The sequence below is a fragment of the Diachasma alloeum genome, unplaced genomic scaffold (assembly GCF_001412515.2).
Source record: "Diachasma alloeum isolate Michigan unplaced genomic scaffold, Dall2.0 Dall_scaffold_00288, whole genome shotgun sequence".
NCBI classification, from domain to species: Eukaryota; Metazoa; Arthropoda; class Insecta; order Hymenoptera; family Braconidae; genus Diachasma; species Diachasma alloeum.
Window position 1 is genome coordinate 1,173,517 of NW_021680427.1, and position 207,888 is coordinate 1,381,404.

Here is a 207,888-nt window from a genome sequence, read left to right on the forward strand (position 1 = left end):
CCGCGCGCCTATCACTATGATTGACTTTATATGATTCATCACATTATTGTAAGTTGATTTGAATCAATATGTCATTTCATCTGTACAAATTTCTATAGTATTATTAAGGAGAAATTTGTGGGAAATGATGAAAACTTCTTTTGAAATTTTGTTTTATTGAAAAGGGATGGAAATTTCCATCGAGAATCTGTCGAAGATACGTCGAAATCCATGAAAACTTCAATTGTGGATCAACACATGTTCTGTTGGAAATGATGTTGGTATCGAAGATCAGAAAATAATTCAATGTTAATTTATACAGGCGTTATCGATGGAAAACCATGAATATCTCGGATGCTCAGTACGATCAAGTCGGTTGCTTTCATACAGACAGATAAATATATATAGCATTTACTCAAAGATATAACTCTTTGTAGACATAATTTTTGATTTTTATGTTTTTTTCGTTGTTGTCTTGTGAAAACTTTCAATGGATCTCATGATCGAATTTTCGAAAAAGCTACATATAATTGTCCGTGATTGAAAACACCTCTCCGTAGATCTACATCAACATTACCAACATCATCAGTATCATCAACATCATTAACCAAATCAGTATCATCATCATCATGCATGCGATTTCGCTTTCAGAAGATTCGGAATAAAAGTGTGAGATTTCCTTTTTATATAAGAACATTGAAATAACAATTTACGCTTCTGAAAAGAACCACATTAACACTCCGTTGGTCGCGCGGCACTAGCATAAATCGACATAATGATAAATTTGAGAGATTTAGGAAAAATCTGAAAAAAATCAAGAGTGATCTAGATTGTATACTTGAAGAAGTCCCGTGAGATTTTCTATGTTCAGTGTTGCACTTAATTATATATTCAAGCTCAAAGTTGCCATGTTTTTCCGAGAATTCGTCTTATACACGGTCTACGGCCCGGAGTTTCGGAATGAAAATTTAACTGCTTCTGATATTTTTGGCGGATATTTTCATTGATATGGCTTCTAAACACTTCAAAATACGATGTCAAATTTTTTCAAATTTTTTTGAGGCTTTACTGCAGTGTCATTTAAAAAATCGAAAAAAGTACGACACGGCGCTCTTAGCGCGATCAACGGAGTGTTAACCCTAGTTTGGTCATCAAACGCACCCGACGACCCGGCGACACTGGTCACCTCCGCGGGGATTCCCCGCTGTGTATTTAGGCTCTGGCGTTGCTAAATTCACTCTACACTGCCCGGGCGTTTAGTGAGTTTCCGGCAACGTCGCGTGATGAGCAATTTCATTTACCATGGAAAAAAATAATTTATCTGTTCGAAATAATTTGTTTTCTTTGGGAATTTCCGGAAAAATGTTATTCTAAACATTACTATAATTTTTTAGATCCTTCAATTGACAAAGTCAATTTTTTTTTACTTTTTCCGGTTATCCAGTCAATTGTAATTCCCAATGAATATTAGCGAATTATAGCGCGACCAACGAAGTGTTAACTCTAGTCTGGTCATCAAACGCGACCCGGCGACACTGATCCCCTTCGCGGGGATTCCCCGCCGTTTATTTAGGCTCTAGCGTTGCTAAATTCACTCTATTCTTACCGGGGCGTTTAGTGAGTTTCCGGCAACGTCGCGTGATGAGCAATTTCATTTACCATGGGAAAAAATAATTTATCTGTTCGAAATAATTTGTTTTCTTGGAGAATTTCCGGAAATATGTTGTTCTAAAAACTACTATAATCCTGTAGACACTTCAATTCACAAAGTCAAATTTTTTTTACTTTTTCCGGTTATCCAGTCAATTGTAATTAAGGAAAAACGACGCGCGGTGGGGTTTCCCAATGGATATTATGAACCATATGATTAAGGTAATGAAAAACATACCAGGTTAAAAAAAGAAGTGCGTTAAAATAATATTTTTCATGCTGATAACAGATTTTTATAACTTTCCTCTTTGTAAGTACCTTTATTGGTCATTGCAGTTAATAAACGTGCCCTGAGGAGGACCTGCATATGGGTCGAAACGTCGGCAAGTTTATTGTTCAATTTCATTGAATTTATTTATCCTGGACCGCAAGGCCGATATTATCTTAATTATCTTTTCAAAACGGTCGAATAACTATCTCTATCAATTATGAACTCGTATATTACGTTCCGAGTGTGAAAAAGAGTGTGTTGATACGAGTAGGGTAATGTTTTTAGGGACAGTCGTAGGACGCGCGCAGCCGAGCGATGCATGAGAGGAGCCAAGCAGAGGCGCCACCAGCTGAGCTGAAGGGGAAATAGATTAGAGTACAAGGACATAAATTTCATTTTCGACGAATGTGAAGTTTACAGGCCGAGTCGAAGGCGAGGTCTGTACTCACATTTCAACTCGTGTGATTGGCAGCCCTTGGCCTCGGCCCTTTGCCTTGAGCCGTCAACTTAACATTCCAGCAAATTCCGTCTCACTCGTATCGAAATATACTATTTCGACATTGTGACGAAAACAGCTATTTTTTCTCGGTACTCGTTAATTACGGATATGTAAACGTAAAATACGGAAAAAATCATCGTAATTTACGAATATCAAATCGTATATCACGGTAATATAATCGTAATTTACGCCAATGTAATTGCGCAATTTACAAACACGAAAGCATAAATATTTTGAGCGTAATTTACACTCTAACTTCAAGCGTAAAATATCTCTTCTGACACGTAATTTACGTTTAGGTTTTTCTGTATGTAAGATGACTAATTTCTACTTAATTTATCGTTTCACTTTGCTATTGATATTAATGATTCGGGAAACTTCAACAAGTTGGGCCAAATGATGATTGTGGGATGGAGCTGATTAAATCCATGAATCAATAAAACAAAAATTTAGAGTCGCATAAAAATTTCCATGTTTTTTGTTATAAAATTCCTCATACAAGTTTCCAACTATAGAAATATTCAACGGATTCTTCCCTTCATATCTTCACGCATGTCACGCAAATAGTACGTACGAGAATATGACGAAAAATGATTGCATCAAATGGAATTCAAGATAGCTACTCTCATTGCAATTACAAATCGTAAATGATTTACGATACCATCATGACTGTGCCTATCGAGGCACCTCTCCAAGTTATCTATTGCTGTAAGTTGGTAATGTAAATAGTAAAACCCATGTAAACTGTCAACATTATTTACCATTAATTCGCATTTTTATGGTTTCCACCATTTTTTCTCAACAAGTTGTGGTGTCGGAAAAATAACAAAATGTGATATTGGATCGTCGACTTTGATATCAAATTCGCAGATCGATATCAACAGTTTCGGTCGAAATGATTGGACAAATATCATATGAGATTTCAAATTAATCGAGAAATAATTGAATTAAGATCATTGACAATTTTGGAAAAATTAACGCATGATGATTGTTATTCTCATTATTATTATTATTTTTGTTATTATTATATAATTGATCAAATCAAAAAATTATCGATGAATTAACTAATTATTTTTATTGTCATGTTTCCTATCTTCGAGGAATGGACAATCACATGAAGGCCATGATTATATGCAAGTTTGGTAAAAATTTTGAGAATCACGAATACTGTTCTCCCATCTGGGATTTAATTCCCCTACACGGAGAGAAATATTCAGTAAAAATTACGGAAACATTCACGTAATCCGCAATGGGGAATTGTTTTCCGGCAGTTTTTTTAGGAATGGAAGAGAAGAAATCTGAAACGTTCAGTGAATTCTCAGGTTCATCACCGAACAAAGTACGAAATTGTCACTTAATTTTTCCCGAAGAAGTAAAATCTTACAGAAACTTCCCGACTTATTACGCCTCCAAAATAAAAAATTCTTGAACGTTCAACAGTTTTTATGAAGCTGGTGAGTTATTTCTACGTTCCGTTCCGTAAAATTTCTCAATCGCTGGGGAAAAATTACGGAAAATCACAGCGGTGAGGATAACAAGACACGGGTGATTAATTTTTACGGAACAAATTGTAGAATTTACGTGGCGATTCGTACAATTTCAGTTCCGACTCACACTTTTTATTGAATTTTACTTCGCTCGCGGATTACGTTTCGAAACGTAATTTTTACGTTTTTTTTCTGGTCATTTTTATTGAATTTTTCTCTCCGTGTATAAAAATCAAAATTATCAATGAATATATGAGAAACTGCGATCAGAGGTACACACATTCAACATAAATTACATTAAATCGCATTTTTATGGTTTTTAGGATTTTTACTCCACAGGTTGTGAATATCGTAAAAATGCTAAAATGTTGATATTGGATCGTTGACTATCAATATCAAAAATTTCTGTCGAAACGTTTGGACAAATATCACATATTAATAATATTTCCAATTAATCTGGAATTAATTAAATTCTGATAATTGAAATTTTTTGAAAAATTACCGCATGCTGATTGCTATTTTCATGATAATTATTATTTTTGTTATCATTATATAATTGATCAACTTAACACATTATCGATAAATTAATTAATTACTTATCTTTCCATATTTCCTATTTCCAAGGACTCAACAATCAAAGTAAAATAATTATATGAAAATTCAATAGACACTCTAGGAATTACAAGTAATGTTTCTCCATCAGGGGTTTGATTCCCCCATAAAAATCAAAATTATCAACGAATATGAGAAACTGCTATCATAAGTACACACACCTAACATAAATTGAATTAAACCTAATGGATTAATTGATATTGACATTTGGCTCTGATAAATTGATTATAAATATGGATTTTGATGATAATCGAATCATGTTACAGATACGAGTCAATCATACGTTTGTAGATATTTTACGGATCATAATAATACGTTACACATGTGCATGGCTCACGACTAATGGGCCGTGTCAGGTGATGTGAAATTTCACAGAAGACCGATGCAGAGTAACCGTAGGAAGAAAAAGGGGGTTGAAGCCTTATTATCGGCTGCTCAACCAACCATGATACGTTACATTCGCAAATAAAGTTTTATGTGTTTCAGGAAATTCTGAATGTTGAGAAACTGCATAGTAATGACCCTTGCATTCGAAAACAAATATAATAAAACTCAACGCATTAACATCGATTTTTTATGCAATGATAAATGCGAAGTTGATGGATAAAAATGCAACGTTAATCCAAGTAGACTCGATTCGAATATCGAGACTCGAATCGAGCGATCAATCACACCTGTGACATGAGGGAAAAAAAATGATGATGATTAAGGTGGAATTTGTGGATTGAGGATAATTGCCGAGCTGAAGACGTTCACGTCGCCGGTGGTAACGCGACGGTGATAACGAGAGAGCGGCCTTCACCTTTTGTACAAGTAGAGTAAATAAAAAATTGTTGCACCCTGTAAACCCATGGGTGCATAAAAAGTATCACCGGTTTTAATTACAGGGTTTTTTTTGTTGTTGATTTCATCAATATTCATGTCGTTAGGATATGCGTAAAATGTTTATGTGCATTTTGTGACCATGTTGGACGCCACGGCGAATGAACAAATTTTTTAGGTTCTTCGTGCGTCGATTCTGCGGGAGAGGAATCAATTTATGAAATTTATTTATAACAAAGATGAAGGAGAATTTATTGCACTGGGCGGGATCTTGTCATTTTTTAAATTCTAATTCCCCTGATTTTTACAGTTTATGATAAGAAATACCCGTTGAAGTGATACACTGAGGGAAAAAACTACTTTTGATAAAGAAGGTTGACTTGATACAAGAAAATATTCTCTTGTCAATTATCAGAATCGTGAAATCTCCTGATGAATAATTTCGTTCTCAGACTGAGAGAAGAGAGTTTTCCAACAAGATGAGATTCTCTTGTTCTGAGAGAATTTTTAAACATTCTGAATTTTAAACATTCTCATTTTGTGACCAGTTGGATGCCACGGCGAATGAACAATTTTTTTAGGTTCTTCGTGCGTCGATTCTGCGGGAGAGGAATCAATTTATGAAATTTATTTATAACAAAGATGAAGGAGAATTTATTGCACTAGGCGGGATCTTGTCATTTTTTAAATTCTAATTCCCTTGATTTTTACGGTTTATGGTAACAAATACCCGTTGAGGTGGTACACTGAGGGAAGAAACTACTTTTGATAAAGAAGGTTGACTTGATACAAGAAAATATTCTCTTGTCAATTTTCAGAATCGTGAAATCTCCTGATGAATAATTTCGTTCTCAGACTGGGAGAAGAAAGTTTTCCAACAAGATGAGATTCTCTTATTCCGAGAAAATTTTTAAACATTCTGAATTTTAAACATTTCCATTTTGTGACCAGTTGGACGCCACGGCGAATGAACAATTTTTTTAGGTTCTTCGTGCGTCGATTCTGCGGGAGAGGAATCAATTTATGAAATTTATTTATAACAAAGATGAAGGAGAATTTATTGCACTAGGCGGGACGCGCGCTTGCCGGGTTGTATGGGGTCGATAGATCTTGTAATTTTTTTAATTCTAATTCCCCTGATTTTTACGGTTTATGGTAACAAATACCCGTTGAGGTGGTACACTGAGGGAAGAAACTACTTTTGATAAAGAAGGTTGACTTGATACAAGAAAATATTCTCTTGTCAATTTTCAGAATCGTGAAATCTCCTGATGAATGATTTCGTTCTCAGACTGCGAGAAGAGAGTTTTCCAACAAGATGAGATTCTCTTGTTCTGAGAGAATTTTTAAACATTCTGAATTTTAAACATTCTCATTTTGTGACCAGTTGGATGCCACGGCGAATGAACAATTTTTTTAGGTTCTTCGTGCGTCGATTCTGCGGGAGAGGAATCAATTTATGAAATTTATTTATAACAAAGATGAAGGAGAATTTATTGCACTAGGCGGGACGCGCGCTTGCCGGGTTGTATGGGGTCGATAGATCTTGTAATTTTTTAAATTCTAATTCCCCTGATTTTTACGGTTTATGGTAACAAATACCCGTTGAGGTGGTACACTGAGGGAAGAAACTACTTTTGATAAAGAAGGTTGACTTGATACAAGAAAATATTCTCTTGTCAATTTTCAGAATCGTGAAATCTCCTGATGAATAATTTCGTTCTCAGACTGGGAGAAGAAAGTTTTCCAACAAGATGAGATTCTCTTATTCCGAGAAAATTTTTAAACATTCTGAATTTTAAACATTCTCATTTTGTGACCAGTTGGACGCCACGGCGAATGAACAATTTTTTTAGGTTCTTCGTGCGTCGATTCTGCGGGAGAGGAATCAATTTATGAAATTTATTTATAACAAAGATGAAGGAGAATTTATTGCACTAGGCGGAATCTTGTAATTTTTTAAATTCTAATTCCCTTGATTTTTACGGTTTATGGTAACAAATACCCGTTGAGGTGGTACACTGAGGGAAGAAACTACTTTTGATAAAGAAGGTTGACTTGATACAAGAAAATATTCTCTTGTCAATTTTCAGAATCGTGAAATCTCCTGATGAATAATTTCGTTCTCAGACTGAGAGAAGAAAGTTTTCCAACAAGATGAGATTCTCCTCTCCCGAGAGAATTTTTAAGCGTTCTCAAGACTAGAAATGATGTCCTTCCCATACATTCAGGTACTTTGCGTTGTATCTAGAATTTTTTTTTCATCAGTAATTTGAATACATAAAATCTTGCACAAAGAGCAAAACATTTGAGATCCATTACAGTTTTCATAATTTTATCGACCGTGATATATATATTTGATGAATTTATTTGGTCTTGCGGTCATTCGTGATTCCTCGGAATTTTTATAGGATTTCCGTATACGATATTCGGATATTTCTATACGGATATTTTTCATACAAATTATTTCTATAGGTTTGATCCTATACGACCCACTGCCACGTGTATAGAAATATTGAGTATGGAGTTGCGCCATTTTTCTACGTTTTTCTCTGAAATGTTTAAACATCTTTCGTATGAATACAAAAATTGATGTATAGAAATAATTTTATAGTATAATAATAATTCGTATAGAAATTTTTTCATTCGGACGAATGACCGCAAAGCCGAATAAATTCATCAAATAAATATTTGAGATCAATTTTCTGAACACTTGAATTGATAATGAAAGTATTCATCGTGCAATCGAAACAAGAATTCTTCAGGTAGAGATGCATTGTTAGAAATTTTCTGAAATTTCATGGAAAATATAATCGTAATGCTCATGAGAGGGCCATTGCATCAGATTTAGAGGAAAAATGATTATGAAATTTCAAGTTTTAGGTAGGATTCAAAGAAATTTATGAGTTTTCAGTGGGAGTGGCGTGGAAATTTGACAACTACATTGAATTTTCAATGAAACATGAATATTCAGAAGCAAAATGACAGGAATTTTCGATTTCTCCCTCAATTGTAGTGATTTTTCTGAATTTTTATGGAATAATTTGACTGAAAAATCAAGTATTTTATTGATTTTCAGATCATTTGAACCAAAAATTAATGGAATATCTGATTTTTCAATGACAATATTTCCTGAAATTTCAGTGGAAATTAAACAAGATAAAAATGCCTAGGATTTGGCCCGGAAAATTCAGACGAAAATTTTCAATAGCGCGATGAGTAATCAGATCGGAGAAGTGTGAATTCTCACAATTCATTAAATTCTAGATATAACGCAAACTATATGAATTTATGGGAAGACATGCCAATATTTGAAAATTTTCTTGGGACACGAGAATCTCATCCTGTTGAAAGACTTTTTTCTCTCAGTGTGAGCACAAAATTATTAATCAGGAGATTTCACAATGCTAGAAATTGACAAGCGAATATTTTTTGTTTCCAAATGGAAGCATTGTAATCTTTCAAATTCAAGTTTTGGATTTTTTATGTTATATCGACCCATTATGATCCAAAAATGTATATGTATGTACACGGAGAAAATTTTTTTAGAAAAATTTTAGTGCTAGCACCGGAAAAGAGACGCAAAGTGACGGCCAGGAAAAAATTCCAGTGCCGGCACTAGAAATTTTATTGGGGAAGACGTGAATTTTTCCCGATATTTCTGTGAAAATTTCACAGAAATCTCCAGAAATTTTACCAGAAATACCAAGAAATTTTACCTTAACAGCACTAGGATTTTTCACCGCCGGTAGATTGTGATTTTTTCCAGTACTCATACTACAATTTTTCTATAAAAGTTCTCTCCGTGTATGTATGTGCCAAACTTTTTCGTCAATTTCTCGCTAATGACTCGATGGAGTTGAATCAATTTTTTCTCAAATGAAGGTATTGATAAGCCCTATCCATCGCCATTAATTAAAATTTAATTCATTGATTCACTTTTTTTATTTTCGAATTTTTTCAAAATTCAGTTGTAACACGATAACTAAAAACAAAATATTCTAAATTCATTGAATGACGGCTTAAAAAATTCGTTGGGATGTCCTTTTGACCGAATTCGAGGATGAAAGCGATAGCAATAATCGTTATTTTGATTTCTGTGAAATTTTTCCAAAATGTATTTTTCGAAAATTAGAATTCCACAGATATCTCTGGATATTGCGCTTCAAATCAGTGGCGAAGTGGTAAACCGGTCTAAGTCGACTTATCTCCCAATTGAGTTTTCGAGGAATATTTCCGAATCTAACGGAGATAGCGAAATTTTTGTAGTTACATTTATTGTAGCTCTCAATCGGCTCTACAAAGAAGGTCATAATAAAAATTGTGCTATCTCCCTTAGATTCCGAGATATTCATTGAAAACCGGTCAATATTCAAAATTGACTTATACCGTTTTACCACTTCGCTACTGAAATGAATTGAATCATAGCTTAATAGGTTTGTTTCAATGCAGCTGTAACGAATAACTGTCTCGGTTAATTTGATTTTTAAGATAATTTTTGGAAATTTCGAATTTTTCATGCATTCCCTTGAAAGTTAGCTTTCTGATAGTTCCTTTGATTGTGATGTTTCGAATGCATTCAATTATGTATAAATGAAATATTCCTAATGGTATTCCATCGAAATTTTCAGAAAATTTTAGACTCATCAAGTGGAAAATTTAAAACAATTAGTTGGAAAGAAATTAATGCAATTCAAGAAAATAAAATAGGTTATGAATAATATACAATGGAAAAAAATTATCAAAATGACCGTTCGGAAGCATATTGCTAATTTATTAGCAACAATAACTGTACTGGACGCAACACAGGAGTAATTTCCCACTTGTTTATCTCAAGGAAATCATCTTCGTAAAAAGTATTTTTTTCTCTCAGCGTAATTGATCACCAATTCGTAACAATATGAATGTATTCATGAAAAGTTTTGAGTTTTCATTTGCGATTAGTGATAGATGACAATATAAAACGCCCTCATCAATATAAAATTCTAATATTAATGATGTGGAAATTTCGAATTTTTCATGAATTCCCTTGAAAGTTAGCTTTCTGATAGTTTCTTTGATTGTGATGTTTCGAATGCATTCAATTATGTATAAATGAAATATTCCTAATGGTATTCCATCAAAATTTCCAGAAATTTTTAGACTCATCAAGTGGAAAATTTAAAACAATTAGTTGGAAAGAAATTAATGCAATTCAAGAAAATAAAATAGGCTATGAATAATATATAATGGAAAAAAATTATCAAAATGACCATTCGGAAGCATATTGCTAATTTATTAGCAACAATAACTGTACTAGACGCAACACAGGAGTAATTTCCCACTTGTTTATCTCAAGGAAATCATCTTCGTAAAAAGTATTTTTTTTTCTCAGCGTAATTGATCACCAATTCGTAACAATATGAATGTATTCATGAAAAGTTTTGAGTTTTCATTTGCGATTAGTGATAGATGACAATACAAAACGCCCTCACCAATATAAAATTCTAATATTAATGGTGTGGAAATGAGAAGTCGGTACCTAATAAGTCTCTGCAAGGAGAGTGGATTTCTCCTTTGAAAAACATAACGTCGGCCCTTGAGCATCCTCGACTTTCGCATATATACGCGCCTACGCTGAAACTTGTCTCAAAGAGCGAACCGCCCGGTAATATATTTCCAATGCCATTGCATACACCCGTATGCCTTGCATATCGAGCAAAATTCAACGAGAGCTACTCAGTCTGCTATTAAAATGCACTTTAAGTCCCGTTCATAACAGGTTCATATTATAAACTATATTTTTTCCCTAATTTTCAATCACAAGTTATCTCTCAATATGGCAATTAATGAAAAAAAAAATCCCTTAATCATTCTAATTTTTTGAATCACGCATTAAAAGGGATTGCGTAATAAATTAATGAGACAGATCATTCGGATTACAAATGCTTGTGGATATCATATGTGAATGGGTATGGGAGGCCTGATTGTGAGAGCGGGGTGGGGCCAATAAATATCAGTCATGTTAATGGCTTGGCAATTACATGAGGTCCAGTTAATTGTTTGATTTATCTGGGCAATCGTACACCACCACCATTCGATAACTTACACGCTTTTTGTCATTAATTTCGTTCATTTAACATTGTTGGATGGGCCTCGTGATGATTGACTTCATGTATTCTTTGATTTAAATTTTTGCATCGGTTTCAATCTATGCTATTTCAAATTTCAAATTTCACCGGTTTTTCGTTGCAAGGGTTAACTTGCCAATGCGGCCATCGCCCGAGGGCCTTCAGCCAGGGAATGTTGAATGTGGAGTGGATTTTTCAGTTGAAAATTCCGTGGAATATTCGATTTGAAAATTGTGTTAAATTTTCAGTTGAATATTATGTGGAAAATTGTGATGAAAAATTGGTGTGGAATTTTGGCCCAGCCGGGGCTCGAACCTGGGAGCTTGAGGTTGTGAATCTCATGCTGCTACCAAGTGCGCCACACAGCCGGGTTCAATCTATTCTACTTAGGGTTTCATTCACGTAATTGAATCTGCTCATACGTTGTTAGAAAACTGACTACAATTTCTGCTAAAAAAAATTGGAGGCGGCTGTATCTTCGATACAGCTGTAATTGTACGTGCATACGTCCATGGTCTTTCCTTCTTTCTCGAATTTCCTAGAAACTCCTTGTATTCCCTTGAATTTTCTGGAAACTCCTTGAATTCTCTCGAATTTTTCAGAAACTCCCCGAATTTCCTCGAAATTTTCAGAAACTGCTTGATTTTTTTCGAAATTTCAAGAAACTTCTCGAATTACCTCGAAATATCTAGAATTTTCTAGAATTCCGATAGATGGCGCTGCACATAGGGAGCATTGACCGAAATTACTCCCAAATGGAAACCATAGACGTATCCACATAAAAAATTAGAAGTGACTGCATCTTTCATACAACCGCCATTGTACCTGGAGTTTAGGGAAGTTTCTCCGATGACAAGATTCTCCGGCTGCAAAAATCCCCGAAATTTGCTATAGTTTGGTATAGTGGATGAATAGTTTTTCATATTTTTTTTATTACCAATGACACGAGCGTACTGGCTCAAAAATTCTCGACTTTAGTGAGTTTTCCCCTCGGTATATGCCAAATCAAGTCCAAATCCTAGTAAACAAGTAGAATATTTTTCCTCTTTCAACACGGAGAGAAATGTTCAGTAAAAATTGCGGAAATCACAGTTCGCTTCACCGATTACGGAATCGACTCAGAAAATTTAAGTGACGGTATCGTAATTTTTTACAGGAGATTCAGTTCAAAATTACGGAACGCTCTGGAAAAATTCCTTGATTTTAGGTAAAAATTCCGTGACAGTTCCGTAAAATTTCATACGATCACATTGCGCTCCGGAATTACGGAAAAGATAGGGAGCAGAGTTGAACGTGCAAGGACTTCCTAAGTTTGGTGAATAAATTCACCGACCCAAGGATAGCCTCTCCGTGGAGGCATTTAATCATAGTATTGAGGCTTTCGCGACCATGATTGACATCTTTGGCTTCCGGATGGATGCCGAAAACCCACTAAATTCCTACAATTTTTCAGAAGGTTCCAGAATTTTCCAGGAAGTTCTACAATTTTCCGGAAGTTTCTACGCTGATTGCTGCAGTACGCAAGACCCTCGTCTTTATTTGAATTCTCGAGAGGATTCGCACTCACTTTGGAAAAACCCAGAGAATTTTCTTGAATTTTCTAGAATAACCAGGGGATTTTTTCAAACTTTTGGAAAACCGGAGAATTTCCTCTGATTTTTTTTAATCCGGAGAGTTTTCTCGAATTTTCTATACAAAATCGAAGAATTTTCTTGAAGTTCTATAAACTAACGATTATTTTTGAATTTTCTCTAATTTTTTAGAAAACCGGAGAGTTTTCTTCAATTTTGCTATAAAACTGAAGAATTTTCTTGATTTTTGTTAAAAAAACCGGAATTTGCCCGAATTTTCTATAAAATTCTAGAATTCCGATGAACGGCGCTGCGGCATAATGACTTTTTCCCAAAATGGAACCACAGACGTATCCCCGTCAAAAATTGAAGCTTTCAAAATAGTTGAGGCATTTTGGTGAACGATATGATTTTTTTTGTATGCGGCACATAACATTATAATAACTTCACAAGCATAATTTTTGCAAATCAAAATGCAGTTAAACTAACCAAAGTTCAAAAGTAACCACGACGAATCTATCGTGAGGAGAACTATAAAATAGTTGCAATGACTACATTCCATTGTAGTAATTACTTCTCCGGTCAGAGTTACCGTAACCCATGAAAAATTGTTGAGGACTTTTTGACTATAATTCGACGGTGATGGAATATAGTCAGAAGAATTATATTTTTCACTCAGTGTACAAGTAGGATCACTCGTAATTCAGGAGAATTGATTTTTGTTTACCGTATTACCTCGCGGATTTCCGCGCGCAAAATAATTTCGACTAAATAACAAAGGAAATAATGAACTTTGAAAATGATTTCCAAAAATTAAAAAGCCCTCACTTTATTCCTAAACTTGGCTTCAGACCCTCTCCGAGTCAAATACCTCCTTAATCCACGAGATGATGATCCACGTGGTTATGACCACATTATCTTTATGACCTCAAACAGAAGAAAAAAAATGCAGACACCGGTGTGGGCTCCTCGGATGAAGATCAACCTGCGCCTGCGTTATAAAGTTGTAATGAAACAGACTGCGTGGAGGAAACCTGTTATCAGCAGCGCTAGTTTTCGTTGGCGAGGTGAATCTGGTACAGAATATTTATTGCATATACTTGAATCAAAATTTCTCATTAAATTGTTAAATGTATTGGAGAAAGTGAAATTCTGTGCTAAAGAGACATGGGGAAAAGGCAGAATATGAGTCAAGAGGAATGGCCAGACTTGGATTGGTGCATCTGTAAGTAAAATAGTCATTTTGAGCAAATTTTTCGAAAAATTTGGGCAAAGTTCTGTGAATACCCCATGTATTCCATGCCAACTCGACCAGCCCGTAACCTCGATCCCGCAGATTTTGATCACAATTTTTTATGAGGTTTATCTAACTAACAAAAGCATTCATAATTTTTTTTTTACTTTTTCCATGATGAGTTATTTTTTTGTTCATCCTGAAAGCTATAAAAAAACGCCACGTTCTAAAAATCTGAAAAAATTTACAAAATTGTGAAAAAATATGATCATTTTTCCAGTTCATTGCAACATTGAGAACTTGATGAGTAGCCCATTCGCTTCTGAAACTGCAATAGTTTTGATGGAATTAAATTTTTAAAAAATTTGGATTATACACTTTCAGAGTCGCTTCATTCAAATCCAATGATAATCTTGGTCTAGAATTCAGGATGAACAAAAATATAACTAATCATAGAAAAAATCCTGAAAAATTTAAGAGTGCTTTTTTTTAGGTAGATAAACCTTATAAAAAATCGTGATTAAAATCTCAGGGGTCGAGGTCACGAGCTGGCCGAGTTGGTATGGAATGCCCCAAATGTTGAATTCGGTTATTGGCTTCGGCTATAGGATTCGCATTCAATAAATAAATACAGAAATAAAATGTTCTATTGGAATTTAAAAAAAAATCGATTTGTGTCTGCTATGCGAGTGTCATTTCTATTGACAATAATGCACCTTCACCCTACGTTTTTCAATAAAAAATAAAAATATATTAACTTTTTTCCATCAACTATCGACCAGAAAAACAAAAATAGTTTTTTAATTGAGTTTTAATAAAATTCCAATGCAATTTTCTATCGAACGTATGAGATTTTGTTTTTAAAATTCTTTCAAACATTCTGTCAATCATGTCTATGCCTCTGCGGTATTTCTGTGATTCCCTACAATCTCAAAATATTTATAAAGAAACTTTTTACTTGAACAATGAAGAAAAAAATAACTAATCATAGAAAAAATCCTTAAAAATTTAAGAGTGCTTTTTTTAAGGTAGATAAACCTTATAAAAAATCGTGATCAAAATCTCAGGGGTCGAGGTCATGAGCTGGCCGAGTTGGCATGGAATGCCCCACATATTGAATTCGGTTATTGCCTTCGGCTACAGGATTCGTATTCAATAAATAAATAAATACATAAATAAAATGTTCTATTGGAATTCTCTAAAAAATCGATTTGTGTCTTCTATGCGAGTCTCATTTCTATGGACAATAATGCACTTTCACCCTACGTTTTTCAATAAAAAATAAAAATATATTAACTTTTTTCCATCAACTATCGACCAGAAAAACAAAAATAATTTTTTAATTGAGTTTTAATAAAATTCCAATGCAGTTTTCTATCGAACGTATGACATTTTGTTTTCAAAATTCTTTCAAACGTTCTGTCAATCATGCCTCTACGGTATTTCGGTGATTCCCTAGAATTTCAAATTATTTATAAAGAAACTTTTTACCTTATACTGCAATTATTGAAGTTGAGAAACCTTCCCGCATTATCCACTGTGTTTTCTCTCCCCCCAGAAACAATTTCTTAATGTAGCATCTTTTTCTCCAAGTGTGATAAAGTGTATATGGTGGGCATGGGCTCTCTTCGCAACGGTGAAACACAATGACCGCCCTCTAATTATTGAAATACCGCGGCACTTTGAGAGTTCCCTCAAGTTCATCTTAGTGGGGCTCACTCAGTTTCGTTTGCTTCTCTTGGCTTCTTTTAAAATTGTTTCGCCTTTTGCTAACCGTTCATATACTCTGGTATTTCAACCCTTCTTTTTAGCACCCGCCGAGGCTACGTAATTTGAAATAAGAAATTGAGAACGGAGTAAGAATTTTGATTGACTAATAAAACAAATTCTGCAGTGAACGTAAAAAAATAACGAAAATTAATGTTCAAAAAATTGAGATAACAGAGGTTAAATTAATTACATTTCTATGCAATCTTTTCTATTCAGACATTTTCTATAGTAATTCCTCGACGCGAATTTTGCAAGTTTTTTCTTTTTTTTTCTTTTTTTGCTCATTAAGAATCATAAAAAAAACTTCTAAATTTTGAGCGGAGGCATGTCGAGTCGACTTTTTTGCCCTTACTCTGAACTTATAGTGAGTTTTAAAGTAGCTTTACCCTTCGCCCGGGCTACGCTGTACTTTTGAATATTTTCAGTTTTTAAATTTTTCAACTAAATTGCATGGAAAAAATTTGAAAAAATTCATACCCAGTCAGCATTAGGGGACGGTGGGGCAAAATGAAACACGGGGCAAAATGAAACAGCAAGAAAATCTTGTGATCTAAGGGAGATAGGACGATTTTCATGAAAACCTTTTTTGTAGAGAATTTTACAAGCTACAAAAAAGGTCCCCTTCAAAAATGTCCTATCTCCTTTAGATGACGAGATTTTCCCACTGTTTCATTTTGCTCCGTGTTTCATTTTGCCCCATGCTCCCCTATCTAAATTAAATTTCGTAAAATATTGATGTTTTCAAACATTTCCCTCTTATAAATAAATAATAAACCTTGTTTGCAAAACGGTGGATTATTTTTTATGTCTAATGATGTCTAATGAAAAAAAAATTCAGATTTTAATCTTTGATTACAATGGAAATGTTGATTTTCACATAAGACACTGGGTTAAAAACGCGCAGATAAACTTTGGAATTTTTCAATACAGTAGAGGCGAGGTATCTTATTGGAAACCCGCTGGATCACTATTTTTCTCCTCTCTATAGACGCGCGTAGTGGAGGCATAGTGGTTCCCGGAATTCCACTCTCCTGCTGTTCCTAAGGTATCTTATACGAAGCCTCTACTGTACAATCGGCAAAAAACTAATATAAAGTTCAATAGAAATTCAATAGAATTTTCCAGCCAATTCGCTCGGTTTTCCTATGAATTTTTTTTCACGCATATATCCATGCTTGGTATCATAAATTCACTGTTGACACTTCACCACTCACTCTGTATAATCCGCTCATGAGGTAAGTGCCACCATTGGTGTTCAATACATCTTCATATCACGGTAGACCACGATTGACCCAATTCAGGGTACACGACACTGAGAGAAAAACGACAAAGTTCTCAAACAAGTCTTACTTATGCCAAGAAAATAGTTTTTTGAAAATTATCGCACTCTCTGCCAAACATGCAGAGAGTGCACCGGAATGAAAAATTTTTGCCGCAAAAATTGATTTAGTAGTTCAAAAAAATTGCATTCTCTGTACACGCAAGAAATGTCATTTTCCCATAAGTATTTTGCTCCCGAAAAATCTTTGTTTTATGCGAAACAAGGGATAGTACTTTTTCGTTTCGGCTGTCTAATAATCACAGATAAGAAATGAACTCTTGAATGAAACAATAATAATGATATTATAGCCATCTTGTAACTTAGGGATAAACTATTTGTTGATAAATTTTCCTCTATGTGAGATATTTTCATCCTGCATTGAGAGAAAAATATAATTCTTCTGACTATATTCCATCACCATCGAATTATAGTCAAAAAGTCATTAACAATTTTTCATGGGTTACGGTAACTATCGCCGGAGAAGTAATTACTACTATGGAATGTAGTCATTGCAACTATTTTATAGTTCTCCTCACGATAGATTTGTCGTGGTTACTTTTGAACTTTGGTTAGTTTAACTGCATTTTGATTTGCAAAAATTACGCTTGTGAAGTTACTACAATGTTATGTGCCGCATACAAAAAAAAATCGTACCGTTCAAAAAAATGCCTCAACTATTTTCTTATTGTAAATCAAACTTCAGATTTTTCTCTCAGTGTGAAAAGGCACCGTCTGGTGTGAATTATCCGCCTCTTGAGCCAAATATTTCGTTGCTGTCGAAACCAGAACAATTGTTCATGTTTGAGACTTTCAAATTCGAACCAAATTTTTTTTTGGCAATTTTCAACTAGCGATTTTGTTGTCCCAAAGAGTTGTTTCACAACGTGTTTGTTTTTCTCTCAGTGCACTCTCGTTCTATTTTCCATCACAAACTGACATCCTGTTTGTTGAATTTCATTACCGTTCTATGATCATCTACAATAGCACTCTCATAAAATAGATATTTTTTTCACTTGGACGTTTTTATTAGCAGTTTATATTACACAGGCAGATGTTTGCCACAATACAATAGTCTTTCTTTTTCGAGTGAGCCCTAGAAATAGTCCTGTTACAGGCTAATACCACATTGTTGTCGACACGGCAAAGCACAAAAGAGTTTTCTCAGGGCTAGAGTTATTTCTCTCTCTACCTTATCCACACCTGACCTTCCCTCTCTCTTATTATGTTTTTCTTACGAGGGCCCCTCTCGACTGCGCTCGCGCGACCGAGAATCTTCATGAGGATCGAGTTTCTTAACTAAGCCACCCTCGATGAAAAAAAGTAACAAAAATTGGATCAAGGTTGAAATTCATGATGGGTAATCTGAGATGAACTTTCTTCTCATCTGCAGCTTCTAAAAAAATCGGGCTACTATATGAGGTATGAAGAAATTGAGTGTAAAAACTGGCGCATTAGATAGAAAATTCTATTGGGATTTTAGCAGAAATTTATTGGAAACTGGACAATCTTTGTGGACACCTTTTCAATAGATATTTGTTAATAAAGTTTCATTGTTTATATAAATTATTCTCTGGAAATTTTTTGTGAAGAATTTCCAAGGACCTATCTCTAATTTTTAGGAAGCTATCAACAGATTTCATTCATGGAGAGAAAACTTTGAATGAAAGTCTAGAAAATCGTGGAAAATTTTACTATACGCAAGATAAAAATTACTGTTTTCTGTACAGTAAAATTTTCCGCCCGGTAAGGTAAATGACCCTACACTCGTCTAGCTAAGGTGAACATATCATTAGTCCAATATTTCTATCGAAATGAGCGTGAAGTTGCGATGATTTAAATTACATATCGGAGGGTTATACCTTCAGAATTGGAATTTATTTATATTAATTATGATAATTACTATTTTTTAATAACTAATCGTCCATGAATGTGAAAAGTCCCATATCCCTACGCTAGTTCATTTGTCCCCCTGCTCGTTTGACACATGTCCCTATCCTCGTCTCGTGGTTTGAGTGATATGGAAAGGTTATATTCGAACTAATTACATCGTGAGTATCCTGTTTTGTGATAAAACAACATTAAAAAATATCTCGTTGCACAAAATTATATCTCCATTGGACAGTCCAATCTTTTAAATGATTTTTTTCATCCGTTTAGTCCGTTACCAGTTGACAGTTGGGTGCAAAACGAGCGTAGGATCAATGCCATTTTCATTGTACCTATTCTTTTAATTGGCAATATTTCAGTGGAATATCCGGATATTACTATAATTTATGCATTTTTATTAAATTTTTAACTATTCGAAACCTTAGCCAAGGGATTTTTAATTCCATTTTACTGTTGTAACGGAGATATCAACTTTTTAAAATTGTGAGTTTCTTAACTTGTGGCTTAAGAATTAACTCTGTCGTAGCACGAATTGATGTGAATGTGATTTTTGTCTCTTATTATTCAATAAATCACTCTGCATTAGTGTCTATAACTTTTCTTATTGAGTAAAATAATAACTCGAATCGTACTTCACTCTTAGTAGACTCTTGGGAGTATCAAAATGATTGAAATGTCATAGCTGGCAGGATCTGAACGAGCATAGGGACAAAGACGGGCATAGGTACATTTATCTTAGGGTATTTCTTTTCTGGCTTCCATGTGAAAGATATCAGGATGCACGACAATGAAATTTTATTCCGTCACAGAAAAATTCGGCTAGATATGTGAATGATTACGCAAATATTGAGCAATAATTAATATTCATTGGATAAATTTGATAGCATGAATGGTAAATTTTCCCGAGTCAGGGGAGAAAAAATCACTCGCATTTTTTGTCCCGATATCAGCTGAAAAAGACCTAAAAATGGATTTTACTCGATTGCTTGACTGGTTTGGTAATTTTTCTCCATTTTTCTTCTTCGTGTTGATAAAAATCACCCGAAAATCGGGGACAAGTTTCTGAAAATTTATGACATGGCCCTGAAAATCGAAACTTCTTTTTCTCTGTAACATTTCTGGTCTGGTCACCGTATGCGACCCAGCGATTTCAGTTCCGTCCGCGGATATGTGCCACCACGTTATTCAGGCTTTAGCATTGCCGAATTTACTCTACACTGCCCGGGCGCGTTTAGCGAGTTTCCGGCAACGTTGCGTGACGGGCCATTTCATTTAAGGCCCATACTCTAAAAAAAGATGACTTCTGATAAGTAGGAAAACTACTTGTATTCAGTACCGAGGCGTTTCTGGAGAAAAGCTAATTTTTTTACTTGGTCCAAGTCGAAAATCGACTGAATACAAGTTTTATGCTCCAAATACAATTAGCACTGGTGACAAGTACCAACTGTACTCATCATCAGTACTGAAAGTACTTGTACTGAGTACCGAGCTGTACTTCTCAAAAGTAGAAAAAATACTTGAGACAAGTAGTAATAGTACTCAAATCCAGTACCAATGGATTTTCGCGGAATATTACAGTAAGATTCATCATACAATGGAGATCGTTGAAAAACGAAGAATTAATGCAAATAAAATTATTGTTTATTGTTCGTTTGCCCCTCAAATGCTTGAAAATTGAAATGTACTGGACTACAGTCCAGTGTAATAAATTCTCGAGCTACAGAGATTTTTTTTTCAAAATTTTTCAAAAGATGTGTAGAATAACAATTACCAATTAAGTTTTCCAAATTTAATTTCCAAATAGTCCTTTTTTTTAATAACAAAAAAGGTAATATTCATGCGAAATAGCCAGCAAAATGATTCTCAAAATAATTGTTATATTTTATATTGAACAAAAAAATTGAAGTATTAATCTTTTGAGCTATCTTGTGTGAAAATTGCAATTTCATTATGCGACAAAGAATGAAATTGCCTATTTAGAAGTCGAATTTTGAAAAAAAGTAGCTCGTAACCGTTATTCTAGACATCTTTTGAAAAATTTACAAAAGGAAACCCCTGTAGCTCAAAAATTGAGTACACTGTGCTATTTTTCTTCATTTTCAAGGTCTTGGGGGCAAATAAACAATAAATAATCGTTTTTTTTCCCACTTATTCTTCGTCTTTCAACATATATAAATAATCAATCATCAATGTGTGATAAATCTTACTGCAATATCTCGCGATTTTTAAACTCATCGTAACCTCCCCTCGATGAAATTTGGTCATTGTCATCTGAGAATGATAATGATAATGATAATGAGAACGATAATGAGAATGATAATTAATGATATGAAATTCCCCAACAAAATAACCAACCAAAAGTACTGGAATCAAGTCATAAAAGTACTCGCAAGAAGTAGAAAAATTACTTGCTCCAAGCATTAAAAGTACTTGTGAGAAGTAAGAAAAATGCTGACAGGAAGTAATAAAAGTACTTCCTCCTAGTACTTTTCCTACTTGCTTAGCAAATATTGTACTTCACCCAAGGACATGAAAAGTACTTGGGACAAGTAGTTTCCCAACTTTTTACAAGAAAACTTCTCCCAAGTAGAATTCAGTACTGGTGAGTAGTAACTTTTTTTTAGAGTGTATACGTATGCGGACGGGGTCCATATACGTATATGGGCCCAACTAAAAACGCATGATTCTGTTCAAAACTGGATAATTCCAAAACTGTGACAGATAATCCAATTCCGCCAACGCCATTCCAAAGCTGGATAGTGTAGCTTGAATTTCTAATACGTTTTATAATTTTTCATGCATCATAATTTATCGAATCTCAGTGATATTAAGCGCACGTCAGGCGTCGTAACAGAAAGGCCCCGTACGCGAGGGGTTAAAGTAGAAGGTAAGTGCCGAATCAAAATCTAAAGTTAGGCCCTATGGATTTCCGAAAAAAATTCTAAATATCTCAATTTATTGCATTCTCATAAGTTATTGAGTTTTTCTATTTTAATGCGTTGTTGCTGCCGACGATAGCAACTATTTGCGTAAAACAAGAAATTATTTGTTGAGCAATTTTCTTAGTTAAATAACGAATTCCATAAAATTTCCATTTTTTGGAGTTGAATATCGCGGAAACTATGTAATACAAAATTTTACAAGAAATTCACCGTATTCTGAATTTACAGATCTATCACGAATTAGTTTTTTAAAAAGATCGTAAGAACCGTTTTCTCATAACATGGAAAAATCGAGTTCGAGGGGACCCATAACCCCTCGCCTAAACTATGTAGTTCAGCTACTTAGCCTTTTTTTAATAGCTGAGGACTATTATAAACATTATCTATGAAAGACATGGGGACAATCTTAAGAAAAACGTGTTTTCTATGGATATCCCTTGAATATCCGTCAAAAAATCGGAAGGTAAAAAGCGAATCGAATGTCCAATACCATTTCAGTAAAATTCGCAAAGAAACTCAACAAGATTTCGCCACAAAAGCGCTATTGTTTTTCTATTGAATTTTTTCATACCTGAACAGAGCAAAAAAGCAGACAAAGAAAAATCAACTCAATTTTTTTTTCTACTCCTCTGATTCTCGATTCACTCTCGACATTATCATTACGCCGTGGGGTTAGTGAAGCTCGTTAATTGGCGGCGTATAAATAACGCAATCATAAAGCTAATAACGTCCCATTAAAGCATACTCACGGTTTGGTGCGTCGGTGATGACGGCATCGAAACACCGGGGAAATCGTAACCTCGGAATTCACGGCTATGTGTATACCCCCTCGAATGGTTTGTAAACATCGGTTCTCAGTCTCCTCTATTCTTCACTATCATAAAGGAGGATATTTCGACTGTATAAATTTCTACGGAGTTAATTAGGGTGTTTAGGAGAATGGACAGGGACGAGGGGGGAACGAGTTTTGAGGATGGCCTCTCTAAATGGATTTTTAAAACGTTCGACGGAAAGTTTCGGTTCTTCATGCATCCGATCAACCAGGGAAATTTGTCGGTTTTCAGTGGTTTTATTTTTTTATGAGTTCGAATGAATAACTCACACCTTAGAGCTTCGGAAAGATTGAGAAATAAGGGCGCGATGTAAATATGTGTGAAGTCATTTGAGAGACAAGCCTACCGGTTTCTCTAAAAGTTTCAATTGAATTCATATTGGAATTTTAATTAATTCTATTACAGTTAGGTTAGAATTCTGTTTATTTTTCTCTTCTATTTTTGTTGAAATTTTGTTTACAATTTCTTTTTACACTTTTGAAAATTTTCGGCTGGATTTTCGGTGGCAGTTGTGATTAAGTGACTGTTCTACTCAAGTTTCAAAAATTTCATAAATAAAAATTCACAAGTTGATGCAAAAATCAATGGAAACTGGCAAATTTAGTTTAATTATTTCATGAAATTTCATGAGAATCACGAAAAATCATGTATGAATACATTATTGAATGTCCATTCATGATAAATTGTACACAAGAGTCAAAAAAATTAATATTTTTCCAAAAATCGATTTTTCAATGATCCACTTTAAAAAAATTCAGTGTAACGATTTTTGAAGCCTCTATTCCGCTTATCAAGTAATGTAATATGATGTCTATGTATATTTTTTTATGTACTCTTTTGTTTACAGTAATTGTAAAAAAGGAGAAATCTATTTCTTACTGTAATAAAAAAAATACATATGTGGGCAGTGATAGCCAATAATATTAGATTTTGGCAATATTAAAAAGGATTATCTCCTTATATTGTTCAAAGTTTAACTATATTTAACAAATTTAAAATATAAAATTTAATAACTAAATATTTCCGATTGGTGGTGAATAAAATATTTGATAATATTAAAATGTAATTATTAGTTAACAAGCTAATTCGAAAATTGGGGTGCTTGATTTTCGATTATCCAAATAATCGTCAATCTTCCTACCTAAATTCTTGGTTAATAGAATATTTCGAAATTTAAATGTACAGATTGGTAGTTAATTTAAAATTTAAAATTTTTTAAAATTTATTTTAAAAATTGACAATTTCACAATTTAACTGCAATTATGATCTATGAATATGACTATCACTGTATATAAAATAGTATACATGTATTGTATATGTTATACAATATATAGCATATATAGTATATCAAATACTCTATACACATAAACATATCATATTATATCTAAAACATATGTACACTATACATATCGTCGCTCTAAAAGTAAAGGGGCGTAAGCGCCATTATTTTTAGATTTTTTTTTTCGATACCAAAGGGGCGTATGTTTTTTTTTCTTCGGAAATGGAGTTTTCTGTCTATATCTTAGGTTTTTCGTCAATTTTTTTTACGCCAAGTGGACGTAAGTCCAATCAGTAAACACTAAGAAGGCGTATGTCCGGTACTTACGCCACTTTACTGTTATCCTTACTGATAATATTCTAATTTACGTGAAGGAAAATTAATAATAAAGGGGCGTAAGTCGAGCACTTACGCCCCTTTGTTTTTAGTCATTCATCCAATTTTTTATCCATCCTAAAAAATCATAATCACAAAGAGGCGTAACTCCCGTACATAGCAGAAATTCAAATGATACTGAGAAAAATAAGTATTTTTCCCTTTCATTGGAAAGTCTCGAAATGTATTATGATTACTCCATTGTCCACTGGATTCCCGTCTTCTCGTGAATGTACACATCATAGAAATCAAATTTTACCCGTTTCAACCCTTTGTTCATTTAAAAAAAGAATCTCGAACAACATCGAAAATTAGATGTTTCAACCCGAAACCTTTTCTGGGCACGCTCCGAAGGAGTAGAGAAAAAGAATAGATTCAAGGTAGAATTGACTACTATTTTGTGAATATCTTCCAGGATGAAGAGCCCGGAGTAATTTATGAAGAGAATTGCTTTTATAATAGGAGAGAGGCGTAAGGGGGACATACGCCCCTCATTTTAACTCAAAAATAAATACGTCATGGAAAGTGCCTCATACATAACACTAAAGGGGCGTAAGTGTGATTTATTGATTAAAATGAAAGAGGCGTAAGTGTGGAGATACGCTCCTGTCCCATTAAAATCTGGTCATTACGCCTGTTTATTAGAGATATTTTCGTTGATAGGTTTTTGTTCAGAAATTGTATGAAAAGCATAAAAACCATCAATTTGGGACATACGCCTCTTTCACTTTGGAAACACTGTTTCCTGGCACTTACGCCCCTTTACCTTTAGAGCGACGATATGTTTTATACTGTAATTTTTGTTAACTGTAAAAAAAATTAACATAGTTCTGTAAAAAATATATACGAATACATAGGATAGTATATATGTATGTAGTACATAATACATACCTAAAAATAAAAGAACGCGAAAAGCAATAGAGAAACGAAGAAGAAGATGAACAGAATTATCGCGATTCCAAATGAATGATTCAACAATTGAATTCTCATTGTAAAAATCTTTGTTGAAACCAATCATTTTTCTTGCATTATTATTGAGGTAAAAATTAGTGGAAGTGAGAAATGGTAAGATTTTACTATTCTGGCACCTATGGAAAACAGTGCGCGCGAGGCGCGCGCCTTATTCTATGCACTCAAAAAATTCTTATCAAGATGGAATTCTTTTATTTATTGATTGATTTTGGAATTAATCATGGCTCAAACTAGGGATAGGCAATAATATTAGATTCTTACAATATTAAAAAGCGATTATCTCCTTATACTGTTCAAAGTTTAACTATATTTAACAAATTTCAAATATTATTGAATTTATTAGCTAAATTTTCCGATTGATGGTAAATAAAATGTTTGGTAATACTGAAATGTAATTTTTTAGTTAACAAGCTAATTCTAAATTTAGGTACTTGATTTTCGATTATCCGAATAATCGTCAATCTCCCTACCTAAATTATTGGTTGATAGAATATGGTTAATCTAATATTTAAAATTTCAAGATTTATATTAAAAATTGACAACTTCACAATTTAACGGTAATTATGACTGATTGACATACCTATCACTGGTACAAACAATTAATATCAAATACCCTCTTGATTCTATCAGACTATGATGAGGGTCGCACCGTTTGTGGTTGAAGTATAGCATATTGTTTATGCGATTTGAACGAGAAAATAGTTTTTTTCATGATAACTGAAAAAATCGTGATTAATATCAATCAAATCAGGGCTTGGAATATTTATTTCAATGTCTTCTTAATTAAGTTGAAAAATGGTTAGAACAGCATCATTCCTTATCAAGGTATACGATAGCGTCATGTGCGGTTTATATGAGAATCTTCATCTCTATAAAACTCAGGTATCTGCCTATTAAGTTGGATACTTATTCATATTGAATCATGGTCCCGACTAACTCCTGATTGAATCTTGATTGAACCTTAATTAAACCTTGACTGAATTTGAATCTTGAGAAGGTTCAAATGTAGACTAATTGACAGAGCCAAATAATATGCAAAAATTTTCATGACATTTCAATTGATGATAGTACTATGACACGAAAAAATGGAAATAAAGAATAGTGAAATAAGAATTTTAAAAAAGCAGAATGAATTCGGAAGCAATTTGCTAATTTATTAGCAACAATAACTGCACTCATTAATAAAAATGTACTTATCCACTTGTTTCATAGGTGAATTGGAAAAGAGAAATTATCGTGAATAATTTATAGAATTTTCAGAAAAAATATGATTCAATTAGAAAAAGTTGAGTTTGTAAATACAGAGTCATTAACAGCGAAATAATATGCAACAATTTTGATGACATTTCAATTGATGATAGTACTATGACACGAAAAAATGGAAGTAGAGAACAGTGAAATAAGAATTTTAAAGAAGCAGAATGAATTCGGAAGCAATTTGTTAATTTATTAGCAACAGTAACTGCACTCATTAATAGAAATGTACTTATCCACTTGTTTCAGAGGTGATTTGGGAAAAAGAAATTATCGTGACTAATTTATAGAATTTTCAGAAAAAATATGACTCAATTAGAAAAAGTTGAGTTTGTAAATATAGAGTCATTGACAGCGAAATAATATGCAAAAATTTTGATAAAATTTCAATTGATGATAGTACTATGACACGAAAAAATAGAAGTAGAGAACAGTGAAATAAGAATTTTAAAAAAGCAGAATGAATTCGGAAGCAATTTGTTAATTTATTAGCAACAGTAACTGCACTCATTAATAGAAATGTACTTATCCACTTGTTTCAGAGGTGATTTGGGAAAAAGAAATTATCGTGAATAATTTATAGAATTTTCAGAAAAAATATGATTCAATTAGAAAAAGTTGAGTTTGTAAATATAGTCATTGACAGCGAAATAATATGCAAAAATTTTGATAAAATTTCAATTGATGATAGTACTATGACACGAAAAAATAGAAGTAGAGAACAGTGAAATAAGAATTTTAAAAAAGCAGAATAAATTCGGAAGCAATTTGTTAATTTATTAGCAACAATAACTGCATTCATTAATAAAAATGTACTTATCCACGTGTTTCATAGGTGATTTGGGAAAAAGAAATTATCGTGAATAATTTATAGAATTTTCAGAAAAAATATGCTTCAATTAGAAAAAGTTGGGTTTGTAAATACAGAGTCATTGACAGCGAAATAATATGCAACAAATTTGATGACATTTTAATTGATGACAACTATGACACGAAAAAATAGAAGTAGAGAACAGTGAAATAAGAATTTTAAAAAAGCAGAATGAACTCGGAAGCAATTTGTTAATTTATTAGCAACAGTAACTGCACTCATCAATAAAAATGTACTTATCCACGTGTTTCATAGGTGAATTGGGAAAAAAAAAATTATCGTGAATAATTTATATAAAGTAGAGTTTTTCAATAGAATTCCCTCTCACTTTTTTCACTCTCACATCAACCATTCATTCATACAGGAAAAAAAAACTATTGAATGAGATGGAAAAAAAATGAACCGTTCGCCAATGTGCATTTAACGGAAGGTTTTTCTCATAAAACGTATGGTTGCGCAACTGCCCATCCGGCGATACCTCCCACCGACAACACGACTTAAAATATAGTTTTGATCGAGGAACACATAACGTACTCGAATGTTAAAATCAACTTCAATGTTTTACATTGCATTGTGTACACAATAAGAGCATCATTAAACACGTTTCCTCTAACTCTATACTTGTCCACTCTTTTTCCTCGTTTTTTATCTCTCATTTTCGTGTATGTATATGTATACCTGTACGAAGATAGCAGCTGGCATGCTGCGCAACGAGACACAAATCCTGTTATTTGTTCCCACAAGTGGAATTTACAAAAAAAACATAAACAATACGAGGAAAAATGGGGAATGGCTGTAATAAAAAAAATGCGGACATGAACCAGACGGGGTTTTCATGATTCGGGAGAGTCGGTAGAAATTTGCTGCCGATCGTTTATTTGTGGGGAAACCATTTATACCGGAAGTACGTTGATCGAGGAACCTATGGGTTGAACCATCTTGAGAAGATGCACATACTTGGGCCATTTTTTTTCTGGAAGATTCAAGTACAGTAGACTCTCGTTATAGTCGCATTTCCCCTCATATCGATTTTTTCGAACTCGAGCACTTCCCCCACTCCGTACCACCTCCGAGGTGTGGATTTAAATGCTCCTGTGTTTTCTCGGAATGGGCTTTGTTTTGCATTTCTAAGAAATTCNGAGAACAGTGAAATAAGAATTTTAAAAAAGCAGAATGAATTCGGAAGCAATTTGTTAATTTATTAGCAACAGTAACTGCACTCATTAATAGAAATGTNAAAGTGTTTAATGAAAATAATTTTTATATTTAATAAAAATGTTCAATGCAAATTGAAGAGAAAAATAATTGGAGTAAAATTTATTTTCTTATCGCTCCCGATTCCCGGAATTTAGGCTTACCGTGAGCGCCTGGTGGGGGAAGAGAAATACAGTCCCATTCTCAGAATCGGCTGCCCCTACAGCCCCGTGAGTGCGACTATAACGAGAGTCTACTGTATACGGAGAATAAAATTTGAGAGAACATTTCTGACAAAGTCAAGGAATCGTGGAGCGGGATTCCGTTTTAGGTCTATCGAGAGAAACCAGTGGATAATTGCATTTTTTAAAATAAATTCGTATAGCTTTGTTGCTAATAAATTCGCAATTTACTTGCGAATGCATTCTTTTTTTTAAATTCTGATTTCACTATTCTCATCTTCCATGTTTTCATGTCATAGTACTGTCATCAATTGTACATGGAGAGAAATATTCAATGAAAATTACGTATCTTTTCCGTAATTCTGGAGCGAAATGTGGTGGTAGGAAATTTTACGGAACTGTCCCTGAATTTTTCCGGAGCGTTCCGTAATGTTTAACTGAATCTCCTGTGAAAAAATACGATACCGTCACTTAAATTTCCTGAGTCGATTCCGTAATCGGTGAGTGAATTGTGAGTTCCGTAATTTTTACTGAATATTTCTCTCCGTGTAATGTCATCAAAATTGTGCGTATTATTTCCTTCTATCAAATGGTTCTACATTCAAACTCTCTCAAGACTCGAATACGTTTCAAGTCCGGATTTAATCAGTGTTTATTCAGGATTTAACCAGAGTTTAACCCAAATTCTGTCAGGAGTTAGTTGGGACCACGACTCAATATGAATAAGTAGCATAACAGACTGGAACCTAAGTTCAAAAGAGATAGAGATTTAAAGTGATATAAAAAGCTCATGACGGTATTGAGTAAATTGATAAGCGATGATGCTGTTCTCACCATTTTTCAAATTCGTTAAGATGGCATTGAAATATATTTTTTAAGCCCTAATTTAATTGATTACGGATGATTCTTCCAGGAAGTATGAAAAGAAACGATTTTCTCTTTCAAATTGCACAACCCATGTGCTATAACTTAACAACGAATTGTGCGACCACCATTATATTCTGATAGAATCAAGAGAGTATTGTTATTAATTTTTTGAGCTATGAATAATTCTATTTTCATGCCATTTTTTTGAGTGATCGTTCAAAAATCGATTTTTGAAAAAATATCAATTTTTTCGAATTTGTATAAAAAATTGAACTTATATTGGTGTCAATCAATATAGCTTACTAAAGTCTATATCCACGAAAAAAATAATGAATTCCAAACCCGGTTGTGTGGCGCCCTTGGTAGCAGCATGAGATTCACAACTTCAAACACCCAGGTTCAAGCCCCAGCCGGGCCAAAATTCCACACCAATTTTTCATCACAAATTTCCACATAATATTCATCTGAAAATTTAACACAATTTTCAAACCGAATATTCCACAGATTTTCCAAGTGAAAAAACCTACTCCACATTCAACATTCCCTAGCTGAGAGCCCTCGGGCGATGGCCGCGTTAGCAAGTTAACCTTTGCAACGAAAAACGGGTGCAATTTGAAAATTTAATGAATTCCAATTGATTTCTTATATTAAAAATTTTAAAAAAAAAGCAAGAAGAAAGACCACATTCAAATAGACACCATTGAACAATCTCAAATTAGGACTTCTTCGATCATATTTACTTATCCTAACATAAAAAATTGGAAAAATAAATTTGTGCGATTACAAATAAGCTTCCATTCGAAAGCAATCGAATTTTGTTGTGAGAATTTTGTTGAATTGCTACGAAGAATTTTATGAAGCGGTAAAACTCAATACTGCCTATACAATTTTTCCACATCATTAACCCTTCAGAATTCGCGCTATAAGCGCCGCGCCGCCTTTTTCAAATTTTCGCTTGCCTCTTGCAAAATTGAGCTTTCAAAAAATTGAAAAAATTAGAATGCCTAGCTTGAATCATTTAGAATGGATTAGCAAGGTTCTTATCCGCTGAAAATCCATCAAGGCTACGAAAAATAATAAATTGTTGAGGCTCATACGCAAAAGCGGCGCCTTGCCGCCCAGCGCGAGTAACGAAGGATGTAAAATTTTCAATTCCGCTGTTGCTGTTTCCCGCTCGCCGCACGCTCGGCGCGTACCTATGAACGTGACAACGCTGCGTTACTGAAAACACGGGCGGCGGAGCGCTCACCACGCGAGTAACGAAGGTCGGTGACTGAGCGCGAGTTCTGAAGGGTTAAGTATTTCCATTGGAGGCTCAATAGTCCTCGCTAATTGAGATCTTCCAGATCCACCAGAAATGTCATCCATCTGTTCACGTTCGAAATTCAAATTTGACTCAGTTGTAACCACTCTGACACACAATCTCGAAATCGTAAATAGAAACGAACACAATCCTTCGTCCGCTATTTGTTTTTTAGGGGAGGAAAAGTTGAGCCATGTGGCATTGAAAACCGGAAGAAAAATTGGAGCATATGGCTTCTACTTTCCGTACTATATAATTATTTCTATAATTGATCCCGCGAAACGCCCTTAGTTCACCTCCATAGCAATTCCTAGGAATTATCTCATGCAATTAACCCTCAAAACTTTAATAGGCGAAAGAACCAGCAGACCGTATTTGCCACTGTTGTTACTACTGTTAGAAATTGCCACTGCTGTTAGAAGTATCATTACCTGTATGCTTTCCTTCTTCTATTGGTTTCATTCACGCTATGCTTCCGAACGCTCTCATTTTATGGCGTTTTTGTTTTCTTTCATTCTTTCTGTACTGTTGAATGTACGATTTTGTCTCCCCTTGAAAGAAACCCAATATACTTTCTAGGAAGAAGACGATTATCTAATTCCATCACCAACTTTTCGAACTATTTACTATTGATAATTTGAAAAGAACACGAAAGATACTGTTTTAAGTCATTGTTATCGATACTTTCTATTTCATTATGTTTCTGTAACTATAGAAATTAAATTTGCTGCCTTGAACATTTTTTACACTGCTAACTAATTAGTGCTCAGATTTCATTTCTATGTTTTTGCTTCCGAATGAAAGCTTAGTAATCACTCAAATTTAATTTTCCGATTTTTTGTGTTACGGTACGCTGTTAATAAATTTCGGCTGAATTTTTCGTGAGAAATCCTGGAAATTTTTATCATGTTTAATTTTCATTGAAATTTCAGGGAATATTGTCATTGAAAAATCAAATATTCCATTAATTTTTGGTTCCAACGATCTGAAACTCGATAAAATACTTGATTTTTCAGTAGTAATACCCCAAGAGCTTCACAATTATCGGGTATTTCCCGATAGCTTCGTTGCAAACAAATGAGGGTGTCAAGTTTTGCAAGTTAAAAAATTCCGAGCGCGTCCGCGAGGGATTTTACTGCAAAACTTGGCACGATGGTTTGTTTGCCGGGGAGCTTGAGGGAAATACCCGATTAATTGTGAATCTCGAGGGGTATTTGTCGGATTATTTTTCCCAATCGGATTTTGGTCAAAAAGAGTGCAGTGGACAACGTCAGAAGGTTAATGGGGGAAGATTTGAACAAATTATGTTAATAGAATAACCCGATTTGAATAGATTGTCAAATATAAAATTCTATCTGAAATGAGCCGAAAAAATGAAGAGCTACTGCGAAATATTCAGGTAAAAAAAAGGAAAAACTACTGCGAAATATTCAAAAGCTAGGAGGAAATATATCCGAAATAAGACTGTCGGGTAGCCTCAAATACTGAGCTCTGATTGGTCGAAATCCGATTGAGAAAAGTAATCACGGAAATTTCAGGAAATTGTCATTGAAAAATCAAATATTCCATTAATTTTTGGTTCCAACGATCTGAAACTCGATAAAATACTTGATTTTTCAGTAGTAATACCCCAAGAGCTTCACAATTATCGGGTATTTCCCGATAGCTTCGTTGCAAACAAATGAGGTTGTCAAGTTTTGCAAGTTAAAAAATTCCGAGCGCGTCTGCGAGGGATTTTACTGCAAAACTTGGCACGATGATTTGTTTGCCGGGGAGCTTGAGGGAAATACCCGATTAATTGTGAATCTCGAGGGGTATTTGTCGGATTATTTTTCCCAATCGGATTTTGGTCAAAAAGAGTGCAGTGGACAACATCAAAAGTTGAATTGGGGAAGATTTGAACAAATTATGTTGATAGAATAACCCGATTTGAATAGACTGTCAAATATAAAATTCTATCTGAAATGAGCCGAAAAAATGAAAAGCTACTGCGAAATATTCAGGTAAAAAAAATGAAAAACTACTGCGGCATATTCAAAAGCTAGGAGGAAATATATCCGAAATAAGACTGTCAGGTAGCCTCAAATACTGAGCTCTGATTGGTCGAAATCCGATTGAGAAAAGTAATCACTGAAATTTCAGGAAATATTGTCATTGAAAAATCAAATATTCCATTACTTTTCGGTTCCAATGATCTGAAAATCGATAAAATACTTGAATTTTCAGTTACATTATACCGTGAACATAAAAAAAATCAGGAAAATTCAGGGAAAAATTGAAAATTCATGTCATGTTGTTTCTGAATATTCATGTTTCATTGAAAATTCAGTCAAGTTGTAAAATTTTCATCTCACTCCCTCTGAAAGCTCATAAATTTCCTTGAATGCTATCTAAAACGTAAAATTTAGTAACAATTGTTCCCCTAAATCCGCTTCAATCTCACTCTCATGAGAATTACCATCATATTTTCCATGAAATTTCAAAAAATTTCTAACATAATTACTTTATAAAGCAGTTACCAACGAGAGAATTCCCGTAGAAACCCCTCTGAGGATTCCCATTGGATGATCTCATGGAAATATTCCACACACGTGTCACATTCAAATTTATATTGCTCATAAGCAAACTAGAAATCGTTTGCCGGACACTTTTCACCTCGAAAATGTAAAACAGACAGATTGACCAAAATTGCCTGAATAAATCCCTCAAGAATATTTTAACACGCACGATCAAGGAAATTCAAATTTTCTGCGAATTACATTAGGAGAAGTCCGCCATTAGTCAGCGGTACATCATGATGAATCCATTATTTTAACGGAAATGAATAATTCCGGTTTTCACAAGTTGTCACTGGGTCATCGCACTTTTTATCTTTACGTTCCCACAAAAACTAGTCTTTCCTCAAAAAGTAATTTCGTCCCACTGTCCATACATTGACTCTCGCCAGCAAATTAATCTCACCCAACAAAGAAGACAGATAGTATCATGTAATTCGACCAATCCTCTGAGCTTACTCAGCTATAAATTCGTTCCATTAATCGGAAAATGCAAATAAAACCAAGATATTGAGAGGAATCGATGTAATTTATACAGCAGAGTATCACACAGGGTATTTCTCCCCGTCCGTAACACACACCCACAGAGCATAGTTACATCGATAATCATATCGATGTAGACCGCCGTTGTTTCCTCTCATAAAAATCTTCCGCAGGAATGAATCATGTAAAACGATAGCAATCGAGTTTGCCTGCGTGTATCCGTCATCATGAGGCGCACTCACTCTTCATCTATACTCCAAACAGTCCGGAGAAAAATTCTCTGTAAAAAAATTGGCGGAAAGTTTTCTGTCATCGATCTATTTCGTCAAGTTCTATCATGTTTACCCCCAGAGAAAAACCTCCGTCGGTCGGTTCTTGGAAGAAATTCACTTGTGAAAAGTTCGAAAAATTCTTGTCTCAAGTACTTTTTGTATGATGAACATTGTCTCGAAACATATCAGTAAAATTTCCTGAATAAAATATACCCATGCAGCAGAATGGAAATGTGATTAATATTGCTGTTTGCTGACACGAATTTTGAAGAACATGAGGTTCAATTACACCTCCTCACACAGAGAAAAGAACTTGAGCTAAATTATGTGACAAAACGTACTTTACAGTGATGCAAAATGCTCTTCCGGGAATTGTTACGTAAAAACTCAGAAAAAATCTGAAGTGAAATACAGTAGACTCTCGTTACAGTCGCGTTTCCCCTTGATCGCTTTTCCGTCGCCGTGAAGACTGCCCCACTCCCTATCACTCTCGTCTCCCGAATGTAAACACTAGGGAAACATCTATTTCTTAGATGCGCTATTGTTTCGCCTTTTCAGAAGATCGTAAATGTAAGAATGCCTGACAGTGAATTTTCGAACAACAGGGCGCATGGTGGGGGTATGGAAATATAGACGCATTCGCCGAATCGGCTTCCCCTTCAGCCCTAGGCGTGCGACTATAACGGTAGTCTACTGTAGTAAATTTGCGGGCTGTTGTGATGGGGTTTTCCACTTGTGTAGAGGCTAGCCACACGGTTAAAAAAAAATCCATCCCAATATATATTGGATAATATTTTTCCCTGGCGATTTTTAAGTTTTCAAGTGGGGGAAGTATTGGAACACCAATTCCCAGACGACAAATCGCGGGAAGCAATACGGAAAAGTAAATTTTCCTTCTTGATTGCTGGAAGTTTTCTGGATCGAAACGTACACTGAGAACAAAATATAATTCTGCCAATCAAATTTGTTTCCGGAAAACAAATGCCCGAACTTTCCATACAAAATTTCCCTTTGAATTCTTGTCTGAAAAATATTTGATTGGCAGAATTATATTTTTTTCTCAGTGTAATTTTCATGTGGATTCGAGTGAATAAAGTGTTCGAGTCTGAAAATCAAAACTAAATGGAAAGGTGAGAGGAAGAGCCGTAATCACACATAAACAACTTTACCCCACTTCATAAATCCAAAGGATGCGTAAAGAATTCCCGCAACCGCTCTAAATAGTTTAAATCATTTACTCTTTATCTATCCGCTAAACCGCAGGACCCAAGTGAGTATTTTCAACGACGAACGAAGATCACCAAGAGCCTTCTGTTATCGCCCCCCCCCCTTCCCCCAAAAAATTTGATGAACCAGTGAATAAAGTGGTCGAGCCTGGAAAATTAAAACCAACTAAATCTGTGAAAAGGTACGAATTGAAGACAGATTTTCTTAAAAAAATCTATAAAGTTTCACTTACATTCAAAAAACCATTCCATTTTTTCAATAATTCAAGCCATTTACTCTTCAGTCATGTACACAAAACAGATGAAGGCAAAAGATAACTTCCATTGATGAAAATTAGTAAAAACTAAATGAAAAGGTGAGAGGAAGGGACGCAAACGCACGTAAACAACTTCACCCCACTTCATAAATCCAAAGAATGCGTATCAAACAATACCGTATTCTCAATAGAGCTTCACGTAAAATCTAAAAATTCCCCCACAGCTCCAAATACTTTAAATAATTTACTCTTCATCTATCCGTCGATCTCAGCCCCCAAATGAGGAATTTCAACGACGAACGGAGCATGCCCCCCTGCCTCAAAAAATGAGATGAACCAGTGAATAAAGTGGTTTAGCCTGGAAAATTAAAACCAACTAAATCTGTGAAAAGGTACGAATTGAAAAAATCATTCCATTTTTTTAATAATTCAACCCATTTACTCTTCAGTCATGTACACAAAACAGATGAATGCAAAAGAAAACTTCCATTGAAGAGACGCAAAAGCACGTAAACACTTTCACCCCACTTCATAAATCCAAAGAATGCGTATAAAAGAATATCACATTCTCAATAGGTTCACGTAAAACCTAAAAATTCCCCCACATTGACTCGCCATTTACTCTTCGTCTATCCGCCAAACCTCAGCACCCAAATGAGAAATTTCAACGACGAACGGAGATCACCAAAACCATCTGTTATCGCCTCTCCCCTCCCCCCCTCCCCCCAAAAATGAGATGAACCAGTGAATAAAGTGGTCGAGCCTGTAAAATTAAAGCATAATAAAACTAAAAAAGGAAGAAAAAAAAACCCAAAAAGAAGGAAGAAAAATACGAGTAAAAAGGAGCGAACCAAGAGCGGTGAAGAGAGGTAGAATCGTAGAGGTAAGATCGTAGAGGCTGTGGGGCCGGCGATCCCAAAGGTAGGAAGCCCCCGAGAAGCGGTCGCAGTCCATCGCGGTACCTCATCTCGTCCAAACCCAACTTTGTGCCCGAGCGGTTTTGAAATCCACCTCCTTCTACACTCATTCAAATCGCCCGTGTACGGAGCACCAGTTGACCCTCATTGAAATCACCTGTGATCTCCGAGGACTGGGCAGTGGCTGATGTGAAGACTGAGCCGAACTGCTGATTCCGTGATTTCGGGGGAAAAAATCACGAAGAATTTGAATTGAGTTGAATTGTCCATTGGGTTGTAGGTTTGGAGGTGGATTGATGTGATGGAAATTGGTGGAGTGGTGGTCGGCTGACTGGAACGTGGAGGGATACGCGAGACCTCAGGGAGCACACTACAGTCATTCAGTTCACACCCTTCAATAGGATCAAGTCTTCAGTGTTTGCCATTAAAAAAACCGACATTCACCGGAATTTTTACGATTGCACTCGTGAAAGTGACAATAGTGATTCGTGATTCGGGCGGAATAGTAATTAGTGCATTGTGTTGTTTATGCGGAGTGCAGTCTGACTGGATACGATACACGGAGACAAGTATATTGAAATTTTAATGTGTTTACGTGTGCACTAGGTCGATTATGGAGAGAGAAGAAAAAATTAGCGACTGGTATAATTTCGATAACCAGAGCACTCTCGTTATCACGTCAATTAGTAACCACTATCCTCTAATTACCCGCTCCAGATGACTCGGATCCGATCCACCGGCGGGTTTTTCAATCATTAGGATAATCGGTTTTTACCAACTTTCGACGTATCCGGCGGTTTCACTTTTCTTTCTCGATTGATTCGGGTTTTTTGTTTTTGGTGGTACATGTGCTTCAAGGATTTTCGTTGAGTTCAGTGAGAGGAGGAAGGAGGTTTAATTGTACCTGGTGAATCAGTGATTTGTGTGTGGAGTTATTCAGGAATGTTGATGAAATAGTTTGATGAAATACTTAAGGTGATTGTGATGTAAGAGATGCGTCGTGGTGATATCGCGGTGATCGCGATAGCCCTTACTATACTTGGGCTAATCCAGGGCCCGTATCAATCGAGGTAAGGAGTTTTGATGGGTTTAAGGGGGTGAAGGCTCTCTTGGTGGGAGTATTTCATTTTTAGGTGATCGGGGCAATACATAAATGTTGAAATTTCGTACGCACGAAAAAATTTGATAGAAAAGAGTTTTTTTTTTAGGGATTCTATGGATTTTATATTGGAACTCTATGAGAATTCTTGGGCATGAATTTTCTGCGCTTTTTCCCTCGGATTTTATTGCGAGAAAGCAATAAAAATGGAGCAGAAAAAATTGGAAAATTCATGCGCGAGAATGTCTGTAGAGAAAAAAAAATCAGTTGAATTTTTTCCATGTCATTGGCGCAAAAACTAGTAGAATAATTTTATAGAATTTTAATAGAACTTGAATACCACTCTTATAGAGTTAGAGTAGAACTTTCATAGAATTTCTTGGGGAGAAGTTCGGAATTTCAATTCGATTTCGCAATTACACACGTGCGAAAAAAAATTGATAGAAAAGCGTTGCGTTTTTTTAAGGGATTCTATGGATTTTATATTGGAACTCTGAGAATTCTTGGGTATGAATTTTCTGCGCTTTTTCCCTCGGATTTTATTGCGAGAAAGCAATAAAAATGGAGCAGAAAAAATTGGAAAATTCATGCGCGAGAATGTTTGAGAGAAAAAAAAATCAGTTGAATTTTTTCCATGTCATTGGCGCAAAAACTAGTAGAATAATTTTATAGAATTTTAATAGAACTTGAATACCACTCTTATAGAGTTAGAGTAGAACTTTCATAGAATTTCTTGGGGAGAAGTTCGGAATTTCAATTCGATTTCGCACTTACACACGTGCGAAAAAAATTGGATAGTTGGGATATTAGATATTGGAAACGTTGCGTTTTTTAAGGGATTCTATGGATTTTATATTGGAACTCTATGAGAATTCTTGGGCATGAATTTTCAGCGCTTTTTCCCTCTAATTTTATTGTGAGAAAGCAATGAAAATGGAGCAGGAAAAATTATAAAATTTATGCACGAGAATGTCTGTAAAGAAATCAAAACCTGTTGACTTTTAATTCTAATCCGAGAATTCTAATTTGTTGTAGAATAATTTTATAGAATTTTAACAGAGCTTGAATACCACTTGTAGAGTTAGAGTAGAAATTTCATAGAATTTTTTAGGGAGAAGTTCGGAATTTCAATTCGATTTCGCATTTACACACGTACGAAACAATTTCATAGAAAAGACTAGTGTTTTTTTTTAGGAATTCTGTTGATTTTATATGGAAACTGAGAATTCATGGGCATGAATTTTCTGCACTTGTTCCATTGGATTTTATTGCGAGAAAGCAATAAAAATGGAGCAGAAAAAATCCGAAAATTTATGCGCGAAAATGTTTGTAGAGAAATCAAAATCTGTTGACTTTTTTTTATGGAATTGGCGTAAAAAACTAATAGAATAATTCTCTAGAATGTTAACAGAACTTAAATAGAACTCTTATAAAGTTCCAGTGGAAATTCCATAGAATTTATCCATTCAATTTTACACACTTGCAAAAACTATGTCTCAAATTACTATGAAAAGCTTTTCAAAAAAATGTCTTGGACAGCACAATCTTTATTTGAGATATGGCTTTTCCCGATGTGATTGACATCTCCGGTGAACAATTTTCACATGTTTTAAAAAGTGTTGACTTTATTTATGAAGAGAGAAATTAAAACGAACCATCGAAAAAATTAAGGATGCTAAGTCCATAAATATCTAGTCATGTGTTGGATTATTCTTGTTATCTATTCAGATCTATCCTGAACGGTCTTTAGCTTCAAAGCAAGAGATCCCTTAAAGACCTTTTTTTCCTTACATTAAATGGAATTTTTTAAATGTAGAATGTAATTTCATTTGAGGAACTTTAGTATTGAATTTTTTACTGGATTTTTAGTAAAATTCCAGCAAGTCCAAAATTACACGAATGAAAAACTTGACTCCTTCGTTTGTTTGCAACGAACCTATCGGAAAATACCCGATAATTTTGAAGCCCTTGTGGTATTACAAGTGATAATTTCCCGTTGTTCGGTAATTTTCCGGTTGTCAAGCAGAATAACAATAAATTACCGATTGTACCACGATGCCACCGAATACCGCGATTATTTTATCGAAAAGGTGATGGGGAAAATAATTCGCCGAATACGCCTTGAGCTTCAAAATAAATCGGAGTATTTCCCTGAGGCTTCCCTGCAAGCGCTTGCGCGTGGGATTTTTTCTGCGAAACTTGACATATTCATTTGTTTAGAACGGAGTTATCGACCATTTTGAAGCTCTCGGGGTATTATAACGAAATTTTTTTTTCAGTATTAAGAAGGCGTCAATAATTAGACAAGTAAACAAATAAATTGCGAAATATAAAATCCATTTCTTTACATTAGATGAAAAGAATTCAATGGAAAGTTGAACAAAATGCAGATTAGATTTTGTATCACTTTATGTGAATCAAATTCACAAAAAATTACTAGAATTTTAGGGGAAATTGTGATAGAAATCTCTCTCCATGTGGAGAAAGCTTTTATAATCATATAAGTAAATAAATAAATCATGAAATTTGCTCAAAACTCTACTGATTGCGCAACATGCCAACGAATACACGGAGAGAAAAATGCATTGAAAAGTAAAACGAACCTTCACACGGAGAGAAACATTCAGTAAAAATTACGGAACTCACAACTCGCTCATCGATTACGCAATCGACTCAGAAAATTTGAGTGACGGTATCGTAATACTTCACAGGAGATCCAGATGAAAATTACGGAACGCGCAGGAAAAATTCCGTGACAGTTCCGTAAAATTTCCTACAACCATATTTCGCTCCGGAATTACGGAAAAGATACGTAATTTTTATTGAATATTTCTCTCCGTGCATTAAAAATTACTGTATTTCATCATTGAGAAAAAAGAATGCTGTTCAACCAGTTTCCCGGAAGAGTCACATGAGAAACTACGGAAAACGTATGAAAAATTAGTGCACGACTCACTCAAAATCGGGTGCCACATATGAATTTTTCCGTACGGGGTACCACATTTTCAATGTCTCCCTCTACTTTCTTGTGCCCTCTTCGGTACGTCCCATGCGTTGGTGAGAAGGTACATTAATTTTCGAGAGATTTTTCTCTCCGTGCAGAACTTTGATGATTTAATCAATTTTATTCAACTCGATTGAAAAACAAACTAGAAATTTGGAAAAAACAGAAATTGAAATCGGGCAAGAAAACATAATTTCTTCACATTCGATGCCATTTCTAGGCATTTCTACTCGAAATTAGGAAATCTGAAAAATCACGATTACAGAGCTTTTATTCGGCTGCAAAACTGACTAAAAAGTTGAATTCCAGCTCCACGGAAAAAAATGTTTAGTAAAAATTACACTGATAGAACGGATTAGTTATTGTTAACGAATGGACTTTGGTAGGGGATTAGGGTCTATTCGGTCCCACCAAATATTCATTCGTTAATGGTTAACAAATATATATTTGAGGAGCCTTGTTTGACTTGACTTTCGCCATTCAAGTGAACCATTCGTTAACTATTACCGAATATTCATTTGGTCATATTCAACTCTACCATTCGTTAATAGTTAACGAATCTCGTTTGGAATAAAAGAATCATTCTATCAGTGTACGGAACTCACAATTCACTCACCGATTCCGGAATCGACTCAGAAAATTTGAGTGACGGTATCGTAATTTTTTACAGGAGATTCAGATAAAAATTACGGAACTCTCGGGGAAAACTCCGTGACAGTTCCATAAAATTTCCTACAACCACATTTCGCTCGGAATTACGGAAAAGACACGTAATTTGTATTGAATATTTCTCTCCGTGTGAACGAAATGGAGATCATCTTACGTTTTGCATCATCAATTTATGCGAACTGAATTCACAAAAGATTGTGTACTGTAAGAACATGAACCGACGAAGAACATGGCTCACGAGTCAGCCATTGGGCCCCCAAAAAACGGGGGGGAGGGAGGAAGGGGTGACAAAGGAGTGGGGGAAATAAGGGGGGAAGGACTTTGCAATTAGGTCCATCATGGGTATAAGTTCGAGTGGTTGTAGACGTGCTGGACCACCTTGTTGTGGACACACATCCCGTTTTCGGGTCCACGAAACACACGATACGTTTCACCGCAGAAATTGGAGATCGATGGTCCGATATCGAGCCACTGTGCACGAGTATTCTGCTCATCGATGGGATAAAAAAAGGGAGGGGGGGAGAGAGTGGGTTACATTCAGGAGATTTTTTAGTTTTTTTCAAAGCGTTATTAGCGGAATCTATTGCGCAATTTTCCATATTGAAGGAGAATGGACGGCATTTATTTAGAACCGGGTTTGAAGTCTGTGGAATTGTTACGAGCTATGGAATTTCATGCTCGTTCCGTTGTGGAATTAGCATTAATTGATAACCGTGTCGCTGATTGGGGAAATTAGCATTGATCGATGAAATGATATTGGTGATTGATGGATCGTGTTTGTGGAGTCGATACTCTTGTTCAGGGGTTTGTTGGTCGTTTTCGGTTGGAATTACTCCACTGATTTGCAGTTGGAATACTGGCGATGATGAAACAGTGAATGAGATAATAAGTGTTTTTAAAATTGAGGATCCGTAATTCGTGATGCAATGCGCAATTATACTGTTAGAAATTTTTCGAAATTTCGTGGAAAATATGATAGTAATTCTCATGAGATTGACATTGAATCGGATTTAGAGGGGAAATAGTTATGAAATTTCAAGTCTCAAGGAGAATTCACGGGAATTCATGAGTTTTCAGGGGGAGTGAGATGGAAATTTCACAACTAGATTGAATTTTCAGTGGAACATGAATAGTGAGGAACAAAATGACATGGATTTTCAATTTTTCCCAGAATTTTTCTGATTTTTCGCAATTTTCATAGAATCATTGAAATAAAAAATCAAGTATTTTATTGATTTTTAGATCACTTGAACAGAATATCAATGGAATATTTGATTTTTCAATGACAAGATTTTCTGAAATTTCAGTGGCACTTGAACACGATCAAAATTTCCGGAATTTGGCGCGGAAAATTCAGACAAAAATTTTTAACAGTATATTTTCCGTTCAGCAGACACGTAACTACACTTTTTAGTGGAGAGTTTTTAAAAAAATCAGTCCTGTTCTATCTTCGACGCTACCGTATACTGAGAGAAAACCGGACAAGTTCTCAAATAAGTTTTAGTTGGGTCATCAAAATCGTTAATTGAAAATCACCAAAAAAATAATTGTTTGGTTAGAATATTTATTTCTTTTTCCCCTATATTTTCAAATATTTATTTCTGACCCTTATCTTTTCGAGATGAGACGACACGAGACGAGAGACTGCGAGAGAATCTTTCGACTCTCGACGAGACGAGAGGAGAAATATCTTCTCTCGTCTCGTTTCATCACTAATGGAAGAATTCTTTATTCAAATTTCAATAGAAATTTTCTCACATTATACTGTTAGAAAAAAAAATGAAATTTCATTGACAGTTGACCACCAATTTTCAGGAGTGACACTGAATGCGATTGAGCGGAACAAATCATGAAATTTTAGGTTTCACTAAAAATTCAGTTAATTTCCAGAATTGTAAGAGGCAGAAAGAAGAGAATTCCTTACTTTGTTTGAATTTCCAATCTAATATGAATATTCAGTGTCAAATTGCATTGAATTTTCAGCGCAATCTGAAAATTCAAGAATGTATTTACCAGAATTTTCTGGTTTTCTATTCATTTTCAGGGAAAACTGGAACGGAAATGTACAGTTCTGTTCGATTTTTCCACGAAATTCTGAATTTTTAATGACAAGATTTCCTAAAATTTCAGTGGAATTACAACACGATTAAAAGTTCCGGAATTTGGCACGGAAAATTTAGACAAAATTTTTTAACAGTGTAATTGCAACATTTAAAATCGCCAAGCGTACATTCACGAGAAAAAAATTGAAATTCATTTCTCATTTCGTTTTTCCCCGGATTGTTGACGACATGAAATTCGTTATTTCAATCGCGGTAATTTATATCTACGAGAATTGAGGATGGTCAGGCAATTTACCGCCCGCAATGACACTTCGATGTCACAAAGACTGAAATTTATGTCGCGTAGGGTGAAATATGCGCTTCGCAGAGGAGAGGTCACGTCGTGGGTAATGAAAGTTGTCACTTTTCGGGTGTTAATGATCAAAATTCCGGTATCGAAGTGGATGTCCTCCCTTTGCCCACCTGAGCGGCTATTTTTTACGAAAAAAATTCCTTCCGTGTGGTGAAAGAGTTACTGGCTATCAAGCATCGCCCGGGTCGAGTCACGCCTTTCAGGCTTTTAAACCAACAGCTAATGAGCCGCTGGATTTTTCGCAAAAATTTTCGCTTGTTCGTGATTCATCGTCAATAACTCGATATCGGTGAAGTAAAATCCACCGAATTTTGGCTGTTTTCGCGCTTCAGAATTTATTCCACTTGTACATTGTTTGCTCGAACACAGAGAGAAAAGTCCAATGCAGAATTGGGGTAAAATCTAGATAATCAGGGGCGAAAGTGTATTTCAGGAATTATTTTTCCCAATCGGACTTCGACCAATCAGAGTGCAGTATTTGAGGCAACCCGACAGTTTTATTTCGAATATTTCCTCCTAGCTTTCGAATATTTCGCAGTAGTAGCTCTTCATTTTTTCGGCTCATTTCAGATCGAATCTTGTATTTGACAGTCGATGGAAATCGGGTTATAGGGGAGGGTGTGCCTGTACCGCTCACCTAAGGGGAAATGCCAGTTTTATATTTTATACTTCAACTTGAGTATAAAAAAAGGGTTTGTGAGACTTCTTTAACTATTGAACTCATTATTCTCGAAGTGTAGACGCCTAATTCTCGTTAGAATCCACAAAATTGATTGAAAATAAAAGAGAGAGCCTATTGAGCGGTACTAACCGCTGTCGGCTAATACAGCTCGGCACGATTCCAATGCCGCTCATAGGGTTTTATGTGTATCGCTCGCGCCGCAACCTAACCTGTACTCGAGTGCTGTCGAGCAACTACGTGGCCGATTCTATGAGCGGTATTACCGGCTCCGCTCGGCGTCAACAAAATTGTTAAGAATTATTGACATGAGTGGAGTTTTGAGTTCGAATTGGTCTCAAATTATGCGTGAAAGTACCACGAATCGAATAACCACAGTTTAATATGAGAATTCAGCGTTTGAAACTATCAAAAACCTTAATTACAAGTCCATTCTATCACGCGCGAGGCATCTTATGGAGAGGTATATCTTAAACGAAGCCTCTACTGTACTTGATTCTGGTATAAAATAAAACTGAATTCATGTATATTTTTTTTCGTTATTGGTGATTCGAAGAAGGAAAGTTTTTCTTCTTTATTCACCTTTATTAAATTTCCTTTATTAAATTTCCGCGCTTTCGCGCGCGCTTATCTTTTTGTTGTGAAAATGAAGAAATCGAATTTATTAAACTTCATACACTCATAGATGTTTTATAAATATTGATAATGACTTGAAGAGAATTAAGAGAATAAAGAGTGAAGCATCAATGAATAATTTCTAATCTTCGATTAATTCTTTTTTTTTTACTTTTTAAAATAATCTGATTAAAATATGTAATTGTTGAAAAATCAGGGAAGGGTTATGAATTGATTTCCTAGAGAACTGAAAAAATTTCTTGAATTCTTCGGAAATTTCACAGTTTTCCAGATAACTGTACATCACAGATTTTTCTCGAATTATTTGGGAAACCGAAGAATTTTCGTGAATTTTGTAGAGTTTAGAATTTATGTATGAAAATCTGAAAAGCAAGGACTGATCATTTTGGCGTGTGATAAATATGGAAAAATTAAAATTTGGGAACTGAAGAATAATTTGTGAGTTGAAAAAATTTAGAAATACTCTGTTTTTTTTTTCTCATGATCAACAGTTAGGCAATTTAGATATGTTTTGATATAAAGATCAACTTCACACATGAAAAAATGAAAAATATGACGCAGAAACAATTTTTGGCATTTGGAGAATTTGAAAATAGCGGGGATTTTTTTCAGCGACTACTTCACGTGACTCATTGACCAATCAGAATTGAGGATTAGCGGTCAGGCAGTTTCGAGATATTTCGATATAAAACAACTTCACGTTTCTTTCATCTTTAGTAAAATAGGATATTGCTGATACTGACCGCATAATGGCCCAGCGGAGGAATAGATATACCAAATAGAGACTCTAAAACCTCACAAACAAAAAAAATCATCTCACTGTCCGAAGGAAATTGTGAAAGTCACTATCGTGACGTAAATTCTTCAACGCGCGGTCTATTAAGACTCCGACAAATTTGATACGCCAATCATATGTCGCTTCAATCACCCCACCTGTCATAGCCATGAAAGAGATCGTTATATCAATGTGTCAGGTAATATGTAAATAGCGTCTAACATTCGAAAATATTTAGAATGATCCTGAGGCCTTGTTTTGTTGCTCTTATCAAAGCCATGGGAGGATGTGATTGGAAAACCATCGATTGTGTCCTATGATCATCCGATGAAAGAAATATCTCAACCACTATTTAACATGCACGAACTCGTTGCGCCTCGGGGCTGCGCGTCTCCTGGAGGTACAAATTTCTTGTCATTGATTATCTCTTCATCGGAGTATTTCATTAGTTTCTTATATTTTTACATCCAATCCAGTCTTGTATAATTGCCAGAATATCATTACAAATCCAATCAAGATGAGGGAACGAATTTTCTACTTTAGAAAATCCCAGGGATCGATAGAATAAATTATCGAAATGAATCGATAAAATAAATCGTTGTCTCGGGAATGAAATTTTCAAATTTCTCAATTTCCGATGGATTTCTGTAATCTCGGGAATATTATTCACTGGAAAATCATGGGGCGAGTGTGGAAAAATATTCCATCGAAGATGAATTGCCGCATTAATTCAATATTTTAATTAATTCGTTAATTTTTTTTTTATCGATCACACACATCCACCGATACGTGTCGTAGCATGATACAACGTGCGTTGTATCTTGGGGGATACTGGATCTGATTTCACGGCCCCAGGCCAGAGCCCGATATTCCATGAGAAAAACAGACCTTCAAGAGTGTCTTGTGATCTTACTTCTTCTTGTACAGACTCTCAGCGAAATACTCTACCTGAAATATTACATGATCGGTATATCCACTTACAAATTTCTCAATCGATGCAAATTAACGATCCCAATCACGAAAATATGATGCTCGTGACAGTTTTTTTGACCGCCAATTTTTAATTTTTTTTTCAATGATTAATATATACATTATGTGGTTAACGCAAGGTGTATTAAATTAAATAGCATTCAATTGATGTCACGGAATAAATTCAATTAATTTTTGGGAATTGAATGAAAAAGTGGACGCGGACGCAGAAATTTTGTGTTGAAACTACCACAACATGCCGCATTTTTTAGAATAAAACCTTGATTGAACCTTGATTAAACCCTGACTAAAAACTAATTCGAGTCTTGAGCAGGTCTGAATATAGAATCATTTGGCAGAACGAAATAACAGCCGAAAATTTGCACCTCATCTGCTTCGATAGTATATAATTCACCATTTCATATCATTTTCTTAAATTCAATTAAATTTCTTCTTTAATCATATGAGTTATATTTTTAATTTAGTTCAATTTACTTTTGCCAATGAATCATTTTCTTGGGAGAAAAATTCATTTTTTAGGAGCGTCTTTCTCCGGGCCCGTCATCCCTAGGTGGTCCATATCCATCTCCAAATATCAAAATTATATTGAATTATGAGACGATTATTCTACATATCATTGAATAAACACGCTTAATTATTTTTCAATGTTTTCAAATTTGAAATTTTCATACTAAAAATAATTTGGAACAATTCTAAATGTTAATAATTTTCAATTCAAAACGCACTTGGACCACCTGGGAATGATTGGCCGGGAGAAATACGCTCCACAAAAAAATAAATTCTTCTCTCAAGAGAATGATTCCAAAAGCAAATTTTTTCTCACAACTAGATTTTGACGGAGAATAACATATTTCAAGCTCATCGAAATCGGCCGAGGGACACTCGGGACGGTTTCCTTGTCAATGTGATAGGTTGATATAATATAAAAAATCTAAAACTTCCCGAGTCGAATATTAGGACCTGAATTCCCCCTTGAACACCTATCATGAGTAGGAGGACCAGGATGAACGTACGGTGTATTTACATTCAGAAAGACCCCCTGGCCTGAACGTGCGAGTTATTTCCAAATTCCGAGGGTTCAGGAGGAAAACAGGAGGTGTGTTAAACCTACTTATCGCCTGCACCCCCTAAAATGTTTTCCACTCCATCCCTCCTGAAAAGAACCTACAAACCCTTTCGAGGTATTTTTTTATTATTTTTAATACGGGTGAAAATTAAGGTCATACTCAAGGGTCATATATAAGGGTCAAAAATAACGGTCAGAAACGACAGTAAAAAATAAGGATGGGAATTTCAGTAATTTTCACCGCAAACAGAAATGAACAAAATAGTGAGCTACTCAATCATCCTGGCTATCAGGGTTAATTCAGGGGACTTATGATTCCTTTTCATTCGACAGGAGGAGAAGGGGGAAAAAGTATCAGTTGAGAAGGGTTTTTACGCCTTTAGGATGAGGCAGGATCATATAAGGAGTTATTCAGGATGTATAGGATGAATAAAGGAGGAAAAAATATCTCAAGTAGGTAATAGGGGGGAATAAGGTCCAGATATTCGACTCGGGTTAAATTAGAAGGACTCCAATGCTTTCATTCGATACATCAAAAATTAAGAATGCCCTCTCTTCTGTATTTCCTCATTCCCCCAAAAATTTACAGACATAAAGTCATCGAAAAACCATAAAATCCGGTACACCATCAATCTCACAATACCTCGATGACAGCTACTACACCGGCACGCCGTAAAAGCCCCCCGAAAAAACCCAAATTCACCCGGCATTTCCTCCTCAACAATCACCACAAAGCCCAAAGAATGTATCGTTATACACGCCTTGCAATACAAACGTGACAAGCAGAGTAGAAAAAGAAAAAAAATACAGTCCATATCCTCCCACTACATTTCAAACTGTATCCAGCCATTTTTCGTTGAATAGAAGATATATCTCCTTCTCACCTCACCACAGTTTCCTTCAAAATAAGGTGGTTTGAATAATTCGTAGGCACGTCACACAACAATACACTTCAATCTGTTCCGAGTTTTCCCTATTTAGTCTCGCCCCCCCCCCTACCTGTCTACTCCAGGGATAACTCCATTACTGACTAAATTATAAAAATGCGTGACGAAAAAAAAATCTCAAGTTTATTTTTCAGTCTCAGGTGTACTCAGCATTTTTGTAAAATAAGATATTTTTTTTACTAGTATCAGGTATAGTTTAGGGAAGAGGGAGGGGGAGAACTAACCGTCACACGAATTAAGATCCCCCCTGAAGTGTATTGGAGGGCCTCCCGCGGTGCGAAGCGGATAACGGGCCCATTTGGTCTTAAGTTTGGTTCTCTTTTCGGTGTTGTCTGCCGCGTGTGTCCTCTTCGCCTCCCCCCTCCCCCCCAGGCACTGTGCAGTGTCCCTCTTTCTCCTCTTCCTGCTTTGCAACATCTTTCGGGTCTTCATCCTCACAAAGGTGGCGCGTTAGCATTTATTAGCGGCGGTTACCACACGGTGTATTAGCTTCCAACATTCGTCTAGAAGAGGTTAATTTTTTTTTCACCCTTATAAAAGTGTTTATAGGCGAGAGGATCACTTCGGGATTACTTCTGGAGGGTTTTGCTTTTTTTGTGTTCAATGGAGAGATAGAGAAACATAATACAATGGGTGAGGCGTTTGGAGGGGTTTAGCGCGGTTGATGACTTATTTCGAAGTCTTTTTAGAGAGTTTTTAGAGAGTATTATTTTTGACGATATCATGGTGCATTCCTTTGTTTGAGAATGGAGAAACCGCGTGAATAATATATGCAGTTGCAGTTGACGAAATTGTAATTGTCTTGAGGGAAAAAACAAATAGTAAAGCACAAAAAATGAGTAATGAATAATTTTTGGGGAAACTTCTTGATACAGTCAATGCGGTTATAAATTGTAAGGATACTTGAGTAAGAAACAAACTATCGAATATATATTGGTGTGCTGGCGCAATAGGTTAGGCGCTTGACTCACGACCGGAAGGTTCCGAGTTCGACTCCCAGTTGGTTACATAGTGGAGTCCGACTGTTTAATTGTAATCAGGCGTCTGAATACTTGGTCGTAGGGAATGAGAATGAAATACTTGTATTCCTGAAATGGTCTTTTTTTATTGTTCCGATTGATAGAACCAGTTTCATCTCCACAAATGATGAGACAATTCATATCGATATTTTGCATTCACTCCAAGAAAATTCCAGGAAAAATTCACGTATATAGTCGTCCTGATTCTATATACATCCTGTTGCATACTCCTTTACTACGTAAATATTCGAGTTTTTATGGACGTCGTTAACCTGCTATATTTTCGAAAGAAATTCATCAGTGCTCGAACGGAACAGCCAAAAAATTCCCCAGAGAATACATTTTTCTCATTTGGTGGTGATTGAAAAAAAAACACGGAGTATTTCCATAATGTTACTCCAAGACTTGATGAAGCAAACTATTGAATACGTACCAATACACTGGCGCATTGAGTCGGGCGCTCGACTCACAATCGAACAATTTAGAGTTCGATTCTCAGGCACTTACCATACTCATGAGAAATATCCACCGGATTCGATCGGAGTAATGTTGAAGCTCTTGTATCCATCAAATTACTTTTTTCTGCTATGCAAATGATTTTTTTTTTTCGTTCAAAAAATAGAAGCTGTCGCATTGGAATGAAAATAATAACGAAATTCATCTAGATATTCTCCATTCATTCCGAGAAAATCTCGGGAAAAATTTATGCATACAGTCCTCCTGAATCTATCGAATTATTCTAGTGAATACAAGCCCATTACGTCAATACTCAAGGTATTATGGACTTCTTTGAACTGCCGTGCATTCGGAAGAAATTAATGAGCTCCTGAAGTGGTCAGTAAAAAACTTCCTCGAAGAATACGTTTGATATTTCTCACTCAGTAGTGACTAAAAAAAATTGGGTATTTCGCCAAAGTTATTTCAGTACTTCATTAAGAAGCAAACTATCGAATACATGTCAGTATGTAAGTGTTCAAAAGATTGAGAATTTAGCGTAATTCGGCACTGAATATTCATATTCTGATTGAAAATTCAAATAAGTTGAGGAATTCTCGTCTTACTGTTGGTCAATTTTTTTGGAATTTCATTGAATTTTCCATGAATTGTGAACTTTCACTTTCACTTTTCACTATCACTCTTCTCAAAACTGCTAGTTAGTTATCCATGAAATTTCAATTTTTTTTCAATAGTGTATTTCTCCAAAAAAATTTCAATACTTGATTGAGAAACAAACTATCGAATACATGCCACTATGCTGGCGCAGTAAGATAGACGTTTGATTCACAACTGGAACGTCCCGGGTTCGATTCCCATGCAGTTACCATACTCATTATGGATCACCATTGAATTAATTCTCGCCTTGGTTGAAAGGTTATCGATGCTATCAATCAAATTATATTTTTCTGTTCTGCAAATGGTTTTCTTTTCATTATTTCAATTAAGGTACTTCATCTTCAGTATAACTTTGGGGTATATAGTGGGAGTAAACATCAAAGATGTCGACACTCCGCTGCATCGTTCGAAAAAAAAAATGAAAATTTTAAAGATTCAAGAGTGAATCGAAATTTTTCTGATCAGATTCCTTTTTATTTGTGACTCATAATTGTTCAACCGACGATTAATTTTATCCTCGAACCTTTTTTTCATGATTGTATTAATAAATTGAAACTATCGTCACAAATCAGGTAACAAGGCATTTTCGTTAGACGAAGTTGGTGTTACTGTTCTTTGATATGAAGCTATAGTACATTATAGTAGACTTGCTTCCATTTACTATACACGGAGAGAAATGTTCAGTAAAAATTACGGAACTCTCACTTCACTCACCGATTACGGAATCGACTCAGAAAATTTAAGTGACGGTATCGTAATTTTTCCCAGGAGATTCAGATAAAAATTACGGAACTCTCACTTCACTCACCGATTACGGAATCGACTCAGAAAATTTAAGTGACGGTATCGTAATTTTTCCCAGGAGATTCAGATAAAAATTACGGAACACTCCGGAAAAATTCCGTGACAGTTCCGTAAAATTTCCTACAACCACATTTCGCTCCGGAATTATGGAAAAGATACGTAATTTTTATTGAATATTTCTCTCCGTGTAGGACCTACAGTTGAGCTAGCCCTGTACATTCTAACCTTCTCTCACTGTCGTCATATTACACCGCCATTTTTCGCTAGTTCAACGAAAATTCTTGATCCTCTGATGCATTTTCAATAATTTCTCAAAATCTGTGCAGTAATAAATTATAAAATTGCAGAGATATATTCTTCGAGTGGGTTCGATGGTGTATATCGGGCATTTGCATTGCTTGTACATTGTCGATGCTCATACTGAACAGTTGGACAGTGACTCTCATAAAACGCTGTACAAATGATATTTATAATAATTTTTTTTACAAAAAACTGAGCAGTCACTTGTGTTCGGACTGCTTGCGGCATATTTCTGGCTACTTCAAGAATTTTTCCTCAAAATTTCACATTTTTTGTACATTGTTGACTGTTCCCCCATCACTGACTGAGGAAGTACCTTAATAAGTTGTTATTGATCCTTTCTATTAACTCCACGGAAATCTCAATCTCATGAATCTGTCCATATACCCTATTGAATACATCCCCAGTACCTGAATACTCAACTTTTTATGGACCTCTTTAAACTTCCGTACATTGGAAAGAAATTCATCAGTTCCCAAAGTGGTCAGCAAAAAACTTCCTCAAAGAATACGTTTTATGTTTCTCATTCGGTAGTGACTGAAAAAAACATTGGGTATTTCGCCGAAGATATCCAATTAAAATAACCAATGGTCAGTATAAGAAAGTGATCCAAAAAAAAGTATAACGAATGCTTCCTACCAGTGAGAGTTGATGCTGAAGAAAGACGAAAAGGGATTTTTTTTTTCCACCGGTTTAGAGACAAAAGGGCAGAGACGTGAAGAGAGGCATTGAACGCTACATAAAGGAATGGGTCTCTTTCGGGTGGACAAAAAAAAGACAAATCCACGGTAGGGACACAAAGCGCCATTAAAATATTTTCAAGTGCGTCCCGTCTCTCCGTCCAATTCCATTTGCCATCTCTCTCAGTTTCTATCCTCTTGTGTATGTAATCCTTAGACTGAGAAGAGGATAGAGTGCGAGTGGAAAAGAATTGTACGACAAGGATCAAATAAAAAACGTAGAAAAGACGACAAAAATGCACGGGTATTCCGCGTACTCGCACGCAAGTTTCTCGATTTAAATTGATTAAATACAAAGAGGGATGGGGTGAATGTAGTTGGAACCAGTGAGGGCATGTTTTATTTACCTTGTTTTGCATGTTTTTTTTTGTCATTCCTTTTTACCAATTCCTCGAAGCCCTGTATCCATGTCGGTACAATGATATTATAGTCTTGCTGCCCATGGGATTTAATCCAATCGACGCCGAATGCTGAGAATTCCATTCCATTATTCCAATGGTGGTGGCTTCTTGAGATAATATAATTTAAGGCTGGATAAATCGGGGGATAAATATACATTGGCGTTAAGAATCATGATTTGGTGGACGATATATTATTTTACCTTCCTCCCAGTTACCTTTTCCTACCAATAGGTCTTTGCACATTTTCTCTTATCGCTGGCTTGTGTGGTGGTGGGACACTCATAAAACTGGTTCTTGACCGATTTATTCTCATTCAAGCGAACTAGTGGAGATAAAGATACTCTGATGCGCTAGGTCGCTGATATTCGTCGGCTTGGAGATGATTTCAACTCTGAATATTTTATACTTTTCGTTCTTCATCTTGTAATTTTACCTACCTGAGATTACTTTCCTGTTTTTGTATTTAAGGATATCCAAGTATATTTTACAGCTTGGTACAGACTACACTAAAGATTAAACCATTTGTAATCATCAAATTTGTCAATTAAATTGTGTGAGAAAAATTTGAAACCAATCATGAATATTCAGCGTCATTCAAATTATATCTTGCACAGGATTATTATTTTTTAAACTTATGTTGTTTATAAGTAAATAATTGAAATTGTTTAAAGTTCCGGAAACTTTTTTTTTAGGCATGAAATTGAGTTTTGGTGAAATTCTGAATATGAATAAATTTGTTATGATTCTGAACAAATGATTTTTATAGTGAAAAATTGATTGTTTATAAATTATTTACATAAAATACTTGTAATTTTGGGTAATTGCACTTTTTAAACGGTTTCATCACTCTTTCACCAAAAGTCAACTTTCGAATTTTTTTCAGATTTTGTAAAATGATTTCTAACGGTTCAAATTGGAGATTCAAATTTAGACCTGCAAAGTTTAAATAATAAAATCATTGTAAAATGTTCGGAAACTCAGGATCAAGTGGCAAAAGGGGCTCGAATGATAGCTCTGATGTTTGACTACAAAAGTAGAAAAGGATTTCACTGGAGAAAAAATAGCCAAATTATATTCTTAAGAATATCTTTTACAGTTCGGTACAGTCACACTGAAGATTCAACCATTTTCAAACATCAAATTTGTCAATTAAATTGCGTAAGAAAAATTTGAAAAACATCATGAATATTCAGCGTCATTCAAACTACATTTTGCACAGAATCATTTTTTTTTAATATTCATTTTTTACAATGCTCGTAATTCTCAAAAATTGCAGTTTTGTAATTATTTCATCAATCTTCCTCCAAAAGGAAAAACTTTCTCATTTTTTTCCGATTTTTAAAATGTTTTCTAAGGGTTCAATCTCGAGATTCAAATTCATACCTACAAAGTTTAAATAATAAAATTATTGTAAAATGTCCGGAAACTTCAATGGATCTCAAATGAAATGGGGCTCAAATGAAAACTCTCATGTTCGACTGCAAAAATAGAAGAGTATTTCAATGGAGAAAAAATAGCAAAAGTACTTGGATATCCTCAAAGTTGGTCATACTTTTAATAGAGAAAACGAATAAAAATTATTTTTGTATTATTTTCTGGAATGATGGGGGGAGGGGGGATTATGTGCATGGAATATTCAGTCATGTTACAAGGAATTTCCAACTCCAAAAATTCAACTCCAGAAATTATTAGCACAGAAAAGTGTTTTCGTTCTTAAACAAAATAAATTTTCCTTGAATTTCGTCCTGATCGCACTTCCTCGAATCACTTACAAGAAAAAAATGAGATTGTAAAAAAATATGCAAGAAAAACGTGGCATGCGTCCCACTCGATCCATAATCATCAATTACGTACGCAGTGACAAAATATTAATATATTCACACTACCTGTACTGGGTCGTTATCACCTCTCCTCAATTACCACAATATCGGAAAAATATAACAGCCACATATCGTTAATCCCACGATAATAACAGTAATCTCTAGCTTCTATTATAATTATTATCTAATTTTGTAATGAAAATAGAGAGGAGCGCAAACGATGTTATAGGCCAGATTGTTGCATTCCCATGATCATTTTCAGGGTTGAAAATCATGGACAGTTAAGTTTAATCAATCACGATTACATTGACAGACTAGCTATTATCCTCTCGACATGAACGTTGCTGAAAGATCCTTCCCTGGATGGATATGATGACCACAATTGCAAACAATTCCACATGTTTTTTTAGAATCCATAAAAGCGTAATAACAGGTCCCTGGGGCAACTAACCCATCATCCGAAGAGTTCAAGTTATTTTTCATCTTGTCATAGTTCCAATTAAATTCAATATTAAAACTGTTCATAAACCATAACATGATTGCTATTATGGTCATATTTTTTCTCTCATTTCCAAAAATAGACATTGACATCAGACGAGCAGAAAGTTGTATCGGAGAAACATATTATTCGAAACGCGTTTTTAAATTAAGAACATGTACTTGTTTTATTTGGAAACTTAATGAGATGCAGGTTACAGTAACAGAACGGATTAGTTATTGTTAACACGCACGAAAAAATTTAATAGAAAAACCTATGGAATTCGTTATAAAATTCTATTGAATTTCTATTAAACTTTCTATTAGTTTTTGGCTAATTCGATTGACATGTTCAATAGAAAACATTCAGTAGAAAAAGTCAACAGAATTCGATTTTTCTACATAACTTATTCTTTTCATATATTTTCTATAGAATTTGCTCGACTCAAATTTTCTAAGTTTTTTCCATTCTTCTCATAAAGAAACTCAAACGAAAAAACATGGAAAATTTGAGCCGAGGAAATTCTATAGAAAATATCTCAATAGTATAAGTTATATAGAAAAATTGAATTCTATTGACTTTTTCTACTGAATATTGCTTTGCTTTTTAGAAAGTGAAATCCTAATACTTCTAATTGATTGTTTTTATTCTCTTGCTTCAGTGGCAAAGTGACGTTTATATCAGTAAACAGAGAGTATACACAGCAAGTGGGATTCCATTCTTCTCATTTTTTATTTTTTCTGTCGTTACCAACCGTCGGGGGATGGGTATAGCAAATTTATCTGACTATCTAAGTCTAGATCATTGTGAGAACTCATTTTTAATCAAAATATCCAATATGTCGGCTCATCCCGGTGTTTGAAAGAATTGCAAGAATTTCCAGAGTTCTTCTATTTTTTTTAAATTTTTCCTTAATATTAGTCGAGTTTCTGAGATTTTTTGTGGCGGTTAGGTGTATGTTGTAGAATAATAACTCGTGGTTTAGCGGAATAAACGTGTTGTATTTAGCATATTAGATGGGTTTACATCGAGTTTGAGAATCGGACTGAGTTCGACTGCTCTATTTAGTCGGAAGCGTGCGGGTTTAAATACCTTTTGTTGTGGAAGGTTCGAGAATTGTCCAGAAATTTCGTGAGGGACAAGGATAAAATGATGTTTGTCTCGAATACGACGATATAGAATATTCAAGACGCGTTATGTGAATTTCGAAATAATAATTTGTTTGTGGCTCGCGCTACACCTCGCTTTGCCCCGCTCTCCCCTATTCAACTCTACCATTCGAGATTTAACATTAAAAAACACGAAAAACTTGAAACTGAAATGAGATAAATTGACACGGAGTCATCACGAGAGGAGTCGATACTGCGTATTTCGAGACTGAGACGAGACCAAACATTTCCGTGTTCATTGAGACCGAGACCATCTGTCCAAAGGATTGTCTCGTGACGTCTCTTGCGGCATCACTAATAGATGTCGGGCAAAATACCGATGATCCCAGGTTTTTCACCATTTCACTTTTTTCCGAGCAGTCACATGTTTCCGAAAATCAAAACTTTTGTCTGTTTTCGTTGAATGATCGCGCCGTATGATACTCTCCAGGCGCCGCGTCAAATTTTTTCGCCACCTTGAAAAACTCGTGTTAGGGCAGTGCAGGATACCCTTCTAGCCATAGCTGCAGGGTTACAGGAGTGTAGATCAGATGCCCGAGATACCGGAAAAGGGGATATCTATGTGCATATATTTGACGATCCCTTCTGAGACGTCAAGCGGTGAGAAGTTTGAGAAGAACAATCGTGCTAAAAGCTTCTGCTTGTTAAGGCATCAGAGGTGAAAAATAATAATTCAGAAACCTCAACACTAGCACCTCAAATTTACGTTCTTCCTGTCTAAAAAAACCTTTTAGAGATCAACTAAACACCTCGATGTCAAAACAAAAAGATCATCTCCTTTTTTCTTTTCGGATCGGTTCGACGGCTTCGTTTGAACTTTCTGTGATGAGTTATCGAGCCGAAGGATCATGACCGAATGGTCGGATTATCGGACTAAAATATGATGCGGCTCTGCTATTTGCGGAGTCAATCTCCCAAAGTTTTTTGCTAATTATGCATTCGTTCTTTTTTGGATGTTTTCGTCTGTGTGGTGCAGCATTGCGACGAACAATGGCTAACGGTTTTTACCGATCGACATCAAAATAATGCGGAAGTATTTACGGTACTTTTTTGCGAATGGGAGTACGCGATCGCGATCATTTAACCGTAAAAGTTTTTACTGTGGAAACTGTTTTTGACACTGGTTATAGCCAATATAAGTTTGTTGGTGTATTTGACGGAGGAATGGCGATAAAAATGCTGCTGTTAGAGATTTTTTGACACTTAAGTGATAACTGTATCTGAATTTTCAATATGGGGAATTTTAATTCAATTTACGGGTAAAATATTCATGGAATTTCTCATTCATATTGAAAATTTAATGAAATTGAAATTTTTATAAAATCAATGATTGAAACTTCAATGAAGGCTGGAATTTCCAAACACGTTCCAAAAATTTAGCATTACATTCAAGTGAATTCTTAATAGATTGAGAATTTAAAGAAATGGACGCCTGAATTTTCATAATTTTTAATCATTTTTATTGTCACATGAATCTGTGAATTAGAATTTCCTGGAATATTCAAAAAAATAATAATTCTACATAAATTTCATGAGTATTTAACGTTTTAAATAATTTAAAGAAATTTCATTATTGAAAATTCACATTGTTATGAAAAAAAATCAGTTGGCACAAACAATTTTAGCGTAATTTTGATATTGAACGTTAATGTTTTGCCAAGTTGAGAAAATTTCATCTTCCAGTTGTTAAAAAATTTCGAATCCCATTAAACTTTTGTAATACCACAAGAGCTTCAAAATTATCAGGTATTTTCCGATAGGTTCGTTGCAAACAAACGAAGGAGTGAATTGAACTCAATTCATTGTTCAACTTCTTTACTTTAGTAAATAAATTATCACTTAATATATGACATTATTCTGGGGCATAACATAAATGTAAATATGACTTCTTTTCCCCTCTTCTCTCTCTCCGCATTCAATCCTTCGACTCGGTTTCTGTCATATATAATCACCTCTATATTTTTCAAGTGCTTCCATATTACATTTTCACCCCAAACTCATCAGTCAGGAGTTAACTCAGTTAAATACGAGTTGAATTTCACGCCCCCTTCTGAATTCTATCTTCCACCTGAGAATGAATTTCTTTCATGACTCGTCACAGCTCCAGACATTTATTCTTCCCTCTCGTCTCTCATTTTTTTCTCCACCATTCCTCTCCGTTTCATTTCTCATTGTGACTCTTTTATTCGCCCGAGAAGTTCACTCTGCAACATGTACACTTGAGAAATATATATCTCGAGAGCATATCACTCGCGTTACTCTCGTGGATGGTGGCCTACTAGGACCAACAAACACATTGCGAGAGTGTACCCCCGGTATCTTCCGATCACACGTCTAAGACGTCAGACTTGTGACCTCACTCACTATCTTATGCTGAACTCGTATATTTTTGCTCTCCCTCTCTCTCTTTCTCTCACTCACTCGCCCTTATTTTTTTGGCTCGTTTACCTTCCCGTTTGCTTGGCTCTAAACCACATGAGCAGACTCGAGTATACATAACATTTTGAGATCTCTAGCTTCGCAACAAGACTTTAACAAGCTGATTGCTATCGCGGAAACGAGGAGGCGCAGGGGGTGGGGGAGGGAGACTCACACGTGTTTTGTGTGAGTCATTTTTTGCTCCTGGGGAAATGTGTATTCCGCGGATGCAGGGGAGCCGGCATCTCTGGGATTGGGTGGGTGCATGGAATTTGTTTAGTGAATAAGATGATGAAATACGTAATTGGAGGGGAAATGTTGGATACACTGTTTCAAAGAAGATGAAATGTTATGGACCGCTGACTAGGAATTTTCAGGAGTGACATTGAGTGTGAGTTAGGAGAGAAATCATGACATTTCAGATTTCACTGAAAATTCAGACGAGACTGTCAGGCGAGAATTTCCAAACTTATTTGAATGGTTACTGAAAACATGAATATTCAGTCCCATTTAATTAATTACGTTACACACTGTTAAAAAAATTTAACTGTATTTTCCGGAAAACGACATTGAATTCGATTTAGCGGGATAAAGTTAATGAAATTGCAAGTTTCTCTGAAAATTCAAATCCCAATTTACTAGCGGGAGAAAGACGGACATTCCACAATTTAAATGAAATTTTTAAGTGAACAAATGAATATTCACTGCCAATTTCCCTTGAATTTTCTGGGAATTCCTGTAAAATTCTTGTCATCCCACGATTTTTTGTAGGAATTCCTTGAGAATTCAAAGAATCTGGAATTCAAGAAGAGATTTCTCAGAACTTTTCTGATTTTTTATTAATTTTCCCGGATTAATTAAAATAAAATTGATAGTTTCCACGAAACGTCCCATGAAATTATGAATTTTCAATGACAAAATTCCTAGAAATTTCGATGGCCACGTTATTTGTTAGAAATTTCCAAGACCCTTGCCGGAAATGCTAGTGGAGAAACTTAGAACAGTGTATGTTCAATTAGTCAAAAACTGAAGAGTAAATTTACCGGAATGTTATGCAAAACTTTAATTGAGAAGAATAGCTCTCTCTGTGAATCCTTTTGTGCTTCCAAATGGAAATTCGTAAAATCCGAAGATTTCATTTTTTTGTCAGGATGACTAATTTTGGCTTCAGGAGTTCAAATATGTTATTTTTCGACCATGTCCGCATGTATATCTGTGACCGATTGTCTTTCAACGATAACTGAAACACTAATAGTTTAAATGAATTCAATTATGATTTAAAATATTCTTTCGAATGTCAACTGGATCAATTTCGACCATGAAATTGATTGCATATCTGTGATGGAAAAAATTCATTGTGAAACCAATATTCTGGGAAGGGTAACAGATTTTAACGTTGGGACAATATTGAATCCAATGTAAAATCTGTCAACCCAGAAATTTCATTCAGAAGCAAATTGCTAATTTATTAGCAAAAATATATCGACCATGTTGTGACGAAAGCAATTTCCCACTTGTTCACTTACCAAAGATATTTTGTCCATTAATTCATTTTCACCGAGTTTTCACCGAATCATAGAAGGAAAAACTGAGGAGGCATTCAGTGCCCGCGTTTCCCTTACACTCAATGCCACCTGTTGCATTATCCTTAGATATATACATTGGAGTGAATATCCATTGGGAATGGATCTTCAAAGCGGGTTAGAGCCGCACTCGATTCAATTATGCAAATTTATCCGAACAGGCAGTAACACACATAAACGTATTCATGATTTCATTTATACGGCCGTTAACCGATTCCGTCGTGGACATCACAACGGTGATGTTTGAATTTTCATCGATAACAAGTTTTCGAGCGATTGACATGGCGAGAGTGTGTGACGGTTTAGTGGACCCCAGTGGGTGGTCATAGCGTTGTTATTAGCGAACAATGTTGCCGTTCGATGAATGTCAGGACTGACGTGAAGAACGTCCTCACGTAATTATCCTGTCAATGCCGTGGATCTGATGCTGAGCCGCCAACATTGTCGATCGAGAGATCTGAATGCGTTTTGTATTCACGGAGAGGTTCGACGACTTTATACTCGTTGTGTGATCGTGCTTAATACTTGTATTGCACTATCATATTACAGTTATTATTTTATTGGGATTTTGGGGAGACTAATATGAGTTTTAAAATTCGCAGAGAATAACGATTACGAGTTAGTTGTTTTTAAATTGATTCCTGTAACGCTGATTTCGTTTTTTTACATAAAAAATTGCACTATTTATGTAAAATAGCCGGAAAAATGATCCTCAAAATGCTTAGAATATATTCTCGCTTCTGTCAGAAACATTTTTCTGGTTATTTCACAAAAAATGGTGCAATTTTTTTATATTAAACAAACAAAATGAGCTGTGCAGGCGTCAAATTTCAAAAAACTTGCTCGTAATTGTTGTCGTACAACATTGTTGAGGGGCTATTCACAAGCGAATTGGGTGACACCGCGATTACAAAATGTAATCGATTACCCAGGATTATGGGACTGATTACACTGATTACCATTGCCTATGTGATAACCGTGATTACCAAGAGCACAAAATGTGATTACATGATTACAAATGATTTCGTCGATTACATTCTGTGATTACCAAACATCTGTAATCATTGAAATCACAAAAATGGCCTCTTATTAAGTATGAATTGATGGGGTAATCAATTATTAGAACCTGCAAAGAAATGAGGAAGGAGCGGGGGGGATTAGAACAGAGGAATTCAGTCTCCATCACTCCATCTAAAAATTTGGGCATTTATAAGTGCTATCAGCAAAATAAATGTACTGAATATCTACCATTGATGGAGAATGAAACTTACCAGCAGATAATTCAGAGATAATTCAGTCGTTGGTTCTCCAGAATACGAAGAAATTTTAACTCTGTTGAATCAATTTTCTATGGACTAATGCTCTGTGCAAAACGCATTGTCTATGCAAGATTCTGAACTATAAACAGCTGGGATTCCAAGAAAAATTGATCCAGGGATCTCGTAGACTTACCGTTGGTAGAAATGACGCGCTCGAAAATTCAAAAACAAAATTTACGGTCTCACTAGGAGCAACTGCAAAAGATTACACTGATTACAAATGATTACCACTTGATTACCAAAACTTGATTACAAATATGGTAATCATGTGATTACAATGATTACATTGATTTCACTGGGATTACAATTGATTACATCAGCGAGTGATACCGCGATTACGCCTGTGAATAGCCCCTCGTCGTACAGTTTTTCAAAAATAAAAAATATTGTAGTACTTGACTCCGATTTAGGGGAAAATGGTTATAAAATTTCAAGTTTTAGGTAGGATTCAAGGAATTTCATGAGTTTTCAGTAGGAATGAGATTCTGTTTACTAAAGATGAACGAAACGTGAAGTTGTTTTATATCGAAATATCTCGAAACTGCCTGACCGCTAATCCTTAATTCTGATTGGTCAATATGTGACACGAAGTTATTCACAAAAAAAACACGCGGCATTTTCAAATTCTTCAGAGGTAAATTTTTTTTTCACTTCATATATATATATATATATCATATATATATTTCACATCTATATATATTATCGGTGAAATTAATAAATTCTGTCCTTTTATGGAGACCGATTATTTAAAAAAATTGAAGATAATTAATTGAAAATGAAAAATTCTTTATAGATTCTTTTACTCTACTTCGCTATTCACTTCAATCATTAGTCGAATTCTCTTTGATTCATTATCAATATTTATAAGGTATTCATGAGAAAATGAAATTCAATGAATTCCATTTCTTCATTTCAACAAATGAATAGATCAGCGCCCGCGAGAGCGCGCGCATGGATCTTGTAAAATAAAACAATAAAACGAGGTTTCCAGTTTAAAAAACTAATGGGAAAAATTGAAATGTTCCCAATGAGATTTCTTCAAAGAATCGCACTCCCTCCAACCCACCCCAAGTTTACGATTTCACTGGGATCAGATGTAGAGGCGCCAGTGTTGATAATATCAATAATCGATACTTGTCATATGATAATGTAGAATTCCATTCATCTATTACACATGTCGGTTCATATGATAATTTGACGAAACAAAGCTGCATTGTCGTTTCATAAATTGACTTAATGCAGTATCAGCATTATTTTTATTCCCATCATTTTCGTCTTTTCATCTATACGATATGTTATACACACTGCATGTGTTCCTTATGAAACGCCCACCGGAGGAAGTTTCATAGGTGTACTTTCGAACCGCTTTGTTCGCACAGCCTACATGAACAGATACATTAGACTCTCCAGATTAGAGAATGAGAATGAAAATATTGGAAATGAAGGAACGAAAAAACACCCGGAGAAAGCCTCATTTCATTGACGTCTGTTTATGTTTCCGTTGGAGCGAAAGAAATGGGGCGACAGTCCGAAGTGACAAAGATTGAGGAGATTTCTCGGGCTGCAACGTCAATGCCGATCTTATCTGTTGTCCAGGGGTCCACTGCACTCTCGAAGATCCTTTTAATTAGTCCCCCAGGTTTGGAAGTTTGAGCATCACTTCATCCGCTCCCTCCACTTTGTCGTGGGACTATCTCACTGACGATGAGTGTCTTCCTATCGCCAGCGGAAAGATAAACCACCAGCCAACGAAAAATCCTAATCTCGTTGGTAATAACAGCGATTTGTTAGGAAAGTTGGTGTGAGCCTCTAATTTAGGGTCTTTAGGTAATTTTTCTCCAAGTGTTCCTGGAATAGAATACGGAATAGTAAACTATTCCGGAAAGCGAAAGGTAGTGAGAATTACTGACACAGACGGTCAATGTGCGCTGTTAGAAAATTACTCTTGAAATTTTAAGTGAAAAAGCTTGAAATTTTTAACAACGACAAAGTTACGTGGGTTTTCTGTATATTTCGTCATTGACGAATCAATTAATTTGGTGGCACGTCTTTTCAATTAGGCGATATTTCAATTACGACACTTCAACTGAAATTTTCAATTACAACATATCAACTAGTTTTTGTGAAATTACGATATTTTTTAGAATTAGCCGAAATTTTTTCAATTTTCATTTTTTTTATTCTTTGCTTTTCAACAGACAACGTAATGCAACTCAATTTAACCACTAAACTAATACATTAATGATTAATATCATACAAAGGCTCAATTTGTTTTTCTATTCACAATTATAAGAGATCGATAATTTAGTATTAATAGTTGATTCGATAATATTTGTTTTATTCTTTGCTTTTCAACAGATAATGTAATCCAACTCAATTTAACCACTGAACTAATACATTAATGATTAATATCATACAAAGATTCAATTTGTTTTTATATTAACAATTACAAAAGATCAATAATTTAGTATGAATAGTTGTTTTTTTAAGGATTTTCCATTCTTTAATATTTTGTTTGAATTGTTGACGTTTTTAGAGATTTAGGGAATGCAGTCTTCAATTAGGCGACATTTCAATTAACGACAATAATTAATAATAATTTCATCGATTTGGTGTGTATTTAAATCTGAGCAGTTAATTTCTTAAATATTCAAGTTATTCTTGATTTGCAGGTCCACACAGCACTGAAACACCTTGCAAATTTTAAAAATTCAAGCAATAACTTTTTTGAATTCTCAATTGAGTGAAAATTGAACTGTATGTGATGTTGAATTTTCACGGTGAGTTTAGAAATTCAAGCATTCATTGAAAAATCAATGATTGTTCAATATGAAAAACTCAATTTTCTTGAATTTGAAATTGAATTCAACCTCACAACATCGAAAATTCAGCTGACGCTATCACTGAAATTTCAAGAAATTTCTAACAGTGTCAAGACGGGGAAAAAAGTTTGGATTTCAGAAATTTTTAGTTGAAATTAAGAGGAAAAAATGGGAGACAGAGGAGAAATTTTCTCTTTTGTAATTTTTCGTAATCGAACAGTTCATTTTATGAGCAAAACGGAGAGAGAAGTTGCGTAGAAATTGTCTGTAAAATTGCTCGAATTTTAGTATGCGAAAAGATAATACCAACTAGTTGTTGAAAAAATGAATTACCAAAAAGTTGTTGAATTCCAACAACTATTTAATTAAAATTCAGAAAAAGATTTTTCAATTTCATTCCACAACCATTTGTTAAATTTTCAATAAACGTTCGTCGATTTATTTGATGGATTAAATTTAACAAGAAATTGTAGATTATTGCGGAAATATCTTCTAGGGGAGAAATTGATCGATTGTCAAGATATAAATGATTGCGGGATTGTTTCTAAATGTATATATGCCCTCACCATCTAGTTTGATGTCAAAATTGATTGAATGAAATTGAAAAATCTTTTTTGAATTTTAATTAATTAGTTGTTAAATTTCACCAACTAGTTGTTGAAATTCAACAACTGGTTGGTAATTTATTTTTTCAACAACTAGTTGTTAAACTTCATCAAATAATTTTCTCCGTGCAGAATCAATTTTTAAGATATTAATAATTGCGGGATTGTTTCCAAATGTACATATGCCCTCACCATCTAGTTTGGTAGTTAAAATTGATTGAATGAAATTGAAAAATCTTTTTTGAATTTTAATTAATTAGTTGTTAAATTTCACCAACTAGTTGTTGAAAAAATGAATTACCAAAAAGTTGTTGAATTTCAACAACTAGTTGGTAAAATTCATCAAATAATTTTCTCCGTGCAGAATCAATTTTCAAGATATTAATAATTGCGGGATTGTTTCCAAATGTACATATGCCCTCACCATCTAGTTTGGTAGTTAAAATTGATTCAATGAAATTGAAAAATCTTTTTTGAATTTTAATTAATTAGTTGTTAAATTTCACCAACTAGTTGTTGAAAAAATGAATTACCAACTAGTTGTTGAATTTCAACAACTAGTTGGTAAAATTCATCAAATAATTTTCTCCGTGCAGAATCAATTTTCAAGATATTAATAATTGCGGGATTGTTTCCAAATGTACATATGCCCTCACCATCTAGTTTGGTAGTTAAAATTGATTCAATGAAATTGAAAAATCTTTTTTGAATTTTAATTAATTAGTTGTTAAATTTCACCAACTAGTTGTTGAAATTCAACAACTGGTAGTTAATTTATTTTTTCAACAACTAGTTGGTGAAACTCAGCAAATATTTTTCTGCATGTTATGATATGCGTTGATTTGTTTACTCAATACTTTAGTATTTTTGCTTTTGAACGGAATCATTGTATTCGTCAAATTTGAAATTTACCATTTTTTGGAAGAGGATAACCAATTTTTGCGTCAGGTATGACGATTACTTGACTTGTTTGGCAATCTTTTTTCAAATTTATCCTCCGCGTGGAATCGTTGAGCAGAATTTCCTATTCCGTTGAATTCATGCGCCATTCAAGTTTCCTTGAAATACCAAAGGCAATGTGAGTTTCCTGCAGGTGGATTACCCTTTTTTTCCATAAATGATTGTCATTCCAATTAGTGTATGACAGGCTTAATGACTGAGATTTACGTGAATGTATCTCTCACCGCAGCGCAAGTTGTAACTGATTTCTAGAACACGCTGTTACCTGCCATGAATAACTTGTTGTAATCAAAAAGATATTTCCTCCAATTAAATGAAAAAGGAAGTAAATAAATCTGCATAATCACCGGGAATTAGGAGTTTTAGAATCACAGAATCATATGTGTCATTAAATTCTCATGCTTCACAGCGCAAAAAAGTCCCTCAATAGCAATAATAATAATGACACGAGAGCATGAATGAGTATGAATGTGGCTTAAGGTGGAGAGAGATTGAAATACAAAAAATCAACTTCCTGATGTTGATATCCTCCCCCAGTTATAGTCCATAATACCCCGGGAAATATAAACTAATATCAAATGTAATATCTTAGCCTGTCGTAAAGACTGAAGTCAAAAGGGGGTTAACGCCGGCATTTTACAAATACGTTGTATACCCACTGGTTTGGTAATAAAGTTCACAATTTAATGAGCCCACCGTGAATGTTGTCCAAGTCCGAACAACAGCGAAAAAAACGAAATATGATAAAAGAAGGTCAAGAGAAGAAACGAAAGTTCGTAACAACGTTGGAGGAGGTATTATCGGGGAAATATCGGGGGAGGGTTTCTCTGGTGAAGAGATTAAGCGGAATAAAGGGTGAATTATCTAGCGACTTTGACGTGTAATAACGGAGAAGAGCAAACAATTGAGGGTATTTTATTCTTTATGTATCTGAGGACTTTTTAAGGATTGATTTTGTTGTTTATGAAATGTTTTGCTTCCGAATGGAAGTACATGGAGAGAAATTTTTGATAAAAATTACCCTACCGTTCTATAAAAGTGTATCATGAGTCATCGGTTCTTCATTTCTATCCCGAAATTTAGTAAAAATTAATATATTAATTAATATATTAATTAATATATGATGATCAAATTTTATTCTACGTAAGAGACATTTTATCCCGACGCATAATAAATTTTACCCTTCCAGTCCAGTAATTTTTATGTAGATAACAACGAAAATTCAAGAAAAGTTGGTAAATTTTACTCTACCGGCACGCTAATTTTTATTTTTATCAGGATAAAATTTCTCTAACGTAGAATAAAATTTGATCATCATATTGTAGAGATCAACTCAGATAATAATTATCAGGAAAAATAGGGGCGATTTATTATTTCCAATCTTACATACGGATAAAGACACAAAACAAATCACAACAACCCTTAGTAACCATTCGAACCACATCATTCTCATTCTCATTCCAAGGGAGGGGAAGTGGATAGTTTAAATAACTCAATCGTAACAACATATTAATAGAGTAAAAATTACTGTAGCGGTAGGGTAAAATTTACCAACCGTTCTAGAATTTGTTGTTATCTACATAAAAATCATTGGACTGGAAGGGTAAAATTTATTATGCGTCAGGATAAAATTTCTCTGACGTAAAATAAAATTTGATCATCATATATTCATTTTTACTAAATTTTGGGAGAGAAATAAAGAAACGATGACTCATGATACACTTTTATAGAACGGTAGGGTAATTTTTATCAAAAATTTCTCTCCGTGTATTATATTCGTCAAATGAGAAATTTACAATTTCTTTGAGTGAGGATCACTAATTTTGGTGTCAGGGATTCATATATGCTATTTTTGGACCACGTCCGGATGTAAGTAGGTGTGCGTGTGTGTAACTGATCGTTTTTTGACGATTACTGAAAAAATAATTGTTTAAATGAATTCAATTGTGGGTTAAAATATTCTTACCAAAGCTGTCTTGACCAAGTTCGATCATGGGAATGATTGCATCATCTGTCTTTGAAAAAATTTATTTTGAAACCAAATCGTCAGTTTTTGACTCTAATATTCCGACCCTCATTTTTTAACCTCCACTTTTTGACCCTTATATTTTTATACTTAGTGTCTGACCCTTATATTACACTTGAGAGCGCTTGTTACAACCTGGGCTGATACGGAATAATCATCCTTGAATATCCTTATGAAGTATGTTATACATAAAATATGCTTAAATCAAGTATATTTTATACTCGAATATACTTGAATCAAGTGTATTTTATTCTTCAATCAGGTTTACGTATATACTTGATTCTGGTATCGAAGATATTCAATGCAAGTATATTTTTTTCCGCATGCACGGAGAGAACTGTTCAGTACAAATTACGGAACTCAGTTCGCTCACCGATTATGGAATCGACTCAGAAAATTTAAGTGACAGTATCGTAACTTTTCACAGGAGATTCAGGTAAAATGAAGGAACGCTCTGTAAAAATTACGTGAGAGTTCCGTAAAATTTCCTACCACATTTCGCTCCGGAATTACGGGAAAGATGTGTAATTTTTATTGAATATTTCTCTCCGTGTGAGAAATTCGTTTAATTTGAAATTCAGGAAAATTTAAAATGTCATCTTCGTTCTCCCCAATGTTGCAATCCTGAAATGTCCTTCTAAATTGTCCACGCAATTTCAATTTTTCTTGCATACGAAAAAATTCCACAGAAATACACTGTTAAAAATTTTCGTCTGAATTTTCCGCACCAAATCGCGCAAATTTTTGTGGTGTTCAAGTCCCACTGAAATTTCAGGAAATCTTGTCATTGAAAAATCAAATATTCCATTGATTTTCTGTTTAAATAATCTAAAAATCTATAAAATACATGATTTGTCAGTTCAATTATTCTCTGAAAATTCTAAAAAATCAGAGAAAAAATCAGGAAAATTCAGAGAAAGATTTAAAATTCATGTCATTTTCTTCCTGAATATTCATGTTCGACTGAAAATTCAATCAAGTTGTGATATTGTCATCTCAATCCCACTTACAAATCATGAATTTTCATTAATTCTACCTAAAACTAGAAATTTCGTAACCATTTTTCTCTGAAAATCTGATTCAATGTCACTCTTATGAGAATTACTATCATATTTTCCATGAAATTTCAAAAAATTTCTAGCAGTTTACCCAACGAATTTGCTACAAAATTCTATTGGATTTTCTGGATAAGCTTGACCGATTCTCTATAAAAAAAACGTGCTCTCAAGCTACCAAAGTTCAATAGAATTGTTGATCGAATTCGCCAAGTTTTTCTGTGAAATATCTTCACAGAAAAAGTCTTGTGGTTTTATCACTCGGTTTCTTTTTTCCGGGCGTTAATAATGAAACTTCTTGGACACACGTCCCCAATATAATATTCAACAAACGCACCATAAATACCGGCATTAGATGAATGATGAAGCGATAGTTTGCTTTGTAGAATAATAATCCTTACGGTTGGAGCTCGAAAAACCCGCCTCTTTATTCTTCGTATAAGAAAACGCGTTGTCTGTTCACCGCAGCCCACGTGAACGAACCACTTAGCCAGGTTCTCTAATCCTTATCTATGTATATCGGGATTATACGCGATTCAATGTGTGCGATGAGACCGACACAACGAAGAATGTTCTACCCCGGGCAAATAAATCCTATCATTTCGGGTGCTTTGTGTGGGGCCCATGCGAGGTTTAATTGAAAGACAACAATCTCAATGACTGCAGTCCGTTGGGCACCAATCACGAGGGTTAATAGGTGTGTCTTGACACAGCACCTGAAGCCAAACCCGCGGTTTTGAGGTTTCGCTTCGGTGGATTTGCCGATTGGATACACTGACTCGCCGTTATAAACTTCATGTTAACTCTGTTCGTTACACAGTGTCAAAAGAACAATAAATACTGTGTGCGGAGCATCTTCACGGGTTGTTGGTGGGTTTGATCGGAAACACTGGATTGGAGAAAACAGTAAATCTGATCGGAATCATTGATTGCTGGGTCATCTCGAATTTCTCTACACTGTTAGAAATTGTTTGAAATTTCGTGGAGAATTTTTCCCATCTAAATTTCAGGCTATAGAATTCCACTATTCGACTGTTGTTTTATATAGTCAATACGGCATTCAACTGAGAATTTTCTGGGACAGGATTTTAGCCAATCGCAGCGCAGTATTCGAGGTAACAATACTTTTTTATTATCAAATTTTTTCGGGAATTGCACACTAGCGTCTGGAAATTACATCTGATAATTTTTCATGTTGATATATATGTGAAAAACAAAAGATTTCCTGGTCGAGTGAGCCCCTCATTTGAACTGACAGATGGATTTTGTCTTATAGTGCAATTCTCGTGGCCAAAATTTGGATGGAAAAATTCTCCTCCGAATACCACCCGAGCTTCAAAATTAATCAGGTATTTCCCTCCAGGTTCCTTGCATAGAAATGAACTCGTCAATTTTTCACGGAAAAATTTTCATGATTCGCACTCGTGATTTTTTAACCTGAAAAACTTGACTCTTGTGTTTGTTTGTAACGAACCTTTCGGGAAATTCCTAATAATTTTGAAGCTCTTGTGGTATTACATACGAAGATTAGGGGAATTTAGGGGAAAAATAGTTACGAAATTTCAAGTTTTGAGTAGAATTCACATAGCGGAATAAACCGAATGGTTTGAATGCACTAAATAAAAAAATAAAAAAATGTAGAATTCACGGAAATTTATGAATTTTCAGTGGAACATGAATATTTCAAAACAAAATGACACAAATTTTCAATTTTTCCCTGAATTTTCCTGATTTTTCTGAATTTTCACAGAATAATTGAACTGAAAAATCAAGTATTTTATTGATTTCCAGATCATTTGAACAGAAAATCAATGGAATATTTGATTTTTCAATGACAAGATTTCCTGAAATTTCAGTGGAATTTGAACACGATAAAAATTTCCGGAATTTGGCACCGAAAATTCAGACGAAAATTTTTAACAGTCTAACAACAATCAGTATTGCAAATTTTCAGATTAAACTTCTAGAGATGATGTCGATCAACCTCACGCGATGAAACTGCTATACCTATAAGTGCAAGTTTCATGTTTTCCACTGCATCCTAGAAATCGTTTCATAAGCTCCAAGCCCGCACGAGTCAGGGAGATTCATTTATCACCGATCTTCGATAATGCATCATTCTATTCGAATGGGACCTGTTGAAACTATCATTTTTAGCGGGAGATACGCAAACATTTTCTAGGAAACTCATGTACATACGATTCTGATTGTCGATATGAGTTGATGCTAAAGCTGTGGAAAGAAATCTGTAAGATCTACCCATGTCCCTATTTTTGCCACTAGGATCTTTGACGCAACATATACTGAGAGAAAAAACTACTTTTAACAAAGAAGGTTTACATGATACTAGAAAATATTCTCTTGTCAATTTTAAAAATCGTGAAATCTCCTGATAAATAATTTTGTTGTCAGACTGAGAGAAAAAAGTTATCCAACAGAATGAAATTCTCTTGTTCCGAGAATTTTTAAACGTTCTCAAGACTAGAATTGTTGTCCTTCCCATAAATTCATGTAGTTGACGTTATATCTAAATTTTTTTTTCATCAAGACTTTCATTACATAAAACCTTGCACGAAGAGCACAACACTTGAGATCAATTTTCTTACACTTCAATTGAAAATAAAAGTGTTCGTCGTGCAATCGAAACAAGAATTCCTCAGTTGGAGTTGATGAGTGATCAGATCGAGAAAGTGTGAATTCTCACAATCCATTAAATTCCAGACATAACGCAAACTATATGAATTTATGGGAAGACTTGTGCTAACACTTGAAAATTATCTCGATAAGAGAATCTCCTCCTGTTGAAAGACTTTTTTCTGTAAGTGTGAATACGAAATTATTTACCAGAAGATTTCACGGTTCTATAAATTGACAAGAGAATATTTTCTTGTATCATGAAAACCATCTTTGTCAAAAGTAATTTTTTCTCTCAGGGTATTTATAATAATGATAGGATATACACCATCTTTCCATCCATTTCCCATTTTATAGATGAAATAATGTGATTTTGGTCATTATTATTTGACAATATTACTACTATCCGTTATTTTGCCCTCTGGCATTAACTGGCACCGAAGGATGGCAATAACTGGAACATGGCCTTCCCAAGTGGCAGGAACTGGCACATGGTAGAAACGATTGGTGGTATACGATTCTTCTTGTCGATATAAATTGATGCTAAAGGTGTGGTGAAAAGAAATCTGTAATTGCCATTTCCGATTCGTGCTGGACTACTGGTTATTTTTCTCCCTTTTTATTCCGTGATGTAAAGTAATCGGTGAACGATCGAAAAACGGCTACCTTAAGCCTTTTTTGTGAGATTCTTTTTCCTGATAGCCGGCAGACTCCTCATTAAATGCTGGATTGCTTATGCACACGCAAATATCGACGCACGCGACTCCAACATATTTAATTCTTTTATTCTATTTTCTTCGGGTTTTTACCAGTTTTGAGATTACGATGGTTTTATTTTCGTTGGGTTTACAGATATATTAAGAGGGGAGAATGAGTGGGGTTTTGAACAAGCTCAAGTCACTTTAAAGAGATACGAATGAACACCAAGGGATTAATTTTTTTATTTTAACCCTAGATTGGTCACCATATCAGGGAATACCACAGCGCGTCATTTCTCTTCAATTACCATTGATTGACTTACCAGAAAAATTGACACAAAAAGTTACTTTTTCCATTAAAAAATCAAAAAATGTGTAAAAAATTATATTAGTTTGGAGAACAAAATAATTCACGAAACTCAGAAAGAAAACAAAATATTTCTAAGAGATGAATCATTTTTTCTCATGTTTAATGAAATCGCCCGTTACGCGACGTTGCTCGAGACTCGCAAAACGCGTCCGGGCAGTGTAGAGTGAATTCGGCAACGCTGGAGGCTAAATAACACGATGGCGAATCCCCGCGAGGGTGACCTCCGCGTTTGGTCATCTCCGCGTTTGTTTGTTTCCCGCACAAACATTTGTCTTACGCACTCAAAGTTCATTTTTCATCATTCCGGCCGCAAGGAATTGTCTCTCAATTCTCTGCCTACGGCCGTCATAACAAAAAATACTGTTCGTCATATGGCCAAAAAAAACTTTTCTAGCTCATATGATTGCAGCCCTCGCCTTCGGCTCGGGCTGCAAACTCATATTCGCCAGAAAAGTTTCTTTCGGCCTAGTGACGAAATATACTATTTTCGGCCTAATGACAAAATATACCATTTCACCACACTGTCCGTAAAACGACGTTTTACGGACACTTCATGGCGGCCAAAAATAACACACTCGTTAAAAAATGTTTTTCAGTTTTGTAACGAAAATAGCTTTTTCGACCTAATGACAAAATGTACTAAATTTCTTCCTGAAGACCGTAGGCAGGGATTCGCGGTCGCATAGGGTCCGTAAAGTGCCACTTTACTTTAGGGAGTGATAAATAGTACATTATGTCATTAGGCGATAAAAGTATTATCTGTAACTTTACAATCCGAGCAGAAGGCGAGGATTGCAATCACATTCGTCGAATAACTCTTCGCCGTGTGACATAAAGTTCTTTCCAGCCTTGCGGCAAAAATATACATTACCCCATATCATAGATTCCGTAAATAATTATCCGGAAATGGTCGGTAACACCCATCTCAAAATCGTTCATAATTTTGATGAAATCAAAAAAGGATTATTCATATGGTTTGAATACCATTCACCTCACCTACGAGGCGACACGATATGTGTGACGATGACGGGGATCACGATGTTGATGATGACAAAAAGGATATCAATGTTGCCCGTATAAATACTACCGCATTCCTTTTGAAGAGACGAAGTTTGTTACACACAATTGTAAATACATAGCAGAGCAGGATTATCCCCAGGATTTGTGTCATGTGCCACTGAGATGAGGCTGAGAGAGTAGAATGAATAGAAACGTTGGAGCTTAGTTGTGTCCCATCTAATGGTCAAGAGGATGAGACCAGTTAGGAGATTAAAATTATGGTTACACCGCACGTTGAATTTCTGAGGATTATCTTTGATGTCTTTTATTATGGATCATTCGGGGATCATCTCAACTGAAGAAAGGGAATTCAAAAGTCCATGGGAATTTAGAAAATTTAAGGATGAATTCCTAGGGGAAAAAATTAATGCTATCATCATACAGAAGCACGTAAACGTGAATTACGTTTAAGAAATCGTCTTTAACGTTTTTCAAAACGTATTTTACGCTTGAAATTGAAGCGTAAATTACGCTCAAAATTGCCGTGAATTACGATGATTTTTTTCGTATTTTACATTTATCTGTAATTATATACTTCCCTAATAGGTTTGAATAAAGCGATAGAAATGCGGTGATTTTATATATTGTTGATTTATTATTAAAGTATGTATAAATAATAGAATTAACATTTCAATCCACCGAAAAAGACAGAGAGAAACTAACTGCATTTCATGAAAAAAAAATCATTGTTCAGGAGCTTGATCTAATTATTAATTGATTAAAAATGAGAATGGTATGCATTGTTTACTAATGATTGATCTATTCAATAGTCCTAGGCAAGTGCCAAAATGCTCCTGGAATAGGAAAATTATTTAAATTTACGATCAATCAGTTTTATTTCAAGGATACACTGATAGAAAGGATTAGTTAGTGTTAACGAATGGATTTGGTTGGAGACGAAGGTCTATTCGGTCTCACCAAATGCTCATTCGTTAATAGTTAACAAATGCACATTTGGGAAGCCTTGTTCGACTCGATTTTCACTTTTCAAGTGAACTATTCGTTAACTATTAAAGAATATTCATTTGGGCATATTCAACTCTACCATTCGTTAATAGATAACGAATCTCGTTTGGAATAAATAAATCAGTCTATCAGTGTATTTTCGGTGTTTTGTAAATTTCGTACATAGCAAGAGGAGAATTTGGCCTAGCCTTATTTCTGAAAATAACGACTAGACTAAAATTCTTACAAGAACTTTTTTTAGAGCTATCATTCTGAATAATTTTGCCATCTCCGTCAATTTCAAACTATTCTAAGATAACTCATTGTGAAAAGAAATCATTTAAACTCATTATATTACATTATGAATATTATAGACGAAAATTGATTTGAAGTGAATAATGACCTAATGTGGAAAAAAGCTATTTCACGCGCAAGACTCGATATTTTTTATCTCAAATTAGGCGTAAGAAAATCGTAAAATACGTTCATTAAGATCGTAATTCACGTTTTGATGAACGTAAAATACACTTTTTTAAAGCCTAAATTTCAGCAAAACGTAATTTATGTTTAGGTTTTCCGGTGTGATGAGGTTTTGAGGAAGAAAAGTCAGCGATCGAATTGGCCTCGGCGTTCGTATTAAAATTCAACACCTCAGTCCCTTGATGAAATCGAATACTTTCAATTACTTGCCGACTCCATTGCCGAAAAATCATGCATCCTGCATTTGACTTCGATAAGAACATTCCCGGAATTACTTCTTTAAAAGAATATTGCACATTATGTCATTTTTTATCTGGATACAACAGTACGTTGTATTCAATTCCCCATCAATTCCACTAATTTCACCGTCGAAAGAGAGTTATCAAGCGGACATTTTAGTACTCAACAATAAACTAACTACATTATCTCCCCCGAAAGCACCCAAAATCTCTGGAAGTGATAACCCAATCCATCCGAATTACTCAACCAACAATTAAAACTAATGAATCCCCATTACTCCAAAAATTCAGAGTCATTCTACCCAGTGAATCATCAAGCAGATGATTAGATTACGTCTGAAGGATCATTCCTTTTATACCCATTTTTGCCACTTACAAGAGAGTATCTTCCTGAGTGTCTTAAAAATTTCTCATTCTCGGACCCTGCGGTTAGCCACCGGTTCGGGTTCTGGCGAAAGGGGGAATTATACCAACCCACGGTAATAAATTAGTCTGGACATTCCATGGAATCTAGTCACCTTATAGTTTAAGTGAGAATACGTATCTAGGGTGGGGCAGAACGAGCTTCTTCGGATTAATAGTCAACCCTGTAATGTTAAGGGCGTGAAATTCTAGGTAACCATAATTTACAATATATTGCGTCAACCATTTTGCACTTTTAATCATTTTTCACTTAAATTTTCGGTAAAAGTCTTCGAAATCATTTCCACTGAAATTTCAAGGAATTTTGTGATTGAAAATTCATAATTCCATGGAGATATCCGTGGCAACTGTAAATTTCAGTTTAATTATTCCGGGGAAATTAATGAAAAATCAGGAAAAATCACAGAAATTTTTTCTTGAATTCCGGATTTTTTTGTCAAGGAATTCCTAAAAAAATTCCTGGAATCTCAGGAATTCCTAAAAAAATTCCTGGAATCTCAGGAATTTTAAAAGAATCCCCTGAAAATTCAAGGGTATTTGATAGTGAATATTCACTTTCACGTGAAAATTCATGTAAATTGTGGGGTTTCTGACTTTCTACTGCTAAAAATGAGACTTTACTTTAAATTTTCAGAGGAACTTGAAATTCCATTGACTTTCTCAACTTGAATCGAATTCTGGGTGTTTTTCCGATAAATTCAGCCAAATTTTTTCAACAGTGTGTACCTAAATAAAGAGAGCATCGGTAACTCGTACATTTTCCTTACATTATCGGCCCGTCGGCAATATGGAAAAAATACTAAAATTATCGATGACCCATTTAACCTCATATAAAAGCAGCAACTGTAAAATTCATTTTTGTTGTTGTCCTGAACCTGGTGCTTCTGAAATTTTGCAAGGAGTGCCTAAATGAATTAAATAATATGTGAAAAAAATGTCATAAAATTAGCTGCATTTTTCGAATATCCTACTCCTCGCTTGAACAGCGTTAAAATTCATTGATCGCAACACTCTGTACACTGAGAAAAAAAAAATTCTAAGAAATAGAAATTCTATGATTGATCCAAATCGTTCATCGATTGAATAGTCGCAAAAGAAAATGCTATTGTAAGACACAAATATCGATTTAATTTTAATGTTTTCGATTGAAAAAGAATGAGATCAGTTATCTAAACTTTTTTTTTGTTACTACCGACTTTTCAGTAAATACAAATCAATGTCTGTATTATCAGATACCTTCTTCGAATAAAGTATGTAATTATCCAATTTATCAGCGTCACAATATCCCGCAAAAGAATATCCGTTCAGTTGAAAGCAGAATTCATAGATGCAATAAAATATTCATTTGGTCTATGAGGAACATATTGTTGGATACTCATTGATGCAAGACTTTCGCGGTGAGCAGTTTCTTGTTTACGACAAACGCAATTCTTCATCATTTGAACTGGATATTTTTCCATTGCAATTGTGAAAAAAAAATTATTTGCGCCAAATCCGAAGCGTTTGGACTAAACCAAAATTGAATTGTATGAAATCGATTTTGTCGCAAAAACATCTATTTTCTAAATTTGATAGAATAAACAAAATATACTGTACTATAACAAAATCGATTTCATACAATCCAATTTTGGTTTAGTTCAAATCGATATTTCTGTCTTATAATAGCATTTTCTTTTGCGACTATTCAATAGATGAACGATTTGGATCAATCATAGAATTTCTACTTCATAGACATTTTTTTTCTCAGTGTATGGCACGAAGGGCATCATGCAAATGACCAGTAATAATCCAATAATTCCGGGTAATTCAATAATTTTGTATTTTCGAATATAAACTCGATTCCATTTCAGATTTCGTGGTATTGTTACCAGACCCACAACCCCACAAATGACTGTAATTTCGCTGTTATTGTGACGAATCAGCAGATATTATCGCTACCATCGATTCATTCTCGGAAATAATCTAAAGCGAAATGCACAACAATTTTGTCTCCTTCAGTCACACCTATGCATGATGGTAATTTTATTGTTGTTAAATACAGTACAGCATTTCCATGGACATGATAATGTTTTACTCGAAACTTTTCATTACCGTTGCGAGGGGAGTTGTTTTGAGATAACTTGGAAATTGTTATGAGAGGAGGAGCAGCCGCTGGCGGAGGGACAAAGAGTGCAGAGGATGCTTAGAACGGAGCACTAGGAGGTTAGAGAGCATTATAAGCTCTTGTTTGTGAATACTATTATGCACCTTAATGCTATGTATTAGGGTGATCTCAAGATGATCATACATGCTGCTTGAAGTGACTTCCGTGCAGATGGTATTAGTTTTCTTATTTCACTCCTTGCGTTTTTATGAATTATTTGGCAAATTGATTACTTCCCAGAAGATAACGCTTGAATTCTTTTTATTTGGGATATTATTTTTTATCGGGGAAGAGACTAACTGTTTTGTTTGAGTAACTGTCAGTTTCCGAGTCATTAGGACTGATTTGATCAAATAAAAAGTTTTTCAAAGATCTCCCATTTGCTAGGATTAAAAAAAAAATTTTATTCATTTTCCCCGGATTCCTGATGAATAAAATATATTCAATTGAGAAAAAGCAATGGATTTTGTCAGATTTGATTGAGATATTCGGTTTAGAATTTTCTCAACATAAATTCCTGCAATTTTTTTCACTGCATTATCCTCTACATTCACGCACGAAAAAATTTACTAGAAAAACCTATCGAATTCGTTAGAAAATTCTATTGAATTTCTATTAAACTTTCTACTAGTTTTTGGCTGATTCTATTGACATGTTCAATAGAAAACATTCGATAGAAAAAGTCAACAGAATTCGATTTTTCTATATAACTTATTCTTTTCATTTATTTTCTCTAGAATTTGCTCGACTCAAATTTTCCAAGTTTTTTTCATTCTATTTTTGTTTTCTTCTCATCGAGAAAATCAAACGAAAAAACTTAGGAATTTTGAGCCGAGGAAATTCTATAGAAAATATTTCAATGTATAGAAAAATTGAATTCTATTGACTTTTTTTACTAAATATTTTCTATTGAACATTTCAATAGAATTGGTCAAAAACTAATAGAACAGTTCAATAGAAATTCAATAGAATTTTCTGACGAATTCGATAGGTTTTTCTATTGAATTTTTTCGTCCGTGTTATCTTGTCTCGTTAAGAAATTCGAGCAAAAAATCTGGAAATATCAATTTAAGGAATTTTATATTAGAATAGAAAGATTAAAATCCATTTATTTTCAGCTCAGTTCAGTTGATGCTCAGTGTCTTTTACAGTTTAGTACAGACCATACTATAGATTCAACCATTTTCAATCATCAAATTTGTCAATTAATTTGCGTGAGAAAAATCTGAAAAAAATCATGAATATTCAGCGTCATTGACATGAAATTTTGCATAGAATTATTATTCTTTAACATTCGTTGTTTATAAATAACTCATTTAAATCGTTTAAACTTTCGAAAACGTTATTTTTTAGGTATAAACTCGATTTCTAGTAAAATCCTGAATATGAACAAATGTAATGCGATTCCGAAGGAATGATTTTTATGGTAGAAAATTGATTGTTCATAAATTATTCATAGAATATGCTCGTAATACTCGTATTTTCAAAAATTTCTATTTTTTAATTATTTCCTCAATCTTCCTCCAAACGTAAACTTTCTAATTTTTTTTTCAGACTTTCAAAATGTTTTTACCGGTTCACTATCGAGATTAAAATTCAGACCTGCAAAGTTTAAATAACAAAATCCTTGGAAAATGTCCACAAACTTAGGGTCAAGTGGGGCTCAAATGAAAGCTTTGATGTTCGACTACAAAAGTAGGAAAGCATTTCACTAGAGAAAAAAAAGTCATTGAAAAATCAAATATTCCATTGCTTTTCTATTCAAATGATCTAGAAATCAATAAAATACTTGATTTTTCAGTTCAATTATTCTGTGAAAATTCAGAACAATCAGGGAACAATTCAGAGAAAAATTGAAAATTCATGTAATTTTGTTTCTGAATTCATATTCCCCGAGAAATTCAATCAAATTGTGAAATTTCCATCTCACTCCTACTGAAAACTCATGAATTTCCATGAAATCTCCTTGATACTTGAAATTTCATAACCATTTTTTCCCTAAATCCGATTCAATGCCACTCTCATCAGATTTACTATATCTTCCATGAAATTTCAAAAAAATTCTAACAGTACTTGGAAATCCTTAAAGGATTAACTCGCAGAAAAGCGGCGGAATTTCCTCGTAAAATTCAAGAGAAGTAAATAGAATTTTCAGTAAAGTTCTGGTGGGGACTCCTCTATTGATTTTTTTCTACAGAAAATTTAGTCGAATCCGTAAAACGGAATTATTCAGTCCTCAGTTAAGCATGGGCGAAATCAGTGAAATTGATGAAACAATTTTTTTTTCCTCTTAAATATTTCTTCATCTTCGTTTTGAGAGAATAAAGAGGCACCACAAAATAAAAGATGAGAAAAAAAGAGGAAAGAGGTTACACCAGGGGCGCCACAAAATTATTTCGTCTGGTTCTCACGTTCGTCAGGACACCCTGTAGATTATCTTACGTGGTGAGTTTTCGGCACAACGCCGGAGAAGACGCAAGATGCATTCCAATGCAAATAATGCGCCCGCGGGTCGCGAAGGAACGTAATCGTTGCAATTTCATGCTTCTCAGAAAATATTCAACTTCTTCGTCTCATTTCACCGGGTATTTCCTCATTTCACAGCGCGTTGCCCTCCTTCATCACCATAATTTCTCTTCCAGAATCATCTCATTTGCTCGTTGAAAAATAGCTCTATTTAGTTAAATAGATGGTGAAGGGAAGTACCAATTAGCTAATATGAATTACTCCTTGGGCAGGGGGCAGAACTTGATGCTCTGAGTGATAGTCACATGTGTGAAATGAAAATTGAAGTAGAAATTGTCCAGAATGACAAGTTAATTAATGTGGATGATCTATATGAATGTGAAGGTCTTGAAAATTCTCTTGATGCTTTTTCATCAATAATGATTTTACTTTCCAGTTCAATAGACGAGAATTTCATAAGTCAATCCTTTTAAAAGATGAAGAATATAACTTTTTTTTGTTATTAATTCCACAGATTAACTACAAGTTTTTGTTATACAAAATGCTCAGTGGAAACTGTTTTTTAGAACAAACTCTAGAATTTCATTTTTTTATGGAACTTTTTCTCTTGACACGTTTCCTATAGAAATTCTTCGACATGAATTTTCTAGGCTTTTTCAGTCATTTTTTCTCCTCTTTGCATTTGACAAATCAGACAAAGAATCTTGAAAAATTTCATCCGGGAATGTATAAAATATATCTGAAATATAAAATATTTCAATCGAATAAGTTGTACAGAAAAATAAAAATCTAGCAATTTTTTTCAATACAATATTTTCCATTGAATTTTTCAATATAGTTGGCCAAAAACTAAGAGAAAGTTCAATCGAAATCCAATGGAATTCTCTAGCGAATTCACAACGATTGTCAATTAATTTTTTCGTACGGGTATTCTCATAATGGCAAACGAAAAAGAAAAAGGGTGAAGAAATTATGTCATTATCTATTACTTCCCATAAAATATATATTTCACACGAGTCGCAGTTTAAAGTGGAAAATGACTTTAGGTATCGCGTTGTTTCATTACTTTATATTGTACCCGATGTGATGATTCTTCGCCTTGGGCAATTGTGTCAATCAAAGTCATTGTTTATCAACATTTGCACGCACATTCTACCTACAGAAATGGCAACCAAAGGTTGATCCGTTTCAATTTGGGAAGGGATTCTTAAACTACTTAATTGACTCATTTGTTCCTCATTCACAATTTTTCATCTACGGAGCCAGAGGTCCCGAGTTCGATATCTGGAACAGATCCCTGGAATTGAATTTTTCGGATTTTAGCCTTGAAACATCAACCAAGTGACAGTTTCACTGAAATTTCCGGGAATTTTGTCAGTGAAAATTCATGATTTTCGAGGAAATCCATGGAAATTATAAATTACAATTGAATTATTCCATAAAAATTAATGGAAAGAGGAAAAATCGGGCAAAAAAATCCTTAAATTTTCATTTTCTTGAAATTTCAGGGAAATTTCTTATTGAATTTTCATGTTCGTTAGTGACGCCGCGAGACATTTCATGAGGCATTACGAGACAAACTTTTGGAAAGATGATCTTGGTGTGAAAGAACATGGAAATCTATGCTCTCGTGTCAATCTCAAAATACGCAGTATCGACTCCTCTCGCAATGACTCCGAGTCAATTTATTTTATCTCGGTTTTCAGTTTTTTGCATTGTCTGTATGCAGAAAACCGAGACAAAAACCCAGATCTTGTATTAAAAATCACGAAAAGTTTGAGACCGAAATGAGATAAATTGACTCGGGGTCATCACGAGAGGAGTCGATACTGCATATTTCGAGACTGAGCCGAGAGCAATGATCTCCGTGTTCATTGAGAACGAGATCAACTCTCGAATGTTTTGTCTCGTAAAGTGTCTCGCAGCATCACTGATGTTCGTATTGAAAATTCATGTACACTACGGCATTTTCCTCTTTTTTCCATTAATAAATCAGCAATATCCTTGAATTTTCAGAGAAACTTGAAATTTCATAGCCTTTCTTCCGTTAAATTGAATTCAGTGTGATTCCCCGGAAAATTCAGATATTTTTTTTAACAGTGAACATTAACCAAATTCAGAAATTTGGAAAAAATTTCTAAAATTGTGTGAATGTTCAAATGAAAACATGAATTTTCAGGACCAAATTACCCTGAATTTTCAATTAATGTGCAATTTCAGAATATAGTTGTCCGAATTTTCCGGATTTCTATTGATTTTTATACAATAATTGAACTGCAATTCACTATTTTCATTCATTTTTTCATGAAATTGTGAATGTACAATGATAAAGTTCCGTGAAATTCCAGGGGAACTGTCAGTGGATAAAAATTTTCAAGAAGTGTACCCGACATTTCTGCCTGAAATTTTTAACAATGCGGTGATCCACAATAGAAACATTTTTTTCTGCTTTATAGGGTATTCAATCATTTGAAAACAAAAATTACGATATTTTAGTGAGTTCCTTTTTTAGGGTAGTCGGAGCGGTTGTTGTTGGGGCTGCGGTGTGCGGTCGCATCCCAGGATTGGGGAAGAGTCAGCGTGAACAGTGTAGAAAGGCGCCTCACGCGATGCCAGCAGTCGGCGAAGGCGCTGAATTGGGTCTTCGTGAGTGCCGACACCAATTCAGGCATCACCGATGGAATTGTTCGCACGTTGCCAATGATCGTGTTTTTGGACACGTTGTGGTTGTAGGTAAGTGACTGTATAAATTTTAAATTTCAAAATTCTACGGCCCGGTCCAATCATATCAACACAACAAGCTCTCTCCATAGAATAAAAATTGTCAATGACCCAAAATGCTCATGTGGCCATCCCGAACAGGATCTCAACCATATTTTGTGGAACTGCCCCAAGTACGAAAACAAGAGGGTTAGAATGATGCAAAAGATTCGAAAACATAGAATTGCCACCTAACATCAACCGTATTCTGTGCTCATTGAAGCTACCTGTTATAAAATCTATAGATAAGTTCCTGAAAGACTGTAACCTGAAAATTTAATGTCAAAACACAAAATGCTCTGTAACAAATCAACAATTGATACCGTAACCGCAATGTAAAGAACTATTTTTTAAAGGAAATAAATCCTATACGGATTTCTAATGCATTAATAAAAAAAAAAAAAAAAAATTCTACGGAAATTGAGAAAGCTGCTCCGGAGTAGGTGAAATAATTCGGGAGTAATTTCCGCGTGATTCGAAATCAAGACTTGCGTTAAAGCAATATTAATAAACACCAATTGAGTTGTTGAGTGCAACGAGCAAAAAAAAATTCCAAAAGCTTAACAGAAAATTATCCATCATTGATAATTTTTTCCGTGAAATCTAACTTTGTTAAGTGTAAGAAATTGATCAATCAAATTCTTTCTTTAATTATTTTAAAAAAATGATAATCCCTTGTTTGACTAGGGTGTTCGGATCTAACACGCCATTTCAGACACGCACGAACATGAAGTATTTACTGCAGAAGTTTGACACTGACGATAATTTTTATATTGGGCATAGTGGTTTTATTTATTTTTTACATTTTTTAAAAGATTTTCTCCATGTTTTAACCGCTACTTGAGGGAAGTTCACTTGTGAAAAGTTCGAAAAATACTTTTCCCAAGTACTTTTTGTATCTTTGAGTGAAGTACCACCTCTGCCGATCAAGTAGAAATAGTATTGAGAGGAAGTAGCTTCACTACTTTCTGCTAGTACTTTTAGTACTTTTCACAAGTACCAAAGGTACTGGTGGAAAGTAATTTTTGAACTTCTCTCAAGTACTTTTATGACTTAATTTCAGTACTTCCAATTGTTTACTTCATTGAGAAACGCGAATGTTATCGACGGATAAAATGAACTTTCTCTTGCATTTTTGTAAACAGAAGTGTTCAGAGAAGATATTTTGTAGGAAAAAATCAGTAGATTGTGATTTTTATGGGTGCTTTCCAAACCGAATTGATTCCCAATGTTCAGAATCAGAATTCATGTTATTCTGAACATAATTTACGATTTGAAAAGCATAATTTACCCGTTTGGGAAAATCGTAAATTACGTCTTTGGCAACGTGAATTACCATTTCAAAAACGTATTTTACCTTCAGATTTTTCTGTGTTCGTTTGTGCTTCAAAATTTGGGTCTTCATTTGTAATCTTGAATGAATTTCTAAAAAAATTATGAGTACTGGATTGGAGTACTATTGCTACTTATATTGAGTTCTGTTGGTACTTTTGAAAAGAATCAGCCAGGTGCTCAGTACAAGTACTTTTTCTAATTGTCCCGAGTAACAAAAGTACTTGTGACAAGTACCGAGGTATGATACTTGCATCCAGTTCTTTTGTGCCTTCGAAAAAGTACAAAATTTGCCTTTTTCCCAGAAACCCTTTGGTACTGGGTAGAAGTATTTTTTCTACTGATCAGGAGTAATTAAACCACTGTAATAAATTAAAAAGAAAAGCACAAAACAGAATAAAATACATTTAAACAGCAGACTTTCACTCGTACTCAGCATCTATTTTCTAAGTCTATTCAAAGTATTTTCTACCCATTTTCAAAGTCGTTCAGCGATTTTTTTCAGTTAAAATGCTCTTCAACATTTTAGTGGATATCAGAACTTCTATTTAAGCCCATTCGAGGTTACTGAAAAAATTTGGAATAGTATTTAAACTTTGAAGATCTAAATTCACCAAGGAGAAAAGGGTTTTATTTCCAGGGCCTCGTCCCTAATTTTTAGCCATCTATTTCCATCACGATTTTATCACTCACTTTTAGTGACATTATCACTCGTTTTGTAGTGGCACCATCACTAATTATCAGGGGCCGTTTTTAATTTTGAGGAATCCACTACCAAATTTCACTAATACAATCACTGGAGATCAGATATTTTAATCAGTGTTCAGCATTACGAATAATTGATGACAGATCCATAAAAATCAGTGACGTGTTCCCAAAAATAAAAAATTATGTTTCTCTGCCTGTGATTTTCAAATGGCTAAGTTTTCAAATGTTGAAATACTTTTTCTTATGAATCAATAATATATGTTACAAACAAATTATTTGTGAGCATGTGTTTTAATTTTACGTGAGACATCACCATAAAACTTCTCAAACCCCTTCCAATTCAACATATCAAGTAGATTGGAACAATAAATTCCCTGCAGAAAGAAGAAGAGAATACCGGAGGAACATGCCTCTCCATTTGAAATGAATTTTGACGTTCGAAGTGTCTGGAAAACAGGTTGGCATGGAAATCCATCACGTGAGGAGCGTGACCATGGAACGTAAAACGTTTTTTTTCTTGTAAAAGAGGCGAATAGTATGATGCCGCCGTATATGTTCTGTGCGTTCAGGAGTACCCGCCCAATCCATATTTATAATCAACGGGACATTCAAAAGAAAACTGGTTTAAAAGGCAACACTGGTGTTAAATAGTTTACGTGTGGATAGATCCTGAAGAAAGAGACGGAATAGTTGACAATTCAAGAGAAATAACTGATGTCATCTTTTTATCCCTTAATATGTCCACTTTTCCTGAGTTTTGTGAACAGTGATCTAAACATAATCCATAATACTCTTGTTGCCGTGGAAAATTTGCCTTTAATTTTTATACTCACTATTTCTGTTTCAAAATGCGTAGAGAGAAATGGAAATTTTTAACTATGGTATGAACGTCATAATAGTATATTTCAACGCTTGTGCGTAAAGTGAAATTTTACGCACGTTTCCCGTCCGCAAAATTCCACGTTTCACACGTTGTGATGAAAAATAGGGATCCACACTCGTGGGAAAAGTTTTCTTTCACGCTTAGGGCGGGAGTACTCGCTTTCGGCGAGCCCTACACACATCCCACGGGTCAAAAATAGTATTTTTCCGGCCTGTTGCGATGGGGTTTTTTTACTCGTATGGTTGGCCAGTCCTCGCCTACGGCTCGGAGGCCAACGCCACACGAGTAAAAAACCCCATCGCAACAGCCCAGGAACAATATTTTTCTGTAGTGATTTTCAAGTTTTCGAGTTTGGGAAATATGTAATACCAATTCCCAGACGAGAAATCGTGAGAAGCAGTACAGCCACTGGGGTTTTCGACGAGTGCGAGGTTGGCACGCCGAGCCGAAGACCAAGCGCTAGGCGCGAACGATATTTTTCCGTAGTGACTTTCACTTTTCGCAGTTCGGGAAAGGGTCAATACCAATGCCCGGGCTCGGAAAAGTGAAGGTCTGTACGGAAGATGCTTTTACGCACTCGTATCGGAATATACTATTGTGTTATTAGTGCGTAAAGTTTCACTTTTTCGCATGCACATGTAACACATCCTATTTTTTTTTATGCTTGTCGAGTTCAATGTTCGGACCGGTAATGGGAGTAAAGTGATTATTTTTTAGCACGAGTGCATAAAGTTTCAGAGTATGCGAAAAACATCCGCTTTACGCACACCAAACTGTTTCGAAAAGTACACTTTTCAGGCAAGTATCACAAAATAGTATATTGTGGTACTAGTGCGTAAAGATCCACTTTTTCTCACGCACGTGTAACATATCCTATTGTTTGTAGTAGCTGCCGAGTTCCCTGTTCGAAACGATAGTGGGGGTAAAGTTGTTGTTTTTGTGCCCCTTGTCATCAAATATTATAATTATTGTATTTTCACACAGAGAAAAAAAATCGTGAAAAATGATGTGATCATACGTACTCGTAAGATAATCTGATCTTCCGGAAATTGTTACGTAAAAATACGGAAAGACTACGAAGCAAAAATTAAATTTTCTATGTCAGATTCGGAGAATTTTATGGATCGAAACGTAATGTTGAGGGGTTGAAACGTAATTTTCGAGTGACACTTCATGAGAATTTGCATAACGGACAGTTCGACAAAGCATTCACAGAGAAAAAAATTTGGATTTTCGAGAACTTTCTACCGATTCTTAGGAATCTATCGCCAATTATCGGCGACAATAGATATTACACTGATAGAACGGATTAGTTATTGTTAACGAATGGATTTTGGTTGGAGGTTAGGGTCTATTCGGTCTCACCAAATGTTCATTCGTTAATAGTTAATGAATGTATATTTGAGGAGCCTTGTTCGACTTCACTTTACCCATTCAAGTGAACCATTCGTTAACTATTAACGAATATTCATTTGGTCATATTCAACTCTACCATTCGTTAATAGTTAACGAATCTCGTTTGGAATAAATGAATCATTCTATCAGTGTGACATATCCCTGAGAAACCACATTTTTATCTCTGCGTTATTTATGCTTCACGATTACGCTTCACAATGTAATTTTCACCTGATTCCGATGATACTTTCTCTACAGAAAAAGGATTTTTATATGAAATGTCCCTGAGACTTTTTTTTCTTTTATTCACTGATTTACTAATTTCTTCTGCAATAATTTTCGAACGGAGGATCTCAGTCAATTCTTCTCAATTCCCTCGATTATAATTCTCTAATTACTTGCTAGGAGTTATAAAATGGAGGAATGCTCATTCTAAAATTGATTCTTCATTGCATGCACAAAGAAAGCAATTCATTTTTTTATTCTACTCCGAGATCCAAGTACTAATGCGGAGAGATAGGATTAGTGCGAAACCCGGTATCGTGCTACCACAGTGGTAGCAAAACATAGACACTTCAACGCCCACGTGGTGGAATTACATGACCCAGGAACAACGGTGTTGATGGCTTTCAAATCGATATGAGAGATTGTGCTGGAAATAAAAACTCGAGAAGCAATCATCGATATTTTCTACTGCACAGAGAAAACAATATACTGAGCTCCGTTCTTCACGTGCATCCAGGAATACGCTATAAACATGTATCATATTGTGTTGCGTATCAACATTTTTTATTTATAAATTTATTGACTAATGGACATAGTGGAATCCCCTGCATTATCGGCCGGCCGCACGACTGAGGTTTTCCATGGTTTCCCTGGCAGTCCAATCTCGAATGGGGTGCAGCTGGGGATAAGTAAGTCGGCCCATGGTAACGCAGATAGGGAAGGGAACAAAAAATATAAAAACCCGAGAGGGTATACATATGGAACAGGAATATTATAAATTTATTTTGAAACCAAACACGGAGAGAAATGTCCAGTAAAAATTACGGAACTCACAATTCACTTACCGATTACGGAATCGACTCAGAAAATTTAAGTGACGGTATCGTAATTTTTCACAAGAGATTCGGATAAAAATTATGGAACACTCCGGGAAAATTCCGTGACAGTTCCGTAAAATTTCTTCCAACCACATTTCGCTCCGAAATTACGGAAAAGATACGTAATTTTTATTCAATATTTCTCTCCGTGAAAGTAGATTTCTGGAAAATTTGGAGAGCTCTCAAATCTCTCTCTAATTCACTTTCAAGTTCGAAAATGTAAAACAGGCTTTTAGCTAGACGCAAGTAAAGTTGTAAATTATATTGGAATACTCGTGAGAAACTCTCAAATCTCATGCATTTCAGAAAAATTACGTGCAGGGAAAATTTTGCACAGTGGTCCTTCGACCTATCAAGGTCTTGCATTCAGTAGAGTTTATTACAAGTTAATATGAAGATACTCAGTAGTAATACCCCAAGAGCTTCAAAATTATTGAGAATTTCCCGATAGCTTCGTTGCAAACAAATGAGGGTGTCAAGTTTTGCACATTAAAAAATGCCTGGCGCTTGCGCGAGGGATTTTTCTGCAAAACTTGGCGCGATGGTTTGTTTGTAGGGGAGCTTGAGGGAAATACCCCATTAATTTTGAATCTCGAGGGCTACTTGTCGGATTATTTTTCCCAATCGAATTTTGGCCAAGCAGAGTGCAGTGGACAACATCAGGAGGTGAATTGGGGAAGATTTGAACAAATTATGTTGATAGAATAACCCGATTCCCATAGACTGTCAAATATAAGATGCTATCTGAAATGAGCCGAAAAAATGATGAGCTACACTGAGAAAAAAATTTATTTGTGAGAAATAAATTATCTTAGCACAAGTAAATATTCAACTGTCCCATACAAAACCTCCATTTGATCACTTGTGTCAAGAAAATTTTCTCTGTTTTTCTTGGGAGAAGTAAATTTTTCTCTCAGTGTACTGCGGAATATTCGGGTAAAAAAAATGAAGAACTACTGCGAAATATTCAAAAGCTAGGAGGAAATACCCGAAATAAAACTGTCGGGTGAGCTCCAATACTGCACTCTGATTGATCAAAATCCGATTGGAAAAAATAATCGTTAATAGTTAACGAATGGTTCACTTGAAAAGTGAACATCGAGTCTAACAAGGCTCCTCAAATGTCCATTTGTTAACTATTAACGAATGAACGTTTGGTGACACCGAATAGACCCTCGTCTCCAACCATTCCATTCGTTAATGATAACTAATCTTTTCTATCAGTGTAGCCCAACTTCATCCACGCATGGGCGTGTGCATCATGGCCATATACGTAAAACAGAAAAATCAAACCGGATGAATAGCTGCACTCGAGAAACATAAATACGTCGAAATTTATACATAGAGGGAGGCCAAGCGGAATGTTTTCAATTAGTCTAATTAACGGTACCACTCCACATACTTCAACTAAAAGCCCCTGTTCGGCATTGCATCTAGTTTGCTCTCTTTAATGGCTGATAGTTAAATCATTTAGCATGTGAGCGAATATTTTCCAGCTCGCGAAACAAAAATAATCGAGAAAACAAACTCATTTTTTTCGATTGCGTCGAAAAGACGATTTACTAATTTACTCACTACAGAATATTCTTCAACTTATTAAGGGGAGACTACTATGAGTTTTCAAAGTCGTGGGTTATTGGAGTGAGACTTTTCATACGTTGAAGATCAATTATATAGATCTAAAAACGAATAATTAGTGCAAAAAAAATTTTTTTTTGTTGTTCGTTTGCCCGAAACCGGNGAGACTTTTCATACGTTGAAGATCAATTATATAGATCTAAAAACGAATAATTAGTGCAAAAAAAATTTTTTTTTATTGTTCGTTTGCCCGAAACCGGTTAAAATGTCAAAAACAGTCCAGGGCCTCCAATTTTTGAGCTACGAAGGATTTTTTCTTTTGAAAATTTTCAGAAAAATATGTGAAATAACAATTACGAGCTATTTTTTTAAAATTCGCCTCTTACATGGCTAAATTTGCTTTTTTGTATTTTTTTACACAAATAGTGAATTTTTTTATATGAAAAAAACCTAAATCAGCTGTCTAGGAGTCGAATTCCAAAAAACTGGCTCATAATTGTTGTTCCCCACATTTTTCCGAACATTTTGAAAGAATAAAATCTTTTGTAGCTCAAAAATTAGAGGCCCTGGACTGTTTTTAGCATTTTAAGCTTTTTCGGGCAAACGAACAATAAAAAAAAATTTTTTTTGCACTAATTATTCCTTTTCAGATCTATATAATCGATTTTCAACGTATGAAAAGTCTCACTCCAATAACCCACGACTTTTAAAACTCATAGTAGTCTCCCCTTAATGATGAAATCCGCGCGAATAATAGAAGAACTATCCGTGCACTTCATCATGAGCTATTGGATACCTGCTAATTTATTCAACTGAATAAAATGAAGATATTTGTAGAATTTGGCGATACTCCATCACCGAGGTATCTCATTATCTCCATTGAATTAAACTAAGTAATTTTGGAACTCCAAGTATTTCGGTCCCTCTCGATAAGTTCTCCCAAGTCCCCTGGGATAACGTCATCGACACCACCATTAATGGTCTCACCTTATCATCTCACGGAGTATCGAATTTTTTCTCCACATTCCCTTTTATTTTTCAGCATTTTTATTCTTCTTCGACTTTTAAAACCTTCGATTTTTATTCATTTCTTTTCATTCATTCTTGCCTTATCCATCTAGAATAACTGGATTGGCCCACACTCAGCATGCCATTTCGAAACACTCGTCGTCTTGTTTCTGTTTTTCGCGATTTCAATACTCAATTTGCGACGTATACCGAAAAATGCATTAGGGAACTATTTTGTTGGGGATTTTGATGATCGAACTCTTTGATTTGGTACATTGTTGGAATAATATGCAGTATTATGTGCCTCAATGCATAATGTATATACACTAGCGCCTTATAATTCCTTGTTTTTTTCTTTTCTTCTCCTCCAAATTTCCTTCAAAATTAATTAACCCTAGTTTGGTCACCATAGGAGGGAAACGCCGCAGAAGGTCGATTTTTTTTTCTTACCATTGACTGGCTGAGCGCAAAAATTCTAAAAAATTGGAATGCGTCAATTCAAGTGTCTAGAAAATTATAATATTTTTTAAAATTATTTATATCCACAATTCCTGAAGAAAAAAAATTATTTCTAACAGACGGGCAATTTTTCCCAAGTTAAATGAAATTGCCCGTTANTGTCAAAAACAGTCCAGGGCCTCCAATTTTTGAGCTACGAAGGATTTTTTCTTTTGAAAATTTTCAGAAAAATATGTGAAATAACAATTACGAGCTATTTTTTTANCGCTCGGGCCTAAATAACACGGCGGCGATTCCCTGCGGAGGTGACCAATCGCAAGCTCTCATATGGTGACCAACTAGGGTTCATAGGACCGGAGACTTCATTTAATAAAATGTCTGGTAACAAAATTGCTAGGCAACTATGTATGGGTTGCTTAGTAATGAAGTCTCCAGTCTTACTAATTATTCACAATTATTTTCATTGAACTATACATATGATTGTTGAAATCAATGTGTTTGCGCTCATCACCTGTTAAATTTTCATATTTCAATAAGTAATTCAGCAATTCTAGCGCTCACTGGATAACATCCAGATATGACTATAAATAATATCTTATTCAGCAACACCCGCTTTTCCATTCCACTTTGATCCTCTAGAGATGTATTCAGTCATTTTTTTGTAACATTATCTAAGCAATTCTGATGCTTTTACATAAATTTGGAGTATTCTTTCTCCAAATTTCAAATTTCAGGGAATGTTGAATGTGGAGTGGATTTTTCAGTTGAAAATCGGGTTAACTTTTTTCTCCATTTATTACTTTTCCACAATTCCGTAAACTTAACATTTTTTTAAAACTTCAAAAATTTCTTCGAATGTTCCATTAAATTTGCAAATTTTCTCTGGTCCTTTTTTTTAATTCGACAGTTCTGGGAAATTGGTGCGAAAACTCGAGGAATTTCTCGAATTTTTAACATTGCGTGAGCCATTTTTATTTCAACGAATCATAGGTAGTGTTAGGGGTCACGTGACAATTCTACATCATTTTTATTTTACAACCTATAAACTAATGCCGTTATTTTATTGTCCAATACCCCATGAACATCCTTAATTTAATTTTCGGAATATTCGAATAATTCCCTTCATATCCAATAGAAATATAATAGCGAACCTGTTGTAATGTGTAATAGAAACCATCATCTTTTTCCAATTATTTTCCATCTTCACGACAAAAGGCCAAAAAGGCAATTAAACTCCCTCGCTGGAATTTTCCCAACCTCCATTCCTACAAAATGAATAATGAACGGAGTAGTGTCATAATACCTCAAGGCCCTAATCACCCTGTCATACTCAATTCATTACACAAATTTTTATACGATTACCTGTAAAGTGCAGTAGGAATACTCATTGGCCAAGATTAATCGACAACTTTGCTCATCGTGTCTCTAGCATTTGCATTTTCAATATTATGAAATTGAATTTAATTCAAGAACAAATTGTTCACGAATTTTTTTTATTTATCTTAGAAATTTAATGAAATTGGGTTGTTCATGTCAGAGAATCATTGAAATCCTGATAGATTGAAAATTCAGAATAAGTGTCACCTGAATATTTACGATTTTTAAAGACTTTCATTGCCATGTGGACCTGAAAATTGTAATTTCCAGTGATAAATTGATTTATCAGTAGCAACATATAGTCATGACTAAAAATTTCAATGTTTTTTACTTGAAATTCCAGGACTAATTTTCCAACAGTGTAATTCTGAAATGCTCCATACACATCCCAATGAATAATTCACCGAACCAAAAACAAAATAGAATGACATCTGAGAATTAAATGAAAATCGACAATTTCCGGAATCAATAATTCCCTTCATACCATCATCTTCCTCCAATTATTTTCCACCTCAAAGACGAAAGGCCGAAAAGGCAATTAAACTCCATCCCTGGAATTTTCCTCAACCTCCATTCCAAGAGAATGAATAATTAAGAAAGTAATGTCATAATACCTCAAGCCCCTAATCACCCTGTCATACTCAATTCATTACACAAATTTTCATACGATTAAATGTAAAGTGCAATAGCAACACTCATTGGCCAAGACTAATCGACAACTTTTCTCATCAACGTGTCTTAGAATTTGAATTTTCATAAATTCTGAAATTAAATGGAATTTGAAACCAAATCATTCACAGATTTTTTTTCACTTTGGAAATTCAATGTAATTGAGTTCTTCATGTCAATACATCATTGAAATTCTAATAGATTGAAAATTCAGAATAATAGTTGCCTGAATATTCACCATTTTTAAAGACTTTCATTTCCATAAGGACCTGAAAATTGTCATTTCCAGGAATAAATTAATTTGTCAGTAGCACCATATAGTAATTTCTAAAAATTTCAGTGTTTTTTACTTGAAATTCCAGGACTAATTTTCCAACAGTGTAATTCTGAAATGCTCCATACACATCCCAATGACTAATTCACCGAACCAAAAACAAAATAGAATGACATCTGAGAATTAAATGAAAATCGACAATTTCCGGAATCAATAATTCCCTTCATACCATCATCTTCCTCCAATTATTTTCCACCTCAAAGACGAAAGGCCGAAAAGGCAATTAAACTCCATCCCTGGAATTTTCCTCAACCTCCATTCCAAGAGAATGAATAATTAAGAAAGTAATGTCATAATACCTCAAGCCCCTAATCACCCTGTCATACTCAATTCATTACACAAATTTTCATACGATTAAATGTAAAGTGCAATAGCAACACTCATTGGCCAAGACTAATCGACAACTTTTCTCATCAACGTGTCTTAGAATTTCAATTTTCATAAATTCTGCAATTAAATGGAATTTGAGATCAAATCATTCACAGATTTTTTTTCACTTTGGAAATTCAATGTAATTGAGTTTTTCATGTCAATACATCATTGAAATTCTAATAGATTGAAAATTCAGAATAATAGTTGCCTGAATATTCACCATTTTTAAAGACTTTCATTTCCATAAGGACCTGAAAATTGTCATTTCCAGGAATAAATTAATTTGTCAGTAGCACCATATAGTAATTTCTAAAAATTTCAGTGTTTTTTACTTGAAATTCCAGGACTAATTTTCCAACAGTGTAATTCTGAAATGCTCCATACACATCCCAATGACTAATTCACCGAACCAAAAACAAAATAGAATGACATCTGAGAATTAAATGAAAATCGACATTTTCCGGAATCAATAATTCCCTTCATACCATCATCTTCCTCCAATTATTTTCCACCTCAAAGACGAAAGGCCGAAAAGGCAATTAAACTTCATCCCTGGAATTTTCCTCGACCTCCATTCCAACGAAATGAATAATTAACAAAGTAATGTCATAATACTTCAAGCCCCTAATCGCCGTGTCATACTCAATTCATTACACAAATTTTCATACGATTAAATGTAAAGTGCAATAGCAACACTCATTGCCCAAGACTAATCGACAACTTTTCTCATCAACGTGTCTTAGAATTTGAATTTTCATAAATTCTGAAATTAAATGGAATTTGAAACCAAATCATTCACAGATTTTTTTTCACTTTGGAAATTCAATGTAATTGAGTTCTTCATGTCAATACATCATTGAAATTCTAATAGATTGAAAATTCAGAATAATAGTTGCCTGAATATTCACCATTTTTAAAGACTTTCATTTCCATAAGGACCTGAAAATGGTCATTTCCAGGAATAAATTAATTTGTCAGTAGCACCATATAGTAATTTCTAAAAATTTCAGTGTTTTTTACTTGAAATTCCAGGACTAATTTTCCAACAGTGTAATTCTGAAATGCTCCATACACATCCCAATGAATAATTCACCGAACCAAAAACAAAATAGAATGACATCTGAGAATTAAATGAAAATCGACAATTTCCGGAATCAATAATTCCCTTCATACCATCATCTTCCTCCAATTATTTTCCACCTCAAAGACGAAAGGCCGAAAAGGCAATTAAACTCCATCCCTGGAATTTTCCTCAACCTCCATTCCAAGAGAATGAATAATTAACAAAGTAATGTCATAATACCTCAAGCCCCTAATCACCCTGTCATACTCAATTCATTACACAAATTTTCATGCGATTAAATGTAAAGTGCAATAGCAACACTCATTGGCCAAGACTAATCGACAACTTTTCTCATCAACGTGTCTCTATCACACATCCAGTACCATCGCCGACTCATCCGCTCAACTCGTCGTATGAATATTCAAACTTGCATATATGAATATTTTTAATCGCTATCCGAATGTCGTTTAACTACCGTTTTCATATCTTACACTCGTGTACGATAGCTACATCTCCGGAGAATCCACCCAAGTGACATTCATTTCGGCTCCTCGTGTGGATGGTGAACGTGACTGCGTGTATGTACGAGTATGGAATTGTATCGCTCTTCGCTTCTTGCACCAATCTGTCTCTGTCGACTTTATCTAACTGCTAATTCGTTCGACTTGCCCTCCGAGTGTCCAACCGAGTCTTGCGGAGTTTCACGAAGGCGCAAGTATACAGGATGTATCGTAAAAGGGTATAGATCGTGAAATAGCTAAAGCTATATTTGTGGTGGATGCATTCAATGCCCCGAGGAATACGTCCCGCGGCGAAGCTTTCGTATCATTCGGAAAAGATTTATGTGCCTTAGTTTTTTTTATTTATTTACATTCCGGGGATGATGGTTAATGTAGTTTTGATATCATAATGTCGAACGGTTAATCATATAGGACTGTTAGAAAACATTGAAAATTCAGGGACAGTTGACTAGTTATGTTTAGGGGAGTGACACTGAATGCGATGTAAGGGGGATTGCGCCTCTATTGATCACAGGACAATTAATCACGAGAAAAATAATCACAGAATACTTGGATCATCAAGAAAATACATCACACACTGAGAGAAAAATATAATTCTTCTGACTATATTCCATCACCATCGAATTATAGTCAAAAAGTCCTCAACAATTTTTCATGGGTTACGGTAACTATGGCCGGAGAAGTAATTACTACAATGGAATGTAGTCATTGCAACTATTTTATAGTTCTGCTCACGATAGAGTTGTCGTGGTTACTTTTGAACTTTGGTTCATTTAACTGCATTTTGATTTGCAAAAATTACGCTTGTGAAGTTACTATAATTTTATGTGCCGCATTCAAAAAAAATCGTATCGTTCACCAAAATGCCTCAACTATTTTCTTATTGTAAATCGAACTTCAGATTTTTCTCTCAGTGCACAATATTCAAGCATTGGCAATTGAGTGTATTTAGTGTAGATTTAATTGCGATGAAAAAAAACATGAAAGACATGAACGGGTCAAGTTTTAGAATATTTAATAATTCATTAGAATCCATTGAGTTGTCGTGTTGGATACTGGTTTTTTCTCACGGCGAAACGTGGTGAGCAAGCCCGCGTAAATACTCCAAAACATCACCCTCATTAACCCACGACGTCACCTCCGCGTAGAGATGAGCATTGTAATCACAGTATTTCTTCCACTTCCTTGATGAAATGAGATGGCCAGCATTAAATTGCTCCCAAATCACTTCAGACGACGCTTGCTCGACTTTCAAAGCATTGATAAATCTGCCCAACTGCTCATGATTTCTACCAACACCTTGATGAAAAGCATTATGCCAACCTTCCATCATATTATTGGTCCTGGGCTCATCATTGACGACTGCATAGTAGGAATTCCATGTTTCAATAGGAAACTTAGCTGACGTATAACCACTGAATTGGCCGTGATCAAAACAGCTTTTGATAGAAGGATTTGTGGTGACTTGTCCATGTTATCAAATTTGTGATCATTTGTCCCGTAATCAACTGTACCCGTGATAAGCAGGGGTGATACCGTAAGGGGGAAACAAGCAGGGGTTCGAGCCTATCCGACAGAACACTGATAGACTGATTTATCTATTCCAAACTAGGTTCGTTAACTATTAACGAATGGGGGAGTTGAATATGACCAAATGAATATTCGTTAATAGTTAACGAATGGTTCACTTGAAAGGTGATAACCGAGTCAAACTAGGCTCCTCAAATGCGCATCTCCTAACTATTAACGAATGAACATTTGGTGAGACCAAATAGATCCTCGTCTTCAACGAAATCCATTCGTTAACAATAACTAATCCTTTCTATCAGTGAAGGCATGTGACCGTTACTTTTTGCGAAGAGCTACTCACTCCAGAAATCGTGAGGTAACTCTATGATGAAATCATCAAAATCACTGAAATCACGGTAAAGTCTTGAAATCAAACATCAAATTATTTTTATTCAGATGTTTCTTTCTTAGAACAAGTATTATATACTTTTTTTTATCGTTATTTTTAAATCGCTTCGACCTGGTTAGGGTATACTGCAATGATCATCAAGACTTTAAATGGTTAGATCGCACCATTCTACCCGGCCGGGATTTGAACTCGGAACCTTTCGCATGTGAGACAACGAACTTACCCACTGCGCCAAGCTACCGGGGAGTATTATATATTTGAAACAATTTCAAATAAATAATATCTCACGGTGAATATCAATTATTTCTTGTTGAGAAGCATTTACTTGAATCAAATAAACCAGTCCTTGGCGTCAAGTCACATGTATTCACTACAAAAATGAAAAAGTTCTATTTTTTTTAACCTAATATAATCTCCAGTCGTGAAATTTTCTACTTTCATGAACTGATCAAAAATTCGTACCTGGGAGATAATTCATTGAGGAATGAATTGAATGTTGTTTTCTCGAATGAATCCGATGTTTAAATTGAGCTTTCCGTACATCACATTGAACGAAATTTGTGATATCCAGGTTTGTGTTGAATTGCCGTAATCTGTGATTCTGTTATTGTAAACTAATGCAATTTTTTTAGTCAAGAAATATAAACTTCTTTCAAATCAACGACATCTTACAATAATCTCAAAGCTTTTTTCGCGTAACAATATTCATCCTGATTCGACATACGAAATGCTCATTTCAATTATAATTTACTTGGAACAACGTATGATCGTGTTGATTGAGATAACAACGCATTTAGTCATCAGAATCATTTTGATTTTTTAGTAAACCAACGAATTTCTGGAGTTAGCAAACTTTTGGCTAGAAAGAAATTAAATACTCTCATTATTGCGAGTATCTCTTATTTAACACATAAGTGTTAATGCATTATATACTCTGTTTTTTTTTTATTATTATTTTTATCTCATTATTTTTCTTGTTAACGTTAGTTAAGAGCAATGTCCACTCGGGCTTAAATATTCGTTTTTGTTTTTTGACTGACCTTGGTCAGATATATATTTGTACAATATAATGTACAGTCAATAAGATGTTTAAAGTGTGACCAATGGACACAGTGGAATCCCTGCATTATCGGCCGGCTGTACGACTAGGGTTTTCCATGGTTTCCCGTGCAGTCCCAGCCCGAATAGGGTACGGTTAAAAGTAAGACGGCCCATGGTAACGCAGTAAAAATCAGAAGAGAGAAGTGGGAGAGGCAAGGCAGACGAATGGAGAGCCTATAAAACCGTAATGGTAGTAGGAAAAAAATATGAATAAAAAATATATAATAAATTAATTTCCCGCGCTCATTAAAGTTGGAGTTTATATAAAAAATCATCAGTGATGAATAATCATTTTTTGGGAGCTTTAAATTTACTTCTCCTCCTTACACTCACCCCTTGACTTTCTTCATTTATTGCTCTCCCCTCATTAGTCACGAAAAGGCGGGATTGTACTTTGGATTTGAATTCGAAGCTAGCAGCCATTTAATTCCCATCAAAATCAAGATCACCATTTATTACCGATCGTCTATTATACATGGTGCCTTCATCCTCGTTAGCTGAAAACAAATGACACCTGGAGGCGTCGTCCGGAGGATCTACAGCGCATGCGCATCCAATCCTAGCTCCCAGCCATAACCAATTCCAATACCCGCACTACACGGTAGATCGATATCCCATGGGAGTTTAACGTTGAAGGATTAACCAATCCACCTGATCAACGGATTGAGTTATAGTCCCGTGTTTGTCGTATCCAGTAGTCAACTCCCTCGGGGCAGTACACTCCCTTTACCCTCATCGTAAAAACCAACTCGGGCGTTTGTAAAATCTTATAAAACATACACGTTAATAAATTAATATATCACGTGAATAATTTCTCTCGTTTTTTCATCGATTAAAGCCACTAACAAGACTCAACTGACGACATCCTTATTAAGACGTATACAGTGGATATACGACGCTGTGAATATTCGAGAAAAATCATGGGTAATGTGTATGGACGCGGTCGTTAAGTAGTTCCCTAGGAGAGGGAAAAATCGGCAGTGCTATCTAGTCATCGGATCTGTGAAACTATTCATGTTTCAATTTTACTGTTATGGATATGTTATTTGCGTAATTAGAGTCATTGTTCTGTTTTGTTCTGTTTGCGTTGCTAATGAGGAATGATGGTTTATGGAAGAGGGTAGGTTATGACTTATTCTGAGAAGGACATTTTTGACTTGAACTAAGGTCTCCAGCGTTTAATTCCAGAAATTTTTGTTCTAAAATGGAGTAAGCAGTTTCTTATGGAAAAGCGATGCACATTAGAAAAATGCGCGGGAAAAAAACTTGAATGAAGTATAGCTTATACTAAAATCAAGTATATGCATAAACCAGATTCAAGAATAAAATAGACTTGATTGAAGAATATTATTCTTAATTCGAGTACACCGAGAAAAAACATTTCTAATATCTGAAACATATTGTCTTGAGACAAGTAATTTTTCTTCAATTGTTTGATTCTCCCAGACATCTCAACTCACGTGGGGAGAGAAAAGTCTCATGTTTTGAAATATTCTTGTACTCAAGTATAATTTTGCCGCAAATGAACTCAAATAGCGTAGCAAAATCATCAATCTTCAAGTATTTATTGTTTTCATAATTTTTTTGTTATGCAGTTCCAATATTTCGATATGTAATATTTTCATGATATCATGCAGAACGATAATGATAAATAAGAATTCCTTCGAGTTCCGTGAGCCGCAAACATTCTGAGATTTAAAACATTGAAAATAATTTACTTCTAACGGCAAATATTATTAAAAACTATCATTATATTTTACTGAAAAGAATTATTATTATTTCAAACACTAATAATTCCCCCCCCCCCAAAATTGAACTTTTCGGGCAGATATTACGCAAACTGTGTTTTCTCTGTTTTGACGAGTTATCAATTTATAAAATGCCCACCACATCCAAAACACGTGTTCCATTTCTTGAGTGAACTCAAATAATATAGAAACTCCCATCCATTTTCCTTATATAAATTGAATGAACTCGCGCAAGATGTAAATCACTCGTAGTCGTAGATCGCTCGATACACTAGACATCTCACAGCGGCGATGCAGTATATCGCAGCGAGACACCGTGCGCGCCAACCCCCTGCTGATGATCCTGCTAGTACTTCTTGCTTAGATGCTCACTCAGGCATCGGTGGTACACGTGTTTAAATGTGGTATTGTCAGGATATTGATTATCGTGCTGGGTTCGTTAACGCCAGTGGTTGTTAACACGCTTGTCCCGCATGCGAAGAGTAACGAAATAATTCCCCAATGAAGTGGATAATTTATACATACACATATCATGTAATACTACCTGAACTTAATTGAAATTTGCCAGGGAAATGATTTTTCAAGGAATTCTATTGTAGTTGGAATGCTCGTGGCAGTCGGATCATTTCGGAGAAGGCGGATTTTGAGATCATTAGGGGAGTCTCTGGAGAATCAACATGGAGAGGGCGGGGAAGGATAAAATCAAGATTGGGAGGAAATGAAAGAGAGAAATGCTAAGTAGGTTCGCATGCAAATCGGGACAAACCGGACTTTGCGGTGCAACAGACGTCATTGACTGGACTATAGAGGGTGTCTTAATTGTGGTAATTGGTTAATTGTAAGACCATCTCATCACGATGCGTGATTTGCTGCATTAAAAATGTCAGTCGTGCACACGCCGTGAGCACGGAGAAAAAAGTCTCTGGTTTTCAGTAGCAGTCGGATTTCACTGTTAGAAATTTTTTCAAATTTCGTGGAAGATGTTACAGTAATTCTCATGAGAGTGACATTGAATCGAATTTAGAGACAAAATGGTCATGGAATTTCAAGCTCCAAGTAGAATTCAAGGAATTTTATGAGTTTTTAGTGGGAGGGAGATGAAAACTTCACAACTTTATTGAATTTTCAGCGGAACTTGAATATTCAGAAACAAAATGACATGAATTTTCAATTTTTTCCTATCTTTTTATGACTTTGCTGAATTTTCACAGAATAATTGAACTGAAAAATCTAGTATTTTATTGATTTATAGATTATTTCAAATAAAAATCAATGGAATATTTGATTTTTCAATGACCACACGGAGAGAAAAATTCAAGAAAAATTACGGAACATTTCACGTAATCCGCAAGCGAGAATCGTTTTCAGTGAATTTCTATAGGAATATAAGAGAATAAATCTGAAACGTTCAGTAAATTTTCGGGTCTGTCATCGAAAAAATACGAAAAAGTCACGTAATTTTTCTGGACGTTGTAAAATCTAACAGAAACTTCAAGACTTATTATGCCTCAGAACATGAAAATTCTTGGCTGTTTAAGAATTTTTACGAAAAGTTCCGGAAAAATTATGGAACGTGTTAACATCTCCCCCTCACGGTGACTCATGACTAGCCGTGAGGCGTCGGACGGATGAGTAATTTTTACGGAACAGATCGTTAGAATTTACGTGACGATTGACCCTTTTTATTGAATTTTACTTTGCTCCTAGATTACGTTTCGAAATGTAATTTTTACGTCTTTTTTCTGGTAATTTTTATTGAATATTTCTCTCCGTGCAGATGTCTTGAAATTTCAGTGAAACTTGAACACGATAGAAATTTTCGAAATTTGACACAGAAAATTCAAAAGAAAATTTTTAACAGTGTAATCAAAGTCCCGATGAAAACAAAATCCAGATATAACACAAACTACATGAATTTATGGGAAGGACATCATCATCATCATCATTCTAGTCTCGACAAAGCTTAAAAATTTTCTTGGGACAAGAGAATCTCATCCTGTTAGAAAACTCTGTTCTCTCAGTCTGAGAACGAAATTATTTATCAGGAGATTTCACGATTTTTAAAAATGACAAGAGAATATTTTCTTGCATCAAGTAAACCATCTTTATCAAATGTAGTTTTTTCTCTCCGTGTATGTAACATCCATCATGTAACACGGAACGATAGTGATAAATGAGAATTCATTCGAATTCCGTAAAGCGCAAACAATCGAATTCTAAAATCGAAACAATTGAACATAATTTACTTCTCTCAAGTAAATATCGTCTACATATTAGGTAATTTTTTTCTCATTGTAGATGAATCGTTTGATTCATTTCAAATTCCTGTGCCAAATTTCATATACCTTAGGAATTTTAATCGAAATAGATTAATTCCCCAAAAAATTATGATTCAATAAGTTCCCTCACGATATACGGTATTCCCTGTTGTTTATTCAATTGCCCCATTCATAATTATTTTCCAATTTTGATTATTCTGCCTTCTTCTGATCAACGGAAGCCACGTCATCCACACATCGTAAATTTAGATTGATCTATCTTCTAGGGTCGCATGCGATTTCCACTATTTATGACAGATTATAATTCTTTATTCGGATTCAACTACAGAATTGAACACTTCTAGTTTAATACTTTTGAATGATCGGTTTCACGCACGAAAAAATTTAATAGAAAAACCTATCGAAATCGTTAGAAAATTCTATTGAATTTCTATTAAACTTTCTGTTAGTTTTTGGCTGATTCTGTTGATATGTTCAATAGAAAACATTCAATAGAAAACGTCAACAGAATTCGATTTTTCTATCTAACTTATTCTTTGCATGTTTCCTATAGAATTTGCTCGACTCAAATTTTCCAAGTTTTTTTCATTCTATTTTTCTTTTTTTCTCATCAAGAAAATTAAACGAAAAAACTTGAAAATTTGAGCCGAGGAAATTCTATAGAAAATATCTCAATAGAATAAGTTATATAGAAAAATTGCATTCTATTGACTTTTTCTACTGAATATTTTCTATTGACATTTCAATAGAATCGGCCAAAAACTAATAGAACAGTTGAATAGAAATTCTATAGAATTTTCCAACGAATTCGATAGGTTTTTCTACTAAATTTTTTCGTCCGTGTTTGCAACCAGTGGATCAGGATTAGTCGAGTCATTTTCGAAGGACTATGATCAGTATAATAGTTTACATACACGATAATAGCCATCAGGGACTATGTTGTTTTCTGAAGTTCCATGAGTCCACTTCCATAATTTACAGAGCTTATCGAAGATGAATTTACGCTGCCCGGAGTGCAATGTTCACTAAAAATTACGGAACTCACAATTCGCTCACCGCGCGATTACGGAATCGATTCAGAAAATTTGAGTGACGTTATGGTAATTTTTCACAAGAGATTCAGATAAAAATTACGGAAAGCTCTGAAAAAATTCCGTGACAGTTCCGTAAAATTTCCTACAACCACATTTCGCTCCTGAATTACGGAAAAAATACGTAATTTTCACTGAATATTTCTCTCCGTGTGTTGGAGTTTGTATGAACCATCCTAGACTACTACTCGACCCCTAGAAATGCGAATGCGACGAGCCTATTTTTACGAAAATTATGTCAACGTTCTTTGATGTTACAAATTTACAATCGGAAATAATCGGATATTGAATAATTAAACATCCCTAATGATTTTGCTACCAGATTTATAATGATTGAATCTCTGATGGCCTAATTGCAAAACGAATGTTCCGTCCATTTGCAAAAACAAATTTCAGTCACCACATTCGTTGGAAATCATCAAAACATTTTTACTATTTTTACTTCTACGTTCAACATAAAAATTGTTGAACGTTCATTTTTGATTTTCGAGGCGTAATAAGTCGGGAAGTTTCTGTAAAATTTTACTTCTTCGGGAGAAATTACGTGACAATTTCGTACTTTGTTCGGTGATGAACCAGAAAATTCACTGGACGTTTCAGATTTCTTCTCTTCCATTCCCATAAAAATTGCCGGAAAACGATTCCCCATTGCGAATTACGTGAATTGTTCCGTACTTTTTACTGAATATTTCTCTCCGTGTAGAAATGAAAAATGAAAAAGGACAAATAACGCATCAAGTAACGGTCACATGTCTCCTGACAGAAAGGCTCGGCCGCCGCTTGTTTCTCAATGTGAATCGAACGATCCATCTATCCCTATTGGATTCTCTCTTCTCTTCCAATCCTTTAATTTTGTCCAAATGTTCTATTATTTTGTCGAGGATTTTTCAAATGATCCAACGATAGCTTTGTCCCTCCCCATGACTAATGGAGCCCATTTCTTCTCCACTTGGCTTTTATCTGTCATAAGAACACTTTCATGCATATAACCTCGGGGCACTGGGGATTGTGGTGCTGCGTGTGGGAGTATCAGGTGGTCATTCAGGAGTACCCCTTCAAATGGCGTGAAAACGATACTCGTCTTCAAATGATGGACACACATTCTCCGAGTGACATCAATAGCAATGTTAATGATTTGTGATTGCGATAATGAATGGTTACACATGTGCATTTCAAATCCCCAATAAAATTTATCAATATGCATCGAGAATGGGAGTGTTCCCTCATGAAGACTTCAACAATTTTTATTCCATCAGGACTCCTGGATTGAATGATTTCCAAAATCATTAACGCATAGAAGTAATCTCAAAACGACAAATTCTCCTAATTAATAAAACTACAAATAAAAAATGCAGAGGAAAACCTAGCGAATTCGATAGAAACTTCTATTGGATTTATATGGAATTTTCTATTAATTTTTGGCCGATTCTATTCAAAAATTCCACGCATTAACTGGGCGTTTTTTTTTTCAATAAAACTGTTTAATGGAAAATATTCACTAGAGAAAATCAATAGAATTCGATTTTAACGCGTTAAATATGACGTCGATGTGTCATACCTATAGACCCATGCGAAAACGCATGACTACTCTTTCAAAATTCTAACTCTTTTCAAAATTGAATAATTCCAGAAGTATGACAGATTGTGCAATTAGACAAACGCAATTGGGAAGCTGAGTTCTGTACCTTTCATTACATATGTGTTTTATAATTTTTCATTCTTCACATGTGAAAAAAAGTAGGAGAAAAATTATTGACTGAATCAAGTAATCTTGCATGGAGAGAAATATTCAATAAAAATTACGTATCTTTTCCGTAATTCCGAAGGGAAATGTGGTTGTAGGAAATTTTACGGAACTGTCACAGAATTTTTCCAGAGCGTTCCATAATTTTTATCTGTCACTTAAATTTTCTGAGTCGATTCCGTAATCGTTGAGCGAACTTTGAGTCCCGTAATTTTTACTGAACATTTCTGTCCGTGTGGAGCGAACTCGATTTTCAATACTTTTTCAATCTTTATCGAAGAAAAAGTGTGTGACGAATAGTGAATTTTTCGTTGGCCCGGGGGAATTTACTGAACGTCAACGTAATTTGTGTCGGAATTGTCCAATTTACCCTGCATTCCACCGAAAATTATTCCAGTGAACGTGAATGATTGCTCAATATTCCGTATAATTTTTTTGTAACGAAGAACGCGTTCGGTAAAATTTCACTTCCATTTGTCCCCAATGGAGATTCCAAGAACTGAAAATTATCGACGCTCTCGTCCGGAGTTTTTACTAGTCAACATAGTAATTTCTGCCATTTCCTCGAGTAAAATGTACGAGATGCGAGAGTATAAACTAAAGTTTTAAATCGTAAGAAAAAATTACAATTCAACATATTAAAAAGACATGCAACTTGAGTAATTTTTCGTTCTTCAATAGTAGACATTGGTAAAAAAAGCATTTTTAACACTTTTGAACATTATTTTTTCGTCCGTGCATTTGATATAGTATTGTCTGCTAACAATTACTATATTAAATCGTAAAAATTGAATTTCACATCGCAAACGTTCAATTGAAACAAATCAAATTTTAAAATTTGTGCGGTATGATTCTCGATCACTATGTTCATGTAATAATTTTTAATTTCATATTCTCTCCATGCATTCTCCGCAAAAAGTATTCTTAATTACTGAATTACAGTTTCGCTCCGTGATTACCTTTCGTCTGATAAAGTTTGCGGCGTTTCTCTAAATAATTTTTATTCAACGTTTCTCTCCGTATATATCCCGGAGTAATTTGTTGAACGATAATTTTTAGAGAAATCAATCAGCTTTTGTTCCCTCCAAACCGGGAAGTTGAAAATAAAAACCCGAAAAAGAAAATTGAATTTATCGAGGGCATTCCAACCGGTCAATTACAATTTCGCTTTCAAGGTTTTTGTCATATTCTCTGATTACCCATTTCCATTTTCTCTTCTTCATTCCGACCGATCCCAAATTGGTGGCAACTTAATTAAATTGAATATCAGGTTGATTGGCGCGCATCGCGTACATTATACAAAATGCTAAATATCGCTATCAATTAACCGGGACTAATTACGAGCTAATTTGATGGTCGGATTCAGAACCAGCTTCACTTAAATTTGCGCATGTACTCCCCGATATTCTCGAGCCTTTCAGACTCCCTCGAATGAATCTTAAATTCTCCAAATACGTTTCAAAGAATTTCTCACCGGTGTTCCCGGAATTTCGCCCGGAATTCACCCCTCGAATGTCTTCAACTCTTGCCGGATTCAAAGTGCATTCAAGGATAATTCTGGGTCAACAGAGTACCTGTTAGCGAATGTGTCATTAGCCGATGAATTCCATGTCTACTTGTATTCATCGGGTTTGCATATGGCGCCAGGTGTAGAATTTATGGTACATTATTCCTACTCAGACACATTCACACTCTCCCAAGCAGGCGATCGTGTCCAGCTGGCTTCATTAACGCAAAAACTCTAGCTGAAAAGAATTATCTAAAAATAATTCTTCATTACTGTCACCGATTCTGAAATGTTTTCCCCATAACGCAATTTTTCTAAATTCCCCAAACGTCAATCAAGCTTAAAAGAAACCCGGAATGAATGTACCACAGGGGTCTTCACAGTTATAAGTTGAAAAACGATACGAGTATTCTCTCGTTACCATTAACAAGATCGCGTATGCAAACGCATCTATAAAATAAATAAACGTTGACGGGTTTTTAAGACGATGGGGTCAATAGTGATGGACAGTGTTGTGGGCAGTATGCCCCCATACCTTCAGGTATTTATCGAAAAGAAAGATCGTAAATTGAGCCGGTGGAAAAAGTCATTATAGCCATCAAAATAAATAAACTCATTATAATTGCGAGAGAGGTGCAAAGAAGATAACATCATGTCGCTCATCTTGAAATAAATTGTGCCCTTGAGGCTTCAGCGTTCACCAATTAGCACGACGTCTTGATCAACGACTCGTAGTTTGCACAGCATAATACATTACAAACTTATTACCCTTATATCCATCCAGAGGACGATTTCATATTATTTTCACAAAGAGTTATAAAAGTCCCTTTCCCCCTGGATAGCGTGACAATATAAACATATCTTTGACAATGCCGATACACTGTATACCTTTTATTTATCAGTATCCTTCGAAATTTACAACTCGTATGAATTTATAGAAAGCCTCGTCGTGGCCATAAACCTCAACTAAACCCCCCCGAGTGCATTATACGCGTGTTATATTCAGAGCTAACTCGACGAAACGATAAATTTTCTCCGGAGGAGAGAGGTTACTGTGAGTCCCTGCAGACACTAAATAGATGTGTGCCTTGTCGAGCATTGACATAAACGATTGAGATATGAATTCGTCAGAGTGCTTCATCAACTTCTTGACGTAGCGTGTTCTACTGCGGCTTCCAACTTCATTAGGAAGCGGATCCGGGATTCGCATAAGTTTTTCCAGTAGACAGAATGAGGATAAAGTAAAAAAAATCGCGAACGTATTTTTTTTAATAACAAACATGACACGAGCTTACAGATTTCCAACAATTGGTAGTCGGTAATATTTTCCACCATGTCAGCCCGCGTTCATAATCCATAATAATTTTTTTTGGGTAAAGGGATTGTGTGGAAAACTTCCAATTGAACTAGTTCAACTCTGGAAAGATCATAGTGGAGGTAATTGACGCAATACAATGCCATTAACGCTGCGCGCGTCACGAAGCGGTACGCGCATGCGTCATCAATGTGTGGAACAAGCTGATTTAGATCATTATCTTCTTAGAGCATAGGGGGATGCAACCTCTCGCAAAGCATGAGTAACTCTTCTTTTCGTAAGGATAGTCATTATTGCATCAACTCCTGGGCGTACTCAATCTACTGAGGATTTCTACATTATTAAAAAAGAATCCGAAATTTGCATACCATCTTTTACTATCGAAAATTATAATACAGGACGAAATGTTGGATACGTATTTTTTTGTGATGAAAAACGAATGTGAACTAAGCAATAAAAAAAGAAATCATTATCGCATTTCTAAGGTTGCAGATTTTTAAGAATTGAATATTGCGGATATTTTCCAAACGTGGCATCCCGTTTTCATAGTTCATAGTAATATTTTCGATTAAAAATATTGCAAATAATACTTCGAATGAAACTCGTTCAGCTTCCAAAATCGCAATGTCGGTGATTTTTCATAATGCAATGCCATTAACATTGCGCGCGCCGCGAAGCGGTACGCGCATGCGTCGTCAGTGCGTGAAACAGGCTGATTTAGATCATTATCTTCGTAGAGCATAGGGGGATGCAACTTCTCGAAAAGCATGAGTAACTCTTCTTTTCGTAAGGATAGTCATTGTTGCATCAACTCCTAGACGTACTCAATCTACTGAGGATTTTTACATTATTAACAGAAAATCCGAGATTTGCCTACCATCTTTTACTATTGGAAATTATAATACAGGACGAAAAATTGGATACGTATTTTTTTATGTTGAGAAACGAATGCGAACTACGTTTGCACATTTTCAACACGTGAATGTTTCTAATATTTCTCCAATGGCATTCCACTTTTGCAGTTCATAATATTTTCAAATAACAATGTTGCATAAAATACTTCGAATAAAACTCATCAGCTTCCAAAATCACAGTTTCGGTGATTGACATAATGCAATGCCATTAACCTTGCGCGCGCCGCGAAGCGGTACGCGCATGCGTCGTTAATGCGTAGAACAGACTCATTTAGATCATTACTTTCATAGAGGAGTGGGGGGATGGGACTCCTAGCGAAGCACGGGTAACTCTTCAGCATAAGTGGTCGGAAGACCTGTACTGTATAATGCGTGTAGTACTGAATGTCGCGTGCTACATAAATTGGCTGGATTGCGACACACTGAATATATGCACAGGGACGAGAGAAATACTGAGATAGGTATCTATGGGCGGCTTATAAATCAGCCAACCGATCGTCCAGATATTGATCTTTTCCTTCAATATATATCCCCCTGTACTCTGTATGCATACGTTTTATTGTATGCAACCACAACTACGGATTATCTGACTCATGTTCCCTCATGATCTCACCCACAATAATTTTCTGCACTTAAAGCATTTATTTTCAAAGCGTAATGTATAGTGGAGTATTTTTTTTCAGAATTGTTTGGTCGGGTTTTTTTTACCGTCCATCTAGTTAATTCAGGTCTTTGAATTATGCAAGCTGACAGGTTGTTGACGGAGGCGTGGGACTGAAAAAAGTACGTGGAATAAAAGAATTATGAATGGGATAGGGGGAATGGAGGAATACATTTCTCAAAATAAATAAAAGTGAATGAAACGCCGGGGAGAATACGAGAACAGTAACTCATCTGTCGTCCAGCAAATGAGTTGAAAGCTCTCCGCGGGTAATTAATTGAAGTCGCGCGCATATCCACGTTCACGTGTGGGACTGTAAATTTAATGTAACGTGAAAGAGATGTGGTGGGTTTGAGTGAGGCTCGTGGTGCTACGCATTTTCTGCTTCTGAAGGTGCTTTCGGTGTTTAGTACTACTCGAATTATGTTGAATAGGCGATACTCCCGAATTAGCATTAAGCTCACTCAGGAAAATTTACGATTAATATGAGATGATTGTTCATTTATTATTAATTTGGACGAAATTGAAAGATTCATTCTTTTATTGTATTTAAGCATTTTTGAACAATTACAGTTCAATTTCCATAGATATTAGTTATTATAAAAATGAAACCATGTGAACTATAATATTTACAGATGTTGTGGTAGCTTCCCGGGTAGAAATCACCCCGTTCGAGCTCGGCTCGGAACCCGTATCCCAGCTAGAAATACGCCACTCCGCCCCAGCTTGGGATAAACTCCACGCGCGTCACATGTACCCGAGGTTGAGCCGCGTCACGCGCTCACAGCCCAGCGTTAGGCTATTACGCGAAACGCTTCGCCGGGCTTTAGTTGAATGGCCACTGCTCAACCTCAGGTTCATCTCCAATTACTCAATCCCAGTATACTTAACCTCAATAATGATTTGACAGGTCCGATGGCATCGTGATTTGAGCGAAAAAACAATCGAATAAATGTGAAGATGGCATGCTTTTTCAGATGAACAATCACAAGCTCATCAGAAATAACGTGATATTAACTAATCGAATGGGATTAATCTGAAAATACAAGGTAGAACAATTCACTGAAACGTAGTCAAAACTTTCTTTTTTCTCGCGAATACAACAAACAAAATCAAGAAAAATAATCACTTGAAAAACGTTAACGATCCTTTATTATTAATTATCAACGCTACAGGAGAGGATATTCTTCATTTTTCGATAGGCCTACGAGTTCTAAGAATATTCTATGATTTATTAGGGAAATGTTGAATACAGGTATGCCAAAATAACACGCATGACAAAATTCAACAGAAAACCCTAGCGCTTCCTATTAAATTTCTATTGGAATTCTATGAGAATTCTCTGGAAGTTCTATTAGAATTCTATTCGTTTCTTGCGCCGATTCTATAGGATATTATGCAACTTCATAGTCTTTTTGTTAAGGTAAAATTTGGTGCAAGAAAGTAAATAGGTTTTTATGTTCCTATAGATTTTCTTAGGCGTAAGATTTCTAAGTTTTTTCCGCTCGGTTTTTCTTGATTTTCCAAAGTATTCAAATTTTAAATCGATATTCTAAAAATGCATAAATATCATTCTATTCCACCCTCCACTCGAAACGACACGACTCAATCGGAGCTGAGTTCTAAGCGTTGAGCCACAGCTCAAACTCAAGTGCCGGGTTATGCCGTCTGATGAGCGTTCGACTGTGAGCCGGTATGGAGCGGCGTGTCGCGGCGTGAACTCGGGTCAAGCGGCAAGCCGAGGCTGAGCTCGCGCTCACCCGAGTTGCGGCTGAATCCCCGGTTGAATTTCTACCCGGGTTAGAACTATTAACAATCCACTTCAAATTTGTATAGAATATTTGACACGAAACTCGTTAATTATAACAAGACAGTTTTATCTAGTCTAATTAGGAATTCCCGTGCATGATGGGAAAAATTTTTGGTTCATGAGTTTTTGAAACACGATTTGTCTGGAATGATCGTACAGCGGGCATTGCCGCAGGACGTGATCGATGTTTTCTTCTTCATAACCGCATTTGCATAGCGACACTGCGATTATACCAATTCGTTCCAATGATTGTGCTAAACCATAGTGATCGGCTCTAGCCCTATTCACCTATGAAATAATTTCCCTGGGTAATTCTTTGCCCTTAAACAAGATTCATTCTTGTTTATGTAACTAACATCTGGGTGTAATTCAAGATTTATAGAATTTCCAACTGGATTTATTGTTTGAATTTGTTTAGTTGTGTTATTATTCTTTAGTTGTTTTGAATATAATTTGAGGCATTATTTGATGAAAAGACCGAGAGGCTTGTCATTTTAAGTTTGAATTTCCAGTGAAAACTAGCACGATAAATTGATTTAGTAACAATAATAGTTTGGAATACATTGACGCGGAATAAATGTTTGCTATAAATTTGAGTTGAATTGAGGTTGATTCACTTGAGTATTTATCGAGACCGAACAATTAATTTAAATTTTGGATAGATTGTAGGTTTTGATGCGTCCAATCTGACCGCTCAAAACGTGAAATATCCTTTTCATCACGCTGTGACGAAAAGTGAACTTTTCGGCACGCTCCGCGTGCCTAAAAGTCCAATATCCGCCACATTGTGATGAAATAGTATATTACGCACGAGTGTTNAACGCTGGTGGAATACAGGCGCACTCGGCACCGTTCGTCTACGACTCGGCCGCCTTCGGCACTTCTCCGCCTTAGCACGTAATATACTAGTTCGTAACTCGTGAAAAAATGTTTTTTAGCTCGTGGGATTATATGACTCGTCTTCGGCTCGTGATATAAACCTCCCACTCGCCAAAAAACACTTTTTTGCACTCGTTACGAAATATACTATTTCCCTTTGCGTATTGGGACGACAACCTTCAGGTAGTAGGACCCGGGTATCAGGGTCTCATCGCAGGAGCCTTTTCAAGTTTAGTGTTTTTAGCTATAAATTCCATGAAAAGAAGGATACGCTACAGGTTTTCTCTTGAGTTGGAAACGGTTAATACTCAAATGTAACATTTTGTGTTGATATTTAGTGGCTTTAGAACGGCAGATCCATGATATTCATTGGAAATGAACCATTTGGAACATTTCGTGAATACTTTCGAGCTAATTAATTAAATGTTCTGTTCTACGATGAAACACGAGTGGAAATTCAAATCAAGCTAGAATAAGAGATTGTTAAGAATCTTCTTTGTCAAAAGTTTTTTCAACGTTTATTGAACATCACAGGTTTCGTTCATATTAGAAAACATTTCAAGAATCGAAAGGAATTGGAAATCGACCGTTCGACAGAGATTAAAATGAGTAAAAATGAATTAATCAAAAATAGGAAGTCGACTTTCTGAGAAAGTTGAAACCTTTCATCATAAATAATTGATGAAAAATGAATGGTTTATCCCGGAAATTATCTCTTCAAATTTTTAATCAATTTATTCATATCCAGAATGTGCTCAGAGATTAATTGCATAAAAAAGTCGGTTGCTGGGAAATCAAAGAATTTCTATCATTTATGTATATGAAGAAGCCATCTTTAAAAAATAATAACACATTGAAATAAACAACGAAAATAATCTATGATTTTTTTTCTATTTCTCAAGCAATTTTATTTAAAAAATCAGTAGTGAAGTGATCAAACGGTTCAAGTGAATTCCATTCTAGCTCCAGTTCTCGATGAATATCTCAAATTCTAAAGTAGTTAGCGAAATTTTTCTAAAAATCTTTTTTGTAAAGAAAAATGAAGACTATCGAAAAAGATTTTACAAAATTTTACTGTTTTAAATTCCGAGTTATTTAACAAAAACTCAACTGGGAACTAAGTCGACTTAAACCGATTGACCACTTCACTACTGAAATGTTGATGCTTGAAATTGCGTCAGAAATTTATGTTGTTCGAGATATGAGAGGAAAATTACAACAAGATTTGTGGGCAAAAAAATTGATGCATAAGCTTCAAGAAGTTTTTCCTGAATTTCAGGTAGCAGGGAAGCAGCTTTTACATACGCCATAAGCTCAGCGGGAGTAACATACGCAATAACCGCAGCTTGTAGTCGTGGAAATATCACAGCGTGCGGTTGCGAACCTGCCGTAAGGTAAGCCGAAGACCCTCCTCTCTCACCTCCATTCACCACATTGTAATCCTTCAATTTCATGTAAACATTCGCGTTTCGAATTTCTTCAATTTTCCTTCTTCACTGTTTCGACGTCATAACCACAGTGCAATTCTCATTATTTTCAGGACGAGAAAATCACTACCACCGAATGGGTGGGAATGGGGAGGATGCAGTGCGGATGTAACATATGGAATGAAGTAAATACACCTTTATTAAAAAATTAGTTTTTCATTGGAGATTACACACGAAGAGAAATATGCAATAAAAATTACGTATCTTTTCCGTAATTCCGGAGCGAAATGTGGATGTAGGAAATGTTAAGGAACTGTCACGGAATTTTTCCGGAGCGTTCCGTAATTTTTATCTGAATCTCCTGTGAAAAATTACGATACCGTTACTTAAATTTCCTGAGTCGATTCCGTAGTCGGTAAGTGAATTGTGAGTTCCGTAATTTTTACTGAACATTTCTCTTCGTGCAGAAATAAAAAATTTTACAGCAAATTTCATCTAGTAATTCTTGAAATATCCAGTAACAATTGATTCTTATGAACTGTCAGGGGATATTTCCACGAAGAAATAAGTCAGCCCTGAAAAAATCAATGAACATTTAGATCCCGATTTAATAGAACATTAGGATTGAAAAAAAAGAATAACAACAAATTTTTCATTGATAATATGCTAGATTCGGGATTGAGTAGGCCTGCACGCATGACTCGTCCCACTCAGAATTCGCGAGGACTCGAATAATAATCGAAATAGTAAATACAAGTGACTGTAGATTTACTTTAAACCGTAATAACTGAAATTTTGGTTCCGTCAATCAGATAATAAACTGAAAATTCTACACGGAGAGAAATATTCAATAAAAATTACCAGAAAAAAGACGTAAAAATTACGTTTCGAAACGTAATCTGGGAGCAAAGTAAAATTCAATAAAAAGTGTCAATCGTCACGTAAATTCCACCATGTGTTCCATAAAAATTACTCATCCGTCCGACGTCTCATAGTTAGCCATGAGTCACTGTGAGGGGGAGATTTTAACAACACGTTCCGTAATTTTTCCGGAACTTTTCGTAAAAATTCTTAAACATCCAAGAATTTTCATGTTCTGAGGCATAATAAGTCTTGACGTTTCTGTTAGATTTTACAACTTCCAGAAAAATTACGTGACTTTTTCGTATTTTTTCGGTGACAGACCCGAAAATTTACTGAACGTTTCAGATTTATTCTCTTATATTCCTATAGAAATTCACTGAAAACGATTCTCGCTTGCGGATTACGTTAAATGTTCCGTAATTTTTCTTGAATATTTCTCTCCGTGTAGAGAAATGAATTTTTTTTTTAATTCAACCGGAATATTCTATTATTATTACTCGTTTTTGACGTGAATCGACACTTTTTACTGTTTATTCGTACTTTTAATTGAATTGAACGTAGTTTTCCCGCGGAGGTTGATGTTCTGGTGTTCGTGATGATCGTCATCCAAGGGGCTGGAGCTAGAAATAGAGGGATTGCCTCTCCCTCCGGCAGGGGTGCTAATTCTTGGAAAATAAAAGCGCGCCTCTCTCTCATTAGTAACTACACTGTTGAAAATTTTCGTCTGAATTTTCTATGCGAAATCCTGGAAATTTTTATCGTGTTTAATTTCCACTGAAATTTCAGGGAATATTGTCTTTGAAAAATGAAATATTCCATTAATTTTCGGTTCAAATCATCTGAAAATCATCAAAATACTTGATTTTTCAATTAAATTATTTCCTGAAAATTCCGACAAATCAGGTAAATTCAGGGAAAAATTGAAAATTTATGTCGTTTTGTTACTAAAGTTCACCGCGGTCTCCCCTTAAGTAGCGAAAAAAGCTGAATATTCTGAGGTTTATAATGAAGACAAACATACTCATGAGGTCATAAACGGGGTGAAATATTCTTCGATAGTTCTGTGAGGTTTGTCCGATACTTGAAAATCATTTACGACTCACTAAAACCTATGAATTTCCTTGACTTCTCAACATGAATCAAAAATTTGATGAACCACTTGGTCCTGAATTAAATATGAAGTTCCAATTTCAGAATTGAGATAAAAATGTCAGATTGATTTCTTGAAATTCTACCAACTAAATTAATAAACGGATGCTGTTTCAATATTAATCCTGGCAATCTCACAAAGTATTTTTAACGTTAGGTTCGCGCGTAGGTTTCTCGATGCCCGGGAAGTGGAGGGCGACGCTCGAAGTCTCATGAATCTCCACAACAACAAAGCCGGAAGAAAGGTGAGTCAACCGAATATTTTCAATCGCTAATAAATACTAGAATCATTGCATAACGGACAGCCGTTTATATTCATTCACCAGGAACCCCACGGACTCAGTCCAAATGACAAATTGATTCCCAACGATAATTTACCTTGAATTATAGAAAGTGCATGACAGTTTGATTCAGAAAGATTAGATAAGCTATCAATTCGTTGAAAGCACTTGCTGTTAAGATTTATCTTACATCCGGTTTTGCACATATATTCCGTCAATTAGTGGTCTGAAGTCATGAATGACAATTTGCTGCAATTTATCCAACGATTTTACTGGTTTTAGAATGTTCACATGATTTTCACCGCATGCGTAATGACAGGTGTAAAATCACTATGGAATATTCCTCTGAAATCCATTCATTCGGTATCAATAGTCAATATCGGTCACTACGCGTGTATTAAAGTCACGTAATGGCTCTGAGGGAATAGATCAAAAGTATAGGTTTTCTGGTGTTGTTTTTCTTCCCAATGGAAATATTGTAGAGGTTCAGATTTAATACAGAGAAAACAAAGTTTCGATTCTCAGTGACATCTTACGGATTTCGTTTGTATTTACCAATTAGAGTAGCGGCTTCATATAAGATACCTTAGGGATAGTAGGAGAGTGGAATTCCGGGAACCCCTATGCCCCCACTACGCGCGCCCATAGAGAGGAGAAAAATAGGAATCAGCGGGTCTCAAATGAGATACCTCGCTCGATGCACCCGATTTCAATGAAATTTTCATTTTTACTGAATGAATATCGATGACTAATCAATTTATGTGTTTTAATGTTTTGAATTTGTATCGCCCGCGTTCCCTTTTCTCTCTAAACATAACCCCGCGTGATAGAATGGCAGCTGATGTTGGGGGATTGTTGGTGGACTCGAGAATAATCACAGACGAAAAATTACGATTTTTCGATGGGATAAGTGAAAAAAAATCGATGTATGGTTCCATTACTTGAAAAAAGTGGTGTGACCCTTCCTTAAGGTCATTAGACCCTCATGATCACTTCGTTCGTCCCTCACGTTTGACCCTTAATACCGTTTGAGCCTTATAACTACTCTCTTCGCGTTGAAAAATGACCGGGGCCATAGGTATCTTATAAGAAGCCCACGGAACATAAACCTTCGGGAGGCGATAAAAGTGCCGAGAGTGGGGGTAGGTCTCAAGCGCGAGGTATCTTATAGAGAGGTATCTTCTAGGAAGCCTCTACTGTATAACTGATACTGCACGTATGAAAAAATCGTATAGAAATTTTCTATACGGATTGCGTAGAGAATTTCTATATGATATTCGGATATTTCTATACAGATATTTTTTATACTAATTATTTTTATACGTTTTTCTCTGGAGCTTTAGACATCTTTCGTATGAAAACAAAAATTTATGTAAAAATTTATATATAGAAATAATTCGTATAGAAAATATTCATATAGAAGTATCCGAATATCATGTACGGAAATCCTATAGAATTTTACTCCAGAAATGATTTTTGTGATATTAGGTCGATTTTCCTTTTAGTGTATAGTGAGCCAAAATTACGCAAAATCAATTACTGAAAACCCTAGTTGTCAGATACATCCATAGAGACATGACCGTAAAAACATAATTTCTTCCCGTTTCATAATATTCTAGACCATTTGCAATCAAAATTCGAAAATTGTAAAACAGGTACAAAAACAAGGCTTCTATTCGGACGCAAAAAACTAACTTTTTTTATCAACATTGCGAAACGTCATTTTTCAAGGGCATACATGACACCCTTAACTGCATCAAGGACAACAATTTTGACCACAGATTCAGATTTACCCTTTGCACGTCCAGGATCAGTGTCTCACCCTCCGATCGTGCAAATTTGCGAGGGGTACACTTCTCCCCTCAACAGAACATCGACTTTTTTGTCACGAATGGCCGAAACGAACAATAAACAAGGGGTCTCGAGGGAAGAATGACTACAGTTGTAACTGTTGGCACAATGTCCTTTTGGAATTGTTATTCTATTATTTCCAATGTTGACGCAATCTTGCTTGAAACCGAAGAGCGTACATTGTGGGTTTTATATTACATTTTTATTATGCTTTCTTTATAGCGCGAAAGAGGTTGACAATTCATTTATCCCACTCTTCTCGTTGGGAAGGTATGGGGTTCAATGGGATTCATATACAACACCATTAGCATATTATGATTCAATCATGCACGAAAAAATTTAATAGAACAACGTAACGAATTCGCTAGACAATTCTATTGGATTTTTACTGAACATTCTATTAGTTTTTGGCCGATTCTATATTGATATGTTCTATAGAAAAATACAATCGAATTTCATTTTTCTATGCAATTTATTCTATTCAGATATTTTCTATAGAATTTCCTCGCCTTAAATTGTCGAAGTTTTACTCATTCTAGACGGTTAAAAATTTTTCCTGAAATTTCCGGTACACTTTTTGGAAATTTTTATCGCATTTAATAACCACTGAAATTTTAAGGAATTTCGTCATTGAAAATTCAGAATTTCATGGAAAAATCAAAGAGAACTGTAAATTTCAGTTCTATATTTCCCTGAAAATAAATAGAAAACCAGAGAATTCCGGTAAATATATTCTGGAATTTTCAGGACAGTGACACTGAATGCGATTTAGGAGCAAAAAAAGATGAAAATTCAGATATCACTGAAAATTTAATGTAATTTGGCACTGAATATTCATAATTCTGGAATTTTACTGAATTTTCAGTGAAACCTGAAATTTCGTTATTTTTTTACCCCTAAATCGCATTCAGTGTGATTGTCCTGAAAATTAGTAGTCAACGGTCCACGAAATTTCATTTTTTTTCTAACAGTGTGGCTTTCTTTCCCTTTGAAAAATTTGAGCCGATTTTGAAGTTCCATATCAAATATCTCAATAGAATAACTGACATAGAAAAGTGGAATTCTATTGATTTTTTTTACAGAATATTGTTATTGAACATTTCATTATAATCGGCTACAAACTAAGAGGGAGTTCAATACAAATCCAATAAAATTCTCTAGCGAATTCACTAGGATTTTCCATGACATTTTTTCATACGTGAACACATCAAGGTGTAAGTGCACGGGTGAATAAAACGCATATAGAAATTTTCTATGCGGATTGCGTATAGTATTTCTATAGCATTTTCGTTTATGATATTCTCATATTTCTATACGGATATTTTTTATACAAATTATTTCTATACGATTTCTATAAGTTTGATCCTATACGACCCACTACCACATGTATAGAAACATTTCGTATGGAGTTGCGACATTTCTATACGTTTTTCTCTGGAGCGTTTCGACATCTTTCGTATGAAAATGAAAATTTATGTAAAAATTTATGTATAGAAATAATTCGTATAGAAAATATTCGTATAGAAATATCCGAATATCATGTACGGAAATCCTTTAGAATTTCTATACGCAATCCGTATAGAAAATTTTTATACGAAATGCATCTCACGAAATGAATTTCACAAATTTTTTAACATATCGAATTTTCTTCAAAATCTATTTAATGCAAAAAACAATCGAATCACATGAATTAAATTTAATTCATATGTAAGTGACAATTCTATTTTCCATATTCACTGATTGAATTCTTCAATCAAGTTACATTTTATGATTTGAAATTTGGAAATGTAAATTTGTGTTTCATACGTGTGGTGCGTATGCATAGCTGCTACGCCTTTTTGGCTGTACAACGACGAAATGGACTATTTTATTTTCATCTACATTTTATTCACTCTTGCATTCGATCAGTATCGGATTCAATAATATCGCTTATTCCAGATTGTAAAGTCATTGCTGCAAACAGAATGCAAGTGCCATGGGGTATCTGGTTCATGTACTGTGAGAACATGCTGGAGAACATTGCCTAGCTTTCGACAAATTGGTGATGCACTGATGAAAAAGTATTATCGCGCGAGGCCTGTGCTCGCTGTAACACCACCAGCACCGCCAACGACTCAGGTACATTAGCGCTGAACTAAATTTTTTTTTTTTTAATTCTTCAACTTCCCGATCTAGGGAAGTTATAGTAATTACCCCAAAAATCAATAATCGATTTTTTATCAAATGTTGACATTTCAAAATGTCCACATTCATTTTCACCCATTTTTAACACGATGTCCGTATGTGTGTGTGGGTGTATGTGCGTCGACGCGTGTGTCCTCAGAATTTTTTTTTATCGTTATTTTACATCGCTTCCACCCGGTTAGGGTATACTGCGATGATGATCAGGACTTTAAATGGTTAGATCGCACCATATTCTACCCGGCCGGGATTTGAACTCGGAACCTTTCGCATGTGAGGCAACAAACTTTTTTTTTAACCATATTTTTATTCAACAGTACAACAGGATATTTACGTTTATTCACAGATATTTACATAAAAAAACAGGTATATAAAAAAATTAATGTAGTATATTGGGTTTTTTTCTACAACTATGGTCACTTTGTAACTCGAGTTTTAACAGCGTATTAGTTGTTTATTGACGTTTCCATAACAGTTTATTGGATTTTATGCTCCATACGGTAGCATTTTGTGTTTGTTATTTTTCATGCGCCCCAAAAAAAAAGAAAAAGGATTTAAAAAAGAAAAAAAAAGTGAAGATAACTAATCTGGTCGTATTTATGGTGAAAAAAAAGACGCTCTTATAATTACGTGATATTGTGGGAGAAGATAATAGGATTTTTGGGAATATATAATATAAAAATCCTATTTCTTAATATATACCTTATCTTGTGGATTTATTTATGGTATAGACGGTGTGTTAAGTATCACAGTCTGTTACATCTTTTAATTATTTACTACTGAGTCATTTTTCAGTTCATCTTATTATTAAATTTTTCTTTTTTTTTTATACGTGGATAACTAATTAAGGTGGACGGAAATTGTTCTTGTGTACCCTATTTTGAGTTGTATTTCTATTTCTATTTTGTTCTTTATACGATCGTTCCCTGTTTGCTAATTTGTGGGGCAACGAACTTACCCAATGCGCCAAGGAACCGGGGTTACTGAAGTAAATATGAAGAACCTATATTAATCATTGAAGGAATTCTACCGGGTGAACTCTAAACTTCAATATTTTAGACAACTTTGAAGCACGAGGGGCATTCGGCTGGATTATTCCCTTCATCGAAATTTCCAACCAACAGGAATACAGTATTTGACATTTTTACGGGATAAACAACGATATTTTTATTCAAATTTAAAGTATTGCTGAACAAAATGACGAATGAGAGGAGAAAAATAATTTTTTCATCGATGAATTTGAGCAATTGAAAGTACAATTATTGTAAATGAATGTGGTGTCATCCGAAGAAGTGACGTTAGTAGTGTTTTGAGGGATGAGACTGGAAGACGTCGAAGCCGGTGATTGTTCATCGGAAATGCATGGTCCATCCATTCTCATCTTTTTTAGTAGAGAGCCGTGATTCAACATCCAGTTGCAAGTTGTTGTTAACAAAATTAAGTTCTGACGTTCTCACACTTCACGTGAACTTGAACAGATTACTACCGACTTCATTCGGGTTATCCGTTGTTTGTCGGTAATTCTGATTACCATGCAACGAATTGGGAATTACCGAAAAATTATCGAAATAATCCTACCCCCACTCCACGACAAAACGTCAAATACTGCATTTCTATTGGGTGGAAATTCTGTTGGGGAGAATAATCAGCTATAATACCCCAAGATCTTCAAAATTATCGGATATTTCCCGAATGTTTTGTTGCATAGCAACGAGAGGGATCAGTTTTGCAGATTAAAATCCCGATTTTAAGATTTTATTGCAAAGCTGATCCCGATCGTTGATATGCAGGAAAACTTGAAGGAAATATCCGATGAATTTTGAAGGTCGAGGGGTATTCGGAGGACAATTTCTTCAATTCTGATTTTGGCCGATCAGGGTGCAGTGTTCGTGGTTATGGGACACATTTCACCAAAATGTGAGGAATATCTGTCAAATTCGTAGAAAACAATTGACAGGCTACAGCGAAATTATCAGTCTGATAATTTCCCCGGCTGCAGGGAAATTATCAGTGTGAAACACGTCACGTGACTCCGAATACTGCACTCTGATTGGTCAAAATCAGAATTGAGGAAATTGTCATCGAAATTCCATTTCTTTCTAAAAAGCGAATGAATAATTTTTAATTCTTTTGTTACGCCAAATTTGCTTTTGTTTCGCTTATTGCATCTAGAGAAATGACGTCTTTGAATCCAATCCAAATCTTCATTTAAAATTTTTCTATTCATGTGAGTAATATGTTTTTTAAAAATTGATGAGCTCACATATTTATTTTAATGGAAATTTATTTATTTATTGTTTATAAAATTGATTATTTATCATGTATTGAATTTATTTATTTATACGGATTAAAATCATTTTTTTTGTGAATGTCCCCGAAGAAATTTTCCGCTGATGTAGATGAGAAAATATCCACATTATTCTATATAATGTGGATAATTAGTCCTCGTAAAATAGATGTATGAGGAGTAATTAATTTGAATTTGTCTTCATTCCTCCGATTTTCTGTGCAGAATCGTTCTCCCCTGGATATACTCGTGGGCGTTGGGCTCAATTTTAAATATGCTAATACGCTAGTGCATAATTTCGAATACACTGTCTTCAGACGTTTGAGTACTCTCTGCAAAAAGGGAATTCGCTTACTCGACAATAACTCATACCAATAAATTCATAGCACGTAGTTATAAATGCACTTAAACCGGTATTTCTTCATCATGTGGATCGAAAGAAATTACTCTAGCTCATATCCACCAACGCGATTTCTTTGTCTCTGCATGTACTATCTTCGTTTTCTTCTTCTGTTCATTGAAATCGAAGTGAACATGAAGATGAACTGAAACGATTCAGGAAGTAAAATTGAGAGAAAAACGACGTAATCACGAAATCACGAAACTAATTCCTTTAATCAGTAACTAGAGTAGACGCGCGCATCTCATTTAGTTGTGAGAAGCTTTCTTTTCTTCATTCAAATTTCAAATGTATTAAATTGCATTAAATACACTCATGAATGCATTATAAAAATGGATGATACATAGAAAGAAAAATTCAGTCAATTATAAATATGAGTGATGAGTGAAAAATTAATGAATAATTTTTTTTATTACTCAGAACGGACATTTTTGAATCACTTTTCAAAGTGACCCGATCAGTACTCGTAATTGTTGAAAAATACGTAAAGTGTTATGAATTACTTTTCTAGAAAAATCAACAATTTTCTTGAATTCAGAATTTCCAAAAATTTTCTAGAAAATGGAATAATTTTTTGAATTTTTCTCGAATGAAGTCCTTTATTTTTTTGTGTCCTTTACTTTTTTGTGATTTTCAATCGCTTTTTCTCTCAGTACAATGAAGTATAATTGACTTTGATCTTAGGAATCAGATTATGTGGACCAATCGGCCACCAGGGTAGTGCCGATTCTCGGCAATGATGCCAAGACTCAGGGAAACCCAGAGGATACCTCTAATAGCCAAATTGAGAGGGGCGGAGTGAAGAAATCGGGGAAACCCCGGAGGCCGCACTTGATTCTGAAACGATCCAAGGTCAATGGGGGTGCGGGTATGAGTCAGAAGAGGATACCTAAGCGAAGTGAACTCGTGTTTCTTCAGCAATCACCGAATTATTGCGAAGCTGATCTGGCCCAGGGGAGTCTTGGAACGGTGGGGAGAGCATGCAATCGCACAAGCAAAGGTGACGAATATTTTCATTTTCATAACTACTAGCGCCACCCCTGCTGCGGGCGGTCCATTTAAAATTAATTTGACTCTGGGTTGTCTTGAAATTTAGCTAGAGTTTTATTGCTTCAACTTGAAAGGTCAAAATTTAATTCTTGATTTTCAACCGTGAGGTAATATTTCAAAGATATGGAAAAAATTAGAAAGTCTACTGATTGAGACTTTAATAATGGTTGAAAAATTCCAGCTTTCCAAGGCATCAATATTAGTCACAAACAATCAATTTTCTACCTTGAAAATAATTTTTTCAATATCAGAAAATTTGTTCACGTACAGAATTTTATTCAAAATCTATTTAATGCAAAAAACAATTGAATCACATGAATTAAATTCAATTCATATGAAAGTGACAATTCTATTTTTCATATTCACTGATTGAATTCTTCAATAAAGTTACATTTTATGATTTGAAATTTGAAAATGTAAATTTGCTTCCCCATTTTTAACTGTGAATAAACATTTCACAAATTTGGAAAAAAATTAGAAGGTCCACTTCCTGAGAATGCTTTATAAAATGATTAAACAATTGCAGTTTTTCAAGACTCTAACCTTTTCCGTGAACAATTTCCCAACCTAAAAATCATTTTTTCGAAAGGGTAACAAATTTTTCAACATTCAGAATTTCATTCAAAATCTATTTCATACCAAAAATGAATTAAATTAGATCAGTTGAATTGGATACATATGAGCATAACAATTAAGTTTTTCATATTCACTGATTTAAACTTTCGATAACGTTACACTTCATGATTCGAACTCTGAAAAACTAAATTTGGTTCTCCATTTTTAATTAGGAGATCTTTTTCTGAGAGAGTTTGACAAAATGCAATTTTTCAAGACCTGTTGAAGATTGTTCCATAAATAATCGATTATAAATATTATAAATAAATAAATATAATATTAATATTATAGATATTTTTTTCGAAATCTCAATGAATTTCATGCAAGAAGAATCAACTAAACACGTATGAAGAAATTCAACAGAAAAACTTAGCGAGTTCGCTAGAAAAGTCTATTAGAATCCTCTAGAAATTCTATGGGGATTATATTAAAAATGTAGAGAATTCACGTTAAAAATAAATTTTATTTGTTTTTGTGCTGATTTTATGAGATATTGGATAGAAAAAAGTCACTAGATTTCAATTTTTCTATATGAATATTCTCTTGGACTCTTTTTTGTAAGAACTTGGGCATGAATTTTCCAAGTTTTTTTCACTCGGATCCTGTAATCCAAAACAAAAAATATACCGGAAAAAACTTGAGAAATCTGTGCCAAATAATTTTAATAGAAAAAAACTCAAGAGAAAAATTTAAGCACAAAAATCTAAATCTATTGACTTTTCCTTAACAAATATCTGATAGAATCTGCCCAAAAAACAATTAAAATTTTAACGAGATTTCCCTGCAATTTTAATAGAATCCCCATAGAATTTTTAGAAAATGTCAATAAAATTTTTAGTGAATGTACTAAAGTTTTCTATTAAATTTTTTCATACGTGAATGAATGAATGAAATTTAATCCACATGGACGTGACAATTCTGTTATTCGTGTTCACTGCTTCAATCCTTGAATTAAATTAGTACTTGAAAAATTGTAATTGAGGAATGTAATTATCATTCTCACCCAATTATTATTCTTTCCCAACAGGAACGGATGGATGTGACCTGATGTGCTGTGGTCGTGGCTACAATACCCACCAGTACACCCGAAATTGGCAATGCAGATGTAAATTTCACTGGTGTTGTCGTGTCCACTGCGACACGTGTACAGAACGTACAGAAGAATATACGTGCAAATAAATGGGAGAAGGAAGAAGGATAACCAATGGAGAAAAACAACTATTCAAGTCGAACAAAACGAAAGACTATTGAGACTCACAGTTATCTATATATTCTCCACCGTCCCCAGTGATTCGCGTTTATTCATCATTTATCATTAACCCGAATATGTACTTAAGAAATGTTGATTGGAAGAAGACTTGATAGTGCTTTCTATTCAGCATTCGAGTGGGCTGACGATTTCGTAATGATAGAATTTATTAAAAGCCGCCAGTTTACGCGCAAACGATGGATAGAAGGCACTGAAACATGACATTGTGGGCTGTACATTGGAAGCGATGATTTTCATAAAAATCAATTACTCAGTCGATTATGTACCTATTAATGAATTATAAATATCGTAAGAGCTATTTTTTAATGAATCACCAAGTGCCCTCCTCGGAACTTTTATATACGAATATAAATTATTATTTATTCAATTCGATAAATTATCACTTGTACTTAAACCACAAATGGATTTCCCTCCGCCATTAATAAAAAAGTATTGTAAAAAAAATTCTGAACCAATCTTTGACGCTTTTTATTTTCTCAACTCCTTGAAGGAGAATTTCAGTTCCAAAATTCTCAAAATTCCTGAACAATTGGATAAGTATTTCAATTTCTAGTATAGATCCTTATTCACGAATTATTCAGCTTTAAAACAGGTAATTGTACTAGTATTGCAATTAATTAGACTATTATATGAGTATAAAATTCTGTTAAATGAGATTTCTCTAACTTTGCTTTGTGATCCTCATTATTTCCAGCTGGGAATTCTGTATTCATTTTTATTTATTCAATTCGATAAATTATTACTTGTTTTCACAGAACAAGTGGATTTCCTTTTGCCATTGATAAAAAAGAATTGTAAAAAACATTTCCAAGCGAACAATTTTCGGAGCCTTTTATTATTTCAATTCCTTCAAAGAGAAATTCAGTTCTTAAATTTCCATAAATATATCAAATTTTATCTTCACGAATTATTCAGCCTTAGAACAGGTAATTGTGCTGTTATTGCAATTAATTAGACTATTATGAACATAAAAATCTTCAGAAAATCAGAGTTCTCATAATTGCCACCTTAGGACACGTATTGTATGTGGTCCATAAATCAGATCGTCCCCAGTATCTTCGTAGCCTCTAACTTTACCTTGTGGTCCTTATTATTCCCAGCTGGCAATTCTGTATTCATTTTTATTTATTCAATTCGATAAATTATTACTTGTTTTCACAGAACAAGTGGATTTCCTTTCGCCATTAATAAAAAAGAATTGTAAAAAACATTTCCAAGCGAACAATTTTCGGAGCCTTTTATTATTTCAATTCCTTCAAAGAGAAATTCAGTTCTTAAATTTCCATAAATATATCAAATTTTATCTTCACGAATTATTCAGCCTTAGAACAGGTAATTGTGCTGTTATTGCAATTAATTAGACTATTATGAACATAAAAATCTTCAGAAAATCAGAGTTCTCATAATTGCCAACTTAGGACACGTATTGGATATGGTCTATAAATCAGATCGTCCCCAGTATCTTCGTAGCTTCTAACTTTACCTTGTGGTCCTTATTATTCCCAGCTGGCAATTCTCTATTCATTTTTATTTATTCAATTCGATAAATTATTACTTGTTTTCACAGAACAAGTGAATTTCCTTTCGCCATTAATAAAAAAGAATTGTAAAAAATATTTCCAAGCGAACAATTTTCGGAGCCGTTTATTATTTCAATTCCTTCAAAGAGAAATTCAGTTCTTAAATTTCCATAAATATATCAAATTTTATCTTCACGAATTATTCAGCCTTAGAACAGGTAATTGTGCTGTTATTGCAATTAATTAGACTATTATGAACATAAAAATCTTCAGAAAATCAGAGTTCTCATAATTGCCATCTTAGGAGACGTATTGGATATGGTCCATAAATCAAATCGTCCCCAGTATCTTCGTAGCCTCTAACTTTACCTTGTGGTCCTTATTATTCCCAGCTGGCAATTCTGTATTCATTTTTATTTATTCAATTCGATAAATTATTACTTGTTTTCACAGAACAAGTGGATTTCCTTTCGCCATTAATAAAAAAGAATTGTAAAAAACATTTCCAAGCGAACAATTTTCGGAGCCTTTTATTATTTCAATTCCTTCAAAGAGAAATTCAGTTCTTAAATTTCCATAAATATATCAAATTTTATCTTCACGAATTATTCAGCCTTAAAACAGGTAATTGTGCTGTTATTGCAATTAATTAGACTATTATGAACATAAAAATCTTTAGAAAATCAGAGTTCTCATAATTGCCACCTTAGGACACGTATTGGATATGGTCCATAAATCAGATCGTCCCCAGTATCTTCGTAGCCTCTAACTTTGCCTTGTGGTCCTCATCATTCTTAGCTGGAAACTCCGCAGTCATTTTCAAGTATTTCAAGGCTTCATCCTTCTTCTGCAATTTCAAATATGTTTTTCCTAGGAATAAGAGATTGTGGCTGTAGAACAAGGGATCGATTCTCTCGGCAGTCTCGAAGTATTGCAGTGCTTCTTCGTACGAGGAGGAGGGGACTGTTGAGAATATAGCTGATGCTATTTTTCTCTGGTACCAAGGCATGTCTGCTACACCGAAACACCAGTTTCCCAGCATGTGGAGGATTGTAGCGTCCTTTGGATTCAACTCAGCAGCTTTCTGAAGTGGATAATACAATGATGTTAGAATCTTCATGTTCATTAATCAATTACGTAATGAAAAAACAAAACGAGGTAATTCAATTGCACTTAAAGATTTTTGTTTATTTCTGAGAATTTAAAAAGTAAGCGAAATTTAAAAAAAAAAAAAAAAATATTTTTTATGCCATAGGTGCCCAGAATCACGCGATTCTAACCTCGCTTCGCTCGGCAGAATCGCGGATTCTGGACCCTATGACATAAAATAGTTTTATGTCAAAAAACCCATTACGCACTTGTTGCGTAATATACTATTTAGAGCAAAAATGAATATATAATGACAAAAAAGTTGGAATGATTTAGTTGCTGTTTAATTTCAATCTTTCAAAATCAATATTTTCCATCAATAATCAATTTTCGCAAGAGAAATATCATTATTTTGAAATCGAAACAAATTGTTCCATATTAAAATTTCACCCAAAATTGATTTTATTTTAAAAAACATCAATTAAACTGAATAAATCGAATTTAATTCATATGAACATGACAATTCTACTTTTCATATTCACTGACTTAATTTTTTAGTAAAATCAGATTTTATAATTTGAAGTTTGGAAATTTGAATTTTATTTCCAATTTTGAACTGTGAAGAAACATTTAAAAAATCTAGGAAAAACTGGACGTTCTACTTCCTGAAGAAGCTGTAGAAAATGGTTGAAAATTTGCAGTTTTTCGTAACTTCAACCTTTTTCATAAACAATTTATTGTTATGATTTTAATGTTCACTAATCAATTTCATAATGAAAGAGAAAAACGAAATCATTCAATTCAATTTGAGAATTTTCTTAGAAACGTCTGAAAATATAAGTAAAAGGAAATGAAAATTTTGAAAAATTAGAAATTAAAAAATTGTATTGAAATAGAGGGATGTGCGTGAGAATCCCAAGGCTTTCGTTTTCTTTGATTCAGAGTATATACATATTAGAAAATCGTCATAGAGTTGAGTTAGATCTACTGAATTTGGACATTTGGAATTAGCTTTCTCACCAACATATGTTCTTTGCATGTTACTAAATTCTTAATCCTGGCTTTGATTCCTTCGTACTCGCTCTTGGTGTCTGAGAGAACTGCCATCCACTTGTGGACAGCCCAATGATTATCATCAATTTGCAGAGCTTCCGCGATGATCTCGTAGCCCTCGAAGACCATTCTCTTGGCTTCAACATCGCTAGCACTTTTCGAATGGTTGAAGAGGGCTCGACTCAGTCTCCATAGAATCTCGACATCTTTATTGTCCTTCAGAAGTAATAAAAATTGAGAGGAAATGATCTTATGAAATGGAGAGACATCGGTAGAAAAGTGTTGAAGGACAATAGTTGAAAAATTACATTTTTCCCACACCTGCGCGAAAAGTTCGTACTTCGCTTCATGATGAGAAGGAGGAAAATGAGTACTTTCCACCCTAGCGTGGAAAGTTGTTCCCTCGGGCGGAAAGTAATTAGTACTTGGATATGAATAAATTTGTTACGATTCCGAATAAATGATTTTTATGGTGGAAAATTAATTGTTTATAAATCATTTGTAGAAAATGCTTGTAATTTTCAAAAATTGCAATTTTTTAATCATTTCATCAATCAAAAAGAGGAAAGTACTGATTTTCCGTCCTTTAGCTGAAAGTAATCAGTAATTTCCTTTCTTGGAAACAACTTACCACCCTTGAGCGGAAAGCATTCACTTTCCCCCCGCTCATCGGAACGCAAAATACAAACTTTCCTTCGCAGGCGTGTTAAAAAATAGCATGTGCCCCTCGAGCAGGGAAAACATGACTTACCGCCCTTGGTGCACAATATACTATTATTTATCATCCGTTTATCTCGAAAAGAAAATGATTGAGGGGAAATTTTTCAATTGAACGTACTCGGTACTTGATGAGTAAATCATAAATCTTCTGATATTCTCCGCTTTCGAAAAGAGCGTCAGCCTTGGCGAGAAGAACTTTTTTTGTCGTAACAGATTCCTTGCTGTCGTCCTTTTTCGCTGAACCAAAGAACGCGAGTGATATCGTCGGAACTGACAGTAAACTCCTTTGCGTCCAACGTTTGTGAAACTATTCAAATGAGATAGGAGGTAGAATACTTTGATAAAATAGCAGATTCCCGAGTCGAATATCTGGACCTTATTCCCCCCTATTACCTCCTTAAGATATTTTTTCCTCCTTTATTCATCCTATACATCCTGAATAACTCCTTATATGATCCTGCCTCATCCTAAGGGCGTAAAAACCCTTCTCAACTGATATTTTTTTCCCCCTTCTCCTCCTGTCGAATGAAAAGGAATCATAAGTCCCCTGAATTAACCCTGATAGCCAGGATGATTGAGTAGCTCACTATTTTGTTGATTTCTGTTTGCGGTGAAAATTACTGAAATTCCCATCCTTATTTTTGACTGTCGTTTCTGACCGTTATTTTTGACCCTTATATATGACCCTTGAGTATGACCTTAATTTTCACCCGTATTAAAAATATTTAAAAAATACCTCGAAAGGGTTTGTAGGTTCTTTCCAGGAGGGATGGAGTGAAAAACATTTTAGGGGGTGCAGGCGATAAATAGGTTTAACACACCTGTTTTCCTCCTGAACCCTCGGAATTTGGAAATAACTCGCACGTTCAGGCGGAAACCAGGGGGTCTTTCTGAATGTAAATACACCCTAACTTCATCCTGGTCATCCTACTCATGATAGGTGTTCAAGGGGGAATTCAGGTCCTAATATTCGACTCGGGTTTCATCATTAGGTCTAAAAATTTCCTGACGAATGTGAGTTTATTATAATCACATTACATAAAATTGTAGATGTAATCTATTTTGTGTTTTGAGCAAAGCGAAATTAGGATCGCGGTTTATCGGGTCTAGTAACATAAAAAGGATTTTTACATCCAGAGAAAACCGGGTGAAATGTACTGTTGGCCTTTTTAGGAATATTCTTAACTAAAAAATGAATTCATCGATTGAGTCACAACTGAACTGACTGATCACGCACGAAAAAATTTGATAGAAAAACCTAGCGCATTTCCTAGACAATTCTATTGGATTTGTATTGAACTTTCTATCAATTTTTGGTTGATTCTATTGAAATATTTTTTTCTTTATTTTTTCTATAGAATATTTTTATGGAGCATTCCAATAGAAAGCCAATACAATGGTCTAGCGAATTCCCTAGGTTTTTCTGTGAAATTCTGCCATACGTGATACTTTTCATGAGAGAAATAATTCTCTTAATTCAGGAAATTATTCAATATTTCAGCTAAAAATTGTTCAACATTTTATTAAGAGAATTACTCTTGACATTTCGCCCGCAATTCGATGACTTGATAAAAGGTATAAAGAGTTCAGTTCGTCCCACTATTTCTTAATAATAAATCCTCAATTCTGCCCGAACTTTATAGATTGTTTTTTTACCAATACGTTTTTTAAAAATTCATTAAAGGGAGAGCCCTCGACTTTTGATATATCAGGAATCAAATAAATAATTTATTTCATGCGATTAGGGAATTTATTTCGAATTGATAAAATATATATTTCACCTCATTAAAATATTGTTCACTAAAGTAGGTGAAGTTGGAGTAATATGGACACTTTTGACTTTTTTTAAAATATTAGTGACGGGTTGAAATGTTGATGAAATTTAATCTTTTTTTTTCAATACAAAGAACAATTATTTCTCTTCGTGTTGAGCCTAAACTGAGCTCTATTGATACATTTGTTTCTGAGTTATGAATAATTTTAAAAAAGTCTACAGTGTCCATTTTACCCTACCCTCCCCTAAATATACGAATTTATTAATTTACGATAAAAATCTTGTTGAAATGAATAAAAAAATTCAAACAAAGATTATTTTTCTGGGTGTCTGTGTCCACTAGAAAATACACGAATTCTCTATGAAATCATCTTACAGGAGTTCCTGTACGAAAATTCAATATGTTTTCACACGCGTAAATATCGAATGAAATACCTTTGACGCCGCACTCATAACTTGCAGTGTCAACGTTCTCTGCGGAATTCGGCAAAGCCCCACCAGACGTAAAATTCGTTGAATCACCATAGTTGCAAAGTTTCAAACTGATGCACTCTAATGATTAATTAAGAATGACAATCGATATTCAATTGACAGGAAATGTCGACACTTGCTTAATTCCTAAAAGCAACAATTAAATTGAATCAACAATAATTCACAGATATTTTCTGAACTTTTCGAGACTCGATTGCTCCGACGATTGATCACCCATCGAAGCTCATTAATATTGAAATGTCACAATATTTTAATTATTACTGCACCACTCGAGTCCCCCGACTCGTAGTAACACACGATGAGACGTCAAATCAAACGTCAGCTATAGAACTTTACACCTTACGATGACACCGTTTATCAACAAGTTTTTTTGGTACTTCCTAGAATATGAGGGTCAGTTCTCATCAGCTGCGATTGTAAACACCAGTCGAACATAACCAAACATAACCAAAACAAGAATGGTGAGCATGAAGAGGATAACCTCGCGTTAGTTCCACGATCACTTCGAACATTATCATTTAATAATTGACAATAAGTCATTAAAAATGGGTGGGAATCTGCCGAAACCCGTTTATTGGGCAAGTGGAGTGGCAACATGTATGGCAGCAGGTTGCATAATAAAGTGAGTAATAATCAAAAGCCGGCATGTATTCCAATCCAATCATAACCCCTCCTACACTGAGAAAAACAAAGTTTTTTTGAGAAGGACGTCTTTACTTATAAGGTAAATGACCCTACGCTCGTCTAGCTAAGGTGAGCACATCATTGGTCCAATATTTCTATCGACATGAGCCTGAAGATGTGACCCTTTAATAAAAAATGCAGTGTAACGTTTTTTGAAGCCAATCCATTCGGCGTATTGTTTCATTCGATTCAGAAACGAATTTTTCTTAAATGATGATAGTATACATTAAAGACATTACAATAATACTTTATTATATTATATTCTATACTATACTATATTACAATATATTATGCATATTATTATTATCACTTTATTATGCACATTATGTATTATAATACATAGGGGAGGTTGGGGTAAAATGGACACTTTTGACTTTTTTTTAAATGTCAATGACGGGTTGAAATGATGATGATTTAATAATTTTTACTTCATTACAAAGAACGATTCTTTCCCTTTGTGATGAGCCTAAACTGAGCTGAATTGATAAATTTGTTTTCATTGCTCAAGCCCAAACAGGGCTCTTTTACCGACGGTAGTTAAGCATGAGAAGTAGGTCTTTTTACCGTTGAGCAGTATAAAAGTGAGAAATGCACTACTTAGGAGTGAAAAAGTGAGAATTGCACTCCTTAGGACTGAAAAACGTGTGGCGCCACCCCAGCGTTAATGTACCAAAATATAAAACTACATATAAAAACTGATAAATTCAGCCAGTGAATCCCCTTCATTATCTTCAAAATTGTTAAATTTTAAATTTGAAAATACACCTGAAAATTAAAATGAAAAATAAATTATTAAAAAATCTTAATTTTGATAATAATAATATTAGAAATATCATTTCATAGAAAATTTTTTATTGAAACTCTGAAATAAACTACAACGTAAACGCAAGAATAATACTCATAGTTTAAATAATAAAATCTAACAAAACAATCAGTTATGCCCATCTATCTCAACTAAGATCTCGAGATTCACTTATTTTCCTTATTTTCTTTATCAAATACTTTAAAATTTGAGCAATTGTAAAAATTGAGATTGATATTTGGATGGGAACGTAGAAGTTGATTCAACTGTAGATTTGGAGCAGGATCTGGTGAGACATCATGAAGTGGAATTGGTGAGATGTCGTTGATCACAGGTTGGGGAATACGATTACAGAGAGATGATGGTGATTTGTTGGCTTCTCTTGGAGTTGTTGTTCCCCGGCTGTGGCGGGGAAATTTAAATGCATTTGATTTTTTTTTTCTTTTGCAATTTGTTTTTTCTTCAGTGGGGGGGGGCTCCCCTGAAAAACTGTTGCTGCCTTTGTGAATAGGGTTTCGAGGGTATTGGCGCTACATTATTCCCTTTTTATTGGGTCTTTTTTTAGGTACCAGTATNAGGTTCGCTGGAATTGGGTGAAAGGGTCAAAGGAAGGGTTACGAGGGTTAGGTGCGGAAACCAGACATGAGGGTCACCAATGTACCAGAAAGATAAGTCAACTTATCCTTTTCCCATCGGTTCCACTTCGGAAGATAAGTCAATATATCTTCCAACAAGTTAATGCACTGCACTTATCTTTCGCACTTTTTCTTCATACTGGGGTCAATTTTTGTTTTTTCGCTAAATCCCTTCGTGGGTAGTAGCAGACCATTGTTGGGAAGCGATTTGGCCAAAAAACGCATTTTCGAAAAAAATGCACTTATCCTAGTTTACCAATTCACGACAGATTTATATATAGAAATAATTCGTATAGAAAATATTCGTATAGAAATATCCGAATATCATATACAAAATTCCTATAGAATTTCTAGACACAATCCATATAGAAAACTTCTATACGATTTTTTCATGTGGATCCCTATCCTCATCTCCTAATTTGATTGATGTGGAAAAGTTATATTCGAACTAATTACATCGTGAGTATCCTATTTTGTAATAAAACAGCATTAAAAAATATCTTGGGGCACAAAATTATATTTCCATTGGACAGTTCAATCTTCTAAATGATTTTTTCATCCGTTTAGTCCGTTACCAGCTGACAGTTGGTTGCAAAACGAGCGTAGGATCAATGCCATTTTCATTGTACCTATTCTTTTAATCGGCAATGTTTCAGTGAAATATCCGGATATTACGATAATTTATGCATTTTTATTAAATTTTAAACTATTCGAAACCTTCGTCAAGGGATTTTTAATCCCATTTTACTATTATAACGGAGATATCAGCGTTTTAAAATTGTGAGTTTCTTAACTTGTGGCTTAAGAATTGACTCTGTCGTAGCACGAGTTGATGTGAATGGGATTTTTCTCTCTTATTATTCAATAAATCACTCTTCATTGGTGTCTACAACTTTTATTATTAACTAAAATAATAACCCCAATCGTACTTCACTGATAATAGATTCTTGGGACTACCAAAATGATTAAAATGTGATAGCTGGCAGGATCTGAACGAACGTGCGGACAAAGACGAGCATAGGTACATTTACCTTATCAAGAAACTCGTCGCTTGAAATTTTTCAAGAGCAAAATATCTTGTGTTAAGAAAAAAAAAAACTTTTGTCAACAAATTTTGTAGGGTGACCAGGCCAATAGATAGACGGTTAAGGACAATTTGAGGTCCGTCAAGAGATCAAAAATTGATAAATCGCCTGAATACGCCAGCGATGGTTTCTATATTTGAAAAAATATATGAATTATAGGAAAATAATCAATTGTCCAAGCACCCAATAGATAGACTACTGACGGTGGGTTACCAATAGATAGACGGTCATATTTAATGGCTATTCTAACAAATTCATCCTTCTGCATGTTTAAATATTAAGAATGATCCTTTTCGATAATGATAATTGAACAGATACCGTGTTTTTTTCTCCTGATGACTTTCTTTTCATGCACTGAGAGAAAAACAAACACATTGTCAAACAAGTCTTGTTTGGGCCAACAAAATCGCTAGCTGAAAATTGCAAAAAAAAAATTTGTTTGGTTCGAATTTAAAAGTCTCAAACATGAGTAATTGTTCTGCTTTCGACAGCAACGAAATATTTGGCTCAAGAGGCGGGTAATCCACACTAGACAGTGCCTTTTCAGAATGAAAATATCTCATATAGAGGAAAATTTATCAACAAATATTTTAGCCCTAAGTTACAAGATTGCTATCATATCATTATTATTGTTTCATTTGAGGGTTCATTTCTTGTCTGTGATTATTAGACAGCCGAAACAAAAAACTACTATCCCTTGTTTCGCATAAAACAAAGATTTTTCGGGAGCAAAATACGTATGGGAGTATCGAATAACGAAGGAGTAGTGCTAGAAATGACATCTCTTGCGTGTACAGCGAATGCAATTTTTTTCGAACTACTAAATCTATTTTTGCGATAAAAGTTTTTCCTTCCGGCGCACTCTCTGCATGTTTGACACAAAAAATCCTTTTTTGATAATTCTCAAAAAAATATTTTCTTGGCACATGTAAGACTTGTTGAAAACTTTGTCGTTTTTCTCTCAGTGTATAGTTCCGTTAATACTGTGTGACTGTTGTCTATCTACTCACACCGCCATTGAGGGTCAATACTGAACCCCGCGAGAATTTGTTTTTTTTACGTTCAAAATGTTCATCAATAAAAGATAAGAAAATCATCGTATTAATCAAGTACCGCATCAAGTACCGCTATCGTTCAATCAAGTACCGCTAGCTACTGTTATTACTGCAATAACATTTTAGAGGAGGATGGGGAAATATGGACATCCGGGGTAAAATGGAGACTCAAAAAATTTACAAAAAACAAAATTTTGTTTTTTCAACATTCAAATTTTTGAAAATTGTTTCATTGGGCAATATGGACACCTGATAATCCATACAGAATGGATTAAAATAAACGCTCAAAAAATTTTCAATAATCGAATTTTTTTTTATTGATTCTTGTCAAAGTTCACAACCGAAAAATTATTCAAGTCCGGGGTAAAATGGACACCCGAAAAAGTTGGTCCTATTCAACTTTCAATCCAGAAAATTTTCAACAGACATTTTCCAACAGAATCGTCTCGGTATCTTCTTATAGAGAGAAGTTAGAGTTGAAAGCGAGATTAACAAATAAACTTCAACTCATGAATCAATGCTTGTAGAGACTTTATCGGGGGCAAAGAATATCTAGGAAACGAGAAATTGACAGATAAAGTTGTCATAGTGACCGGTGCCAATACAGGAATTGGAAAGGAAGTGACACGAGCGATGGCTAAGCGAGGAGCCAAAGTTGTCATGGCATGTAGAGATTTATTCAAGTGCGAATCGGTCAGTCTTTTTATTACATAAATAATCAATGATAATCGACGTAAATAAAACATTACAATTTCTGCAATCTCTAGACACGCCAAGAGATCGTTTTAGAAACCAGAAATAAATATGTGTACTGCAGACCCTGCGATCTAGCTTCGCAAAACAGCATTCGTGAATTCGTTAAAATATTCAAAAAAGGTAAAAGATTGTGTGGATTGCATGAAGAGTACACGGAGAGAAATATTCAGTAAAAATTACAGAACAATTCACGTAATCCGCAGTGGGGAATCGTTTTCCGGCAATTTTTATAGGAATGGAAGAGAAGAAATCTGAATCGTTCAGTGAATTTTTAGGTTCATCACCGAATAAAGTACGAAATAGTCACGTCATTTTTCCCGAAGAAGTAATATCTTACAGAAACTTCCTGATTTATTCTGCCTCCAAAATCAAAAATTCTTGAACGTTCAACAATTTTTATGAAGCTGGTGAGTTATTCATACGTTCCGTTCCGTAAAATTTCTCAATAGTTGGGGAAAAATTACGGAACGACCTGTTGTCTTCACATCGGTGAGTCATCATACGGGTGGTTAATTTTTACGGAACAAATCGTAGAATTTACGTGGCGATTCGTACTATTTCATTTCCGACTCACAGTTTTTATTGAATTTTTGTCTCCGTGTAGGAAGTAAGGAATCATGCATTGATTTTAATAGTATATTTCGTCATTAGGCCGAAAAAAACTGTTCTGGCGAATATGAGGTTTATGTAGGCACGAGCCGAAGGCGAGGGCTGCAATCATATTCGGCAGAAAAGTTTTTTTTGGCCGTATGACGAACAATATTTTTTGTCATGACGGCCGGAATGACAAAAAATATTCTCATAATTTTATAGAACACGATAAGCTCCACATTTTAATCAACAACGCTGGAGTGATGAGATGTCCGAAGAGTCTAACTGCAGATGGAATCGAGATGCAATTGGGAGTCAATCATATCGGACACTTTCTCTTAACTAATTTATTGTTAGATACTCTCAAATCATCAGCTCCTGCGAGGGTAGTTAACGTGTCCAGTGTTGCTCACTCTCGAGGAAAAATCAATGTCAACGATCTTAACAGCAATGAGGATTATGATTCTGCGGCTGCTTACGCACAGAGTAAATTGGCTAATGTGTTATTCACGAAGGAGCTTGCGAAGAGATTAAAAGGTTTGTGCCACAAATTGAAATTTAATGGAATTTAATGGATAACGAAAAAACTAGGGGACGAAGAATTATTTTAATTAGGTTGTTGCATAAAATTTATTTATTAGATGGGATATCATTTTGTAGGATTTTCCATTATTTATTGAAATAAACGTGCACTGAGGGAAAAAATTAGTTCGGCCGAAAATTATATGTTCCTCTGAAGAGATCTTTTGTGGTGTAAAATTAATTTACTTGTGGACGAAAAAAAAGTTTCCACCAAAACCTAATAGTTTTCGTAGTAGTTATTGTTCTCGCAAGACATTTATAGTGATTTTATTATTTAAACTTTGTACACAATTTTCAAAAATCTCAAAACGCTTCAAAAATTGCAAAAAAAAATTAGAAAGTTTACTTTTGGAGAAAGATTGATAAAATAATTGAGAAAGCAGTCATTTGTTCGAAATTCTAGTAAATTTATTCATATTCAGAATTTTACTAGAAATCGATTTTATGCCTAAAAATAAGGTTTCTGAAAGTTTAAACACTTTCAATTATTTATTTAGCAACAAAGAATGTTCAAGAAAATAATAATTCTGTGCAAAATGTAATTTGGATGACGCTGAATGTTTTTTTTTTTTCAAATTTTTCGGCAGAGTTAATTTTTTTTCTCAGTGTGCCCAATATTTTTCATCCAGTCTTCATATCTAACAATAGGAACACTTTCATCCAGAACCCCAGTTTTGTTTTGCATCTGATTAGAAAAATTGTAATGGAGAGTTTACGGGGGCGAGAGGGGCAAAATGAAACAGTGGAAAAATGAACTTTTGACGCAATTTAAGCGAAAAAAAAAATTTCACTTTCTTTTATTAACTTTTGTTTATTACATTTTTTTATTCTCGGGAGTACTGATGAGAATAATAATGAGAATAATAATAACTTTCTATTCAGTAGAATGGAAAATGATTGAAAAGTTCTGACGGGTGAAGATTTTATCAATGGATTGATTGACAAGAAAATGAAACATTAAAATTCAAAATCGAGAAGAAGGCCCAGGGGGAGACCCAGAGGGGGAACAAGATAAATGTAATGCTGAATGTCAATCGAATGAAAACGGAAAAGTGTAATCGGCCTAATCTAAGCAATTGAATTATATGACGAATAGAAAATTTTTATTCTCATCAGTACTCCCAGTAATGAAAAAAGTTGATAAACAAAAGTTGATGAAAAAAAATTTTATTCTGCTTGAATTGCGTCAAATAGTCGTTTTTCGGCTATTTCATTTTGCCCCACTCTCCCCTAGAAAAATAATTCAAAATTATATGAAATATATATTTCACTCATCAATTCCCTTCAGGGACTGGAGTAACAGTTAATGCAGTTCACCCAGGAATCGTTGACACTGAATTAATGCGCCACATGTCCTTCACCAATAGTTTCATTGCTTCGATAACTATAAAGCCTTTCTTTTGGCTATTCCTTAAAACTCCGAAGCAAGGAGCATCAACTGTTTTATACACAGCATTGGATCCATCATTAGATGATATTACAGGAGCATATTTCAGGTAATAAGAATTCAATATACGTATTGAATTCTACTGTAGTGAAATGTGACAACAGGGATAGCCATCGATCTTCCGATTCTTCAATATTAAAAGAATTTCCGACTTAAATTGATTAAGGGTGCCAAGTGAATTTGGCGATGACCTTGAAAATTGACATTCACCAACAAAGTTATAATTTTTTTAATTAATAGTATTAGACAGATGGTGAACATCGGTGACAATTTTAAAATTTTAGAACTTATGGATATCGAGAAATTAAATAAACAAAATCAGTCTTATACACGGCCTCTTATGGAGTTTTGATTAAATTGAACGTTCCAACCCCCTAGGAACTCAAGAAAAATTTGAAAAAATTTGAAGACATGGGGAATGATGTGTTCAATGTGATGAATTGATAATCTGAGTTTCCAATTGGTGGTGAATTAAATATTTAGTAATATGCACCTGTAAATTTTCTATTAAGTAAATAATATTAAAAAATGCTGCATCGTGTTTAATTTTATTCTTTTAGTAACTGCAAACAAACAGAAGAATCTGAAAACGCAAAGGACGAAAAGATGGCGGCTTGGTTGTGGCAGACCAGTGCAAAATGGACGAAGCTCAATACGACCTAGTGAACAAATTGTATTTACTGAAGTTGAGAAATTTATCGAGTGTTGTAATTTTAAATACATAAATATTGAATTTACAAATTTCTTTTTTTTTCAATTTTTTCCTTTGGGCGATTTACTCCGGTTCCGGAAAATCCACCTTTATGAATGGTTTTATCAGTTCGATTGACTTCTTGTACAGCTTTTCAGCAATGTCGTCTTCTAGGGCGTCTGCTGATGGATTTGTTATCTCACAATCGCTGGAAAGGAAGATGAGGCTCGAAATATTGCAAGCTAAAATGGAATTGATGATTTGTTTACCTCAGGTACTTCCCGGATTTCTCACTCAGTGAATTCGAAACAGCAGCGTAAACAGTCGTTTGAGATCCTTCGACAGGACTCTTCATCAGTAACCACATCCATGGCTGCATAATTAATTTAAGTAAATGAGCCTGGTTTATTGGCGAACTCCTCATGTGTCGTGTTCCCCGGACTAATCCAGGATTTACAGCATTTACAGTTACATTCGTCCCTGCAATTTTGTTTTCATGAATTGAGCTGTCTGGTAGAATGAACTATACGAAGACTATGCAAACCCAGAAAAAGGAATTGAATGAAGTTTATTTGAATAATACGAATTAAAGTTTTTATTCAAAATAAAAATTGTTCTGTATCTCAGGTTCTGTTTATATTAAATAAATAGTTTTCTTAGTATTAAGGATATCCGTGTTTTTTTTTACATCAATTTCAATCATCAAATTTGTCAATTAAATTTCATGAGAAAAATATTAATATTCAGCACCATTCAAATTATGTTTCGCACAGAATTATTATTTTTCAAACTTGTGTATAAATAAATATTTGAAATCGACTAAACTTTTGAAAACCTTATTTTTTTGGGCATGAAATCGATTTCCGGTAAAATTCTGAATGTGAATAAATTTGTTACGATCCGAATAAATAGTTTTTATGGTGGAAAACGGATTGTTTATAAATTATTCACTCAAAATGCTCGTAATTTTGGAAATCTGCAATTTTTCAATTATTTCATCAATCTTCCTCCAAAACTAAACATTCTAATTTTTTTTCAGATTTTTAAAATGTTTTCAAATGGTGCAATATCGACATTCAAATTCAGACCTACAAAGTTTAAACAATAAAATCATTGTAAAATGTTCGAAAACAATGAGACTCAAATTGAGACCAAATTGGGTCCAATGAGATGCAAATTGGGACTCAAAATTCTACTACAAAAATAGAAAAACATTTCACGGGAGAAAAAAGGCCAAACTACTTGCATATCCTTAAGGGGAGGTTCATCCCATATTTTTCATAATTAAGGAGCCAAAATTTGTAATCATATTTAAAAAATTATTTCGAAAAAAACTACATTTGACGATTTTTTGATTAGAAAAAATTGGAATCTCTGATTTTCAGCGGTCGGAGACGAATGTCACCTACAAAATCGGATTTCTGAGGAAAAATCACGCGGAAAATAGTGTTTTTATATTTTTTGTCTCAAAAAGCGCCAAAATTTTTTTCCCGAGGCGAACCTCCCCTTAATAAATGTTTATTAGATCCAAATAGATTCTTCATTAATAATCAATAAAAATCGTCCATCTCAGGAAAGTCTTCAAATGATCAGCACTAGATTTTTTTTTCTAATTTTTAACTGGCGATTTTTTTTGTTCAAACAAGACTTGTCTGAAAAAACTTCTTCTCTCATTGCACAATTTGAAATTATTCTTCAAACGTTTACCTTTAAGTAATTGACTCATATGCCTTGCCATCATGATCATTGCCAATTTGCTCTGTCCAAAAGCCTCACCGGCACTGAATTTCTCCTCTAAATTGAAATCATCAAGATGTATTTTGCTCGCTATATGAGCCTGGGCAGAAATATTAATGATTCGTCCTTGTTTAGCCGCTTTTAATTTCGGCAGGAGAAGTTGAGTCAGCAAGAAGTGTCCTGAAATGATTAATTTTACCATTGATTCCATTCTTCTCTCGATAATGATATGAGTTATTCCTCATTCAGAAACACACCTAAGTAATTGGTAACGAAATGCAATTCGAATCCCTCGTCAGTCTTTTTGTAAGGATGGAAGACAATTCCAGCGTTATTGATGAGAATATCCACCTCATTGACTTCTAAAGTAGAATACAAGTGGGAAATTGCTTTTATATTAACATAGCATAGTGTTTTTGCTAATAAATTAGCAATATGCTTCCGAATGGTCATTTTGCACATCATCTGCTTCTATATTGTATGAGGTGTTCTATGTCAAGCGAGTCACCGGCTGATCCTCACCCTCTTGGAAATTGATCTCGATTTTTTTTACAATTGAGGGGCTAGAAAGACTATCTCTCAATTTTTTTCAGATTTTTTCGACAGCCTATTTCGGAGATATGATTTTTTCTTAGTTTTTTTTGTAACTCGGTTTCTATTCAGCCGATTATTATTCATGACGCCTCAAAATTTCTCATTTTCTAACCATCTATAGGAAGATTATGGGAATTTTTTTTCAATCCCTAGGTGGCCATAATACCGAATTTTCAAAAAAAATTTGAATAACTTGAATTTTCAAAATTATGTGCACCTTTTATTTTTCTCATCTTTTTTTCAGTAACTTATAAATAAAAATAAGTATTTTACGCCGTCATACGAGTTGGCTTTCGTCCTGGATCTATTTTATTTTCAATTTTTTCTTCTCGAAATTCTGCGAATTTGGTCAAAACCCCCTAAAACGACTTCAATTATGTATCGAAAAAATATGTAACATATAAGTATGCATTTAAATTCACTTCATACTGTTTATAATCAAAGTTAATCAACGTCATTTTGGAGTATTTTGAACAAGTTTCTCACGTACATACCGACAGGGTTTAAAAATGACTTACTCGGACTTTTTGGATCATAATAGATTGATATAACACAAATAATCCGAAACTTAAATTTGAACGATTACAATGCTTCCATTCGGAAGCAAAAATGCCCACACGGAGGAAAAATATAATTCTGTCAATTAAATTTGTTTCAGACCAACAAATGCCCGACATTTCTATACAAAATCTCCCTATAAATTCTTGTCTGAGACATATTTGATTGGAAGAATTATATTTTTTTCTCAGTGCATGAAAATACTGAATTGTGTGCATCGTTTTATGAATGAAATAAAAATGAGATTTTTACCCAATTTCTCCGCGAATTCTCGCACACTCTTCAATGATGATAGATCGATTTTTCTCACGTCAACATTGGCATTTGGAATAACTCGAATTTTCTCAGCAACCGCTCTACCCAAGTTTTCATCTCTGACCGCTAGGATAATGTGGCCGCCTCGTCTCGCTAATTCAATAGCGATTTCTTTTCCAATCCCGCTGGATGCACCAGTTATCACTACTGTTTTACCGTCGATTCGTTCTTCACTCGGGCACTTCTGGCCCGCCATGTAATTTCTAAAAGTCCATTCACTTTATTTAATTAAAAAAAAGTGAATTATTCCTTTTTGCATGCAATCTTTCAAGTGATAAATTCTTTTTTTTATGAATTTTTATTTTGTTCAAAAAAATTTGATTGAAATTTCAATCCAATTTTTTTGAGATTTCATCAGAAATCAATTGCATGTTTTGTTAGTTTTTCTATCAGTCGCCGTTAGAAATTCAGCGAGTGCAATAAAAATACTTATGTTAAATTTGTCATATAATTAATTAGGAGATTCCAATGCTTCTATTTCAAAAAAGAGATTGACTCTTTTTTTAAATTTTTCCTATGGAAATTCCTAAGTATCAATTTCATAAGTTCATAAATTCAACCCCGGAGATTTTTATAGAAATAGTATCAACAATAGATTGTAATAAAAGTCTATTCACTTGTTCGGTCAAATATTTTTTATGAATGTTTCTATAGAATGTTTAGGGTCCGATTACCCCAATAATGATGGAAAACAGTTAAAGTAAAAATTTAATAGAAAAACCTATCGAATTCATTAGAAAATTCTATTGAATTTCTATTGAACTGTTCTATTAGTTTTTGGCCGATTCTATTGAAATGTTCAATAGAAAATATTCAGTAGAAAAAGTCAATAGAATTCAATTTTTCTATATATCTTATTCTATTGAAATGTTTTCTATAAAATTTCCGGCTCAATTTTTCCAAGTTTTTTCGTTTGATTTTCTTGATGAGAAGAATGGAAAAAATAGAATGAAAAAAACTTACAAAATTTGAGTCGAGCAAATTCTATAGAAAATATATGAAAAAAATAAGTTATATAGAAAGATCGAATTCTGTTGACTGTTTCTATTGAACGTTTTCCATTGAACATGTCAATAGAATCAGCCAAAAACTAATAGAAAGTTTAATAGAAATTCAATAGAATTTTCTAACGAGTTCAACAGGTTTTTCTATTAAATTTTTTCGTGCGTGTATCCTTAGGAAAATCCTCAGTTGAGTATCGGAGTAAATCAAACTAATTTGCCGATCAATTTTCATCGAAGTTATTTCATCAAAAAACATGGTGTGTCAATGTATCACCACTATTTGCCAATTCATTTTTTAAAGAATATTGAAATTCAATAGAATTGCAATGAAATTTTCTGAGGGGAGCGTTAGTTGTCCTATTAAATTTTTCCAGGTGTTTTTCATCATTAAAAAAATCGAATTCATCTCTTACCTTAAAGCAGTTATCACTCCTAATATCAAACCGATGATGTAAGGCCACCACGAGTCCATCATAGGGCCAAACTCCTCCATGACTTTGTGAAATTCTTTAATCGACATTTTTTGACAGTTCCAATGCGAGTGTTGGGATAAAATTTTGAGGATCTACGAAATCGGCGTCCGGAATAACAGAGCGGAGTTTGACTGGAGCTCCGGTCCGGTGGACGATGTATTTTGTTGAGGGGAAATACTATTAAGTGGTTTTGATTGACGATGGGTTTGGAAGTAGGGGTCCGGATGTGATGGCTGTCAACGACACGACGCTTGTTACCTAGAAACTGGCGTGTTCTTTTCTTTCATTAATCTTTTCGGTTTTGATTTTACTTCATTCCTTTCTTTTAATGCGGGGAGAACATTTCGAAATTTCGAACATTTCGAGTCAATTCGCAGTGCCGGATTCATTTACCGATATTTCTGAGCCCAATCACGTATTCTGGCAAGTTTGAAATAGTTCAACTGAAAAATCTAACACCTCTACGAAAATTCTAGTGAATGTCTGAAGAAATTCTATAAGATTTTTTCCAATTCTGTTCTAAGTTGCGCAATTTTACTGCGCGATTTTTAATAGATATTTTATTGATTTCAAATATTTATCATAATTTGTATTAATAACATTCGATACATTTATCAACAGAGTTTTTTAACAGAAAGTCTTCTGCCCAATTTTTTTAAGTTTCTTCCGCTATATTTTTTGTTGTTTCTCCGGGCAAAATAACGAAGAAATTCGAAAAATTTCCGCACGAAAATTCTTGTAAAAAATGACCATAGATAAATTGTATAAGAAGAAGAAGTTTATTAATCGCATATCTATTGAAAAATACACGGAGAAGTTGTATAATAATTTTCGATAGTAATTGACGAAAAAATAATTAGAATTTCCTATAGAATTCTCCACCCAAAGCGTTCGTTTTTCTATACTCAAACTTGTGATTACAAAGTTTTAAATATTGATTTTCCAAATGGTTCATATGGAGAAATACAGATTTCATACCTTCATTTTTTGGTCTTTATATTTTGCGAGATTTCCCGCATGAAAAAATTCAATAGAAAACCTAGCAAATTCGCTAGCGAATTCTATCGGGTTCCGACAAAATTTCTATTGGAATTCCATTGAAAAATTCTGCTTGTTTTTTGCGCTGATTCTCTTGTATATTTAATAGAAAAAACTCAATATATTTTGAATTTCTTTTCGCATTTTTCGTTTTAGATTTTTTCTATTAGAATTACTGGGTACAAATTTTTTCCACGGGATTTTGTTTTGTTTTGCATTACAGACTCCGAGTGGAAAAAACTTGGAAAATTGATACCCAAACATTCTTATAGAAAAACTCTCAAGGGAAAAATTCAAACAGAAATTCGAAATCTATTGACTTTTTCTTATCGAGTAAACAAAAAAACCAGCGCAAAAAACAAATAGAATTTTTTAATACAATTCCAATAGAAATCCGACAGGAACTCCATAGAATTCCTATAGAATTTCCGAGCAATTTCATACGTGTTTCGATGTCTTGCTGTTTCGCAATTCGTAAAGCGAAATAGCAAAACGCGCGAAAAGCGAATGAATTAGAAATTCGCCTTTACGAAGCATTTGATCCCATTGCGATTTGTTAACATTGTTTATTCACGAAGACATGACAGAAATATTTCAAATCGAATCGTAAACGCTGGATCGTTGGCATTCATGATTTCTAAAGTTTTAATGTCTAAACTTTCATAGTGAATAATTAAATCGAGAATTGTGATTAATGGAAAGAACATATCCCAGTGGCACCGGTGCTGGTTGTTAAAATACCCCTTTGCTCCATTTTAATTGTCCATTCCGAGCATTCTCCACACAGAATCGACATTTATCCACAATTTAAACGTCGCTATTATTATTACTGTAATGTATACATAATTGTCTAATTCATAAATTCGAAGAACTGTGGAAGATTCTGCTCTGAGAATCAGTAGTATCACCTTTAAGGTTAAGCTCGATGTAAGTACAGCCCATTGCATTCTTTTCTATTCCGTAAAAGCCGAAGTTTTATTTAACAAAAAAAAAATTCTGAAGTGAAAACTCTAAATAACTGAATATAACTTCAATTTCAGGAGGAAATTTTCCAAGAAAATATGTTAGCAAAATTAAATTGTATCATGACTCCACTTTTTTTCACACGCACGGAAAAATTTCATAGAAAAAACTTGCGCATTCGCTAGAAAATTGTATTGGATTTTTACAGGAATTTCATTGAACAATTCTGTAGCTTTTCTGCGCATTATTGAAGAAGAAAATGTTCAACAAAGAATATTTTAGAGAAAAAATTCATGGATTTTGATCTTTTTATGCAAATTCGGGAAAATGCGTTTACGGCTCTGAATCTCGCCTCTGAAATTAGCATCTCGATTTCAAGAGGAACACAACCTCAGGTACAGGAAAATTTTCAATTTCAATAAAAACGTTATTTCGTTCTATTCAAATGAACATTATTTAATTCATTTGATTTGATGATTTAAATTGAATTGAATCGAATCGCGCTGAATATCCATGATTTTTTCAAATTTTCCTCACGCAATTTAAGGGATTCCGGAGGGAAAATCACGTGGAAAATAGTATTTCCAAATTTTTTTTTCTCAAAAAACGAGAAAGTTTCTTTTCCCGGGGTGAATCTCCCCTTAATTGACAATTTGATGATTGAAAATGGCTGAATCTATAGTGACAAATAGTGTGGTCTGTACCAAACTGTAAAAGATACTTGGATATCCTTAAATTCGGAGATATTCCTCAAAAACTCAGCTAAGAGCTAAGTCGACATAAACAATGTAACCACTTTGATACTGAATTATTCCTATGAATTGCTTTCGTATATGTAATTAGGAAAGTTCGGACTTGTAACGAAATTCTGTAAAAATCTCAAATTTGGTCCGATAAATAAATGTGGGTGCTTCAATATTTCTGAAGAAGACTTGAATTCTCCAAGAACTACATTTACGATATTAATTGAAGAACACAATATCACAAGGGGATTCCCAAAGAGTTTTAGATACAACAATTGAACTGAAAAGGACCCAAAAGTTAGTCCCTATGGATTTCCGGGAAAAAATCTAAATGACTTAATTTATTGCATATCGAGGAAAACTCAATAACTTATTCTCATAAGTTATTGAGTTTTCCTATCCCCATCTGTCGTTGATGCAGGCAACAAAAACTGTTCGAATGGAATGAAAAATGATTTGTTAATGAATTGTTTGAATCAAATAAGAAAGGCTTTCACGAAATTTCCATTTTGTAGAGTTGAATATTGCAGAAACCACTAGTACAGCTAGTTACAATTGTTTTCAATATCTGGGGACTAGCATAAACATTATGTATGAAAAACATGGGGGCAGTCTTAAGAAAAAGGTATTTTCTAGGGAAATACCTTAACTGATAGTTCAGGAGATATTAATAAATTGATAAAGATAAAAAAAGATTCCCCTTCCAGGTCATCCGCCATGAAGATTCAGTACTCCTCACCCGACGGAACCGTCAAGAAACAAGTCATAACTCGTGGCTCAATTACGAATAAACCAATGGAGGGATCGATATGTCACCTGCACATTGAGAACCTGGAAGTACTCCCCGCAGACTCCCTCGACTTATCCACCCAACACAGCGAAATTCTGTCATGCAAGCCAGATGTTGTTATCACAGTGGACGAAGTATTGTCAGAGATCGATAATAAGATTGAAAGAGCGATCAAATGGATGGGTGAACACGAGGTAGCTTTAATCACCATAAGTCTTCCATCTCCCAACGACTCAATAACAATAAAATTCAAAGCAACATTGACGAAACATATACCAACGAAACCTATCTGGCTGTGGACCCCAGAAGAAAAATACCAGACAGCTCTGAAGTACAAAAACATGGCAGTATCACTGGTTCGTGACAACAGACTGAAAGACGCCTTCTACAGGTTTAGTAAAGCCTGCAAAATCATCATCTCCATGGAGCCCATTGAACCTGATCTAGAGCTCTCAGAAGAGATGAACAAGAAAATACGAGAGTTGAGGACGAGCCTCTACAACAACATGGCAATGTGTCAGCTGAAATACAATAATTACGAACATGCGATTGAGTTGTGCACTAAAGTACTTCAGAGGGACGAAAATAACGTGAAAGCTCTTTATCGGAGGGGCTGTTCTTATGGGGGCACTAGGAATAACGAAAAGGCGATCGAGGACTTGCAGAGAGCTATCGAACTAGAGCCTAACAACACTGCTGTCAGGGAGAAGTTGAGGATTTATAGTGAAAAGTGGAGATTGGCGAAGATTGAGGCTGATGATATGGTTAAACGAATGTTTAGAACTTGAATAATTTGTTTGGGAGGTGTGCATATGGTTGGGAATTTAACACCGAAGACCTTGAAATTCTATCATCCAAGCCACACGTTATCACAGATAAAGCATTGTCAGAGATCGATAATAAAATTGAAAGAGCGATCAAGAGGATGGGTGAACACGAGGTAGCTTTAATCACCATAAGTCTTCCATCTCCCAACGACTCAATAACAATAAAATTCAAAGCAACATTGACGAAACACATACCAACGAAACCTATCTGGCTGTGGACCCCAGAAGAAAAATACCAGACAGCTCTGAAGTACAAAAACATGGCAGTATCACTGGTTCGTGACAACAGACTGAAAGACGCCTTCTACAGGTTTAGTAAAGCCTGCAAAATCATCATCTCCATGGAGCCCATTGAACCTGATCTAGAGCTCTCAGAAGAGATGAACAAGAAAATACGAGAGTTGAGGACGAGCCTCTACAACAACATGGCAATGTGTCAGCTGAAATACAATAATTACGAACATGCGATTGAGTTGTGCACTAAAGTACTTCAGAGGGACGAAAATAACGTGAAAGCTCTTTATCGGAGGGGCTGTTCTTATGGGGGCACTAGGAATAACGAAAAGGCGATCGAGGACTTGCAGAGAGCTATCGAACTAGAGCCTAACAACACTGCTGTCAGGGAGAAGTTGAGGATTTATAGTGAAAAGTGGAGATTGGCGAAGATTGAGGCTGATGATATGGTTAAACGAATGTTTAGAACTTGAATAATTTGTTTGGGAGGTGTGCATATGGTTGGGAATTTAACACCGAAGACCTTGAAATTCTATCATCCAAGCCACACGTTATCACAGATAAAGCATTGTCAGAGATCGATAATAAAATTGAAAGAGCGATCAAGAGGATGGGTGAACACGAGGTAGCTTTAATCACCATAAGTCTTCCATCTCCCAACGACTCAATAACAATAAAATTCAAAGCAACATTGACGAAACACATACCAACGAAACCTATCTGGCTGTGGACCCCAGAAGAAAAATACCAGACAGCTCTGAAGTACAAAAACATGGCAGTATCACTGGTTCGTGACAACAGACTGAAAGACGCCTTCTACAGGTTTAGTAAAGCCTGCAAAATCATCATCTCCATGGAGCCCATTGAACCTGATCTAGAGCTCTCAGAAGAGATGAACAAGAAAATACGAGAGTTGAGGACGAGCCTCTACAACAACATGGCAATGTGTCAGCTGAAATACAATAATTACGAACATGCGATTGAGTTGTGCACTAAAGTACTTCAGAGGGACGAAAATAACGTGAAAGCTCTTTATCGGAGGGGCTGTTCTTATGGGGGCACTAGGAATAACGAAAAGGCGATCGAGGACTTGCAGAGAGCTATCGAACTAGAGCCTAACAACACTGCTGTCAGGGAGAAGTTGAGGATTTATAGTGAAAAGTGGAGATTGGCGAAGATTGAGGCTGATGATATGGTTAAACGAATGTTTAGAACTTGAATAATTTGTTTGGGAGGTGTGCATATGGTTGGGAATTTAACACCGAAGACCTTGAAATTCTATCATCCAAGCCACACGTTATCACAGATAAAGCATTGTCAGAGATCGATAATAAAATTGAAAGAGCGATCAAGAGGATGGGTGAACACGAGGTAGCTTTAATCACCATAAGTCTTCCATCTCCCAACGACTCAATAACAATAAAATTCAAAGCAACATTGACGAAACACATACCAACGAAACCTATCTGGCTGTGGACCCCAGAAGAAAAATACCAGACAGCTCTGAAGTACAAAAACATGGCAGTATCACTGGTTCGTGACAACAGACTGAAAGACGCCTTCTACAGGTTTAGTAAAGCCTGCAAAATCATCATCTCCATGGAGCCCATTGAACCTGATCTAGAGCTCTCAGAAGAGATGAACAAGAAAATACGAGAGTTGAGGACGAGCCTCTACAACAACATGGCAATGTGTCAGCTGAAATACAATAATTACGAACATGCGATTGAGTTGTGCACTAAAGTACTTCAGAGGGACGAAAATAACGTGAAAGCTCTTTATCGGAGGGGCTGTTCTTATGGGGGCACTAGGAATAACGAAAAGGCGATCGAGGACTTGCAGAGAGCTATCGAACTAGAGCCTAACAACACTGCTGTCAGGGAGAAGTTGAGGATTTATAGTGAAAAGTGGAGATTGGCGAAGATTGAGGCTGATGATATGGTTAAACGAATGTTTAGAACTTGAATAATTTGTTTGGGAGGTGTGCATATGGTTGGGAATTTAACACCGAAGACCTTGAAATTCTATCATCCAAGCCACACGTTATCACAGATAAAGCATTGTCAGAGATCGATAATAAAATTGAAAGAGCGATCAAGAGGATGGGTGAACACGAGGTAGCTTTAATCACCATAAGTCTTCCATCTCCCAACGACTCAATAACAATAAAATTCAAAGCAACATTGACGAAACACATACCAACGAAACCTATCTGGCTGTGGACCCCAGAAGAAAAATACCAGACAGCTCTGAAGTACAAAAACATGGCAGTATCACTGGTTCGTGACAACAGACTGAAAGACGCCTTCTACAGGTTTAGTAAAGCCTGCAAAATCATCATCTCCATGGAGCCCATTGAACCTGATCTAGAGCTCTCAGAAGAGATGAACAAGAAAATACGAGAGTTGAGGACGAGCCTCTACAACAACATGGCAATGTGTCAGCTGAAATACAATAATTACGAACATGCGATTGAGTTGTGCACTAAAGTACTTCAGAGGGACGAAAATAACGTGAAAGCTCTTTATCGGAGGGGCTGTTCTTATGGGGGCACTAGGAATAACGAAAAGGCGATCGAGGACTTGCAGAGAGCTATCGAACTAGAGCCTAACAACACTGCTGTCAGGGAGAAGTTGAGGATTTATAGTGAAAAGTGGAGATTGGCGAAGATTGAGGCTGATGATATGGTTAAACGAATGTTTAGAACTTGAATAATTTGTTTGGGAGGTGTGCATATGGTTGGGAATTTAACACCGAAGACCTTGAAATTCTATCATCCAAGCCACACGTTATCACAGATAAAGCATTGTCAGAGATCGATAATAAAATTGAAAGAGCGATCAAGAGGATGGGTGAACACGAGGTAGCTTTAATCACCATAAGTCTTCCATCTCCCAACGACTCAATAACAATAAAATTCAAAGCAACATTGACGAAACACATACCAACGAAACCTATCTGGCTGTGGACCCCAGAAGAAAAATACCAGACAGCTCTGAAGTACAAAAACATGGCAGTATCACTGGTTCGTGACAACAGACTGAAAGACGCCTTCTACAGGTTTAGTAAAGCCTGCAAAATCATCATCTCCATGGAGCCCATTGAACCTGATCTAGAGCTCTCAGAAGAGATGAACAAGAAAATACGAGAGTTGAGGACGAGCCTCTACAACAACATGGCAATGTGTCAGCTGAAATACAATAATTACGAACATGCGATTGAGTTGTGCACTAAAGTACTTCAGAGGGACGAAAATAACGTGAAAGCTCTTTATCGGAGGGGCTGTTCTTATGGGGGCACTAGGAATAACGAAAAGGCGATCGAGGACTTGCAGAGAGCTATCGAACTAGAGCCTAACAACACTGCTGTCAGGGAGAAGTTGAGGATTTATAGTGAAAAGTGGAGATTGGCGAAGATTGAGGCTGATGATATGGTTAAACGAATGTTTAGAACTTGAATAATTTGTTTGGGAGGTGTGCATATGGTTGGGAATTTAACACCGAAGACCTTGAAATTCTATCATCCAAGCCACACGTTATCACAGATAAAGCATTGTCAGAGATCGATAATAAAATTGAAAGAGCGATCAAGAGGATGGGTGAACACGAGGTAGCTTTAATCACCATAAGTCTTCCATCTCCCAACGACTCAATAACAATAAAATTCAAAGCAACATTGACGAAACACATACCAACGAAACCTATCTGGCTGTGGACCCCAGAAGAAAAATACCAGACAGCTCTGAAGTACAAAAACATGGCAGTATCACTGGTTCGTGACAACAGACTGAAAGACGCCTTCTACAGGTTTAGTAAAGCCTGCAAAATCATCATCTCCATGGAGCCCATTGAACCTGATCTAGAGCTCTCAGAAGAGATGAACAAGAAAATACGAGAGTTGAGGACGAGCCTCTACAACAACATGGCAATGTGTCAGCTGAAATACAATAATTACGAACATGCGATTGAGTTGTGCACTAAAGTACTTCAGAGGGACGAAAATAACGTGAAAGCTCTTTATCGGAGGGGCTGTTCTTATGGGGGCACTAGGAATAACGAAAAGGCGATCGAGGACTTGCAGAGAGCTATCGAACTAGAACCTAACAACACTGCTGTCAGGGAGAAGTTGAGGATTTATAGTGAAAAGTGGAGATTGGCGAAGATTGAGGCTGATGATATGGTTAAACGAATGTTTAGAACTTGAATAGTTTATTTGAGAGGATGGGGCAGTGTTCAGGACTTTCGGAATTTAATAGAATTCACGTAGTTTAGGAAAACTTCTTGGAAAGATTCGTCCCGTTTTCTCTGATTGAAAATGTAGACGTTTTATTGAGAATATAATTCAAAAAGGAAGTGCTGGGAGAAATCAGTAAATTCTCATGGAGAATTAGACTCTAGTAAATATTTCGGTGGTGAAAGGAGCCTACGAAATTTTCTCAAGTGGAATTATTCCAGCGATAGAAAAAAAATTTCAATATTCTTCATTATCTTCTTTCTTTATTAAAAATTCTGAGACGTGTCCGAGTCAAAGAATTAACATTTTTCATTTTTACTACGCATCCCTGTGAATGAATTTCATATGATTGGATAGATTAAAAATCACCTAATTTAGTAAACCTTTTGGAAAAATGTTTTTGCCTTTTTCTCTTGAAAATATAGAAACGAATTAAGATTGTAATAAAAAATTAAATAGTGCAGCGATAGAACTATTTGAGTCAATTGAATTTTTGCATACATTTTTTCGAAAAAAATTGGACACTTTTTTTTCTATTTCGAGAAAGATAAAAAATGAGCGAGTTATAAACGATTGAAAAAATCTGCATTATGACGTCACACATTACTTGAACTGTAAACAATTTTTCCATTTTTCATAATAAAAAAAAAGTATCAGATATTTCTTACTTCAGTCAAATAAATTCATGCAAAATTCCAATTGAAGCGGAAAAATTAGATTTTCAGAAACCCATATTTCCCCTAGATTCAGAGATATTCATTGAAGTCATTCTAAAGTTAACGTATCTCCGTACATAATTAAATTGTTATCACCTTCATTGTCATCCCTATGTAAATAAAACGCCATCGATGTTCAATAAATTCGTACAACTCAATTCATTAATATAAAAATACAGATTTATTGACTACCCATTTGCGACTTACACCACAGTTAAGATTTAAAACGTTTTACATATCTGCTTTTTTTCGAAATTATTTTTCATTTCTGCAACACGAAGAAAAATGATCAATATTGGATCTAGAACACCTGAATCCGGTAATAAATCCACTGAAAACCCCTAAACTTCGTTTTTGTTACCCTCGTGTTAATAGTTTTTACTATCCAACCGTATGCGATAAAATGAGCTTTAAACATTAAAAGTGAGCTGTTACATCATCCACTCAGAATGATCGTGAAAAAATTATCGTTACGAATAGAACATTGAACTTTAACACATCGATAAAACCATAATAAATCATATATTTAAGATCACATTCTACATTCTACCTGATGTTTCCTTTACAATTAAAGTCATCGACACATCAACGAATGCTAACACGAATGCGAAATAAACTTCAATTAATTGTGTGAAAGCTCTTTGAACCTTTCAACGGAAAGGAAGAAAGTACGAGATGAATAATATATTCCTCCATCAATAGAAAACAAACATTCTAAATAACGAAAAAAAACAACCAGATAACCAACAGTTGAATGGCACCCTGTGTTGATGCTGCATTTAAAAAATCAAAGAAAAATGATGCATTATTTTTCGTTATATGTATTACGTCCTAAAATCAATGGGAGAGTAGAGTTAACTCTTTTTTATTCCCCACATTTTACTATCAGAAAAAAAATCTTCGATTCTACAACTGAAAAGTCGAGGACCTCCTTAAATAATTGGCAAGATATCTTCCTCACCTCGATTATAGAGAAGTAAACAATAAAGTGAATTTCAACTCATTAAGATATTCGAAAGAAGTTGATTGTTCTGCTGTCAAGATGAACAATCAGTAATGTCTCATTATATTTAATTTTATCTTGCAACAGAATATAAACATGGCATGTAAAAAATGTTCCAATAAATTTACGGGACTTTTCAATGAGAAATAACTTAAAAATTCCTGAATGTAAATCTGGCACATTGTTAACATAATCATTAGAGTTACCTATGTACACAGTAACGCGATAAAACCCTCGTTTAGGTTTTTATGAAAATTCTGAAACAAGCGAACAATTCGTAGTAAATGCCGAAAAAATTTGTTCGTCTTTCGTTTTTTGAATTTCTAGAATTTTTCCAATTTTATCTCAATAAATTTTCAATTTTTCGGTGAGACTTTTTATTCCTATAACAATCTTAGTTAATGATGAGATAAATATTAATTTTCATCTTCTGATGCTTTTTTTCATCAATTTTTCTTTTGTTCAACAAATCTAACGCACTGATTCGTAATCAGGAAATACTGTACATAAATTCACAATAATATCTCCAATAAGAGGTTTAGTTACATTGTTCATATTTTAGCATTTGTTTTTTTATATAAAAAAGATCGCAACAATTTTCTTACATTTTTCCTTCCTCGAGCGACATGAAAATTTCGTTCAGTGTCCCGTAGATCATGCGATAATGTATGAATCAGAATTTGATGGATTTGAAGAAAATATATATTGAAAGTCGAATGTAATGAGGGATGGAGATTATTTTGTTTTTCGATTTACGATACTTTCGTCTTGCCATTTAGTGCAGTTGCATTCAATGTCGTATTTGTCGCTATTTCCGCCGCCTGGGCAACAGCTACAGATACTGATTTTTCGACGAACTGCTGATAAACCGGTTTCATGAGCTGAAAAGATATAAAATAGAATAGAATTATATTTTTTGTACGAGTAAAATAACAAAAATCAAGCACTTTGTTGAGAATCTATTGGAATTTAAGATGTGATTTTTTCTTTTTGATAATTGACCAGTGTTTCTGATGTTATATGAAATGGAAATTCGAATTTCCATGCCATTTTCTCGAATATAACTATTTTTTTATAGATAAAATAGACTTAAATACAAAATGTTGAATATTTAAAAATTTTTTGAAAATATTTTGTGCATTAAAAGAGAGTAGATTTATTGAAATTAAGAGAAAGGGCATTCACCGGAAATATTGGAGAAACATTACCTTCAACTTGTAATTGAAACTGTAATTTTTCAATAGAAATTTTTTGAAACTCACGATTTTATTATTTTGAAATGATTTTCAAACGTTGTTACTGTTATATCAATTTCAAATTTCAATTTTCGTGGAGTTTGTTCGAATTCAACTCAGTTTTTGGTGATAAAATCGATTGAAATGCGATATCACCTGATCACTATTGAATTTTTAAGTATTTTTTATAAATATTTTGTGCAATAAAAAAGATCACATGAACTGAATTTTAAAAAATTGTATCAATCCATCTAGAATATTGAAGAAACTTTACCTTCAAAGTATAATTGAAAATGCAATTTTTTGTATGACAAGATTACTTCATTATTAATTTAAAAATCAACTACATTATTAGAAATTGATTAGAACTTATGCCCCTCAATTTTTCCAAATAATTTACAAGCGTTTCTACTGTACTATTAAATTGGAATTTCATTTTTCGTGGATTTTTCTCGAATTCAATTGATTCTTTGATGATAAAATCCACTGAATTTCGTAAATAAATAAATATTCTGTACAATGAAACAGCAAATGAATTGAAATCACGAAAAAGGGCGTCAATTCACCTGAAATATCTTAAAAACTTTACCTTTAACGTGCCTTGATTCCGTAAAGCACTCTGGTTGGTCGTGGGATTAGAATAAAAAATTAAAACCACTTCAAGAGGACAAAAATCATAATCAAACAAACAAGAACTTAATAACTAAACAGTGTGATAAAATCATTCGAAACACGGGTAATAACTCGAACCGTAACATAAATGATGAATATATAAAGTGAGAGTGAAGCGTGGGATCAGATGTAACCATGTTTATGAAAGTGTGTGTAAACAATAGTGGTTGTTGGTAATGCTGCAAGGGTGAGTAGGGAGAGAAGTACGTAACGTAATTTATGTAGGAGATGAGCGCATTGCCAGGCCTGTTGAAAAAAGAAATAGAGAAAATAATATTACTGGATTCTCAATTCAGGATATTCTGTATTACTTATTGACTAATAGTAAGAATGTTTATCCAACATTGTGAGTACTCAGAAAAAATGAGGTTCTGTTTACTGACAGACAGTAATTTTTTTCATGTTGATAAAAATAATAGCCCACCAATCCAATTGACCATGTGCAAGCAAACAGGGGGCTACGCCCCCTGCCCGCTTCACTCGCCAACCTCCATATGACCTTCATGACCTTATTCTGACCCTTGTGACCCTTAATCGGGCCTTCGTAACCGTCATTATACCCCTCGTGACCCTTAATTTTGAATTCATAATTTCGAGCACCAAATTGTCATCACCAAAAGTCGATCTGCGTTGTTACAATATAGAGAGATATTGAAACCCTTATTTTGACCCTTGTGATCCTCATTTGGATCCTTAATCTGACCCTCATTATAACCCTCGTGAGCCTTATTTTGACCCTGATGACCCTTTGTTTCTGATCCTTGTGACCCTTCACCTGACCCTTGTGACGCTTATTTAAGCCCTTAATTTGACCCTTGTTACCCCTATTTGGACCTTTAATCTGACTCTTGTGACCCTTAATTTGACCCATTTAACTCTTAATCTGACCCTTGTGGGCCTTATTTCGACCCTCGTAGCCCTTATTCTGACCCTCGTGCCCCTTGATTTGACCCATGGGACCCATATTTCGACCCTCATGGACCTTATTCTGACTCTTGTGGCACTTATTCTGGCCCTCATGATCCTTGTGACCCTTAATTTATGAGTCTTAATTTCGAGTACCAAATTTTTATCATCAGAAGTCGATTTGGAATTTCGTAACATGGAGACATGAAATGAAATGACAAATTTTAAATGCCTTTTATTATTCCCGAATTTTCCGTTAGCCATTGGATTTAAGATATTTCTTTGCACGTTCTCCTCCATTATTATTTCTATTTTCAAAATCTTCTGCCGGATAAAATATCAATTAAAAATGCAAAATTTGTTCTTTACATTTTGTCAAACCTGTTGCAACGAATTTTTTTTGAACATAAAGAAATTAAGCTCAGAACATGGATGAACATCCTTATTTTTAATTGTTGTGAATATGTTACAATGATTAGTAAATGACTCGTATCTGATCCCTCAGCATGCAAGAATTTTAAAATGATTAAGAAATAAAATCTACTCACGTTTTCCCACATAGCACTGGCTAGATCGTCGATTTGTGTACCAATTTCCCTAAACTCTCCACTATATCTGAAAATTAATTGAAAAAGGGATTACAATCAACTCTGAATAATTCTACAACTTCGAGAAAAGAGAATTTAAGTTTAAAATGTATGCATTTCGTTATAAATCTGAATGGAATTTGAATCAATCGCTCAGAATGAAGAGCACAAATTTCCTTTTACTTTACTTTCCTTGCAACAGTTAAACATTCCTTCGTAAGCTTTCTTGATGACAAAGGACAACGAACCTTATGTAAGCCCACAGGACGAGCGTGAGGAGACTACTGCCCATGATGAGATTACAAATATTTGCGAGTGTGTAAAGTCCAACTAATCCAAATACACCGGAGAGTATATACGTCGTAACAGCAATAGCAAAGAATACTGCTGGTGTTCTTGCTGCTTTGAATATATTTTTGCTCTCGTTGTGGGCTTTGAATTGCAGGAAAGACTCATCCATATCCTAAAATAGAATAATTCGGTAATTGGCTGTCCTATTTTTGATAATAAATTAGCAATTTGCTTTCCAATAGACATTTTGCAAATCATTTTCTCATGGAGTATCGTTTCATATTTTGTAGTTAATAATTTAATTACGTTTTTTCATTAATCAGTCGTGGTAGAGTACATCTGCTACAGAAAATGGTATTAAAAAACTTTTTTTGTGCATAATTGAATGACTTTGAATCGTAATATTTGAATATATCGTTGACAAACAGATTTTAAAGAAATTGAATTTTTGAAAATCATTGTATAAATTGAAATAATAAATACTGCTATTGCTTTGAGCTTCGAACTTAGTCAAAGGGACATTCAAACAATTTTTCAAGCCATCATTGAATGGGTTTAAAACCTTGTTTTCCGAATAATGGTAGGACAACCGATTTTTTCTTAATGTTGAAAAATGAATATCTTAATTGAGTTGTAATTAATGTCCAAATTTGAGGAAGAAAATGATAAAGGATATGAAAGTGCTTTGGTTATTTTTTTTTGCAGTGAAATGTTTTTCTACTCTTGCAGTCGAACATCAGAGCATTTTTTTGAGCCCCATTTGACCGCAAATTTTCGGACATTTTACAAAGATTTCATTTAAAATTTGCAGGTCTGAATTTGAATCTCGATATTGAACCGTTAGAAAACATTTTAAAAATCTGGGAAAAATTAGTTTACTCGTGAAGGAAGATTGATGAAATAATTTGAAAATTACAATTTTTGCAAATTACGAGCATTTTCGATAAATGATTTATGAACAATTAATTATCCACCATAAAAATCATTTGTTCGAAATTGTAACAAATTTGTTCCTAAAAGAATGAGATTTTCAAAAGTTTAAATACTTTCAATTATTTATATGTAAACAACGAATGTTCAAAAATGTAATTTAAATAACGCTGAATATTCATGATTTTTTCCAAATTTGCTCACGCAATTTAATTGCCAAATTTAATGATTGAAAATGGTTGAATCTATAGGGTAGCTCGTACCAAGCTGTAAAAGCTCACTCTTCATTCTTCCGCTCACTCTTCATTCTCATCCATGCAAACACACCCAGGAAATAATCGGCAATGTCAAACTACTCGATTCAAAACCATCATTATAATAATTTTTAAAAAATCATCAGTACCTTCATGAGTTTTTCCATGTACGTCTGACTGAACTCATCCCCTCCCATTTTCCTCTTATTAACAAACTGATGTAGTGCCTTATCGACGCATCTCTGATGCTCCGACTCCAAGTGTGCAGTCGCCAAAAACGGCTTGGTACCACCACAAACGCACTCCATCATTTGCAAATACAGATCTTTAGCATCAGCAACAGCTGAGAGATTATTAGCCTCGGCAGTGGCGACGAGCATGCTCTTGGGCTCTGGCAATTCGTCCCCCTTATAAATTCTGATATAACTCTTGAAGTATTCCAGAAGTTCTCTAGCCCTCACCGTCTGTCCATTAATTTTCTTGGTGACCAAATTCTCAGGTGCCAAAAGAGTGGGGATGAGTACCCTCAACTGTTGTTTGAAATCAGATTCAATTTCCGCTAGTCTGCCATCGAATTTCGGATTCGTAGCGATTTTGAGACCTGGATGGGGCATCAAGAAGCAGGAGATATCAGAGAAGCAGGATTTAATGTGTTTCCTCAGGCTCTGGAGCTCTGGATGCTGTCGATCAGAGATCTCCAGGCGTCTCTGGAGGATCTTCTGACCACCGTCAGCACCATAATTTGCCTCGTACGGATAACTCCAGTCCCTCACCAAGAACTGTAGCCTCTGAAAGGGTGTGCTCCCTGATCTCTCCAGTGCCAATCTACCGTACTCGGTGAACAACTGCAGATGCTGCAAGTCGTCCTCCTGAATGTTCTGGGACAGATTGAATATTTGTACCGATGACAGCATTGTACTAAGAGCAAACACAGTTGCACAGTCTCTGACAGTTGATTGACTGTCGAATGCACCCTGTGTGTCCATCAAGATGACAGCAACTTTTTCGCCATTCTGGAGAGTTCCTGGGAATACTTTTGACCACATCAGAATGCCTGTTGTGTCTCTTTCAGAACCCCCACGCCACGAGAAACCACTCAAGGGCTCTTCGTCGCTGCCTAGCCATGAATCATCATCGATCTTGTGGAGGTACTAGAGCATAAAAATGGATTCAATGAAAGTATTTGAATAGTTCGTTTTAGTTTTTGTTGTTGCGTTTGATGATTAAATGTTTCAGTGAATGAGCTATTGTTCATTAAAAAAATTATGGGCAATATTTTGAGTCAAAAATGAGAACTCGAACATGGCGCATATCTCCAATGAATGAAGTAAGGGGATTTTCATGATGACAATCGTGTTGCGCTGAATTTTCATGAAGCCTGCTTAATAAACAGGAGAATTGAATACTATTCTATGGAACATGAATAAACAAATCATAATAGTCCAAATCATTTAGGTCAGAGGAAAATAGAATAATTCTACTTTCTTAATCTTGCGTTTACTAACGTTTTCTTCGAACAAATTTGATTAGAATTAGTAGCTGGAATTATGAGATTATCTCACATTTTCAACGTTAAGGATAAGAGAATTTGAATGCAATCTAGTGAAAATGATGATCGATTTCTTCCCTTTGAACAAATAATAATTTTATTTTTTATTTTGTTTTTCTTCTCGTATACCCTTTCGGGTCTTTACGATTTGTTCCCTTTCCACCCCCAACCCCCTGTACCACCGAAGGACAAGGGATAACCTCATTTGAGGGAAAAACCTACCCAGGTACAGTCGTCGCTTGCGAAACTCCCGCTCGACAATGAAACCGTGAAATTTAGAGTGTCACAAATTTTGGCCCCCCTAGCCGGGAATCGAACCCTGGTCTCCCTCATGCCAATCCCACACTCTAACCACACAGCCACCGCCGTCGGTACAAATAATATTAATATCTTCTGGAAAAGGCCTAGAGCCATACATCGAAATGAAATTATTATTATTATTGATAATATCCAAATTCAAAATTTCTGATATGAATAAAAAGAAGCTGTGACTCAATATTCCAAATTGAGTTTTAATTTATGATTTTGTGCTGAAAACATGAGATGACAATACTCTAAGCACGGAATAATATTGATGAGGTGAATAACAGATTAATTTAATTACCGTGTGAACTAATTGAAAATTGATATCAATGTGGGCTCGCATTTTTAGCATTTTTTTAGTATCAACAAACACTGAATTTCAGAAATTCATACTCTAGTGTGTTCTAAAAGGAATTGATTGTAATTATGATTTAAAACTCATTAAAGTGGTTCGTGTGAAAAATCAAAATAATGAAAAAAAATGGTAAAATTCGTGGGAGAAATGTCTGAGTATGCTGCATCATTGAAAATTTTTGCACATTTTTTTCAGATCTCAGTCTCAAGAAAAAAAATAATGAAATTTGATTACCCCACTCTCATTTAGGGAAATTTCCATGGCAGTCAAAAAAATAATGACCTATTAGGGAAAAACGAGTGGGTGATAAATCAAATCTTTCTTGAGAACACGTATAAGTTTCAGATTTTTTTCAGCTTTCATAAGAAAGTTATTTGAACAAATGATTCGGAAAATTATGAGTTTCGGGGCAATTACGCCTTCAAGCGCAGGCGCGTGATTCGAATGTCAGTGAGCATCATGAGAAAGGTATGGGTTGGACCATGGAACTGAGAGAGAGAAAACACTCGACAGGATAACCAACTCAAGACACATTTTGATATTATTTCAATAATTAGAAAAACATCCAATAAAAATGATTTGACACCAGTAGGTGATGTGAAAAAAATCAATCAATCTTATAAATAAAATCAATATTGAAAAAATTTTCAAATACACACTTAAATAGTTACTTGAAAATTAAAAAATTTCGTGCTCAGTGATTGAATCAGGGCTCGAGAACAATAAGACTCCCCGTCCGTTTCACCCCCCCCCCTTGTAGCGCCGCGCTACACCCACACTCACGTGTCAATACACGGACACAACAACGCGTGCCGTTGAGACGACTGGACATCAGTGACATCATCGCTCTCTGTCACTCAACCGTCTAATGTATACTTCTCACTCGCGCCTATTGTATTCGTATCCGAATTCTCGCCTTTTGCGAATATTATATTCAGTCCGGCACTGACCGCCGAATACTCAGGAGTGAACACCTACTCCTTACATTATCTATCTTCACCTTTTGTATGTAGTCTACGTCTTGTAAATATACTGTGATTGTTTTATAACTATCGCATTTGTTAGTGAATCGTTACATCCCTCAACAACCTCGATTCCTACACCCTCTCCCTTCCGGTGATCAACACATGAAACACCTTAACTGAGCATAGGAATTAGGATATGAGCAAATCAAATAATTTATTGTAATATGAAAATCTAGCAGCTGATAAATTGGGACATATGATTCTCATCAATCGTATTGCATTTTGCGATGAGAAGGATTATAAACTATCAATTGAAAAAAGAAATATCGTATCTGACAGAAAAAAGAGCGTAATGAAAAGGTATCAACACCGCGCTAGTTGGAAGAAATAATTGTTCATTATGACAGTGAGTGCTCACCTTGCTGTTCATATAACGCAGGAAAAAATCCAGAAGAAAACTCTTGCCTTTCCTGAAGGCACCGGCCACTGAGACAACGACGACACTGCGATCTTTGATGTCATCCTGGAGGAGAATTTCAGTGAGTGCTTCCTCGTCCAGCTCGAATGTATGATCTGGATGGGCTAGGATGACTTGGATGGGTCTCCCAGCGTCCACTAACTTCTCGGACTTTTCGGCCTTCTCAGTGGCCACATCCATCGAGGACAATCTTTCGATTCTCTCTTTGAATCCAGGATGATCTGAATAAAATTAATTTGTAGCTTTGATTTTTTTGAAATTTATGACATTCCGAGAATATTCTACATTTATTCGAAAGTATTAGTTAATTGTGAGTCATTTGGAGATGATTTTTTATGCATTTTTTTATATTTTTTCTTTCATTATATTCTTTCTTCATAATTTTTTTCATCATTATAAACAAAACGTCGATTGATTTGTATTTTCTCATATGAAAATTTTTCTGTCCAAACGCTAAGCAAGTTCAGAAGAGATATATATTCTCAAAGGTGAATGATAGGTTTAGGGCAATATTTCTCCCGTTAAGAATGTCTAAAATTAAATTGACTAAATAAATCATTCATGTTACAAATTATTTTTCTCATCAAATTAGAAGTGTTATGGCGTACTTTTCCGGTCTCAAAAACAATAATTAAAGAAAATGTTCATAAATAATGGGGGACTTGTGACTGCAGTGGTCCCAGTCGAATTTTGATCGGGCAACGTCGCACGCTTGGGCTAGTAGTGGGGTTGTAACAGTGAGATGAATGTTTGTGTGTGTCATACGTGTCCATATGCTTCCAGCACTGAATTATCGTCACGGACTTTACCGAACTCGATCAGCTGTTGTGTGGTGTTGTCGCGTTGCTCGACTCGTAATGGCGGTCAAATTTTTTTTAGAAGAATTCGAAAATCAATCGAAGATATCACGCCTATATGGCCCGGTCCCCTACTTGTTCTCGCCGGCAATAGATTCTCCATAGTCTAAAGTAAATGGCTTGTGGTTTTTTTTCAATATCTTGAGTGTCTAACCCATGCAACATCTCGATCAAAGTTCACACCGTCACGTTTCTTTCCTAAGCGTAATGTTACAAGAAGTGATTTTCAGAAATTAACTTCTCACTAGGATGCCCCGATGGAAGGATTAAGATTATTACTATCGTGTGGCTCAAATGTGAACCTGGCATATGAAACAATATCAAAATTATGGTGAATAATGTGGCTTCTTGCTAAACACCCTTAAAGATGAAAAACGCTTAGCCTTTATGAATTCGAAATCAATCATTGAAAATCTGTTAATTTTTTACATTACTCATTAAATAAAAAGGATTTGGATTGAAAATTGAATTTTAATATCAAAGTCATGCTCCACATTGACCATTATTTCTAGTAAGAAACTTTTGGATAATTTTTGTTCCAAATACAGCCCGCATACCTGAATGATTAAAGTTTCAAAATTAAACAAAAGTCTTTGCTTCTTCGTGAGAACGCGAAAAATTCGCGATCTTTTACGCTTACGCTCTAGAATCTCCCTGAATAATGAAGAAAGGTATAAACGAAGAAAAAGGGATAAAACTGAAGAAAAAGAAAATCACTCTAATAGGAGTACTAAATGCCGAGCAAGTTCGAAGGATGTCCAATTACGGTACGCGACTTTTCTAGGTAATAAAGCGCCCGTGTATCCAATCTGGCTCTCACATTGGAACGAATGCCTGGGCTACGATGAAGGTAAAACTCCATTTTTTTTTAGGTGGAGTTATACGCTTTTAGCGATTACGTTATTGCCAACGCGAGGGACCAATTGCACCGGATAACAGAGGATGTACCTCTGTCACTCGATCTTTCCTCTTTTTCCAGATGAACGCGAAGTGGGTGGGTACAGTCATAATTACTACGTCATCTCAGCATCAGAGATCGCGTAAAGATAATTGCGTCACTGCAGCACTTGCGATCTTACTTTATGGAGGGATGTAACGGCTGACTCGAACTGATTTAATTTTTATTCGAATGGACGTATCACGGGGAAAACAGGTAAATCTTGATAATTGCTGCTGTTGAACTGTGATGAAAGTGATTTTTATCGCGAATGTTTTTATTACAAAATAGTATATTTCATCACCCTGTGACGAAAAGTGAACTTTTCGGCACGCTTCGCGTGCCTAAAAGTCCAATTTCCGCCACATTGTGATGAAAAATATTGTTCGTAACTCGTGAAAAAATGTTTTTTAGCTCGTGGGATTATATCACTCGCCTTCGGCTTGTGATATAAACCTCCCACTCGCCACACTTTTTTGCACTCGTTACGAAATATACTATTCCACGAGTTACGAACAATATTTTTCATCACAATGAAAATTCACTTTTCGTCACAGCGTGATGAAAAAACTATTAAACGAATTAATTCAATTTTACTTGGTTTGAGAAATAGCTTTCTTGTCATCAAGAAATTCTCCTCGTCTTTAGGACAAGTGCAAAATTATTTGACGAAAGTTTTTATTTTCTTAGTGCAAGATATTTTACTCTTGAAAATTTTCAAATCAGAAGTTTCTTGATACAAGTAGACGTATTTCTCAAAAACCTTTGTTTTTGTCAGTGTAGGAAAAGTGATTTCAAAAGCACCGATTTCGTTTCAGTGCTGCACTGATGATTGATTCCTCATCATCGCCTTTTCAATACTTTCATCAATTAACACTCCATTGGTCACGCGGTTAGCACCGAGCCGCACAGCAATGATCGACATGATGATAAATTTGAAATATCTAGGAAACTTTTTTTTTGTTTTGTTTTTATTATATATTATTCCTCTCGCGTGCTACTAAAAAGGTTATGAGAAAAATTTTGCTATCTCCTTTAGATTACGAGATTTTCATCGAAAACTGGCCAATAGCGAAAATCGACATGAACCGTTTGGCCACTTCGCTACTAAATTCATCCCACAAATTCATCCCACGGCAGTTTTATCCCATTTTTTTATTATTACTGTTTGAATGAAGAATATGCTTGGGTGAAGCGTGTGACTTATCGAATTAATTTTCAAGTTTTATATTGATTTTGTAAATTGATGCTGTGGTCTATCTGGCGAATGTTAGTTGAGATGGATAAGAATGATTTGACCATTTTTTTGCAATGTTTCCTGTTAATCCGCTGATCAGTTGGATAAACAATATTATTAATACTATTATTATTATTATTAATACTAGGAGGGAATTGTGAAGTATCTGATTGATTGTGATGTTGTGTTTAGTGCCTTTTTCTGTGAAAATAAAGTTAATATTTTTCTCTCCCTGAATTATTGTTGTGACCGTGAAAAATTCCATTGGAATTTGATGTTTGGGATGAAATTGTGGTGGGATTGATTTGTTTTTGGGGTGAATTGGTTTGGGATGAGTAGTTCGGGATGAATCCACCTAGAACCATATTTTTGGCTGAAATTTTCATCGATACGCAGTAAAGAATTCGGTGTTACTGTCTCTGGTGTGAGAAGTTAAACGTTCCTTTGCTAAAATTAACTCTTTCGCCCGGAGTAAATTTTTATTTTTTACACCAAACTGTGTTAATTAATATGTTCATTTTGACACCATGGCAGTGTCAATTTTCACTCCACTCGCTGTATTTCACTCCGGAATAAACTAACGCCGTACATTCACATCGAAAAACGGTGTGGACTCAGAGTCGAAATCCAAAATGTGATGTCAATTTTTTTTAATTTCCCCCGCGGCGTGACCTCAGTGTCATTAATAAAATGGGAAAAAGTGCGGCGCGGCGCTCATACCGCGACCAACTGAGTGTTAAAAATGATCGTCAGCTCTGAAGTTTGTCCATAGCATTTTTCAAAGTTGCGTTCAACTAAATTTTTGTTCCTATGAAACTCAAAACAAAAGCATTCATAAAATGTTCATCACATGTAATTGAACCACTCACCGACTTTATGGGGCTGTCTACTCTCTGGTACACGATTAACGTTTTCATCAAGCAACGTCATTGGAGGTTTCGTAGCTGCAATTAGAGGGTTTTTATTTAAACTCATTAGAGCCAGAATCATGTCCATTACAGAGATCGTTCGAGACGATTCAACCGGATATTTTTAGGAGTCATGGGTCTGGTGACATTCTTGCTACTTCCAACACTAAAGCACTGACATTGGAATTTATTATCCCATTTTCGTGTCATTCATTCTGGAACTACATGGTCAGCGTGGTTACAGGGTAATCATATCAGGGAAAAAAAAATCTATAAATGAGACTAAATCGAAAATAGGCTGAAACACACCACGAGCCACCATTCCAAATCCGTCCGGTAATCTCTGCCGAGTCCGTCTGTCTGAAGGCCTCTCGGGGCGAGGACTGTGCCTGATTCTCTTCCTTTGTTCACTCATATCGACCTCTCTCAATTAACATCTGCTCGAACGTACAATGAGACTTTTCATCGGATTATGAAAATTTAATAAGAATTTATCAATGCTCAGACGCGGGAGAACACGCAGCGACTACTAAGGGTAAAAGTAAATGTAGATTTTCCGTTATAGGTGGATTGCAGCGCCACAAAAATGCCTGGCAGACGTGGGAAAATAGTTGGAACGAGAGGTCTGGGTTGGCAAAGATCCACGATATTTGGCGGAATGAGCGCATTCATCAGACAGATAGTTTTGTCATCAGTGTATTACCTAAATTTAATTATTTTGTTTTTCGACAAGTGTTCGTGTGATTGATTTCTTCATTGTGGGCAGAGAAGAAAGGAATTTTGCTACACAAGGAATTATCTCTATTGTTTAGGAACTTGATCTTAACTTGAAGTGTCTTAACGATAGGGAATTTTCTTAATGAAATGTGAAAAAGAATTTCTAAAAGAAGTGATAGGTCTCTGAATCTGAATACCAAAGCTGTCGTCCGATATCCGAAGAACATTAGGGTGAACAGTCCAATTGCGGACCCCCCCCCCCTAATTAACTGAACACTTGAATATTTTATCAGATTTCTGGAATATGTACCTATCTATCGAATCAATTTTGTAAAAAATCAAGTCGATATTTCCATCTATACACCCAAAAAAAATTACTTCTCACCAGAACAAACCGGTACTTGGGGGAAGTTCACTTTTGAAAAGTACTAAAAATACTCGTTCCAAGTACATTTTGTGTCCTTGGGTGAAGTACCACATCTGCCGATCGAGCAGACATGGTACTCGGAGGAAGTATTATCATTACTTATTGCCAGCACTTTTAGTACTTTTCACAAGTACCAAAGGTACTAGTGAAAAGTAAAGTTTCAACTTTTCTCAAGTACTTTTAGAACTTAATTTCAGTATTTTCAATTGATTATTTTATTGAAAAAAAGTGAGTATTATTACCGGATAGAATGGGCTTTCCCACGCATTTTTGTAAATAGAAATGTTCAGCAGAAGATATTTTGTAGGAAAAAATCAATAGATTGCGATTTTTATGGATGCTTTCGAGAATTATTATGCTTTTCAACCTACAAAATTTCAATTTTGTTGAGATTTTTATGTTTTATGTTGTTATCAACATTTAAAAGGCTTCGAAAAATTATTTTCAATTTCTTTTAAATTTTGTTACTCACAAAACGGGAATTATTTGGATTTTTAAATTTTTGACATTTGGTCTTTAGAAAAAGTAATACTCAACTTATATTGAGTTTATTTGGTACTTTTGAAAAGAACCAGCCAGGTACTCAGTACAAGCAATGTTTTTACTTGTCCCAAGTAACAAAATACATGTGACAAGTACTGAGGTACTTTTCACCAGTACATAGGTACTTGACGCAAGATCCTTGCATCAAGTTGTTTTGTACCTTCGAGGAAGTACAAAAATGTGCCTTTTCCCCAGAAACCCCTTGGTACTGGGTACAAGTATTTTTTCTACTGATCAAAAGTAATTTTTTTTTTGTGTATGATATGAGAATATATATTTGGTAGTCTATCTGCTGTTTCCCGCTCAATAATGGAAATAAACCCTGCCAGCTGCCATTTTCAGACATTTTGCGACAAGTGAATAGTTAGATGTGACAGTGTGACCGCTAATGTGCCGAAGGAAGTTACTTATGTCATGAAGACTAGAATTTCTCAACTTACTTGAATTTGCAATGAGGAAATAAATATTCAGTACCGATTGAAATGCATTGCAAATTTAAGGATATATTTATCTGAATTTTGCTGAATTCTATCAATTTTCATGGAATAATGAAACTGAAATTTACATTTTCCATTCATTTTTTCATCAATTCGTCAATTTTTAATGATGAAACTCGTTGAAATTTCATTGGAACTGTCACTTGATAACAATTTCCAGGAAATGTAGAAGGGTTTAGGACCACAAAATTTTGAACAGTGTAAGAGAAATGTTGGTAAATTTCAATGGGATGATTCGAAAGTAAAAAAAAGGCTGAGGAAAATTAGAGACAGCAACATTTGTCTTTAGGAGCTTCACTTTTTCAATTTCTCAACCGCGGTTTTTAACTTCCCGATAAGGAAAGTTATTACAATCTTTTGTTTTTAAATTAGGATTGTTTCCCTGAAGTCTTCAACTTTTTCTCTCTGTTTGCAGTATCTTTCCCCGTTTTACCCAAAAAACTGCAATTTCATTAACGTAAAGTTCTTCTGTGAAACCTTATATTCTCAAAGATAAACGCTTGTAAGATTCTTCCGCTTTGTGATAGTCCAAGGGACGCTAGAGAGAGAATTGTAGAGAAGACCCGCAGAGAATTATTGAGCATATTGGAAAACTTCCGCATATAAGGGATAATACAATTCCTAGAATGGACTGAATGAAGTTTAATTGGAGTAGACGACTTGGATTTCTAGTCGAGTGATGCCATAACAGGTGGAATGAGATTCATCTCGAGAAGTTTGACTATAATTTCTGATTCACTTCAGACTGTTACGAGAATGGCGATGACTACACTGTTTGTCTGAAATGAATGTGATTGACAGAATTATATTTTTTCTCAGTGTAATTTTAGTTTCGTGATGTTTAAGAATATTTAGTCAATATCGGTAAATGTGTTTTTTTTATGGTCAAAGAAAATTCTGTAATTTTTTCGGCTGAAATTATTTATCACAAAATTTGACACTCACGCTAATTTTCGTATTAAGCATAGAATTTTTATTTATTTTTTTCTAATTTTTCAAGATTTTTTTCACATTTTAATCTTTTTCGGAATTCGAATAGCTGATTTTCTCATAAGACTCTGTGTTATTTTGGCATTCATTAATTAATTATCATCAATAATACTTGACTAAGAATTGAGCGCTAACTTAACCAGAATGCTCCTATTCTTATTAAAGATGTTTAACCAGTGTCGGTAAATGGTCGGTACTTGTGTTTTTTTTCATGGTTAGAGAAAATTTTATAATTTTTTCGGCTGACAGCAGGACATATAAAACTAATTTTTCAAACGTTAAAAAAAATCAATCGCAATAGTCTCGGCAGAAATGAATAAATTAATTTTTCCTTACACACGGGCTCTTACGAAATTCATGTTCAAATCGATAATTCACCTAGAAGACTCTAAAAATAGAAAGTAATGTGTGAAATCATACTGAATCCAATGGCCAGAGAAAAATCTGAGGTACCCGGACAAAAAGAGGAAATATTTGAATGATTCTATCCCATATAAGCGCATGTTAGTACATGCATTTGGTGCATTTTGTCTACTTCATTTCTAAATAATGAATATGGATGGAAATTTGTATCGAAGTGAAGGGAATATCTTCATGTCTCAGTTTTAAAAAAATCATTTTTTTCCAAGTACTTGCCATTTTGGATAAACATCCTTAAAAATTCTTCAATTCCTTCGCGAAAATCGAAGATTACTATTTTCATGATTATTTATTCACAAAACGTGTGCTGTTGTAGACCACGTGCATATGCGTGTGATTAGATAACGTTTGAGGCCAATCATATGAATGCGTGAAGTTTGATATGCTTCTAATGAATAAATTCATGGAATGAGGTACATTGAGGTAAACATGAATTTATAAGAAAGCGGATAGTGATTAATCACGTGGTTATAATGCTCTGATTTAAAGCTGTTGAAAACTATTTGATCAATGAGTTGAATAAACTCTTCAAATTATTGATCTTCCTGCATTCGGTTCCACTTTAACTAGTGCTTAATATTGTGCCCCAGGACAGCGATAGAATCTCTCTTATATCGAATGGTAATTAGCCATGTCTCCAAAAATTGATAACAATACCCTTTTGATTCAACGCGGAGAGAATTAAATAGTGAATATCACCATGCCCATAGGAGAGATTGCTATGGTAAGATAGTAAAGGGGTAGTTAATGGGCATTACCGTGTCACATGGTAATGCTTACTATGTCCGATGGTAATGGTTACCATGTGAATTGAAAAGGGTCCTATGAAAAAAGAAAGTATATAAAAAATAACCGGTTAAAATTCGCGACTTCCTGTTGATGCGTTCATAAACTCAAGACGCTCAAGGCTTAAGCTCTTTAAAAAAAAATTAAACGAATGAAGCTCTTTATTGAAAATTTTTCTATTAAATTCTACAATATTTTTGTTCGGAATTTATGTATTTATTCAAATAACAAAGCTTCGATTATATGGAATAAAAACAGCATTCATTAGAAGTAGATAATCAATTAGAAATGAACAAACAATTTATTTCATTCAAAGAGAGAATTATTACACATCAATAAGTTCTTTTCCTTCGCCATCTAAACAATGATTCTATGTCTAACTAATAGAGTCTTCACGTGTATGAAGAACGCATTTGTTTAAATTTGTAAAATTATTCATTTGATATGAATCAAAATGCAACTGGAAATTTAATTTAGGTTTTAATGGGCTTTATTAGGACATCTCTGAATATAGTATATTCCGTTACGAGTGCGGAAATGAGTTTTTTGGCTCGTGGGAGGTTTATAGCACGAGCCGAAGGCGAGTGATATAACCCCACGAGTATCGAACGATATTTTTCATCACAATGTGTGGAAAAGGGACGTTTTAGGCACGCAAAGCTATACTTTTTCGCACAGCGTGATGAAAAATCTATTATTTCATTCAAAAACATCATTTCTCTTACAATAAGAAAATTCTCGTTCTTGAAGTAATGATATTTCTGTGTCTAACATTGATCTACTCATGTGTCATTCAATTATTTAGAATAATCTCATTATGTGTCATAGAACATTTTACGTAATATAGGAGCAAAATTTTTATGACATTTCAATTGACGATAGTTCTATGACATGAAAAATAGAAGAGAATATTGAAAGAAGAATTTAAATAAGGAGAGAAGCCATTGGAAAGCAAATTGCTAATTTATGAGCAACAATAACTATACTCGTTTACAAAAAAATGCCATAATCCACTTGTTCTTGTTATGAAATAGGATTCACGACATAATTGGTTGGGGTGAAATCTCTAGACATGCTTCTAATGAATAAATTCATGGAATGAAGAACATTGAGGTGAAACACGAATTTATAAGAAAGTGCATATGAATTAATCACGTGATTATAATTCTCACATTCAAAGCTATTGAAAACTAGTTGATCAATGAATTGAATAAACTCTTCAAATTATTGAACTGATTTTCCTTCATTCGGTTCTATTTCAGCTAGTAATTAATATTATGCCCCATGAAACCAATAGATTCCTTCTCACCCTACTTCATCCCGAAACCATTCCAGCGCTCCCAGAATATTATTTAAAATTGCTCCATCGATACTCGGAATAAGAAAAAATAAAAAAATATACATTCGAACATTCCCAGTATTTACATCAGCAAATATTGGAGCTGTGTGCAATTAGAGTGCTGCGACTGATTGGTTTCATATTCATTTCACCGAGTAATGTACGTTTAATTAACGGAATGTATTGATCCACGGAATCGAGAGGATGTGAAGTACATGATTCGTTAATGAGATAAAAAGAGATGATTTACCATTGCATCTCTCCACTCGTTTGAGTTGCACTGTCCCAGTGCAAATATGATATGTATAAAATATCTTGCCGAATCATCAGAACTTATTGGAAAATATCGATATGAAGCCCCAATCAAAGGCCCACCCAAATATGTACATGAAAAACCAAATTCAAATATAGATGGAGATGATTCGCGTAATTCCCTGGGCTTCATTTCGATGAATTTGTAATAATTCCACATCCCTTTGACATCATTAATTAAAAATACGAAACAAATATCCCAGTAAACAAAAACTAATATGAAATTCCGGAAACATAAATTATCATCCCCTCCAACTTTGACGCATTCCCTTCCACCAAGTTCTCTAATTATCAAGACTTCAATAAATCGTCTCCCTTAATACACAAACTTCCAAAACTAGGTTTCTGGGTATTTATTATAGTTCAGTGAGATCCCTGCGGTAGAAATATAACCCCAGATTTCAGAATTAATTACACACTCTATATCCCACGTAATTTACGGGATCACATGTACCGGGGAAAAAGTAAAGGCGCAGGGATAAGGCTGAGAACAAGAGGTACTCAGTACAGAAACGGTGAATGGATCTATGTATTCTGACAGATCGAGGAATCTCTTGATAGTCAAATATGATTGAAGTGACGATTCGATGTTTATAGATAAATCATTTAAATTGTTCAAACTTGCGGATACCTCATTTTTTAGGGATGGAATCAATTTCTAGTAAAATTCTGAATATGAATAAATTAGTTACAATTCCGAACAAGTGATTTTTATGGTGGAAAATTGATTGTTTATAAATTATTCATAGAAAATGCTCGTAGTTTTCAAAAATTACTATTTTTTAATTATTTCGTGTTCCCCCTAAAGTAGACTTTCGAATTTTTTTCCGATTTTTAAAATGTTTTCTAACGGTTCAATATCGAGATTCAAATTCAGAGATGCAGTTTAAATAATAAAATCACTGTAGAATGTCCGAAAAACTTAGGGCCAAATGGGGCTCAAATGAAAGCTCTGATGTTCGACTACAAAAGTAGAAAAGCATTTGACTGGCGAAAAAATAGCCAAAGTTAGATGCTCATGATTACTTCGTTCGTCCCTCCCGTTTGACCCTTAACACCGTTTGATCCTTGTAACTACTCTCTTCCCGTTGAAAAATGACCGGAACCATAGGTATCTTATAAAAACGCCACGGAACATAAACATTCGGGAGGCAATAAAAGTGCCGAGAGTGGGGATAGGCCTCGAGTGATTGGACATTCACGATTTAATTGGTTGGGGTATTTCTCCACATCATTCAAATAACGAAACGATAATCGGGAAATGTGTCAAATCTCCATAGAGAGAACTGGGCGAGCACAGACACATGAAATCGTCCACATTTAACGATAACTATTCATTAAAATACATCAGCAATCATGAGTAAATCAATTGAATTCAGATTCTGTATACTTCACTTTGTAACAAATTTTTGAAATCCCGTCTCATCCTAATTTGAACAGAAACATCTCAGCTAAGCATAAGGCCACTTACGTCAATGTCTTTCTTCCTGCAAAAAACATTACCAGTTTTTTCATACTGTTGCACACTTCCAGCGTTATGTGGCAGCACCTCGCGCAATTTTTACGATAGAATAGAATGAAAATAGTTCGTAGTGGAAGACTACGTCATTCGCCGACTTCACAGCAAGTCATTGAAGAGGAGAATTAATTGGTGTTTAATGCGTAGGTCCTGTTCGCTACTTACAACTGTTCAATTGTAATATTATCGACATTGAAGACCACAATAAATCACTTCGGCTACACTGATAGAAAAAATTATTTGTATTGAGGTGTTTCTTTCTTGAAAGAAGTATTATGTACTTGAACCAATTTTAAATAAATAAGATTTTACGGTGAATAACAATTATTTTTCCCTGAGATACATTTACTTGAATCAAATAAAACAGTCCTTGGCGTCAGTCACATGTATTTACCACAAAAATGGAAAAGTTCTATTTTTTTTTAACCTAATATAATCTCCAGTCGAGAAATTTTCTGATTTCATGAATTGATAAAAAATTCGTACCTAGGAGATGATTACACTGAGGAATCAATTGAATGTTGCTTTCTCGAATGAAGCCGATGTTTAAATTGAGCTTTCCGTACATCACATTGAATGAAATTTGTGATATCCAAGTTTGTGTTGAATTGCCGTAATCTGTGATTCTGTTATTGTAAACTAATGCGATTTTTTAATCAAGAAATATAAACTTCTTTCAACTCAACGACATCTTACTTCAATCTCAAAGCTTTTTCCGCGTAACAATATTCATCCTGATTCGATATACGAAATGCTCACTTCAATTATAATTCACTTGGAACAACGTATGATCTTGTTGATTGAGATAACACCGTATTTAGTCATGAAAATAATTTTGATTTTTGAGTAAACCAACAAATTTGTGGAGTTAGCAAACTTTTGGCTAGAATGAAATCAAATACTCTAATTATTGCGACAAATAAAAGGAACTTCAATCCTAGAGAAGTTCGATTTCTCCCACTCAAATGTGTCTCAAGAAGAGATGACTGGTATTCACTATGAAATCATGTTTATTTGAAAATTAACAACCAAATGATAGTTGGTTCAAATAAAATTGTCTTGATAAAACGAATTTTTTCTGTCTGTGTAATTTAAATATCCTGATAGAAAAGACGAGGGGATGCATCTGTTGTTAAGGATACTTCTTAATTATTAATCCCATTTGTTAACGAGTAAAATTAACTAGTAGTGTTAATAGTTCAGAATCATCGATAACAACAACTAAATCTTTCTATCACTGTAGGAAGATATGCAATAGAAATGACAAAGTTGTTAAGGATATCCAAGTACTTTAGCTATTTTTGCCCTAGTGAAATGCTTTTTTACTTTTGTAGTCGAACATCAGGACTTCCATTTGAGCCCTACCTGACCCCAAGTTTCCAGATATTTTACAATGATTTTATTATTTAAATTTTACAGGTCTGAATTTGAATCTCGATATTGAAACCTTGGAAAATATTTTTAAAATCTGAAAAAAAAATAGAAAGTTTACCTTTAGAGGAAGATTTATGAAACAATTTAAAAATTGCAATTTTTTTTAAATTACGAACATGTTCTATAAATAATTTACAAGCAATCAATTTTCCACCATTAAAATCGATTTCATGTGTAAAAAAATAAGGTTTCCGAAAATTTAAATATTTTCAATCATTTATTTATGAACAGCGAAGGCTTAAAAAATAATAATTCTGTGATGTGAATTTAGGGGTGTTCAAATATTTTGAAGTCATGCACAAACTCCTTCGCACTTGAAAAACATTTGTATACATAACCGTTTAATATTTGACCTTTGCACCCCTGAAAATGCCCTAAATTGAATCCTCTGCTGGCGAATATTCCGCTAATTTCAGCTACATAATTCTGTGCAAAATGTAATTAGAATGACGCTGAATATTCATTTTTTTCAAAATTTCCTCACGCAATTTAGTTGACAAATTTAACGATTGAAAATGGTCTGCACCAAAAACTGTAACAGATACTTGGACATCCTTAATATCTGAGATAATTCCCCCTTTGATGTAACAAAATGAGAGGATGATGTGAGAGACATCACGTACGAGTAATTCTTCCAACTTTCTATCCCACAAATTACGGGTTATTATAACCTCAACATTACTCGGCACTTTTATAAATTCACAAATTCCGCGGATAAAACTGCGGAAAAGAAGGAGAATCAGTACGAACGTACGAGAGCCTCACAAGTGCCTTGAAAAATCATCATCGATTGACCGTGGGTTCAAGGTTAATCACACGCAAATGACACATATTTCTTTTTCTGAATGAAAAAACAGATTTCTCTCGCAATGTTATTTCTGAATAAATCAAGTAATAGTACAATGTTCTTAAATACCTCGGGAATTGTAATTTTCATGTGGCATTTTCGGTCACTGTCGATCTTGATAATGCGTCAAAATGAAACTGATGAGAAACTAAAAAAAATCAACACGAGAACAATAACTTGAGTGATACAGCTGGCACTTGTGCGATGGAATACCACATATGCACTGGGGACTGTGTGTCGTTGATTAACGGGGATTTAATCACGTTGGGCGAGGGCTGATGGAGTTGACGCTTCGATATTTGGGTTTTCAGGGGGTTTTTTACTTCGGTGACTTGTGTCTTCACGGGAGACGATTTTGAAATAAAAGACGTTTGACTTACCAACATATGAGCCAACGTAGTCGTCACTGTGTTTATGTTGTCTGATATCCGCCATATTGAAATTGGGAGGATGACGACACGTCCGCAAGAGGCGCCTCGGTAAAATATTGAAATCTCGGCCACTACGTGAGACAAGCGGAGCGCTTGGTTTGAATTCTGTGCGGTATGTTTGCTTTCGAATGGAAGCTTGGTAATCGTTCAAAATGAAGTTTTCAAATTTTTGTCAGGGTAGCTAAATATGTGGGCATCTACGTGAAAAGGGCCCACTTTGTCGGTTTGGAGTTACGTATATTCCGATAATCTCAGTGAGATTCCTCGCATTTTGAGCCCAAAATTAACACGATAGTATGAAAAATGACGTCGGTATAGAAGAGAAAAATAGTATATTTCGTAACGAGTGCAAAAAAGTGTTTTTTGGCGAGTGGGAGGTTTATATCACGAGCCGAAGACGAGTGATATAATCCCACGAGCTAAAAAACATTTTTTCACGAGTTACGAACAATATTTTTCATCACAATGTGGCGGAAATTGGACTTTTAGGCACGCGGAGCGTGCCGAAAAGTTCACTTTTCGTCACAGCGTGATGAAATAGTAGATTACACACCTTGGCCAGTAAAGTAAGGAATGTCTCAGATCACATGTAATTGTCGGCCGAGGCGAAGCCGAGGTCAACAAACATGTGATCTGAGGCTTTCTTATTTACTGGCCAAGGTGTGTATACTATTTTTCTGCTCGACGTAGCCGGAAAGTGGCAACTTCGTTTAGCGCAGCGGCCAGGAAGTTGACGCTTTCCGGCCGGAGGGCAGAAAAATCAGTTTTACAATGGTTTAAATGGAAGGTGTGAACACAAAAACGTGAATATCTCGCAAAATAAATGCGACAAAGTGGACCCTTTTCACGTGGACGTACACATATGATCTAAAAAGTTTAAATATGCGATTTTTAGATGGTGTCTGTATCTATGTATATGTGTGTACTTTTTTTTTCATTTTTTTTCGCAATTTTCATTATAGGAGCTTGATGAAATTTCATGAATTTTTCCATGGATATAGGCGTTAATAGGCTCTATTCATCGACAACAAATTATATTGATCGCATTTCGGTCTCAAGCAGTGTTACCAGATCGTGACGTCACCCCATTAAAAATTGTACAGGTTTTGGCTATAAATCGCCAAAATCTGGCAACCCTGGTCTCAAGTTTCTTGTGTTTTTTAATGTAAAATATCGGTTTTTGTCTCGGTTAGTCTCGTCTCGGTTTTCTACATATAAAAAGAAACATATAAAGAGAAACTGAAAACCGGGATGAGATAAATTGGTTCGAAGTTATTACGAAAGAAGTCGATATTGCGTATTTCGAGACTGAGACGGGAGCAAAGATTTCCATGTTTATTGAGACCGAGATCATCTCTCCAAAGTTTTGTCTCGTGATGTCTCGTGAAATGTACGGGGTCGATACATGGTATCGACCCATGCGAATATGAACGCTTGTTTTCAAAATTGATTATTTCCAAATCTATGAAGAATAACTGGATCAGACAAACAAAATTGAAAAACGGAATACTGTAGCTTCAATTAGATGCCGGTTTCATAATTTTCCATTCATTACAAATAATCGAATTGGAGTTGTATTGGATACACACTACGCTTGGTAACAGAAGGGCCCCGTCCGTGAGGGGTTAAATGTAATTACGAAAATTTAGCTATCTCCCTTAGATTCGGAAATATTCGTCAGAAACTCAAGTGAGAGATAAATCGACTTAAACGGTTTTACCATTTCGCTACTGAAATGTATTTTTTTTTTCATTCTAAGCATTCACACCTTACGACTTATTCTGTAACACATACATAGTTGAGAGTGGGGCAAAACAATTTTTTATCATCAATTTTTTTGTTATTGACTTTTGTTTGTCGACTTTTTTTATTATTGAGCGTAGTGATGAGAATAATAATTTTCTATTCGGTAGAGAAGACCATGCGGTGCGAAAAAATCCGAGCAAAAAATTAATTAACGTATAATTTCTTATGTGATTTAAACAGTTATTTTTGCCTGCATCAACAACCCATTAGAATAGAAAAACTTTATTCATTTAATTTATTGCATTCTCGTAATAACTTACGAGAATGCAATAAATTAAGTTATTTAGAATTTCTTTTCGGATATTCACAGGGACTAACTTTTGGATCCGATTATCTTGGGATATACTTTAAGTTCAAATAAAGCTTCTGAAATTTCGGAAACTACGTGAAACAAGCGGAGTACTTGGTTTGAATTGCGTGCAGAATTTTTTTCAATGCAACAATGAGACTGTCTGCACCAGGTAGAAAGGAGTTTTTTTCATTGTAAGCATTCAAAGCTTACGATTTATTGCGTAGCAAATACATAACTAGTTTGTATGAAAATACAAAAGAAATCGTAATACAAAAGAAAATACAAAAGGATTTTTTACGCAAAATCGAGTTATACATACGAGATTCGATTTAATGGAGTAATTATATAATTTGGTTTTCCCAGATAGCTCGACTCGACACAATTTTTGTTTGTGTGATGAAAAATAAAAAGTAGTAAAACTTCTAGATCAATGAAATTCAAGAACTCGTTTATAATGAGTATTCAATCTCAATTGAGGGTCAAAAGGAAAACAATGACATGGCACGGGGGGAATGAGGTAGAAATGAATTGATTTGGATTTGGCATATCCTGAGTGGGAACTCTATGCTGTATCGGAGCTTTATGATGAAGTGGATTGTCTTAAGGATCGGCTGATAGCTCTCGATTTTGCATAAGATTTGTGTCGTGGTATGAACCAATGGAAGTCAGTCTATTAAATTTTTACCTGATTTTTTAGCTCAAATACCCAGAGAGAAAAATCCTATCGTAAAAAGGAGAAAGAAAATCGATCTCGAAATATCTCGAAAATGAAACCGAAGCGCCACTACGTGAGGAGATGAGAAGTCGAATGCGTAGCACGCGCGGCCGATCTCGTTCACTAAAAATTACCAGAAAAAAAAAACGTAAGAATTACGTTTCGAAACGTAATCCGCAAGCGAAGTAAAATTCGATAAAAAGTGTGAGTCGGAACTGAAATTGTACGAATCGCCACGTAAATTCTACGATTTGTTCCGCAAAAATGTATCACCCGTCTGATGACTCCCCGCTATGGGGACAAGTCGTTCCGTAATTTTTCCCCAACGATTGAGAAATTTTTCGGAACGGAACGTAGAAATAACTCACCAGCTTCATAAAAATTGTTGAACGTTCAAGAATTTTTGATTTTGGAGGCATAATAAGTCGGCAAGTTTCTGTAAGATTTTACTTCTTCTGGAAAAATTACGCGACAATTTCGTACTTTGTTCGGTGATGAACCTGAGAATTCACAGAACGTTTTAGATTTCTTCTCTCCCATTCCTATAAAAATTACCGGAAAACGATTTCCCATTGCGGATTACGTGAATAGTTCCGTAATTTTTACTGAATATTTCTCTCCATGAACAGGATGAGATTCTCTTGTCCCGAGAAAATTTTCAAGTGGTAGAATAAGTCGTCCCACAAATTCATATAGTTTGCGTTGTATCTAGAATTTAATGGATTGTGAGAGTTCCCACTTTTCCAATCTGATAACTCATCATCTCCAAGGTAAGATAACCGGTACAAGTACCACTTCCCCCAGTTTTTCGACAGAGCCATTTTTTTCTCTCAGTGCATGTGACTGTCTTCTGCTAGCCTCAAAAAAGTGCCTATCAACTGGATCATCTAATTGCGAAATTCTTCTACGATGATAAAACTCATTTGACGATACTGAATGTTGATTTAGGGCTCAAAGGTAGCAGACATAGCCGTAGCTTGGTTTCGAGTCGCAGTGACCATGTCATTGTCTCTCGCCGTTTCACGTCGTGCTTGGCATTGTTAGTTTCTCTATTGTCCTATCGGCCATCATCCATTCCCAACCCACCCCCTTCTTCCCTCGCTCCTGTGTTTCGCCTCGTTCCATTCGCACACGCACTAACGCACGGATATATAAATGAGCTTTACAGCTATGTAAATACACGTAAAATAATCACCATCCGAGGTACACAAGGCCCTCAATGCAGATCACAATGATTTTTTACCGTTCGTTGGTGCGTTCGTTTAAAATTGATTTCAACAAATTCCTCGCAATCTAAAATGAATGAATTCTACGGTTAACAATGAATGATTCAATCATCGGGTGTTGTGAATTAGTTTCCGCTGAAATTTCTGCTTTCGAAAGAATTTAATTTTATACGAACAGTTTGGTGGGAATTTTCCGAATAGCTATATTGAATTCGATTTAAGGCAGCACGGACGAAAAAATTTAATAGAAAAACCTATCGAATTCGTTAGAAAATTCTGTTGAATTTCCATTGAACTGTTCTATTAGTTTTTGGCCGATTCTATTGAAATGTTCAATAGAAAATATTCAGTAGAAAAAGTCAATAGAATTCAATTTTTCTATATGAACTATTCTATTGAGATATTTTCTATAGAATTTCCTTGGGTCAAATTTTCCAAGTTTTTTTGTTTGATTTTCTTGATGAGAAGAAAAGAAAAATAGAGTGAAAAAAACTTAGAAAATTTGAGTCGAGCAAATTCTATAGAAAATATACAAAAAGAATAAGTTATATAGAAAAATCGAATTCTGTTGACTATAAATAGAATAGAATAAATAGAATAGAATGTTGAATAGAATTTTCTAATGAATTTGATACGTTTTTCTATTAAATTTTTTCGTGCGTGAGGGGGCGCGTAATGATGAACACTGAATGCAATTTAGGGGAAACAAAATTTCAGGTTTCAGGTTACACTGAAAATTCAGTATTTTCAGAATTTAAAGCCAGTGATAGGCATATCAATCAATAGAATTGAAGCTGAAGCTGAAAACCAATAGCCGTGTAGCCAATAGTCGTGGTAACTGTTTCAGCTGGGCTCTGCTCTGTGTTGATTGAAGCTGTCAATTTTTAACGTAAATCTTAAAATTTTTAATATTAAAGTAACCATCAATTTGTACATTTAAATTTCGAAATATTCTATCAACCAATAATTTAGGTAGGAAGATTGACGATTATTTGGATAATCGAAAATCAAGTACCTAAAGTTAGAATTAGTTTGCTAACTAAAAAATTACATTTCAGTATGTTGGAATTCATGCCTGAATACAAAAATTAATTTCTTAGTTTAGTTAAACATTTTCTCTTTTCCACCCAAACACTCAGGGTGACATTTATGGCCTTTCTTAGAAAATAGAGACGTGACGAAAAACAGTCCTCATGGTGAGTCACAAAGGAGAGGCTGAAGAAAATTGAAACAAGGGCCTTTTGTCAAATGGGTCCAGAGAGTGAAAACTCTCATGACTTTTAGTTAGTCGTCCTAGAGACTTCGTTGGAGAAAGATATACCTTCTGCGTGCGATCATTAAAGAGTTTTACTTTGAAGAATAAAACTAATGTGTTTTTATTGAGTATTCCTACACATAATCCAATACAGTATTATCAAATATTTTATTCACCATAAATAAATTCTACAATATTTTAAATTTGTTAAAAATAGTTAAACTTTGAGAAATATAACGGATAATTCGTTTTAATATTGCCAAAATCTGATATTATTGCCTATCCCTGTTTAAAACAGCGTAAAGACGAGAATTTCCAATCTAATATGAATATTCAGTGCCAAATCACATTGAATTTTTAGTGAAATCTGAAATTACATGATTTTGTCCCCCTAAATCGCATTCAGTGTCACTATTCTGAAATTTCAAGATTATAGTTACCGGAACTTTTTCGTTTTCTATTTATTTTCAGGGTAAAAAATGGAACTGAAATTTCCAACTCTCTTAGATTGTTCCACCAAATTCTGAATTTTCAATGACAAAATTCCTTGAAATTTCAGTGATAATTAAATTCGATAAGAATTTCCAAAAAGTGCGGCAGAAATTTCAGACAAAAATTTTCAACAATGTATTCCAACATAACCGAAAAAACTCGAATTAAGCAGCGCAAGAAATGCAGTGCAGAAATTTCCCCTCTAACCGAGAGTAAAAAAATGATTACGAAGCCCATTGAAACGTGTTATGATTCAAAAATACCAGAGTACATAGACCACCCCGAGATAATGATAATTACAGAGTGAATCTCCATTAGTAACTCGGAATAAAGTGGAGCAGAACGAGAACGAGAGGACATTGTGGATAAAATGGCAGGAGTGAGGCCAGTTGAAGAAAGAAAATGGATAAGCAAGAGGAGGATACAGAAAGCGATGAATAGAGGGGCTGAGTACACTGGGCAAGCGCTTAGGGGTGGGAGAATCGGAGGGTTGTGTCTCGGTTCGGACGGTCCGGGTGGACAGAGCATTTACATCATTTAATTTATGACCCTCTCTCGCTGTCCAGCGGCTAGCCTCTAGCACACCAGATCCGAAGAGAGGGAGTATATACGAGCGGCATACAGTCCGTGTCGTACGTGGCCACGATCACCACACATATACGAGTGTGGCGAGGACGCTGGGCGGAAGGGGGAATGGGGAGGGGAGGCACATCCTGATGATGGCCCACGAATAAATTTGCATATGCATGTTGCCGATGCGAATGTACGCGGGCAAAGAGCGAGCACTCGGGATAGGAAACTCTCTACGTTATATACGATGATGGCGCCTGAGGTGGTACATGAAAACCCCAATGGATGAAACTCTCCCTTTTCTCTATCTGTGTGATACGTTTACACGTCTCTCCTCGATGAAAATGGGTATGGGCCATTGTATACACACCTCGACCTTCATAAGTGGCCAAATGCCAATTAGGTCTCAGACGGCTTTATAAAGCGTGAGGAGGCATGGTGATGTGGGTTATAGTGTCTTAAAATGCTGAAGAATTTTGGATGTCCGTAATGTGCAGATTATAGGTATTTATTTTGGAAAAAAAGTGGGCAGGCGAGCTTTGCTCGGGCAGACCTATAGATTGTTAGTTTTTTTTTAGAGAACTTACAATTAGGAATGTGAAAAAAAATAAGAGTATTTCTTTTCATTTTCTGGAAGAAATGATAATTTTTCCTGAATTTTTTAGAAAATCCAAGAGTTTTCTTGAATGTTTCACGAAAGCCTGAATTTCAGTGTTGGAAAAAAATTTAAATTTCATGAATAGTTCGATAGCAATTTTCAGGAGAGTGCCATTGAATTTGATTTGGGGAGATAAGTCATGTAATTTCAAATTTCATAGAAAATTCGGTGGAATTCAATGACATTGTACTACACGGAGAAAAAAATACTAGAAAAATTACTCTGCTGGCACGGTAAAATGGATTCATTTGGACGGACTCGGAAAAATTACCGTGCCAGCACCGGAAAATTTGCAAGCACAGTAATTTTTCTGGTATTTTCTTCTCCGTGTAGCTTCTATTCACTTTTATTGAAGAGTAGGAATATGGAATGGATTTACAGTTTTCATTGATTTTCTCATCAAACTGTAAATTTTCAAGGACAAAATTACTTGAGATTGCAATGGAACTGCCAATTTTTTGCAGTTTTCATTTTTGCAAGAAGTCGTAGTGCTTCTATATTTTCTTCTAAATGTAATCGTTCAAATGGAAGAAAATAGTAATCGTTCGAGTTATACGCAATACAATTTCCCACTTGTTTGTGTTCTTGGAAGTTAATGAATTGCGTTACTATTTAGTGCATTAAGTACCATATGTAGTAGCTTTCTGTAAAAATTACTGAAAACTAGAACATTTTTTAATAAAATTTCACTGGAATCCAATACTTTTCGTCTCTGGAACCCAAAAACTTTTTTTCTCTGTATGTATAATAAATATTAAAACCACCCAATCATTCTTCACTGTCAGAGAAACTACTTCTCGAAATATTCACTCCCCAAAAATGTAAATGAGACGGTCAAACTGCATCTCACCGACTAACCAACCAAGTAGATAACCCCCTTTCATCGAACAACTGACGAACTTCGTATCGTTTCCCCTTGATTCCCCTAACCCATAGCCTTGACGATGTCGGAGCGACACCTCCACATTTCCAACATCTAGAAGATTAGCCTCACATTCGGAAACTCCGTGAGAGTGAGAAAATTAACCCGCAAGCTATGGCCCCAGTCTTATCGTTACCCCCTGTGGGCTTCTCTTTCGGTTTCATGGTATGTACAATACATTTGTGTGGAGTATAAGTTGAACATGACCTATAACGTGCGAATGGGCGAATATTTGGCGTTGGGATTAACGGAACTCAAAGTTTGATTGGCTGGGTTAAGGTATCAAGTTTTAGGTCGACGGTGAAGTTGGTAAGATAGAAGGGTGGGGTTGAAACTACGGTGGAACTCTGAGGACTAATCCTCAGTCGTGGTGTGCAGGACGGCTTTCACCAATACGATCAAACATTGTCCTTCACGGTGGTCTCATTCTCCGTCTTCTTGGTTCTATATAGTCGGCTTTTTATGGGATTAGCTTCGCTTCGCAATTCAGATGTGAACATTTGGGTTGTGTCGATGGAATTTCCAACAGCTGAGAGGAATATCGACATAATATCGCAAAACTAATTTCTTGCGTCAAATATCTCATCTCATTTAAGGATGTTCAGCAAAAACCTACATTATTCACCATAATTTTGATATTGCTCCACATACCAGGTTCATATTTGAGCCACACTTTAGTAATAATCTTAATCCTTCCATCGGGGCATCCTAGTGAGAAATTCATTTCTGAAAATCACTTCTTGTAACATTACGCTTAGGGAAGAAACGTGATCGTGTGAGCTTTGATCGAGATGTTGCATGGGTTAGACACTCAAGATATTGAAAAAAAACCACAAGCCATTTACTTTAGACTATGGAGAATCTATCGCCGACGAGAACAAGTAGGCGACCGGCCCATATAGGCGTGATATCTTCGATTGATTTTCGAATTCCTCTAAAAAAAATTTGACCGCCATTACGAGTCGAGCAACGCGACAACACCACACAACAGCTGATCGAGGTCGGTAAAGTCGGTGACGATAATTCAGTGCTGGAAGCATATGGACACGTATAACACACGCAAACATTCATCTCACTGTTACAACCCCACTACTAGCCGAAGCGTGCGATGTTGCCCGGTCAAATCTCGACTGTTACCACTGCAGTCACAAGTCCTCCATTATTTATGGACATTTTCTTTAATTATTGCTTTTGAGATCGGAAAAATGCGCCATAACACTTCTAATTTGATGAGAAGTCATTTGTAACATGAATGATTTATTTAGTCAATTTTATTTATTTTTCGACTGGGTTGCCCACTTGATAGGTTAACCATCCTTAATTCTAATCAACTTTGTTCGAAGAAAATCTTAGTAAACTGAATATCAAGGAAGTAGAATTATTCGATTTCCCTCTGACTAAATGATTTGGAGAATTGATTCGGTTATTCTTGTTTCATAAAATGGTAATCCTTTAGCATTCCTTGCCCATCCTTTTTTTATAAAGGAAAATTAATTACCTTTAGAAGGAAGGTCCTGCAACCGGAGGTGCCGCTCATCTCCCTGGTCATTCATATCATTATATGTGATGTACCAAAAAGTCTTAAATTCAGTTCTTCGCAACATACACGACATCAAGACATAGTAGGACACCGTGATTCATACCGAGCAGTTATTCCGCAACTCCGCAACAATTACTGGATTAGGTGAGTGCTCCACGTCTCCACTGGGGATTACGTTACATCCGCAGTGACCAATACCACTGTTGACTAAGGGATTATGTTATGGTACTAAGCCTGTATGTACAGACCTTGAGTCATGGTATGCAATAGGAATGATCATGTCCGTTTTACAAATCCTAGGTAGGATAGATGTCTTCTTGACTTGTTCAAAAGGTACAATTCTATGGCGTCGAGAGATAACTTCAATGGGGTTGTGTATCGGTTACCCCACACAAAGATAAAAAGTTTCTGGATTTGAGCAACAAAATGTTGAAAATTTTTCACTGAAGCTTCCGGTAAGATTTTTGGAAATTTTTATCATCACGTAACATTTCCAGTGAAATTTCAAGGAATTTTGTCATTGGAAATAGTGATGCCATCGAGACTAGACGAGAATTATTTTGGAATCCATCACGTCTGAGTTTCAGTATTTTCTGTTTTTCAAATGTTTGTCTTGATATCTATCTCATCTCGTCTCGTGACGAGATGCACCGATCCAATGTCTTTCGAGATTGCGACGATTCCAAAACTTTCGATGTTTTTCCAGATCTTGATGATTTCTTCAAAGTAATTCTCGACTGGTCTCGATGGCATCACTAATTGAAAATCATAATTTCATAGAAAAATCCGTGGTAACTATAGATTTCAATTTAATTCTTTATTTATTTATTTATTTATTGTATTGTATGTAGACCCAACAGCATAGTACCAGTTACAGGGTCAAATTTCATACATTCGGATATAATTGCTTAATATCATTGCTTAATTATTCCGAAAAAATTAGGAAAAAAAATGAGGAAAAAATGAGGAAAAAATGACGAAAAATTCAGAGAAATCTCTCCTTCACTTCAAGATTCCTGTGAATTTTCAGGAAATTCCTCCAACAATTTATGGAATTCCAAGAATTTCAAAGAAATTCCATGAAAATTCAAGGGAATTTGGCAGCAAATATTCATTTTCACTTGAAAATTCATCTTCATTGTGGAATTTCCGTCTTGCTGTCACCCAAAAAAATGAGACTTTAGTTGAATTTTCAGAGAAACTTGAAATTCTATTGATTTTCTCCCTTCCAATCGAATTCAAGACCGTTTTTCGGAAATTTCCGCGAATTTATTTTTCATCACAATTTCCAATCTAATGCGATTACATAACCCATGCTGTTGACATCATAGGTTAATATTTGAACGGATGTTACAGCGGTGATACCTTTACTGATCATAAGCGGCGATTCGACAAGCCAGCTTGTAATTTGATCATAATCATTACACGCGGTAGAAGTGCCTCAGTAAAGATCCAATTTATCGCAGGAAGCTCGCTGCAATATTGCTCTGCACCGTTGTCCATAGTTGCACAAACCATATAACCACAAATAGATCAAAGTGAATGGACATAAAAGCTCGATTTCTCGAATGTACCCGAATGATTCAGTGAGAAGTCGAATTCCTCGAAGGACTCATGATTGTTTCAATATTTTATGGTCACAGCTGTTATTAAACGGAATGAATCAAGAATAATAAATGAAAATATGAATTGATTTCTAGTTCCCAAAGACCAGGCTAACAAATTCTCATGATTTGAATGAGGAAAAGAATCTTTAAAAATCAGTATCAAAAATCTACTTATTTAGTTCAAACGGAGAAAGTTCTTCAATCAAGAATTGTTGGATTCTTAAAGATGTTTAGCCAAAACCCACACTATTCACCATAATTTTGATATTGTCTAATACGCCAGATTCATATTTGAGTCACACGTTAGTAATAATCTTAATCCTTCCATCGGGGCATGCTAGTGACAAATTAATTTCTGAAAATCACTTCTTGTAACATTACGCTTAGGGAAGAAACGTGACCGTGTGAACTTTGATCGAGATGTTGCATGGGTTAGACACTCAAGATATTGAAAAAAAACCACAAGCCATTTACTTTAGACTATGGAGAATCTATCGCCGGCGAGAACAAGTAGGGGACCGGGTCATATAGGCGTGATATCTTCGATTGATTTTCGAATTCCTCTAAAAAAAATTTGACCGCCATTACGAGTCGAGCAACGCGACAACACCACACAACAGCTGATCGAGGTCGGTAAAGTCGGTGACGATAATTCAGTGCTGGAAGCATATGGACACGTATAACACACACAAACATTCATCTCACTGTTACCCCACTACTAGCCGAAGCGTGCAATGTTGCCCGATCAAAACTCGACTGTTACTACTGCAGTCACAAGTCTTCTATTATTTATGAATATTTTCTTTAATTATATTTTTTTGAGACTGGAAAAGTACGTGGTAATACTTACAATTTGATGAGAAAAATCATTTGTACCACGAATGATTTATTGAGTCAATTTTATTTTTCTTATCAACTGAGTTGTCCACTTGATAGGTTAAATATTCTTAAATTAGGAATTTTGAGGGGTACTGGTACAAATACAAAACTCAACTCATTACTTGCACATTGTCGAAAAGTGACTCTCATAAAACGGCACACAAATGTAATTTTTGATCATTCTTTAAACAAAAAAATCAGCAGTCAATTCTGTTCGGACTTCTTACGACATATTTCTGACTATTTCAATAATTTTTCCTCCAACGTTCACTTTTTTTACCCATTGTCGGCTGTTCCCATATAGTTGACTGAGGAAGTACCTTAAGTAGATAGTTTGAGTTTCACTATTTTAGTTGGACGTGGAGAAGTCCGTTCGGTCGTTGGGAGAGTTAAACTCTCCGTTAATTCGCGGAAATACGCGGGATGCATTAGCGAGATCCTAAATACTGAGGGGCCGCCATACACGTGGAATACCGAAGTGGTTTAGGAGAGTTGGCCGTTTTTAGTAGACGTGCACCACTCAAACCTCTCCCATCCCCTCTCGCCACACCCCAAGTTGGCCTGTTTCTACTCAGTCGTTCGGACTGTAGACCACTTCGTTTCTTACACGGCTGCATTCACCACAAACTCCATACTTATTTGCAACTAACACAAAAACACTTGGCCCTCTAACACTATCACACAAATGTGTTTCTGGTATATTGGACAGGAAGGGGTGGGGAGGATTGTACTTAGACCATTGGTACATAGTGGCCGGTGTTAAAAAGAGTAGAATAAAATGAAATGTACCCTGTATGGGTCCAGCGGTGGAGGAGAGAAAAGATGAGGAGCTTTTCTAGTTTTCGTACATTGTTCGCATGTGGCTTTCTGGGTCGCTGTGTTTTCTGGTATGGGGTAATATACTCCCAGTCAGTCGGAGAATTTCAGATCAGGTCGGGTACAGATCCATTAAGGTCAACCATGAACTTTCTACTTTTACTCACTATTCGAGAATGGTTGAATTCACGACTGGAAAGGAAATGTGAGAAAACTAGAGATGAAAGGGTAGTCATAGCACCCTGTTTTTTTCTACTATCTCGTTTCAGGAATTTCATGGTGCAACCAGAAAAATGAAGGATTTGAGTCGAATCAAAATTTTTATTCGAGATTTTTTTATTCATTTCAAAGCAGAGTAATTGCCGACACATTTCCTTGCTGCAGAACGGTTGCATTTTCTTTAGGTATTTTTAGTCATATCTTCGGGACAATTTTTGTTGGGTATTTTTTGCTGCGGCTAGAGGAGTGATACATTTGCGTCAAATAGGACATTTTATTTGAGGGTTTCTATTCATTTACTTTATTTTCTAGAAACTATGGAAAGAAATAGTGCGTTTGGATTATTTGTTGATTTCGTGAAGTTGAAAATGGGTCAATAATTGCCCGGATTTGCAAAATATACTCGAAACAAAAGCAACGGAAGTACATGATCACTAATACGATCACTAATATGAAAAAATTCTTCGCTGTTAGGGGAGACCGGGGCAAAATGAGACCCGAGGCAAAATGAGACCCCTCTATTTTTTTTGTTTTTCAATGAGACAAATCAGTAGTGAAGTGGTAAACGGAGATAAGTCGACTTATCTCCCAGTTGAGTTTTTGAGGAATATTTCCAAATCTAAGCGAGATAGCGAAATTTTTGTAACTATATTTGTTGTAGGACTCAATCGGCTCCACAAAAAAGGTTATTCCAAAAATTTTGCTATCTCCCTTAGATTCCGAGATATTGATTGAAAACTGTAAATCTGCAAACAGCGTCCGACAATAATGTCCTAATTTACCATCTATAACATTCCTTATTAACTAACATAATGACTCCAATCATCCTTAATCCTCAAAGGATTATTTGTTCATACCGTGAGGTTGAAAACAAGTCAATAATTCCCCGGATTTGTAAAATGTACTGAAGACAAAAGCAACTGAGGCACATGATCACTAATACTGTTGTGATCTTACTCGAAAAATCGGATTTTATCAATTTGCTGAGTAGCAGAGAAAACTCTTCGCTGTTATCCCATGAAGTCGTAAAATTTACTTATGGAAATCTGCGGAGTGCATCTGACAATAATTTTTTAAAACGAGAGGACTCACTTCCTCAGTCCAGTTATGCGCAGGGTGTTAGTTATTCAATAGTGGAAATGTTTTTCTATGAAAAGTAAGTGAAGGAAGAAAAACAGGAAAGGGCTGTCTTTGTGCACCCCGAGTGCCCACAACAAAGTAACTCGAAAAAAAAATAGAAGGGAAAAGGAGGAGCTGGCGTTACTGTCGAAGGCCTTCAGCCGTATATAAACTTGAGCTCTCTCTCACTCCCACTTATAGTCGGTGGGCTACAATGGCTGATGGTTTATCGTGCTTTTATCATTCTACTGCCAAACCAACACTTTCCACACCATCGAATATCCAAATACTCCAGAGGGAGGCCCACTTTGTTGGCAAACGCTTATAAATCCGTCTGGCATTTTTCCCAAATCGCGTAATGCTTCTGAAATTCTTTTCAGCCTCAGTGACGCCGTTGAAATGTCAAAGTGGAGGGATGCGGGTGGGGACAATCGCGATTGGTGAGAAAATGACCGTAAATTATATCGCTGAAAAATTCAAGGGTCTGGTCACTCCTCAGGGAGGAAAAAAATTATTTTTTCCAAACACCCATTTGCTTGAGAGCAGAAATAGCCAAATTTGTAATATTTTATTACGGTTAATATTGTAGCCCTTAATTAGATAACATCGCTCTTGAAATTTTTCAAGTACTTAAGTATCATCAGTTTAAATATTCAAATTTTCAACTATTTTATCAATCAATAACTTGAGGTAGGAAGATTGACGATTACTTGTGTAATTAAAAATCCCCTTTCAAGAAATTTGAATTATTCACTTAGTAGTAAATTTACAGTTTTATATTAACAAATTTTAAATATATTATTATTCGTACAAAATCAGATTATTAATATGATATTATTTGAAAAATTGAATCAACATATTTTAAACCTTCAATAATGTAAGGGTCCAACCCTTGTAATATTACAGGAATTTAATATTGATGGGGATCCCTGCTTGAGAGGAGCATTTATTTTTTCAATATCGTGTTCTTCAGTCGACTCATTCCCAGACAATCCTCATTAGGTTTCAGTTATGACAATTATATTGCTGTAGAAAACGATAATGTTAGTTATGACCTGGAGTGAATTCCATCAGTAATTATCAACATTGAGAAATTCATCGAAATTCTTCCCTCTGGGAAATGAGAATTTTAGGAAAAATAAATAATGATTGGAGGAGTTCATCCCAGGTCATGTGCAATATTGTCATCTTCTAGAGCAACGTGATTGTCATAATTGAAGCCTATGTAGGCTCGCCTAGGAATGATTCAATTGGAGAAATACGATTTTGAAAGAATAAATACTTCTCTGAAGTAAATGAATATTTGGCAAAAATAATTTTTGTTCTCAGTGCTCAATCGGGTGGCTCAGTGATTTCCAGAATGGGATGATTTCTTTTGATTTTTCGTGATCTTCATGATTTCCAGTAGATTCTGATGATTTCTTGATTTCAAGAAATCACTAGCAAAATCATTATTTCGGGGCAATTTTGAGTCACATTCGGGGAGCCTTAGAGTTTGGAAAGGCCTTTTGGATGTGATACACTGTTAAAAATTTTCGTCAGAATTTTCCGTGTCAAATTCCGGAAATTTTTATCGTCTTCAAGTTCCACTGAAATTTCAGGAAATCTTATCAGTGAAAAATGAAATATTCCATTGATTTTCTGTTCAAATGATCTGGAAATCAATAGAATACTTGATTTTTTAGTTCAATTATTCTGTGGAAATTCAGGACAATCAGGAAAATTCAGGGAAAAATTGACAATTTACGTCATTTTGTTTCTGGATATTCAACTTCCACCGAAAATTTAATCAAGTTCTGAAATTTCCATCTCACTTTCGCTGAAAACTCATGAATTGCCGTGAATTTTACTTAAAACTTTAAATTTCATAACCATTTTTTCCCTAAATTTTTCCCTAATTATAATATCTTCCATGAAATTTCAAAAAAAATTTAACAGTGCATACCGAAATGTTTCCTTGATTCAAATGAAGGCTTTATTTACTACAATTTACTAAAAATTAAATAATTGTTTAAGCGGCCAAGTGAACGAATTCATTAACATGTAATAATTTGTTATTGGAATCAAATGAAACGTTTCATTTGATTCTAACAAAAGATTTTTTGGAATCATACATTTTTTTATAACGTCAAATCTGGCAAAATTTTGAACTCATCCGTCAGATATATCTCCTCTGAGATGGATGGTTCCACGCTCGACAAAAATACTTCAGAGATACACGAAGTGATTGCCTCTCTTCCCAAGTTCATGGTATTTTCCGTCCGAAGATAACTACGTACCGTCATAAGGTAAGTGGTGTCATCCAATCCCCAGCAATAACTATTCTTCATGCGTATCACAGATGAGTCCAGCGAACCAGCGCAGCGAAGACAAATCGTTGGAGAAATAGAAAGAGCATTACATATAAAAAAAAAGGGTACAGCGTACATGTTCTTATGTGCACTTGAGCGCGCCCAGTTCAAGCAAGGCGGAGGCACTTAAAGGATTTACGGGTTGAAGAACTCAGGACCGAAAGCGGGTACGCTGAAACTAAGTGCGTCGCGCCCCGTACGAAAATAAAACAGGAGGATAGTTGGAAAGAAGAATGGGGCTGAAACAGAAGTGGAAAAGTGAGGAGGAGGGATGGTGGAAGTAGAACGAAGAAAGGGAGGGCTTGGCGAGGAGCATTAACTCGTCGAATTGTTCGCATCTGTGGACCCAAATCCTGCATAACCTTGGCGACCCATTGGATGACCCCCGACTCTTCGGCTACTAGCAGATTTTCCCGAGCCCTTCATTACTTCACTATTTCAAAGAACAAGAGATTTTGGAGAATATATTGAGAATGTACTCCACGGAGAGAAAAGAATCGGAAGTAGCGAGGGGCTCTTCACAGGCAAATTGGGGGACACCGCGATTACAAAATGTAATCGATTACCCAGGATTACGGGACTGATTACACTGATTACCATTGCCTATGTGATAACCGTGATTACCAAGAGCGCAGAATATGATTACATGATTACAAATGATTTCGTCGATTACATTCTGTCATTATCAAACATCTGTAATCATTGAAATCACAAAAAATGGCCTCTTATTAAGTATGAATTGATGGAATAATTAATTATTAGAACCTGCAAAGAAATGAGGAAGGAGGGGCGGGCATTAGAACAGAGGAGTGCAGTGTCCATCACTCCCTCTAAAAATTAGGGCATTTATAAGTGCTATCAGCGAAATAAATTTACTGAATATCTACCACTGATGGCGAATGAAGGTTACCAGCAGATAATTCAGAGATAATTCAGTCGGTGGCTCTCCAGAATAAGAAGAAATTTTAACTTTGTTGAATCAATTTTTTACTGACAAATGCTCTGTGCAAAACGCATTGGCTATGCAAGATTCTGAACCATAAACATCTGGGATTCCCAGAAAAATTGATCCAGGGATCTCTGAGACTTACCGTTGGTAGAAATAACGCGCTCGAAAATTCAAAAACAAAATTCACGGTCTCACTAGGAGCAACTACGAAAGATTACACTGATTACAAATGATTACAGTGATTAAAAATGATTACCACTTGATTACCAAAACTTGATTACAAATATGGTAATCATGTGATTACAATGATTACGTTGATTTCACTGGGATTACAATTGATTACATCAGCGAGTGACATCACGATTACATCTGTGAGTAGCCTCTCGGAAAGTAATCGGGCGATCGCAAGACTTTTCCCGATGATTCCGACGAAGGGTGCCCCTCGCTTGAAAAAATCGGGACAAATCCAATTTCACATTGATATCGATAAAGAATTTTCGAAAGGATCCGACGATGAAAATCATCTGATCCTTTCCAGGATCTGGTGATGAAAATTTGGTACTCGAAATTAAGACTCCAAAATTAAGGGCCTGAATTGAAGGGTAAAATAAGAGTCACGAGGGTCAGAATAACGATCATGGGGGTCGGCAAGCGGAGCGAGCAGGGGACGTTGTCCCCTAGTTGTTTAAACGATTCCTAAATTTTAAATGTGGTGAAACGAGATAAAAAAATCAGAAAATTTACTGCAAGAATTTTTGTGAAATTACTCAAGCATATGAGTTAAGTATAATAGATTGCATTCAAATGTTTTTAAAAATTAATTTTTCAAATTAAATTAAAGTAAATTACGTATTAATTAAAATTAATAAATAATGAATGAATGAATGAATTATTAATTATTTAATTAAAAGTTAATTTTATAGTGGGTAAATTCGTTGCCTCACATGTAACAGATTCCGAGTTCAAAACCTCGTCGGTTAGAATGGTGAGTTCTAACCATTTAAAGTCTTGCTCATCATCGCAGTAAACTCTAACCGAGTCTAAGCGATGTAAAACAACGATAAAAAAATTTCCTATACTTTTGTGAAGTGCACAGAGAAAAAAATATACTTCTGCCAATCAAATATGTTTCAGACAAGAATTTAAGGGGCGATTTTGTATGGAAATGCCGGTCATTTATTTCTCTGAAACAAATTTGTCGAACAGAATTTTATTTATTCTCAGCGTTTGAAGTTGCCACTCCACATTGGCTTGTGGTGGAAGAAGTAACAGAACTCGTTCCTAATTACACAACTCCCCTATTTATTCTAATTAACCAACGGCCGAACCTTGGAAGAGTAGCGACGAATCATTCGATCCAACGGGCGAAGATGTCAAGAGGATGATCATGGAGTTTGGTGTGTGGAGCCATCAGTTGATGCTGTATAGAGAGTATACTCATCGGTACGTTAATTAAGATGGAAGCCTCTTCGCATGCCGCTGTGCATCTCTCTCCGGTGTGTGGCCCGTACAAGGATTGACATATAGGTCGATGTGTCGTGTATGCTTCGACATTAATTAAGGTTGCGAGGGATTGGATTTTGCCTCGAGGTCACTGCTACCGTGATGTTACATTTTTAGGGTGAATATTCGGAACTGGCGTTGGATCATTATTCGCTATCTGGAAAACGTTGTTTTCGTATTATTTTCTCTGATAAATGATTCTTCAAATAGCTGAAGCGACGACACGATGGAGCTGTCCCAACTCAAAGTTCAATATGAAGTAAGAAAGAAAATACTAAAATGTTATAATATGGCGAATAGTCATGAATTAGTTTATAGATTTGTGAATTTGGGTACACTGAGAGGAAAACGACAAAGTTCTCAAACAAGTCTTACTTGTGCCGAGAAAATAGTTTTCTGAAAATTATCAAGAAAGGATTCTTCTGTGCCAAACATGGAGAGTGCGCCGGAATGAAGAATTCTTGTCGCTAAAATAAATTTAGTAGTTCAAAAAACATTGCATTCTCTGTACACGCAAGAAATTTCATTTCTAGCACTACTCCTTCGTTATTCGATACTCCCATACACGGAAATTTTTTATAAAAATTGTCCTACCGTTCTGTAAAAGTGTATCATGAGTCATCGTTTCCTCAGTTCTATCCCAAAATTTAGTAAAAATTAATATGTGATGATTAACTTTTATTCTACGTTAGAGAAATTTTATGNAAGAAATTTCATTTCTAGCACTACTCCTTCGTTATTCGATACTCCCATACACGGAAATTTTTTATAAAAATTGTCCTACCGTTCTGTAAAAGTGTATCATGAGTCATCGTTTCCTCAGTTCTATCCCAAAATTTAGTAAAAATTAATATGTGATGATTAACTTTTATTCTACGTTAGAGAAATTTTATGCTGATAAAAATAAAAATTACCGCGCCGGTAGAGTAAAAATTACTGGACTGGAAGGATAAAATTTATTTTTGTCATTCCGGCCGTAAGGCAGCGTTTCACGGACGCTCCGCTCTTTGTTTTATGCGAAACAAGGGATAGTAGTTTTTCGTTTCGGCTGTTTAATAATCACAGAGAACAAATGAACCCTTAAATGAAATAATAATAATAATATGATAGCAATCTTGTAACTTAGGGATGAAATATTTGTTGATAAATTTTCCTCTAAATGGGATATTTTCATCCTGAAAAGGCACCGTCTGGTGTGAAATATCCGTCTCTTGAGCCAAATATTTCGTTGCTGTCGAAAGGAGAACAATTATTTATGTTTGAGACTTTCAAATTCGAACTAAACAGATTTTTTTTTTGAAATTTTCAACTAGCAATTTTGTTGGCCCAAACAAAGTGCAGAATCGTCGCCCATATTCCGCAATCACTCCATCCGATCAAAAAAAAACCGAAGAAGTTGTCGACCGATGAAAGTGCCCCTCCCCCCTTGCCCTCCCGTCCACATTCTTATTAACCCAGCGGTAAAATTTAAAACGACCAGCATAGAAGTACTCCATCGGGTAAATCCATGTCCACGCAGTGGCGGTAGTGATTGTAATATAGGTCAACGTTTGCACAGCTGCTTTAAGCCGGGTTTACTGGAGAGCTTTTGCCGCGCAATGCTAACCGAAGCAAACTGGGACAGCAAATACATTTTTTACCTCTCCCGTCTGCGTTTCCTTCTTTTCCACACTGAACATACACATATGCAGGCCCCTGAAAGCTCTCAAGTAGTTACCATCAACAGCTCCACCCACTACACCCTGTGCAGTGCTTTTCCCTTTGAGTTGGAGTCACATAAACAATCAGCTCCGTTGTACCTCCCCCGAATTTCTGTCTCAAATTTTCATCTGCAGGGATCTGCAACGTTGTTCGGGTTGTATATTAAAATTTTTTTATGAACTGCAGGAAAGTTTCCAAGTTTCAGGAACAGCGGTACACGTAGAGAAAAGTTGGATAAAAATGAAGTCTCGTGTGTGCCAATAAAATTGTTGGTTAGAAATCTTCAAAAATATTTTTTTGTGTCAAACATGGGAAGCTTGCGCCGAGATTGAAAGTTTTTATTGCAAAAATAGATTTTGTCTTTTCAAAAAAAAATTATTGTCTGTGACAGCAAGAAATGTAATTTCTAGCACAACTTTTTGGTTATTCGATTCGATTCGATTTAGGTAAAAATTACAGAACGCTCTGGAAAAATTCCGTGACAGTTCTGTAAAATTTCCTACAGCCACATTTCGCTCCGGAATTACGGAAAAGATACGTAGTTTTCATTGAATATTTCTCTCCGGGTAGACAATTCTATTGAGATTCTATTCCAATTCTAGTTAAAATTCTATTTGTTTTTTGCACGGATTCTATGAGATGTTTGATAGGAAAAAGCCAGTAGATTTCGATTTTTCTATAGGAATATTTTCTTGGAATTTTTTCTATAAAAATACTTGGACATGAATTTTCCAAGTTTTTTTCACTCGGATCCTGTACTGCAAAACAAAACAAAATATAGCGGAAAAAACTTGTCCAGAAAATCCGTGTCCAATAATTTTAATAGAAAAAATCTAAGTAGGAAAATTCAAACAGAAAAATTGAAATCCATTGACTTTTTCCTATCGAATACCTAATAGAAACTGCGCAAAAATCAAGTAGAATTGTAACGAGAATTCCCTAGAATTTTACTAGAATCCCCATAGAATTTCTAGGGAATGTCAATAGAATTTTCTAGCGAATTCGCCAAGATTTTCAATTAAATTTTTTCATGAGTGAACCCAGGAAAAAAAACAAAAAAAAAACAAAACAAAAACAAAAAAAAACAAACAAACCAAACAAAGCACTTGAGCAAAGTGCTTTTAACAAACAAAGTACTTGGATATCTTCGAGTACGAGAAAAATAGACGTGCTACCCAATAAAATTTGCCAGCACTGGAACTTCCCTTTAGACCTCACTTTCCGTTCTTTTGCCCGTGCTAACACTAGAATTTTTCTAGCACTAGAATTTCTCTCCGTGCATGCATTCCTTGTTCCACATAGAGTGGACTGATTCCATCCCCGAATGCATGTGGAACATTCTTGTACAGCCAACTACGTAATGCATACAGAACCAGTAAGTACCAGGTCTGAACTGTACATATACCCGGGGATATACTTGCCTCGAGTGAGACTGAGTCGATGGGTATGGCCATGGCGCGTTACAGTGCCTAACCCCTTCAAGTAGATACGTCCGTTCACGAGTAGACGGTAAATCTCCTCCAGGTCCCACTGAGAGTGCAAACTCTCTATCCCAAATGCTACTATGTTTTACTCTATCTGCGATCCATCTACCCCTAACTTTTGAGACCATCTATATACACAGAGTCGGGATCTGATATTCCACGTTACTGTGTCTCCGAGAATTTATCGGGGTTTTTTTTATTTCCCTTTCAGTTGATCTGGAAGATTGATATTACATTCGGATTAGTCAGTGATGATTTTCTGCATGGAGAGAAAAATGCGGTCAAAATTACCCTCACGCGGATGGTTAACGTGTACACTGATAGAAAGGATTAGTTATTGTTAACGAATGGATTTGGTTGGAGACGAAGGTCTATATATTCGGTCTCACCAAATCCTCACTCGTTAATAGTTAACAAATGCACATTTGAGAAGCCTTGGTCGATTCGATTTTCACGTTTCAAGTGAACCATTCGTTAACTATTAATGAATATTCATTTGGTCATGTTCAACTCTACCATTCGCTAATTGTTAACGAATCTCATTTGGAATAAATGAAGCAGTCTATCAGTTTAGGATCAAGCGTTTTGGAGCAGTTCTCAATCTGGGAAAATGAAAGTAAGGCGGTTTTCATGAGGGAAATTGTCTTACGTCGAATTTTCATGAAACCCGACTAATAAATAAAATAGAATTGAATACCATTCCATGAAACATGAATAAACGAATCATAATTTTCCAAATCATTTAGGTCAGAGGAAGATAGAATAATTCATCTTTTTCAATATTGCGTTTACTAAGTTTTTTCTCGAACAAAGTTGATTAGAATGAATAGGTAGAATTATGAGATTATCTCACATTTTAGACGTTAACGATACACTGATGAATAAGTTTAATAGAAAAACTTAGCGAATTCACTAGACAATTTTATTGGATTTTTATTGAACTTTCTATTAGTTTTTGGCCGATTCTATTATAATGTTCAATAGAACATATTTCTATAGAAAAAGTCAAAAGAATTCGATTTTTCTATACAACTTATTCTATTGAGATATTTTCTATTGAACACTTCAATAGAATCGGCCAAAACTAATAGAAAGTTCAATAGAAATCCAATAGAATTTTCTGACGAATTCGCTAGGTTTTTCTATTAAATTTTTTCGTGCGTGTAGGAGAATCTGAATGCAATATAGGGAAAATGATGATCGATTTTTTCACTTTTAACAAATAATATTAATATCCAAATACAAAATTTCTGATATTAATAAAAAGAGGCCGTGACGCAATATTCCAAATTAAGTTTTAATTTTTAATTTGTTGCTGAAAACATGCGATGCCCATATTCCAAGTACGGAGTTATATTGATGAGATGAACAACAGACTAATTGAATTCAGTAGCGAAGTGGTACAACGGTTTAAGTTGACTCATCTCATTGAGTTCCTGAGGAATATGTCCGAATCTAAGGGAGATAGCGAAATTTTCGTAATAACATTTAATGTAGCTCTCAATCGGCTCTACAAAAAAGGTTCTAATAAACTTTTTGCTAACTCCCTTCGGTTCCGAGATATTCATTGAAAACTGGCCAATAGTTAAAACTGACTTATACCGTTTTTCCACTTCGCTACTGAATTAAGGATCTTTAAAATCGACTTGAATCAGACCGATATTCTGGTTTGCATCTGTCCGAGTCCGACTTGATTCATGTCGTCAATTCGACATGAAACAAGTCGATTCCCGGCATAATTCAATCCGACTTGATCCAGACCGCTTTTTCGGTCTGATTCACCGACTTTTTTTGGGTGTTCTGATTTTCATGAAAAAAAGCCATCACATTGGCGTTCAGTGTAAATTACGTTTAGCCGAGCGTTTAGCAAACCCTGAATAACGCTTACCAAAACACAATTTACATTTAGGTATTTCTGCGTGTACTACCAATATTTTCGACTACCGCCCAAAACTCTATGTATTTTTCGCATTAACAGCTATGTTCAATCCCACCATCACCATTCCCAAACTAAAAATAATATTTCCGAGGGTATTTGGAACATCATGCAGATCAATACGATTCACATCTCAACATTGCCGAATAACTCCAAAATTCATATTTACAATATTCCGTTTGTGGGAGATTGGCGAATGGAACGTTAAAGCTTTCATCTAGTCTCGTCAAATCTGGATTGGAAACTCGTGATATTGGCGCAGTGTTTTTGTTTACACAATTACATTGTTTACCCTGGTATGTAGGTTTTCGTATGAAACTGGGTACGTATGTTTCAATATATGTGTTATGCCACTTGGGAATGAAATCTACCGGCTATACTAACGGCATAAGTGTCGTCACCCACCCACGTGAAGCGTCTCGGGAGGGTCGTACTGTAATTGAGAGACGTCCCTCCATTATCCTGGGTGCTTTTTTTCCCGTCGCATATTCCCATGCTCTCACTTCACAAACTGCCACATTTCCACCATTGCTCTTACACTCGCTTCCACATTGAGATTTACAAGCCAACACGTGAGGATATATAACGGAGCACCTTTGATACAAACGCAAAAGTATGTGCTCCTGTTGTCATGGCAACCTTTGATTGTATCCCTAGGCGTAATGCCGTATATATAACGTTGCCCGTAGATTGTACACGTGCCTGTTTATGCGGTCTGCTTCCCTAGTCATCTCTGGTGGGTAAAAAAATGAGCTGCGAATGTCATCTCGCGTTGAACAATCAGCTTAATTCATGTTTACATATGCTTTTTCTCATTTTCTTCTGGATGAGTTTAATGAATAGTATAATACAAACTGCAAGTCTTAGTGACTTCCCGACCCAAAGGGAGGTAGTTGCTGGAATTACCCCGAAAATCAAATGTGGAATTTCGATGATTTGTCTAAATTCCAAACAAAACACAAAAATCGACAACTCGAAAATTTCTCAGAAAAGAACGTTCCCTCCTGAAACAAAACGAAAAATGTAAGCACTCATTTCGACACGGACTTTTGTTTCACCCACTAAAAAAAATTCACTGGCTCTGTTTCTTCCTCGGCATCATCGCCTCTTATTTTTAATTGAATTGGGAGAATGGCGCAGTTGCAATTGATGAATTTTAATAAATTCCAAACAAAGCACAAAAATCGACAACTCGAAAATTTCTCAGAAAAGAACGTTCCCTCCTGAAACAAAACGAAAAATGTAAGCACTCATTTCGACACGGAGTTTTGTTTCACCCACTAAAAAAAATTCACTGGCTCTGTTTCTTCCTCGGCATCATCGCCTCTTATTTTTAATTGAATTGGGAGAATGGCGCAGTTGCAATTGATGAATTTTAATAAATTCCAAACAAAGCACAAAAATCGACAACTCGAAAATTTCTCAGAAAAGAACGTTCCCTCCTGAAACAAAACGAAAAATGTAAGCACTCATTTCGACATGGACTTTTGTTTCATCCACTAAAAAAAAAGTTCACTGTCTCTGTTTCTTCCCCGGCATCATCCCCTCTTATTTTTAATTGAATTGGGAGAATGGCGCAGTTGCAAGTTGGAGGTTGAAAAGTTTGATAAAGTCAAACGGAGAGGGTCATCATGGAAAAAGGCGCAAGAAAAAGAGAAAAATATGAGAGTAGGCATGGAAAAGAGAGCTGTGACCGCGATTTACATTGCAATTAAAACGTTCTCTCCCCCGGTTCCTTCCACCCTCCCTCTCTCTCACTCGCCCATTCTTTCCTATTCTCATCGTTTTCAAACCGTCTCTGTTCAGTGCAATAAAATCCCTGAAACAGAACGTAGCTATATAATGAGCAATTTACATAAGCCGTTTCGATTCAAGTTTAATAACGGTCTGTCGCAGCGCAAACAAACTTTTTAATATCCCAAGGGGAATAGAATGGTGAGAGTGTACTGGCGTGTTCCATGAAGTTCCACAACTGGTGTCAGCTTACCCAGTAATGGCGTCAGCACTCCTGTGATAACTCGCAACGATACTCAACTTTGAATTTCGTATTCTCGAGTATTCCCGGGGGATCACTTCGGGTAGTGGGTTTTCAATTCATATTTCGTTCGCTTTGGCTTTCAATTTTTGTTTTCTTCACTCGTTCTCGTATTTCAGGGGGTGTCGGAGCAAATGAGCCAGCAGAACTGGGTTACACATTACTCACTGCACCAACACTGAGCCATATCTACGTAAAAGTAGGACATCTCAGTCGTACTCAGCATCGCGGCAGGCGGTTCTCGGGGGAGACCACCTGAGAAGTAGTAAAAACGCGTGGTTCTTTATGATTTTCTATTGTGGGATATATTAAGTTTTGCTGACATATATAGTACAGACGATGATTCATGAGGAAGTGGCGGTTGAATATATGGGAGCTATGAATTTCGAGCGTGGATGCAGTCGGAGATATGAGGCGTATGAAGTGAATAATTCATTTGAGAGTTTTCTATTCATTTTCATAATAATTTTGATGGCAATGAATAAACTAATATACTTATTGCAATGAAAATTATTTATTTCTGAAGGATGATTTCATTTTTAGTTGCAGTCGTTGCACTGTTGAAAGTTTGTGTCTGAATTTTCCGTGCCAAATTCCGGAAATCTTTATCGTATTCAAGTTCCACTGAAATTTCGGGAAATCTTGTCATTGAAAAATTAAACATTCCATTGATTTTCTGTTCTAATGATCTGGAAATCAATAAAATACTTGATTTTTCAGTTCAATTATTCTGACACACCGCGCGATATGCACAGAGAGAAATATTCAATAAAAATTACGTATCTTTTCCGTAATTACGGAGCGAAATGTGGTTGTAGGAAATTTTACGGAACTGTCACGGAATTTTTTCGGAGCAGTCCGTAATTTTTATCCGAATCTCCTGTGAAAAATTACGATACCGTCACTTAAATTGTCTGAGTCGATTCCGTAATCGGTGAGTGAATTGTGAGTTCCGTAATTTTTCCTGAACATTTCTCTTCGGGTGGGCGCCGTACTTTAAGGGTTAAATTGATTAATATCATGGAGATGCGAACAATTATTGACTGTAACCAGAAGGGGTGCTTTAATAAATTTCATAAAAATTTCCAAAAAATAAACCGCTAAAGTCATCGAAAATTTTTTCAAAGTGTATTACCGTCAAGGTAGGAGTACCCGAACGCATACTGCTAATTATGACTTATTTGTCCACTTTTATAGAGTTTTCCTCCATTCTTAAGTAGATTTCAGTGGATTCACGTATGAAAAAATCGTATAGAAACTTTCTATACGATTTTTTCATACGTGTTCCACTGGAAAATGAAGAAAAACTCCAACAAAACGAAAAACAATTAACCATTTTAAGGAGAATTTCGTCAAAATAAAAAATACTCAAGTAATAGGCTATTCTTAAGAGCAATATTCTCAATTTAAGAATAAATTTTCCTCTGTGCATATCCTATTGCAGCGCTTAGTTACTTCAGTTGACGACTTCAGTCACTCTAAAATTGATTCATTTTCCAGAAACAATAACGAAACACGAAACATTGCAGTCCGTGATTTATTCTGCAAAATTTATTCATGGTTAGTAGAAAAACTTTCCATTTGTACATGTTTATTTCAATAGCGTGCAATGAAA

At 35.1% G+C, this 207,888-nt stretch overlaps 12 protein-coding genes across 21 annotated transcripts; 9 read left to right on the plus strand and 3 right to left on the minus strand.

Moving 5' to 3' along the window:
- Positions 1-37,849: 37,849 nt before the first annotated feature.
- On the plus strand, positions 37,850-127,714 carry LOC107038764 (protein Wnt-7b). 3 transcript variants are annotated; one of them, XM_015258017.2, is made up of 8 exons: positions 37,850-38,065; positions 83,877-84,097; positions 115,173-115,287; positions 115,434-115,505; positions 117,491-117,578; positions 121,404-121,583; positions 125,018-125,333; positions 127,026-127,714. In XM_015258017.2, exons 1-8 carry the CDS (start codon positions 37,989-37,991, stop codon positions 127,175-127,177), a joined length of 1,221 nt encoding a protein of 406 aa, XP_015113503.1. In that variant the 5' UTR covers positions 37,850-37,988; the 3' UTR covers positions 127,178-127,714. The 3 variants fall into 3 exon arrangements, with proteins under 3 accessions (XP_015113503.1, XP_015113504.1, XP_015113505.1); XM_015258018.2 differs by lacking the exon at positions 37,850-38,065 and adding an exon at positions 70,589-71,022; XM_015258019.2 differs by lacking the exon at positions 37,850-38,065 and adding an exon at positions 76,872-76,947.
- Positions 127,715-128,884: 1,170 nt separating this feature from the next.
- On the minus strand, positions 128,885-134,315 carry LOC107038768 (regulator of microtubule dynamics protein 1). Its single transcript, XM_015258024.2, has 4 exons — positions 133,860-134,315; positions 131,769-131,957; positions 130,898-131,146; positions 128,885-129,872 (listed from the first exon to the last, which is right to left on the minus strand). Exons 1-4 carry the CDS (start codon positions 133,947-133,949, stop codon positions 129,525-129,527), a joined length of 876 nt encoding a protein of 291 aa, XP_015113510.1. The 5' UTR covers positions 133,950-134,315; the 3' UTR covers positions 128,885-129,524.
- A 26-nt stretch (positions 134,316-134,341) lies between these two features.
- Positions 134,342-142,288, plus strand: LOC107038766 (retinol dehydrogenase 13). Of its 3 annotated transcripts, none has more exons than XM_015258021.2 (6): positions 134,342-134,538; positions 138,705-138,870; positions 138,945-139,053; positions 139,747-140,061; positions 141,395-141,602; positions 142,114-142,288. In XM_015258021.2, the coding sequence occupies exons 1-6, from the start codon at positions 134,462-134,464 to the stop codon at positions 142,214-142,216; spliced, it is 978 nt and encodes a 325-aa protein (XP_015113507.1). In that variant the 5' UTR covers positions 134,342-134,461; the 3' UTR covers positions 142,217-142,288. The 3 variants fall into 3 exon arrangements, with proteins under 3 accessions (XP_015113507.1, XP_015113508.1, XP_015113509.1); XM_015258022.1 differs by having other exon boundaries at positions 134,466-134,538; positions 138,767-138,870; XM_015258023.1 differs by lacking the exon at positions 134,342-134,538 and adding an exon at positions 134,623-134,669.
- On the minus strand, positions 142,114-147,150 carry LOC107038765 (retinol dehydrogenase 13). Its single transcript, XM_015258020.2, has 6 exons — positions 146,866-147,150; positions 145,386-145,651; positions 144,239-144,343; positions 143,952-144,161; positions 142,514-142,724; positions 142,114-142,452 (listed from the first exon to the last, which is right to left on the minus strand). The coding sequence occupies exons 1-6, from the start codon at positions 146,970-146,972 to the stop codon at positions 142,329-142,331; spliced, it is 1,023 nt and encodes a 340-aa protein (XP_015113506.1). The 5' UTR covers positions 146,973-147,150; the 3' UTR covers positions 142,114-142,328.
- Positions 147,151-148,498: 1,348 nt separating this feature from the next.
- On the plus strand, positions 148,499-151,326 carry LOC107038792 (peptidyl-prolyl cis-trans isomerase FKBP62). Its single transcript, XM_015258071.1, has 2 exons — positions 148,499-148,890; positions 150,377-151,326. Coding segments are annotated over exons 1-2 (873 nt in total). The 5' UTR covers positions 148,499-148,888; the 3' UTR covers positions 151,248-151,326.
- On the plus strand, positions 151,250-152,072 carry LOC107038723 (70 kDa peptidyl-prolyl isomerase-like; the record flags this gene model as incomplete). Its single annotated transcript, XM_015257978.1, has 1 exon — positions 151,250-152,072. A coding segment is annotated over one exon (744 nt), but the record flags the coding sequence as incomplete, so codon positions are not given.
- On the plus strand, positions 151,996-152,818 carry LOC107038725 (70 kDa peptidyl-prolyl isomerase-like; the record flags this gene model as incomplete). The annotated part of the gene is made up of 1 exon (XM_015257979.1): positions 151,996-152,818. A coding segment is annotated over one exon (744 nt), but the record flags the coding sequence as incomplete, so codon positions are not given.
- On the plus strand, positions 152,742-153,564 carry LOC107038726 (70 kDa peptidyl-prolyl isomerase-like; the record flags this gene model as incomplete). The annotated part of the gene is made up of 1 exon (XM_015257980.1): positions 152,742-153,564. A coding segment is annotated over one exon (744 nt), but the record flags the coding sequence as incomplete, so codon positions are not given.
- On the plus strand, positions 153,488-154,310 carry LOC107038727 (70 kDa peptidyl-prolyl isomerase-like; the record flags this gene model as incomplete). Its single annotated transcript, XM_015257981.1, has 1 exon — positions 153,488-154,310. A coding segment is annotated over one exon (744 nt), but the record flags the coding sequence as incomplete, so codon positions are not given.
- Positions 154,234-155,056, plus strand: LOC107038728 (70 kDa peptidyl-prolyl isomerase-like; the record flags this gene model as incomplete). Its single annotated transcript, XM_015257983.1, has 1 exon — positions 154,234-155,056. A coding segment is annotated over one exon (744 nt), but the record flags the coding sequence as incomplete, so codon positions are not given.
- On the plus strand, positions 154,980-156,631 carry LOC107038729 (70 kDa peptidyl-prolyl isomerase-like; the record flags this gene model as incomplete). Its single annotated transcript, XM_015257984.1, has 1 exon — positions 154,980-156,631. A coding segment is annotated over one exon (744 nt), but the record flags the coding sequence as incomplete, so codon positions are not given.
- On the minus strand, positions 156,628-180,200 carry LOC107038791 (atlastin). Of its 6 annotated transcripts, none has more exons than XM_015258067.1 (8): positions 180,148-180,200; positions 179,837-179,915; positions 169,898-169,972; positions 165,938-166,218; positions 162,497-163,498; positions 161,121-161,335; positions 160,834-160,900; positions 156,628-158,353 (listed from the first exon to the last, which is right to left on the minus strand). In XM_015258067.1, the coding sequence occupies exons 2-8, from the start codon at positions 179,862-179,864 to the stop codon at positions 158,225-158,227; spliced, it is 1,797 nt and encodes a 598-aa protein (XP_015113553.1). In that variant the 5' UTR covers positions 179,865-179,915; positions 180,148-180,200; the 3' UTR covers positions 156,628-158,224. The 6 variants fall into 6 exon arrangements, 5 of the variants coding, with proteins under 5 accessions (XP_015113553.1, XP_015113555.1, XP_015113554.1 ...); XR_001460919.2 differs by lacking the exons at positions 179,837-179,915; positions 180,148-180,200 and adding exons at positions 159,297-159,625; positions 170,246-170,489 and having other exon boundaries at positions 158,279-158,353; XM_015258069.1 differs by lacking the exon at positions 169,898-169,972.
- Between the last annotated feature and the right edge of the window lie 27,688 nt (positions 180,201-207,888).

Bases quoted from the DNA above. Each gene is read 5' to 3' on its own strand.
- LOC107038764 (XM_015258017.2), top strand. From the start codon at position 37,989: ATGCGTCGTGGTGATATCGCGGTGATCGCGATAGCCCTTACTATACTT. The intron at 38,066-83,876 runs GTAAGGAGTTTT...TTCCTTTTTTAG, and splicing joins CAGGGCCCGTATCAATCGAG to GGTAGTCGGAGCGGTTGTTG. The intron at 115,288-115,433 runs GTAAGCCGAAGA...CATTATTTTCAG, and splicing joins GGTTGCGAACCTGCCGTAAG to GACGAGAAAATCACTACCAC.
- LOC107038768 (XM_015258024.2), bottom strand. From the start codon at position 133,949: ATGGTGATTCAACGAATTTTACGTCTGGTGGGGCTTTGCCGAATTCCG. The intron at 131,147-131,768 runs GTACGTTCAATT...TTACTTCTGAAG, and splicing joins ATTTACTCATCAAGTACCGA to GACAATAAAGATGTCGAGAT. The intron at 129,873-130,897 runs GTGAGAAAGCTA...TATCCACTTCAG, and splicing joins CATGCAAAGAACATATGTTG to AAAGCTGCTGAGTTGAATCC.
- LOC107038766 (XM_015258021.2), top strand. From the start codon at position 134,462: ATGGGTGGGAATCTGCCGAAACCCGTTTATTGGGCAAGTGGAGTGGCA. The intron at 134,539-138,704 runs GTGAGTAATAAT...CAATGCTTGTAG, and splicing joins GCAGCAGGTTGCATAATAAA to AGACTTTATCGGGGGCAAAG. The intron at 139,054-139,746 runs GTAAAAGATTGT...ATAATTTTATAG, and splicing joins CGTTAAAATATTCAAAAAAG to AACACGATAAGCTCCACATT.
- LOC107038765 (XM_015258020.2), bottom strand. From the start codon at position 146,972: ATGTCGATTAAAGAATTTCACAAAGTCATGGAGGAGTTTGGCCCTATG. The intron at 144,344-145,385 runs GTAAAAATCTCA...ATTCTACTTTAG, and splicing joins AGAATTCGCGGAGAAATTGG to AAGTCAATGAGGTGGATATT. The intron at 142,725-143,951 runs GTAAACGTTTGA...ACAAAATTGCAG, and splicing joins TATGAGTCAATTACTTAAAG to GGACGAATGTAACTGTAAAT.
- LOC107038791 (XM_015258066.2), bottom strand. From the start codon at position 170,351: ATGAGTGAACAAAGGAAGAGAATCAGGCACAGTCCTCGCCCCGAGAGG. The intron at 161,336-162,496 runs GTACTGATGATT...ATTCTATTTTAG, and splicing joins ACATGGAAAAACTCATGAAG to GATATGGATGAGTCTTTCCT. The intron at 158,354-160,833 runs GTGAGTAGATTT...ATATCTTTTCAG, and splicing joins CCAGTGCTATGTGGGAAAAC to CTCATGAAACCGGTTTATCA.